General features: G+C 40.5%; 8 protein-coding genes across 10 annotated transcripts in view; 5 read left to right on the forward strand and 3 right to left on the reverse strand.

Annotated features, from left to right (window-relative positions):
• Nucleotides 1–6166: 6166 nt before the first annotated feature.
• spag8 (sperm associated antigen 8) lies at nt 6167–13700 on the forward strand. The gene is made up of 6 exons (XM_085281193.1): nt 6167–6363; nt 7361–7520; nt 7742–7787; nt 9722–9836; nt 10091–10153; nt 11718–13700. The coding sequence occupies exons 1-6, from the start codon at nt 6295–6297 to the stop codon at nt 11823–11825; spliced, it is 561 nt and encodes a 186-aa protein (XP_085137319.1). The 5' UTR covers nt 6167–6294; the 3' UTR covers nt 11826–13700.
• A 6024-nt stretch (nt 13701–19724) lies between these two features.
• On the reverse strand, nt 19725–113220 carry npr2 (natriuretic peptide receptor 2). Its single transcript, XM_085279022.1, has 22 exons — nt 112205–113220; nt 96440–96615; nt 87627–87740; nt 87279–87414; nt 85810–85904; nt 76528–76663; nt 74262–74346; nt 63788–63908; nt 62097–62171; nt 61119–61196; nt 57537–57641; nt 52619–52690; nt 51723–51882; nt 51473–51628; nt 44761–44929; nt 34413–34559; nt 33604–33727; nt 29019–29087; nt 28602–28776; nt 25128–25226; nt 22012–22103; nt 19725–20000 (listed from the first exon to the last, which is right to left on the reverse strand). Exons 1-22 carry the CDS (start codon nt 112899–112901, stop codon nt 19938–19940), a joined length of 3144 nt encoding a protein of 1047 aa, XP_085135148.1. The 5' UTR covers nt 112902–113220; the 3' UTR covers nt 19725–19937.
• A 3703-nt stretch (nt 113221–116923) lies between these two features.
• Nucleotides 116924–126602, reverse strand: alad (aminolevulinate dehydratase). Its single transcript, XM_085279023.1, has 12 exons — nt 126460–126602; nt 125250–125368; nt 125105–125155; nt 122195–122291; nt 121795–121930; nt 121621–121704; nt 121332–121420; nt 119429–119484; nt 119244–119331; nt 119067–119153; nt 118809–118938; nt 116924–117389 (listed from the first exon to the last, which is right to left on the reverse strand). Exons 2-12 carry the CDS (start codon nt 125366–125368, stop codon nt 117331–117333), a joined length of 996 nt encoding a protein of 331 aa, XP_085135149.1. The 5' UTR covers nt 126460–126602; the 3' UTR covers nt 116924–117330.
• Nucleotides 126603–126750: 148 nt separating this feature from the next.
• On the forward strand, nt 126751–130712 carry tmem203 (transmembrane protein 203). Its single transcript, XM_085279024.1, has 2 exons — nt 126751–126900; nt 128614–130712. Exon 2 carries the CDS (start codon nt 128788–128790, stop codon nt 129199–129201), a length of 414 nt encoding a protein of 137 aa, XP_085135150.1. The 5' UTR covers nt 126751–126900; nt 128614–128787; the 3' UTR covers nt 129202–130712.
• A 3586-nt stretch (nt 130713–134298) lies between these two features.
• Nucleotides 134299–169323, forward strand: tprn (taperin). Of its 2 annotated transcripts, none has more exons than XM_085279025.1 (4): nt 134299–136595; nt 161419–161620; nt 163521–163678; nt 164738–169323. In XM_085279025.1, exons 1-4 carry the CDS (start codon nt 134502–134504, stop codon nt 164798–164800), a joined length of 2517 nt encoding a protein of 838 aa, XP_085135151.1. In that variant the 5' UTR covers nt 134299–134501; the 3' UTR covers nt 164801–169323. The 2 variants fall into 2 exon arrangements, with proteins under 2 accessions (XP_085135151.1, XP_085135152.1); XM_085279026.1 differs by having other exon boundaries at nt 163521–163645.
• Nucleotides 169324–170009: 686 nt separating this feature from the next.
• Nucleotides 170010–173653, reverse strand: ssna1 (Sjogren syndrome nuclear autoantigen 1). Its single transcript, XM_085281195.1, has 3 exons — nt 173381–173653; nt 171122–171321; nt 170010–170240 (listed from the first exon to the last, which is right to left on the reverse strand). The coding sequence occupies exons 1-3, from the start codon at nt 173430–173432 to the stop codon at nt 170148–170150; spliced, it is 345 nt and encodes a 114-aa protein (XP_085137321.1). The 5' UTR covers nt 173433–173653; the 3' UTR covers nt 170010–170147.
• A 6543-nt stretch (nt 173654–180196) lies between these two features.
• Nucleotides 180197–221171, forward strand: ehmt1b (euchromatic histone-lysine N-methyltransferase 1b). Of its 2 annotated transcripts, none has more exons than XM_085279027.1 (26): nt 180197–180327; nt 204331–204421; nt 204510–205030; nt 208422–208677; nt 208794–208942; nt 209400–209552; nt 209703–209774; nt 209927–210029; nt 211169–211282; nt 211852–212129; nt 212866–213098; nt 213180–213392; nt 213474–213556; nt 214088–214194; nt 214356–214478; nt 214564–214665; nt 215941–216045; nt 216142–216296; nt 216392–216562; nt 216674–216818; nt 217577–217654; nt 217808–217923; nt 218074–218160; nt 218827–218905; nt 219046–219215; nt 220024–221171. In XM_085279027.1, the coding sequence occupies exons 1-26, from the start codon at nt 180307–180309 to the stop codon at nt 220211–220213; spliced, it is 3915 nt and encodes a 1304-aa protein (XP_085135153.1). In that variant the 5' UTR covers nt 180197–180306; the 3' UTR covers nt 220214–221171. The 2 variants fall into 2 exon arrangements, with proteins under 2 accessions (XP_085135153.1, XP_085135154.1); XM_085279028.1 differs by lacking the exon at nt 180197–180327 and adding an exon at nt 200937–201052.
• An 8053-nt stretch (nt 221172–229224) lies between these two features.
• cacna1bb (calcium channel, voltage-dependent, N type, alpha 1B subunit, b) overlaps nt 229225–288358 on the forward strand; it is a 220402-nt gene continuing 161268 nt past the window's right edge. The window contains exons 1-3 of the mRNA XM_085279031.1: nt 229225–230031; nt 232104–232210; nt 236991–237130. Of these exons, the coding sequence (XP_085135157.1) occupies nt 229755–230031; nt 232104–232210; nt 236991–237130 (524 nt within the window). The 5' untranslated portion in view covers nt 229225–229754. The remainder of the gene's footprint in view (nt 230032–232103; nt 232211–236990; nt 237131–288358) is intronic.

Here is a 288358-nt window from a genome sequence, read left to right on the forward strand (position 1 = left end):
TTTGCTTTCTGACTGTGCTTCATGCCGAGGGGGTAGACTGCTGCAGACACTCTGGCTGTCTAACAGTGAAAACTCCTCTCGCTGTTTCCCAGCAACACTCTCTGTGGTTTGTTTCTGTGGTTCATATCCACGGTAACAAGCACTGAGCGTTAAATTTGGCAGAGTTTGCATGAATAAATGGTCCATGATTTGATTGCTGACCAAATAACAAAAAATCAAATTGAGGTTTGAGAGGGGCTTTTTTGTTCCAGTGATGGAGTTTCTTGATGTAGAAGCAAATTGCATTCACCTTCAGATCAAAAGGGCTGCAGCATCATGTGAAAATGGGAAACAATGTTCTGCTGTAGGTGGTGGGGAAACAGAGGCCATGCACTTACAAAGCAGTGATGGGAATTTGCTAAAGAATGCGAGAAAAGTAATTAAATGCTTTTTGGGAGTCTGTGGAGCCTCAAGTGGCCATTTCATGAGCTGCCAGAGCAACTGTAGGTACGTGCGCTGCACTGCACCAGGGCTGGCCCAAGGTATTATGGGGCCCTGAGCAGAATTCACATTATGGCCCCAACCTCTACCTATATACATCACCAATCACCCAACTCAGCATCTCCACCATTACCTCTTTATTGCTTAATAAAGAGGTAATGGTGGACAGTATGTCTTAGACAACCTTACCATGTATTTTACAGTGCTGGAAACTGATAAAATATACCAGCAGAGCACGACTTAAAACAACAAGTTAACTATTTTAATTATTTTGAAATGTGCAAACCTAAATACTATTACCCATTAAATAACAAAATTACAAACTATTCATTATAGCAACAGTTCTTAACTTGAAAGGAAAGATTTAAAAAAAATACTACCAATGTCATGCCATATGAAATGCTAATGTATCTGTCAATAATAAAAATATGCTCACATGCTTGTCCCCATTCATCTGTAATCTGATCAGCTGGAGAGGCACTTTGGGACAGAAAAATTGTTCCCAAATATTTGAGAAATACTCCAGGAAAACAGCTGATAGAATGAGATGAATCTATTTAACAACTTGTAGCAAACAGGAAATAATAAGAAAAACAACACACAAAGCAGATAAAACAAGCAGCTAACCGAGGTGTAACATGAAGGGGTGCATAAAGTAAAACTCTTAAAGGAGAATACTATACAGAAATTCTGTCTGGTAATGCTAATGACATAATGAATGGGATATAACTCAACCTGGCGTAGAATAAGTCGAATGCCACACATCTGATAATACCTGTGGTTTCCATATGACATAACCTAACCTCACCGAACAGCTGAAGGCTCATCTGATGCTTCTGTTTAAATAATGTCATTGTCATTTTCTTCTTTCTCTGTTTCCTTTCTCTCACTTTTCTCCCCAGAGGGATAAATACTCAGAAATGTTAAAGCCAGCAGTGTTAAACTGTCTGATTGTTAACATATTTATTAAAGAAATGTTGCTCTCTCATGTATGACTACCTCTGTGACAGCCTAGCATAGAGGTGGCCAACCCGCGGCTCCTGAGCCGCATGCGGCTCTTTGCCTACTTTCATGCGGCTCTTACGTACATATCAAAGTTTGTGTTTGCGTTTTGGAGGGTTTTTTGTTGTTGATGTTGTTTTAAAATGTGCGTGTTCACTTTGCTTGAATTCAATATGGTATTTTCATCAAATGCGCATGTGGGTGAGATGAAAATACCGCAAAGTTTCCCAGTAGGGGCAAGTTCACCCTTAAAATGGCAGGGAAAAAATGCACAGCAAAACGAAACCATGAAGATGAATACAGGACGTTTTAAACAGAGTGGGAGAGTTTATATATTTTTGTTAAACGCAATGGCAAGCCATGTCTCATATGTCAGATGTAATTAGCGCATTTCAAAGCTTCAAAGCTCACTCCATGCTAACATTAACCAGGGATTACCAAAAGGGACTGAACTTTGCAAGCACGAGTTGGCCATTTTGAAAAGTCAGGCAGAAAAGCAGATACAGTTTTTCCCAAAGTTTACGAAGCGCTTAGAGACCATAACGCTCCTATCAGCTGGCTTGGAACATTGCAAGGGCTAAAAACCCATACAATGAAGCGGAGTTTGTTAAAAAATGCCTCAGTGATGTTGTTGAAATCTTGTCTCCTGAAAACGACAAACTAAAACACATGGTATCAGACGTCCAACTGTCCGGCACACTGTTGGACACAGAATATCGGACATTAACACGGTTATTGAAACACAGTTGCACTCTGACCTTCAAGCACGAGTATTTTAGTGTCGCATTGGATGAGAGTTGTGATATACAAGACAAGCCTCAATTGGCAATCGTCTGTGTCAAGCAATTGCGTGATCAAAGAACTCCTGGATATTGTGCCATTAAAAGACAGAACCCGTGGCATAGACGTAAAAGAAACCATGATGGCTGCATTTGAAAAAGCAAATCTGACCATAACGAAACTAACTGCAATAGCCACGGATGGAGCACCAGCCATGATGGGATCTGTGAACGTGCTTGTGGGGCTGTGCAAAGCTGACCAAACATTTCCTGAGTTTTGGAATTTCCACTGCATCATCCACATGGAGCAACTCGTGTCTAAATCAGTGAATTTACATAACGTCTTAAATCCTGTGATGGAAGTCGTCAACTATATCCACACACAATTCAAGAATCTCATCGCTGAACTGGACCAAGGGCTTCCAGGTGACCTGCCGCTGCACTGCACTGTGAGGTGGCTGTCAAAAGGCCAGGTACTCTCTCGCGTCTTTGAGCTTTTGGATGCCGTGAAACTGTTTATGGAAGAGAAGGACAAGGACTATCCCAAGCTCTCGGACCTCAAATGGATTATGGATCTGTGTCACTTGGAAAGACTGAAACTGACCCTGCAGGGTAAGTTAAAAATGCTGCCTGACCTGGTGCAAAGTGTGTTTGCGTTTGTCAACAAACTACAGCTGTCCAAGGCGCATATTCAAAAAGGAGATTTAACGCATTTTCCCACTCTGCTTAAAGCCAGCGGGCAAGTTGCCAGCGCCGCCCTGAGTAAGCAAAGAGCCAGATATGCAATGCTGGTTGAAAACTTGCACGAAAGCTTTGTGACCTGGTTCCGTGATCTACAATAGAAAAGGCCACAGATTACGTTCCTCGTCGACCCATTTAATGCACAGACGGACTGTTTGAAAGTCCCGCTAGTCACAGATGAAGCTGCGGCTGAGTTGGAGATGATTGATCTTTATGAGGAGGACCAATTGAAACCTGTTTTAAGGGAATGGACCATTGAGTTCTGGAAAAGTGTGCCAATGGAAAAATACCCCAATGTTAAATGGGCTGCTCTTAAGATACTGTCACGAGTCTGTGTTTTCTACCCTAAAATATGTGAAATCAAAGCATCGATCTGTTCTGACTGACACTCATGTGAAAGAATTGCTTTGAGTGACAACAACGGAATACAAGCCAAATTTGAAGAGGAGTGTTCAAGGCAAGGAATGCCAGAAGTCCCACTAAAGAACATGCATAGTAAAAGAAAAATGCTATTGTAGATTATTATATTTTTGTTTGTGGACTTGGTTGAACTGAGAGTTTGTGTGTGTGAGACAGTGCACACAATGTTCATTGTTGAAAATGTCATGGTCCGCAGCCCGGTGTCCGAGGAGCTGATGGGATGCCCACGCCCACGGGTGTGGCTGTTAACTCCACACCTGCATCCCATCTCAGGCGATTATCAGGTGGACTATTTGATCCAGCCCAGCCAGCTGCTCCACGCCAGTCCGTTAGTCGTCTCACAGCGGTAACGTACACCCACGGGAAGGCGGTTGTGAAAACCCTCATTTACCTGAACAAACGCTAATCTTTTCTTTTGCGCTCAGGTAACAGCTCGACGTGTTTTTGAGCCACCTGCCTGTCCACCTGCCCGTCTGGAGTTTGGATCGCCTCCAGTACCAATCACCTCTAATTTCCTGGAGCTCCCCCGCGGACCCTCACCCCTCCCTCCGGCTCCCACGGCCCCGCTTTGACTGTAAGACTCATACTCTCCCCCCACGTATGCTGCTATTTCCCCGCTCCCCAGTAACTCTCTCCCTCTTTCTGTTGCAGCCTCCCACAGTCCCGATTACTGCGTTCCTGCGTAACTCATCCCCCGGTCCCTTGGTTTTTCTAGTTTCTCGCGTGTTTTCCTTTGACCCTTCCGGGACACCTTTAGTTAAAATAAAGTTTATTTTTCGTACTCCTGTGCGTGTTGTCTCTGCTTCTGGGTCCAGCTTGCGTACTGAACTTCGGTTCATGACAGAAAATGACTGGCCTGTGGTTTTAGTACTGTAGGAGTCCATTTCTGTCATTATCATGTTGGTGTGTGACATTTACAATAAATCTGGCTGAGCAGAGGTGTGTGTATTTTTTGTGCGTGTGTGTGAGAGAGAGGGAGAGAGAGAGAGGAAGGGATGGGTGATGTTCATGTGTGCTCATGTGTATGATGTGGCTATTTGCGGTAACACAATAAAAAAGTGGCTCTTGGTCTCTGACTGGTTGGCCACCCGTGGTTTATTTAGTTTTAAATGAAGAGGTTTTTAATTGTCATTTGCTGTGCATCTCTCTTTCTGTCATGTTTGTGTAGGCCAGTTTGTGACACATAGAATATGTATTGTGAAACTGTCAATTGTGGAAGACTTAAAAGGCCTCACGATCAAGCGTTACTATCTTGAAGCAAGCAGGGAGGGACTACCAGTTTCCACAAGAAGCAGATTTTTGTCTGGTCTTTCCATGTGTCTGCTGGGCTTTGTTTATTAAATCTAGAAGTATATTGCTCTGGATGTGTGGATGAACAGGTTGTAAATGTTCCGAAAAATCAGTCGTACAAATGCAGAAATCATTATATTGTCCAAAAATGCACAACATGCCATGTACAGTTTGAGACAACAGCACCTTACTGACAATGAAAGTATGTGCTTTCTAGTGTACTACATGACAGTGTATCTGAACTGAGACACATTGAAGTATTAAGGGCTGCACTTGGAGTCTGTCGGTCTAAAAAAGATATAGTTTCTTTATAAAAATCTGCCTGTATGGATCATATTAATACAACTATACTTTCTCATGTTCACTTGATGATTTATAGTTGCTGTTTCACTGTTCACAGCTGAATCAAGCTCTGCCTTATGTAATGGAAGAATAAGAGAGTTCAATAGAGGGGGAGAAAAAAATTCTGACCTGAAATGTTCCTCCAATGGCAGCACAACCCTTGCTCAGCAGGATGGCTGTACCCGTAGATGTATCAATCAGCGAATGGCTGTAAAGCCGTTTTACCAGGTGATCAGATGACAGGGGTGTCATCTTTGTTCACTTTAATTGCACCCCACGGGACAGCACTTTCTCGCTCAGCTGTCTCCTGGAGACTAGAAGCTCTGCCTCTGTGCTCACCCGAAAGAATGTGAAGAAGAATGTCTTATTCCACTTTCATTCTGAGGAAAGCTTTTTAGCTCCTCTGTAAATGTGGATGATATTTGACAGACTATATATAACTTGAATAATAATAACTTTATTTATACATGGCACCTTTCAAAACAAAGTTACAAAGTGCTTCACAGTACAAGATGGGAAATGGAATGAAATAACATAAAGAATACTGGCAACAAATGGAGATAAGAGCAAGGAATAAAGAAAATTAGAAATGGAAAAACAGGTAAATTAAAAGCAAATATTAAAAAATGAATTAAAAAGGATAATTAGGGGAAGGTGATAAAACAATTATTATGGAGAACATAAATGTAAATCAAAGTGCAGGCACAGAAAAAAGCTGCGTATATGTCTTTAAGATGGATTTAAAAGATGACAGTGAGCCTTCTTAGGAAGCTTGATTCAGAGAGTGGGTCCACTGACTGAAAAAGCTGGATCAGCCTTGGTTCTCAGCTGAAATTGTGGGATAACCTTGGCTGAGGACCTCAGGTTAGGACCTGGAACGTACAGTCCCACAATTTGACAGCCATCTTAAATCTTAGCTGTTTTAAAGCATTGTCTAAATTTTATTTAATTTCAGTTGCTACTGGCTCATAAAATAGAATCACCAGCCAAGTCTGATTAAAAACATGGGTTTGCTAATGTTGGCCCCAAATAAGGTTTTAAAATGCATTCCACCCGGAAGTTTACCTTTTCTTACAACGTGCTACGTTGTGCATTGTTGTTGTTGTCATGGCGACGCTTCCGTCGAACAAACGCTGTTGCTAAGCGATGCTCGTAAACTTTAACTTAGAAAGACGATCCCGAAGCTACCCGCAGCTCCATTCACTTGCGTTCAGTCCAGTTCCATAGTTTTGTTCCCGTTATGACCGAGCAGACAGCCGCTGTGGGACATAAAGTTGGAAAACCGATGTTGCATAACTGGGTCGAAGAGGTGAGTGCTGTGAACCATTTCCGAGGTTTAGCTAATGTTAAAAGTTCACGCGAGACTTCTTAACAACGTTTGCTAATTTAATCTAATAATTAATCTGGAGCTAACACCTGGTGTCTAGGTAACCATATTTGAAAGACAGAGTCCCTGACACAGCAAGTATATGTTATAACACGGATGTCACTCAGGGCCACAGAATTAGGTACACCTTGCTAGCACTGCTAGCACTAAGTTGGATCCAATTCTACCTTCAGAATTGCCTTAATTCTTCGTATGGTCTGCTCCTGCTGTAGCCCATCTGCTTCAAGGTTTGCTATTTTGTGTAGTATTTAGAGATGTCCTTCTGCATACCTTGCTTATGACAAGTGGTTGTTTGAGTTTCTGTTGCCTTCAGCTCAAACCAGTCGGGCCATTCTCTGACCTCTGGCATCAACAAGTCATTTTACCCGTGAGAACTGCTGCTCACTGGATATTTTTTTATTTTTTGGACCATTCTCTGTAAACCCTAGAGACGGTTCTGTGGGAAAATTCGTGTAGATGGGCAGTTCCTGAAATACCCAGATCATCCACGCCATGTTCTTAAATGACCTTTCTCCCCCATTCTGAGGCTTGATTTGAACTTGAGCAGATCATCTTGACCATATCTGCATGTCTAAATGCAGTGAGTTACTACAATGTAATTGGCTAATTCAATAGTTGCATTAAAAAGCAGTTTAAAAAGAACAGGTGTACCTAATGGACTGGCCAGTAATTGTGTATCAATATAGTTGTAATTCCTCACCAGATAATTCAATACATTTGTAAAACCATTTGAAATAAAGCTGAAAGTCTGCACTGCAGTCATGTCTTGATTGTCTGATTTATAATCAGCTGTGATGGTGTACAGTTGGAAAAAGTACAAAAACATTTTTTTACTTATCCAAAATTGTAGATTTTTATGGTTTTCCACCCGACTAAAAAATCCTGTGATTTTTGTTTTTTTTTGTTTTTTTTTACTCAGAGAGCCATTGCAGATCTCCATACAGAGGACCCAAAGACACACAAGCACATACATGGCCACAAGGGGATTCTCACAATAGACCTGGAGTCCAAGATGGAGTCTGTGACTACGCTGAAAGCAGCTTATGTTGCTCCAAAGACTCCAGTGGGGAGGTTACAGGGTATGTGTCTTTATCTTTCACCAGCCAGAATGGAAAAAAAATGTTGAAACCCATACCATTAAGAGCCATGTAAAGAACAGAGAAGCATTTACAAAGAGCTGAAAGGTTTTATTATTTGATGTGACCTCTTCTTATTTTAATTTAAAAAAGTTTTTTATTCTGGGGGATGGCTTTCTATGCATGCCCTGTTCATCCTGTCTTTTGTATTTTCCTCGGTTCAGGCATCAGAGGCGAGCTGCTTAAAAAACACACTGCCCAGATGATAAGGTAAATGAACTATGAACAAGTCTTTTGATGTTAAACGAATTATTTCTGGAAGTGGTTTGTTTATGGAGACGAGGAGCACTGCCTGACCATGTCTTGAGGGGAAGGTGATGTAATATTTACACGTCGGGGTTTGTTTTACTGTTCAGTCACAGCTGTGATAGCTTTTAAATCAGACTTTATGGTGTTATTTTACACAGGGGCCAGTCACCCTTATGGGGTTTATAAAGTCCATCCCTGCAGAGGTGGTTGTTAACATCCCACACAAGTTAACAACTCATAAAAGCCTGTAAAGCGTAATGTCTTCAATGAAAACTTTTTGACTAGTAGTAGACAGTGTGTCATCATTTGATTTTAAACCATACACTAAATTTCCTGAGTTTTATAAGCAAACACCAATGGTGTGTCCAATAGCTTTGTATGATTTGGCTGATTCGCTGTTATGTAAAGCACAACACTGTGTATAAATAATCCTAGCCAGATGGGAGATTGGCGGAGTATCAAGCTTTGGGTTTCATTTCAGTCCAGTATGACATATTTTATATACTATATGTAATACCACAGAGACACTGAGTGTCGTGAAACGATGCAAATAAATGATGCTTACACCAGGAGCCTTAAACGCCCTGCACACCATCAGCTCACCCACACATGTTTGCATTTATTAGAGCTCTTCGCTGGACTGTGTGGGCATGAGCAGACTGCGCCTGGCTAATAGTGCTTCTTGCACCTGCTAGGGCTAGACGACTTTACTATTTCCAGTGAATGCAACGCTTCAGCTTGCGTGCTACGTTCCGTCAAAAGATTTGAAAGAAAGCAAAAACCATCCTTGTATGGTCAGACATCATTCCAGGATGGCTAATCTTAATAGCAAATGAGGCAGATGGATAATTGCATATAATATTATTTTTTTAAATCACTCCTTTCAGAAGCAGTTGATTTTATTTTCTTTTTATGATACTAACTTTAGCATTATGAATGAATTCTGAATATTTTCTGAGTTGCAGGCCCTACACACAGGAGTTAAAGGCAAATTTTCTTCTTAAGTACATGAAGCAGCCATGTGAAAATTTCAGGAATGGAAAAACAAATTTAAGAAAATGGAGAAAACTTGAAAAGGTGTAAACTGGGTAATTGGATGATCAAAACAAGTTCTGCTTCTTACATACATTTCGTTTCCAAAATACCTTTCTAACGTGCAGCTTATGGCTGTGAAATAGTGTTCTTTGCATGTTCTAAATGATAACTTGGACATGTTACTCAGACTTCTCTCTTTGTTCAGACTGCAAGCTTTGTGTATAAAACATAAAAATATATTGCAGGTCTGCTGGATATCTCTGTACTTGAAATGCAATGATTTTCAGAACTTCTGGGAAACGAGAGAGCATAAATCTTCAACCCACCTCAAAATTTTTGTGTGGCTTCTTTCAATATATTCACGTCACTATAGGAAAAAATCATCTGTGTCTGAGGAGTTCAGATGGGAAGCACTGATTGATTTTTGATTTCAGGAAAGACCTAGAATTCATCCAACCATCCATTTTCTGCTGTTTATCTGGGTCTCAGTTGTGTGGGCAGCAGAGATGTCCAGACCTCCCTCTAGCACCTCCACCTTTAGCTAATCTGGGGAAGCCAAGGCATTTCCAAGCCAGCCAAGAGACATAGTCTCTCCTCAGCATGTCCTGGTTCTGCCCAGGGGCTTCACAAACCTCTCTGAGGAGGCGCACGGGAGGCATAAATGCCCAAACCACTTCAGCTGGCTCCTTTCAATGTGCAGCAACTTTCAGTATATTTTATAGTAAATAGGTTGTTTACAAAATCATTTAATTACATCATGCTACACTTAAAAAAACAAAACAACAACAAAAACTGTATGTGCTGGATCACAGGCAAGTGCTGCTGCTTGGTGCTTAGATTCTGTCTTCTTGTTTTCACAGTGAGAAGATTCATGCTGATCTGAACCCACTGACTCCCAAAACGGAGTACTGCTCCACAACCCAGAAGGATTTCTGTGTGGAGGGATTTGTGCCTCATAAACCTGAAACAACACGTGTATGTAGAGTTACAAACTTTGTGTGTGTTTGTGTCTGTGCTTAATCTCCCCAAACAGCAACAATCTGATTTCAAAACTACAAAATAAATTTCCATACTTTTATTTCCTCCTCTTTGAGTTGTTTGTATTTTGGTTATGTGAAATACACAGTTGCTGTGAGAAGCAGAATACCTAAAATAATAAGTACATCATCAGCCTCTCCTATAAAAGCCTGAAAATCTTTCTGACATTTTACTGGTTTAATTTTTTACAGGTTCATGACTACAAAACTGACCAGGCCATCACATTCTGGAGTGAAAACTGCCAGCGGATACAGGTAAGTCAGACTGCTTTATCTCATAGTGGTTTCTTTTTCTCTCCTTTAAAATATCCATATTTAAGTTCTATTTAAGTGATTTATTTATCGGTTGAAAGTTATATGTGATCAACAGCACAGCAATTTTCCCTGTCTGATGATGAACACTTGTGTTTGCGGTCTGTCCTTAGTGTCTGAGCAGATGTTTTCCTTTCTTAAAGAATACTGTTTAGCCACTAATAGCACCATGAAATATGTCAGGGAACACACAACAGCAGCAGGAGAGTCACACTTATCCACCAAGGTCAAGAGGAGGATATTAATCACCTCTCTCTGCTGTGATTAGTCATAGTAGGGGTGGGTGATATAAACGATATACGATAGAAACGATATAAATTTGGCCAACGATAGAGATTTTGACTATACCGCTCTATCGCGATAGTGCATGTTGATGACGTCATCAAGCTGCGCCTGTTTTGGTGGAAAGCATTGCAGCAGCTACAACCATTATCATCTGCAAATTATGCCGGCAGTCATAGCAAAGAGATGAAGCACTGTTGAAATATGGGTAAAGGCAAAAACTGCGCTTCCTCCACTTCCGTAACAGTGATTCATTAATGTTGAATTCTCTCGCAGCTGCTCTATCCCCATGTTGTTGCAGTATATTAATAACTAACCTCGTATTGTGGATGAATAATCTCAGTTGTTCTCCTGACTGAAGTTTGGCCCGTGTATAGCATCCTGCTATGCGATTGCATTTGTCCCTGACCACCAGAATCCCTCACGTTAAATTTTATCGAGTGGAAAAAAGTTGGCGTTCATCCTCCAGCTTCACTGTGCTAATGTTATGCTAACATAGCTGTGTCGCTAGCAATCAGGTAGCACAACATTATATACCAGGTAGTCCAACTTCAGTAACCCTGCAAACGCCACTCCTGTTTAGTTTTCTGTCTTCATTTATGTTGGAAGTGGTAGCAGAGCTGTACGTTTTAATTAGTTTCAAAAATCTCTCAGTCAGAACATGGTATGAAATGTTTAGGTGGAAACTAGTGAGCTAACTTCCTGTTAACTTCTAACTCCGTTAAATTTAATAAATTCTGTTTTCATGGATGCCTGGATGTTAAACTTCATTGTTACACCTGGTAAAGCAGAAACGCTGATGATTTAATTAAAGATGAAAGAATTTAGACCGTTTTTAACTCTCAGTGTTCGTTTGGGACCTGAACAGGACGGAGTTTTGGACCCAGATTACTCCGCAAAGCTCCTCACTACGGCAGCCGTAATGCTCTGACAATCCATCAAGCAGTGTGGCTTAACAAAGTTGTACTAAAACATTTTTTAACAGATTTCTGCACGCCAAAATCAGTTCGAGGTCAGTAAGCACAACCAGAATTCATACATAAGGCACACTCTCGATTTTTGAGAAAATTAAAGGATTTTAAGTGTGCCTTATAGTGTGGAAAATACGTTATACAGAAGAAAAGAATATATCACGATATATATCGTTACCGCACGTGCTTCAAATTATACCGCGATATGGATTTTAGGCCATATCACCAAGTCATAGTGTATTTTTGTGTCACAGGGTGTGACTGCCGCCCGGAGCTCGAAGGGACCCTTCAGGAAGTCGGCTCTGTTCAGCACGCCCATCACCGAGCGGCTGGATGAAATTGATCTCCCACCTGACAATTGAGGCACTACACCAGTGTGCTGTTCTGCCACTTTTTTTAATGATTTTTTTATTAAAATGGTAATCCATTTTAAAGGTTAAGTTTAGTTCTTAGCGATAGTGGCACCGCAAAGGATTTATCTATTCTTTAAGGCTATTCTTTTTTTTGTTATTATTGGCACTCATGTTGGTTAAGTGAACTGCCATCGCCAAAACAGCAGTTAGAGCTGCACAAGACTCACTGTGTGTACTGGACATCATAAATCCTATGCAACAGCTGGGAGACCAGCATATATTCTGTGTACCCGACTGTCAGTGTATTGACAACAAAACTGACTTGGATGAGATGAATCAGCAGTCAGTGTTTGAAAAGATGCTACCTAGATGCTGAGTACCATGACCGCAGCTGTATTTACATCTGCACCATGAGCACGTCACAGGAATGGGAGGAAAGAAGGATGTTTTGAGTGTGGAAGTGGACCCGTGGGATGTCATTATTTTCTTATTACTGAGCAAGTATCTCCGTGCCATCAGTGGAAGAAACTCCAAGCTGCCGGGCATGACAGATTAACTCATTCTCAGTAATATGCATTAATCTGCCAATCAGATTTAATCATTTCAGATTGTCCCTGCCCACTTTTTCCCCAGGTAACAACAACAAATTGACTGGAGGGTTTTTGAGATGCTAAAGATGGCCCCTGGCTGCAAGGAGTGAATTACTTCTAATCAGCCAATCGTATTGCGTCACTTAGCATATGAAACGGTTCATAACTGTCTGAGAAGCCAGTGTTTTCAAAGTGTGCACATATATCCAAAGGAAAATTTGTTGTGTACACCTAGCGCTGCGTTGGACCCTTTTTGACTCCAGAACTGCCTTAGAGTAATTCTTCTTCATGAAGATTTTGGTCCACGTTGATGTGATTTGTTGGCTCCCACATCTCAAAGGTGCTCTGATGGATTGAGAGCTGTTGAGAAACCAGAACCTTCTCAAGCAAAGTCTAAGAATATCTGTAATAAGTAAACCTTTCACCCTGTCTCTCTCACACTGTTAGCTGTGGTTCCTCCATGCGGAGGATGAAGCAGGTTTCACTGATTGATGGGTGTGACAGCAACTTTAGTACTTTCTGCACCTGACTGTTGTGTTGCTGTGTGCACCTAGCCGGGAGTTTGTTTACATCCTCTGTTCATCTTTTTCTGTAATATGTCTGTTCCTCCTTTTTGCAACCTGTAATTATTGCATTCAGTTAGTGCTGAGTGGCAAAAAGACACACCTTTCTCTGACACGGGGTAAATATGTCACCCTTAAAGAGGAACAACAGCTTCTTCACACACATGTGCTGCTACAGCATGCTAATTTAAAACAATACATCGCTGGGAGTCACACAATGTATGCTACAGATTCATGTACGTCTTCTGTCAATCAAAGGACAATGTTGGGCTCTGCTGATCCTTTCTGGGCTTTCAGCAGGGATTAGTGGGTGGTAGCTATGGCGACAAGTAATTTTTAGTGTATATCGCTGCAGCTTTTCTCTCCAGACATTTCAATATCTCACCACATCATACAGGAAAACCAATTTGCCTCTGAAAGACAAGGGCTTGCAGCAGATTTGTACTCAACATTTGAAATGAAATGTGATACAGCAACTGTCATTTTGTTTCAGCTGTGCTATTTATACATGCTGAGCTACGCTGCACAATAGAAATCTACAGACAGTGAAGTCATTTTTAGGTCAGAAGGTAATGTTCTGTTCCCACAAGGGTGTAACTGCTATTTTAGCATAACTGAAGTGACTGTATCCTAATGCTGACCAGGTCCTAACCATAGACTATGTATACTATGACAAATATACTAACAAGTATACTAACAAATTTCCCACGTGTGGGACTAATAAAGGTTATCTTATCTTATCATTTTGAGTCAGTGGCCATATTTCGACAAGAAGGCAAAGCGCTTAGTTATCAACCGAATGGCAGCAAGCTTGGTTAGAATCCATAAACTATAAGGGTGCAACTCACAGACACATGTCTCCTAATTAGTGCAGTGATGTCTCATGATATTAATCAGCTAATTTATTTTTATAGAAGGCTTAAACTCAAACCAGTTAGCACGGGTCAGTCCTAGGAGACACAATAGGCTGTAGCTTTAATTAGTCAAAGCGCCAAAGCCATGAAGCCTCAATAAAAATTGAAGGCTGAGTTCCCAAACAAAAATCTAACCTGGAACAATTGTTTTAAAGAAGTAAATTATATAAAGGGACCAAAAAGAGTTTTTCTACTGGCTGCTGGAGGCACAGTCTCCATAGGCTCCCATGGTAAACGTACAGTACTCACAAATAAAAATAGTGTATAATTAACAGGTTTATTATCATTAGCTAAAACTAAACTAAAATAACGATGTTACATCCACTTCAAAGAAAGTATCACTAATGCTAGGGAACAGCAGCTAACAACAGCTAACAGGGGTTAACAGCAGTTAACAGTAGCAAAATCAGCAGCACTACGGACAGTTCAGCTTTCATCGGTCAGATTAGCGTCTCTGAATTACTGACCCGTATCACAGTCCTCACAAAGTTTTATAGCCTCTTCCGGAGTAAGTAAAAGTGCATGCTTTTCACCCATGTTGACAGCTGAGGTAAACAGTAGACTGGCAGCATTCCACAGATGGGGAAAAAACTCAAGGGCCGATCCAGTCCAGACAAACACACCGGCCATAGCCAATACAGTCTAAATTTAATGTTTTTGATCTCTCTTGGCTGACTAAAACATTCAATTCAATTCAAATTTATTTATATATCGCCAAATCACAACAAAAGTCACCTCAAGGCACTTTATATTGTACAGTAGATACAGAGAAAAAAACCCAACAATCATATGACCCCCTATGAGCAAGCACTTTGGCGACAGTGGGAAGGAAAAACTCCCTTTTAACAGGAAGAAACCTCCAGCAGAACCAGGCTCAGGGAGGGGCGGGGCCATCTGCTGCGACCGGTTGGGGTGAGAGAAAGAAGACAGGATAAAGACATGCTGTGGAAGAGAGACAGAGGTTAATAACAGATATGATTCAATGCAGAGAGGTCTATTAACACATAGTGAGTGAGAAAGGTGACTGGAAAGGAAAAACTCAATGCATCATGGGAATCCCCCGGCAGCCTACGTCTATTGCAGCATAACTAAGGGAGGATTCAGGGTCACCTGGTCCAGCCCTAACTATATGCTTTAGCAAAAAAGAAAGTTTTAAGTCTAATCTTAATAGTGTCTGTCTCCCGAATCCAAACTGGAAGCTGGTTCCACAGAAGAGGGGCCTGAAAACTGAAGGCTCTCCCTCCCATTCTACTTTTAAATACTCTAGGAACAACAAGTAGGCCTGCAGTGCGAGAGCGAAGTGCTCTAATAGGGTGATATGGTACTACAAGGTCATTAAGATAAGATGGGGCCTGATTATTTAAGACCTTGTATGTGAGGAGCAGGATTTTGAATTCAATTCTGGATTTAATAGGAAGCCAATGAAGGGAAGCCAAAACAGGAGAAATATGCTCTCTCTTTCTAGTCCCTGTCAGTACAAGAGTACTGCAGCATTTTGGATTAGCTGAAGGCTTTTTAGCGAGTTTTTTGGACATCCTGATAACAATGAATTACAGTAATCTGGCCTGGAAGTAATACATGCATGAACTAGTTTTTCAGCATCACTCTGAGACAGGATATTTCTACCTTTAGAGATGTTGCGCAAATGGAAGAACGCAGTCTTACATATTTGTTTAATATGTGCGTTGAAGGACATATCCTGGTCAAAAATGACTCCAAGGTTCCTCACAGCATTACTGGAGGCTGAAGTAATGCCATCCAGAGTAAGAATCTGGTTAGATACCATATTTCTAAGATTTTCAGGGCCGAGTACAATAACCTCAGTTTTATCTGAATTAAGAAGCAGAAAGTTAGCGGCCATCCAGGTCTTTATGTCTTTAAGACATTCCTGCAGTTTAACTAATTGGTGTGTGTTACCTGGCTTCATGGATAGATAAAGCTGGGTGTCATCTGCATAGCAGTGAAAAATGTATGCTATGTCTTCTAATGATGCTGCCTAGGGGAAGCATGTATAATGTAAACAGAACTGGTCCTAGCACTGAACCCTGTGAAACTCCATAACTGACCTTAGTGTGTGAAGAGGACTCTCCATTTACATGCACAAATTGGAGTCTATTAGATAGATATGATACAAACCACTGCAGCACAGTACCTGTAATACCTACAGCATGTTCTAATCGCTCTAATAGGATATTATGGTCAATGGTATCGAACGCTGCACTAAGGTCTAGCAAGACAAGCACAGAGATGAGTCCACTGTCAGAGGCCATAAGAAGATCATTTGTAACCTTCACTAAAGCTGTTTCTGTGCTGTGATGAGCTCTGAAACCTGACTGAAGCTCTTCAAATAAGCCATTCCTCTGCAGATGATCTGTTTGATATGAAAGGAAGGTTGTTTGTCTTATAGCAGATGCCATAGCTAGGATTATACACTTGAATTGTGACAAATAAGAAAACAGAACTCGGTTGACTGCAGCTGGCAAACTACTGAAATCTAGTGGTGAAAACTTTTAGTAACTTTATAAATGACCAACATGTTTACAGCCTGGAACAAACAGAAAATTATATAAATAGTTTATGCTGGTGTCCACTCTGGCGTCCACTTGGCTTCATCTCCAGAATTTTCTAGTCACTGAACTGGGTGCCTCAGCTGTGTTTGTGTTGTTGGTGCTGTGATATCTCTGAGGGGTGGATCAGCCAATAAGTCTGGGCTTCAGTTTGGGTCATAGACAGTATAAAACATGGATGTAGCTTCGAGGTCAGAAACTGAGATCAACGTGAAAGGCCATCAGATGGCAATAGTTGTGGTTGCACAAACACTTGAACCCATAAAGGTTACATGGAAAATGATTTTCTGATTGGCAATAACAGAGCAGCAAAAGGAGCTTTATTGTATGGGTGGGGATTTGACTCACTTTTGGATAAAGTCCCAAGTGGCCATCAGAGGAACTGCAGTTTTTTGCTTTTCAGCCTCGAGTTTTTCCCTTGGTAGTCGCTAGAATTTATTTTTTTGCTCTTTATTTTAATCTGCAGAATTTTGGCTTTTTGGCTTTTACTGTTTCTCTGAAACTATCTGCAAAATCCTCAAAAGCTTTAAACCACTGAGATCAAAGAAATTCTGTGTTCAACACAAAAAAACACGTTGTCATTCTTACAGAGTGTCACGGAGGAGCAGGGAGGACTCGGCGCAGACTGAAATCTCAGAAAAACAGGTTTATTTACACACTCCAGGTGCACTATATACAGGTGAAGGAGAAGGGGGCCAGGGTTCCCAGGGGTGCAGAGCGGGGTCGGGAAAAGCGTCCAGAGTCTCCAAACCAAACACGAGAAATCTGCATACAGAGAACAAGGGTTAGCACAGAACTTTCACGGACAGCGCTCAAAACTGGCTGAGGCTAAAGTAGCACTGATGAGCATTATTAAATAGTCCAGCGGCGAGGTGCTCTCAGTCACTGCCTTAAGTAGCGGGAGCAAACAAGGTGAGGAGCCACAGGTGATTGCCTACAGGTGGTGGAGGCCGGGAGCTCACAATGAGCTCCGCCCAGGCAGCGAGCAGAGAGAGAGGAGAGAGAGAAAAGACAAAACATAACATGTAGCCACACAGGGCCAGCCGAGCAGGCACGGGGACCATGACACAGAGATTGCGGCCAGAAATAGCAAGAGTCCCAACGAAGCTAAAATGCTGATATTGCTCCTATTTATAGTTATATCGTTTTTTAATATGCATATATCTTGCATCTGGAATTCACCAAAGCTGTTTTCCAGAGACAAAAAGTTACTCTGTGTAAACTCGGAGCAGTTCGTGTAACAAAAGGTCTGATCTATATGTGGCAAAAGCAGAACGTAAAAGATGATTGGATGACAGCCAGGTCAGCTGAGGGAAGCTCGGCGTGGGGTTCATTGGAGACCCTCAATTCCCTCTGTGTGGCTCTAACTGGTGTCAGGATGCGGCATGTCGCCGCAAGAAAGTGGGCGGTAATTACAGCCGTGCATGAGGGGAATATGCTATCCTGCAGAGATGACAATGCACGAGCGCTCGCGCGCACACACACACCCGTGCACCTGCTCAAAAACTGATGGGCCTCTAATGAGCGGTGATGTCATTACAACCAAAACACAGCTGTCTGCTGCCGACTCGTGTTTCCTCCTCGCTGTCTGTCCACAGGCTGCAGATACACAATGCTCTGCTTTACTGAAGCACACTCAGTATTTTAGGGAAATGTAAAGTGATAGACTGGATGTAAAAAATGGATGCACCCATTACACCCATTACTTAGTGAAACTCAGCAATACTGCTCATTCATAGGGTAACAACCTGTCAATCATAAGGTAGTCCCATCCTAAAGCATGCACTAATTGGGACCACAGTTCACAAAATTAATATCAGATGTGTCTTCTGTCATCACCATCTCTTCCAGGCCATCTAGGGGAACAACAAAGCATTCCCAGGCTAGCCAAGAGATGTAACCCCACCTGTCCTGGGGGTATCCCAGGGTCACCTCCTCCTGGTGGCACATGCCCAGAACATCTCACCCAGGAAGAATCCTAATCAGATGCTTGAACCACCTCAGCTGGTTTATTTGAATGTGGAGGAGTAGTGGCTCTTCTGAGTCCATTACAAAAGGACTGGACTTCTCACCCTACCTCTAAACGAGAGCTCATGACCATAGGTCAAGGTGGGACGTAGAATAGAGGAGGAAAAGAGAACCACAGAGAAGATTCGTGGATGTAGTGAAGGACCTGCGGACGGTTGGTGTGACCAAGTAGCATGCTACAGTAGAGACAGGGTGAGGTGGAGGCAGACGATCTGCTGTGCTGACCCCTCAAGGAAAAACATGAAGTACTGCTCACCTCGGCAGGGTGGATGTATAAACATTTTCTTTGCAAAAGGGTCTGGGTATCACTGAATAATGTTGGTTTCCTAGTACAAATAAACATATATGAATAAATGAAATATGAAAAAATGTTCTTGGTCTCAGAAACAAAACTGAAATGCTGGCCTGAGACATCTGCGCACGGTCAATTACTCCGTTAGTTCCTCTGAAACTGAAACAGGAAGTCAGCTGTTTGTTTGTTACTAAACCAAATCAATAAAGTCATGTGACCGATTTCTATTTTGTTTCCAAATGAAAAATTTGGAAACGAAAAAAGAAAACTCACTAGTTTGGTTGGTCTTGGGTAGACAGGAAGTAGAAGTTAAGAGAAATAAATATGAAAATAAAAGCAGATAACAGAATAACCTGCTTTGGTTCAACCTACCTCGTTAACCAATTAATCTTCCAAGGTTAACAGCAAAGGTTAGAGTGCCTCTCTAGTAAATTGGTTGCTGCACTTAATTTTTTTTTAAAGATGCAATGGTTTAGAGGGACACTCGATATTTGAGGGGACCGTGGAAGGTCATTTATGAATTGCTTCTGAGTTGAAAGTGGGTGTTTGTCAGGAAGATTTGTAATGCTGGAAATAAAGGGCTCTTTTCTCACATTACACCCTTTGTGAAAGCAAATATCAATAACACCACAAAAGAAATCCAATAATGTAAAAATAGTCCCTGGTCCATAAATGAAAAAGTGTGTTTTACTGAGTTTATTGAACAAAATATTTTACAGTATCTTGGATATACATATATACATATTATCTTGCACTGTGTAACACGGCTGAACCTCCTGCAGTGACATCGATTGCAGCACCGTGCCTGCACACTTCAATGGAAATAGGAATACATCATTGACTTTCAAACACATTATACAAATTTTAATATAGAAAGCACAAAAAATAAGAATTTATCAGTGAAAAGTACCCACTCTCAGGACAGAAATTCTTCATACAAAAACAACTTTACAGTTTTAATCTCTCTTTTTTTGCAGTTTCAGTATGCAGGTAATAAATATACCTGGAATTCCCTCTTTGTTGTTGTTGTAGGGTGTCGTTCACCTTTCCTCTGCAGGGAAATCACCATTAAAGACTTATTCTAGAACAAATAAAAGAAGTGGCTCGGCCACTGGAGCTTCTGCTGGCGTCTCCACCACTGCTGCTCTCACATTATCAGCAGGCCTCTCAGATAACATACACATCAGTCTTCTCCCCAAGAAGCCAGTACGTTCTCATTTTGCCTTTGCCCTGGAAAAACACAGAAATCAATAAGTTCATCAATGGAGATGAAGAGTGGAGGGGTTGGTATCCTCTGCTGACCTTTGCTTAAAGGTGACACTATAAAGCTTTTAAGTCTCCCTTTGCTCACATATGACACTTTATATAATATATTCTGACTATAGATAAATGTGAAAGGATATGTACTCCTAAATGATTTACCTCTCAAAATTATTAAACCACTTTTGATTGCTGCTTTTACCTTCAAGTGTTCAAGTTGGACTTAATACGAGGTAACCAGTTCATCTACATTTGTCAGGATCCTGGGTCTCCTGACCCAGCGTTTTTAGTTCTTTGTGATTCTTGTATCTTGTACTCTTGTAATTTATTCTATGGTTTCTAGTTTTGATCCCTTACTCTTCATATTTCTCTGTGTCCCCTCTGTTCTGTGTACGTCTGTGTCTTTGCATGTTTGAGTTTCTTGTTTTCTGTCACTCTGTATTGTGAATGATGTTCTCATGGTTGGTCTTTTGTTACTCCCTCGAGTCTAGTTTCTTGTGTTCCAAGCTTAGTATTTCCGTCTGCGTATTTTGGTTCTTAGAGTCCTCAGCTTTATGGTTTATGTCTGTGTTTCTTAGTTGCTGTCTCCACCGTGTCAAGTTCGCGTGTCTGTGTTATACTTCCTGTTTTACTTTGAAGGTCTGGGTCTTATGTGAATGTGTCCTGCTTTGCTTCCTTGTCTCGTCAGTCCTGATTTCTCCCAGCTGTGCCCTCCTTCTGTGTCTCATTCCCCTCGTTACTTCCCATTGTATTTAAACCCTGAGTTTCTCTGAGTCAGTGTCGTGTCGTCCCTCATGCTGTGTGGATCTCCCTGTGAGTTTAGTTTGTCATTTTCCAGTTTAGTTTAGTATGACTTTCCCCTGCCAGCAATAAAGCTGAGTTCGTTGTGTCTAAACCTCGTGCCTGAGTGCCTGCATTTTGGGTCCAACTCCTGCCTGCCGCACAGCGATTCATGACAACATTTTATTAGGTACATGTAGCTAGTAATGGGTTGGAACAACTTTTGCCCTCAGAGCTGCTTTAATTCTTCATGTCATAGATTCAACAACGACCTGGAAACATTCCTCAGAGATTTTGATCCATTCTCCATCAACTGCTGCAACCATCAAGCAGTTGTTGCAGTTTTTGCCAGTGTTGCATCCAGGATGCAAAACCTGTTCTAACTTATCCCAAAGGCAGAAGAGATCTGTTGACTGTGGAGGCCATTTGAGTACAGTGAGCTCATTGTGATGTTCAAAAAAACAGTTTGAACATCACAATGATGAGCTTTGGCATGGCACGTTACCCTGACAGAAGCAGCCATCATAAGATGGGTACTCTCTGTTCATAAATATAAGGACATGGTCAGCAACATTACTCAGGCAGGCTGCGGTGTTTAAAAAAGGCTCAGTTGGCACTAAGGGGCCCAAGTGTGCCAAGAAAGTATCCCAAACACCATTACACTACCATCAGCAGCCGGAACTGTTGATAAAAGACAGGATGGAGCCATGCTTTTATGTCATGTCTGCCAAATTCTGACCCAACCATCTAAATGTGGCAGCAAAATCGAGACTCATCAGACCAGGCAATATTTTCGAATCTACATTTTCTGTGAATGCCAGCCTCGGTTTCCTTAGCATATAGGAGTGGCATCTGGTGTGGTGCTGTGTTTCATTTAGTTACCTAAGAACTTGTCTCATTTAAAGATATTGATCTCTCCTCCTTGGGATGTTAAAATCAATCCCAGCATCCTCATTAATAGTTACAGCCTTGAGTTTACAGGCTGACATATTAATCAGTTAATTAAACCAATAATCCTCAGGCTGATGTATAATGAAAATCATTTGTTGTAAATAAAGAGCAATGCATGATACGTCACTGATAAACCAGTGACGTATCATGCATTGCTCTTTTTTTTTTTTTTTATTAACATTCACAATACATATGAACTCACTTTTAAGGCAAAGGTTTCATTTGGTTTCATTCAGATGACGGTTCCTACCTTCATTTCTACGTCTCCTCGTAATTGGAGATCAAAGTAACCAAACTCATCGAGCACTTCTTTGGTGGCCGAGGACACGTGGATCTTTAAGGCTAGAAGAGACATCAAACACAGCGTGAATGACAAATAACAGCTCACATATCTGCTTTCATCTCCAACCTCAAGATAACAGCTCACAGGAAAACTGTGGAGATGAGCCAATGCATCAAAATGCTAACGGTGATGAAAATCTGTATTGTTTTGTTCTAATAATGCACACAGTGCAGGGACGTGAGACGCAATTCTTGCCCATGAAGCTGCATGCTGCACTGTTAATCGCTGGCTAAGGGCCCTTAGCTGTAAGTGCCATCAATTATTTAGCAGAGGAGGCACAAAACAGGAAGGACCTCAGCAGTTAATCGATACATCTGAAGATTCACTCGCAAAATATCCAGTTATAGATTCATAACACGGTACTGCTGTCACTGCCAGTTAAGAAAAGAAATGTCAGCACAAACAGCATCAGATGCAGCAGGTCACCGCGGCTTATAATTAGCTCACAAATCAGATTTTTCCTCAGGAGTGCTTCCATCAAAACTCATTAAGAAATGAGTCAGAGACAGAGATGAACAGGTCCTGCGTGCAGTGATAAAGGGTCTATTATTTACTGCTGTTAATTCTGGAAGTCTGGTTCTTGTTTGTTCAATGGGACACGTCCAAAATGTCAACCTCAGTGTTGTTTCCTGATTTGCCAGCCTACAGCTAAAGCATACATCTTTAATTAATAAAAAAAATCAGTGCACAATTTAATTTTGGATTTTCTCTAAAGTAATTAAAGATGTTGTACAATCATTCTACCCTGGAAAAAGAACAGTTCAAAGAAATCATTACAAGCCCAAAATCATTATGAAATTCATGCGCATGATGGTTATAAGTAAATGTTTGATTATAACTGTGTCTCACATAGTGATATGACCCTTTACAGTTTACCCAAAAGGCATGTTTTCAAGTTTGGGGTTAGTCCTGTATCTCAGGAAAAAAAAAAATCAGCTTATTCTAAAGGGGTGAGGTGGGAAGCGCTGACTACTTTTTCATTACTTATAATTTAAACATCAACGGGCCCAGGATAGATCCTTGTGGGATCCCTGTGGATTTTGCAATTTGACAAATTGAGATTTGTTTAGAAATATACGGTTATATCAGTTTAAGCATTAAAAAACATAAGCTAGATGTGGAAAAAAATAAAGTGAATATAAAGACGCCAAATTTCAACCCACTACAAGGAAGGTCTGTAACTTGGAAAACATTAAAGCTATTTTACTTTTAAAAAATCAGCCTATTCTGAAGTTGTATGCTTAACCTCATAAGACCCGAACTCTTTCATGGCATGCATTTTTTATTTTTCTTTGCTATTTGGGCTGATTGGGACCTAAAGAATGTAAAAACAAAGAATTACCAGATTTTTTTTTTTTTACCTAATTTTTGTTTGTGAGAAAAATGAGATCCACATATGAGGACATTTATTTAAAATTTTGATAGAACAGTGGCAGTATAATCCTCGTAAGTGCATATCAGGCCCTTGTAGAGAAAACTTAAGTATTTTGGTCTAGACGTCCCAAAATGTGATGTCCACATATGTGGACGCCAGGTCCTAGGAGGTTAAAAAAGTTCTCATTTCAGTTTCCCATTAAAAAAGCTTTTCAAATATTCAACTAAACCAAATGCAGTACCAAGTTTGGGATTTTCTATATGTACAGATGGGTGGCAAATTAAAGGGAAAGCCAACAGTAAGATTCAAAGACAAAAACAACTGGATCACAATAATTCATCCTTAAGAGACTAATGTCGCATTCAGACCAAACACAAAGCAAAGTTTTCATGCAGCTCAGTTCATTTAAAGAATTTATGCTATTTTCCCCTGTCTGATGTCAACAGAAGCAAACCTGTGTTTGTGTAAATATTTCAATTTTAAATTTGCCTCATGCTACAGTGCGGATTCGCCCGACACAACTTTATCTGCCTTGTTAAGACTGGTGTGATTTCCAAAAGCCAAGAAGCACATCAAGCTAGATGTTGGCCAGTCTGTTCGTGCATTTATTTTGTGTTTCTTATTCTGTTCTTTTTCTTCTATCTAATAGTAGCTTATTTTTTTCCTGCTATCATAATGTAGCATGTTTGCACTGGTCGTCTTGGTTTTCAGTTACTTCTAGTCTTCTTTTTGCTCATCTTTTGTCTTTCTCCTGTCTCTGTGGCCATGTTTGGTAATAGTAACAGACAAAACTTTTGTCTTTTTGTTATTTCCTATTTTAATTGGAAGAAAAGCTTTCTTTTATTTCCTGTTGCTGTTTCCCTCCTCTGTGAATGTCCGCCCCACCTTCATTGTTTTTACCTGTGGCTAATCTTGTGTTTTATGTGTTTATGGCATCTTTTTTAAATTCAAGGGTACTTTTAATAATATGGCTTGATGCTTTATTCACAGACCAACAAACAGGTAAAGAAAGTTTGCTCATCTACGATGAGTTGTCATTATGGTTAATTTATTCCAGCTGTCTGCCAAACCTCTACATTAAAGTTAAAAGGAAATGCATCTGTGTCTTCCTCCTCTCTTCTCTGTCCTCGTGATCCATTTAAGACATCCTTCATCCTGGAGTACTGAGATTAACTTACACAGTCACAGGGAGAAGGACGGAGGAGATAAGGAGGCACAGATTAGAGAAATGGGAAAGAAGCCATTAGTCCTGTCTCCGGTTTTCTTTTTGTCAGAGAGTCGCCTTTTCTCCCTGTTAGCCTCCTGTTTCTAGTTTCTGTCTTCTATGCTTTCATGTTTCCCAGTTTTTGTTTTCTCCTTTTGTTGCTTACCGTTGGACTTTGTGTTATCGGCTTTGTTTCTGTTTGAGTTTTTCTTTATGGACCTTATCACCAGCAGTGCAAAAAGTGTTTAAAAGAAGTGAAAAGTTAATTAAATACAGAGCAGCTGCAATACAAGAATAAGAATAAGCTACGAGTCCTTTTTAACTTCAACACTGCAAAGATTTGTACGAAGCGTGTTACTCCTTCTGTTGAAAACACAGATTTACGTAGTAACGCCAGCTTTACATCCAACAGACAGCAGAGAGGAAAAACCCAGTGACACTCACCCTCTCCATTCGACTCCATCCGGGATGCCGTGTTGACAGTATCTCCAAACAAACAGTATCTGGGCATTTTCAGCCCCACCACGCCGGCACACACTGGGCCTGTAAAACAAACACTAAATATAGTCAGATTTTACCAAGGAAAAACAATCATCATACCTGAGGAGCTGGGAAGCTCTGTCATTACCACACCTCAGGGGAAATGTTAAATATGAAGACAGAGGTGTGAGTGAAAGGAAACTGCTCTAAATTACAGTGACGACACTGAGTGCCAGCCTATGCATGTTGGATCGTTTCAGCTGCTGAACTAGAACATAAACAGTGCCTCTATGAGCTGACACAGTCTAAATACTGTGCAAGAAGCTTCTTATAAGTTACGTCAAATTAAAAAAAACAAAAACAAGGGGGGCTCTTGTGCTCATTTCCAGCTCCTAATTTCTACTCTTGGACTGGAGGGTTTTTTTTAGACATTTTAGACATTCATCTTCTGTCTGAAGTAAGACATTTTAGCTCCTCTCCTTTTAAGCCAACTTTCTTCATCAGCCACTTCGGAGCACAGAGTTCCTGAGATGACCATATTAGCAGTGTCCTTTTTCATTGACATCATATGGAGCTAAGAGTAGAAAAAATACTCTAAACAAAGCATTTAGAGCTGTTCAGCTCACAGAATCTATTTGTACATATTTCATTGTCATGTTTAAGATGAGCCTCCACCACTCTGGCAATGCATATATGACAGAAAATGAGTAAAAGAATAACATCCCCCCCTTTAAACTCCATCTGTTTGGGTATTCGAAGAATGGAATTTACAAAGGCTCTGGATACTGTTAGCTAATCTCATGCCCTGGATAAAACATGTTTCTTTTATAGTCCAAAAACTATTAATTTATTTTTTATGTTTTTGCCAGGATACACATGAAGAATCACTCAACAGTTATTAAAAAGCATTTAAGTGGGGGCGTTCAGAAATCAGAACCCGGAGACTTAAAGAGACACATGAGGCTGACTAATTTTATTGCATGAAAAGCAGTTAGAATAATTCAGCCTTTCTACAAGCGCCTCGCTCATCTAGTTTTAGAGGAGTGAGTGTGTGGAGACAGAGAAATGTGCCTTGCTTAGTTCCCAACAATGTCTGAACAAGCTGTCACAATTGCAGGATTCAGGTAGCCTGATTCAGCTTTTTGAATCTTTGATTTGTTCAAAAAGGTCACGGTCGTTCTTTTTACCAGGGAGCTTCCCATCTGGGGCCAATTAACTTTCGATGGACTCAAAGAGCATTTAATAATGAGATTGTGATCTTCTGCCACGGTGGGGAAAGTAGCCACATCAATGGAATAACAGCAACAGAAAAAAGTCTCAAAAAAGCGGGTGAGCATGGAAGAGACCAATGCAACTGTACCTACCGCTTTTTGTTATTCTGTTGTCCCATATGTGATCTGATCAGGTATTGTTGACTTATTTAACCTTTCAAGGCAATTTTTTTAGGGTTTCCGATAATCACTCTGATCATCGATGACCTCCAAAGTGATCGTTAACTATTTGCTGGTCTTCCTATCCATGGATTTAATCTTATTATAATCGTACTATTATTTATTATTAGCGTAGCATTAAATTTAATCTGCCAGTCTGTAGTTTCATGTTGGTGTCTACTGACTGTGATTGCCCGTTCAGTACCATTTTTTCCTCCTACGTCTTTCTTCTGCTACCAGTCGAATTGACTGGGAGAGAATGGATCATCTCGACCACCAGCTGGTGTTTTGTAATGGTGACGAGCAGTGCAGACACACCAGCACAAGTACAAAATGCTGGCACTGGTGGTGGTCACTTGCATGGCCTATATCACCGAAGTCATTTTATATCATAGGTCACATACAACCCACTTTGATCTTAAGTGGGCTGGACTAAAGAGACTCCCCTTTCTGTCAGCCTAAGGAAGTTTAACTACGTATTAGCTACCTATTATAAAAAAAACAAAAGTTTCTATATTAGATAGTGGAAAAACAGGAACTTTTCTGTCATCAATTTTGTTATTTATTACATAATTACCTTCCTGTAGTATAAATAGCAATGTCTAACCAACTCTTTATCAGTAGGAAGAATTTATGAAAATACAGTTAAAAGTCCAAAGTTATTGCCTTCTTTCAAATTTTTCCACTGTCATCCAGAATGGAGTGCTTGCAGGGCCAGTACTGACCCCCAGGCCTTTTGTTTGGCACACCTAATAATGTTTCAGGGTTAGGTAAATTACAGAATTTTCCCTGGGAGAGCTTTGGGGTATACCCTTAAATCACATGTGTCAAACATAAGGCCCGGGGCCAGAATCAGGCCGGCAAAAACTCCAATCTGGCCCACTGGAGATCTTTGGAAAATGTGAAGGAGAACATGCATTTTGGACTTTTAACTATATTTTCATAAATTTTACAGCTTGTCCTATTGATGAAGGCCTCAACCATAGGTGTCCATACTACACCAAAGTAATAGACAAACAAATAAACAGTTTTCATTTAAACTAAATAAATACAAATAATAAGAGAGGAAAACAATGTTCCAACATGAGAAGTTCTGTTTTGTATTCATTGTAAACACTCTGTGTTTTCCCCTCTTCTTTTTTTCTCTGTTAACTATATCCACAAATACTCAATAAAAATATTTTGAATGAATACATAAAATAAAATTTTTTGTTAATTAAAAAAACTTTCTGCTTTATAATTAAAGGACAGTATGGGCAATGAGAACCTTTAATTTAACACATTTATTTCTTTCAGTTTAAGCCCAAAGAGTTGTGCTGTAACATTTCTTCCATTAAGCAGAGCAGCGTTTCCTTATCATATAGTAAAACTGAGACGTGCTGTTGATATTGCACTTCTTTATATTGAGATATCGCAGGGATTAAATGTGCAGCTACTGGATTTTCACGGATGGCCCTGATGTAAAATGAATTTGACTTCCCACTCTTAAATTGCAGGAAAAACATATAAGAAACAGTAATGCTGGCACAAATAACAAATAATAATAATTGATACCTCTGTGACCTCCCTGCTGCTGATAGTATTGGATATTAGAATAGAATAGAATAATCCTTTAATTGTCCCACAAGGGGAAATTTGGTTGTAACAGCAGCCAGAAAGACACATATACACATATTGACTGGATACTGACTATACAGAAGCTCTCCCAACTTTAATATCGAGGATAAGGCTTCCTGTTCCATCTAGCTAACGGTCCCTGTTTAGAAAAGCACATCTAATTAAAGCAAAACTATTGTGATGACTGTTGATGGCATTTCATTACAGATGTAGTCACTCATTTGCTCTTCATATGTTTATGTTTACCTGCATGTTACTAAATCGTGCTGCAAATGCAAACCTTGAAGCTTCTGATACTAAAACTGGACCAAAACATGTTTTTGTGGTGAAGTAAACAAGAAAACTGGAACCCTGCAGGTTTTACATTTTCCACTTGTGAGTTAAGACTCACCTGTGTGTATGCCTATCCTGAGTCTCAGCTGGTCGTTGGGTCTGTGTCGGATCTTGAACGTTTTGACCTGCTCTAACAGGGCCAGCGACATCCCGGCGATCTCTCTGGCGTGGAGTTTGCCGTTCCGCACCGGCAGCCCAGACACTACCATGTAGGCGTCACCAATGGTCTCAACCTGAGGGACCAATCACAAGAAGATCAGTTTTAACCTTCGAGTAAATAAGTCAACTAATTATTTCTATGAGCTGCTGTGATGTTTTTACTTTTAACATTATCTGCTTTGATTTTTGCCTATAAAAGTTGGCTGAAAGGGAGATAAAACTGCTTATTTCAGACAGAGGATGAAGGGAGGGGCTACACACATCCTTCTTATGCAAAGCTACTATAATAGACTCCTCACTGATTATCCCGACGTACCTTGTATACATCAAAGTTGTCGATGATTGCATCAAAACACGTGTACAGATCGTTGAGCAGCGTGACAACCTGTAGAGAGAGAAGTTTTCATGATTCTGTGTTTTCAGTGCAGCAAGAAAAGATAAGAGGTGGAAGTTTTTAGCTCATATCCTGTTTCTCAACCCAAAGCATTATGAGTTAATGAAAAATGTAGAAGTGCACGCTGTAAATCCAGCACTGGGCGCCCTGTTTTCTTTTGTTGAAAGGCTGACAGACTGGGAGACGAGCGCGTCTGTAAAAACCTCAGAGCTGCTCGCATTATTTCTGTCCCTGGACGATTTCCAGGCTTTGAGGCTTACTGAAAAACACAAATACGAGACGATAAATCAAATCCACAGATGGAATATTACAAACGCACAATCTGTCTTAAATTTAGGAAATTGAATTGGCTCGTAATAGTCGAAATGTAGCGGTAATGTCACCGGCTGGCTGTTTATTCAGAGGCCATTATTATTATTTGGGCTTCATATTAGATGTTCGGTTTTTTATTCCTTTTTTTTTTTTTTACAGCCGTTTTCTGAACCTAAAAAAAAAAACAAAAAACATTTGAAGCAGGGACATTTGGTCCTGAGTGAACTGTGATGAACCAGGATATAATTTCCGACCTATTTGTTGTCAAGTTCTTGAGTTTTCTAAGTATTAGGTTTTGCTTGGGAAGTGGCCAGGAAGCATCTGCGTGGCAGCTGGATTAAGAGCTCATTGAATTCTCTAAATATTAAGAAAAGGTGCTTCAGTGCTTTGTTTATTACCTCCTTTAGCAGAGGATGCATTAAACAAACCCTTTATGAAAGGAAAGCTCATGCAGTTGCTTCATTCAAAGACACATGAAATGAAATGACTAGTATAACCGACATCATGTAAATTACAGCTATATTTTCTATCTAATGGTAAAACCTGATAATATGAAGATGTGCTCTCTATAAAAAAAAACAAAACATATTTTATACAGATTTTATATTTAAATATTTTTTTAAAATTACATCTTATAAAGCTCCGGGCCATGGTAGCCGCAGTCTAATGGTGAATTTATGTCACAGCGCTTGTGTCCACTGTGTAGGTCTACACAGGGAGATTTGAAAACGTGCTTGTGTGCAGTTTCCAAAAATCAGCAGCACATAGCTCGACACTGGATGAGTGTAGGTCAGATGCTAATTGGTTGATAAGCTAAAGAGAACTGAGAAGGGAGCGACAGTGGAAGTTACCACGAAGAGAAAAAAATCGCAAAGATTTTTAAAAAAGCACCTTGAGAAGCACAAATGTATGGAGGGCCAGGGGTGTCAAAATAAATCAACGAAATACATCAATAAATAGTGAATAAAATGTGTAAATAAATGATTAAAATTGGAAATTTATTAAACGTTTTAAAACAAATGAGTTTATAGTGATTTATACATGTAATTATTATTCCCAATTGTAATTAATTCATGACATTTAATTTATTATTTAATTATGTATTAGTTTAATTCACTTTGGCACTTGTGGCCCTCCATACAATGATGATGATGATGATCTGCAGTGAAAACAACAACAACAACAACAACAACAACAACAACAACAACAACAACAACAGCAGCACAAACAAGAATCGCCAGGAGAGGTTTTTTGTGATACTGCCCCCTGGTGAAGGCAAACAGCTACAACATGTGGACGACAGTCTGCAAAGCTGTCTGTAGCCTGTGATTAGAAACACTGCAGAACTAATATTAACACAAGTAACAAATAATTTTTTATTCTTTTTTTTTGGGGGGGAGATGGGGTTGCTGCCTTTATTAGATGAGATTAGTGCAGCGAAGAGGAGATGAAATGGGGACAGAGAGAGATTGGGGGAAGTCACGCAGTGACCGGCTTCAGGTCAGCGTCACATTTAGCTTTGCAGCATATGGCTGCCTCCTGGACCTGTAAGCCAAACCAGCATCCAGGAAATAAGGACATTTCTACAGAACGTCACTTTCTCTGCCATTTGGGAATCTGAGCTCCTGCACTGACCCTCTCACAAACTGTAACCCGGTGCACAACAACACCAGAGCATGGCGCTTGCCAGCAGTTGTGACTCATTTTTAATACAAACCTCCATTCACAAAAGTGATAACAACGAACTGCCAGTAAACAGAGATGTCTGAATCTCCTTCTGTCCAACCATATCCTTCAGGTGTTCCCAAGACATTCCCAAAGCATAATCTCTCAGCTGGCTTGTGTCCTAGCTTTACCCAAGTATAGCCTTACTAAAATCCCTCACCTAGGAGGGGCTCAGGGCCCTCGTCAGATGCTCACGCCATTTCAACTGTCCTCTATGTGAAGGAGTAGTGGCTCCACACTGAGCTCCTCCCAAATAACCAAGATCCTCATTCTATGTATGTGTCATATATGTGTCGTATCTGTTGATCAGGCACTGCAAATTATTTAATCCCAACACTGTCTGCTGTCACCAGGGAGCAGTGTCACAAACAAGTTGTCTCTGGGCTACTCTTGCTCATGCTGTTGGACCTTTAGCCAGCTGTGGAGAAGACAGAAGTTACAACATCTAAAAAGACCTTCCTTGTAGTAAAGTGAAGCTGAGTGTTACAGAAACCATGATACTAATATCTGACTGCATACCGACTTTGCTGTCGTCGTGGAAGTACAAGCGCAATGTGTGAAATATTGTGGAAAAACCTGAAAACACCCTTTGATTTATGTGTACATATGTCACTGAGTGTGCTAGTGGAGCATCAGAAACAAAACAATGACCCACTCATCACAGTGTTGCTCTTTGCTGTGCTGCTGATCAAAGCTCTGATAATTACAACTTTCAACACTAGGAGTGAAATATTTCTTTTAACATAGTACTCCCGGGTTAATTAGTGCTTTGTTTTGTCTGGAAATGTGTTTGTACTCTACTATCGTATCCATATGTAATTGATTCTATTTCATATTTTACTATTGAGAAGCACTTTGGTGTACCTCTGGTCTTTAAATGTACTATATAAATAAAGTATTGATTGATTACATGATTTAAATTACTGCTTCTCTGTGGCATTTACACTGTAGGAAAACAAACAGCTGCCACTTAAACACCAGATTAATGATTTCTGTGGCCCGACACATATACCTGTAATCCACACACCTTTCAGCTGCATACAGTATATTTATACCATATATAGCTTCATTATAGAGAAAATCTTGTGGTAGGCAAGACAGCTGACTCCTTCATTTTACTGCAGAATCCGCACTGGCTGACTCTGGGTGCAGGTGACATCCATCACATGTCCAAAAAAAGCACTTTGGGTGAATGATGAGCCTCAGGAATAATCTACAGCATTCTGAAAATGGCTGTTTGGGTGCACACAGAGCCGCTATAATTACAGGTCAAGATGAGGTGAAGCGTTTGATTGACAGGGGGATTTTGGCATTGTGTGTGTGTGTGACCTGACAGGATTGGCTCCAGAGCTTAACCAGGGCTGGGGAAAGAAAAAAGTTCCTTTACCTCCGAAGTACATTTTTTCATTAGCAGTAATATAGATGTAATATCTGAAACTACTTCTTCTTTAACCCTTGTTGTCTTCTAAGCAATGCATTTTTTCTTTATATAGAAATTAGGTGTTTGTAAGCAGTTATGAGTATTTATTGTGTAACAGGGAACAGTTTTTCCTTTGGGTATCAAGCAAAGGGGAAAGGAATGTGTATCTGGAGTTCCTCTAGTGGCCACTTGGGGCTGGCTCCCCCCAAAAATTGAATTCCCATAGAGTCTCATGTTGAAATGCCCAACTTTACTATTGCTTAGCAATCTACTATTGACCAAAGCAATCACAGAATGTTTTTCCATTCAGGACTGTATACATCTTCCCCAACTGGTATACCACTTTCCAACTAGTTGGGGAATAATCATTTTTCCCTAGTGACTGGTGGTTGCCAGTAGGTTGCCAACCAGTCTCTAGGATGATGCGCTAACACAGCAGGGGTAAATCCATCATCTATGAGATCCTGTAAAGGGGATGCGGCCACAATTAAAACATCTGTGCTTTCTCTGCTTTCCATGTGAAAAGTCAAGATGTCTGCTTTGGAAAAAAGGTCTACAAGGCCTTTTTTATTCTTTCTTTTTTAGCTTTGTCAAATAACATAACCTTTTCTTCAGCACACTGGAAGAGAAACACATTTTGGTTTTTTCTCAGGGTGATTCCAGTTCACCTGACAGTGTGATATTATCCATTAGCAGACATATCTTCCAGATGAAGTCTAGAAACCACTTTGGTATTAAAGTGAGAGGGAGATATGTGGTGGCATAACGTGACTCAACTCTGAGTCAACGTACTCTACCATCTAACAACTGTACTATTTTCAGTCGCGGCCTATGTGTGGGAACACGCACTATGAGACACACTGTAGATGGAGACCCGGTGAGCACTTTTCATGCATGAGTAGAGAAGGGAGAATTCACTGCAACTGCGATCACGACCACTGATTTCTTAAAAGCTTTAAGATTAGCTTGAAAGTCAGAAAAGTTAACACTTAAATGCTATCAGAAGCAGACAAAACTGAGGTTTGCGATGAGGCATTGATCGGCGTGTACCTGTAGCGGCGTGCTCTCTGCAGACATGGATGTGAAGCCCACGATGTCGCTGAAGTAAATCGTGACGCTGTCGAATGCCTCTGCCTGCACGGTCTCCCCTCTTTTCAGCTGTTCTGCTACAGAGCTGCATAAACAATGACAGAGAGAAAGAGAAAGCAAGAATCAGAAAGGAGGAAGGAAACAAGATGTATATATTTTAATTATGTTAAGTTTTTGAATTAAAATATAATCAAAGATATGTTTCTTTGAATCACAATTACATCAACGCCCCGGAGGCTCAATTATAACCAGATGTCAGTTTATTTTTGCTAATTCTGCTAACGCTAATTTCCTGTTAATCGAATGATACCAAAGCCAAAAAAAGAAGTTTACTCAATTCATACGTGTGGTGAGAAATGAAATGTGTCCTTCCTCTCAGGCCTTTCTCTGACAGTCTGGCTTTGATGGAGGGGGCCAAGAAAAAGCAGATAAGTGGGTAAGAAAGATGGGATTTGTTCCTGTGGTGTTATCCAAATGCCTAAACTCGCTATCACGTCTGATCTGCCGGCTCACTTTAATGAGCGGTTCGCCTGTCAGTTCTCTGTGTTCCCTTTCATCTACAGTGAGATGGCACCGCGGGGAAATGTGTATCCGTTAATAAAATGCAGCACTGGGAGGAATTCGGAGTCTTTAATTAATACAGGGATTTAACACAAATGACAAAGTGTCATTGAGACACCCAATTTGCTGTGTTCGAGTTCACTGGGAGTTTTAAGCTTTTGGCTGTGAGGCTAAAAAGTGAACGCTGTTATTTTTTTCTTCTTTCTTACTGTGGTAAAATTTGATAGAGGAGGTTTTCAGCTTTCCGTTTCTCCTCAAGGTAAGCCTGTGTTCGCTCCTCCACCAGGTTCTCCAGGTTGTTGGCGTACTGCTCCATCCTGGACAGCAGGTTGTTCAGAATACTGGTGCTGCCCTCTCTGTTGAGCACACAAACAAACACACATAACATGAACATAACATTTAATATAGGGCCATCCATTTATTTCCCAATGCTCGTTTGGTTCTGGGTAAGCAGTCCCTTGCCCCTGTCCCCATTTCCAGCTCTTCTAGTGGAACATGGAGGTATTCCCAGGATAACCCAGAGACAAAATCTCTTGAGGATGTCCTGGGTGAGCCGCAACATCTCCTTCCAGCTGGACATGTGCAAAACACCTCACCTATGAGGCGTCAGATGTCCAAACCACCTCATCTGATATCTTTCAATGACTATGTCTCCTAAGCCCAGTCTACTTACAAAGCGATTCCTTCATCATGCATCTTGTTTTGTAGCTAATGACTGGTTAGTAGTGGATATTTCAGCCAGAGGTTGTCTAGGGAAACCTCTAATGTATTTACCACCTCCTCATTTGTCAATTAAGAGTACCAATCACTCTCACTGGTAATTGCTTCAATCACTTCAGTCAACATGGACTTTGCATCACAAGCATCTTTTTCACCCATCATTGCTTTTTGTCACTGGCAATCTACGCCCTGTGGCTGCCACTTCGCTGCTGGTCCCTTCTTGTGTTGATGCCCTTCAGAGAAGGGAAGAAGCAACTGAAGAGGAAGACAGTTTCAGCTGTTGTTGTCCGCTTGCAACCCTGCCAATGAGTCACAACCTTCAGCCTGATTTAGACCTGCGGTGTCTCTTTGAAGAGCCTGTGACATAACCTACGCAAGTGGCTGACGTCGTTGGTGGCGTTTATGATTGTGCTGGTGCATTATGCGTATTGCGTGTGCAATTACCTTGTTGGGTGTGTGGTTTAATGTAGCTACAACCTAGATCTTCTGCTGAAGAATTAATCCACATTTAATGCGGTGGAGGGGTTTGCATGCTCTGATCTCAGGAGTTACACTATATGGAAAACAGTGTTGGGGGACACTCCTTAATCTTTGTATTTATGAGTTTTTACTCTAGTTGCTGCAGCTGTATCAAATCAAGCTCCTAGCATCGAAGTCTGTCTTTACAAACATGTATGAATGAACTAGTTGTTTCATACAGCTCACTGAGTGTAGTACTATAATAGCACGCCAACTCTGCAAAAAGTCAGCTCTTGGAATTTCTTCCTTCGACGATATCCCACAATCAACTGTGTTTAGCAGCCATAACAACTCAACCACAAAGTCTCAGGGGGGTAAAATCTAGGGTAAGGTCTCAAGGGAATAACCGTTGGGGTGGCAGAGTAAATACAAGTAAACAATTCTCTGCTAAAACAGTGACTGCAGAGATCCAAATCTGTTCTGGCATTAACATCAGCACAAAAAGTGTGAGCCAGGAGCTTCATGGCATGGGTTTCCATGGCAGGCCAGCTCCTTCTGGTAGGGTTTCCAAGGTAATCTGGTCCTAAGTGAGGAGCCAGACCTCTACAATGACTGCAGCATGGAATTCAGAAACCTCGCCTGGATCTGATGAGATACCAGTGCTTCACCCTGGAGTCGGACCTGAGGGGCTGGCCACCTGAACATGTCCCTAGTGCTCTATTTTCTAGACTTTGTTTTTTTTCTTTTGGACTTTTCAATCAGAGGTTAAGCTTACACCACAGTGCAGTGAATACAAGTGGAAAATACAAGAAAATCAAAGCCTATAATGTAAAAATTAATAGAAATAGAGGGCAGAAACATTTTTAGCACTAGCATATAAACATATTACTGGGGTCTTGTTTTACTGAAGGAATTACTGAACTATGTTTAGCAGTTTCACACTGTTTATGCTGAGACTTCACAGATTAAATGGCACTAAATGTAAACAACACAAAAACTATAATTCAGAGGTCTTATTTGGAGTATTTGAGTAGCTCTCCCTCCTCAAACATGACCACCACTGTTAAACAGGTAAGACACAATAAAAGCACTGCAGCAGTCATTATTTTATATGTTATTTTCAGCATACAGCAAACATACAGCTGTTGTTCCCTTCTAAAGGTTTAACGGCAGGTCTCCATTTCCTTGTTACCGCTGCAATCATGGCCCTTCACATTTATTTTATAATTATAAAAATCATGTATTGTATAATGTGTGGTTTTTTTTTTCTTTTTTTCTCTTGAGATTTTTACATTCATATGCTTACGCACACACACATACACACAAGCATGCTGGTACACGCATTTACTCCGACGGAGCAAGAAGGTGAGTCAGCCACACCACCATGGCGGCTAAAAGCATCAATGTCTGGCATCCTGCCACGTGTCTGCTGGGTCAAGGATCCTACACACACCCACATGTTTAAGTTTAAAGTACAAAACATCAGAGGGAGACATGAAAGACTGATGAGTATCAATGCACTGAATGCAATCACACAGGCCAACCACTGTTTACTGCAGCGCGCATCACAAACATCCATATTTTTCCCACCATTCATCCAAAACTAACAGTAATGCTGGAAGCTGAGAAGAGAAGGGACAATTCAGTTTGGTACAAGGTTTTTAATTTTTTTTTAAAAATGAATATATCAAATGTTTGGCACGAGCAGGGAGCAAAATTAAATTTCACCTTAGTATGAAGACGTCTGTTTCCATCTGCAGTCATTTACATTTGATGGTGTAGTCTTTTCTGGCAAGTAGCGCTCGATCACATGGAAACCCCAAGATCCTGAGTTCTTGTGACATTATCAAGTTTTAGTTCCTGTTTTGATTTTAGTGCTCCCTTCTTAGTTTGGTAGAAGCTTTTCTTTTTGTATCACCTGCACCTTAACTTCCTGCCTTTGTCTTCACAATCATTCCTGGACTCCATCACAGGCCACTTAACTTTTTCTGGCATGCACTAATTCTGAAGCTCCATAAAGTGCCTGTGCCCCATACACCACATGTTTGTCTTTAATCTTTTTTCATTTATTTTTTATTTTATATCATTAGCGGAAACAGAGTTGGTGGAATATCATTACAGCATTAGAAAACTCATTTTCTCTATTTTTTCCTGACCGAGAACCACTGGGTTTGTTTGTTTTATAGGTTTGTAATGGGTTGGTCTTAGTTTCCCTGTGTTTGGGTCCTGATTTCTTTATTTTGAGGCTGGATTATTATGGGCTTGTCTTTGGTACTGATGAGTTTTATTCTTCCTTTGCCTTTGATTTGTGTTTGAATGCTGTCCTTGTTTTCTTTGAAAGCTGATAAGGGTTTTTTGTCACCGCATTAGCTGACTACCAAAATAAAACAAGAACCATCTCCTCTACTTTATACTTTATTTCCTCCCCCACTTCATTGTTTTAACTGTCTACACCTGTGTCTTATTTTGGCCCGGCTGTTTCCACTTGTGTATAAATATTCTATATTTGTGTATATGTATAAATAAGCCTGTAATTTGAGGCTGTCACTATCTCAGATTTTCTCTACATGATTACAATAATTCACTTTAATGATATTATAGGTCCAACGTTTAATACAAGACATCTAATAATGTCTTGTCTCCTATTGAAAATTTTAAAAGCACTATCAGTAAACTGTGTTTGTCTCTAATTTACAGAGAACACGACTTTCAGCTGCTCCGTTATTCACACAGAGTAGTTAGCACGGGTAGCTACACATTTGAGTTTTTATGCCAGATGGCCTTTCTGATTCAACCCCAAAGGGACTTGTGTCATCTCAGGATCGAACCGCTCTATTTTGTAAATGAATGAAACTGACAATAAGAGTTAAGACAGATGTACAGAGTCTCCATCCACATGCAAATGCATTGAAATGTTAAAATGTTTCTCTGATTCTGATTTTGTGTTATTAACAATAGATCTTATTTTTAAATATCAGAGTTATATCGACATTCTTGGAACTGAAATTTCACATTTGTGCAAAGCTTTATGGATGCATTTAAGGCTGTAACTTAGCTTCTTTTTTTTAAACAAAGCCCTCAGTTATTAAGGTATCTGCCATCTGGTAGTCTAGCCTTGATGAGCTCTGCGCAGCAGCTACAGGTGCTCCCTCACAAACTTGCTGGTAATGATAAAACATTTAGCCTGCATCTTTTATACAAAGGATGAGAGATGTGTCTGCTTCCTGCTTGTCATTTTTTGAAATTCCTTTTTCAGACCTCCACCTTTCCTTTGACTGTCCAGTGACGCTGGGGAATTGTCTTCCATTTCATGCAGATAAGCAGTTACATACTACGTGCCTTACTGAGATAGAGAGAGGCAGGCTCCATCTGTGTGCGTCTCTGGAGAGTGTAAGGACGCTGTGGTAAGAGCAGACAGTCTAGTCAAAGAGTCACACCTGATGCATGGATCTGGAGATTTGTCAGCTCGATCCTGCTGCTGAAACTAACACCAGGCCAAAATGTCCCTCGAGACCACCGCAAAATATCCATATCCACTGCCTGTGTCTTCTCCTCTCTGAGTTCCCTCCTTTGAGATTTTCTACACATGACCTCCCCAACTATTTCTATATGATTTTTTGATTAAATATCCTGTTCTTGTTGTAAAAACTAAAATTTTAATAATTTAGAGGTCTGGCATGTTTGATATATAAACGTTTCCCTTTCTTTGTGACCTTTTCAAATATACAGCAAAAACAAATCGCAGCAGAACTGTTCCAGTGTAGCGCCAGCCTTTCAGCAAATACAGTTTCTGGGTGTTACAGAGCCTTAACTGACCATTGCCTACACCTGATTGGATAAAGGGGTGCCTGAGGTTGGCTTGGTGGAGATGCCACTTCTCGCCTTTATTCTCTCTGGGCTCTCTGGGCTGTCATTTTAAGCTGAGATTCTCGAGTGGTTTAAAGTGGAAGCAATGTTTCTAAAAGTCTCGTATCCGTCTCCACTTTATGTTGCAGCTTTTGAGCCGAGTCGTAACCATAAAAGTTCAAAGCGGAAGTAAATGTCACGTCACTTTGCTTCCTGTTTTACTTCTTCTATTCCTGTCATTCAGGAGGAGATTGCAGTGACTCCTCCTTAAGCACTGGTATAAATAGTGAGAGAGCTGTGATGATGACAGATTCAGTGCATGTGATAACCATAAACAAGGCTTGAAACTTGCCATTCAGCATCTGGCGCAATCGGCTCCAGCATCAGTGTGAGAACCGCCGTATTCCTGAGGTCTGGTTTGTCTGTTTGTGCTCTGTATGTTTACTTTTCGGTCCTTATGCTCCTTGTGGATTCCTTTTGTCTCATGAACTTCCTGGATCTTATGTTTGGTATCACCATGTTTTTTAAATGCACATGGAGATTAAATACAACAAGCATTTCTTTTCTTAAAACAAATGTCAATAGTTGCACAATCTTGGCTCTAGCACATTGTCTCTGAGTGCTTTTTTGTTTGCAAAGAGGCTAAACATTCTTCAGGAAGTAACATTTTGGCTGAAAATGTGTGGCTACATTAGGGTTTGTGTGTGTGTGGGCAGTGTCAACAAAAGACACAGACCTGGTGGGAAACAGCGAGAGACTCGACGTGCACGGTATCGGGAATCAATGAACAGCAGAGTGAAAAGTGGGATAAAACGAACAATTTACTGCTGAACGCCCCTGTTTTTACTACACCCTTCGGCTCTCCCCCTAACACACACACAGACTAAATATACCAGCTCATCCATCACGTCATGTCAACAACATACATTTACCTAATGAAAATAACCAGCAAACAGTGCATTAGCGTACGAGCCTCAGAGGTGAAGGGCGTCATACACGTGAGGAGGGAATTAGCTTTCAGCTGTCAAGCGCATCACTGAGTGCTTCTATGGCTATCAGTCATACAGACCCGTCTACTCCAGGCCACTTCAAATGGAAAGCTATACATCACCGGGCCCATCCTGTGCTGAATTACACTGCTAACGGAGGAAAGGTCAAACTGAGAGGAAAAACACACAACAGCCATACAGAAGTTTGTGGAATCAGACCCTAAACAGCTGTTTTTAGAGCATACAGATTCCATACTCATTCCATAATCCACGCTTATTTATGGCTCTATATTTTTATTCTTCGACTCCTTATTTATCTTATGCTGGGCAGTAGTGCAGCTAATGTCATCTTTAAATCAACTTTCTTCTAATTGGATGCCCCTCATTAACAGCATGTAGGTGGAGCTTCTGTGATTGCAGAGTACCTGGGAGGACCTTTGAAGGATACCACGTCTTTCTGACATCACACAAAGCCAGAAATAGAAAAACCTGTTTGAAATTATCTTAAAATTCGGCAAAGTGAGCAAGACTGCAGTGATACCTAATCGAGAACTGTTCCACATATTTCCACTGAAGAAATAGAGAGGTGAAACTGTTGAGCTTGTAAGACAATTAGGTCCCAATTTTGTCTGTTTTGGAAAATTAACTGCCATACCTTTGTGTTTTCTCCAAGTTTTCCTCTGCCAGCAGTTACTGATGTTGAAGAAAAACCCAGACAAAGGAAAGGAGAGCTTAAGGATTTTTCTTTTCCATAAAGAGAATTCAACTGCACGCCCACTGCATGCTGCGACTGACGCCCTCTGTTAAAGCGAATGAAAGGCCGTGAAAATGATTACTTTGGCTATTGATTACAGGGCAGCAGTCCCCCTATCGAGCAGTAAACCTTCCCACCTTCACTCAATATCACAAAGTGAATTAAAGAAAGTAAAAACGATAACCGTAAAGTCTATGTTAAGTACACATCTGTCAAAGGGGTAGCCACAGGTGAAAATCAGCACTCGCCTGTAAATCAGTTTCTTTCCTGCTGCACGGAGCGACGCTAGCTACCACACACCATGAGCTGCAGAAAGCAACGAGCTGCCTCTCAGAGAAATGAACCATGACCTGTGCTTTGATCTTTATGCCACAAGTTACAGGACGGGAAGATCGAGTGCAGTTGGCAGGCAAAACATTACAACCCCCTGACAGCTCTGCAGTCATGCAGGAGCTGTGTTTAATCTGCTGAATCCTGATTTTTTTACTCCTTTAACACAGCACACTTTCTTACTGTATGAAATATTATCCTCACAGTGTTGCTTTGTTCACATTTTTTGACTTAGTGAAATATTAATATGCCCAGCAGCCTGTTAGGCCTAAGTTGACACTAACATCTGTAACTTTATTTTTTTATACCAGCCATTCCTATTTCTTTTTATTTTTAATTCTATAATTCAACTGAAATATCGTGTTAAGCTTGTTTCTGTTAACCATTTGCCACACACAGAAAGAGTTGGAAAACACTATAACCAAGTTAAAAAAAATTGAATAACAAATCGGGGGGAAATTATGAATGACTAGTTTTCCCTGATTAGCTGCACTCATGTCCACTAATTAAGGCAGGCTACATCATTCATCAGTGTGAACAAGCTTACATTTGATTCAGTGAATTCTTGAAGGTAAACGGTGTGTTTAAAAACTCCCAAATCCCAAATATTGGTTTTCTATCTACAGTGTTTTATGGTTTCATGTAATTAAACAAGCCACATTTTCATTAGAGTACCGTGTGTTTGGTGGTGTCACCTCACAGCAAGGACCCAAAGTGTGCCAGGAAAAAAATCTTTAAACAATTACACCACAACCAGCCCCCTTTCCAGTTCTTAGCTGACAGGAGTGACACTCAGTGTGGTCTTCTGCTGCTACATTCTGTGTTCATAGATGCTCTTCTGCAAACTTTGGTAGCAACAAGCGGTTATTTGAGATACTGTTGCAGATGGCAATTGACCTCTGACCTCAACAAGGCAGTTTCGCCCTGAGAAATGGTGCTTTTTTCTTTTCTCATTCCTGTGCTTTAATGGCTTGCACAGTCACAAGATCTTAATCCAACAGTGCACCTTTGGGATGTGGTGAAACAGGAGATGTTGAATCTATTGCCATAGAGCAGGGTGTCAAACTCCAGACCTCAAGGGCCGGTGTCCTGCAGGTTTTAGATCTCACCCTGGGTCAACACACCTGAATCAAAGGATTAGTTCATTACCAGGCCTCTGAAGAACTTCCAAACATGTTGAGGAGGTAATTTATCCATTTAAATCAGCTGTGTTGGATCAAGGACACATCTAAAACCTGCAGGACACCGGCCCTCGAGGAGTTGGAGTCACCTGTGCCATAGAGAATTAAGGTAGTTCTGAATGCCAAAGAGGGTCATTTCACACCATTTAAAATTCCCAAAGGTTTCCAAAAAACACCAAATAAGGTGCAAAACTGTTAGAAAATATGTTTAAATCTGCTGGCTTTTAAATTTAGGTGAATGGGCCCAATATTTGCTTCCGCTTTCCCAAAGTTAAAATAAATCTACTTCTTTCTCATGTTTCTCCTTTTTATCTCTGTGCTCATTTTAAGCAACAACAGGTGTTGGCTCCTTTTCATTCATTCATATATCGAGAATAAATGGACACACTCAGTCACTCAAATACTAAAAAAAATAACTCATGATGAATTCAGTGCAATTAGGGAGCGATTACGAACAGTTAGTGGGTTGTTCAGTCACTGCCAGACAAATCTGATCAAATCACTCCCACACAATCCAGACGAGGTTCATTTGTCACTTATATTGTTGCTTTTTTGCAGCTTCTTTGGTCAAATATGCAGATTTTCATCCTAGACGTATTGCACTTGGCTGAAACCACCTCAGTGCAAGCTGGCCGTGATGGATTGATGACATCGGATGTGCTTTAGTGTCACTTCACTTGATATAATCTCACAGAGCTGCCCTGCTCAGGAGAAAACATACGCTTCCTGCTTCGATATGAAACTCAGACCCCAAATAAGCACGAGAATGATTCATTGGAATATCGAAAACAATACTAGAAACATGGATTCACTCCCTCCCCCTTTCTTACACAAACACACACTCTCACTGATACATAAGCACTTCCTGTCGAGTGCAGTGTGTCATGAATTACAAACAGCTTTTTATCTGAAATTGTCTCAGCTGTTTCCAGAACATGACTCTTTGTCCTGTTTGCCTTTTTGAATCTCTTAAACCTATCAGTTCTCCTGGCAGGGACTCTCAGCACGAAGCTCACTTGTTGGGCTTGGCAGGGAAGACGCTGATAGCCAGGGAAGACACGACCAGCGTCACATTCAATTTGTCCAATTATACTGACTCCGATAAACAGGACTGACGTGTAGAAAAGGTTGAATTTGTGAAGAGGGCTTCCAGCTCCTACTGTTTCGGTGTAATTTTATTATGCTGTGAAAGGTCAGTTTTCCCAATTACTGAAAAATATTTTCTCATTTTCCCCTTGTAGTATGAAGCAATGCAGACAGCTTTGGCTTTGTTCACTCAAATATCTGACTTTTGAGTTTTTCTGCACTGGGGATGAACTGACCCTGCAAGCATTGTTTTCTATGCTGTATCTGGTCAGACATTAATATCCTTGAAAATGAAAACAGCTAAAAAGACTTAAATTCACATTTATCCACAGTTTTACAGTCTGATTGAAATAGGTTTTTTAATTATTATTATTGTGTTTTTGTTATTCTGCATGTCATAGTTCTGGAGTTGTTGAAAAAAGAAAATTAATTAAAATTCAGAGAAAAAGTTTTGAATTTTCTAGACTAAAATAAAAAAAAATGTACAAGAAAAACAATGACCAAAAACTTTATGAAATTTTTTTTTGCAAAAATTTGACAGTTTTTGTTTTCAGAAACTTACAGAAGCATACATTTGACTATTTTTTCTTCATAATTTCGAGGGGTTTTTTCTTGTTAATTCGCCCTTCTCGCTGTAATTCTGCTATTTTTCCCTCATAAATTAACCATTTTATTTGCTGTAAATTTGCCTTTTTTTTCTTTTTAACTTTTTTCTTGGAAATGTATTTTTTTTCTCCATTCTTTTCTCATAAATTTGGTATTTTATTGCTTGTACATTAGTGATTTTTACTTGTTAATTAGACGATTTTTCTCATGTTTTATTTTAATTTTTTGTTTGTCTTGTTTTGCCTTATTTTTTATTCCGTTCTGTCCTGTTGGCTTTACCTGTTTTTGTTTTTTTTCTTCTACCTGTGTCTCGTCCTCAGTCACTCCTGTGTGCACTCCTGTGTGCACTCTGTGCTTCACTCTTCAGTTCCTCATACTTCTTATCCCCCTGGTTTTGGATCCTTGTTTAGTTTTTCTACCCTGTGCCTTTGTGTCCTAACTCCTGCCACATTACATTTGGCTTAAAAGAAAAAGGTTAGTAGACATCTAGATCATACTTAGCTGCTTCAAATATGCAAAGGCATGTATCTGCAATTGAGCTGGCTGTGAAATAGGTGTGAACAGACTGCCATAGGGTGGGACTCACTTGTTGAGTTTTGCCATGTAGATCTTGATGTGGCTGAAGTCCGGCCTCTCTGCAGGGTCCTCGGCCCAGCAGCCCTCCATCAGGATGGTCAGCTCCTCTGAATGGTATCTATTGTCTGTGGTTGGCCGAAAGTATGGCTTCTGACCGTTCCTCACCTTCTGAACAATTTCTGGAGACGAGAAGACAAAGTGTGAAACTCAGCAGGTTATTATAATAGTCAGGACACAATTGAACAGCTGAAAACCAACAGAGACAGATACAGTGACAAATATTTGCCTCCTGATTTTATAGTTTTTTGCATATTAGTCACATTCACATGATCATCAATTAACTGTGATTAACCACATTTTTTAGAGAGCTGAGTTCAATTTCAGCCACACCCGCTGAATCAAGAAATCAGTTGAATAGAACCTGACTGACAAAGTGAAGTAGAGTAAAAGATCTCAAAAAGCAACACATCATCCCACAATCCAAGAAAACAGATGAGATGAGAAACAAAATGACATCTATCAGTCTGGACAGGGTTACAAAGCAGTTTCTTTGGGAACAGTGGTGAACTTTCCCAAGAGAAGCCTACTAAAATTACTACAGGATTACTACAAGAGGCCACTGATGACTCATCCAGTAGGTCACTAAAGAACCCAGAACAACAGCGAAAGAACTGCAGACCTCACTTGCCTCAGTTAAGGTCTGAGTTCATTATTCAACGATAAAAAAGTAACTGGGCAAAAGTCACATCCATGGGAGATGCAGAAACTAACACAGCATTTCATACAAAGAACATCATACCAAGTGTCAGACATGACTGTGGTGGTGTGACGGTCTGGGGCTGCTTTGTTGCTTCAGGATGACTTGCTGTAATTGATGGAACCATGAAATCTGCTCTCTACCACAGAATCCTGAAGATGAATGTCCAGCCATTAGTTCATGCCCTGCACTGATGGCCAGAGACAGAAGCACTTCGGATATGCAGCAGGACAATGATCTGAAACGCAGCTGCAAATCCACTGCTGAATGGCTCAAAAAGAAATAAAGGTTTCGGAGTGGCCTAATCAAAGTCTGGACTTAAATCAGATTGAGATGCTTTGGCATGCCTTTAAACAAGGTAGATAACCTCCAAGTGTGGCCGAATAAAAACAATTCTGCAAAGAAGAGAGGGACGAAATTCCTCCACAGGAATTTGAAAGACTGACTGTCAGTTATCACAAACGGTTGACTGGAGTTCTTGCTGCAAGTGGTGGACCAACCAGTTGTCAGTTAAGTGGAAAAATGTTTCCCTTGTTAAAGAAAATCATCTTTTAAAAACTGCATTTTGTATTTACTCAGGTTATCTTTGTCTAATTTTGTTTGTTTTATCTTAAACATTTAAATGTAAGAAACATACAAATATTACTGGTGGCTCCCAGTGCTACCCCTCAGCCTCCTGGTAGACACACCAATAGTCTCAATTTCAAAATCTTACATTGCCTTGTTGTCAAGTTATCACATTCACAAGATTTTCAGAAAATGTACTTACTTGAGGTCAAAGTCACTGAGATTCAAACTCATCGAAGTAGCTACACCTATGGTGTCAGTTTGAAGCTCCTATGTCACCTCATTCTTGACTTATCGCATACATAAACGTATGCCTTCATGTCGCCCACCCAGTGGGGTGGCAACATTACCCAAGAAACTAAGAAATCAGGAACGAGGCAAACACTTTTTCATAGCACTGTACACCATCTCAACAAGGAGCATAAAGTGCAGCATTTTTTGGCAGCAAGTGAAATTTAATAAGCTTTCCTCAAGGTCTTATTACAATATCAGCAGAAAAATCCCTGAGTCCAAATTTGGTAATCGGTATTAAATGTTTTTATAAGTTGTAAGATCTAAGTCATCATCAATAATGAGAAGTAGACTCTTCTGAGAAACGTGGGTTGTCATCATCTGTTCTCTGAGACATAACTGGTGTGTTGGATATTGTTATCTTTGGGCAGACCCAGGATATTTCTTCCTCTTTCCAGTTTCTCTGAAGTATTTCTCAAATTTATCTTACTTCCTAATCTTGTGAAAGTCTATAGGTCATCTCAGAAATGTGTTATTAATGCTTACAACAACAAGTGATGTGATGTCACTTTGAGGACATCAGTTAGCAATGATAGGATATACTCAAATGATTAAATGATTGAGAAGGAATTCATGACAAAAAAGACATTACTTCATTTCACTGCTGCTCACCCAGGAGGGTCCTCTCATGTTCTTTTAATAAAATAATTGGTCACACTGCCAGTCTGGTAACTGGGGACTGTGTGGACCCCAACACTGTGCTCTTTATTTATTAATTTCATTAATAAATAAAGCAGCTAGATCTTTGGAAACAACGCTCAGCTTTGGTCGCAGTGCAAAGAAACATCATTTATCAAAACAGCGCACTGTCCAAAAAATAATTTATTACTTTGTAAAAGCTAAACTAAACTGCCTCGCTAGCTTCACACCACAAAAACACCCTGACTGATGACTTTGTGTTCAAAGGTGTATATTTCATAGTGTTGGTAATATTTTTTCCGCCACATGTGAACTCTACTTAAAGCTCAATGCACTGTATATTGATAACAGTTTTCTACAGTTTTAACTGAACTTGACTCTCATAATGTTTCAGATTTATCCGGAGGAGAAAATGAGAAGGACTCATTTTCCTCCTTTCCAGTTCTAGAATTTTCATTCTTGGACCCTGCTAGAGTAGCTTCACATCATTCAAACTTTATTTATGTTTACGCTGGGTCAGAGTGCACGCCCTTAGCTGCTTTCCCTTTAAGCCATCCTTTGTCTCTGATTGGCTGCCCCTCACAAACATCAGGTTTGAACACCTTTGCTGAGGATGGCTTCACTACTCACAATATCCTCTCCCTATGACATGATACAGAGCCATAAGTAGGGAAAAGAGTGTTAGAAAGCGAATGCTTGGAGGTTAAAGTCTTTTGGCTCACAGGGATATGAAAAAGTTCTGAAAACAGGAGTAAAGGTAAGGCTTTAAAAACTTTGTTCATGTTCAATATGAGCTTTCACTATTGTGGCAAATGGAAAATATTCCCATGAAGACAGGATGCTATACTCAGTGAGTACATTTCTATTAATATTTTTAGTACACCGCTTCTTTTATTGTGTTATCCTTATGCTAATGTGCTATTTCTGTTGTATAGCATTAATTTATTCAGCAGTGCTGGTTGACTCTTTATAGTTGCTGATATTTTTTCCCTCTTTTATTCATAAATCATGTCATTATAAAAGTCTGTAAGAGACATCCTTCCCCAAACGATTCTTCCACATCCGCTCTTTTCTGTTAGTATTATCATCACGAAAGAGCCATAAGAGTAATTTGAAGACTCCACTGTTATTTTAAAACCACAAAATCACAATTTCACAACTGGCTCCAACACATCTGAACACTAGAGAGCAGGTGCTGGCTTTCACTGCTCACAGCCTGTTACAGATGAGCGTGAGCCACTTGTACGATCAGTGTAGAGCGTGACTGTGAATAAAAGGTTAATGAAAGCCATCGCACAGATGAAGCACTCCAGGAGGGTTTCACGCATCCACTTTGGATGCGCAAAAGTTGATCTGGAGTAGCTCTAGAAGTTGTTCCTGATGTCACTAATGCAGAAGCAGCGGAGGTGCAGGCAAAAGAGGGAAACCAGGGAAACTGGTCAAACCACAATATGCAGTATGTGTGCAGGAAAAGCCAAAGGGTCACGTGTGAGTAGTTCACTTCAAACCATAATAATGAAGATTTAAGATCAGTCTGAAATGGTGTCATCTAAATATATAATTTTCTGCCTGTCTTGGAGCTCAGCCTTCCAATCAAGCACACAAATATATAATTTTCACACAAGTGTATGAAAGTTTTCACACGGTCAGTAGTCTGAGTTTTTTTCCTTTTTTTCCTTTTACTTTGCTGCTGCTAAAAAGTAGGGTCACCTTTTTTCTAAAAAAATATGTGTTTTCCTCCATCCTGATTGGAGTAGCATTAAGTCATGTGACACAAGTTTAGGATTTTATTGAGACCTATGGCGGAAACAAGTTACCCGCAAAATTTACAGAGACATACTTAAAGAGGAGACATCTTCATCACTCATCAAATCTATCTTAGAATTATGTGACATGAAGGTTGTGTCCACACTGGAAGCGAGTCACTCGTCACGCATCGCTTTGAAGCTGATGGCCTTTCGCTTGAGGACAATCCAGGTTCTGGTTGCCTAGGTAACCCTCTAATGTATTTACTACCAGGCCGAATGTCAATCATGGGCATTCATGACTCACCGGTCATTCAGTCTCACCCACTTCACATTGACAGCAATTATTTTCCTTGTAGTCGCTCAAAATCATCAAATATTATTTCACCTTCTTTGGCCTCATGTCTCTGCAATTCACTTCCAGTGTTTACGCAGCTTAATGTTTGGGAAAACAGTGGTTGGTGACCACAGCATGACCAAAAAGCAAAGCAGCTGTGGAACTCTCTACCCCCGGACATAAGAAACATTGGTTCTCTCCCCCAGTTTAAATCCCAACTCAAAACCCAATGCTGCATATTCATTGTGAACCTATTGTTTGTTTATTTATTTTCTGATTTTTTGTTTTTATTGTTCTTCATTTTGTCATTTTTCTATAATATGTTTTATTCTATTGTTAAGTGTCCTTGGGTGTCTTGAAAAGCGCTTTTAAATAAAATTTATTATTATTATTATTATTGTTATCATTACAAAGTTGCTGCAGGCTTACAACTGAACTGCAAAATTACATAGAGTTTTGGCAACCTTGCATTTAAGTAAACAGAACACAACCAGTTGAGTTGAGTCCCTTGCTGCAAAGAGTCACCTCGCAGACGAGTTGCACTCATTCAGATTGATTGCAACATGTTGAGAGCAATGCAGTCAGTCCAACCAAAATGCAATTGTTTAGCCTCGCCTCAAATCAGGTAACCTGTCCAATCAATTTCCAATCACGAGTGGTCTCCCTTGCACGCTCAGACTGTCTGGTGGCTCAGTGCCTTGTCCAAGGATACTTGGGAAATTGTTTTCCACCAACCTTCCAATTGGTGGATGACCAAAGAGATCACCATCCTATTTCTTTTGCTTTGGTGTGACTGAACAATTATAATGACAGCTGCTCCTAAAGAGCCAATCAGCAGTCGAAACAAGGAACACATAAGCAAATCACAACCATTTAATGGGTGTGATGGAAGACAACTGTACCATTTCACAAAGCCTTGTTTTCTGTAAAATTAATGTTGTCTTGTTTTCAAGTGCACATTAATGAAGCTGTGATAGAAGTAAAAGGAAGAAGTGTTTCCACCCTTATGTTGAGACAAAGTCACCAGATTTTTTAAACTGATTTAAGTGGTGATTTTACACATGGGGGGCGATCGTGGCTCAAGAGTTGGGAGTTCGCCTTGTAATCGGAAGGTTGCCAGTTCGAGCCCCGGCTTGGACAGTCTCGGTCGTTGTGTCCTTGGGCAAGACACTTCACCCGTTGCCTACTGATGGTGGTCAGAGGGCCCGGTGGCGCCAGTGTCCGGCAGCCTCGCCTCTGTCAGTACGCCCCAGGGTGGCTGTGGCTACAATGTAGCTTGCCATCACCAGTGTGTGAATGTGTGTGTGTGAATGGGTGGATGACTGGATATGTAAAGCGCTTTAGGGTCCTTAGGGACTAGTAAAGCGCTATATAAATACAGGCCATTTACCATTTACCATGCAGTTCGAAATGATTGAAGTAACCCACTGGTCCATCGGTGATAGTGAAAAGTTGCATGGAATTATATTTTAAGCATCATAGGCTTTGACTGTTTTGTTATTTTCCACTTCTATCCTTATCACTAAGCTGTGATGTTTTACATCGTGGCTAAGAAATCTAAAAAGTGATTCAGAGACATTCTGAATACAGCAGACATTCAGACCACTGACAAACAGGGATGTTTTAGGGATCTTTGGACACTGTTTGCGACCCAGTTAACCAAATTCTCTCTCTCTGGTCTCGGTGTTGATGATGGCAGCTTTCAGAAGCAGGTGCTTCTAAACCAGCCAAGTCTGGCACAAAGATCTGTTAGAACCGTGACGCTAAAACACCTTTTGGCTGAAAAAACACCGACAATGATAATTAACGATATTAGAGCACAATATCTGCGCTGCGATAATTAATATTGAACAGATGGGCTTTTGGATGTAGCACTGTGTTTCTTCATACATTTTACTGTTTATTATGCTTTATTTGTTTATACTTGTGGCTCTGGTTATCTGTTAGTGGTGCTACCCTGTAAGGGTTGGGCATATTATTTTAATAATGACACAATAATAAAGTAAACTCTGAAAATCAAGCCGTTGCATACTGTTGACTTAAGGAAGATGTATCACAGCTAAAGCTGCTTCGAGACATAACACACATGACCGTTGCCTTCAGTTTCCACTTCTGCACGATCTCTGGATCACATCTTCATTTACAGTCGACTATTTTTTTCATATCTTGGACTGATTTAACATCACATTGTGGGTTTTTTTCTGCCTTGACATCTGGTCAGCACATGTTCTTTGTGTACATGGCTGCACGAAAGGGTGCTCTGACCTTTCAAAGACATTGAGCTGAATTAAACTACAAGAACAAATGTTTTAGTTTACTGGACATTTGTTTCTGCAGGGGTCAGCTGACATGTTTAAGGCCCATTAAAAAAAACTGTTGTGTTTACCTTTGGGGCTGAGGTCCATGCCCTCCACATAGAAAGGTCCATTCCTCAGAGCTATTTCCTGCAGTATTATGCCAAAACTGTACACATCACCCTTCTGAGTCCCCTGAGGAGGATGGCGGTCGTATATGAGCAGCTCAGGAGCCGTCCAGAGCTTCTCTAGATAACAACAGAACAACCCAAACTTTTAGCAGAAAGTTGATGTTCTTCTTCTTAACAATGTGACTGGATAATCATTGCTGCATTAACTTACTTGCATAGAGTGAGTGCGAGTCGTCATTTTCACTGGACGTGCGGAAGCTGACCAAGCCGAAATCTGTTATTTTCAAAACGAATCGACTGTCCACTACGCAATTAGATGACTTCAGATTTCCATGGCAGCCAAAGTAGCTGTTGTGGAGATAGTTCATACCCTGGTGCAGAGAAGTGCAAGTAAAGCATTACAGGGTGTTTTCTGTCTGTTTCTGCTACTTTCCCCATGTTTACAGTAAATCTTATGTTCAGACATGTGGAAATAATATGATCTGACAGACAATCATATGCTGAGGAGAACATTTCTCAAGGACAGGCGCTTTCGTGGGGGTTATTTCTGTGAAATTACTGTTAAACAGAAAGACACAGTGGATACTGAAGTACTCATGTTCAATACTTTGTGGAAACGGTGAGTCAATCATGCCTCAGAGCTTCACCAGCGCCTCTTCTCCTGCAAAACGATGCTATCTGCGTGGAGCAATTTAGCCGAAGGGCTTCGTCATGCAAGTCGTTCGGTATCGCTCTGACAAAAAGCCTCTTTGTTGGGACAGATTAAAAAGGAGTCCTCTAAATCATGTCCATGATTAGTTTTGATTAAGCTGGAAGGAAAACTTCTGCAGAGTTTCTCTCCTGCTTTACATTATAGGATGGAAATATTTACTCCAGTTTCGTGCACTGTGCCAAAAATACATTTTTCTGCACATTTCTCTCTCCCTCTCTCCGTCTAGACTCTGAGAAACTGCCCATGAGAAACCATGGTAACCCAGACATTTTCTGTGTGCATCTCCAAAGTGCACAAAGCCTCTTTTTTCAACACTAAGAAAAAGGGACAATCTTTCAAAAACATGTGTGACTTTTTAAATCAATGCCTGTTGACCCAGTCTGACAGCGACGTACCTTCACGATGTCATTGATCAGAGAGTAGCGGAACATCCAGTCCAGGTTGATGCTCTCATTCTCTAAAATGTCCTTAAAATAAAGAAAGAATAAAAAGGAAGAACAACTCAAAAACCTTTGCAGACATAAGAAATGCCTTATATATAATCTTCTGTCTGTCTTGAGGTGAGAACCTACCAATCAAGCATGCAAATCTATAATTTTCAGACAAAAGTACAAAATGCTCCACAAAGACATTTCTTTTTCTATCATTGTTGCTAAAGTATGTCTGGAAACACTCATGTGTTTGTCATTGTTGTTATTAATTAATCTGTGCCTAAATTAGATTACAGGTAAACCAAAGCTAGTCCAAGTTTGAGTTATGGTTCTAGACTTTTAGGATTTTTTGAGCTTTTTAAATCTGGTTTTGATTTTATTATTGTTTTAGTGACTATTATGATATTGCTGAGTTTTTAGCTCCTGTTTTAATTCACCGTATAGTATTCCTGTGTCTCTGTATCATGTTAAGTGCGAGTTTTCCTGCCTTAGTAGGTGTGTTCTGGTTGGTTAGTTGTCTGATTGTTTTCACCTGTGATTACATGCATCTGTGTCTTATCCCTAATCACGCCCCAGTGTGTGTGTGTGTGTGTGTGTGTGTGTGTGTGTGTGTGTGTGTGTGTGTATGTATGTATGTGTGTGTATGTATGTATGTATGTATGTATGTATGTATGTATGTATGTATATATATATATATATGTCCTGATTAATCCTTAATCTGTGTACGCTTCATCTTTAAAGCATAAAGCCAATAAAAGTTCCAATAAAACAGACCCTGAATGCACCAAAAGTAAAATTCAAAAATAATTATATATTTATAAAATAAAAAATTGATATTTTTATTCATTCATTGCAGTGTTTGCTTTTTGATTAATCCATTTTATGTTTATTTTTAACTGTACAGGGCATGTTTATTTCATGTTTTTTTTTTCTTTTTTGAATAAAAAGACACATCAACATTTACGTGTCACCCTTTAGCTTTACTTTAAGAGTGTAAACTGTGAATTAAAAAAAAAAAAGTATTCATCCCTATTCTCATTTATGAGAGATTAATTTATTTATCTACTTTTCATTTGCATTTTACCCAAACCCATCTATCTGTTAATTATTTTTTATTTTTAATTATTTACTTTAATCATCTTATTTTATTCATTATTTTTTTACTGTTTTGTATTTATCTGTATTAATTACCCTAATTTTCTACATATTGTCTACTTATTTGTCACATTTATTTATTGCTATATTTTTTATGTATTTATTATATGTAATGGTTCCATAGCACAGTGGTTCACACAATCACATGGTAAGCCAAAGGTCTTGGTTTCTTTGTCTCACCCCCCCAACCAGTTGCACCAGATGGCAACCCCTCCCCAAGCCTGGTTCTGTTTCTTCCTCTTAAAAGGGAGTTTTTCCTTCCCACTGTCACCAAAAAACTTAATTATAGGAAAATGTCTGATTGTTGGGGTTTTCTCTGCTTTCTCTGTATCACTGCAGGGTCTTTACCTTGCAACATAAAGTGCCTTGAGTTAACTGGGATTTGGCGTTATATTAATAAAACTGAATTCAACTGAACTGGTTCGATTCCAGACAAAGAGTCCAATCCCTCTGGGGTTGGATCAGGAAGGGCATCCGGTGTGAAACTCTGCCAAAATTCAAAACATGTGGAGCTACTCTGTGTCAGCGCCTTGTGACAAAGTAGCAGCCGAAAGTAGCATTTCATTATTTATCGCATTTAGTTATTATTGCTATGACTTCATGGAACACTAATTTCTTTTTTCTTGTTTTTTACTGATATTTACTGAAATCTGGTTGTCCATAATCAGCAGCCAAGATGCTCTTAAAGTTTATTTAAAGACTAAATGCAGAAACAATTCCAGAGCTGACAGTTTGTCTTCCCTGGCCTCTGTTTCAGCATCCAGCAGTATCACATCAGTCACAGATATCTGCCTTTTACGCAGACGACTTTCTTTAAAGTGTGACTGATAAAAGTCATTTCCCAGCTCGTCCGTTTTAAGGAAGCTTCTGGCGTGCCAGCATCTCGGGCCAAGATCAAGTTTGTTTAAAGCATCATGTATTCCTTACTGGAACAAAAAAAGACAAATCGCAAATATTGAAGGACAAAAGAATGTGTGGACTTTTAATGGTTAGCTTGATAAGTATTGTAATCTTGCTGCAGACTAAATAAGGTGATTTAAGTTGGTCTTGCAGAGCTCAACAGACACAAACACTGCCAGGAATACAGCTTAATCTAACAGTACTTCAACACAAAAATCCACCAGCTGGCTTTTGTTAGATTTGTTGTTTGAGTCCTTATTGTCTGTCTGTCTGTTGTCATGTGAAAAAAACAAAAATAAAAAATCTCAGAAGGTTTTCATCTTTGTGGCGATCAACTTTTAGAAAACACTTTTAGGTCCTGGTCGTCTGTTCAGTTATTTTTATCATTGCTTGTTAAATTGTATGGGATGAATTGTTTAGTCTGTAAAATATCAGCTGACAGCTTTCAGTGCTCCTTGGCACATGATTATCCAGGTCTCTTGAACCCTACTGCAGGGATGAACATCACTATTCCAGAAGACATTTCCTTCTTTGGTGTCTTCGTGATAGTGGTGGAAAGCTCTGTGTAACACATGAGGGCCCGCTGGGTTTGCGTCTGCAAACGCAGATTGTCTATAAACTGCAGTCTAGACACACGAGCCACACGCTAAATACAGCTTCTGTCTATCTGTCAGTGCAATCTGGCAACACAACCTGATTCAAAGGGTGTGTGGAGCGGACCTCTGCACACACACACCAGATATTTGCTGTCTCAGCTGTTGTTTGTCCATTTCACCTTCTGACCATTTTACTAAAGCTGTAAAAACACAAATGACACATGTTTTTCAAGTGTAGGCTGTGAGTTAGGGCTATTATTATCACAAAAAAGCAGAGTTATTACAGTTTTGTAATTAGCTGGTAATTAGTTTTGTATTTTTTTTTATCTCATTTTGACTTTTTGTTTTTAATTCAGTTTAGTTCCAATTAATTTCATGAGTGAGTTTCATGTTTCAGTTTAGTTTTTATTAGTTTTAGTATTAGGTTTAGTGTTTTTGAATTATTCTAGTATGGGCGGGATATGTTAGAGGCAAGATTTACGAAAAATCAGTACAGGTATTACAATAAAGAGCTTTTTGAAAGCAGTTGACTCACAGTGTTGTGGACATCCAAATTCACAATAACAATGCCTCATCAATTAAAAATTTACCAAACAAACAAATACAAAAATGATGATACTTTGTGTTTATATTTTATTTAAATTAGCTTTCAAAGTTCACAAAATTTCACAATTTTCAAAAGACTATTTTTAGTTTAGCCTTATACAGATGTGCCAAATGTTTAGTGCAGAAAAATTCAAAATGCTGCATTTAGATTACTGAAATATACATTATGAAAATTATGTTAATTAGGCAAATCGAGTACACAAATAAATTACACTGTCTTTTGATTCTAGGGATTTGCGTACTAGGACGCAAGACAACCTTAAATGAACAACAACACAGAACTAAACTGCTTTCATAGGAATTAAGAGGATAAGATGCAGCCAGATGCTTTTAATCAAATGTATGTGATTAACTGATCATCAGCATCTGTAAAAAAGCAGACTGGTCTTCGTGATAGTGGTGGAAAGCTCTGTGTAACACATGAGGGCCTGGTCTGGAGCATTCAGGTGTGTGCTAACACACCAAGAGAGGAAAGACAGCAGCAGCTTTAGAGAAGCAGTTGCTGCTGCCCATCATTCTACGAAGGGTTATAAGGCGATTTCCAAACAATTTGAAGTCCATCATACTACAGTAGGAAAGATTATTCACAAGTGGAAAATATTCAAGACAGCTGCCAGTCTTCCCGGGAATGGACATCCCAGCAAATTCAACCCAAGGACAGACCGTGCAGTGTCCAGAGAAACTGCAAAGAGTGAAATCTAGAGGCCTCAGTATGTTAAATGTTAACGTTCATGACAGTACAGTTAAAAAAAGACTAAATAAGCATGACTTGTTTGGAAGGGTTTCCAGGAGAAAGCCCCTTTGCTCTAAAGAGAACATGGCACAGTTTAGGCTTGCAAAGGTGCATCTGAACAAACTACAAGACTTCTTGAACAATGAATGTTGGACAGATAAGCGGTGATGATTTGGGCTTGTCTTGCAGCCATGAGCTCTGAATAGTAAAGTCTAAGGAGCTTGGAAAGAAAAGCGTCTGGACTTCTTTAAGTTGCTTGAAGACATTTCACCTCTCATCTGAGAAGTTTCTTCAGTTCTAGGGTCAAATGGTGGAGATTCCCAGATTTAAACCCTGTGGGAGTATCCCACTGAGAGGGACAAAAGGACCCCTGATGATCCTCTACCTAATCACATGAGCCAAGGTGTGAAAACGGGTGTAGGTCACAATCAGCCAAGGTTTCGGGTGAAACCTAGCCCCAGTGATATCCTGAGGTCAGATGGCCCAGGATGTGAGCAGGCGTTAAGGCGTCTGGGAAGGGATCTCAAAACTGGATTATAGATGGCTGACAGTTGGTGTCATAAGCCACCTGTTCAAAGATGGTCGCTCACAGTGGACATAAATGGCCTCTTTTACTCCTCTTTTGAACCATCTGTCTACTTTGTCCAACATGTGAACAGATTACTTCAAGTTACTGGTGGTAGAGGTGGTTCCACAAGCTAATGAATCGTAAAGTCTACTGATGATTTTTTTTGTATACTTATCTTCATTTTGGCTTAGTTTTTGTGAAATAAATAATAACAGTGTAATATGCCATGTGTTGTTCATCTGAGGTTGTAATTATTATGTAATTTGAAGGTTAAAATAGCCTGTTGTGACCCTCTTCAGCTTTAGAGGGGTTGAAAATGGTTACCTGCAGGCTCCCTCGGGGACAGTACTCCGTTACGATGCAGACGTTAGGAGGGTCGATGCAGGCCCCGATGAAGCGAGTCAGATGGTTGAACTGAACGTCTCTCATCTGAAAATAACCACACACAAACACACAGCAACTGTGAGTGCAACTCTTTCCAACATCACATTCCCGAACCCCATGGAAACAGAGGACGGAGGAGGGAGGACTGACGGCTCGTTTATGTACAAAGTTTTGAGAATAACGCTGCCAGCAGTTCATCAAAATAATCTATTTGCAGTGGGCTAGCTGGCACCGTGTCTTTTCCTACGTGTTGAGACGCATTCCTGCTCGGGGCACCCAGGTGAAACATGTGCGTGTGCATAAATTGCCCTTGGAGGTTATGAATGAGCCAGTGTGCTCAGGGCGATGAAAAAAATAACATAAGGTTGAGGTGTTGAGAGGACGTACGAGCAGGAATATCACACTGGAACAGGCTGAATGTGTAAAACTGCTTTACATGGAAAATAATCACTCACTGGTTTTAACGACACAAAGCGTCTTCCAAAGCATGAATCACTCTGTATGTTCGAAAAAGGAATGAAAACAGAAACCTTTGGTGGCGATTAAGCGGGAACGTTTCATTTTATGAGAATGTGCGAAGTGGAAATAAAAAGGAAGAAGAAAACAGTAATTTTCTTTTCTAGAAACACAAACGGCTACTAGTGCTAACAAAGACAGCGTATCTTTCTGCAGCTGGTGCAAAACTTTGAAAATTCATCCTCAGTGAGTGACAGAAGCTCTCACACCAAAACCAGGGTGTTAGTTGCTCATGTTTCACGGCTCGGGGGATGTTAGGCTACCCTTTGGCCTATATAATTTCCCCCGCTGCACACAAGCGAGGGGGGAGGAGAGAGCACTGGAAGACAAGTGGTTAAGTTTCCACTGGCAGGCCTGTCTCTTCCCCCCATCTGGTCGGCTTTTATACGAGCTGAGGTTTGACAGTCGATCAGGCCCCCGGGGCGTCTGAGAAGCTGCCAGCTCAGACAGAAGCCTCACTCCCCCATGTGCCTGCCGACTGACCGAGAGGCCACAGAGGCGTCAAGGAAGCCTGAACTCTCCTCTCCTCTGAAGGACAGCAACAGAAAAAAGGCCCAAAAGCACCAAAAGAATCCGAGCTGGAGAAAAGAGAAAAAATGGCCACAAGTTTTCTCCACAACTTTTCATTACCACTGGTGCAATTTCCGAGTTACGGGTTTCCCTTTGCCACACAGTGTTTCCATCACCAAACCACATAAATTGCAAGATTTTCTGTTTTCCCCCCTTCAGCCAGCTTCCTTATCACTCACTCGTAAACATCACCCAGCCGAGGAGACCTTTTCCATCAGCAGCTGCACTCAAATACATGTTTAAAGGATCTGAACCCTTTGCCGTAACATCCTGCAGTGGGTCTTTGTAAACACTAACACAAACCTATCTTTCACAAGATAAGCTACAGAGCCAGAGAAAAATACCCAAAACTAACATGCTGAAATTGTTCCACTTTAAAAAAAACTCCTTTCATAAAGCAGGTGGAGATTATGAAGGTCTTTCATCTAAACAGTTGCTTCATTTTGGTGAGCAAATAAATTACCTGTTGAATACAACTAGTTGAGATGAAGGGTATTTTTTCTGTCCTCCAAGGTCTCACTCAGTGTAAAGCTCTTTTCAAACAGATGCAACTGGAAGCACTCAGAGATGCATTTTACCTCAAAATACAACTTTGCTTTCCCCTTTTAAAGAAAGAAGACAAACTCAAGAGTGACGAGAATCTGTTTCACTCGCAGACTGTGTATAAAGGATCGAGGTAGAGTCTGAAAAGTGAAGGCAATGCATTTCGTCTAGTGGTCAGCCAGCAGGGAGCGACGTCTCTGTTTTCAAAAGAAGTCCAGTTGTACAGAAGTCAATAGGAAAAGACCGTACTTTTCATTTGATCTATGACCTTTGTAAACACCTTCCTTATGAGCTTTTGGGGTCAATATGAATATATATGAATATAATGAAGTTCATTTTTATAATTTACAGTCGATGCTAGAGTGAAACAGAAGGATAAAGCGGGATGTGCTTTAGGTCAGGCATACCCCATCAATACCCAATCCAGTGCATTCCTTTCCTTTACTTAGCAACTCTAAGCTCGCTCACTCCCTTGCTGTTTAGTTCAGCTTGAACCAAGAAAGCTAAAAGACAGCGGTGAAGAAATCAAAAGGAAGTAAATTTCATTGCTTTTATATTGCACCTGAATTTTATACATCATAACGTCAGAGAAAAACTAACCTTACTCAGAACGTGGCTTGTTACACCGAACTCAATTAGTTCAATAGTTAAATTAGTTCAATTCAATTTCCATTTTATTCAATCACGTCTCCATGTTTGTTTATTTTCTTGTCTACGTCGAATTTGTGTGTCTTAGTCCTGTTTTCAGTGATTGTTACTTCCTGTTTTTTGTATTTACTTTAGTCCCTCGTCTCATGTGCATTATGTTCAGTTTTGCCTCCAATATCTCAATAGTTAGACCCTGTTCAGCTGTGTTCCCAGGTGTGTCCAGTCTGCCCTCATCTCCTCCTATGTGTACATTGTCTGCATATTCCTCATGGTGTGTGAGCTTCCATCAGTCTGTTGTCTGCAGTCAGTTTGTCCACGTCCTGCTTTGTTATTGTTTTTATTTTTGTTTAATTCCATCTGCCGAATCCTGCATCTGGGTCCACTGTCTGGCAGCAACACGCCCATCTTATCATTTACTGTTTTACTTATAAATATCAAGTTAGAACATTTGAATCTTTGAATGTATTAAATTATTTTATTTTATTTTATTTTCAGAAAGCTATGAAAGCAAAAACCTTAAAAGTACAGCAATGATTCTCAGTTTCTTCCTCGGAGTGATAAAGTTCCTTCATTTATAAGCCTTTTATGAAGAATGCATACACTAAATTGAGTGCACAGAATATTGATCCCTCCACATAAAAGAAGGCAAATGAAACATCCCTCTAGATTCTGATGTTACTTACAAGTAAAACTGGGCCAGATGGGTTGTACTAATAATAATATAACATATTTTTAGATTTTTTTTCTCCATATTTTATATTTGCTGGAAAACAAATAAAATGAGATGGGGAAAAAAGAACCAGTCCAGGAAATATAAAATTGTGCGAGTCAATTAGAAGTCACTTTTTAGAAAGAAAACAGAGGTGCAGCGATACAGATTGTGAACAGTAGTAATCCTGTCGCACTTGTACAACACAGGCTTAGTAGGTCAGAAGTGTTGCCCCAAGCCAATCCAGTTACTGCCATGCTTACTGAGTGATTAAAAGCATTTTAAACTTTATTCATTAAGGAATTAGAAACCCATGAAAGCATCCCCCTTTCTCTTTGCAGTTTATTAATTATTGCCTTTGCAGTCTGTGCTCAATAATTAGAGAACAGACACACAGATGGCTTCTCCATTTTTGTCTCTTTTTTTTTTAAATATAAAATCAACAATTGAGAGTCACATGCTGCACTTTCTGTAATTCCCTTTGACACGCAATAATAAAGCATCTCCTTCAAAGGAATACGTTTTGGGACACTTACATGCTTGAGCTCCATTAAAACTTGTCTTGTCAGCTCTATCCTCTTCTTGTTGACGTGCTTGATGGCCACCAGGTTCCCCTGTGTGCAACACAAGATGAGCGGTGAAGCCAGATTTACACACCAGCTTTCATCATATGAGAAAAAAAATATATATATGGATGCACAAACAAAACAACACAAAAAACATGAAATTAAAAGGAATCAGTATTAAGCACAGAGAGAGAGAACAGCAGTGTAGCCTACAGGTACATGTGTGGTCGATTGCAGCTGTGCTGCAGAGGAAGACTTGCGTCTGTTGTTTCCAATGTGATGATCCTCAGAGCCACAGATGTGACAGACTGGAGAAAAATGCTGCTGTAGCAACTACGAAGCAAGACCGGCAGTTTGTGTGGGAGTTTTAACTTTTATTCAAATGAAATGCACAGTTAAGACCTGAAGAATTCTGAATAGAAAGGTTCTCTTTGTCCAGCAATTATTGGCTGTTTCTGGTGACAGATTTTATCACCCTTGATCTGTACTGACTTTCAAGAGGCGTATCAATAACCCTAATTATAAACAAGATGCTCGATCTGTATCCTGACATCAGCATTTATATAAAAACCCTGCATCATTCAGCTAAAAAAAGAGTACAGCCCGCCATCTCGTTATTCAGCAGCCTCTTTTTGTCACATTTTCTCACACCTCTTCAATCTGAAACGGACAAATTAACAGCAGCAACAAGTTGATGGCCCTGTCCAGACTGCAGGCGGGAGTGTAAAAACAAAGACACACACACACACACACACAAAAAGGCAGAGAGAGAGAGAGAGAGAAAGAAAATTGACGCATTCTGCAGCTCACATTAAAACCAACTACCTAAATTCGCCCACACTCTCGCTTTCTCTCTCCTCTCTTCAGTTTTTCTCTGCGAGTGTGCACATGTGTGGGCGGGAAAGGAGTGCGCAGGAGTTGAAAATGTCAGAACTCGCTAAGCCTTACCTTAAAATAGCCCGTTTTTGCAAATAGCTGATATTTTCCATGGGCAGTTATCAAGGAGCCGTAGCTGGAGCCTCTCTGAGAAGGTGGAAAGGGATAGTGAGAAGAAAAAAATGTCAGTTAGTGTGCGTAGATTAAAGCAAAGAGGATTAAATCATGTTCACTTTAAGACTGTGCTTCTACTTCACTGCAATGTAGATTTCTAAAATGGTTCAACTACCCAAAAACATGCCCCACTTCTCTGCGTAACATGAAACCATCGTTCACTTATATTTGAGAAAATAAAGTGCTTTCAGATTCCAGCTCGAGTCATTTTGCAAATGTCTGCAGAGCACACCAAATGAATAAAAATCAAGTGGGCGCACTGCATGCATACAGCCAGCACAGTCAACTGCACATTTGTATAGAATGCAAATATTGGCATCACACGGCACCCTGGAAAATACTCTAATTTGGAAAATTTCTGTGTTTTCCACACACACACACACACACACACACACACACACACACACACACACACACACACACACACACCCCAGGAAATGGACAAAAAAGCAATAATGAAAAAGGTGTGTACATGTGCTTTTCATGAACACTTGCACGTGTGGGATGAAACACAACCCGAAGGAGATGCATTAACACTCAGACAACAGAACCCGATACTAAGAACGTAATGACGTATTATGTATATAGGAGTGGGGGCCAGGCGAAGGCTTATTTTAACAATCATTTAATATGCCACTGCAAACCCAGCTACCATCAATAAACCACCAGCTTTCAGGAATGTGTAAACTCACAAAGGATTTGGACTCTCTTGGGGCAGCAGCTTTTGCTTTTTCTAACAAAACCCACAAACTGCTTTTTAATACGCAGCACACAGTGTGTAAACAGGAGGGAAGCTCTGAACTTCAAGCATTTTGAATCCTGGAGGGTCCAATTTTACCACAGTGACATGTCCAGACTGATAATCAGGCCTGTATGAATGAAATATACCAACCAAGCATGCAAAAATAACCTGCCAGATGAGCAACTTTTTTACCAATTAACATCCACCAGGTTACAATTAACGAGGGGCAGGGCTGGGTTTTGTTTTAGCTACGTGCTAAATAGGTAGATTTTCAGAACTACTTCACATTAACCAAACTCAAATCATAGACGAGTGCAGAGGTTGCCAAATGGTGTGACAAGATAAGTCCAGGCATGCTTTGGGGTTTTTTACGGTAAGCATATATTATTATTGCAGCATATGACTGCATAAAAAATTTAGGGTTCCCTAAAACTGTTTTAGCTCATCAGTCAGGAGACACTAACTGAGAAATTCTTATTGACTTAATTGACTCGAGTGTTGGATCTAAACCACAGGCATTAAGACTGTTTTTAACTGTGTGAAGCTGTTTGATAGCGGGATAGACAGAAGGTGTAGGTGGAAGGTTATATTGGGGTGCTAGTTGCAGATGTTGCAAATGGGCAAAAGTACCCCCATCAACCATTACAGAAACCGTGAGAACAGAATAGGGACCAGGGCACAGACAACAATTTTCTAGGCCTCACAGATTGCAGCCTGATATAAAGTGATAAAAAGCTCACAATTATGAAGATTTTAAAGTTTAATGGCTGCTAGCTCTCATATGAGATCGTGTGGGTGTCATTTCAACATTTTGCATCATTTTCTGCACATAAATCTTGTGATCTACCTGTGAGAGGGTGAGCCGACTGCCAGCACGCTTGTGGTATTTATTTGGGCTCTCGAACTGAAGGTCCTCCCACCGAATCCTCCACAGCATTCCTGCCAGTTCCTTCTCCAGCTTCAGTTTCCTGCAGAAAGTAAAAAAGCAGGTGGTGAAATCGACAAGGTCACGGCAGCACAAACAACAGGAGAACTAGACTGGTTTGGGGTTGATGCAAAGGCCATGAGGTGATGTTTTCACCACAAAGCTACACCAGCTGGAACTAAAGCAATGATTAAAAGTCCTTCGGAGCCAAGGTGGTCTGCAGGAGAATTATAAGTTATTAAGCAAGCTGGATTTAATCTCGCAAGTCACCTTAAAACAAAATGCAAATTAACTCCATTTGTTACGTTTGATCTCTGTCTTTCCTGTTGGTATTTCCTGAGATAGCGGTCTCAGATGTGATTACAGAATGCCTCACATACAGCATTTACGTGAAGTTATGTACATTTGGTGATGCATTTAGGCCTGTGTTTATTTTTATTAGATTTTAACTTTACTGGCTCATATGCTCTACTTATTGATGCTTGGCAGTGAGGCACTATTTTAGGGGAAGTATCTTGACTCTCCTGAACAAAGGGCTCTTTCTTCCAAGCAAAATACAGAAACATGGAACATTTGACAGTAAGCACCCAAACTGCTATTTAGTGAAATCAACTGAGCATGAAGTTAGTGTAAATATAAGTTCAAAAAATGATTTCTTTAAAAGGATTGTCACACTGCACATTGTCCTTAGTTTTCCTTTGGGTCACTTTTTATGATGCCTTCTGTCTCATGGGCCTTTCAGTTACTTCCTGTTCTATTTTGAACGTTATTCCCTCGTCTAGCTTACTTTTTTCTTAACTTCCTGTCTCTGTTCTTTTCCCACCATTGTTTTTGTCTAATTAAGCTTACTTTTGCATTTTATTTCCCTGAACTGTGTTTGTTCTTGCAGCGCACTCATTAGGGAAAACAAATTTCCGAGTGGAAAAATTCACACAAACCAGAGTAAGAGCAAGAGGAAATCTTGGGTTGCTGAGTTGATGACAGATAAATGTACATATTTGCATAATCATAAGAAATTTTAGATTAATGTTAAAAATTCATGTATTGCATAGAAATGTTTTGCTTATGTTTGATAATAAGAGTACAATAGAACAAAAGAGTACATGAATGCAGGGTTCGCACCGTTCCTCTTTTTTTGTCATTTGGTCAAGTTGTCAACTTTTTGTCTTATGTATTTCTCACATTTGGGTTTCCTAATAACCTTGTTGAACTTTTATTATATTTCCTTGTTACAGCCACCTTCCTACTGCACCTTTCACATTAATCTTGGCAACATTTATGTTACTTTAAATTTTGGAAAGTCCCCTTTCCCTCTCTGTCTCACAACCCTCATGCTTAACCAGGCTATTTTAGCAGCTAAAATCACCGCATTACATTTAAAACAGGAATGCTTCACTTGATAGCTAATAAAAAATAAAATAATTTATTTGTGTCTGTCATTCCTTAAACAGTTTAAATTATGTTTAAGTAAAAAGGAGTTAACCTAATATGTCTGAGTTTGTTGAGCTATCTTCATAGTTACTTTGGTCATTAAGTATCTGCCTCGAGGCGTCAGCCACACAACCTTTTGCTTCTCTAGGTGCGTTAGCCATTGTTCACTGCAAAACTACATAAAAAATATTTCCAGGTTCAGAAAAGATCCCAGATAACTTGCAGTTATCTTTGCCACACTGATGGCAAACTATGAAAAGTTTGGTAGGTAAATAACAAATTCATGGTGGGAAATATTTTTCAATTAAGGTCTAGAAACCTGTCTGTACTTCCTGATAACCAACAGTCATTAGGCAAAAATCTATATTCCCCAACCAGTTGCCAAGTGGTTGCTGAAGGTAAAGTCGGTTGCAGTCCTTGCAATTAGTTTTATAGCTAGCAGATTATCTAGGCCTGTTCGACTGATAGTGTTGAGAGTGTCACAATAGTACATATATATATATACAGCAGTCACTTGAAGGTTAATCATCAATCAATGTCGACTATATCTTCTACTTCAAGTAATGGTACAGTGCTTTGCAAATTTCTTGGACCACCTTTAGAAATCTGTCAAAAGCCTGCTTAAAACAAAAAATTACTTAATTCGCTGAACTGAATCTTTATACCCAAATTTGATCCGGCACACTTGACTTCTCTGACAAGTCAGAAAATAAACAAGCATAACATTAAACCACTAAAACTATGTTTTCTGTTCAGGAATGCAAGTAAATAATTGTAATTTGGCATCTTAATCAAAAGTTAATGTGTTTTACTAATCTGTTTCTGATTTTTTTTGTGAACCAGTAAAGTTTAAAATCATTGATAAAAACATCTTTCAGAATTTAAAATATGCTGATTAAACAGCTCGCACATACTGGTGGATTAACCATTACAGGAAAAAAAGAATTAATTTTTTTTAGTTACCAATACTGTTAATTTAGGGCAGCTATGTCATAAACCAACCATTATATTGGTTGGTAGAATCCACTTCACTCTTTTATTTTTTTTACTCCCTGAATTTCAAGCCATAACTGTACTTTAGTACTACTACTGTTTCCAACTCAGTTTTTTTAAAAGAACTATAAAAGTTAAGGTCTCCTAATGTTACTCTTCAGACCAGTTAAACACACTAGGGTTAAGAGCTTTAGACTAAATGCAACTTACAGTATTTTACAGTTGTTTTGGCTCAGCGTGAAAAATCTTTTAATTAATTTATGCCTTATTCAACTGAAGTAATGGTAATGTTTAACCGAGCATCGTAATGTTGCAGTTCACCGAAGGGGGTTATCATAGAGTACACTGAAATCATGACTTCTGGCATTTAAAACAGTAAAAGCCTCACACAGTAAGCCACGATGTATACCACAGAGCTCAGTGAGACATTATGAAGTGGAAACAGCATTTGTGGTGATTACCAATCATCTTAAATTGTTGCTCACCTGGGTAAAGTTAAAATAATGGCACGGTCTGTCCAGGCTTCCCAGTAATAATCATTTAAAGTGCATTAGCTACTAAATCATACCGACCAAGCTTTAGTGTCCTGCCTTTTGTGGTTCATAATAGGAGTGTGGCAAATCAGCCCGTCTCTTTGAATTGCCAGTTTTGGATACTGAATTGCTGTGATAAAGCTAAAGCAACTGAAAAACAGGGTCAAGTGTTCAGTGAAGAAGATACAATCACTGAGCATCATCCAGAAAGGTATTTTATGTATGCAATAAATATGTGGTGATTTCTTCTTTCCCTCGTGTCCTGTAGTCTTGGCTATCGGCTAAAACAGAGCTTGAGCCAATTCTTTTATTTATTTAAACACTGATTAAAGATGTATTTGACACAAATAAGAGCTGCAGCCTACTTAACTGACACTGCCTATTTCTTGCAAATACTGAAATCCTGCAGGGTTTTTCCTGGCTGAGAATAGGCGAGCGCCCCTGGAAGCACAATCAATCTGTGTACAGTAAAGGCAATGAGTTTGTGTCATCTTAAAATGTCTCAAATCTATGTTTTCAGGTTATTTTTTTTAAAAAAAGAGTGTCCAGTCTGTTTGACTACATGAAATTTTCAAAAGAAATCCTCTGTCAGAAATGCTATAAACATCTCTATGCATGTAGAAAAAGACTCTGTCCTGGTGCAGAAATGCACTATAAATTAAAGCTTAAATAGAGAAATAAATCCTAAAATTACTTCTCTGTTGTTCTGTCTCTGATTTGTCAAAGCACTATAAATTATGTATTGATCTATTAATAACAATATTGATACAATATTTTGATATACTTCTACTACGAGTATACAAAGGCAGACAGGCAAACAGATTACTAAAAGAGTCGATTAAACAGAGAGCCAAACATGAAAGTCACATGAGAAACATACAATTAAAAAGTATGATTTAATTTTAAAACAGACAAAACAGCTGCAAGCTGATAACCATATAACGAGATGTAAAGTCATCACATACAAGCAGGTCTATAAAAATGAGTTTTAAGAAGGGATTTAAAGGAAGCCAGTGAATTTGCTAACCTTATCTCCTCAGCCAGGCTGTTCCAAAGCCGAGGGGGCCTGATAGCAAAAACACGGACACCTTTAGATTTAAGCCAACTGAGGATCTAAGGGCTGCAAAATAGTTCATAGGCGGGTCATCATTTATGCTCTGCAGCTTGAGGCCAGACCCATACGTGCTCTAAAAGTGATCAATAAAATCCTAAAATCAGTTCTAATACGAAGCGGAGACCCCGGAGAGAAGCAATGATTGAGATGATGTCATTTAAATGTTAGAACCAGTAAGAAGCTGATCTGCTGCTTTCTGAACCAGCTGGAGGTGAGACAGACTCTTGGTTTACGTCAGATAGGAGGGAGTTGAAACAGTCAAGCCTATTATTAAATTACTCCTGGATTAATAAGCAACAGATGGCCTGTTGTTGAAGCCTGTTGTCTTCCCCCCTTGGTTAACCTAAATTCTTGACTCCAACCAGTCTTCTTCTGTGGTGCCTAACATGACTCAAGTTTGTGCTACACATAACCAGAAAGCTTTCTTTTCATATATACTCAAGGAAAGATCATGCTTTGGGTTAAGAAACACCTTTCCAACCACATTGTTGCTTTCTGCTCTCAGAGTAGAAAGGTGCCATAAACAAGTCCATTTACTGTGTTCCATTTTATAAAGCCAGTCAGGCCAGCTTTAAAGACAAGTTTCTTTTATTTGAATAACAACCTCAATTATGAGAGTAGAGCACTTTAGGAAAGACTATCTAAAGGGACAACAAAGCAACATGATTGCTATCCAAAAGACAGGTTTAATGACCAAACCAAATGAAGGCTTTGTGCTACACTGGTCATCTTTGTACACCGTAAAATTTAATAAGCTGGCTTTCCTTAAAAAATAATGAAAATTCATTCACTTAAGAAATTCAAATTGTCCTGGCAACCACCTGTCACTGGGGAAAAATGATTAAATACCAACCAGCTGTAATTTATTGTTGGTGATTTCTGGCAGTCAATTACTGGTGTAATTGGTTGCTGTACCAAAAACCACCTTGCGATTGCTTTGGCTAGCAGATAGCCATGGCTGCCAGTAGTTTGTTTTGAAGACAGTGACTTAATAATCATAATAATGGATTGCATTTATATAGCGCTTATATAGCGCTTTTCGTCCTCAATACCACTACTCATTCACACACTGGTGGAGGCAGCCACAGTTATAGCCACAGCTGGCCTGGGGCAGACTGACAGAGACGAGGCAGACATATCGCGCCATCGGCCCCTCTGGCCAACACCAGTAAGCGGTAGGTGAAGTGTCTCGCCCAAGGACACAACGACCGAGACTGTCCGAGCCGGGGCTCGAACCAGCAACCTTCCGATTACAAGACGAACACCCAACTCTTGAGCCACGATCGAAGATGCAGACAAGTCGGCATCTTCAAAACAAACTATCGCCGACCAAAGCAATCAAGGAGGTTTTTGAACCTAGCGACAGTTTGAGGGGTGAAACGCAGACGTTAAGATCAGCGATTGTCCAATCTGCCCCAACAGCCACGGCCACGCAAGTGATCGAGAGAGAAACTACAAAGGCATACAAATTTATCAATGAACCAGTCTATTCTGCCCACAAGCTGTGGGTCATGGCCGAAAAATCAAGCATTGTATTTAAAGCAGCCAGATAGTTTGGGCATCTGTCTAAGATTTGTCCTGGAAGCCTCCCAGGTGAGCTGTTCAACCCAAAGGAGATTCTAGGACAGACCTGGAACACACTGGAGAGATCTCAGCTGGCAGGTGAGAAGGAGGTCAAAGCGTCTCTGATTAGCTTTTAGAAGATGGATGGAGGGATGGAAACCTTGGTAAAAGCACTGAGCTTGTTTAGCTCTAATGAAGGAGCCTTTAAGATACATTGAACAGACTCCTGATAGACTGGGAGTGCCTAAAAGCTTTCCAGATGATGTTAGATTAGGATAAGAGTTGCGTTAGTTTAGGTTTTGTTATCCTTATTTCACACACATGTCAGCAGGTTGTTAAATGAAACATTTTTCGCTAATGATTGTGGTGTTTAAATTGGCGCAGAGAGGAATTTCCCAGATTGCACTTCCCATGATTTACTTCTGTCTCCTATTTCGTCCATTAAAGGTGGATGAATAAAAGCAGATATGTGAAGCAACTTCTCCACAATGGTAAACAACCACTAAATGTCTGCAAAGCCCAACCAGAGTAATGAATTCATCCATTTTCTAATCAGTGACAAGTTTCTGAGTGTTGCTTTTTTTCAGCACCACTCTGATAAACATGGCACCATGGAGAGGAAGAGGCACTCTAGCGACTCAGCACATCTGGGGGAAATCTCAGAGGAGCTGATGCTTCTTGACAATTCACGATTTACGACAACAATAAATTTAAAAAACGCAGGAACTTTTGTGCGTTTTTTTTTCTTTGCAAGGTGGCAGTGGATTCATTGGCAGACTGAAACACTTAGAAATGAAAAATGAGCAGAGCCCCACACATTCCAGCCCAATCTAAAAAGGTGTAAAACGTTTCCAGATGGCTTCAGGGAAATTATTGTAGCGTGTGCATATCATCATCTTTTAGTCTTTTCCCCCAGAATATCCCAGTTGGCTCCTGAAGTGGCTCATTATCATTTTTTTTTCCTTTGCGACTTTTTCACCAGAACAAATTGTGTTGCTGGAGAGTCCAAAAAGTAAATTCTGATGTTTGCTAGTATTTGGAGGACAGGAAACGCCATTAAAGTACCTCATCCACTACTAAAAAAGTACTTTTCTATTAAAAGAACCTTGTTTAGAGACCTCTGGCAGCCAGAGGGGCAAAATGTGAGGCTCCACACTGGGCCTATTGTTTGGTAAGTCCCATTTGTGAATACCTCCACAGGACCAGCCCCTTCATTAAAAACAACAGAGTCACTGCTGCTCTGCTCAACATCCCCTCATGCCCGCTGCTGCTGCTGCTGCACAGCAGCCTCCAAAATCAACGGCGAGCAGCTGACAGCACAGCTGTTTAAATCTAAGGCACTCCAGGGTGAAGTTTGAGAGAAAAATGTGGCAAAGTTATATATCTACATCTGAGCCATTAACAAGTAAGCTGGTCTGATTTCTGAGCCTTAGATGTTATAGATCATGTTTTACTGTCTTGTGCGGGGACAAAATTAAATTGAAGGCTGAATTTGGTTTGCTGCATGGATTTCATCAAAAAGCAATACAAAGAAACATATCATTTTATATAAACAAGTCTCTTTTTATTAAACTGCAGACATCAGTTTACGTCTATGTACATGTCAGAACAGAGATCTATTGCCAAAAGATTTCTTAAAACAAATTAATTTTATTCAACATTTTCTGCCCTGTGAACTAGATTTAGATCCACCCCCAAATTAGGATATTAAAAAAAAAATAGTTAAATGTATTAAAAATAAAGATGTAAGCAGCAGTAAATATATATCATCTTTTAAAATTATATTTTTTCTTTTTATATATATATCTTCTTATTAAAAATATAAAAAATTAAATACTAATTTCTCACTGGGTAAATCACTTCTCAATAGCTACTGATAGTGGCATAAACTCCAAAATGTTTTTAACATTTTAGTGGTGTTTCTGTAGGTCAAGCACTAAAAGCAAAATGGAGGCCCCTCTGCAGGTGGTTGGTCTTTAAAATGGCCACAAACAACTCTGCTGTCCGCCTCTCTGTCCATCAGCAAAGCCCCAGTAGTGTCTGCAAAAACAGGAAGTCATCTGTTAGCTTTATATGAGACAGAGCCAACGATGAATAAGCTCCAAGTCATGGTGTGCTTTAAAAAAGGATAACTTATTAACCAGGGCTCCAGATATAACACTGTCATTTATGTACAGAGATTGAGTCTTAATATAGTTTGAGAGCACAAAGTTCAAAACTGTAGGTCAGGAACAAAAATACATCACAAAGTTTCCCATCACAGAAATAGATATTTGTTGTCCCTAAATCCAAGAAAAGAAACTTACCATCCAAGAATCCAGGAAAACTAGTTAGCTAGTTGGGAAATCACAGTGTGTTTGTGGATTTGGGCGCTGGAAAAAACAGAGACGATCAAGTTAATTTTATTCAGAAATGAGTGTAGGCTCTGCATCTAATTATCTGCACATTAATAATTAATGGGCATGATCAACTCAGATTCAGGTTTAGTGGATTTACCTCAGGCAGACAGCCGCTCCTCCGTCTTTCTTCCACCATTCGTCTGATCAAAATCCATTCTGATTGGCTGGTGATTAACACTTGTTTGTGTTAATAGTCAGTATTAGAAAACGGATCAGATTACCGGTGTGATTTATTAGTTTGATTTGTTAATCCTCCATAAAATCAGTGCATTTATCAGGGAGAATATCCTTAACTGCCTAAGTAAAGACACCTCTGAAGATGTGAGCAAAGAGGGAAGAGCAGAAGAATTTTCTTTCATTACATGCAGATAACACCCATGATATTAACCAGCCTATGGAAATCTTTCCAGTCACTTTATTTCTCGGGGCATGCATGATTTACTTCTTGAGTAATTAAATGAGGCTTAATGTTACAACATAAACCATGTAGACTGTGCCACTTGGGACAGAGCAACAATTTCATTTGAATTGTTTACACAGCTGAATGCCGAGCACAAAGTTAGAACCATCAGAAAAGCAGCAGGCAATTACTTTTTCCCTTAAATATACAACTAAAAGAAAGTGCTCAGGGGCAGCAGTAACAATTAAACACTGACGCTTATTTAAACAGCTAATCGCATAATGTTCTGTTTATTTTTAACTTCAAACTGCAGTAGCATCTATATAGGGTGCACAGTCTCTAGGATTTCTTTTTGTCTTTTGCTTCTAAAAACATTTAGTGAATATGCTTTCTATACCAGTGCTTCTTATCATTTTTTTTCATCTACTCCACAGATGTACTCAAAACACTTTTCTCTACCCCCAGACAGCTTTCATGTTCATGTGACAAACAACTAACTGTGTAAAATTACTACATTAACAGTTCATCGACTGCTTTTAGCTACTTCTCCATTTAGCAGCTATTAATTCCTATTACAGTTTATGTTTATTTAACAATATAACTTGTGCTGTCAGAGATAAACGTTTACATATCGTTTAGCGATCTTTCAAGTGCTAATCTATATTTTTAGTTAACAGTTTGACCTTTCTTTTAGCAAAAATAACTTTAGCTAGCTACTATTTCAATCCTAAATTCATTAGGTTTGCTAATAATTTATTTTGAACAGTAAGCTAACATTTCAATTTAAACTATACCTATTTTATTAAGCTATTTCATTGGTTTAGCCATACTATTAGCTAATAATTCTATCTGTTAGCCATGTTTTTAGCTACCTCCTGTAATTGTCAGTCACTACAAAAGTAGCTATAGTTTTACTCAACTGTGGGCTTTTACTTCTGTTAAATTCAAGTGTTTTCATATAATTTCTTTACAAAGTTAACCATTTATCTGTATTTCATATTAATCCATAAAGTTCTATAAAAATTTAATTCATTTATCCATAGCCCAGTATTAGTTAATAACTTTAAAAATATTATCACTTTATACTAACAGTTCCAACATTTAGTCACAATTTTACATAGCGTTCAACCATTTACTTATTTGTATTTTTTTCAGCACTGTTTTCTTTATTTATGTATTTCTTTTGGCTTCTGTTCTGCTCGTCTGTTTCTTTCAGTCAGCTGTTGATTTTTATTCTCAAACTTGTTCAGGTTAATTCAGTTCTTTAAATAATTCTAATAATTGTGCCAATCTGTCCTTGTACACCTTGGAAGTACTGTTTAAAGGCAGTAGTTTTTCATATCGAGGTCCCTGAGGGGATTGAAAAAACATAAAACATTTCTCAGTGTCAGTCCTGCCAATTTTATTTATTTATATTGTAAACAACATGAAATATTAATTTAGGCTTTCGTGGTGCTGTACATAAAAGAATTCTGGCTTATTTTTGCTTCTTTTGAATATTATTTTGCAGGGCTTTTATAATCCACTTGTAATCCTTTGAGAGAGGCACAATGATCAGCTCAAGTGATGTTTTCCACTTGACATCACCAGTGTGTGAATTATTAAAATAAGCGGCATTTTTCCTGACTTCAGCGCAAAGAAAATAAACTTAACAAACACACTAATGATCATTAAGTGAGAGTGGCAGTAAGCGTTGTTTCGAGCCAGTATATGAGCTCACTTGGCAGCTTAAACACACTTCACCACCGCTTTAATGCCGTCACCTGCTGAGCAGTTGCTGTAGCAACAGTGCGTAAATACCAAACTACCACCTAAAGCAGCACAATCCATAAATCCTGCTTCAAACACGAGCCTGCCTCTTGCTCTTTCTCTCAATCTTTTTTTTTCTTTTTGTCCACATTTCTGCTGTTTGAGCTAAAAGCACCACAGAGAGGAAGCGTCAGCTTGATGCGATCAAACTCACCTGTAAATGAGGAAACTGGAGATCCCAAAAATGATGAGAGCTAAGCCAGAACCCACAGCTACAATACCCAGAACTGGCAGATGACCTGAAAACAGGAGGAAAAACAAGGAATTCACACTCTCATATGTTCAGCAGATGTCCACAATCATATCTTTGAAAATAAAGGAAAAACGCACAGATGTGACTTCCTGAAGTACAGCTGTGGTGCTTTAGAAATCTGTCACCCCACAAACACACAGCCACACTCCCAACGCACAATTAAAACCTAACAACGATTAATAACACCTGCTGGAAGTCGGTCAGTAAAGCAGCAGCGGCGGGTTTTATTCAGTTTCAGCTTCTCTGTTGTTACTGAAATTAACAACAGGTGCACTAGAGGGGCAACAAGGAGACAACCCCCAAAACAATAATCTTCATCTTGTCTGACTGTTTTTTCACTAGTTTTGCATTTGGCTAGGGTCAGTTCCACTATGGGTAGCACAAGGAGATACCTGGACTCTGCAGAAGTTGCACAGGCAGTCCAACTCCTCTAGGTTCGCACATTAATACGTGCCATTACCAGAAGTTTCGCGAGTCTTCCAGCACAGTCTGAAGAGCCTGGAGGAGATTCCAGGAGACGGGCAGTTACTTTATTAGAGCTGGATGGGCCTGTAGAAGGTAGTTAACCCATCAGCAGGACTGATATCTGCTCATTTGTGCAACAGGAACAAGATGAACACTGCCGAGCTACAAGAGCTGCATGACCGGTTTGGCACTGGGTCAGTGATGGTCTGGGAGGCTTATCCATGGAGGGACACACAGACAAAAGCCAGGGTTCAGCATATCAGGAGGAAATCCTCAGACTCATTGTCAGCCCCTACATTGGTTCACGGTTCCTGGGCTCATGGTCAGGCATGCAGACCACATACCATTTTTTTTTTCACTTTTACTTGGGTGTGTTTTTTAATTCAGCTCTCTGTAGGTTGATCATTTTCATTTCCATCAAACAATGTGGCATCCTTTCATTCCTCACACATTACCCCGTATGTATTGCAATTTCTAAAATAAAAACAAATAATACATTCGTTTTAAAAGGCCTCTGTTTTGTCTCTTTTGAATAACTACTATTGCTCATTAATAAGACTGAAGTATTTCTATTATCCGATTACTCAATTAATTAATACAATTAATTAATAAAATTGAATACTTGATTACAAATATAATTTATACCTGCAGCCCTGATCCTAACAGGAGTAGTAGAGATGACATTGCTCTTCTAAGGATCTTTGCTATTTCTTCTTGTAAAATGCGCACTGGTCACCCATTGCTCCAACCAACCACCACATGTAAATTCTCAGCTTTATGCAAAAAAACCAAACCTTCAGTATCCCAGGCAAGACTTGCTTATAAGGGCAGTGGGAACGGGTTCCAAATCTGACGATTTCTCCATGAAAACAACACCACGCCATGAAGCACAGCTTGTAATGTCACTGTTGTTCTCGCTTTGCATTTTTTAAACTTAATTAAAGTCCACCCCAACAGTTCAACAGAGAAAAAACAAAACCCATGAGCAGTCTGGTTACTTTTTATTTGTTTCGTTTTCTGATGTGTGTCAGAATACTGCAATTATCAAACTTGTGATTGTACTCTGTTTTCTCTGGCCAATTAATGACAGGCTTCAAACGCTTATAATCATCTCAATTATCTAATTCACTCCAAGCTGAAGTTGTGAAACTCTTAAGTGTTGATATGCTTCTCCAAATTTCTCAGCATTCATCATCATTGGTGTTGAAAGTGAGCCTCCATTCATTATCCTGTCTTCACACCACAATACATTTTAATTGCAGTGTGGTTTTCCTTCTCTGTTTATCATCCCTGATAGAAAAAAAACCCCAAAAAGTGTCACTGCTCAACAAAGACAACTTCCTGCGCTCATATTTCACCGCCTGTCACTCAAGTAAATGCTCCACTTCACCCATTTACTTTATAGACACAAAGAGCTGGGAAGGAACTGAAGAAAAACAAGGCATTTATCACGGTAGCTTTATTTAAAATAGGAACAGCGCATTAGTGCCCTGTAATATCCACCTGATTATCAATTCCATTCTAACCAAGGTCATGAAAAAATATGCTATTAAGCTATTATACTGTGTGTGAACTTTTTATAATTCTTGTCATGAAATTAGTGTCCATTAGAAAGCCTTGTGCTGCTCGTTTGTGACAGGTATAATCACCTGTAGGTAGGTAGAAAGGGGTAAGTGTCTTATTACATTATGACGGGTCATACCATCATTACAGGAGGGGTCATCAGTCGAAAAGACGCAGGGGGGGTTGTCCAGTGGTGGGCCACCACTGGGCCAGTGGATCTTCTCTGTCTGGGACCAAATGATGTCTTTGGTGGTTCCATTGTAATATGCAACAACCTGCAAATACAGAGGGAAAAAGTCTTAATTTAAATATGCTCAGATACAGCACCAAATGTTTCTTCTCTTTAGCCTCAAAGTGGTGGATTTAAATTTTAATTAGTCCAATACTTTGGACTAATATTAAAAAAAATGTGATAATCATAGTGACAATGATGAGTCAGGTGAATACAGGCCAGAGACTGGTCTACAACCATCTGGTAATCACCAGTTCTGAGGGAAAAGTGTGTCTTCCCCAAACTGGCAAGTGGTTCCTGGAGGTCGATGGAAAATTGATTACTAAAGCTAGAATCACATAGGCCTAGAGGTCAATCAGTGACCTCTGGCAGTCACAATTGCAACACAACTGTCGACCAGGAAACTGGAGTTCAGCTCACGATTGGGACTATTTTTATGTTTGTCTTATACTTAGTGTTCACTTTTATTTAGTTCAGGAAAAAAAATTTGCACAAAACACAATTGTTATCACACCAATACTTTGTGCATGGATGGATATGTTGATAGTTAGATATGATTGAAAACATAATAACCATTGGCTGCAAAATAGTATCAACCCTCCACAGGCTGCATGTTACCACCATGCCTGAGGAGTTGGTAATGTTTAACCTGGCAAGCATACTTGCTAAATATAAGTTTTTAAAGAGGATAAATATAGTGAGATCTGAAGCTACAAAGTTCGTAGGCAACTAGCCTTGAAAAGCATAAAGACAGGGAACCAGGTACCTTTGTTCCTCTCCAGTGGTGCTTCTGAAACTTGTCAAGGTGACAATGCTGTTATTTTATTTTATACCAGAAATGAGCAAAAAAAAAGGTAAAAATGAAAAGAGCCAACTGAGTTGATATTACAAGAAGAGCTGCTTGCATGTTTTCCCTCAAGTCATATAACAGATAAGGTTTTCAAAGAGTCTTTATTACCTCAGTTTTAACTTAATTATCGTATTACCTTCATTTAAATTACTTTCCTGCAATCACAATTGTACAAAGGTATTTATTTAAGATTATGTGATTGTCCTGTCTCTGAATCAAAATATCAGCAAACATATCAACATAATCAACATATGTTTTGCGTCACTAACCCCCTAACCTGGTATAACATAGGTAATCATTGCATGCCATGCAATGTAATGATTAAAGGAATTAATGAAACGTTCAAGAGAAAATACAGAACTGTAGGATCAACATCCACACAAGCAGCGACCATCCTGAAAGGCTTGTGCGCGAGGGAGAGAGCTTTATTTTGACAGCTCCATGAGCAGCATCTGTTGTACTCCAACTCTTCTCTGGTAAGTTTCAATTGCTAGTTCCACGTGATCCTCGACACAGGAAGATGTTTATTTTGGAATCTGTGCTCTTATTTAGATTATAAAAAATGATGAGTTTGGACATGTTTTGGCTACCTTGTGATTGGCAAGTTGCATGCCATATAAGCATGGTGATGGGCAAAAGTCTCAATTCATAGCTCAAACCTGAAGTCCACAAACCAGTGGGTAACAATGCCATCTATTACATGATATACTGTCTACCATACATATGCATTTGGAGTACCTTAATAAAATGGAAATACTTCATTTGATTACGCCAAAGTCATGCTAATGTTACTTTTTTCTTAAATAAATCTAACACATAAATCCAGTGTAGCTTATGTTTTTATGTTAATATTACATATCTTCAAACATTAAGCAACAGAGGACGTTACAAGAACACTTCCTTTTTTTTTTTTACTTTGATTTTTATTAGGTTATTTTGACATTGTGGACATACAGTAAAGAAAATAACAAACAGACATACATATAAACAAACAGAGTCTGGAGTTTACATATCTTTCTCCATTTATCACATTGCAGAAAAAAAAAAAAAGAAAACCTATTATGTTGTTTCATTTGTGTCACTTCTGAATGTTTTCCACTTCCTCCATAGTCTGTCGTATTTACCTCCCATCAGTCTAATGTTGAGTGTTATTTTTTCCATCTCTGAGATATCCTCTACAATACTGATCCAATCCCGCTGGGTGGGAGGATCTGGATGTAACCACTTCTTTGTAATTGCTTTTTTTGTTGCGGCCAGAATTATTTTGACTAAATACACGTCCTCTTTTTGTATGTATTCTTTTATGTTTCCTAGATACATCACTTGGCAAGTATTTGGGAATGTATAACTCAAAATATTATCCATATTCATTTTTAAGTCTTCCCAATACTTTTTAATTTTAATGCATTTCCAGAATACATGAGAATGATCCGCTTCCATTTCTCCACACAATCTCCAACAATTTTGTAAACTTGAGGTCAGTTTGCTTTTTATTTTGGGTGTAATGAAAAAACGTGTCAAATTTTTCCAACAAAATTCCCTCCACAACGGCGAATTAGTTGTACTGTGTTGCAATTCACACATATTGAGCCATTCTTTCTCTGTTATTTTTATGGTCAGTTCAACTTCCCATTTCTTTTTAATATAGAGTGTTGAATCTTGTCTATTTTCTTCTAATGACCTATAGAAGGTGGAAATAGTTTTAAATTGTTTATGTTCATAGCAATCTTTTACTTTTCCGACAACCCCCAGTGGTTTCCCAAGCCAGTCAGATTTTATTTGTTTTGCGTAGTAGTCCCTAACTTGCAAATATCTAAAGAAATCTCTATTTTCCAATTTGTATTTGTTTTTTAGTTGTTGGAAACTCATTAGTCCTCCGTTTTTCATAAGGGTACAAACTGCTGTAATCCCTTTTAGTTCCCACTGTTTGAATGTTTGGTCCAATTGTCCTGCCTTGAAATTTTTATCATGTCTAAACCATCTGAGTATAAATAATTGTTCTTTTAACTGACATTTTTCTATTACTGTGTGCCATATGTCTAATGTAAATTTCACAATTTGATTCATTCCACTTTTATTCTTTGTCATTAAATGTTTGTCAGAGATAAAAATCTGAATGTTGTTTCCCTCGATTTCTTTCTCAATTTCCTTCCATCTTGCCTCATATTCTGGTCTACACCAACCAGCAAGTGGTCTGAGTTGGGCTGCATAGAAGTATTCCCTTAGGTTCGGCAAGGCCATCCCTCCCTTGCGCTTCGGGAGTTGCAGTGTTGTTAGTCTTATTCTGGGCTTCTTCCCACCCCAAATAAACCTTGATATCATCTTGTCCCATATTTTGAATTTTTTTTGAGATATAGGAAGTGGGAGTGACTGAAACATGTATAACAGTCTTGGGAGAACATTCATCTTTATTATTTGGATTCTTGAGTAGAAGTTTGTAGGTGTTGCCGACCACCGTTCTAGATCTTTTCTAATGTTGCCCTCCACCTGATTATAGTTTATGTCCGCCATATCTGATAATGATTTTGTCAAGGTTACGCCCAAATATTTCATGTTGTTCGAGTGCCAATTTAATTTGTATTCGTCTCTGATCTTTTGGGAGGGTATATAATTGAATGATAGAATTTGTGTTTTGGATACATTAATTTTATAGCCTGATAAGTATTCAAAGGTATGGAATAGTTGCATCAAAATTGGGAAGCACTTGTCAGGGTTTCGTAGAAAAATAATAACGTCATCAGCAAACAATCCAATAAGGTGTTTTTGTCCAGCAAGGGATACCCCCTCCAACTTTGAATGTTGTCGCACTGCTTGTGCTAGTGGCTCAACATATAAAGCAAAAAGAATTGGTGACAAGACACAGCCCTGTTTTGTACCTCTATATAGCCGAATTCTATCTGTCAGACTACCATTCACCTTGATTCTAGCTGTAGGTTGATTATAGATTGTCCTTATACATTGTATTGAGCTGTCCTTAAACCCGAATTTTTCCAATACTCCAAATAGGAAGAGCCAGCTTACGCTATCAAATGCCTTTTCTTGATCTAAGCTAATTAACACAGTACTGATATTCGTTTTTTCTGCATTGTCAATAATGTGAAGGACTCTCCTTATATTGTCCTGTGCCTGACGTCCCTTGATGAATCCAGTTTGATCCACTTCTATCAGATCTGGTACAAATTTTTGGAGTCTTTTGCTAATGATCGAAGCGTACAATTTATAGTCGTTATTTAGGAGGGAAATGGGTCTATAATTCTTGCAGTATTCTTTGTTTTTTCCTTCTTTGGGTAAGATTGTTATAATAGCTTCTCCCCATGATGGTGGAGCTATTCCCTGATTCAGAGTCCAGTTGAAGCAAGATAGAAGAAGTGGCTTGAGTTCTTCTTTGAAAACTTTGTAAAATTCAGCCTGAAAGCCATCGCTTCCTGGGGCTTTATTTGTTTTTTGTTCGGCAATAACTGTATCTAGTTCCTTATCTGTAATCTGTGAAATCAGTAACTTGTTTTGGGTATCTCCTATGGAGGGCAGATCCAGCGGGTCAAGAAAATTTTTTAATTGTCTCAAGGTCTGCGGCTGCCGGTTGTGAATACAGTCTCGTGTAATATTTTTTAAATTCATTTTCTATCTCATTAGGCATATAGTGTAATTTGTTACTATCCAAATTTCTTACTTTATCAATAATCCTTGATCTCTGCTTTTTACGCAGTCTACTGGCAAGTATTTTAGTTGCTTTGGGCCCTGATTCGTAATAGGTTTGTTGCATATACCTAGCCTTTTTTTCTACTTCTTCTTTTAGTAATTCATCAATTTGGTTTCTGATGTCTGATATTTCTTCTAGAATTTCAGGATTTTTAAGTAGTTTATGTTCCCTCTCCAGATGTTTAAGTTTTTCTATCAAATTTTTATATAGGGCCAGTCGCGCTTTTTTTTGTGCTGCTGTTAGGGCTATGAGTTTTCCCCTTAAGACTGCCTTTAATGCATCCCAAAGTATAGTTGGGCTCACATCTCCGGTATCATTGTCTTCTATATATATTTTTATATCTTCTTTAATTTTCTTAACATGTTCATCCCTATTTAAAATACCCAAATTAAGTCTCCATGCTGTATGTATTTTCCTATTATCGAGACTGATTTCTAGACTAATCAAACTATGGTCTGAGACATCTGCCACACCTATTTTACAATCTGTAACATTATGAAGTTCTTCAATATTAATTAGAAAATAATCAATTCTCAAATATGTGGCATGAGGTGCAGAGTAGTGGGTGTAGTCCCTGGTTTGAGGATTACGTGTTCTCCATACATCAATCAGTCCCACCTCTTGTAATATTGTATTCATAAAATTAGACAGACGATGTTTACATGTTGCAGCGCTGGTAGTGTCAATATCCCGATTTAGCACAACATTGTAATCCCCTGCACATATCACCAGACCTTCAGATTCTTGTGTCACTAAATTGAATAAATCTTTGTAATCACTTTTCTTACTTCCTGGTGGGGCGTAGATATTAACCAGGGTAACTAGTTTATTTTCCAATTTCCCTTTAATTAGTAAGTATCTACCCTCTTTATCAGACACTTCTTTGTGGCATTCAAATTGTACAGAGTTTGCTATTAAAATAGCTACTCCTCTTTTCTGACTTTGTCTGTAGGAATTGTAATAGGTGTTTTTATAACCAAATCTTTTCAATTTTTCATGTTCCTGTTGGGGCAGGTGAGTCTCCTGCAAGAATATTACCTGTGCCTTTTCTTTTTTGAGTTTTGTTACCACTTTACTTCTTTTGATTGGGTTATTCAGACCATTCACATTCAGTGACACCAGTTTTATATTATTAAAAGGCATGTAATCCACGCGATTGTAGATCGTAATTCTCCAGACAACAAAAAATTGTGGCCTTGACATTTGGCCAACCACCATGTACTATTACAACAGTGCAAAAAAATAAAAAATAAAAAATAAAAAAAACAAAAAAAACAAAAAACAAAAAAAACAAACAAACCCTATAACACCCGACTTCCACGTTGGGGTGAACGCTTCCCACCCCGAATCCCCGTTGGCAGGCTGAGGAGAAAGTCTCTTCACAGAGGGCCCCTCCTTGGCGGTGATACATAATGTTTCACACATCCAAAAGTCCAACGATCTCTGGCAGCGATATTTAAAGTCACAGCGAAGTCTACTTTGTATTAAGCTATTCAGTAGGTGCTCTTTTTTGATCGTTGTTCTCACACTTAGGAATAGATTGTCACTCTCGGAAGAGGAAGGAGAAGAAAAAAAAAAAAAAGAAAAAAAAAGGGGGAAAGGGGGAAACCCCGGGTAGAGAATAATTGAGGACTCACAGTTCTAAAGTTAAGTAATCCCGTGGGAAAAATAATCGATACCTTGAGTGACATAGATGAGATCTTCATGTCTTGAGAGCAGCTTGTATTATCCTCTTACTGCGCCGATTCACTGCCACACTGTTGCTCGTAATAGATTTGTAGTTTTCCATAACTTTGATTAAAGCATCTTTCATGGCTGCGTTTAATTTCTCCGCTTCCGCTATTCGTGTCTCTGCTTCTGTCAATTTACGCTCAAGTGTGTTGGCTTTTTCAGTATTTGCAGAGATGCTTTGATAGACTTCTGTTTTCAATAATGCCAACTCAACTCTCATGTCTTGTTTCAACTCTTCTCTAATTTTTAGCATATCTTGTTTACTTTCAGCGCGAAATGATTGCAGCTCCATCTTGATGTCTTTTAACATTTCGCTAACACTCTCGGAGTCCCGCCGTTGATCAGAGTTATCCATTTCTTTATATTCTTGGTATGCTGCTCGCTTTTTGTGACTTCTCGTCTTCTTACCCCCACTCATCCCAGTCAAGAATCACGAATAATTGTGTATCTTCTTGAATTTGGGGGGTTAATTAGAAAAGTTTGCTGCCAGACTCCCAACTACACGTCCATCTTGGTTTCTCCTACCGGAAGTCTACAAGAACACTTCCACAAACAAATTTTGTTTATACGAGAGTTTCTGTTCAGTGGAAAATAAATATTAGTTAATATTCCGTTTCCCATAATCCACTGATACAATATATAGACAAAATCATTGGACCACCTACACAATGCACCTACAGGAGTTGCTAACCCTTGGGAACCCATGCCGAGACGCTCCAAGCGCTCAGCTTTTGTGCTGATGTTGCAATTATTGAGCTAGCGGAGGGTTGATGGATTTACACAATATTCTCTTTAACGCTTGACATGGCTAAGTGCTTAATTTTATACACCTGTGACAATGCAACTGAAAACAACTGAATCAAAGATGAGGAGAATACCTTTTGTTCATATATGTATCAACAAAAAACTTCTAGCTATGTTCAATTCAGTTACAAAAATCTGTTTCTTATTTTCTTAAAGGGATTTTTCCCCTTGTGCAAAGATGAACATAGATTTTTATATTGTTAAGGTTGAAACCTAAAACTGCTCATGTGATGTTTTCATTAGCCTGCTGGTCAATATGAATCCACCAATTACAACCCAGGGATAAATGAGACCAGGAAGTCACACTGACAGCCTCTCAGGACCACTGTGAAATTCTAATTGAAGTCATGTGTAGCTAACCCACTTATTCTGCCCTCAGGGAGGAAAAAAAACACACTGGAACCGTTCACAGCGGTGTTTGCAGAGCACAACATACAAAAATATTTTCATCGGACTGTTTGGGGGAACTGAGGTTTTATGCATCTTATCATTAGAGAGGTCAAGACCCCAGAATATCTAACAAACAGACCACTTTCCGTGCATGATGTCAAACATTTTATTTCACTGCGTCTAAAGCCAAACATGAGGAAAGGCTGTGGTTTAAAACTGCACATAATGCTGAGAAGAATTTTGGGGAAAATGTACAGTAATTAGCGACACATTCAGTAAATTAGTCTCTCGCTGTCTGCAATTTGTTTATAATTTGGTGTCAACATCTCATTTTTTGTTGAAACCTCAGAAGTGTAAATCAAAAGTGTTCAGTAATGGGACTATTTTGTATGAGGCAAACGTATAAACTTTGAATATTAAATAAAATATGAATTTGTTTTGCATTCACTACAGTATTTCTGCACTAAACTGCTTGTGACTCTTCTCCCAGGCAGTTTATTTAAGGGATAAGCCAATAAAAATTAATCACCATATTAACCACAGTGAAGCTTGCTGCATGCAAAAACACTGCAGTAGAAAGAACGACAAGGTTTATTTAAAAGAATCTGAAAGCACTCTCTTTGGTATTATTAGTTCAGTCCCAGCCATAATATGTATATTCAGCAAATCTATCTATCTAGAGAAAGAGATGGTAACCTTAGTATATCAACAAAAACATTTTTGAATTAAAAAGTTCAAATGAAAAGTACAATTAAGAACTTTTGTCATGTGATGACTCCAAATGACACTATTTATAATAATTCAGTACTAAAGCTGTATTTTCGTTACAATAATATCATCTTTTATGAAATTATACAACTAAAATGATGATGTAAAGGATTAAAAATACTTTGAAGAAGCTATAATGCTTTGCTACCTGTGTTTTTTTCTTTTATCTAATAAAAAAAGTAAACCACTTTGATAATAAATTAAATATAGAAGCCTTAAAAGAATTAGGACAGTTTAAGTTTAATCTCGACTTTTTCAGCACCAGAAGAAGACAAATCTGTGCACACCCTATTAAATCCTCTATTTTCCCTACCTTTTACTTTTTTCCATTTGCTAGAAAGTAAACATGGCTAGGGCACCAGCTGATGACACAAGTTTTAATAGTTTGGAGTTTCCAAGTTTGGAGTGTGTTTTTTGCCTTCACTAGCAAGCCAACTGCATAACGATATGAAGAAATGAGGGTAGCGAGAGCTGGGGAAGAACATGCAACAAATGTCTCTCCACACCAGTTGGTATGCATCATAAGTCTTTGCTCACTACACTGTGCCAAAAACTGGTTTAACTGAGAAATAAAAGTTTATGGATGAAATGGGTTTGTGAGAAAATGATTGTTTGGTAGTGAAACGTATTAAACACTCATCGTCAGCCCAGTTAATTCCTAATAAAACTGTGCCAAATCCCACTGATAACTGTGGCAGCTCTGATACTCTGTGTGCCTCTAGGTGTTTCTGTCATAGACGTGCCATATGTTGGAAAGCACTTCCTATATCTTTAAATCTTTAAATCTCCCTACTGTGCAAAATGCACAAATTTAGTCCGAGTCTTCACCAAGCCTTGAGGGCTTATCACAGTAAAATCCAATAAGGTGTTGTCACAGATTAACATCTTCATGAGCAGCTAAAATATCTTTCAAAACCCTCAATGAAACTATAAAACCATGACTTACCCCGTACTCCCCTGTCTCCTGGTTGGTCATCGCCCACAGGTCAACGTCAATATTTCTGGCATTTTTTTCATCTGTGGAAACAAGTCCGGTCACACCTGAAAACACGAAGAACGGCCACATTAAAGATTTGACAGTGGATCGCGATCTGTGGTGTTTTAAAACAAGCCAACCATGCACACAGGAGTTTTCATATTTTTCTTTCAAATGCTCATAGACAGCACTTTCTCTAAATTGTTTATAACTAGGAAATAGCATAAGCAACAGTCAGACTAACAGCAATAAATCCTTTGCTGAAAAGTGCACAACAAGTGTGAAAATCCTAACCGTAACCGTGACTTGTGTTTAATATAATAATTGCATGACGGGAACTCCATTTGCAGCTTTTACGCTGAGTATTCTCCTGACCAAAAGCCTTTTGTGTAACCTCTAAACAAAAGAAGTGCATTTGTTGAACCACAGAGGCACCACTGATAGCTTGAAATGGTCCAAATTCAAAATGTTTTAAATCAATGATGTATGAAATAAAAGTAACAGAAATGAAACTGTGACATCGAGGATTCAAAGCTGGGTCTCTGGTACATCAACTAGCCCCACAACAGAAAAATGTGGACTTTGCCAGCTAATCATCTTGTTTCTTTTAAACGACTGTTGAAAACAAATTTCTATAGGTTAGCATTTCCTTAATCTTTAATGTTCTTTAACCTAATATGGGACTTTTTTTGCATAGCACTTTTATAAAGTGCTTCACTGTTTGGATAAAGTTATTATTATGGATATTATAATAATGATTTTTTTCATAAGGGTTCAAATATCTGGAAACAAGGACACTGAGTTTTTTAAGATTTTGCTGGAAAATCTACCACACATGAATAGTCCTAATAAAAAAACTGAGAATTGCAACACAACTGAAGCACCGTTTGAGTGCCTGCACATAAACTAAAACAAAAAAACCAACAAGAGGAGAAAGATGAGAGCTTTCATCGAATGTTTGGACCCCAAAAACGCTGTTATTGTTCTGCTTATTTCCATTTGATATGAGTGCAGATCTGGCAGCTGATAAAGTAAACAAGGAAGTGTGTGAGCGGGCACATCAAGCATCAAATGGCTATTAGCAGGAGTGTTGTGTGATAACGGTTCAATTATGCTGTAATTATGCTGTTGAAAGGGCACATTTTAATCGCATTCTGGGTTCAACGGTGCTTTATGATAATGTGCAGCTGGTCACTTGGCCTCGCAGCGAGTACTGTTCCCTGTTATCTGAAGTGCAGTAACGGCTTTAGGGTGAAATGAATGGCAGTGTTTAAAGTGGTGGTGGAGACCTAAATCCATACTTTGCATTAGGTCTCATGCATGAACATTCAGCGATAGATGCAAGATCAAACAGCGACAGAAAGGCTCACTGTCGCTGTCTTTTAGTTTCTGAAACCTCTGAAAGACTTGTTGTTACAAATTTACAGAAATCTACTCACCCCAGAACTGGCGGTTTTGTGTCCTCATTGTGATGTTAATGCCGTCATTCTGGGCTCCCCCCTCTGCCAGTGTCTCCTGTAAGGCCATTGCATATAGTACAAAACCATCATAGAAGCTGCCAGCGATGTAGTCCATCTGCAAGAAGAGACCAAACAGCAGCATGTGGATATTACACTGGGCCCTTTTAAACATTCAATAATACAATAAACATCATTTATCATTAAGTGCTGACAATGACACAGGGCAAATCAATTTTTTTCTGCACAGAATATCTGAAGAAAAAAAAAACATTAAGCAGGTTACGATTCTAATCAGAACTCACAAATATGTTAAAGGTGATAACTTACCAACGACGGCTCCAAGTGCACACCAAAATCCCTCTGAGCTCTGGCATGGAGTTTCTTCTGAAAGTCTTTGTATTCTGGATTATCAGGAGGCCGGTACGTTATGACGAAAACAGACTAGAGGAAGCACAAAGACGGAAATGTTAACAAAGAGTGAAGATAGATATGAGAGATGTATTAAAATATCAAGAGCATTGATGGTGTGCTTAGGATGATCAAAATGTTTTAGATGTGTTTTGCCATTGTTTGAAGTCATCTTCACTGTGAAAAACTGTAGCATTACATATGTGCTGGGTTACAAGAAGTTAATACATTTTTGCAAAAAAAAAAAAAAAAAAAAAAAAAAAAAAAAAAATAGCACAGTGACCATAACAATCACGATCAAATGTGTCAATCATCACTTCTGCTAAGCGCACAATTTGATGTGCTTAATCAGAGACAACATCATCCTTCCACAATGAATGCACTAACCAAGTAGGTCCATAGTATATATCTGAAATGAGACACGAAGACCCTCTTTTAGAACACTTAAAGTCCTAGTTGACTCAATCTAGCTCAATATTCAGCTGTTCATTCCCTGGCTGTAGCAATTCTATCATAGTAAATTAGAAAGAAACACATACTAAATGTAAATTAAAACTGCTTGGCTGTGTAATACCCCGAGTTACCTAATGTGTAACCACCTAAACATGCAGTCTGTGATAATACAAAAAGAAATGCCGTTAAAGTTGTTAAGAGAAATATTAATGAAACACTGAACAAATCCAGCTTAGGTTGCATCTTAACAAACAACATGAGTTCTTGAATAGTGATGAGACCAAAGTGGAGATGTTTGGCCATAATGCACAGCATCAGATTTGGTGACAGTTAACACAGTGGTGGTTGTTTGGGCTTGTTTGTGGCCACAGGACCTGATCCTCTCGCAGTCATTGAGTCGACTTTGAATTCTTCTGTATATCAAAGGATTCTAGAGTCAAATATGAGGACATCTGTCTGACAGCTAAAGCTTGGCACAGACTGAGATATGCAACATGACAATAATCTCAAGCACGTCAGCAGTAGGTTCACAACAGAATGGCTGAATGACTGAAGGTGTTGCAACGACCCAGACTTCAACATGGCTGAAATGCTTTGATCGGATCTTAAGATCTTAGAATATCTCCCCCACAATCTAAGCAAGAGATTAAGTCAACAAGATAAGTGTTTGGTGGTGTGTACTTAGTTACAGTTAGCATTCATAGAGTCCTGTGAAAACAGTATATTCATGGTAATAAATGAAGCCCAAAATGAGTGTCACAAAGACACACTTAGCTTGTGTTTCAATGATGCAAGTAACAAAATAAACTGTTTGAGTGTTACCGCCAGTGTTGGGGAGTAACGGAATACATGTACCGCCGTTACGTATTGTGGCGAGCTCAGACAAGGAGGAGACGGAGGTATCGTTTGGTCTTGCTTCCCGTGAGCTAGCCAGGGAGCACAGCCGTTTATTGACATCTGCAGAAGAACACTGCCGCTAGCTAACTGCTCAGCGCGGCAACAGCACAGCAACAACAACACACAGGGCGCCCTCTGACCCCGGAAAGACACACCGTCGCAGCCAGAGGGCGTCACCCGTCACTATGGTAACATAAACAAAACATCACAAACAGAGCCCCGAACAGCCCTGACCCGCTACATAGCCCCCACCTAAGGGGTCAGTCGTCCCCGACGACCCCATTACCCCACACAAAGTCCTGCAAATGTCCAGGTGCCTTCTTTTGGTGCACCAGCCAGTCTCGACCGGCGGGGGAAAAGTCACTCGGGTCAGAACATGGGGTGCCACCATCATCCCCTGCCCCGGCGTCCGCCGGAGCGAGCGGTCGGTACGGTGAGAGCCTGTCCCATTGCAACACCACCATGCGCCCCGGGCCCAGCATGCGGATACGGTACACCACTTCTGTTAGCCGCTCCACGACCTCCGCCGGCCCTTGCCAGTGACTGCAGAGTTTGGGGGACACTCCTCTCTTGCGAACCGGGCAGTACACCCAAACCTTGTCGCCAGGCATGAAAACCCCCCTCGGCACTTGGTGTCGTAGGCTCTTTTCTGTCGTACTCCGGAGCTGGCCTGGGCCTGGCGGGTGTAGTCATGAACCACCTGCAGCCGCTCCCTCAGCCTCCTGTAGTAGTCCATCTCTGGCCCACCATCAATCTCCGGCTCGGGGGGGGGACCCGAACACCAGATCCACAGGCGTCCGGAGCTCCCGTCCAAACATCAGAGCGGCAGGTGTGCACTGGCTGGACTCCTGCACCGCAGTCCGATACGACTAAAGGACCAGGGGCAGATGTCGGTCCCAATCCCGCTGGTGGCGGCTGGTGAGAATGGCAAGCTGGGTGGCCAGCGTGCGGTTGAAGCACTCAACCAAGCCATCGCTTTGTGGGTGGAGCAGTGTGGTTCTCGTCTTCTCCACCCCCTGTCGCCGGCAGATCTCCCCGAAGACCTTCGATTCGAAGTTACGCCCCTGGTCACTGTGGAGCTCAGCCGGGACCCCAAAACGGGTGAACATCTCCTCCACCAGCTTCTCGGCCGTCGTCGTTGCGCTCTGGTCCGGCACCGCGTAGGTCTCTGGCCACTTCATGAAATAGTCCATAGCCACCAACACATACCAGTTCCCTGACTCCATGACAGGGAAAGGCCCTAGGACGTCCACTCCCACTCTTTCCATTGGGGCCCCCACCAGGTACTGCTGAAGGGGGGCAGTGGAGCGTTGAGTTGGGCCCTTCTGTGCCGTGCAGGTGTCCCAGCAGTGCACATGAAGTTCCACATCCGGTCGACAGCCAGGCCAGTAGAACCGTCCCCTGAGGCGGCAGAGAGTTTTGGCATTCCCATAGTGTCCTGCCCCCACCGAGCCGTGGACCAGCTAAAGCACCTGCGACCGCAGCGACCGAGGCACCAACAGCTGCAGGAGATCTCTGCCCTGACCAGGGACCCGCCATCTCCGGTACAGGAGGCCGTCGTGGGTCTCCAGATTGTTGTGCTGGGAGTAGTAGGCCTTCACCTCGGGCTCCTGTCCCGACACCCCCATCCAGGCGGGGCGTTGCGCCGCCTCCAGCCAGGCCCCCACCTGAACCAACGTCGCATCGGCCTCCTGCTCCCGCTTCAGCTGCTGCGTTGTCAATGGGAGCCACCCCCCTCCGCTGGCTGTGGCCTGAGCAGTAGCCACCCCCAGCACCTCCTGGGCCTGCTCCTCCTGTCGCAGGCAGTAGCGGCACTCGACGGCTACGCAGGGCCGTCTGGAGAGGGCATCAGCGTTGCCATGCTGTCGACCTGCCCGATGCTGGATCTCGAAGTCATAACCCTGAAGGACCTCCAGCCAGCGGGCCACCTGCCCCTCTGGGTGTTTGAAGTTCAGGAGCCAAGTCAGAGATGCATGGTCAGGAGGAAGCTGTGCAGATATGGCTGGAAGTGCCGCACCGCTAGCACTACGGCCAGCAGCTCCCGCCGGGTCACGCAGTAGTTCCTCTCGGCTCGCCCCAAGGCACGACTGAAGTACGCCACCACCCGTTCTCCAGCCTCGTCCTGCTGGGAAAGGACCGCCCCGACTCCTACATTGCTAGCATCAGTGTCCACAATGAAAGGTTGCCGGGCGTCGGGGTAGGCCAGGACTGGGGCTCTGGTGAGGGCCTCCTTCAGCTATGCAAAAGCCGCAGCACAGGCATCCCCCCAGCCAAACAGCTGTCCCTTGTCAGTCAGGCGGTGGAGGGGGCTGGCCATCGTCGCGAACCCCTTGATGAACCAACGGTAGTAGGAGGCTAGGCCCAGGAAGCTCCGCAGTTCTTGGACGTTTGAGGGAGTCGGCCAGTCCCGGACCGCAGCCACTTTTGCGGGGTCAGTGGCGACACCTCGAGCGCTGATCACATGGCCCAAGAACGTGGTCTTGCTCGCCAACAGCCGGCATTTCACGGGGTTGAGCCGCAGCCCAGCTCGTTGGATGGCACTCAAGACCTCGCTCAGGTGAGACAGTGCACTGTCGAAGTCGCCACCGTGCACCAACAGGTCATCCAGGTACACAACGCAGCGGCTACGAGGGATATCCACGAGCACCCTCTCCATCAGCCTCTCAAACGTCGCTGGTGCATTGCAGAGCCCAAATGGCATGACCCTCAACTGCCACAGCCCCTGTCCAATGGTGAATGCAGTCTTAGGCCTTGCGTCGGGGGCTAGCTCCACCTGCCAGTAACTGCTGCGTAGGTCGAGGGAGCTGAACCAACTGGAGCCGGTAACGTAATCTAGGGCCTCGTCGATCCGCGGCAGCAGGTACGAGTCCTTCTTGGTGACTGCATTGAGGAACCTCGGGCTGCCAATCCTTCTTCCCCACCAGAACCACAGGTGCCGCCCATGGGCTATTGGACGGCTCGATCACCCCAGCCGCAGCCATCTCACGGCTCTTCTCTTCCGCTACCTGCCGTTTGGAGAGGGGCAGCCGGTGTGGGCGCAGACGGATGGGCTAAGCAGAGCCGGTGTCGATGGTGTGCTGGACCAGACTCGTCTGCCTACAGTCTTTGTGACTGGCGGCAAAGATGTCCACATTCTCGTCCAGGAGGCACCTCAACCGCTGGCGCTGGTCGACATTGAGGCCTACGCTGTTGCTGCCAAAGGTCATCAACAGCCTCGATGGTCTCAGTCGAAGGAGGTTTGTCGGGTTGAGAGGCTGAGGCGAGTGGAGATGACCCGGAGCCACCGGCATCCGAAATCTGCTGAGCGGCAGCTGCCCGACGCCCGTCCCCGCTCCCTGCTTTTGGCCGCGCTGGAGGGCAAAAGTCTCTGCGCCAAGAGTGATAGCCAGCTTCGCGGTGTCGACGCAGGCCCCCCAGCGGCTCAGCAGATCCAAGCCAATGATGCACTGGTCTTGAATGTCGGCGAGCCAGAAGTCGTGCACCAGCTCTAGATCCTTCACTCGGATCTGCAACGGTTTCTTCCCCCGCATAACAGTTTTCTCCCCCGTCACTGTCATCAGCTGGGTGTCTGTGGGCAACCAACCCTTCACCAGTGGCCCGGATGTTTCAGGGAGCACGCCAGGTCGTATCAGGAAAATGGTAGACCCTGTGTCCACCAGGGCCTGGCATGGCTGGTCCTCAACACAGCAGCTCAGGTAGAGTCCTTTGAGGTGCCCAACTCGGCCCACCACTGTGAATTGTCCTTGGAGGGGGGCAGGAAGCTGGAGCGGTGGTCCCCTCGCTACACCGCTCCCTCCTCGTTTCCCTGAGGCTGCGTAGTTCTGGTATTCGGAGATGGTGCTGGGCAGTCATGCGCCACGTGGCCAGGCTCATCGCACCGGTAGCAGCGGTTGGTCGGTCAACGAGGACGCTTCCGGGGCACCGAGGGTTGCAGCTGGGACATCTCGGCGACCCCCTCTGATTTGGGGGTAGTTTGGGGGGGACGCCTGCTGGTTAGGTCGCGAGGTGAGCACCGGCTCGGCCCTTTCAGCCTCAAGGAGCGCCTCACGGAGGGTCTGAGGCATGGCCAGGCGGACGTGTTGGCGTAGTCGCTCTGGGAAAAGTCCTTGCAGAAAAGCATGCAGGCTAAGCTCCTCACGGGCTGCTGCTGGAAACTCCGGGTAGCCACGACGAACATACAGCAACACGTCTGCTGCAAAGGTGCCCAGGCTCTCTCCCGGTCGACGGCTCCGGTTGGTCAGCTGCTCTCTGCTCTGATCAGTGGAGTGCCGCTGCCCGAATCGCCTCTCGAGTGCCGCGGTGAGGGCCTGGAGCTCATGCTGCTCTGCCGGGGTTAGGTCAAGGAGTATCTGCAGTGCATCTCCCTCTAATGCTAGCGCTAGGTGCGTAGCAGTCTCCTCTTCGCTCCAGCCACTATGTCTGGCGGCCAGCCGCACTTGTTAGAGGTAGGGCTCTAGCGGGGTTAGCCCGTTGTATTTCGGTACCTTAACTGGCGTGGTAGGCATGACTGCTCGCAGTTGGGGGCTCGGCGTGTGGGTCAACAGAGGTAGCCCATGAAGCACTGCCCTAGCATCTGTCGCGACGGGTCGCGGGGAATGTTCTCCTCGACAGCTTGCTCCAGCCTCTGAATGTCTCTCTCCATTACGGCGAGGGTGAGCTATCCCACTTCTGACACCAATGTGGCGAGCTCAGACAAGGAGGAGATGGAGGTATCGTTTGGTCTTGCTTCCCGTGAGCTAGCCAGGGAGCACAGCAGTTTATTGACATCTGCAGAAGAACACTGCCGCTAGCTAACTAGCACGCGGCAACAGCACAGCAACAACAACACACAGGGCGCCCTCTGACCCCGGAAGGACACACTGTCACAGCCAGAGGGCGTCACCCATCACTATGGTAACATAAACAAAACATCACAAACAGAACCCCGAATAGCCCTGACCCGCTACAGTATTTAAAATACAAAATATGAGTAACTGTATTCCGTTACAGTTACCGTTTAAAAAGGTGGTATTTAGAATACAGTTACTTTGTTGGAATAAATGGATTACACGGCGGTATTTTGCTGTTTCATATTGTCGCGGGTCAGGCCTGTTTGGGTTTTGTTTGACAGTTATGTTCTGTTGTTCCAGGCGGCAGCCTTACGGTTGCCATGGTTACAGGGTGACACGCGCTCCCTCTGCGACTGTATGTTTCCTGGGTGAGAGAGCGCCTTTTTGTTGTTGTTGTTGTGCTAAGCTAATAGGCAGAATGCTACAGGCATAGCCCTAAAGAATGTAGCATCATGGGCAGTGTAGTCCGTGCTGCAGGGAGAATGGACTGCCATACCCGTTATGTGTCTGTGAGCGGGAGGAGGGAGAAAAAGGAGAGTGGAAAAGTACGAGCTGTCATCGAGCAGAAACGGAAGCTGGAAGCATGTAAATATAATAATAACCACTGCAGCCAAGAAGAATGCCTGACAAGCCCAGTTGTAAGTAAGCTATTAAGACTCGACTGTATGCTGTGTTCGTGTTTTCCTCCGAAACAATAAGTTCCGTTGGAGCAGCCTTTCAAATCCTCTCTCTGTCTCTCGCTAGCAAAGTTGACCCAGACAACAAAGTAAAGCTAGTTTTCAGCTACGAGCCGACACAAACCCACCGTATCAGTCTGAGGTCCCTTTACTATGGTTTGGAGCCGCGGACCTTCAGTAATAGTAATAAATCACATTCATGTAGTTGTAAACAGCATGATAATATATTAAGTAATCAAAAGTATTCAGAATACGTTACAGCCAACAACTAAACAAGAAGGGAGCTACTTCAACAACCTCCAACAAAACACAAAGACTTGCAAAATATTCAAGAAACGGTTATCGCTGTTTTAAAACAAGGTACCAACTTAAACATCAAATATAATGAAATACATGTATGCTTATTATACATAGTTATTTATTTGTATTAAGCAACTAACAAAAATTTAAAAGGCCTGTTTTTCATCCATCCACCCATTTTCAACCTAGACTCCAACATAACTGAACTACTCTCCTCACACCTTTGTCAGCAACTCATCCCTCACTCTGGTGACTAATTCACACTTTATTCAGTGAAAAGCAGGTCTTAAAATAAAGCAGCTGCTTAGACAAAACCCTCTCCAGTGTAGAATATGTGTTTCGAAAAAACATAAAAACACTATTGGTCTTATAATTCGTCGCGCAATTACAAATACAGCCTGATAGTGTGTTGTTACTTCTTTAATGACTTCGAAAATTGGTTCAATACAAACTGCTCTGCAGGCACAAGTGCTGAGAGAGACCTTTAGTCTAGCAATCAAATTTTGACCCAGACGTTTCAGTGCAAATATTTACCTTTACTGACCTTTCATTCTGTTGATACACTAGTCACCAAAACAAGTTTTTCGCAAAAAAACAAGTTCTTTTTTTTGCTCTTATCTGGAAATTCTACAGCTTGGTTTTCATGTTACAACAGTTACTGGAGACCTACCACAAACTTCCACAAGCAGTTATTGCTGTGAAGGAAGCATATTGCGATAATGAGACCTGTTACGGCATGCAGACAAATTAACACCTTTCATGATGAAAAATATCAGATCCAAAAATGTGGCTTTACAGCTCAGAAGGTTAGAAGAAGTTCAGATTCAGATGAACAGATAGAGACACAGAGTGTTTATCAGTTCATGGTTTCAACATTGCAAAACAAGCACTTCCTTTCATTATTAAATCTTCTACAAAACATTTTCCAGCTATTCAAAGTTAATGTTTTACCTTATTATTGGGAATTTAGGCAAATATATGCTGTACATTAATCCACCATTTATTATGCAAGATTTATTTTACAAAGGCTACTCTGCTTCAAAACTACTGAAAATGCTTCATTAAGAGAATTAGGGGGAGCCAGTGTGACATTTAGGGGGATAAATTAGTCAACTGACACATTTGTGACTACTTTCTTATTTCTCAGTGCACTCATTTATAGGGCTAAAAGGCCTCCTGTAAAAACACATCCCCCGATTCATTAATGTCAAGAATTTCCCTCTTTAAAGTGGTCAAAGTGTAACAATTTGTGTCATCTGAGACTGAAGAGACCAAATTGGTTCAACTTTGTAAGATGAACCAATCTTACCAGCTTGTAAGAGTTTATTCAAGTCTTTCATCTACATGTCTGTCATTACCATAAAAGCTTCACATCTTTTTAATTTCCACAGCCATGTTGAGTTTACTCAGCCCAATGGACACAGTAACTGAAACATGGTAATGCCACTCAATTAAGCGAGATTACCATTTCCCATGCCAAATGGCGGTCTTGTGTGATTTCCAATAGCAAAGCAAATGAAACAGTGATTGCCGCATCTAATAAATCCAAGCATAAAAAGGTATGTGTTCATTTTACCTTAAAAACCTTGATGGGATCAGCCCAGTCAGCTTTCTGCCACGGTTTGCGATCTGCCAAGATCTCAGCAAACACATCCAGATAGAAGATAGCATAGTTTTCTGGGTCCTGGATATCATTCTGAAACTGTTCCATGATGGTCATAAACGTCTCCAAGGGCCCACAGATGTACACGACTGTGAATAGAAAAGCATCAACCAATCACTTTTTAATTTTTTTAAAAACATACCAAAAAAGTCCATCTTGTGCTGGGTTCAGATCATATTTTAGCAGATCCAGGTCTGGTGTTAGATAAATGATCACTCATATCATGTCATTTTTAACACCACTTAGATTACTTAGATCAGGGGTGTCCAACTCCAGACCTCAAGGGCCGATGCCCTGCAGGTTTTAGACACGTCCTTGAGCCAACACAGCTGATTTAAATGGCAAAATTACCTCATCAACATGTCTTGTAGTTCTCCAGAGGCCTGGTAATGAACTAATCATTGGATTCAGGTGTGATATCCCAGGTGATCACCCAGGGTGATATCTAAAACCTGCAGGACACTGGCCCTTGAGGCCTGGAGTTGGACACCCCTGACTTAGACTGTCTGTTAGCATATCTCTCACTTACCTTGTGCTCTATGCACTATGGAAATAAATGTTCTAACATGCTAAACTTTTTTGTCGGCATTGCAGAAGGCGGATTTTGTCTTTAACTACGGTACCAAGCAAAGGCCACCCCTCATTTCTTTACATTTTAAATGGTGAAATAATTGCACCACTTTCTGAGAAATCTGCAAACATAAATGGAAATGCAGTTTAAAGGCACTGGACTGCCACTGATGCTAGTCCAGTTCTTTAGACTTGGTACACCTAAACCTTTTTTTCCCTGTTTCCCATTCTTAAGAAACAGCAACTTTTACACTGAGATTATTCAGATGAAGTTTCAGTGAACAGTAGAAGGATCAGCTAAAGAGCCAGTCATCTCAGGTCATGTATCAGGTCTTTGCTGGTTTTTTCCTGTTTTGTTTTTTGTTTTTTTTTTGGGGGGGGGGTTGTAAGCACATGACTTCCAGATACGGTTTATCTTGTGTCCTCCACTGGTCCAGTTTTTTCAAATCTCTTAAGGACATGTTAGATGGCATTCTGAGATACCCTAAGTATTCAGCTAACAGCTTTTTTCTTATGTCTGTAAAACCTATCTTTGGCTTTTTTTTTAGTAGATTCACCTAAAGAAAATTTTGTACAGGCTGTTAGTGCCTAAATATACAATTTACAATGGATTCTTTGTAAGTTGTTATACAGTATGTAGACACAACGCTGGACCATCCCTTGAGTTAGGTGCTTTTTATGCTTGAATGAACAGTGTTAAGTGGCTTAACAAACAAACAAAAAAAGGTTCCTCTAAAACTCGTCAGGACTGGATAGGAAAATGAGTGAAAAAAACAGCCAGTGACAAATGACAGACTTGGAAAGACCTTCAGAAAGCCTGGAGAACTACTGTTCAACACCACTTTAGGGTGGGACATCAGCTCACAGCAATATTAGGGGAAACACACTGACATTTACTTTACTTGCATTTTTTTTAACACTTACTGAATGTTCATGCTTTCAGATGCTGCTAGATATTCATATCAGCACATTTCCTGTGGCTTTGATTAAACATGTATACGGTTCCTTGAAATCTAATTGATCTCTGTTTGCTATCATTGTGACAACACCAATAATCTCTATTAAAACCAGAGCAGTGTGACACATTTTCCACAGTTTCTTGTGGTTTCACATATTGAAATGAACAGCACAGTCTAAGTAGTGGGTAATACACTTCGACAGCTGGCGTTTATTTCAACTTTTGCAATGCCTGATTCTAATAAATGTCAGGCTACAACAAAATGGTCTGTAGCAGGAAAGAAAAAAAATACACGAGCAAGCCAAGATGGAGAGAAAAGCTGTACAAAGATTGGGGTGGATATTAGTTCAGAGGACCTCGAACAGTGGAAACAAGTGAAGAAAGAAGAATACTGGACTAAATATTATAAATATTTCAAGGGTACTGGAGATTTAAAAAAAAAAAAAGTATATTTGGCAATACACAAACTATAATCTGAGAGCTTTACATAAATAAAACTGTCAAAATATTTACTAGAATCAGAAATGGTTTTAAAAAAGAAAAAGCAAACAAAATTACAACTCACCCATTCAGTCCCAAGTTTTAGATCAAGATTCAACAAAGGGAACATTTCCCTTGGTTTTGTGGTTTAACCTGATGTTTTCAGACATTTCCAGGTCTCTGAACCAACTGAGTTAAAAATGGTCCAAATCCATTAAATTCTAATAAAAATGATTGGAGCAGCTAATCTCCAGGTGTGACGATTAACTTTAACATCTGGGAATCGATGAAAAAAAGGATTTTACAAGATTTAGATTAGTAAGAAGTTATTTATCTAGATAAAGATATTCTGGCCATAAATTTGATTATTGCAAAAAAAAAAAAAAAAAAAAAAGCAGTTTATGAAACCTACACTTTTAATGTTTGTAAATTAAACCATTAACCAAAAACAGAATTACATAAAACGCATAAGACACTGCACCAGGAACACAAACATAATTAAATGTCTAAAACACAAATTAATGTGTCCAGTTCTGACAGTACTCACTCTAAGCTTACCTTTAAACTATTCAGTTGATCAGAGACTTGAAAACTTTTTTTCCAGGTTCTGGCAGTGTCTCTACCTACTACCTTCACCCTGCCACCTACACCCTCCTGCTGTTGAGTCATTTTTTTTAACCCCAAAAAGTTACATTTTTTTTCCATTAGAAGGCTCCCAACTAACAGGCATTTCCTCATGTTTTAGAGCTGTTGCTGCTGCTGCTGCTTCAACCTCACCCCTCAGCTCTTCCAGCTTGGGTCACCATGCCAGGTAGCTCTGTTGTCTGCTGAACCGATCCCAAAATAAACACGTTACACAGCCAGAGGGAAAATGTCCTCTTGTGTTGCAGAAGTCACTGTGTTTACAGAGGGTTATAGAAAAGTACCTAAAAGTGACTCTAAAGATTGTTTTTAAACCAAAATCTTGATTTAAATTCTGTTTTGTTTTTTTAAAGATGGCTTCATGATTTATATAATCGCTTTTCAGTTTTACCTCTAACAGAAAGGTTGTGTTTTCAGTGCTCTGTGTTTTCTTTTTTTGAAGCATTACTAGGCATTGCAAAATAGAACATTTGCTATTGTGTCAGGATCTTCTGTGTTTTTACAAATTGGCATGCGCCACCTATCCTGCTGCATTCTGTTTTGTTCATGCACATATTTTGACACTGACCCAGATCTAAACACAAACAATTGTCAGTATTTTCTCTTACTGAAATAACACATACAGTAACGCATGTATTTGTGGCGGGTGTTCGTACGAACTCCTTCCTATTCGCTTTACTCTCCAAACAACGCTGTTTCAAGATAATGATGCTCATTTTAAAAATAGGCTTAAAGCAAAAAACGTCTCTTTAGGAAAACACAGAAAATGTGATGTTTATGGTGTTTCAGTCTTAAGAATAATATGCAGAAACTGAGCATAATGCCACAATTATTGAGAGCACAGTTAACACTTGTTAATGATACATTATGTAATGATTTGTATGACTATAATTAATTTTGGTAACTTTCAGAATTAGCTATTAAATATACTTATGCTGTAGTGTCCATGTGACTCATAAAATTCACATCACATAGCAAAGTTTTCACAGGAAACGACAAATGTAATATTATACAAAAACATGGGATATTTCATCATTTAGTCTTTTTCTACTCTTCGTTATTAAAACATGATGTGATGGATCCTTAAAGACTAGACATATTAGTGCTTTAATGAGAGCAGCTGCTGTGTCTGCTACCCAATGTTAATATACGTTGTTTTAAATTTCACTTTAAAAAAGTGCTTTAAAAGAGCTTTAAAAAAGGGAACCAACATCTCCATTCTATATATATCTTTAAATGCTACAATAATGATTGTGTTAATTTATAAGTCAGGAGGTGAATGTTACTAACTAAAATAGAAACTACAACTACATTTGGGGAAACATTTTAGTTAACTGAAATACAATTTTTAAAAAGTAAGGTTTAGCAAAGAAAAATAACTGAACAAACTAACTAGAAAAAAATTAAAATACAGGGAAAATGTCCTTAATTTAAGTCTTTTTATGGTCAAATTTGGGAATGCAATCTGCTTAATAAAGTTGTGAAAACTATAAACTATGTGAAACTTAAATCAGAATAAAATGCATTAAATTTTTCTTTAGTATTTTATTTTGTGATTGTTAGATTATAATATTATTTTATGCCATGTTATACCCCTAATTAAAGATTGTGAATTATTATGTAGTTTTAGTTTGCATTATTCTCCTGAATTAGAAGAAGCTGATAACTATTGCATTAGTTAAACTGATTTGCATTACATTAAACTGCTGACTTGTTGTGAATGAATGATATTGTTTTATGATGCATTATACTGCTGAGTTATAAGAAATCTAATTTGTCTGAGTAGAAGAGAACAGAACATGCTGGAGTTTTCTGCCCCATTTCAGCAGGAGCAGATAAACAGGGAGCCAAGGTCGTAGCTTAGGCGCTGTGTGAGAGAAAGCATGTGAATGTTTAGGCTTTGTATGATAAGGTGGAGGCACCAGAGGCTATAAAAGTTTGAGCAATGCTCCACCATTTTGAGATTTTGAGGCTGTCTGCATACAGTGTCCATCTCCCACGTGTGTGATCATTAAATCATCGTTTGACTCAACCCGACCGGACCAGTGTTGTTATTGTGGTTTTTCTCTTGTCTCCATCCCCAATATTTTGAACCTTAACATGATCTTCATTTGACCAAATCACTTCTGCAAGGCGAATATAAGCAAAATTGTGTAAATGCATAGTTTGTCCAGCAGAGCGGCTCCACCTGCTGCACGAGTAACATCACATTTAACAACTACGTCTTTATGTTATTTTTAAAACTATATTGCTCGAAGATCAATAATAAGTGATTTTCTGTTTTTAGGTATAATTCTGACATAACCACGGTGTAAGGCATGAATTTCAGACCCAACCGCAGAAGCCGATGTCTGGGAGTCGATGGGGAAGTGGACTCCAGCTTAGCATGTGCAGCTTGTTATCAACCAGTGTTTTGTTAGTTGAGTGCTGACTTCATCTTCACCAAAAAACATCCCCCATTTTTTTCTACCCTTATTACAGTTGTCCTGCGATCCATTTTATCTCATTAAATTACCGTATCCGGTTTTCCTACCTAAATTATGAAACCTGTAATGTTTGGTTTATGTTTCAATCTAAATAATACAAAATAACAGATAAGGCTGAAAACTGTTCAACAGCACCACAAACTGAAACCCCGACAATTATTGTGTGTTGTAATTTGACTGCATTAGTTTAGGTGTATTTCATAAACAGGCAACGGGTTGCTGATTAAGACTTCAGTGAGTCGTAATTTGAGATGATGTTCTGTTGTTTTCTTTGCTCACTGAAAGGTGTAATGTCATACAGCTGTTATTTCTGGATCCATAACAAACCATTTTATGTCGGGGATTTATAAAAGACAGCACAAGACTGCTGTGCATACTATTATATTTTTATTTATTTTAAATTCTTATATTTTACTGCAGGTTTATCGTAGCTCTGTAGTGTGTATATGTCTCTAAAAAGGAGTTTAAAAAGTTAAAATATGAAAGATCCACCACTATGTAGATGTCAGTTATAGAAACCTCTTGCATTTTTATACCTCTTGCAACAAAATAAGAGAAATTATAACATATGACTTTATTGACTTAGATTCTAAATCACACTATGTTTTGTTTCAGTCTGTTTCAGGGCTATTTCACTGTTTTGGTTGCTTCATAGGTAATCACATGCAAATGCATGAACAGAAAGAAAGCCAAGAATTGCACTCAGTGTTTTTGTTGCCTGGATTATGCAGGATTTTCTAACATGTGCCATGTTTGTCTTGCAGATGAATCTTTTTAAGGTGGGATTACCCTCTCCAGCTCTTTGTTTATTCATCTTCTGATCTTTATGAAAGGCTCTTGTCAAATAAATGACTTGTAGCACAGCCTCTAGCCTTTCTTTACACAGAAAACTGTAAAGCAACATGCAGCTCACCAAACCTGCAACGGTTGAAGATGTTTTCACGGGAAACAGGATTTCTGTAATTAAACCGAGGCACTACCTGAGCTTCATTGTGAAGAGACACGCTTTTCATCCCTCGATCAGAGCTGAAAATCACTTGCATATGTACTTGAAAAAGAAAAAAAACCCACATCAGGGCCTGATGTGATTGCTGAAAATTTCCCTCTTGTGTGCCATTAACAGAGTAAAAAGCATCAAGACGAGTGGGAAATGTGATGGGAGCTGGAATATATTCAGTGTTTAGACACTGTGCTAGATCTAAAAAAGTGGTCCAAAACCTTCCAAATCACAGAGGAATAGCAGAAGCTAGTAAAGCTAGGAGTAAAGCGCAGCATTTATCTCAAGAAAATGTATGTTTGTTTGGTTTTTCTTTTTTTACTATTTCTACTTTATTTTTAACACGGCAGTTTGTGAAACTGCCATAGCTTTTAATTTATTGATTCGTGTTTTCTTTCAATCTTTCTTCTATTGCTGACTTGGTTGAACAAACCCTTTAACTAAATACACTCCCTGACAAGCCTCAGTGCACTGAAGTTAAATGTTTTTCAGTTTACCAATACCCAGATAAACAGAGTAACAAGCCACTATGCTAATGGTTCTTCTCAAAGGTCATAATGCTGACAATCTGCGCAAACCAAAAGACAGCTATCCTGATGTAAAGAGCTATTCAATTCAATTCAGTTTTATTTATACAGCAACAAAATCACAACAACTGTCACCTCAAGGCACTTTATATTATAGGGTAGACCCTACAATAATACATACTGAGAAAAACTCAACAATCATGTGAACCCATATGAGCAAGCGCTTTGGCGACAGTGAGAAGGAAAAACTCCCTTTTAACAGGAAGAATTTTAATTTACTGGAGTAAATGTTCAAAAGTGCATTTTGGGTACATTTTAAAAGGTCCTATAAGTATGTGGAGTAGATGGTTAGTAAAGAGAAACTTGTATATCTGGCTCATCTTTTCACTGTGATTCCTTCTCTGTAAAAATAATTGTGTTTACCCACTGGCACTCAAACCTCCATGGAAAAGATTGTGGTTTGGGTTAAAATATGCTCCTCAACAACATCAAGTCTGCACATTGAAAAACAAAAACAGGCATTCCACCGTGTGTTTAAATGTTACGCTGAGAGCTTATTTACCAGTGTCGTTCTCAAGACCCATCTTATATTTCCCACAGACACCAAGAGTTACCTTGGGCTTAATTTGAAGACACCAAAGGGGAGCAGAAGCTTTAACAAAATGGCAGTATTTAGACTGGGCTGACTATGCACTGTATATGTTTCCTGTAACCTTAAAATAAGTCCAAATACTAATCTCATTTATCCATATGTGCACTCACTGAGTGATTGCTTGAATTTAAATCCAAAGCTGATGTCATATTTTAGTGTGAAGGCTTCTCCCGTTTCCTCTGTTTCCCCCACAGAACAAACCTTCACTAAAAAGAAAGCCTAATCCTAAAACAAACTAGCAAAGTATTTTATTCTATGCTAATCAGTCATCTAAAAGAGGTCCTCCATAATTCATTTAATTTCCAACTAATCTGCAGGTTTAAGGAAAAGAAATCTCTTAAATCAGTTTTGTTTTTTAAAATATGGCCAACAGTCAAACAAAAGATTTTCCTTTACAAAAGTTAAAAATATTTTCCTCCTCTAAGATTTGTGGTCAGTTATAGTCTACTGGGTGGTGACGTTACACACCTATAAACTGAAATGGGATTGAAAATGGGATGGCTGTGACTTGTCTGTGTAGGAGTCTGGTCAGTCATATTTTGTTGAGCCTGACCTATATTGAACACTGGCACTCATGACATCATTGTCTTATAAACTTAAATACATGAACTTAGATTTATATACTTAACTAATCAACTTAAATGCATAAAAACCTGGTTTCCGGCTTCTTGAACTAGTCTTTGACCATATACCAGTACAAAAGATGGACATAGCCACTGTGACACCACTCATCCATGCATTTCTTTAAGCTCTTCCACAACAAACTGGCACCTTCAGCCTGTTTTTCCAAATAGACAAACCTTCTCAGGAGCTGCACATCACCAGATACACACATCAAGGTAAGAAGAGAGGCAAGATGAAGTGATGCACCCATCATGCCTAGTGCCTACTGTACAAGCCAGTATGTGCTCCAAGAATGAGGTCAGCTGACCACCTGACTATACTGAATAACCAGGTTATTCCATCAATGGGTTTTTTTCTTCCCTGATGGCATGGGCATATTCCAAGATGACAATACCAGAATTCATCGGGCTCAAATTGTGAAAGAGTGGTTCTGGGAGCATGAGACATCTTTTTCACACATGGATTGGTCACCACAGAGTCCAAACCTCAACCCCATTGATCATTTTTGGGATGTGCTGGAGAAGGCCTTGCGCATCAGTCAGACTCTACCATCATCAACGTAAGTTCTTGGTGAAAAATTAATGCAACACTGGATGGAAATAAATCTTGTGACATTGCAGAAGCGTATCAAAACAATGCCACAGATAATGTGTGCCATAACCAAAGCTAAAGGTGATCCAACAAAATATTAGAGTGTGTGACCTTTGATTTGGTGGTGGCTTGTTTTTTTTTTTTTGGCCAGGCAGTGTATTTTATGTGCTTGTATTTCAATGATGCAAAATATACTCTAACAAAGAATAAAATGTCCTTCTTAACAGAAACATACCACCACTTCTTGGATTACTTCCCCCATCTAAATTTTTTGGATATTAAAATCAGGAATTTTGGGGAAATTGGACGTCATAGTGGAACAGGTGAAAGGGTTTTTTTTTTTGTAGCTTCAAATAGCATGCAGTAACTTGGTAAGCTATTAAACCTCCAGTGATATAAGGCTTCACATTAAAAGCCTACATTTTCTTTCTCGTCTCAGCCTTTGCTTTTTGAACCCAGTCTGCAGTCCAAGCTGACAGCCCGGAGGATATCTGCCGGGACAAAAATGAGTGCTGAGCCACAACAAGCCCTGACAAAACCATTAGCTCCTCTGACCTCCAGCTCACTGTGGCAGCTCCACAATTTATTTGGGGTGTGTGCGTGGGGGTTTCAGCTGCCAGCACGTTTCTCCTCCTTTCCCTGCTTGAACTACCTTTACACTGTGTTTATCCCCCTATTTGTTGACGCTGTTACTGTAACAACAGATTAAGATGTTTAAAGCTTGTTTGCCCGTGCCAGAAACCATAATAATCAAGGATTTACTGCTTGAAGCAGATTTTGCTCTGACTTGTTGAGTTAATCCAAAAGTGATTCTGTCCAAATGTTCCTGCGATTATAGAGAGATGAATAATTTGCAAATATACACTAGCACTATGAGGATACATTCCTGAAGACCTAATATAAGGACCGCATGGAACGCACTTCACTCAACGTCAAACCCTTCATATTACAAACTGTGCAACAGTCAAGAAAAAGTCACATATTTGTTTGTATTCTTGGATATGATTTTGTTTTTCTTCTTGACAATGAAAATTACTTTTTAACCAATGTAGGAGGCATATTTTGAGACTGGCAGCCAAGAAAACTGCTTTTAAATGAGCATTAACCAAATCATCAAAACAAATTCTAAACCTAACCAAGTCGGTTTCTTTGTCTACACCTCGCACCGGGTGGTATATTGGACATACCAGTATTGCAGTCTAAATTTCATGTGTGCTATGATTTTTAAATATATTCAGAAACAGACAATATGCTCTATTTTATGGGTTTTTTTTTATTGTTTCGACTCTGTGTATGTTTTTTCCTTTTTATTCTGGACATCTAAGTGCTTTATATTTATGTGTACTTGAGAGAAGAATGAGCCGTTGTAAGCCTATGTACAGTAAAGGCCCCATTATGCATTAAAAATACAAATAATAGTAATAGTCATACCAAACAGCACTACTTAAGGCAAACCAGGGAGTCTTTAATGCCTTACACCAAATTGTACTTTTTACAAAGCAGCTTTGATTTCCTGAAGCCAATCAAAGAGTCTGAAATGCTTAAACCGAGTGGCTCAGTCACGTCACAGTAAGAGCTTGACAACAGAGCAATCATTGGTTGCTCTGTGATGGAATGGAAATGTTTGCTTTCAGCAACCAACTGCAAGTAGTTGCAGCAACTAACTGGTCACCCAGAGGTTAAGAGTGCAACACCCTCAATCATCCTGGGCTACCAATTTCAAAGCAAATGCACAGGTTACCTCATGGAGGGGACAACATGTCTGTAAACAGACTCAGTCTGACCACAATCATTTTCAGACACTTTGGCACAAATCTGGAAATAACTGACATCTAAGTTATAAACAGACAGATTTCCAACACTCTGCAGTAAATTTGTGTTTCTTATATGGTAGATAAAAGAGATGTTGTCAAGTACCTATGTCATTTTCCAAATAATTATGTAAAATTCTGTTTAATGTGAATTTCTGCAAAAGATTTGTGATTTTTTTGCCAATTTATTACAGTTAATTTCCATATTGTCACAAACACATAATTGTCATTAGCACACTGACTCCGTCTTAATGCCGTCGTGACCAGTGTTGGTCAAGTTACTTGAAAAAAGTAATCAGTAACTAATTACTGATTACTTCCCCAAAAACATAATCCCCTTACTTTACTGATTACTTATTTTCAAAAGTAATTAATTACTTAGTTACTTTTTAAAAACACGATTTACAACCTGAATAGGTGATAAAGCGATAGATCTTTCAGCCCAATTCTACACAGCAAATTCAAAAGTGTTAAATGTTTTGGTGTTAATAGTCTTCTTGCAAAAGTTGAGTTAATTTTACTCTAAGCAGAGTCACATTCTTTTAATGTAACTCTGAGGCGTAAAATGATAGTAGTTAAAATCGAGTGTTAAAAATTAGTGTTTCTATGTCAAATCTGGAGGTGTTACAATGGAAACATTAACTCTTGACCTCTTAACTCTGAACTCCTAGAGGGGCTATGACACCAACAGAGTAAATTCACAGACTCCGCCCCCAGCACGGCTCCAATCGAAGCTGAAGTGAAGCCGTTTCAGAACATTTTGCTCTACATATTTGAGTTGTTTGCCATGCTTGGTAAGTCATTTTTTCAAAGATTGTTTCAATTATTATTATGAGCTTTTACTTCTGTGGCTCTTTGGAGTTGAGACAAAGCTGTGTGGAAGGCATTAGCCATGTTGCTCGGTGATAGCATAATATTCTGTTTTAGCTAGCTGAAAGGTATTGTTTGCGGGCAAATACCACAGCCTTGAAAAAAAGCTTGCATGTGAATTTTCAGTCAAACTTTTGGTCAAATACACCTAAAACAATGTCTAGAATGTGAAATGTTGGTATAATGGTGCTACTTGAAGCCTGAAAACGATCGCCCATAAAAAAAAAACGAGCAAACAGCAGTAGCAGACGTCCTGACTGGATTCTACGTTAGCATAGATCCCTCCAGAGTTTTGTGCACACGGTTTGGGTAAAAATGAAAAAGGTTGAGGTTTTACATTTAGTTCAGTATTACCTGTTGCCTGTGTCTTTGTCTTTTGGGAAAATACTTTACACAAGTAATGGCTCAAAGAGGATTCCTTTTTTTTTTTACTGTGCTGCAATTGTTTACTGGATTATTTGTGCCATTAATTAGTGTCAACTAATTTTTATTCAATCTCCGCACAGGATATGCTTGTGAAGATGGAATATGAGGGAGAGCAGAAGTGCGTTGAAGTTCCACAAAGGGATGAATGAAGGACATGCATATTGTATTGAAGAAATAAGTGATGAGAATGCTGTTATTTGCATTTACCATGTCAGACCTTTTGATAAACAAAATTCTAATGAAAGTGAGAACATGTATACTGTTACATCTTTCAGAAAATGTTTTGAAATTGTGGTGCACAGTTCAGAATAAATGTTTTTCAAAAACCATTGCATCTTTTTAGTAAATGTTTATTTCCAAAAGAAATTTCTAGAAGTTCAGAACAGTAAAATTCCTGCTTTTTAGAATGAATTAGAAGATAACTCTTACGTAGTTAAACTAAAATACTCTTTGAGAGTTAATATATAAACTCTTAACACCCAGTGTTAAATTATCAACTCCAGACAGATTTGGTGTTTAACACTAAATCAGAGTTAACGTACCAACTCTCCAAAAAGAGTTAAATTAACACTCTCTGGTGTGGACCCATATAGACACTTTAATAGTGTTGAAATCAAATCCGACAGTGTTAATTTGGACATGCTGGATTTGCTGTGTACTTTTTCTACATAATCCATCATACAGAATGTAATCAAATGGAAAAGTCCCTTTTTAAAACTAAACTTGTTTTATTAGTTTTAATCTTTTAACTTTATGCATCAAGCAAAAATTTTATTATATGATTGAAATGATTACATCCACCACCAAACCCCTCCAACCTCCAAACTTTGCATTCTTTCATCCCTTAAAAAGTGTAAAATACTTATTTCTTGTACACGGACGTGTATCAATACAAATGAGACTGTACAGATGAAGAACTGGGTTGAGGGTCTTAAAAATAAGAGTTGGAAATTCTAATATGATTTAATATTTAGATAAGATATTAGGATCTAATATCTTATCTAAAGTGAAGAACAAAGTGTTAACTGATCCAATGATAACCTTACCATTCAGAAGACTCAGAAGATTCAACCACACAAATGCATTTTCACAAGAGCAGTAATCATCAAATCGGACTCATGATATTTCCAGTTTGTAAAGGACAGAAGAGTGGTGAGAGATTTAAAGGCCTCCTTCTGCTACCTTTAAAGAAATAGCGGTATTATGATTTGCTGACGTCTAGATGAATGGGGTTTTTTTCAGTGGGACAAAATATTTCAAGGTTGAAGCTTTAAGGCTATCTAATGGTCTGCTGACACCGTGGCATTGTTGGTATCGTCTTGTTCCAGCTCTTCTACTGGCTGCAGTTTGTTTCTGTTTGTTTCCACTGGGGGAAAACTGTGCTTTCATGTTTCATAATGCCCCATAATTTAATCAAACGTGGAGTGGACCCCAACCTTTTCCATCTCCTCTACACCCACAGCCCTGGACTCCAAAATACGTCTCTCTTCAACATTTTTCATTTTCAGCAAACTCATTTAAACCTGTATCTGCACGACTTTCAACTTACCATTCCTGTACTATCCATCCATCCATCCATTCGCTTCCGCTTATCCTTTTCAGGGTCGCGGGGGGTCCATTCCAGTACTACTAGCAACTATTACTATACTGCTGCTACTTGTAAGCTTATTATTTCAACCATTTATGTACGGTTTGTAGTTTTAACAGCTCTTCATATCATCAGCTTAGCTAGAAGTTTCAGTTTTTACTGTTTACTTCATTTCAACTATTAATCCAGTAAATTTAGATTACAGTTTTGTTTGGACTTTTAGCAAACAGTTTCAGTTGTTCATTTATATTTTATATAAGGTGCTGCGCAAAAGACTCGAGTCATATAGCCAGACTTTTCTGTCAGTTTTTTTTAACCCGATCTTGAGCACCAGTTCTCCAGGTGTGATAGAGGTTTTCAAAGTTTTCATTTGGCTGCTTTTTCACTAATTTCCCATCCAGTCCTTCACCTGACCATTTTGAAAAAAGAAAAAAGTTATTATTTGGTGAACCACTTAACATGACCTACGAATCATTCCAGGACTAAAAAAGGTACCTAACTAAAGGGATGAAACAGTGTTGTGTCTACACACAACAGACAACTTAGCAAAGAAGTATAATCTTCGTTGGGTACTTTATTACCAGAAACCTGTTGAAAAAACACATAATGTTCTCATTTCTTTAGTTTAAGCAATAAAAATGTGAATAATAACACAGTTCAAGAGACATAACATAGTATTTTGAGCCCAACAAGTTGATTCCTGAAGAACTTCTATATGCATACTCAGCATGCTGTGTGACCTTAAAAGCTTTGAGGACACGTCTGAAACACTATCTAAAACAGATGAGATAGCAATAGAACAAAGACCAGACACAGAACTTAAGGGACGGATCTCAGGACAGCTGGCTGTCAAGAAGCCATTTATAAGGGTGGGAAAAGACTGAGGGACATCAAATTACACAAGAACTGAAGTGAAAAGTGGCAACAGGTATGAGGAAGTGATGTACCCAAATGTGAAATTTCTGGTTCAGGTAAATGTTTGGAAGAAGTCAGGAGACAGGTACAACAGTGGGTGTCTACAGCCATCTGTAAAACACGGTGGGGGCTCTATCGTGGTTTGAGGGATGTTAGAGATTGTGATAAGCTCGATGGCGGGATGAACACAGGAACGTGCTCTCTTCAGGATGGAAATGATGCCAGCCAGATTCTCAATGCAGTAAAAGCATAACTGGATAGAAAATCACACAAGGGAACACTATCAGTCATGGATCGGCCTCACCAAGAGCCCAGATCTCAAAATTACTGAAGCAGTGTGAGATTATCTTGATGGAGAATGGAGCAAAAGGCAGCCAAGAGCTCTGACTGTCTTCGTGAAGCCGTGGAGAACAAGACTGCTTAAAGAAATTAGAAGAAAACTTTCCTAAGAGAGTTCAGGCTGTGCTGAAGAACAAATGTGGTCACACCAAATATTGATTTTTCAAGCTTGTTAGACTCATACAAACTCTTTTTTGATTTATATACTGTATTTATATGTAAGTTTGCACAAGCTTCAATAAATTTGTGCACCAATTTCATATTTTCCCAGCTAAATGTGAACAAATGGGGGGGTGGCTTTAGACTTTTGCACAGTAATGTAGTATTTTGAACTGCATGAACTGGGAGTCTCTGTTTTCAGGTCCCTGTGCAAAACCCTCAAACAGCTTTGCTTTTTTTTTTTCTCTTTGGAAACTTTATCTCCACATGATTTTTAAATAATTGATATAAACCTAACTTACCTGGCTGCACAGCAAATATTGACCAGGCTGAATTGATTGTAAGCCTCCTTTATATTCTCATTACAAAGCAAGCAGCACTGTTTGGCTGCAAGGACACACGTTTACTCACAACTTCCCTCTCTCTCTGTGTCTTTAAAAAACACAGGTGGTGGTCCTCCACCAGGCAATAAACCCAAAGCAGCAGACTGCCCACAGCCTAAACATTCCTGTGTAATAACTCCCGAGTAAACAGGCTTTCCCTGCACCTATTCCAGTCCACTTCTGTTTGTATCTTCTTAGGAAAAAACTTCACTGTGACCTCATTCTGGGAGAAAAAGCAAAATGCCTATTGTGGACATCTAGGTATTTCCACAACAGTCTGATGCACTTAAATCATTTCGAATATAGATTTTTTTTCCCCTCCCTCAAACAATTGGGAAATAAATCTGCATGCAGGCAACTTAACCAAATTGTTTCCCATGCAGATCATCCAGTATGATGGAAATTTCGCTTTCCATCCACTGACATTATCTTTATAATATCCAGCTGGAGATCTGCTTTACTTCAAGATAAAAATGCACAGAAAAAAAGATACACACACACACACACACACACACACACACACACACACACAAATAAATCTTTTGGGTTTTTTTAATCATACTCCTTTAGAGCTGCTGTTTCTGTTGGTTTGTAAGATACCCATTTTTTAACTTCCCAGATTTCAAACTTTTAATCACACCTCCCTCAGCATGAACTTACTTCTCCCGCTCTCCTTGATAAAAGTAATGACATCCTTGTGGTACTTGTAGTCCTCCTGGTACGGGTGGGCCCCCACTGTAATGTTCATCTGCTCCTTCAGGTTCAGGTAAATCCCCTCAGAGAGGAAGTAGTGCGGCCGGTCGTCCTGCCGCCGGTCGTAGAATATCACCACTGCCCGGGACGTCCAGTTAAAGTGCGTGTGCAGGACGTTGGCGAAGTCCCCCAGCTTTGTGGTGGACGGTCCGCTGCGCACAATGGTCCGGTACTCCTCCCGCTTGTCGAAGCCGTACGCGGGTCCACCAGCGGTGATTAGCGGGATTTTCCAGTGGGATGCGAATCGCCCCACGGAGGCAAGCGGGTACACGCACCCGGGTCCGAAGAAGGCGTCCGGGCGGATGTATAGCTTGGCGTCCACGGCCACTACTTGCGCCCGGCTCTCGGCGCACGACCCCGCGGCGGGGTCCTCCGTGCTGTAGTTCAGGATGTTGATGGAGCGGTCAAGCAGAAGCTTGTGTTTGACGTGCAGGTCCTCGTGCGCCATGAGGAGTGCCGGGAAGACGCGCGGAAGAGCCCACGGGTACTTCTGGTGGTTGTCCGGGAGCATCACGGCCACGGTTATGTTGCCTCTGCAGCCGGGGAGGAGGCAGCAAGACAGTGCAGCGAGCACGCAGCATCCCAGCGCGCCTCTGCATCCCATTTCTCGTCTCAAAGAGAAAGCGCACGGCAACGGAGAGCGCACTGTTTGGAGAGAAGACACGGCCGGATGTGGCAACCTGACACCAAACCGTCTGCCTCACTCTCTCTCCTTCTCTCTCTCTCTCTCGCTCTCGCTCTCAATCACAAGTGCCACAGAGTCGGTAAATGCGTCATCTTGTCATGGTAGTCCGGTTGTGCCATGCGTCTCCGATGCGTAAAAATCCACCGCTAGTGAACTCGTGGTACTTCCAAAGTGACTTTTCCAGCGCTGCGCAATCCTTACACTGACAGTCTCTCGGAGAGTGATAACACACATCCAGATGACTCCAAGTTAAATCAGAGCAGCCCTCTGCTCGGCCCCCACACGTCACACACTGCAAGAAGTGCGCCCTACAGTGTCAATAAATCAGCGTGACCTGTTTATTTCCTTTATTCAGGTCATTTTTAATGTTTCACTGATTTAAGATAATTCCGATACAGTTTATAATACATTTGAAATCTAAAAAACCTCATTGTGCCCACTTAAATGAAACACGGCAGACTCTGACTGTCACTTATGTGCTTGGAAAGATGAAGTAAAACGAACTGCATCAGGAAGAAGAAGAAGGTGCCCTGAGTCACGCTTATACACGTGAAGTGTTCACAGATGACAAATCCAAACACGTCAAATCGCCTGTTAAAATATTTGGTATTTTTTGCAGTGTATGAAGAAACAGCCCATTAAAAAGCGGAGTTAGGTCGCCCCCTGCCTGCCGTGTCACATATTACAGAGCAAGCATGTTTAGAAGGAATAAGTTTGGGACTGTTCTTGAGGCTGCTCAAACTGTGCCAGTTTTAAGGTGCTGGTGTTACTAAACTGATTTAAGGTCTTTCAGGTGAGCTGGTAAAGTCACTTCAGTCTGCAGATGTTACACCTGAATGTTGCTGCTCCTGTTTGTGGCCCCAAACTACAACTTTTTCAGGTTTTTTAAATTCTCCTTAGCTTTTAAGTTTATAATTTTTGGTTGTTTTTGCTTTTCACTTTGTATCTCATGTGCATTACTAATGTGTATTTACAGGGACACTCTTGGAAGGGTAAATTGTTCCTGTTTTAAGTAAAGTAAACATACTCTTTGTCCGTGTTTTGCTTGTTGGATTCTGGTCACAACAGGGAATCAGCAAAATTTGATTCACTTGGTAAAATGAGTGTTTGTATAAAACGTCACAGAATTCTTTCCAGGCATTAAAAAGATTCCCAGGAGACATGCTGCTAGTATAGTATGGGACACGAACAGTTATACTTTTTTAACATTACATTTTGATTAACCATCCAGCCTACATCTGTCACCTGTCACCTTATCTTTTTAATTTTCAGTAGAAGTGGATAGTTTTCAGTTCCACCTAACTAAGGATTAAAATCCAAAAAATAAAAGTCATGGAAGAAAATAGAAAGTTCAATGGTGCACACAAAAACAGTGGGTTTCCAAGCACCTCCTATAGGTGCTCCTATAGCACCCACGGATGTCTTAAGCACTTGAGTTAAAGTCAACGTGATTAAAGTTGTCCGAGGGAACCAAGAACCTAAAAAAGCAGTATTTTTCCCCTAAACTCAGCCAAGTAAGGCTCAAATATGGTTTGAAGCTCCATCTTGGGGTCAAAATTCCTTAAAATCGTCTCTGTGTATAGCAAAGGGTGGGCCAGCCCTTCTGCAAGAGGGCCTTGTGTTGATGAAAATGGAGTAAAAAGGTTCCTTATATGTGTAAAATAATGAATATTTTCATGTTAAGGGAGTTCAAAAACTGAAAATGTGAGGCTATATGGAAAAAACCTCTTCTCCCACATTGAAGTAGTAGATAAGCAGATATAGTGTTTACTTTATGCTTATTATAGATATTTTATAGATATACTCATCAAGCATCGTGGACAGGGTCCAAGAAAAGCTATGAATGAAATTTAATGTTAAAATGAATAAAATGTCCAACACTTTGTTTTGTTTTTGAAAAGCTACACACATACTGTATTTTCTTCAAGACAATTCAGGCTCTTCATCACTGCTTTTGAAAATGATAAATGAATGATTCATTAATGTTTAAGTTAGCGATGTGCGATACCACTGATTTCCTGTCCAATCCGATACCAAGTAAAAATCAGGGTGGTATCGACGATACTGACCCGAAACCGATACTTAATGTGCTATTGTATTTCAAAATGGTTACAGAACATCAGACTACTTCTTCTTATTGTTTAATTATGAAGAATTATCATATAGAAATCAAAAGACCTGAAGTTGTGTGTTAATTGACGCTCCTTGAACACGTATATCTTGTCATTTAACATGTATATACTTGCCTGGACATTTCAACAAAAACATTCAATGTTCATACTTTCCCTCATTCACAGTGGTGCTGTGCCACACTACAAATTTTGGTATCGATCCAATACCAAGAAAATACAGGGCCAGTGTTGCCAAGGTTATTCAGGCAGCTAATTGGGCGAGTATAGTGTGCTATGACTTATGAGATGAATTCTCAATTTGCAAATTCTGAACACAATTTAATCACCACTATATCACTGTGATTGTTACTGTCCACAATAATTAGTTAACACAACAAAACACACCTTTCAGCTTTTCATGTGTTTTGAAACTGGGATTTTGGAGACCTGGAATGTAAACCTTACGGTCTCTAAACAACACAATTTTCATAGCGCATGTTTGAGGTTTATTTGGTCCAAAGATATAATTAACACAGTTCAGCAGGCTGCATACTGAACTTCCTAGTATCAATTTGATACCAATACTAGTGTTGGTATCGATACTATCGATATTTGGATCGCTCTGGCCACCTCTAGTTTAAGTTTAGTTCTTTTAATTATTTTTTGCAATTGTTGTAGTAAGGTTGACACCTCTTTGATATTTGACTCTATCTTAATGGCTTTTCCTGCTCAGCTGGAACTTTACTCCTCAGAAAATAATCTAAAATGTGGCTTGTGAAGAGGCAGGGAGAGGTCATATGCAGCAATTAAAATAGCTGTTTGCTGTTTTAATGCTGCTTCTTACAGGGGTTTTTTTCTGCCCAGCTGTGATCACCTCTACCCACACTGCAGCACCTTGAATTAGACATTCATGATTCATTGAACAGCTTTTCTGCGACTCAAAAGACAGCAGTCAAGGTGTTTATACGCTGCAAAAACAACCATAGAATTAATTTTGCGTGTTTGGCATAATCATTATAACAGAAATGTTTATTGAATAGTAGTATGTTAGAAATACAATTCAATTAAAAAAAAACTCACAGAAAAAGCAGCATGTTTGTCTCCTTCCTTTAAGACATAATCTTTCAAAAATCATCACCATAGACCAGAAACACTGCAGGCGCTCTGCTCTGATTATTCCTACTGCTCCCATATCACCCAGAAAACAAGATGAAACTCAGAAAATTAAATAAAAGTAAAAAACAATAAAGCTCAATGTAGGTGTCAATTGACTTTATGTAGCGATATTAAGGCAAGGCAAATTTATTAAGTTAAACAAATTTATTAAGTTAAACAAATCAACCAGCCAGCCACCGACTTTAGAGTTGGGAGTATATTTTTGTTACTAGACAACAAAGTTTCTGGATAAATTGCTGGACTTGGTCTGTGGCTTGCTGTAACTAAAAAGTTGGTAGTAATCAGTAATGTGTAGTCAGAGTAAAGCTGTAATCAGAGTACTTGGGTAATGTGATTACTCTGATTACACAGGTAATCTGATTGCACCACTACTCTCATAACTAGGTACGATGCTTGGAATCAATTATTGTAATCAAATTACTCAGGTAATCAGTGTACCTGGGTAAAACTGTAATAGAGTAAAGTACTTAGGTAATAAGATTACTAGATAATCTGAGTACTTGGGTAATCAGAGTAATACAGTAATCAGAGTACTCATATAATCAGATTACCTATGTAATCAAGTACCTATGTAATGAGAGTAGTGGTGCAATCATATTACTTGTGTAATCATAGCAGGAAAAACAAAAACAAGACTAAAAATAATACACACAGTTACAGATCCGAGTGAATGACTTTATTTTCTCTGGAAATACTTCACATATATCAGACATTTTAGGATGATTCATACAGATATACGGTTAGTAGAGATAACTGACTTTATTTAACACTGATCCTACACACCCAGAAGTCACAATGAAAAATCTGCATTTACACTCTCAGCGTTCGGCTCCATATCAGCCCCTGATAAGCTCAGACAGGTATATATGATACTGTATCAGTGGATACATGTGCAGTTTTGCCATTTGAGTTGCTATCATGAAACTGACCATAAACATTAGAAAAAGGCCCAAAACGGATCACAATTTGTGGATTTTATTCATTTTTCCCCCTTAAGGGGATTTTTAGCGAGCATGCCCTGTCAGTTGGTCCACCTCTGTTCTGGTCCAGATCATCTCTCTTCACTCCTTCAGCCAGGTGAGCAGCTGAGGTGTGTAGTAGGTGATGATGATGTCAGCGCCTATATCAAAGAGCAAGGAGAAGCTATTAATATTAGCCAAATCCAGAGCAGAACTAACACTTAATTAAAGCTACATAGAAACTGGATGTAATTTTTCCCCTCACTTGGGCCCAGACCAGAAGACCAGATTGTTACTGACCCACAAGAAAGCAGATTTAATTACTGCTAGCCTAATCTATGAAAATAGTACATTATTAGATGTATATTTTCTAATATAAAAATATATATTAATTCAATTCAATTTTATTTATATAGCGCCAGATCACAACAGTCGCCTCAAGGCGCTTTATATTGGTAACTGGGGATTAGACCACACTGCATCAGACCCTGCAGCTCCTCCTGCGGGTGGTGGGCTAACCTCACACTTTCAGGCTGAGCACAGCCATGCCCAAGCTACAACGTGGAGTGTCTTCAAGCATCCACCCCGGGTTGGGTGGAAGAGATAGAGGTAGTGGCTGGGAATCTATTCTTAGAGTGCCGTACCAATGAAAGGACCCAAATAAGCAGCAGGTAATGGATGAAGAAAAGTAAATAAAGCTTTAAAATACATGTAGCAGTGTAACTTCTGTGCCTCCCTTTAGACTCACCCCTGCATGCTGCAGGTACTGCTGCTAGAGAGACAGGATGGGTGCTGTCAGTCTTTACCAGTTTACAAGAAATTCAAAGACTGCGTCAAGCTAAATGTGTTATCTGTATTCTGCTGTTACTTTAGCTTCCTCTTAATTTAGCTGACTGCTGTGGACTCATCCTGGTCCCTTTCACCACAGACTGCATCAACGTGAAAAGTAAGCAGCTAGCTAAATGAAAGAAAAATGATTCAGAGCAGCTTGTGATCATATCTTACAAGATGGTGAATATTAAACGTTCCTGTACAGAGATCACCTGCTTCTTATTTTTGCTCTGGGGTAAAAACCAGCCGTCATTTAAGGGTATTCACAAATTTAATAACTCTAAAAGTAAAAAGTATTGGCAGTGGCCTATTAGTAGATACTCCTATGGCATCAATCTGAAAGTCTTATGTCACACACTACACAAACTTTGGTGTTCACATTGCTCAAAACCCCATATACCTTTTACAGTTGAGGGGTAAAAAGTAAAGAGACCAAAAGTTATCAAAAGATAGTTAAACTATCGTTAAATCCCTTGAAATAAAGCTGAAAGTCTGTACTTCAGGCACATCTGGATGGGCTGATTTAAAATACACTGTGGTGGAGTACAAAGGAAAAAATAAACAGGTAAACTAGTGTCACTGCCAAAACACTTACTAGCCTAACTGTATCTACTGTTGTCTGAAAAAATAAAACATAAACAGAGGTTAAAAATAGCACCTGTAACATCAGACTGGGGCTTTAAAAGCGCAGTGTTCTGCACATTAAGAGGTTTTCTTTGAGGTAATTAAACACTGTCAGAGGGTCTCACCTGCCCTGCGGAACGCTGTCATGGCCTCCATCACAGCCGCTTTCAAGTCAAACGCTCCAGCCTGCGCGCCATGCCATATCATAGCAAACTCCCCAGACACATTGTACACTGCCAAGGGGTGAGTGGGGAACTGAGGCGAGGAAACCAAAGAACATTTAATATTTTAAAATGTTGCTAATTAACTGAAGGAATTTTAATTATGCTTTATTTGAATTCTCCCACCCTCACTGGACTGGTACATGAAATATAGCTGCTCACCTTGTCTTTGACTTCCCTCATGATGTCCAGATATGGCAGACCCGGCTTCACCATCAGCATGTCCGCACCTTCTCTCACATCTCGCTCCTGCAGCACAGACCAACAGCTCAGGATACCCAACAAGTGTTTGAGTGTAAAAACTTTTTTGCCAAACAGATGTGTTCACAAATCATTTACCACAGCTCTGATGGCGAGCCCTCGCGCGCCAGGAGGCAGCTGATAGCAGCGTCTGTCCCCGAATGCAGGCTTCGACTGTGCAGCATCCCTGTATATGAACACAGCAAGGGGTGGGGTTAGGCCTCTTCTCAGTTCAAAGTGCCCCTTGACTGATCTGTTAACAATGCAGTTTGAAGTTCACTTACCTGAAGGGACCATAATAGCAAGAAGCAAACTTTGCACTGTAGCTCAGCACTGAAACCTGAAAACAAAGAAGAAAAAACAAAAAAAATTCAAGAAGATTTTATTTTATTACAGTTTTTGTCAAGAACCTTTTTTCCCACCTGATGACATAAAAAACTGTTGCATGGGGACAAAAACTGATGAAGAGTATTGACAATTTCGTAGATGAATAACAACAGGATGAAAACGGTCTGGAGAGACGAGAGCCAATCACAACTAATTAAGATGTGTAGGAAGGCGGGACGAGTTTGGAAGTGATCCAATCAGAAGTAATCTCATTGTGCAGAAAGGTCAGACGCGCACAATGTGATCAGCTCCTGACAAACAGGGTGGGAGTTCCCATGCTCCCCGTTCCTCATGGAAACATGACAAAATGTCAATGCTTGGGAGGAAGAGAAGAGTAGAAGTATGGACACATTTTGATTTGGTGTCAAGGAAAATAAGACTCTTGGTAAACCATGTGGCACAACTCTCTCTGGTAAACAAACGTTAACATTAGTCAAAGGAGCTTTCAAAGAAAAGCGTCTGGACTTCTTTAAGTTGCTTGAAGACGTTTCACCTCTCATCAGAGAAGCTTCTTCAGTTCTAAGGTCAAATGGCGGAGAGTCCCAGAGTTCCTTCTTTTCTTGTATTGTGAGGTTGGACGGAGGGAGAGGCCTCTACATCAGAGAGACCAAACAGCCACTTCAGAAGCGCATGGCACAACACAGAAGAGCCACCTCCACAGGACAAGACTCAGCAGTCCATCTGCATCTTAAGGATAAAGGACACTCTTTCGAAGATGCCAATGTTCACATTTTGGACAGAGAGGACAGATGGTTTGAAAGAGGAATGAAAGAAGCCATCTATGTCCACTGTGAGCGACCATCTTTGGTCGCTCACAGTGGGGTTTACGACACAAACTGTCTGCCATCTATAATCCAGTTTTGAGATCCCTCCCCAGACGCCTTAACGCCCACTCACATCCTGGGCCATCTGACCTCAGGAATTCGCATGATAAGGTGGGGCCAGGTTTCACAATGAACTCACCCGAAACCTTGGCTGATTGTGACCCACACCCAGTTTCACACCTTGGCTCATGTGATTAGAGGACCATCAGGGGGTCCTTCTGTCCCTCTTTGGGGGGATACTCCCACTGGGATTAAATCTGGGACTCCCCACCATTTGACCTTAGAACTGAAGAAGCTTCTCTGATGAGAGGTGAAACGTCTTCAAGCAACTTAAAGAAGTCCAGACGCTTTCTTTGCAAGCTCCTTTGACTACGATGACCTGGATGACTGAGAACCTTCACAGACAAACTTTAACATTCAATTCTTGGATGTAGTCTACTATAACTCATATGATATTTAGTCAACTAAAACTAAAAGAATTTAGATGCCTAAATAATGACTAAAAGGCACTGACTAAATCTGAATCACAATTTGCTGCCAAAATGAACACCATATAAAAATAACAATGACATAATCCAATTACCAGTCACTGTCTGTGTATCATGAGTGTAACACCAGCTCCTGCAGCTGATAAGAATGACTAAAAATAACTATTTGTTATGCAGAAGAGCATCTCTGCACAATAGCAGCAGAAGACCATACTGAGGCTACAGTTTGGACGGGTTCATCAAAATTGGACAATAGAAGAAGAATGTTGCCTGGCCTGATGAGTCTTGATTTATTCCTGGAGAATAAATCTGTTCTGAAATTCTCTGGAGGGAACATCATTCTCAGTTTTTAGCATTTTCCACATTCTTTCCCAATAGTAAAAGGTAGGATCGCAGGCGACTGGTTATACTTTGATGAGCCACACTATGAGACTAGGTCGCAGGTTTCTGAGTTGCATCTAAATATTAATAAAAGTTAATACATTTACCTTATTTCCCAAACCATTGGAAATCAGTGCTTGTTTTATGGCTCTAACTCTTCCATCCATCATATCAGAGGGAGCGATGATGTGACAACCTGCAGAGCAACATACAACGCGATGATTAGTGCACCAAATGTAGTCTAGTGTAGTGTGGCTTTAACTTTGCCTTACATTAATAAAATTTAAAAAAAAAAAAAAAAAAAAAAAAGAGGAAAGGAGAGGATGAGGAGGCTTCCTCCAGTTTGTCACACTAATAAAACAAGCACAATCATGAAAAAACAAAGTAAAGAATTACCAGCACGAGCGTACGCCAGCGCTACTTCAGCCAAACGCAGACAGCTGGCATCATTGTTCAGTGCGCCATCATCATTCAGGATGCCTGCAAAGAAAAATAACAAATAAATAAATAAATAATATGACAACACAAATATATGAACTTTAGGCTGCTTTACGAGGACAAGCCACTGACCACAGTGTCCGTGTGACGTGTAGGGACACAGACAGACATCACACGCCACCAGCAGCTCCGGGAACAAAGATCGGATTTTCTTGACTGCCAGTACCGCCGGTGTATCGTCGGTGTCGGCGCCTGAACCCCTCTCATCCTGAAGGAGGAAGCATGAGAGATCAGCGAGTCCAAGTGTGAGGGAACTGAGTCGTGTCAGTACAAATCTTTGGGCAGTAACAACCAGCTATAGCAAGATGTCAGGCTTTCCAGAAAGCTTCTGGCTTCAGGAATTTGCTCCCATTCAGGCACAAAATATCAGCGAAGTGAATCCAGTCTAATCATTTCCAACAGAAACTTTTCACTGATGAACTTTTAACAAATGACTTAAAAAGTCTACCTGGAGGTTTTTAGATCTTCATACCTTTGCTATTTTAGCCGGGACACCAAAAATCAGCACACACTTCAAGCCATTATCCACAAGTGGACGCAACATTCCCTCCAGCTTGTTCACTCCATATCTGCAGGTACAAATATAATGACAATCCATCAAGCGGTGCAGCTCTGTAGTTTAGCAAAGTCATATTAAAACATTTTTTGACAGATTGCTGAGCGCTGTGTACCACATAAAATCGGTTCGCGGTCAGTAAGCACAACCAGAATTCATACATAAGGGTATGGGCTCAAAATGTGGTCATAAATATTTTGTATGTGTAAAAAAGATTTGTGTGCGCGTAAAAGAGATTTGTGTGTGCGTAAAAAAAGATTTGTGTGTGTGTAAAAAAAGATTTGTGTGTGTGTAAAAAAGATTTGTGTGTGTGTAAAAAAGATTTGTGTGTGTGTAAAAAAGATTTGTGTGTGGAAAAAAACCCCTGCAAGTTACAAGTACGAATTTTGACACTATTTTTCTTCCCTTCATCTGATTGGTCAATGTCATGTCAATCACAAATGTAACAATCCAATCAGAGAACAGATGGGTTTGGCTGTCGAGGGGCGCTTTTTTGAACTGCAGGTCCTTGAAGGGTGATACAGTTTGAAGCTGGAGGATCGCTATATAAATATCCGATAGCAGCTAGGTCCCCTAACTTTCAGTAGCTATTGAAAGGAAAAAGTTGTGGTATATCAGTGGTTAGAAATACCATTATTACTTTAGGATTAGTTTAATACAAAGTCAGGGCTGACCCAGGACCATTGCTGTGAGTCACAGTGCGCAGCATAAAAGTCCTTTCACATCGGATGCAGGATGTGCTGCTAATGCTAATTGCTAACTAAAACCAAAGGATCCAGAATTTGTTGCTGGCTGCTGGGCTCTGTGCGTTTTTGCAGCAGCTCTACCTGTACTAGATACACCTGCTCCTTGTCTTTTCTATCTCTGACTTTATGTCCTCTACAAGAGTTTGGTTTTTTTTGCTGGTTCTTCAAATGTTCAATAAAAACATGTATGCTAATTCATAACGAAGAAAGCTTTGTAATGAAGACTGTCATTTCCAAAACACTGCCCCCCCCCCCCCCCCCCGCGGTCCGCAGCGCTGTTGAAAAGGCTGTGGAAGTCCCTGTATTAAACACGTAGTCCTGTGACACAAAAATCACCAAACTCGGACTGTTTTCCTTCGTGGTGATGAAGGAAAACCCTGGGTTGGCATGTAAAAGGGCATTTATTCCCTTCAAAGACCTGCAGTTCAAAAAAAGCGCCCCTCGACAGCCAAACCCATCTGTTCTCTGATTGGATTGTTACATTTGTGATTGACATGACATTGACCAATCAGATGAAAGGAAGAAAAATAGGGTCAAAATCCGTACTTGTAACTTGCAGGGGTTTTTTTCTAAGTCCACACACAAATCTTTTTTTACACACACACAAATCTTTTTTTACACACACACAAATCTTTTTTTACACACACACAAATCTTTTTTACGCACACAAATTCTTTTTACACATACAAAATATTTATGACCACATTTTGAGCCCATAATAAGGCGCACTGTCGAGTTTTGAGAAAATGAAAGGATTTTAGGCCGTGCAGCCCCTCCGGGCTGCATGTCGTTAGCGCGGTTAGCTCGCTAACACGTTGACGCCGTCCAGCCCCACGCACGGGGCTATCCGCGGTAACTCGCTAACGGAGATTTTCCGCTTTCATCTTGTCATTGCCTGCAGGTGAAGCTATGGGGGAGGGGGAGTTGTGTTCAGTGAAGGAGAGTCGAGGCCGAGTAACGTTGCGTAGAGACAAAAGTGGACGAAAGAGAGGCAAACCTGCGGCTCCACACAACGTAACATAGACTATATCGATATAAACGATATTGTCACATCTTATATCTCGTATGAAAATATATCGATATTTAAAAAAAAAAAAAAAAACTCGATGTATCGCCCAGCCCTATCACAGGGTACAGGAATGTTTTCATGTGATTCATCAGTGTGACTTGAATTGGTTCTTAGTTTCATGCACAAAAGGAATTGTATATTTGGTTCAACTGAAGCCTTCAGTGAGTTTTTAGGACAGCCCGGTAATGAATTACGATAGTCCAGACTAGAAGTAATAAACGTGTGAACTCATTTCTGAGACAGGAGGTTTCTAATTTTAGAGATATTGCACAAATGCAAGAAAGCAGTCCTACAGAGATGCTTAATACGCACACTGAAGGAAATATTGTGGTCAAAAATGACTCCAAGACTACACAGTGTTACTCGAGGCCAAGGTCACGCCATCTGACATATCTGGTTTGACATGATGTTTCTGAATTATTTTTTTTTTAAGGGCCCAATACAAAAACCTCAGTTTTATCTGAATTTAGAAACAGGAAATTAGAGATCATCCAAGACTTTATGTCATCAACACGCCATTTCTGCAGTTTAAGTAATTGGTGTTTGTGATCTGGTCTGTCATTTGGATTTCATGGAACCCAAATGACACACCAATTACACACTAGAAACCAGAATGAATTTCATTACATTCTGTATATGTGCAAACATTAATATTTACATGGTAAACAGATATTTTAATAAATTTTCCATTTCTATGTCTTGTTACCAAGACGCTCCAAAAAATGTAAGTAGAGGTTTTCATTTTGGGAGGTACAGGTCTAACGATTCTCGTCTTATCTCGGTCCAGGTCCAGTGTTTGGCTCTGGCTCCGCCCTTCCTGACTATTTTTATCTGGAGACTACACCCTCAGTGGTTTCACAACTGCAGGGTGACACCATACCCCATGTGATTTTTGTTAAAATGAACACTTCTATAATGTAATTATTCTTTTTTCAATAGGTTTTTAAGCTGTTCTGAAAGTGGGTGCTGCAGCTGTGAAGACTTGATGCTATTGATGGCTGTGGACCTTACCTGGCTTGTCCCGGCAGGCTGCCGATGGGCTCTACTGCATCTGCACCATCTCTGCAGCAAAGAAGGCCACATAACAAGAGTGAGAAGATTTAAATGTACTGACCTAAACTTCTTCTGGTCAACCCCAAGTCATTTTAAGACTTACGTAACAAAGATTGGGTAGATAAGATTGTCAGGTCTTAAATCGGCAATGCAGGTCTGCCAGTATCTTAGGGTTGGGTGGAAGTAGCCACTGTGGAGGATTGATTCTGCAGGCGTCTGCATCTTTACACGGAAACAGGGAAACCATCAATGACAAAGATCCAAAATATTCCCTCTCTGTCACACATTTGCCCATCAGCTCGGTGACCGTTAACACTGATCAAGCATGCATGGAGTTGCTTCTTCAAACAGCAGCTCGGCTCAATCCAACTGCAGAGTCAACAACCCACAGCTGCCTCCGAAATGTTATCTTAATAGACTGAACCAGCTTTTCACCACAAGATCTTAGGGTTATGTTACGGTCTTGTAACTGCCATGCAGACTTGGCCTGACAGGACTACCTACAAGAAATGAGCCAATAATCCCTTTTTCATTACTCTTAATCGTTTTATTACATTTATTGTTATATATTAAAAAAAATACATGTGTTCCTTTTGAATGTTTAATTCTTCTTAGTATATTTCTAACTTAACCTGAATTATAAGACCCCTCCTAAGCAGTAGGTCTGTAAATGGGGTCTAAAATGAAAAATTTGATTTTCCAAAATTATCGTCTTATAATAAGAGTACTATGAAGAAACTCCAGAATTTTGTTTCTTCAGATCATCTACTGATAAATTGTACCACAAAATATAAAATTATCATGTTTGCTCAATCAAAAATGTAAGTACAGGTTTTCATTTTGGGAGGTACAGGTCTTTTTGAAAGAAAGAAAGAAAGAAAGAAAACTGATATTGATATATGAAGCTAAAATTTCACAGCAAGTATTATTTATGTGCAAACTTTGGACCACAAAATTTTAGGAAAATCTAGGATGTAAAAATGTAATGATTTCAGAAAGAATAACTCCACAGTAGGAAGCGCATAGTGGCATCTTAACACAGTTACTAAATATTTTCTAACCTTGTTTATGATCAAAGTGAGAACCGCAAAGGCCAAAAAACACTTTAAATGAGACGTCATTCTTCTCTGAACTTTAATTCAAGCTTTTCATTGAGCAGGTACTCTTCTTCACGTTTAGTTAGAAAATATAGTTTTTACTGACTGGGGAACTACAGAAATCATCGCTAACCGCAGCTAATGTCATAAATATATTATAGTTGTTTTAAAAGACATGAAAAAAGAGCAGACGTTAAAATACACCAATAAACTCACCTCTCAAGACAACAGCTTCTCACTTCTCCGTACTGAAGTCGACTGACATTGTGTCCTTCTTCGGTGGTGTCGATTTTAGTTTTATGCTATCGCCACCTATCGACTGCAGTTCTGCTTGTAATAAGGTTGTCTAATATAATTATACTTTTAATTTTTTAGAAAAAAAATAATACAAATAATTGCTATTCATGTATCTGTAACAGTTTGATATATCTTTGGGCATTTTTCAACAATATATAAATAAACGCAAAAAAACCCAAAACAAATTATCCTTTAAGGGCCACCGTATCAGCCTGTGGGGTGGGGGTAGTGTTCTCGCGATATCTCTCAGCAGCAAGAAAATAGCAGAAGGTACAATGCTAACAGCTTGTTAGCCTCGGTGATTTCTAAAATTTCAGACATCTTGTGTGATGAAGAAGAAGACTCGCATTTGTTTCTAAGGTAAATAAAAGTGTTATACTGAAACACGTCTTGTGTATGTAAACAAGCGCACTGTTAGTAATTAGAAGCTCAGTATAATTTCTAGCTAACTGGCTATTAGCTTAAATTGAAGCTATCTTCGTGATTGCCGCTGGATTCTCTGTATTAAACACTATTTTTTGCAGTTACTCTCGCGTCAGACGTGTTTACCTCACTCAGAGCGGTAGGGCTGAGATTAATAAGAATAGTTATGGAGCTGTCAAGGTCTGGAAATCAGGAGGGAGTGGACGTCAGTGACGTTTAATCAACAGCCTTGTATCTACAAAATATGGGTGTTTTTGGGGGCCCTGAGCATTCAAAAAAGACTACGAGTAAACAATAAAGTGTAATAAAAATCATGTACACTTTTAAAAAATATATTTAAAACACATTGTAAAATCAATAAATGACAATAAAACAATGCATACACAAATAATAGTTTAAAAAGAAAATCATATGTTATTAACGCTACTATTGCTGAATAATCATAATTACACATTTTTAAAAATATGAGTGTGTGTGTGCGTGGAGGATAAATAAGTAAAAGTTCCAAAATAATACAAATCTGCTTGTTCAACTGTGCTGGGTGATCCTGTTATCAGTTTTGATGAGTGAAGCACAGTATGTTTTGAAATACACAAAAGGGTTTATTTCTGATAAATTCATTCAGGGATATATTGCAATGAAGCTACATGGAAATACAAAGCATGTATACAGAGAGAGAAGTATTTTGGAAGAGTCAGTATTTGGTGTGACCACCTTTATTCTTCAACACACTCTGAACTCTCTTAAGCATGTTTCTTTAAGTGCAACTACAGTACTGTGCAAAAATCTCGAGCTACCCCTCATTTCTTTACATTTTAAAATGCACCAGTTAATTGAAAAATGTGCAAACACAAATGGAAATACGGTGTGTATATTAGGCAGCAAGTAATATATGCATCAAATGAAGGGCCAAATGTGTCAGGCCTTTGGTTAAAAAATTTCCTCTTAAGGGAATTACTTACAGATACTGTTTATCTGCTGTAGATCGCTTTTTAGGCCTACGACGGCTTCACTTATCCAGATTTCTTTCAATTTTTTTTTTTTTTATTAAAAGGACACACTGCACAGGAAGCCAAGATTTGCCAGGTTTTTGGATAATTTGGGAATCAACTTGTGGGTCCCAAAATACAATTTTGAACTTGTCAAATTTTGTGTTGTTGTCGGGTCTTGTTTTGTTTTTGTTTGTTTTTTTGAAAGATGAAAGTTAAAATTCTTATTTTAACTTATGTGTAGGCTCACCGGTTCATCCTTAGTTAGGATTAGGTGAGGTTAGGTCAGTGTATGAGTGGCTTATCATTAAAACAAAAAGCATTCCTCTGAAAATGACCAGGTACAAGATTTGAAAATGGAAAAAGCAACCAATATCCAAATGAAAACTTTGAAAGACCTGGAGTGGTGTTGCTCTTGACCACTAGAAGAAAATGACATCCTTAAAACAAAATATAAAGGATTGAGGGGTGGCTCTAGACTTTTGCACAGTACTATATGTCTGTAACAAATTAAAAACTGTGCCAACACTGTGGCTAAGAGTTGAAATTGTGTAGTTTAGTCTGTAAAATGTAAACAAATGTTTAAAAATAAGGTGGTAAACTAATTTAATGACAAAGCTATGATCATCATTAGCTTTTTCACTTCTATTGTCGTTCCCAGGGTGGATCTGAAGATGTAGCCTACAGTGTGCCACCTCTCCACCACCTAACCACTCCTGCCCTGGGATAATCAGCCCTCTGCCACCCTCACCCTGGAGTACTTTGACCTGCATCCAGGGCTGCCCTGTGTGTGACTTGGCCATCCACAGTCACTCCGTCCCCAACGTCCTTCGCCATGCTGTTCTCTCTTAGAGAGCTGGTCCAGTGGCTGGGCTTCGCGACCTTTGAACTCTTCCTCCACCTGCTGGCTCTGATGGTCTTCAGCATGTTGGTCGCCCTGCAAGTCGATGAGTTCACCGGGCTAAGCTGGTGGCTGGTGTTCGTCCCACTGTTTGCTGCAGACGGCCTCAGCACATACTTCACTGCCATCGTGTCCATCCGGCTTTACCAGGATAACGAGAAGCGCCTGGCGGTGCTGCGGCTCCTCTGGGTCCTAACGGTGCTCAGCCTGAAGCTGGTGTGTGAAGTTCTGCTGTGCCAGAAGCTGGCCCAGCAGGAGCAAGCCAAAGACCTGTGGTTCGGCCTCATCGTCTCGCCGCTTTTCATCCTCCTGCAGCTGCTCATGATACGAGCGTGCCGTGTCAACTGAGGAGGAGCTGAAGTGTTTCATCTAACTGACAACATAGAAGCAGAAAGCAGCTTTGGGTACATCCACACTAATAGGTTTGCATTTTAAAATGTTCTCACTACTCCAGCATTTAAAGATCCCTAAACTATGCGAGACTGCCCTCGTATATTTTATCCCTTCCTGCGTACAAAACATTAAATACAACTAACATGTGTTGAATAGCCTATTAAAATAGATACATTATAATGAGACAAAAAAAGAAGAAATCCACAAGACCAGCACAGTTAATAAAAAAGTGAAATAAAATCTAAAAGCCCAGCGAATAACATCGAATACAATTAGCATAGAAATGAGAGGGGAATGAAATCCAGAAAATAAATACGGAGTACACGGGATAAAGACTTCAGGATGATATTGTTGGGGCAAAGTCCTCTGCTGCCTGTATGTCAAGATTTTGTGTTGTAGTCTGGACGGGCAGAAACCGAAACTTCTGAAAGTGCTGATGCAGACGCTAACATTTCTCATAGGGCCACAAAAAGGAAGTGAGAACACTGTAGCTCGACTTGGAAACCATTTATGATTGCATTCTTTATGTTTGTGAAAAGTATGACTTAATTTTTAGCCGTTGCCAAGGCTTCCTCATATGTTTCACTTTATCACAAATCCCACAAGTTACTTTCAACATCAGTTCTACCCACAGGAAAAAAACATATAAAAGATGAATGTAGCTTCTGGGTCTTAAAAAAACAAAAAAAGTGAAGCTAGTGCTAAAGTGCCTTAAATCTGCCACCAGGGGGCAATTCCTTTTGGTTTCAAAATGACTTCTAATTATATAAAAGCCTGTGGGAACACATCACTTGACTCCCTTGCCCTGTGACGCATGCATTTATTTGTTAAATTGGTAGTTACAGGTCTTAATAAATAAAACATAAAGGTAATTTTCTAATCTTTGGTCATTATTGGGTCAGAAATGTGTTAACCAGTGAGCTTGTGGCATTCCTGTTTCTCAGTCAGATCCAAACTTCTTAAAACGCAAGTATTGTGACAGACCTCAAAGCATAATAACAGAACTTCACTAACCAACAGGTGAAGTCACAGTGGCTACATCTATCTTTTATAGACAGTTTATGCTTCCACTTTGTTGTGAGTCCAAGTAAACAAGCCTGTCTTTGCGCTCTGTCACTGCTGTTCTTCCCCCATAGTCTTTTGCATAAGATTTGTTTCATCTTTTCACTGGCTCAAGCACACACATTAGTTCTTAGTCTTCACCATTAAGAAAAATCCCTATTTCCATTAAAAATAAATACTAATAATAATAATAAAAATCGTATCATCTCATTAATCTCCCGTTGTTGTCCAGACTGCACAAGTGAAACATGTTGGTTTGGACATGGACATTTTCTGATTTAAAATACAAACATGTTAGTGTGGGTGTAGCCTTCATCTGCCATTAGAGATTTTAAAGCATAACCATTTTTCATTTTTATTTTTGTTTTCTTTGGTTCATTGGCACCTTCCCTCCCTCCCCTCCCCCCCCCCCCCTCCCCCCCCCCCCCCAAAAAAAAGAGCGTTTCACATTTCAGGAAACACGCAGTTAATTTCTAATTGCTTTAACATGCATAATAAGGTTTTGTGATACATTTGAAAGAGCTTGTATTTGGACCATAGTGGCACATCTGCACTGATCAGTCAGTGGTAGAAAATTTACTCCAGAGGTATCGCTCTAATGCACTGTGCACTCAATGTTGAAGCAGCAAAGCCCCAGGTAACCTTTTTGAGCAACTTTCATGACGTTGCTGCAGCTTTATTGATTGCTGTTACCCTACTTGGACTGAGAAACTGCTTGCCAGCAAAAATGTGTTTAGGATTTTAATCTGACTATGTCGTGTGTGTTCATCAAACTCCATCACAGAGAAGTGGTTTGGACTTGGTAAAAAGCTGGATGTGAAAACTGTCGGGACTCAGAGGGGATTGTTTTACACATCATCCCTAAAAAAACAAACAAACTGCTGTTTACTTTGACAACATGTAATGTGTTTAGTCTATTTTGAGTCCTTTGCTGTCTGTGTAGTGCATCTATTTAAGGCCTCACTTTAGGGTAAATCCTGATGTGAAATTCTGTGTATATGTTGATTTTTTTTTTTCTTTTTAAAAAAAATAAATTAAAATGTTATTTATGTTCATTTTTTTCTGTGCCACCTTTTTATTGTCATCTGTATATACATGTAAATAAAATAACATTTAATGGTTGTCCATTAAATGTTTTGAGTCTGTTCTCTCTGTCCACAATGGGGCGCTAGTTCGTGGGGTAAAAGACTAAACATTTAAGATAAGATAAGATAGAACTTTATTAATCCCTCGGGTGGGTTCCTCTGGGAAATTCGACTTCCAAAAAAAGCACAGCAACGACCAAAGTTACAGTTACAGAATTGTTATATATATATATATATACACACACACACACACACACACACACACACACACATATATAAATACAGACAAATATAAATAAAACATACAAAGGGGATAAATAGAATAAATAGGAATAAAAAATAAAAATACAAGTGAATTGCACATTTCAAGTATTGAGTCTATTTGCACTGTTGACTATTTACAAAAAGTATTGCACAAGGTATTGTACAGTGAGGTGAAGAGGCACTACAGCTTAGTTGTTCCCCCCTCCTTTGTCCTCCTGTTTCCCCTCCCTCTCCCCTCCAGAGAGGAGTTAAACAGTCTGATGGCGTGTGGGACAAAGGAGTTTTTAAGTCTGTTAGTTCTTGTCTTGGGGAGAAGCAACCTGTCACTGAACAGACTCTTCTGATTGTTTATGGCCGTGTGCAGAGGATGCCCAGCATTGTCCATAATGTCCATCAGTTTCTTTAATGTCCTTTTCTCTGCCACTGTCACCAGAGTGTCCAGCTTCATGCCGACCACAGAGCTAGCCTTCCTGATCAGTTTCTCCAGCCTGGATGAGTCCCTCTTTGCTGTGCTGCTCCCCCAGCACACCACAGCATAGAAAAGTACTCCAGCAACCACTGACTGGTAAAACATCCTCAGGAGCTTCCTGCAGATGTTAAAAGACCTCAGCCTCCTGAGGAAGTACAGTCGGCTTTGGGCTTTTTTATACAGGTGCTCTGTGTTGCATGACCAGTCCAGTTTATTGTCCACCCACAGCCCGAGGTACTTGTACTTGTTGACCACCTCCACCTCCTCCCCCTCTATCTGAACTGGCAGTGGACCTTCTCTGGACCTCCCGAAGTCCACAACCAGTTCCTTAGTCTTTGAGGTGTTGAGTTGCAGGTGGTTTGTGTGACTCCATGCGACAAAGTTCCTCACCAGACTTCTGTACTCCTCTTCTTGATCATCCCAGATACACCCCATGATGGCCGTGTCATCTGCAAACTTCTGAATATGGCATAATTCAGAGTTGTAGCAGAAGTCAGAGGTGTACAGGGTGAAGAGAAGAGGGGACAGCACAGTTCCCTGTGGTGCTCCTGTGCTGCTGACCACTGTGTCAGACGTGATGTCCTTCAGCCTGACGTACTGTGGTCTGTCGGTGAGGTAGTCGGAGATCCAAGCCACCAGGCAGGGGTCCACCTCCATCCTGTTCAGTTTTTCCTGAAGCATATGTCACCGCATAATTAAGTCAAATGCAGCCATTTTTTTCTGCATATAGAAATCAAACAAGTATGACTTTTGTTTTTTCTTAAGCAGTTTTAATAATTGGGACTTCATCTACCTAACCATGGCACTGTTAACACTGACCTACATCGTAGGATATGTTTGTACATCATCCATTTTCTTCTCATTCAGGGCCTCAGGGTGCCTATCCCAGCTATGACAGGGTACAGGGTCACTAATCAAGCTAATTCTCCATCAGATGCTTTTGGACTTAGAGCACAGAAAACCTGCTCAAGCACAGGGAGAACCCAGCCTGGAACCCATCCTTAAAGCAAACATCACATCTTTAGTGCTCTGTAGTGTAATGTGTATTCTAATGTTTAAAATTATTTCTATTAGATTTGATGATAACAATATGGGAAGCTTCTCTACAGGTGAACAAAAGCATAATATCCGGCTGCATACCAGTTCGGTGTGGTGTTCCTGATCAAAGCTGGAACTGTTTCCAGAATGGTCTCTGCAAATTATAGAAAATCTCTTTCTGAAGCTGATCTGCAGAACAATGTGGAAAAATTCCTGGTTTGCAGATTTTCCAAGTTTAAAATGTATATACATTTAAAAATAATTAAAGGAACGTATTTATGGCTGCATACGCTTGATATACTTTACATTTTAAAATAAAGATAAATAAAATACCAAATATTATGAAGGTTTTACGTCCTTCTTTTGTTTAGTTTTTTCTCTGCATCTTTCGGTCCTGCTTCAAAGGGGAAATAAGGCACACTCTTCGCCCTCTTCAGTCCTGCTCTTCTTAATTATTGCCCCGCGATGAATGTTTTATGAGCTACAGTAATCTCTTGTAGTACCCAAGAATAGCCCTCTTAGTGCTGATTCATGTGCAGCAGACTCTTTCCCAGCTCATCTGATCGCTGCACGCGGATTATCGACAGGTGGTATCACCGGCAAATGCTGAATGAACCGAGGTTAAGTGTATTTAACACTCCGACATCGCAACCAAAACCATTTAGAATAACCTGATTCCTATCCAGTGAGACTGGGGATAAAAACTGTGGAAAAACCACAAAAAGAATTATTTTGAACACTACTGGGACATAATAGGTGGTAAAGTTTAAGAAATGTTCCCCATTTAGTAAATACAACAAAGGTAAATTAGGGTTTTAATTCAATTTTAACAACAATAATAATGTGTAGTGGTTATAATTCTACTGTGTTATGTAAACGACATTTTTGTTGTGATTAACTACAAATTAAACAGCGTTTTTGTAATTAAACAGCAACAAAATTTATATTTAATCACATATTGTAAAAATATCTTGAACTTGAACGCAGCACTTTTGATTGGCAGGCCTAATTTGCTCCGTCAACAATAGAAACGGGAGGGAGGGGGCGTGCCCAGAGCACACAGATACCAATCACAGACGCTCGGGCTGCCGCTGAGGGGGCGGAGCCGCGTTCAGGGTCCTTTGGGGAGAAAGGGAGCCAGACAGTGTGACAGCAGAGGGAGAGGAGAGAGAGAAGAAAAAAGGGATGTGTGTGAGTGTGCGGTGATCGGTGCTGCAGGTACAGTCACAGCCGGAGATACAGCTTCAAGAGCCGCACCGGACCGCGGCAAGACCGCCTCGGAGCCTGCCTGCCTCTCTCTCTCTCCTCCTCATTTCTTCCAGTAACAACCCTCCGCGATGTCTGGCGGAGGAGAGGTTCGCGTCCTCCGCCAAGAGGGCGGCCAAGAGAGCCCGAGGATGCCGGCCTGGAAGCGAGAAATCCTGGAGAGGAGGAAGGCGAAAGGCGGCGGCGGGGCTGGGGGAACCGGTGCTCCGGAGGCTAGCCCCGGGGGAGCGGGCCCGCAGCGGGTAAACGGCGAACTAACGGGGAATGTGAACGGAGGAGGTGGTGGCGCGACCGGGCGGAACTACACCATCACCCCGGCCACCCAGCACTTCTCCCACAACAAAGAGCCACAAGCGACGGCCGCGGCGACACCGAGGGAGGAGGGCAGACACGAGAGTCTGGTGCTGCAGGAGAGCCTGGGGCCGCTGGAGGAGAACCCGTTCATCAAGCTGGAGAAGGAGCGGAGGAGGCGGCAGGAGCAAGAAAACGCCACCCGCCCGGTCCAGCACATCCTGGAGCTGTACGGCAGTGTCCCCGGCATACGGACTATCCGAGCGGAGAACATCATCATCATCGAGTCGGACCCGGATTACTTTGCGGAAGGTGGAGGCGTGAAAAGCGAGTGCCAATGGCAGCAGAACGGTGTGAGTAGTTACAGCTCTCTAAACGACCTTCTGGACCGCAGAGGGAGTGCTGTTACCGAGATAAGAGCCAAGGAAGTCGTCATTTATGACACCACGTTAAGCAAGAGCGAGGAGAACCTGAGCACCCTGGGCCGTCCTGATCAGGAGGTCCCCTATAATACAGGTGACGGTCAAGGTAGGGTCAGCCGGATCCTCCAGAAGTTTGACAGCAACTATGGGAAGCTGCAGAAGAAGTCCCACAGCACAGAGAACCTCCTGGACCTGGATTGTAGTGCCAGCAGTAGGCCAAGACTCTGGCCCAAGACGCAGCCAGATCTGGTGCCAAAGCCCAGGCCGGGTCCACGGGTCAGCAGCCCGGGCAGTAGCCAGCCATCTTCGCCTGTCTTCCAGGGTCCCTGGTCTTCCAAACCAAAGCCACAGCCTGCCGTCTCTGGGCCGGGCAGCCCCCAGCGTTCACAGCCCGTGTCTTCCTTCCGTCAGCGCTTTGAGGAGAGTGGAGTCCACCACAGCGCAGCCGTCACCCCCAGAGACGAGCCGGACAGGGGGACAAACAAGCCCACCAGGGAGAGAGACTGGGAGGCCGCTGAGGTGCCCCCCAAACCTAAGGTGCCATGCTCTCCGGAGACCCGCCGTGCCCGTGCCGAGGCCCCTTTGAGCCCTGTCTCATCCAAGGTGACCTGCTCCTCACACGAGTTTGAAATCCGTCCCGCTCCAAAGCCAGACCTCGCCCAGATTCCTGATGGCGACACCCAAGCACGGGCCCTCGCAAACCTTCGCCTCCAGTCCCGAAACTCCTTCACAGTGATCCCCAAGCGCCATTTGGCTGCCTCATCTTCAACAAGCAGCCCCATGGTGACACCTGGCCCCATCAAGTCCTCCCCCTCACACAGAGCAGCAGAGGTGTCCAAACCTGGAGTGCCAACCTCCCCCACCCTGTTAAAGAGGAAAGAGGAGGAGGAGGAGAAGGAGGTGGAGAGGCCATCCAAACCTGAACCATCTCCTCTCACTGTTGCCACAAGTCCTGCTCCTTCTCTCTCTGAACCTTTATCTCCATCCCCTGCTCCCACTTCTCCGCCTGTCCTCTCTTCACCCCCCTCTTCTCCAGCTATCCCATCTTCACCTCCCTTCTCTCCCACCCAGTCAGTCTCTTCTCCAGTGCAACCTCCAGTGGATCAGCTGCCAGTAACAAACATTGACGACATCGAGGTGGAGCCCCCACCCCAGCGTGTCCCTGTTCCGAGCCCCTTGGTGCAGAGGAAAAAGGGGAACACATTCACTGTGGTGCCTAAACGTCGGGTGGAGTCTGACGCCCAGCTGAGCCCACCTGAGCCCCAGCAGGAAGCCCCGAGTGAAGCCCCGAGTGAAGCCCCTCCGGGGTCAACCCCTCCCCAGGCCCCCTACGCCCAGCTGGGTTCCCTGTTGAAGAAGCGCTACCCTGCTGTGGAGGAGATTGAAGTCATCGGCGGGTACCTCTCCCTTGTGAAGTCCTGCCTCTCCAAGACTGGCTCCACGGGCAAAAAGGTGAGATGAAACAATATATTTAATTATTTTTGTGGCTTGTTAAATGTGAATATTTGGTGATTTATAGCACTTTAACACTACACGATGCATTACAACAGGCCTGGGTACATGCATGCAAAAAGCAAGCAAATATGGGCTATTTATGAGCACATGGCCTTACACATGAATGCTTTACTTCATTACAATGATGCCGTGCTTGACACTGTGCAAACAACTGAGACAGTAACCTCTCTGCGAGACCATCAAATCATGGCCTCTGTTGCTGACACATGCAAGACAGATGTTTAATCAGCTGCAACCTGCCAAAAGTGTATATGAGCATACAGTTAAGTGCACAAATATTTGCATGGTGTAATTATGCAGCATTGTGGTGGATTTTTGGTTTATTTTGCTTTTTCAGCCTGTATCACTTGCATCCACATCTCTGTGGACCTCACATTTAGAGGTCCAGTGAACAGCTACTGAATACAAGTTCAGCACATCTCCAGATCTTTTATGTGCATAATTTTCTATTGAATTTAAGAGGGAGCAGGCCTCATCTGGCCATTAAGGTGTCTGTCCAAATTAAGTGGGGGACTGTGCAAAAAATGGCTGTAATTCCCAAATGGTTAATGCAATGCATTTGTGCTAAACTCCTCGAATCAAAACTGAAAGTGTGCATTTGCTTTTTAAGTGTACTGTGATGTTGTACAGAGGGAATACTGTCTGTATGAGCGGGGTATCTTCTTTTGGAATAACATTGCAGACTTGCAGTCAGTAGCCTCGAGATTCATTAACACAATGCTGGTTTTTATCTATGTTTTGGGTGTTATTTAGTTTTCCTTCTAGGACGTCGGGTTGTATTTTGCCTGTGTGTGCTTGTTTGCTGAAAATCTCTGGGGTTTGAACTCTTCATAGATCAATCAAACACACAAAGTACTAATATTATTGTTACCTTGCAATCTCATGCCTTGCAGCCTTCCCAGGAGACTTGCGCAAGTTTCATGTGATCTAAATTTAGCAGCTGAGCGTCACAAATGCAGGGGCCGCTGTGTGTGGGGTTTATTTTTTCTTCTCTTTTTTTCTGTGTGCGTTTCTTTTGCATCCTTACCAAACCGTGGTCACCTGAGTTTTATTTTGGAGGATTGTTTTCACCTTATCCTGACCGTTTTTGTCATGTTGGGCTCCTTTAAATGGCCCATCACTTGACCCGCTGCCAGCTTAAGTGGATTAAAAGCGTGTGTTTATGCAGTCACTTGGAACAACACGCTGTGGACTTCTGTCCAACAACAGCATGTTAGTGCGGCATTAGGTTAAATGGCCCTCCAAGCTTATTGACTGAACAGCTGTTCTCAGTTTTTTGTCCACTGTAGGTACAAATATATTGCTTCTTTTGCAAGAAGAGCTGAGATATTCCCAATCCTGCTCATGAATCATAATTAAATCATAGCACAGAGCATGTTGGAGGCATGTTCATGTCACATTAATGTATCTGGTGAACATCCTGCCTTGTTTTTAACAGTTTTAGGGGTTTAATTAAATTTGTGGCAGTGTTTCTATTTAATTTTGCAAGGTGCTGCAGGCTGCATCCAGAGTCTGTGTAATGTTAAGCGTGTTGGTGTTTATGTTGCTCGGGTATCTGCAATAAAGGGAGAAGGGAAGAGAGCCTGTGGCTTGAATTTGAATATTTTATTGATGTCTTGGTGGTTCAGATGCTGAGGAGGGGGTGTGGTATAGAACCTCAGCAGGATGTTACTTTTCACTGTTCTGCTTGGGGGGGGATTGTTTTTGTTTCAGCCCCTGAATATTTTTAGCCATTTGGCATGTCCTCGATGTAGGCCAGTGTTACAGCATCTCAGACGTCAGCCTGCAGGTGTGCTTCCTCGACCCGGTGAACTGTAATCTCTGCGAGTAAATCCAGCTACCTGTACAAGCAGGCCAAGAAACCTGAAGCTCACAACTCTACCGTGTGTTTTTTAGCATAATCGCTGCATGCTTGGTTAATTATGTTCATAGCCATCATAAGTATTTGCAGTCATGTAAAAGAGAATATTGGCTCCCTGTTAAATCCAGAGTTGAAGAGTCTGGTCCTAAAGACCTCAAACTATCATATTATCCTAACAAAGCACTTCATTCCCTCCATGCTGAATGTGAGGCAGAGCCTTCAGTTGTCAGACCCTTCTCCTGTGGGACTAGCTCCCAGTTTGGGATCAGTAGACATGTTTATATGTCATTACTTATATGACATTACTTGTTGATGTTGTTTCTCAGGCATCTAAATGATGTCATAGAAAGAAGTTATCCCTCATTTGTCCATGTTAGGAACAGAAGCTCGGTGCACCTGCTGTTGTTTTGGAGGGGCAGCCAGTCAGAAGAGAAAAGTGGAGCTTATCCTGAACTATGTGGCTGTTTAAAGCTGTGAATCACGCAAAGCAACTCGAGTAGAGTCTAAGAATAAAAAACATGGAGGTGGAAATGAGCAAAATAAGTACCTGTTAAGTTACTGTACCGAAATAAATAAGCTGACAGCAGTATTGTCAGTTATTTTTGCCATGTTGAGTCTAAGTGAAACGGAAGTTTGTAGCAGTGTTGTTTTAAACATGAATTTAAAGCTCCTTAGCAGGAATTTTTCCATATGTTCCTGTAACTTTTATTTTTAGTTTCAGTGGAAACTGACTAGAATAAAATTACCTGAGTTTTGCTCCTATTTAATGTCATAAAAGAGATAAGGAGGCTGCAGACACTTCCGTGCAGCCTGGTTGTGACGTGTGTGTGTGTCTGTGTTTTTTATTGTGTGCACATGTAGACCATGGCAGCGACACATGATCACATCCTGTCCTTTTGTGTCCAACAAAAACACTTTATTCTTTTGTTTTTCTGCCCGCTCCTCTTGGTCATCATCAAGGCCCGGATTTTTTTTGTTTTGTTTTTTTTGTTTGTCCTCTTCTTCTTCTGCTTCTTTTATTTTCTGGGCAGGGCTGCACAAGCAATTACAAAAGCATCAAGGCCTAGCCTGTATAATTTGTGTGGAATTTTTGTTCAGGGCCGCTTCTGTGTGAGAGCAGCCTTTCGGAGAACGGCCTCAGCTTTGAATTATGGGCTGGGATTGGGGTTTGGTTTTATTTGAGCTCTCTTTTTCCAACAAACCCAAACCATTTAAATAGTTTTTTAATTTTTTTTTTTTTTATGAGGAGCTTGGCTGACACTGAATGATCCACATGTACGTCAGGAACAGATCATCAACTCTTCCGCTAGATTTTCCAAGAATCTTTTTACTGGTTTTCTCCCAAGACTTTTTGGAGCACATCCAGCAAAGACTCTCCTGTTAGCCTTCTTCCACTCTGCTTTGTCTCCCCCATCTCTCTCTAACCAGTGACGCTTTATTCCTGTGTGGTGGTGGTTAATAAGGCCTGTCCCCTCGCTCCTAGCTTCCTCTGATCTCCTCTCTGTTGGGGAAGGAATTGTGGAAGAGCTAGAGTAAGTAGGTCAAGTGCAGCTTCTTGTAGCACTATCACTTCTGTATTTGCATAAAAGCGACTCAGGGTTTTCGACTCACTTTCCAGCTGCAGTTTGATTGGATTGGCTCTCTTGGTTGACTTTTTTTTTTTTTTTTGGAGAATATTTTTTGTTATACGCTGCAGCTCTTTGTGAAGCAGAGATGCAGTTGGCAGCGGGACACAGGAGGAGGTGGAGTGATTTGTTTCTTTTTTTAAGTTGCTGCTCCTTATGACTGTTATTATGGGAAAAACGAGAGCAGCCAAAGCGTTTGTCAGCATAACATCCAAAGAGAGAAATGGAGAGAGAGGCATTTCTGTGTATTTGCCACAGACTGTATGTAAAAGATGGACAGAGCCACCATGAAGCTTTAAATGGCTGTGCAGAGGTCAGGTCAAGAAATACACATGTTTGCACTCTAACCTTAATTAGGACAAACAAAATTACCGTGACCATGTCCCATTAACTTGCAGTTTCATTGCCTTTGAAATGATTACTTCGAAGATAATAACTAAGAACTGCGACTACTTGCAGTCAGTTGCCATGCTCAAAGCGATTTTGATGCATCTGGACAGTCATAAACAGCAATAAGATGGAGCAATTCCATTGACAGTGGGATTAACTTTATGATTCTTAGTCCTGTTTGTGATAACATGATGATTAACTGTGGTAAATCTGCAAAAATTGCAGTTCTAGAGCCAGGAACTGCAGTTTTTGCACTTTTGTGTTTGCTTCATATCCTGGGTGTTTCTGCTTGGTATTCACAGAGGAAACAGTAACGCTGCTAATATTTAAACTGTTGCTGCATATTTCTATGTAAATATGATCATTCTGTCAATTAAACTCGATTAGGTTTTAGTGAAGACGCTAATGCATTTGTGACCGAAAGGGATGATTATTCAGATGAATGAGTGTTATTATCATGGAAAGCAGATTAGTTATGTTTTTGTTTTTTCTTTTAAGTCAGTCTATATTAACCTGTGATTGGATGATTGAATGGTTGGAGCTTTGGGCTTGTTTGGTTCAGTGAGTTTACGCTGGTGTAAAAGCTCTCAGCTGAGCTCAGTTTAGGACGACCTGTGGTTTAAAGCTGTATGAATTTTGGTTTTAAATCTTATAGCAGATACGTGTCGTTTCAAGTATTATTAGAAACACTAGCTGATCATGAGAACTGGCTGGGAACTGAGCTGCTTTCAGACCATAGTTCTGCACCCAGTTAGCTTTCAGTGGTTGTTAGTGCAGCGTCACCTCTTCTTGTGGTCTTTTTTTTTTCTCTTTCAGTCTCTTCAGTTTCTCTGTAGATGTCCTCAGCTGTGTGGTGGATGACAGGTAGTTGAGGGGAATTTCTCATGAAGATTTTTAGAGTTCCTTCTGATGATTAATAAAGCCTGGGCTTCACTTGCAGTTAACCTCTCTGGAATTTGTTCTATCTATTTATCAGTGTTAATGATTCTTTGTAATTTAGTGGTGCTGCATCATATATTCATACACCTACACCACTCTTGCTTCCTTATATGTTAGGAAAGCACCTACTGTGTAGTGGGAGGGGGAAAAGACCCTAAAATCAGTTCTAAGAGCCGCGATGGTCTCCAGTTTCTTCCGGTGTTACTAAGTTTCTACGTATGTGTAGCATATTCATCATCAAATCTTCCATCTCAATAGTCATACTGATCATTTGTCCCTGCAGTGACACATAGCAGTACTAGTGCAGCAAAGGCAGAGTTAGGAGGAAGTTGGTGCGGAGGGCGCTGAAACGGATCTGACTTATTTTGACTCATTTTTAAATTTAGCATTTAGCTACACTTTAATTTCATTTTCGGTCACTGTTTGGTTAAGTGTAGGAACAAAACCTACTTGGATGGGAAGGAAAAAACGAGTGGTCACATTTTGTGTTTAAACAATGCTAACAGTTACCTCTGTATAGAAGTCTGGACCGGCTCTCTGTTCAAAGAGTCCGAGTCTAGGGGTATTACCACAGTAGGTTAACAGAAACTGATTTAAACCTATGATTGGGGGGGATTCACCCAGCACTCACTACCTCCGTCTGAAAGCCTACCCTGCAGTCTGCTAGATGTTTCACCCCATTAGCAACCCTGAGTAAGGCGCAGCCACATTCACTAACGGTGGCTCTCTCCTAATGATCTATGGCACTTGCTGAGATTGACCTTAGTGGCTTGGAAAATCTTGGAAAGCTCCAGGGATCTGTTAATTTTAGGCCAGAATGACCTATAACAACCTTACAAAAGTAAATGTTTATACTCATACCCAGGTTTTACGTTTACATTTGAAAAGAATGCAAAAAAGGGAATGTCCCGTTTCAAAACTCAAAATTCAAAGAAAAGTGAAAATTGTAAAAATGTAAAATAATTCAGTCTAAACTGCTGCTAAATACCTGTTGCTGGTTTTGATGAGGTTTTGGTGGAGGAGAGAGAGAGAACACTGCAGGAGTAGCTAAATTCCCTCCGTGCTGGATGAAAACATTTATTTTTTTAGGACGTGGAACCCCTTACAAAGTTCCCAAAGCTTCCTGTAAGTCCCAACCCACGATGGCGGCAGTGAGCAGATCAAATCTTAAAAAAATGTGAATTTGTAATCCACAAGAATAGCAACATTTACAGCTGCAGAAGAAACAGCGATTTACTGTAAAATTGCAGAATCCTCTTTGTAAATTCATAGTGAAGTTCATGAGGACATTTTAACCTGTCAACAAGACATCCAGAAAATACAAAAATTCATAAATTGTAGGGTTAACATAATTAGGGTAATTATTTTGCTTGTTTACATTATTGTATTTTGCACAACTCTGTTGCTTGTGAAGCTCGCACACAAGAATTTCACTCACATGTGCTGTACCAATGTACCTGCACATGTGATGTGACAATAAAAGTGATTTGATTTGATTGATTTGTAATTAATAGTTTGGAGTTAAGTGTAGATCAGTGTGCAATAATGTGCCTGTCAAAATGCAGATTTCATGAAGTAAAAATAAAATGAATTTTTCTTTAATTTTTCTCTTCTTGAACAAATATTTTGTGTGAAAGTTTAAACGAATCAAATTAGATATCGAGGTTTAGTAGTACGGATGTCATGAAGTACAAATACAGTTTGTGTACTGTAAGTAATCAGGAAGTGAGCCAGTTTGTTGTCTTGAATGATAACATGCAATGTTACTGCTTGTAATTATTATGATAAAAGAGATAGAAGGAGACTAAGGTAACATTTGATAAGCATTTTTTTAAAAAGTGAAGACAAATACTGGCTTCTGATTATCTGCGATAATGAAGACTGGCACCAACAAAACTGATAAAGGTGCTTCCCGTCAGGCCATATAACTTTGTTTTCAACCTCTTGGCTTGAATGCAAGAATCAAACTGTGACTAAAAGTCATCACGGTTTATTTTACTAACACTAAAAGCAAACAAAATTAAAAACATGCCAGCATGTTTTACAAGTCCTTAAGGAACTTCAAAGTCATGCTTCTGCAGCAGGGAGCACGTTGCATTAAATTGAAGTATGTTTCCTGCATGTGGGGTTAGACAAACCACTGCTGTTATATTTTTTGTGTGCGGTTAAATGTCATGGAAGCAGAAAGCTTAAAAATACCCAAAGTTAAATAGTTAAAGGCTCCCTGTAACACAGGAAGGCCAGTGAAAGGGCACACTCCTACATTTACATTGTGCTCCTGGACTACAGGTGTGAAAGTCCATTGTGTTTAATTATTTACCACTCAGCAGACATTTCCCACCTCTCCTCCCTTACACTTCCTGAAGATTTACCACCCAACCTCCTTGCATTTAAAAAAAAGGCCCAACCTCTGTACTGCATGAGTGCTCCTTTTATTTAAACAGGCTAATATTAATTTAGTTGATTATATGCATAAGCACCATACTATACCTCATACAAAGAAGCTGATTCTGGTCGCCACTTTATAAAGTTAATTGCTATGACTGGAGTAGTTTTAAAGAAGGTGAAATATGCGGCCTCGTAGCTCCACTTCCTCTAACTTGTGTACATTTAGACTATTAACCTGTACAATATTAATAAATGCTGTTGTAGTAAATCCCAGAATCAGATCCTATTGATAAAAATTTAATTTTGTACGTTATTGCCTTTAAGAGTCAGACAGGAGGATTATTTCAGAAGAAGGATGCCAGAAATTTGATACCAAAGCACAAAGATGACCTCACATACTTCAACAATAACTCCTTTATTAAAAAGCTGTTTTAAAACACTGATGTGATGGCAGGTCATTGAATTAATATGCTAACGACATATTTTGTAGACAAGACACAAACTAAAATGTGAGGATGGTTGCAGACTAGTCTACTAATGTAACAGTTGCATTACATTAACATAAGGATTTTATGTTAGGCTTTGCAAATGAAGCCTTTGGAACGATGATTTCACAACCAGAGCGTTTTGCATTTCAGGATTCTTCAAACAGATCTGGAATGATTTCCTCTCTTGGTCCAAAAAACACGATAATATTGTTTGCATAGTATCTTTTTTCCAAATGACTTATCTTTAATTCGACTTTAAGCCGATTCTGCCTTACATCTTTAATCAGTTGCCATCTTCCATTTGTAGTTTTTTCCTGTACTTGTGGGCTTCCTTTTTCCTTCTTCATTGCTGGACAAACTCCTACGTCAGAAAGTAAAACGCAACTGTGTACGTAAAATCGGTCGCGGTCTATAATTTGCAATAGACTTTAAGCAGCAGTTGCTTCTAAAGAAAGATTTTGTATCTTAACGTCCGTCACATAAGAGAAGTGCTACTGCTGTTTTTATAATTCATGTCAAAGGTGGTGAAAATGTGGTTTCTCTGCGTGGCTGCAGGATGTGGACAGGCGCACACAAACTCACCGAGAACACACTAACAAGTCTAATTTCTGTACAGGCATTACAACATGTAGATATAGAGAGATGTAGACTCATGAGTTTCCCACACAGCCCTCAGACACACATGTGCACCCCTGCAAAGTCAGTGTAATTAGAATTCAGCCAGCAAAGCCCCACTATCATAGTCATGTTTAATTTATTGTGTTTGTGTGTCTTTAGAGTACATGAAGCTGAAAATACTAGAAGCACAGGACGCTAACAGACCGGGCTTTTTTGGAAGTTTATAAAAAGAAACCAGAGCGGGGCGAGTGTAAGGAGCAGGTAGAAGATGCTCACTTTTATCAGCTGCACCGTTTCCCCCGCTATCTGTTTGAGATTCATCGTTTCTCGGGGTTTTAACTGGCTCAGTATGGACCTTTTGTGGGGTGCTGCATAAAATGAAGGCAGTAAGGGTGTTATTTACAGAAAATGCGTGCCTTTTATTGCAATTCTTGGTAATTTGTTAAACAAATGTGTTTCATAAATACAAAACTGTGTTACAGTTCAGGGTGGTCTCCTTTAAAGAGGAGGTCAAAGCCTTTGTTGATTCCTGGATTTATTTGTTTGCTTGCATTTCTAATTAAGCAGGTAAAATCATCTGTGAAACCCACCACGCTGTCACGATAACTGAACACTTCGGCCTCTGCTTCCTTGATAACAAATGCAAAACACAAATTCTGGGAATACGTGAATTTGGTGCTGGATGTAAATTTTATTCAAATGCTCTCTCCATGAAACCTGTGTGCAATCCGCCTCAGTGTTCCCACGGTTGATAACATCAAGGCCACGGACTGGGTGTCCTGTATGTAAATTGTATTTCAGTAGCTGCTCTTAATAATTTGCTTTCCTCTTTACACGATCAAAATCCCGTGTGCTTCTCTGCGTCTCTGCGCTCTCCTTCCCCTCGGTCACACATATTCATGGCGCCTGTCACCAGGGCAACGAGAGCCGCGGCCATTCAATCCCATCATTAGGATTCCTGGATAAGGACACAGACTGTCTCTCCGACTCTCTCTCTCTCTCGCTTCGTCACATACACATTTTGACGTCAGCATTGATGTTGCAGATCGTGTAATTTGTAGGTAGGTGGAGCAGCGCTTCGACGCGACTGACGTAAAAGTAAAACGCAGCCTAATAAAGATGTTGGGCGTCAAAGGCGAGCCAGTTCTGTAATCAGCAAAGCGGAATCTGTGTTTTTTTTTTTGTGGGTGGAGATGCAAACAGCTCAGCACTCTGATGTTTAAGAGAGGCTGTGAAAATCAGAGGTTAGTTCTTCTGCTGCGTGACTTAAAAAAATATAATAAGAGAAGTAAAAGATTCTCATGCATAAACACCCAACCCAAATTCACATTTTAAGATCTTAAATCATTGTTCCTCTTTACTTCACTGTAAAGAAGTGTAACTAAACACTCAATCTCAATCTGAGATTCCTTAAGAACAGGAAGAAGAGAAAGAATTTTAATAATACACCTCAGCTTTTTTAGGTTATAAAGAAATGCTGATGTAGTAAATCTGAGAATATCATAAGAACAGTTCAGTTGGCTTTGATTTTAAGTGAAATGTGTAAAATTATCGAACAAGTACTGGCAGCGCATCACTTAGATTTGTGTCCTTTTATTGGACAACAGAAATTCACAGAAAATATCAGTTTTGTTGATTTTCATTCTTTAAATAATGGAAAATGAAGAAAAAAACCCCCATAAACTTTTGTCACTTGATGCAACTTTAACAATAAAAAACACCTAAATTATCTATTACTTACATATTGTGGTGTATGGTAGGCCATCAATATTCAATTTGCTTGTAAAACAGACAAAAATACAGATAAAAATCCAAAATCTACGACCTTCTTCTTTGCACCCTGCCATCCCTCGCCCAGATTAAACCCTGTTCTGTTCTGGACTGTGAGCTGTTCTGTATCAGTATTAACTTCATCCTAGACAAGGAGGAGATGCAAGTGCACAGTTTTCCTAAATACTCTTAAAAATGCCCAAATTTTGTCAGAAACTTTTTATTCCTATATGCATGAGTTGCTGCTGTGTGATTAGATATTCGTGTTAAGTGGCCGTCTATGTATTTGTAAGAGGTGCATCGTTAAATTGCACCGATATCTTAGTGTAGTTCATAAACTGGGCATTTTACAAAAACATAAATGTAGCTAAAAACTCATCATCTGTAATCAGCTGTGTTTGTTTCCACTGATCCTTTAAAAACATCAAATTTAGTTGTGAGGGGTGTTAAGTTTGGAACATTTCCTAACAAACACACCTCACTGTGCCTATTAGTCATTAGTTGTTTGGTTCCTAACGGCGCAGAGAAGCTGGCAACAGAAGGGAAATGCAAGCAGTAAGGACAGGAATATGAGATAACTGGCAGTACTGATGATACTGGGCACACTGATTGTTACACTGATGAAAGATCATTGACGTTAAGTTATATTTCCTGTAACAGGAAGTGTGAAACGGCACGTACGAGGTGTTTTATGCCTTAAGCTAGACTTTTCACTTTACTTGCACTGAGCACGTAACTTAATCTAGAGATTATTTTTTACAATAATTGCTCTTTATTTTTATTAGCTGAAGTGTTTAAAAGTTTAAATGGGGAAAAGAGTTAGAGTGTGTGTATGTGTGTGTGGGGGGGGGGGGCAAACCTAGCTATTACACTTGCATATAATCAACAGTTTGTGTTTAATGATGCTGAACTTTGACCCACCTTGGATGTACATGGTGTTCACCTTTTTTGACTACGTGATATCTTTCTCGTATGCCGCCTTGTAAATGGGTCAGTCGCTGACTCATCTCAGATCCCAAAGTTCATTAACCTCCTAAGACCCGAACTCTTCCACGGCATGCATTTTTAATTTCTCTTTGATATTTGGGCTGATTGGGACCCGGTGATTGTAAAAACAAAGAATTACCAGATTTTTATTTATTAATTTTTTTTTTTACCTGATTTTTGTTTCTAAGAAAAATGACAGCCACATATGAGGATATGCATTTGAAATTTCGATAGAACAGTAGCTGTATAATGTCCTCGTAAGTGGATATCAGGCCCCTGTAGAGCACAATTGAGTATTTTGGTCTAAATAACCCAAAATGTGATGTCCACATATGTGGATGCCAGGTCCTAGGAGGTTAATACAGTGGCTCCAACTGCCCGTCCAAACCGTAAACAGTGCCGGATGTGTTCCTGTAAAAAGATTTATTCAATCACCTGCTAATAAATGCTCATCAAATCCACGGGGAGCCACCGGAGTTGGGCAAAAGAGCCTCATGAGGCGAGTTTGCAGCCCCCTTCATCATTTAAGATTCTAGAAGCTGGATAGTGAAAGCTTTTTAAAAACAAGGGGGGCAAACACGATTGTGATCCAGCAGATTTCTTCACCTGACAAATATTCGTCATCGTGTCATGTGCCTTGTCTTGATTGTGGCTTTCCGGACACACCCGACCATCAGTACTTTCACATGAGAGTCCAGCAGAGAGCTTTAAATGGCCTGACTGCTCCCACAATGACCGTGTTTTTGTGCGCTGAAAGGTTTCGATCTCCACCCTGCTGGTGTCACCTTTCATATAAAGTGTGCGCAATTACATTAGAGCGTGCCACGTCACTACGTGAGTGAAAGCGTCCTTAGACGGAGCAAAAGGGTTATTAAAATGATCTCAGGCTGATCAATAACAGTTGTCGATGCAAGGAAATAGAAGCAATGTCTTCCCTGTTGCATCCCATTTCTTATCTGTGAGATAATCTGTGAGCACTGATAGCACAGGGAGGATTAAATACACAAAACATACACGCACAAGGCTACAAAGGGCATACTATTACAACTGTGACTCACTCAGTCTTGAGTGTAAATACTGATTTTCACATTTGGCTCTGTTTGCTGCCCACGCTGCCAACCCCAGCCTCGAGTGTCAGCCACCTACACGCGAGTTTCCACATTTATATCAGTGTTGTCATCACTGATGATCACTTGAAGCGCTTCCAAATGCCGGACCGTTTCCAACTCACACGTGATGCGAAATCTACACAGCTTTATAAGAACCTGCACATATTTATTTTTGTTTTCTTTCTAACCAAAATACTTTAGGACACTGGTATCCCAAAGGTTGGATATTTGGTCCAGAACTGGGCGTTGAATCCAACAAGTTAATTTATCTGCTGTCCCTGTTGTAAAATGATTGAATGTAATTTGCTGCTGGGTGGTGCTGGCATTCAGCAAATCTGACTCATAATTACTGCATAGAGGTTTGGGTACTGCACCAACATTAGCTAATGATTAAGAAAAAAAGACAGCGTGTTTCATTTTTCATGCGTTAAATGAAACGCTTGTAGAGTGATTTCAAAGGGCACTTTTTGTGTTTTCACCAGTTGATTGTCAGAAATTAACATTCGGGGTAACATTCAAGAGTTCTCCGGGCTTACTGGCGCTCTTTTCTTTGGACAATGGCTACTTTTACACTCATCTTCGGTCCAGTCCTTTTACCTGACCATTTTCAGAAGATTGTTAGTCGTTTGTTGTTTGTTAAGCCGCATTACACTGTCCTATGAATTGTTCAAGCAGAAAAAGAGATGGACCAGTGTTGTGTCTTCAAATAGCAGACTGCTTAGTAAAGAACCAATTCTCAGTTGTATTATAAGCCAGTATGACAGAGAAGAAATAATGTTTTCCACGTGTCCTCAAAATTTGAGGAAATTGGACAAGTGGATGACAAGAGAAGAAGTGTCTAAAACTATAGTAGATGAACAGTGTCTGAAAGTCACGTCCTCAGGAAATGGGAAACAGCAAAGACCTGATGCAGGACCTGAGAGTTGCATCTGGTCCAGTTCATTTATCTGCTGTTCACTGAAGTCTCAGTGGTCTCAGTGGAAGGGTGGTTGTCTGGAATTACTACTTATGGAGGGTAAACGGGGAGAAAAAGCTCATGTATGGCAGATTACACAAGAACTGGACTGAATATCAGTTGTAACAGGAATCCAAATTTGTATGGAGGAAAACAGGAGACAGGTGAGCGTCTACAGCTGTCTGTAAAACATGGTGGAGGCTCTGCCAGGGTTTGGGGCTGCGGGGATCTTGTCAAAACAGATGAAATTATGAATGCTGAAAAGTGCATTCAGATTTTGATCAAACATGTAATACTGTCTGAAAAGCTCCCCAGAACTTTGACTTCAACATTACTGAAGCAGTGTGGGATAATCTTGACAACAGCAGAGAACAGCAGCCAACATGTAAATAACAAGTTTGAATGTCCTTCAGGAAGCCTGGAGAACTATTCCTGGAGATTACCTAAAGAAATTACAAAAAAGCTTTCCTAAGAGAGTTCAGCCTGTGTTTAAGAATAAAGGTGATCTTGCAAATATTGTCTCTGAAGCTTGTTATAGTTGTTTATTTTCTTGTTTCAGTACATTACTGCAGCTATTTCCCATTTTTCTAGCAAGATCTAGGGAAATGAGGGGTGGCTCATGAGTTTTGCAGTATAGGGGAAAAGATGATTCTGATAGTTAGGGTTAAGGTTGTCACCAGTGATGACTCCATCAGTTGGTGATGTTATGGTGTTAATTTTTCTTAGTTAAGGTTTTAAAAATAAATCAACAAATCTCCTGTTGACTGTATAAAGCAGGTATTATTAGCAAGTTTGGAGTGAAAGTGTCAGAGCTAGTAAAATAGAAGAGTTCCAATCCGGTTGTTCAGTGATGACGCGACGAATCCTACTTCCGGGTCTAAAGTAGTCTGCGTTTAATATGGCTTTTGTGTTGTTAACATGTTTAATGTTATGTATTTTCTTCTATTTGATCTCAAAAAGCTCCTAAAACAGTCAGTGATCACTGTTGTCCTCCCTCTGCTTTTATTACCACTAATCATTTATTTAAGCTCAGTTTTTAAAACCTTAGGATGTAACTACAGCCCAGCCCATGCAGCAGTATATGAATGACTAACCTCGTATTGTGGATGGATTATCTCAGTTGTTCTCCTGGCTGAAGTTTGGTCCTTTTACAGCATCCTGCCATGCGATTACATTTGTTCCTGACCACCGAGAACACTCATGTTAGCTTTTATCGAGTGGAAAAAAAAGTTAGCTTGTTTATATTATGCTAACATAGCTGTGTCGCTAGCAGTCACGTAGCACATCATTATATACCAGCTAGCCAAACTTCAGTAACCCTACAAACGTCACTGCAGTTTAGTTTTCTGTCTTCATTTATGCTGGAAGTGATAACAGAGCTGTACGTTTTAATTTTTTTCCAAAACCCCGCAGTCAGGACATGCTATATTGTATTTAGATAGAAGCTAGCGAGCTAACTCCCTGCTAACTTCTAACTCCGTTAAATGTCATAAATTCCGTTTTCATGGATGCCTGGATGTTAAACTCAATTGTTACACCTGGTAGAGCAGAACGCTGATCATTTTATTAAAGATGAAAGACTTTAGACAGTTTTTCAACTCTCAGTAATTCCATAGTGATCATTTGATATATGGACCTGCAGCGGAGTTTAGACCCAGACACGGCTAGTGACGTCAGACTGAACAACCGGATAGGAACGTGAAAATGTGATTATCCTCTTTTTGATAATCATGCACTTACTACTTTGTGTTTTTTGGCACTAGTTATCATAACTACGTTACGTTTTGTTATCTCTCTTGTTGGTGCTAATGCCTCTGCAGCCAGACTCTTCAGTCGGGTCATTGTGGTGCTGTTCTAATATTATCTACCTGGCTGGAGATTAGCTCTAATCAGGCACCAGGTCAGTCTTCTTCCAGCAGCCTTGCATGCGTGTAGTCCTTGTGGTGGGCATCAGTGTGCCAACATTAGATCCTGATGACTTGATTTTATGTGTTATTGAATGGACAATAGGTATCAAACACTCTTCTACACATATTATAAATGAACAGCTGCATGGTTAATACCAACATGACTGTACACGCCGCACCCTTCACCACCTGGAAATACCGACATAAGACTGGCACACCGTGTAAATACAAACGCACCCATGCTGCAACAAACTCAATAGGGCTGAACTATTGTGCTGAAGCTCTGCTGTAAGTCTGCAGCCTTCCAGTTCGGTGTGTCCATTCAGCAAGAGCCACTTTTCACCAAACGAGGACACGCCATGCTGGGTGGCCTGGAAAAAATGCGTGGCACTGCTCCCATCTCGCTTATTGGCCGAAGCACAATCATAAAGACATAATCTCATCAGCTGGCTTGCCTCTTCCTTTTCTCCCTTACTTCTTTTGTTTGTCTCTCTCTTGCGTCTGTTTGTGCTTCGTAAAGCATGAAGAGCAAAAAACACAGCTGATGAAACTTAGGGTGGAAACAACTTGTGGAAGAAATCTGATTTATTGAGCTCTAAATGAATATTTTTTTTCTTCAGTGCAAGAAAAGCATCAACCACACTGCTGAAATGATATGACTTCACCTATATCTTTCAGATTATCAAACAAATGTTAATATTAGACAAAGAGAACCTGGTTAAATACAAAATATGCTTTTTAATTGATGATTTCATTAATTAAAGGGGAAAAAAAACAAACCAATCCTACCTGGACCTGTGTGAAAAAGTAGTTAGCCCCTAAACCTAATAACTGGTTGTGCTACCGTTGGGAGCAACAACGGTAATCAAGTGCTTGCAGTAACTGTCAGTGAGTGTTTCACGTCTCTGTGGAGGAATTTTGGCCCTCTCGTCTTTGCAGAATTGTTTTAATTTGGCCACATTGAAGAGTTTGCCAGCACAGCCATAGTCATGCCAAAGAATCTCAATTGGATTTAAGTCCAGACTTTGACCCAAAACCCAAAAGCGTTTGTATTATCCTGCTGCATAACCCAAATGAGCTTGAGCTTCAAGGCATGAACTGATGGTCGGACATTCTCCTTCAGGATTTTTTGGCATTTTTTTGGGTGGATTTTCAGAATTCACAGTTCCATCAGTTACAGAAAGCTGTCCTAAAAAGCAGTTCCAGACCATCACACTGCCACCACCATGTTTGACTGTTGGTGTGATTTTCTTTTTATTCAATGCTGTGTCGGTTTTATGCCAGATGTAACAAGACTTAAACCTTCCAAAAAGTCCTGTCAGCCCACAGAATGTTTTCCCAAAAGTCTCGAAGATCATCAAGATGTTTCTTGACAAACCTGACACAAGGTTGTCTATTGCAGTCTCACACACTGTCCCATATTTGAGTGCTTTTTCAGTTCAGATCAATCAGTAACTTTGCTTATAAAATGCACATCATCATCTGACTTTTGATCCACGAAGTGAAAGTACATCAGCCTTCCAGGAAGTCTTCATCATAATTAAGCTTAACTACTGGTTCAAAAACAATTAATCTTATCACACAGACGATTCTTTACATTTGGTCTACATGCTGTGCACGCTGCTTGGCAACAGCATTAAAACCACCTGTCTAATGTAGTGTAAGTATTTGTCAGAGCCCTAACTTCAGTTTGTGAAGTCCTGTTACGAAGCCTCAAGTGTTTTTGCCATCTCCATCTTTGTGTTTTGAACCCTGGCAGAAATCTCACTGAAACGGCACTTGTCAGTCACAAGTTGTCAGTCACAAGTTGTCAGTCACAAGTTGTCAGTCACAAGTTGTTAGCCAGCAAATATCCCCTCGGTAATCCCCCTTTATGAGACTTTAGTGAGATTTATATTTCCGCATATGTGGCCTCTCTAGAAATGTCACTACACGTTGCATTGACATGAACCCGAAGAAAATGGGGCACCAGTAACCAGCTGCACAGTGTTGATGTAGGCTGCCACAGGTTCCACTAAAGGATGGTGGTAACTTAAACTACTCTCGCAGTCTTTTTTTGACACATGGGTGTGTGCAGCCTGTTGGAGGTAATTTTTCAGGACTCTGGCAGTGCTCGATCTGTACCTCCTTACACAATGGAGCAGATACCGGTCCTGCCCAATGACCAGAAGTTGCCATCGGGTTGCTGAGTGCTTTCTAGGCCTGTGTGACTGTGACCTAAGTTGGACCCTGCCTTACTCGCACGTTGTGTGTGCAGCTGTCAATATGTGCATCGCAAAGTGAATAAAAACACAGCATAGAAATACCCACTTTATATGAAAAAATGAAGTGTAAATGTGTGTTTCAGGTGATTCGTGCACTCATATTAAATTTTTTGTAAGTGAGCAAGAGGGCTGTCAAGTGCATTTTTAGGAATTTGTATGCAAAGGGGGCTTTTTGAAAGAGAGAATTATCCAACTCGTGAAGCTGAAATTGATCAATTCTAGATAAATTATAGTTTACAAAGTTCAAATTGCTTTGTATTTGTGTGTGGATTGAAGCATGTGCTCCAAAAGTTACACCGAAATTGCTGCAAACGTTTGTAAATCTTAGTTTATATAGCCAGGGCTCTAGACTAACTTTTTGACATGGGCGCACCGGTACGCCTAACTTTAAAAATTTAGGCGTACCGGCACAAAAGTTAGGCGCACTCAAATTTTTTCAACCGCATCGCTTAACACCGCAGTTTTACATGTGCACTTTCTTTGGGGGGGGGGAAGTCCATACAGACAATATTAATTTCTAAATTATTAACTAACAAACTTGTGCTTAAAGTGCTTTGTCAATATTGTAGAAAATGTTAAAAACTTAATCATCATCTTGGCCTCCTCTGACGACCTGTTTGCTGCTGTCTGCTGCTGAAAGGCCGTGGGGAGAGGGGACACTTGGGCAGTGCATTTACTGCAGCATATAATGTGTTTTCTGGATACACTGTGCTTTTTCAGCATTCAAATATTGATGGCACCGTGTCAGAGCACTGGCTATGAATTTCAGACAGATCAGGCCTTAACTTAACAAAAAAGTTATCAATAGTTCTTTTCATCTTTTCTTATTACCCACAGCTACAGTACATCCACTTCTCTCAGGCCTAGGCTGCTCACTAGGGCTGAGTATCATCACTGATTTCTATAATCCATTCAATTCCGGTTCTCAAAGTCCTGATTTGATTCAATTTAGCCTCAGACAGTCAGAAATATTATAATTCTGATCATTTATCAGTACTGACTTCATCAGAATTGTGAAAATCACAGCAGATGCCTTTGTGTGAAAGTAACTGAGAATAAAACACAGGAAAACATGAAGGAGATTTTCCTGGTCTGGCTTTTTATAGCAGATAACCTTAAAAATATTCTGCAATTTTGCATAATTTTAAGAAATTTAAATTTCTTCAGTATTGAACAGCAGAAATTAGGCTTTCTTGTCCGAGGTCATTTAAGTGAAAAAAGAAAAAGCGCTGTAAACAACGCTAGACTGGTGGGTAATAAGCGAATGAATAATGCAGAAAACAGATTTGAGACGGGAAACTGTTCCTGAAGTACAGAGAGAGAGAGAGCTGTGCAGGAAGTGTGATTTTTATCGTGGTGGAAGCAAAACAGCAAAGGTCAGAGGGAATTCATGACGACATTGATCAAATGTGAAGCGCAGTTTGCTGCTTCTTTTGCTGCAGGCTCGGTGAATTTTGGTTGGAGAGAGACAAAACCTGCAGCTCAGAATCAGCGCAAAAAGACGTAAACACAGCGCAGACCCGAAGAATCGCTAAGCTCCGACAGCGTGTCCGTGTTCAGGCCGTCGGGTGAGAAAGCCGAGAAAGACGAAGCTGATTCTGATGTGTTGGGTCCGCTCCGTGTTTAGGTCTTTGTGTGGAATCCGTTAATGAATTGATATCGCTTTATTCAAGCTACTCACCTCTCTCTTCCACCTGCACTTTCAACTGGACCACGGCCAATCAGAGAGGTCCCGCCCCTGACTACCTCTGATTGGTTTAGTCCACGATAGGGGCATAATGTGTGTCTGTTGTTGACCACACGGAGAGTTACAGAGATTTTTTTTTTGTTACCGGAACAGTTGGTCGCACCTGTGCGACCAAATATTTATTTTTAGTCGCACCACTGAAAAATTTGGTCGCACTCTAGAGCCCTGATAGCGTACGCGTTTGTAGCCTTTTTGAGACGTATTTCTCTCAGGAGGCCACTGCTGTTGGGGAGTGTCATCGCTGTGGGTGTTTGTGTGCTGGCTCAAAAAAGTGCCTGAAGATGACTGTTTTTCTAACGTTAAACTTTATCAATAAATAATATAAAAGTAGACTGTATATCAAAAAAATACCCTGCTGAAACAATGAAAAATGAAAAGCGTCTTTCTCAAGGCAAAGTGGAAATGAATCTAAATCAGTGTCCTGTTTAATGGCGTCTGTTTGGCACCCTGTGGTGAGCAAGGAGGACAGCAGGCGTGAGTATGGCCTGTCCCATAGCCTGAGGACAGAAGACGAATCGCTTCTGTCTCCATGATGCAGCCTTTTATCATAGAAAAAAGAGCCACACAACTAACTGCAGCAGGAAGGGAGCGGCCCCTAAACAAACATCCCCGTTAAGTTGTGGTCTTTATTAAATTGCACAGAATTTCGTTCCCCTTTCTTTTCTCATGTTACGGAGAAAAGAAAGGACAGCTGAAGCAGCAAGTCAGAGAGAGAGGATACGGAGTAAGGCGCTGCAGAGGAGTCTCGTCTAACCGTCGAGTCTCATGTGAGAAGAAGAAAGACAAAAAGAAAAAGTGAAAGACTGTGAAAGGGGAAGCGAGCCCAGCAGCAAGCCTGATTTATTGATGGGACGTGCTGTTGGCATCCAGAGACTTCCTCTAAGTCAGGATGCCAGTTTAGCAAGGAAAACCTTTTTTATGTGGGGTAGGATTTAACAGAGGAACTTAAAAAAACGAGGTTTGGGGCTAAAAAATAAGAGATTTCTGGGAGCGAGGGCCCTTTTCAGAGATGCTAACACACTGTGTCAAGAGTGTGTGTACACAGGATTTAAATGACATTGTGGTTTCTGCTGTTACTACTGCTGAATACTGATGTTTCGTCATGGCTGTCAGGAGGCATATTTGGGAAAACAGTACTCATGATTAGTTTAAAAGTCACAGACTGAGGTTTGAACCATAGGCTGTATATAAAAGATGGGCGTAGCTTCCAGGTTTAAAGTGAATTACGCTGGCATTATCTCTAACGAACAGCAGGGGGAGACCTATCTAGTATGCGCTCTCCCGATTAGTTTTGCTTCTCATTCGTTAGCTCCAAGTCTTAATGAATTCAGGATAATGTTAATTTTGTACATTACGGCCCACTAAGAGTAAAAATGGAGGGTAAAATGGGGCATGCTTTACCACATGGTGATGCCTATAAGCATGCAGTGCCTCTCAGGTCCTCAGTCAGACCCACCCTTGGCTTGTCATTTCCACACCAACTGTGGCTTTAGCTAAGGAAGTAGACTAGGTCGCCTGCTAACGGGGTCGCTGGTTAGGTCACCAGCTCCTCCAGTCTGCTCTCAAAGTGCAGAGCAAGATACTGAACCCCAAGTTTCCATCTAATACCATGATCATTAAAAACAAAAGTCTAAAGGCATAAATGATGTTTATGGATTTAGCTTGTACTGTAAAATTGAGTGTTGAGAGGAAGAAATAAGTCCTTTTATTTAAATGCTGAAGTTACTGTTACTTACCTATTAACCCCCACCCCTCATTTGTTTTGGACTTAACATGGATTTTTGTGCCATATTAATTTATTTCTTAATAATATTTTGCCTTGAAAAACAGACAAGACAAAAACTTTAAAAGCATTACACTCATCAGCTGTTCAGTAATGTGCTTTACGTGACATTAATACCAATAAGATAATAAGATTTGTAAAATATGCACAAATCCTACTGATATTATTATCTTAATATATGTTGTTATTTGTTTTTTTATGAGCTTTCTGTTAACCTTAATCAGATATTGGTAACTGTCATATCATCAGGATATGATAACGGACGTACGGCAGGTGTGGTTTGTCACTAAACTTCAGCAGTTAAAACTGATTTCTAAAGTTCGAAATCTCATAGATACTTGTCTGGATGTTCTCACACGTAAACACTTGACAGTGGTCGGGCGAGTCGGGTCAAGATTTTTGGCCTCATTCTCAAATTTCAGCATTTATCAATATTTTCTAACCTTCCATCCATCCATTCGCTTCCGCTTATCCTTTTCAGGGTCGCGGGGGGCGCTGGAGCCTATCCCAGCTGTCATAGGGCGAAAGGCGGGGTACACCCTGGACAGGTCGCCAGTCTGTTGCAGGGCCAACACACAGAGACAGACAACCATTCACACTCACATTCACACCTAGTGGCAATTTCAATTATCCAATTAACCTATCCCCACAAGCTGCATGTCTTTGGACGGTGGGAGGAAGCCGGAGTACCCGGAGGGAACCCACGCAAACACAGGGAGAACATGCAAACTCCACACAGAAAGACCCCGGCCTGATGGTGGAATTGAACTCAGGACCTTCTTGCTGTGAGGCAACAGTGCTAACCACCGTGCCACTGTGCTGCCCTATATTTTTTATTTTTTATTTTCTAACCTTAACTACCATAATTACCAGTTTTCCAAGCCAATGTACAGAATAATAAGGAATTAAATGTACAGCTTTAAACAAAACATTTTTATAGACCTATTCCAATAGGCAGCTCTTTCGCTGAGGTGTGATCATACTTTGGTTTTCAGTGCTTAGTAAATACAACAAAATTCATTAAAGACTTAGATTTTTGTTGGGTGCCATCACTTACAATGTCGCCTTTGGCTATAACCCATTTATGGATGGGTTTTTTAATCATCCTCCACCTGCTTCTTCCTTTTGCTCTCTTTTTGGCATCAGCTTCTTTGTTACCTTAGCCAAAGTGCACAAGAGAGAGTAAGTGTCTTCATAGTGTACACTAGAAGAATCAAGATTCTTGTTTTTCTTTACTGTGTATGTCTGTATGGATAGATATACCTGCTTGTATTTTTTGGGTAGTGTAAGAGGTTATAGAAACACTGTAGGATTACTGATCTACTGGATGGGTGGATATATTTCAGTGTATAATGCTGAAAATAAACAAACTGAACTCTTACTTTATGAAGGTGAACCTAATACAACATGTGTATATATAATGCACAGTTCACCTTATTTATTGCATCCTCTTTTTATGGTCACAGACAGGCTGAATTTTGAACCTTGTGTTTAATTGCAGTCATTATATTGTTACACATCTTTTAATACATATTTATGGAGGCAGGAGGTCTGTCCACACTTAAAACCATTTTAACTTTCAATCAGTTTACAAGTGGTTTAGTATTATAGTTCGGCAAGATTTCTTTATCCTCTGTGCCACACCTGGAAACGCTCCTGTTCCGACTATCAATTACAGAGAGGACATAAAGGATCCGGGGGAAAGAAGTTTTATAATATAGGTTAACTGCGAGCTCTGAGTGGTGGAGGGCGGCCTTGTGATGGAGATTAGAGCAGATTTAGATCACGGCCTGCAGAGTTGATGGAGCCAGGTACAGCAGGTTAAGAACAGTCAGCTGATCGCCTCAGAGAAGACACAGACAAACAGCAGGTTTGTCTGTGTGTGTGTGTGTGTGTGTGTGTGTGTGTGTGTGTGTGTGTGTGTGTGTGTGTGTGTGTGTGTGTGTGTGTGTGTGTGTGTGTGTGTGTCAGTTTTGAATGCCATGGCAACTCAGGGGGGAAAAATACAAGCTTTTTGAGTTTGCAACGCCTACATCCGACCAGAAGACAGAAATAGGAACTTATTATAAACCATTTATAGACTTTCTGCCAACTTCAAAATAAAGCCCTCAGGAAGCGAGCTGCACACTTGACTCCAGAAAAATCATGTGCAGTAGGCGTGTACTGATGGCAAGATGGTGTCTTTGCATATGTTTGTGCTTTTTAATTCCTGTTAGCTTTCAGAAATGGAAGATGTATTTTAGCTTTAATTTGTATGAACTAGTGAACTAAGCTTTTTTTCTGTAGCCACAACATCTGACATGCAGGCAGTAGTGTGTGTAAGTGTGTACGTGTTGCTACTAATAAACATAAAATGCATTCAGTGAGCCAGAGGAGCCGAGCTAATGTTGATAAATAATCAAATAGTCAAGTCACCTTCAATCCAAAACAGTCGCTGAATGACACAAAGTGCAGAACAGGAGAAACACAATCGCAAAATCTGAGGATATATTGACAGGAGTACTGACACAGGTGAGGCCCACACACAGTAGAAGAAAAGCCAGAATGGATGTTTCCTGAACTTGCATTTCTTTGAATAGCCAGCAGGGTAGCTTGTTCAGGATGTGATGATACGGTGGCTACGAACGTCTTTTACGTCCAGTCTACAAGGGAATGGTTTTTGAGAGCTGTGAAAAATGGGCAAACACATACAGAGATACCTGGATTTGTCGGCAAGATAGGCAGATCTGATTGCAGCACAGCTGATGCACATACATGTTGATCACACCACCTGTAGATTTCTGTACAGGCGACAGGTGGTGAGATGTCTCCCTTTAGAATAAATGCTCCCTGACAGCTTAAACCTCTGTTGCATTCATTACACAGCCCAGCAAAGTGCGAGGGCTCGTCTCACCCCGCAGATCTGTGTTTGCAAGCCTCTGAAGCATTGCCAGACAGGCGCGTCTCGCCGCATACTCTGAGACAATCAATCACAGGCCCTCGAGCTCCTGCAAGGCTGCCACCTGTCCCACTTAGAGGGCACACAAAGTACAGCACACGTAGCCTCAGATGAGTGAACAAACTGCAGCTGGCTCTGCAGGAATCCTAATTAAAAGCTTTGCTGAATAAGTTATGAAGAAGTGGGTTTGCATCGAGTTAAACTGCCATGACTGCAGTGTCATCAAATGACTGAGACACGCGATGCTCAGTATCGACAGTATAATTACGCAGCAATAAGGAAGTAATAACCTGTTCAGTTTAACTGGGCTCGTAAAACGAAGCCTTCTTGAAGGAGCCTGCTGCGAGTGTCAAGTTCAAATCTGTGCTGGGAAAGGAGAAGTTTGGCCTGTAAACAAATCAGGTTTATAAGTCAAGGCGGCGTTGCATCAAATTATTCTGCCAGGAAGTAAATAAATGCATGTTGGTAGAATTTGAGGTATTTCAGTTGTAGAAAGTGATTACAAGAAGCTCAATGTTGATTTCAAACAAAAACGCTTGAGTGAGATGCTGAATCTGGTGATGACGTGTTATTGGTGTGTTTGTTAGCATTAGGAGTATTTCCAAGCAGATAACCAAGGGATTGGTATTCTTTTTCTTTTTTTTACTAAAGATAGGAAGTTACTCCAATTTAGAAGAGATTAATTTGTGTAGATGCTCCTGATCCAAATCCGGGAACTTTTGGAAAGATTCTTTATATTTATTGCAGGATATTGTGGGGCATAATTGGACATTTCACATCATATCTTCGCAAAAACATCAAGTTAGGAGACAGGAACTGAGCTCTTTGATAATGGTCATACATGTATGTTTCACTCAACATGAAACATACATGTATGACCATGTGGATTTACAGCAAAGGACTTTATATTTTAAGAGTTTAAATATTCGTAAGTACAGATGTTTAAAAAGAACAGCAGGTGATCACACCCATTTTTCTGCACATCTTTCAGCTGAAGATCTCCTTCAATGAGTCCAGCCTCCAGAGCACCTACGAGTATCCATCAGAAAGCAGCGTGTGGGACAGCGGGGAGGAGGAAGAGGAGGACAAACAAGATGAGAAGTTGGCAGACGAACAGCCAAGCATGGTAGGACGGATCCACATCCCTCGAGCCAGTTTGACCGGCTCGCCCTCCCACACCACCAACAGCAACGGTGAGATTTTGTGAGACAAAGAAGAGCTGGCTGTCAAATCTCCTTCATATACTCATGTTCCTCAGAGGATGACGATGAGGATTATTATTATTTTATTTATCATCAACACAATGTACCCTAAAATCCACTGGCTCAGATTGTACTTAATGGCACAGCTTGCAAGATAAGTGCATTTGCAGTCGCACTTATCTTGCAAGTTTTTTGTTTGCAAGGACGAACTTTTTCAGTTTTAGTTTTAAATTCTCACTTCAGACGTTAGAGGGTTACCTAGGCAACCAGTGCCTGGAGAGTTTGCAAGCGACCAGCCATGTAAATCAAACTTATCAAAGCGAATCACCTTTCATGATTGATCCAGTATTTTTAGTAGTGGGAGAAATTAACTACCTTTAAAAAACACACCCCTACTTTGTCTTCACTCTTGAGCTGCATTTACTGAACTTTTACTGTGAGCTGCCCCCAGATTAACTTAAAACCTTTACAGCAGTTTGCTTATCATGACAAGTTATATCACTTAAAAACATCAGGCTAGCCTGTCTGCATGAGCATGTTTGGTCAGTTTTCATCTTTAAGGCTTTAGGCTTTCAGTGCGAGCATATTTGTCATATGTGTAGCCTCATAATAATTTTAGAATGAGTTAAAAATCATGTTAATTGTTGCCAACATAGCTATGCTTTTAGGTTTATTCAAAATTAATTTAGGCAAAAACACCTACCAGACAGAGCACGTGCCACATTCTGATGCAAATTAGATAAAGCAGATGTTAACAGAATTAAAGGTTTAGCACTAAAAAACACTGCATGTGGAGCAGAGATTAAAATGGTGAAGTGCATTCGCATCCTAAATGAACTGAGGATAGGCTAGTGGTATTTTTATCTTTTTTTTTTTTTTTTTAAAGGGGGCTGGTTTAGTTTGTTTGGGTTTTTTGGGGGTATTTATATATCTGGGCAAAATGGCACTGAAAGATCAGACTGCTAATCTGACTACTTACCTACATGCATATATCCAGTTTTATCAAGCTTTTAGCATTCTGCAAGTTCATATTAATAAAACAGCAGATTTCAAAACTGAAGAATTTGCGAGCGCTTCCAGAGATTAAAGAGAGCTGCCGATGTGCAGAAGGAAGGGAAGATGCTGTGTAAAGTGCAAAGCTAGTCCAATCAGGTCATTACTGCTTTGTTTTGCCATCATCCTCCTCCTCATTTGTATGGAGGTAAAGTGAGTATGTAAGCCACAATAGGTGTGATGGCAGAGCCCCCTACTGGCTGCCCTGTTTACTACATCTGAGAGCAGCTGACTCACTCAGATATAATAAGCCCTTCAGCTAACAAGTGGATCCTGTAATAGCAGCATTTTTGGCCTTTTTAGGTAAAAAAGAAAAAAAAATTGAACCGGTGATTTTTGTATGTTTGTTAAACGTGATGACTATCGTGTCTCCTCTGGGTTACATAATGAACTATATTGTGCTTTGCCACTGGGAAATCAATAAGGAAGCTCATAATTGTAGCTCTAAATCACCAGATTATGTTACGCCCCTCTTCAACCTCTACTGAGGCTGTGCAAAAGTCTTTGGCGTTGCTTAGTAATTAAAATAAAACCAATGTTTCTAAGAACTCTGCTGTCACAGTCTCCACTGTGGTGCAGCAGGGCTGAAGCAACCTATTGTGTGAAACAACTTCATCCTCCAAGAAACAGTGGCCACTGTAATGATTTAACAACAGTGTATTCACATACTGTATCTCATAAAGCACAGTCATTAAAAGCAGCTCGCATTCTTTATACCAAAAACACACTTGAAAACCTAAATGTCGGAATGACTTGGATAAAAATAAAAATGCAGGGGGGAAGTTACACAGTTAATATCTAATGTGTTTTAGTCTTATTTATTTATTTTTGTCTGCAGATCTGTCCAGCTACATTCCCAAGCACTCGGTGGACTTCAGCGCCTGGCAGGAGCACAAACACGATGACGGCATTAACCAGGAGGATGCCGCCTCCCAGCAGACACAGAGAACTGAGGAGGTCATGGTGAGGGAAACGCCTTCAGCTGCCATACTTAAAGTTGGGTTTCAGACTCCACAGGAGGAGATGTGTCCCCCTGTTTTTCACCTCCATCGATCAACTCAAAGTATTTGATTTACAAATATATGAAACAGAGAAAAGCAGCATATTTTACATCCATGAAAGTTGGTATGTTGCCATCTTATGATTTAATGAATTTTGGTTAAAATTATAGATGGATTATTGATTATAGATGGCACATTAAGGTACTGGGTCCTAAACTGAAACTTGTGATACTTCAGCAATTCAGGCTGTTATACACGGCATCATTTTATAGAGTTGTAGGTGATACATTTAATGTGATGATTAGGAAAGGTTCAGGCTTCAGAATGCATTGAACAAACAGTTTCAGACAGTGTTTTTCTTTTCCTATTACCCATGAATCTTCATTCAGAGGCATAGAGACTGGTTGGCAATTGGATGCTGGCAGTTGCTGGGTGAAATTGGTTTAAGAGAGGATGCTGCACTGTAAACCTCTGTGTGATTATTTTGGTCACTTGCAGATTGCCTTAACCGCCTGTAGTTTGCATTGAAGTTGCTGTCTTATCTTCAGACACTCGTCCTTTACTCTATGAAACTACAGCCAGCACATTCCAGAAGGTGAATGGTCTCAGTTACACTTTTTCAATTTGTCTGCAAACATTTGAAGATAAGAAGCAAACTACTGGTAATCACAGCAACCTGCTAGCAAACAAAGCAATCGCATGCAAGATTTCAGTGTGACCAACTTCATTCTAGTGATTGCAGCAACCTCCAGCGACCACATGTCAACCAGTTGGGGAATAGATCTGCTCATCTTGCAACCAAACTCATCTCTAGTGCCTAATATAGTCATTTTAGGCACTGAGGCCCCGCCCACCTGCTGTTCCAGCCTTATGTCTGTAAAGGGGCAGCCAATCAGAAGAAAGGTGACTTAAAAGTAGAGGACAGAAGGTGAACTGAGGGGCTGCACCAAAACTCATATAGTAGTTTGATTCTTTCTATTCTTTCTTTATTGTAGGGTATCTTAGATTACATAACTTTATCTAATTCAAAGTATTTCTTTCTCTTTTCTCTCAGCTCACGCCGGCGGACAGCTCCTCCCTCACAGACTACAGCAGTGAGCCCGCTCTTTACTTCTGATCTGCCTGACCAATCAGCTGTACAGTAGCATCGCAGCATCTCACCCGTGGGACCAGACTGCCTCCACCTCGACACTCCAGCCGACTATAAGCACATCTTCCTGACCAGACAGGAAACATGGGTGTTTTATTTTTGTTTTTCTGGCTGATTTCCTGCCACGGCACCGCCACACGCCACGTTACCAGCTGTGCATTGGAGCTGCCGGGTGGCTGGCGTTCAATGCCCACCTTCTTTCTGAAGCTGAAGCAACAAATCTTAAAAAGAAAAGAAGAAGGAAAAAAAAAAAAAAAAAAAAGCAGCTGGGCTGTCTTTCCCAACCCGTGATCCTCTAACAGACAGTTGATCTGTCAGCGTCCAGAATCTTCCTCCTTGCCACGCTGTAGAAGTTTTTGCTGCTTTCGAGGTTCAAATTTAGCTTCAGGTTTTATTTTATTTTATTCTTTTTGGAGGATGTCGACGAGGGAAGGAGCCGACAGAGTTCAGTGTTATCGTGGAAGCGTGTCATTACAGCAGATTGGCGGCAGATACACATAAAAATGGTGAAAGGGTGCCACAAATGCATTTCTTTGTTCTCTTTTTTTTTTCTTTTTTTATCCGCATGTTTTGATTTGAGTCCAGCACTTCTGTTGGTTCTGTCTTACTGTAAAGCTTCTCTATGCCTTTTTTTTTTTTTTGTTAGGTTTTGTATATTTTCTGGCAGACTATGTACTGATTGAAGCTGCTGGATTTTTTTTTTTTTTTTTTTTTGGCAAGCAAACTTCAACACGCTTCACTTCTTCATGTGACGAGGGAGGAAACATATGCACCCCACGCCCCGGGATCAGTAGCACCTCTCATTCCTTATTAAATGCTTGATAAAGTGACCTTGGCCAACAATGTCTGTATGTCCGTATTGCTGAAATCACGTGTCCGTATATCTGCTCTGGAAAGCTGGTAGACCTCCCGATGCCTTTCCTCAGCTCTTTGTGTATTTATTCCTGCTTAACGTTGAAGTTTGCATGTCTGAAATCTGCTTTTTTTTGAGGGGGGGGGTCGTTTTGTTTGTTTTTGGTTTTTTGTACAGATGTTTGCTGGTGAGGGCTCCGAAAGATCCCCGCCAGACCAGTCGGACCTCATCTACTTTCACATTCCACAGGGAAAGAAGGCGGTCCACTTTGAAGGCAACAGTGATTGTGATTGATCATTAAAAGAAAAAAAAAAAGGCGTTTTGTGAGAAAGAATGAAAGTGTGTCTGTGTGTGTCTGTCTTTTTTTTTTTTTTTTTTATTATTCATATTTTTATATGCTCATAATGCCAACTGATTAAAGAGTTCCTGTAAAGGCCTCGCATCCACTCTTCGGCCAGTATTGTTGTACTGTCTCCACTGGGATTCATCTCTTCTGCTTATTATTTCATGTATTTTTTTTTACATTTTATTTCTCCAATCAGATGCAATTTGTTTCTTTGCCGTCAGGAGCTTTGTCTTTCTCTCTGATGGATTTACAACTTATATGTTTCGTCCGGGAGTCTTGGTTGATAGATGTCTTTGCACTGTCATGCTTTTAGCTTTGTTTTGCACCTCATGAGGAAGTAAGAGTGGGCTGTAGAGGAAATGTGCACTTAAAAGAATGAGAAGCCTACAGACTGGTGACAAATTAGAGGAGAAGGTTAAAAGCGTCTCAATGACGTGCCTCCAAAACACGATGATGTCATCTAACACGTTGGAGACTGTAGCACTTGATTCTTAATGATGTCATCCTCATTAATCCATTCAGTGACATCCCACCTGTTTCCTTTCAAGATCGGGGAAGGGCATTATCATCCTGTAAGAGACCACTTCCATCAACCATGCCAGCAAAATTGCCCCCTGAGGGCATATATGGGGTTAAAGGGTTCAGGCTTTTCCTTTAATTTGTCACCAACCTAAATTTGGTTGAAGAGTTACATTTCAAAGAAAAGCCTGACTTAAGTCTAAGTCAGGGTTTTGATTGGGGTGGACTGATATATCAGTTTAGATTGCACTGATTGATATTTAGATATTCTGAAAGAAAAAAGGTGGGGATAATCTGTGCATTTCTAATTTCAATCCCATGTCTCAGTCGGCATGAATGAATTAAAATTTGAAATGAAACTCTTCAGCCACACACAATTGAATGCATCGCGATGAATGCCATGACCACTTTGTTTTCTTTTGCCACTCTAGTCTTACGATTGTTTGGCCTTGTCACTGTGACCAAAAACAGCAGCCCGAAGTGCAGTTTCGCCACACAGGTCCACAGGGACTTCATCTTTGTCCGCCTACAAAATCTCTCCAACCCCCTGCTGGTGTACACCGATTTGAAAGAACCACGAACTTTGGATGTTTACTTCATGCGCTCAATGTGACTGCTCAGCACTGCTTCTGTTTCAGAAGACTGAATGTAATTTTTTTTTCAATAAATTTCCTGTGGTATGATTATCAGCTTACCAGAAAACATCACATTGAACAGTGAGCCCTGTTATTGTTTCTCCAAACTTTAGCATGGCTGGATTTGACCTTCAATACATTTCTCTGAAAAGGTCTCAAACTGGCAAAAAGTTAGTAATAATGAACACATTTCCATCTATTGCAGTATACATTTTACTTGGTCTGGTTCAAAATAGCTGGACTTTCTTTGTGTTATGTGGCTTGACAAAGCCTCAATTCCCAATCAAGCGATAAAAGCTTTCACAACAGCAGTTATCAGCTTCCTTTATTAGTCCAAGCTTTCTGCTTCAGCCTGTGTGCGCACTCACGTACAAGGAGGCATTGGACACACTTTGGCTTTCATTCTGCACAAAATCAATCAATTGAGCATATCCTGCTAATATTTTAGATATGAAAAGAGAGAAAACTTACAAAAAGACCCAGAAGTCTTCCCTGGTGCTGCTTAGTCAAGAGAGCCTTTCTGCAGAAAATCATTTAAACATTAAAGGGTACTCGGCCTGATGAAGTAATAGAAGAGGAAATCAGTTTTTTCCATCACCAACCAAATCTGTGCAAATTCCTGCTAGAAGAAAATGCACAGTTTGTGCTGCTGTAACTTGAAAGCAGAGCTTCATTCAGTGGTAGTGGTAATATGGCACTCACAAGATTGAAGGTATAAAATATATGAACTTGGAATACAGATCACCTTTAAATTTAGTTTACCAGATATAGTTTAAGCCTAGTTCAAGAGCAAAAAGCCAAATTTAGCCCATTGAACCTCCATGCCAGGGAAATAAAGCCTAAAAGTGAATCAGTAAATTCTGAAATCAAAACTCGTGAGGTTGGCTGCTCTGGATTGGGTTATGTGTCTGGCTTTTGTTACTAAAAGAAAGCCACCTCTGAAAACACTAAAAACTACGCTGGATTATACCTTGCTAACCCAATAATCTCTCCAATATCCTCCAATACACTCGACAATTCCCTGTCACTTGTAGCTGTGCAAACACAATCTGCAGAAACTCGACTACGGTGCGTCTCATGATCAAAGACAACAGATAATCAAGGATCACCTCAGAAAAAGCGAGGACCACTGATTGAAACTTGTTGTTCACTGTGGTGTTTACAGAGTGCTCTATCATATGAGAGGAAATGAATGAAAACTGCTTGAAACACAAAAATCTTGGGTATGTAAACGAAAACACCAAAAAAATGTTAAGTATGCTTGATTTGTAGGCATGGATATAAATCCTCCAAACACACTGATTAAAGGAGACCCATAATGCTCATTTCCATATTCTTATTTGTGGACCCTACCAGAATAGCTGTGCATGATAGAGAGGTTAAAGTAATTCTTAGTCTGAAATGAGCTGATTTAACTGCAGCTTACTTCTGATTGGCTGCCCCTCACAAGCAACCACAGGTGGGAGGGGCCTCTGTGCTCGAGATGACCATACTAGTGATATCCATGCTTTCTGATATCAAATAGAACCAAGAGTAGAAAAAACTGCTAGAAACTGAATGTTTTAAACAAACTTTTGTCTCTCAGAGTTTATGACCATAAAAGCATTGCGGGTCCCCTTTAACTGAGCCCTGCTTGGACCTCCTTTGGAATTGTGGCTAATGGTCACATGACACACCTGTGGATCCATCAACCTGTGGTAACTGCTGCCTCTGTTGACCAAAACCCACTCTGCGGTACTCTTTTTGCTCTCTCTGTGAACTGAAGGACCAAACTGTGGGCAAACTTCACTGATCTCGTCTTAAATGGCACCAGCAAGAACTTTTCTGATGGCCAGAGACGCAACACTCAACTTTAGCGCTTCTGAAGTGTACACACCGACTCTTGCCGCAGTGTCCCAACCCCGTCTTTGTCTATGCCCGATGCAAAATGAGCAGTTTGTGTTGGTCACTCTGTAGCAACACTGTGGTAGAAAGCTTGCTCATCTTTTACTTTCCACCCTCCTCTCGTCTGTAAATCTACATCGCAGCAGATGTGCTTACTGTAAAGTTATTGTCAATGATTTGGGCAAGTGAAAAAAAAAAAAGTGATGTCATACTTGTACAAATGAAAGCTCAATAAATAGAAGACTTGAAGAAATGCGAGTGCTCTAGCCTTTCTTGTCTATGAATTAAACTATGCGCCAAGTATGACTTCTACGCATATGGGTTACTTTATTATTTGGGAATGTCTGATGGGGAAAAAATAAGCTTAAATCCCTTAAAAAACAAAACCTGTTAGAAATCTCAGTTCTAATAAGTCTAAAGTGGTGGATGAACCACATGGGAACAAACATTTTTATACACAACAAAACAAGGACATTAATCTAGAACACAAATAGGAAAAAAAAACCTCAGTGGGTAGAAGCAGCCCTTTTGGAGCCATGCAAACAGAATAAAGGTGACAAAAGGTGCACTAAAGAGGCGACAGCGTCCCCCAAAAGAAGAGGAATTGTTTGGTGAACTGAGTAGAAACCATCGCGCTCTCCTCAACTTGCACAGGTAGTCTTCCTCCCCTCACCCCAACTGGTCATGGCAGAGTGTTGAAGAGATCCCAGGAGTCACCACTCTACTTGACACTGGCATTCACCAACAATATGCTTTCCCAAAATACCAATTGACCCACTGCCAAACCCATCACGTGTCATACGGTGTGAAGTCTGCCACAGCATCTCCAGACTCTGCTGGTGGTCTCTGGAGAATGCCAATTAAGCTGAATGAGAACTATGCCTATGCCTCTCACTCAACAAGCAAAACAAACAAATTGGAGTTTTAACACAAAGAAAATGTTAGGAAATACATTTATTGAATCCAGAAACTTACAACAAAGGTTTAAATATATTAAAAATTAGTCCAAAGTGGGGAATAAACTGCCTCAGAAGCCACAGTCAGGTGAGGTCAGGTGCACAGTTTTGCTCCTCGCCTTCAGTGCTCCGTCCTCCGAGGCTCCGTGGCTTTACTGAGGTTTCCTGCCTCCTGCTTTAGGACGCTCAGGAGAGACTGGGAGCTCTCCAATATCTGCAGGAGTAAAAACAAAACAACATGAACTAACTTGTGCAGAAACTCAGAGGAAGTGTGGGGTGCACTTTAGAAGCAATTAAAGAAGGGGTCCAGGCTTGGCCAATTTGTTGCTTTTTAATCAGAGCAGCTCAGGAGTGTTTGTTTACAGTGATTAAGTGAGAGCACAAAGGGAGTTCAGCATCAGCAGGTGGGATCTTACTGACATCCAGTACAGCAGCCAAAAGCTTCTGTGGCCATACCCAACTTTTAATTAGTTCTTGAATCAACGCTTGAGACAGAGCTTTTCTGGTTGATGCAGACAGTCCAACAAACAGCTATTGTTTTAACACCTTATAACCACTGATCCATTACTCATGCACTAATAAAGGTATCCCACCCCCGCCTCTCCTTCCTCCGAACGTCTGCAGCTGGTATTACCCAGCAAACTTGGGTGAGAAGCAGTTGTGGTATGAGGCTGTTGTGCCAAAAATTACTTGCTATTTTGAGTTAGAAATAACATTTCTGTCACAAGGTAGAAGCAGCCATGGTGTGACTACATAAGATCCTTTATATTACAAAGACCCTACAATCAGATGACCTATCAGCAAGCACTTGGCAACAGTGGGAAGGAAAAACTCCCTTTTAACAGGAAGAAACCTCCGTATAATGCAGAATAATATATAATACAGAACATCAATCAACATGGAAATTCTTGCTGGGTTTGCTGTTATGCAGAGCTCCGTTTGTTCTCCATTCGCCATGCACCTGTTATGTGATATTGATTAACTTTGCAGAAGAGCCACATGAATTTAAATTTTTTTAAATTTTGCCTTTATAAATACCTGTGTAAACAAAAACTCAGCATATGAAAACCACTGCAGGCTCGGTCATTGACACACCTTGGTGTATGCAGCCTCCGTCTCGGCGATGGTGCGGTCGAAGGTGGCGCGTGCGGCGAGTCTCTGCGTCAGGCTCTCGTTGACTCGGCTCAGCTTCTCCGAGAGGACACGGATGTCGTGCTGCAGCCGCTCCTTTTCCTCTTCCTCCTGCTTGATCTGTCGGTTCAGCTCATCCCGCTTCGAGCAAAGCTCCTCAATACCTGATCGAGAGGGAAAGGTGGGATTAAACTAGAGCCTCAGTAGATCTCCTCGGGACTCAGACAGATGATTTCTGCCATAATTACGCAGCCCAAACACAGACATGGATACAGTAAACTAGGGGTGGGCGATATAAACGATATACAATAGAAACTGTATAAATTTGGCCAATGATAGAGATTTTGACTATACCGCTCTATCGCTCGTTGATGATGTCATCAAGCTGCGCCTGTTTTGGTCGAAAGCATTGCAGCAGCTAAAACCATTATCATCTGCAAATTATGGCGGGCCACAGTCATAGCAAAGAGATGAAGCACTTTTGAAATATGGGGAAAGTCAAAAACTGCGCTTCCTCCACTTCCGTAACAGTGATTCATTAATGTTGAATTCTCTCGCAGCTGCTCTATCCCCATGTTGTTGCAGTATATTAATGACAAACCTCGTATTGTGGATGGATTATCTCAGTTATTCTCCTGACTGAAGTTTGGCCCGTGTATGGCATCCTGCTATGTGATTGCATTTGTCCCTGACCACCAGAATCCCTCACGTTAACTTATCGAGTGGAAAAAAGTTGGCGTTCATCCTCCAGCTTCACTGTGCTAATGTTATGCTAACATAGCTGTGTCGCTAGCAGTCACGTAGCACAACATTATATACCAGGTAGTCCAACTTCAGTACCCCTGCAAACGCCACTGCTGTTTAGTTTTCTGTCTTCATTTATGTTGGAAGTGGTAGCAGAGCTGTACGTTTGAATTAGTTTCAAAAATCTCTCAGTCAGAACATGGTATTTTATGTTTAGGTGGAAACTAGCGAGCTAACTTCCTGTTAACTTCTAACTCCGTTAAATTTAATAAATTCTGTTTTCATGGATGTAAAACTTAATTGTTACACCCGATAAAGCAGAAACGCTGATGATTTAATTAAAGATGAAAGGATTTAGACCGTTTTTAACTCTTAGTGTTTGTTTGACTTTGGGACCTGGAGAAGACGGAGTTTTGGACCCAGATTACTCCGCGAAGCTCCTCACGACTGCAGCTGTAATGCTCTGACAATCCATCAAGCAGTGCAGCTTACCAAAGTTGTACTAAAACATTTTTTAACAGATTTCTGCACGCCCAAATCGGTTCAAGGTCAGTAAGCACAACCAGAATTCATACATAAGGCACACTCAATTTTTGAGAAAATTAAAGGATTTTAAGTGTGCCTTATAGTATGGAAAATACGTTATATGGAAGAAAAGAATATATCGTGATATATATCGTTACCGCACATGCTTCAAATTATATCGCGATATGAATTTACTGGTCTTAATTTTCATTTGAGTGAGTGAAATGGTTTAGCCACTTGGACTAAAAAAGTAGGATTAGTGCTTCCCTAATTCCAGCAGACCAGAAACAGATTAACCAACACCTGACATGTGACAAGCTTCAGCTTCACTGGTCTTTTATCTTCTAAAACTTTTGAGAGAAGAAGAAAAAGTGTCAAATTGACTGCTGCAAGCACTCAGAGCTGATACCTGTTAACGCCATTTGCGCCAGTGTGGAGCGCAAAGGGTTAAAGGTGATCTGAGGAGGTTAATCAGATTATTAGGCGAGGTGCAGAATCACAGGTTAACCTCTCAAAAAAAAGGACTTTTATCGGTTTTAGACAAAATTACAGGCAGCAAACTTTCTTTAACACAAGGGTGTTAACATTGCAAGCTGGGACCAGAACACTGGCTCCCCAAAGAATCCACTCCGGCCGCAGAATAGCTCATTAAAATAAACCCAATATGACAAGACAAGCCATCTGAATAAAAATGCTACAAAACACACATAAGGAGAACACAATAGAATTTAACACAATAAGTAAACCCGAGTATTGTTCTCTGGTGACAGTGCAGGCTACAATATGCTTGGTCTACATATTCTCTTGCGAAATTAAAGCGCAATAGTCATTTACTAGGCAAATATGCTTAATTTATATATTAACCAGTAAGTATACTACAATTTAAATTTAAGCCGCTAACACTGTTATGCTAATCAGTCCAATGTGTTATTGACAGTAAATAGGCTCACTCACATTTGACCAGCTCGTTGTTGTAGGTCTGCAGAGCCGCAGCTTGTTGGGTCATGTCGGATTTTAGGTCAACCTTCACCGGATTATATCTGACTTTAAACGCGAGGTACTCGGTCGGCTAGCTCGTCATCTATCCCTAGGAGCTAAACAAGCCGGGGTGGACCAAATATTCAGCACTGTTTATTCAGCAAACCTCCTTGAAAAGCAGAGCCCGTACATGGCGGGTTTCCCAGACAACTCAAACCCAGGAGGAACTACCGGACACCCAACCAGAGGCGATAACTTGGAAGAGAGTCTACTTCCTGTTAAAAACATTGTGTAGAAATGAACTGGAGTTTAGAAGGTTGCCAGCAGATGGCGCACACGACCAAGACCTCAGATAATAGGAGTAATTATAACGAAACGGCTAAAGCAATCGTTTGCAAATGCTTCTACATAAACAGCCAAAATGTTATTTTACTTTTGTTCTCCAAGGCAATAATAATGAATTCGAAATTATATAATATCGACTCGTTACCAGAACCATCTCATGAGCGCCCCCTATCAAACCAGAAGTCGATAGAGCGAGAGTTCTTATATTAAGAGATATCTGACCTTCTTCTCCACTGTGTTTAACACCGATAATGTCCGGCTTGCGCCCTCTGGCGGACAACAAAACCTACTGTTAAATTAAGTTGCTGTTGAGAGTTACTGTTTACCATTTAACCACAGGTATCCTCAATTTCCCATGCATATATTAGATGCAGTTCAACTGGACTAATGCCTAAAGACGGTTAGCTGTGCCTCATATTAGTTTTACTAGAGAGACATTCAGTACTAGAACAATCCAGAGTACACATCTGGAGAAAGTAAACATATTGGCTGCTGTCAGTGCTACCCACAGCCTCCAAGTAGATATACCTATGGTATCAATTTCAAAATACTGCATCACCTGAAGTGATCACACTTACAAGATTTTCATAAAACTTGACCTTGAGTAGATCTTTGGTATCAATTTGCAGCTGCTATGTCATCTAGTTCTCAAGTTATCGGATTCACGTTGTTTGGGAGATTCCTCAGCGGCTGCTGCTGAGAGAGAAGCTATATTACTGAGCACATGACAGACAAGAAGCAGTATGTGAGGGTGTCCAGTACTCTGTCTGATTGGTGCCGTACAGGAAAAGAAAAAAAAATTCCTCCATAGCCATGTGCGAGACTGATAAAGTCAGAAAATGATTACTTAAAGTTATTGCTGCTAAAGGTGGTCCTACAAGTCACTGAATCAGTGTGTTTTTCACACACTGCTTCTGCATTTTAGGCTTTATTAAATAAATTATGACATGTTGTAACATTTCTCATGTTACTGTTCAACTCAGGTTTTATTTTAATAATTTTAGATTTGCAGTTTGCCTACTGGTCTGGAATTGGGGTGGATGACGCTGTCATGTACCTGTTGCAGCAATCCCTCTCTCACCTAGAGCAGGCGGGGAACGCTGTGAGGATCATGTTTTTTGACTTCTCCAGTGCTTTCAACACCAACCAGCCTACACTAGGGAAGCTGGAGGGAACCAGAGTGGGCAAACAGCTGACTGCATGGACCACTGACTACTTAACCAACATACCACAGAATGTGAGGCTTCATGACTGTTGTCCGACGTGGTAATCTGCAGCACGCAGGGCGCCACAGGGCACGGTTCTCTCACCCTTCTTGTTCAGACTGTATACTTCTGACTTCTGTTATAATTCAGACCATTGCCACCTACAAAAGTTCTCAGATGATATAGCCATCATTAGATGCGTATCAGACGGAAATGATCAGAAATACAGGAGGGTCATCAGTGACTTTGTTGGCTGGTGTGAGACCAATGCTCTCCAAATCAACGCTAGGCAGCGCCTGTATCACCTACGACAACTGAGGAAGTTCAGGGTCTCTCCAAAGATCCTCAGGATTTTCTATACAGGTGCTGTGGAGAGCATCCTCACACAGAACATGACATCGTGGTTCGGGAACAGCTGTGTGAAGGACCAAAAAGCTCTCCAGAGAGTGATCCGTACAGCAGAACGCTGCTGCAGGATTGCTCTCCCCCCGCTTCAGGACACCTACACCAGGAGATGCCGGACTAGAGCAGCGCAGATACTGAAGGACCTGTCCCATCCTGGCAACAAACTGTTCCAACTTCTGCAATCTGGTAGAAGGTTCCGCATCTTCCGGGCAAGGACAGAGAGACTCAAGAGGAGCTTCTATCCCCAAGCCATCCGTGCCCTAAACACACACACCCGCCCTCTCACATCATCTATAATTGACTGAGACAAGACTCTTCCAGACACTAAACCAGAGCACAATGTACATTTCAATTCCTTTAATTTTAAATATGTTTATATTGTCTATCCTGTAAAATAGTCAGATGTCTATTCATATTAATGTACAGAATTCACCTGCTTGCTGCTACTACTGCACATTCACCCAGTGTATATACTATATGTGTGTGTGTATATATATATATATATATATATATATATATATATATATATATAATGTTCTTCCTCTACACCCCCCCCCCCAATTTTTGCACATGTCGAGGAGCGTGTCAGGCTACATTTCACTGTGTGTTATACTTGTATAACTATGCATGTGACAAATAATAATAAAGAACCTAGAACCTAGCAAGATAAAGGAGATGGTCATAGACTTCAGGAGGAAGTCATCCCCTACAACACTGGTGAACATCCAGGGAAAAGACATTGAGATAGTGGACTCATACAAGTACCCGGGTGATAACCTCAACAATAAACTGGACTGGACTACAAATACAGTACAGACAGCCTGTATAAAAAGGGCCAGAGTCGACTCCATCTGCTGAGGAGACTGAGGTCCTTTGCAGTACTCTGTTAAGGACATTTTATGACACTGTGGTAGTATCCACCTTTTTCTACGCAGTGGCCTGCTGGGGGAGTGGATGCACAAACAGGGACAGGAGGAGAAGGATTGGCAAACTGGTGCGGAGCTCTAGCTGTGTGCTGGGATGTCCTCTGGAGTCTGTGGAGGTGATGGGCGGGAGGAGGATGTTAGTAAAGGTGACATCCATCATGAACAACCCACATCACCCTCTGCATGAGTCTGGGAGTGCGCTGAGCAGCTCCTTTAGTCAGAGACTGAAACACCGTCACTGCAGGAAGGAGCGCTTTCGCAGATCATTCATCCCAACAGCAGTTAGACTCTATAACTCCTCCTCATGATGTCATGAGTCACTTGGACATTGTGGTCATCCATTGGTCATCCACGGTTACCACCTCATGCATAATGCATCTTATATATGTATGAACGTGTGCATGTATTTGTGTATGTATATGTATAAATGTACAGTCAAGTCCATAAATATTGGGACATCGACACAATTCTAAGATTTTTGGCTCTATACACCATTACAATGGATTTCAAATGAAACAAACAAGATGTGCTTTAACTGCATACTGTCAGCTTTTATTTGAGGGTATTTACAGCGGGCGATCGTGGCTCAAGAGTTGGGAGTTCGCCTTGTAATCGGAAGGTTTGCCGGTTCGAGCCCCGGCTTGGACAGTCTTGGTCGTTGTGTCCTTGGGCAAGACACTTCACCCGTTGCCTACTGGTGGTGGTCAGAGGGCCTGGTGGCGCCAGTGTCCGGCAGCCTCGCCTCTGTCAGTGCGCCCCAGGGCAGCTGTGGCTACAACGTAGCTTGCCATCACCAGTGTGTGAATGGGTGGATGACTGGATATGTAAAGCGCTTTGGGGTCCTTAGGGACTAGTAAAGCGCTATATAAATACAGGCCATTTACCATTTACCATCCAAATCAGGTTAACGGTGTAGGAATTACAACAGTTTGCATATGTGTCTCCCATTTGTTAAGGGACAACTGGCTTCTCAGCTGTTCCATGGCCATGTGTGTGTTATTCCCTTATTATCCCAATTACAATGAGCAGATAAAAGGTCCAGAGCTCATTTCAAGTGAGCTATTTGCATTTGGAATCTTTTGCTGTCAACTGCCAAGATGAGATCCAAAGAGCTATCAGTGAAGTAAGCCATCATTAGGCTGAAAAAACAAAATGCATCAGAGAGATAGCAAAAAGATCAGGCGTAGCCAAAACAACTGTTTGGAACATTCTCAAAAAGAAGGGAATGCACCAGTGAGCTCAGCAACACCAAAAGACCCGGAAGACCATGGAAAACAACTGTGGTGGATGACCGAAGAATCCATTCCCTGGTGAGGAAAACACCCCTCACAACAGTTGGCCTGATCAAGAACACTCTTCAAGAGGAAAGTGTATGTGTGTCAAAGTCAACAATCAAGAGAAGACTCCAGCAGTATGAACACAGAGCGTTCACCACAAGATGTAAACTTTTGGTGAGCCCCAAAACAGGAAGGCCAGATTAGAGTTTGACAAACGACATCTAAAAAAGCCGTCACAGTTCTGGAACAACATCCTATGGACAGATGAGACAAAATCAACTTGTACCAGAGTGATGGGAAGAGAAGAGTATGGAGAAGGAAAGGAACTGCTGATGATCCTAAGCATACCACCTCATCAGTGAAGCATGGTGGTGGAAGTGTCATGGCGTGGGCATGTATGGCTGCCAGTGGAAGTGGTTCTCTTGTATTTATTGATGATGTGACTGCTGACAAAAGCAGCACGATGAATTCTGAAGTGTTCCAGGCAATATTTTCTGCTCATATTCAGCCAAATGCTTCAGAACTCATTGGACGGCGCTTCACAGTGCAGATGGACAGTGACCCAAAGCATACTGCAAAAGCAACCAAAGAGTTTTTGAAGGGAAAGAAGTGGACTGCTTTGCAATGGCCAAGTCAATCACCTGACCTGAATCCGATTGAGCATGCATTTCACTTGCTGAAGACAAAACTGAAGGGAAAATGCCCCAAGAACAAGCAGGAACTGAAGTAGAGGCCTGGCAGAGCATCACTAGGGATGAAACCCAGCGTCTGGTGATGTCTATGTGTTCCAGACTTCAGGCTATAATTGACTGCAAAGAATTTGCAACCAAGTATTAAAAAGTGAAAGTTTGATTTACGGTTCTTATTCTGTCCCATTACTTTTGGTCCCTTAACAAGTGGGAGACACATATGCAAAATGCCAAATTCCTACACAGTTCACCTGATGTGGATGTAAATACCCTCAAATAAAAGCTGACAGTCTGCAGTTAAAGCACATCTTGTTCATTTCATTTGAAATCCATTGTGGTGGTGTTTAGAGCCAAAAATGTTAGAATTGTGTTGATGTCCCAATATTTATGGACCTGACTGTATATTTAGTGTGTATGGATGTATGTGTATTTGTATTTCTTAACTTTATATTCTTGGTATACTCTTTGCATTCGTCTGCTATTGGTACCTGAGCTGTGGTAATGCAAATTTCCCCACCGTGGGATCAATAAAGTCTTATCTTATCTGATTTTTTTAAAGTTTTAAATTAGCTTTGCAACTTTTTGAATAAAATTTCTGACTTTGCTCTCATAAGTTTGAGGGCTTTTCTTGTATTTTATCTTATTGACAGTTTTTCCTTATACATTTTTCATTTTGTCCTTCTTTGCCCCTTATTTTGTCCTTCGTAGCCTCTAAGAGTCAAATAAGATAACCTTTATTAGTCCCACACATGGGAAAATACAGTGTTGTCAGAAAAAGAGAATTGCACTTAGTGTTATTGCACATGGGTGGATGTTTGGTCAGCTGCAAAGTCTTTGTTGTGGAGTCTGACAGCAGTAGCAAGGAAAGTCCATGTTACTACAGAAACCTTTCAAAAGCAGAATGTTTAATAAGCACGATTTTACGCTTTACGTACGTTTTATTCCAAGAAATCTGCAACTTTTTCCTTGTTTTCCCCAATTTTAGTAAATTTGCCATTTTTCCTAGTAAATGTGTGACTTTGTATTGTAATTCTGTCTTTGTTAATTCCATCCATCCATCCATCTTATTCCGCTTTATCCAGGGCCGGGTCGCGGGGGCAGCAGCCTAAGCAGAGAAACCCGGACCTCCCTCTCCCCAGCCACCTATATATATATTTTCACATATAACACCGTTGCTCATGCAGTTACATTGGCTTCCTGTTGAATTTAGAGTCCAGTTTAAGATTTTGGTTTTAACTTTCAAGGCTCTTCAACAACAAGCACCACCATATATCATTGAACTTTTACAGCCCTATGCCCCTAGTAGGTCTCTGAGGTCGAGTAGTCAGGGCCTACTTGTCATTCAGTATACGAGACTGAAAACTAGGGGTGATAGAGCTTTTGCTACTGTGGCCGCCAGACTGTGGAATTCCCTTCCTCAGGACTTACGATCCGCTGATTCATTGATTACTTTTAAAAAACAGCTAAAAACACATCTTTTTAAAACTGCCTTTTGCTAACTTTGTTTGTATTTTGTCTTTTTAATCTGTTATATCTTGTAAAGCACTTTGTGATCTCTATCTAGAAATGTGCTATATAAATAAAATTTTACTTACTTACTTACCTCCTCTAGCTTATCCGGGGGGACTCGGCCAGCCGAGAGATATCTCTCCAGCTTGTCCTGGATCTGCCCCCAGGGCCTTCTCCCTAATTTGTTCATTTATTTTCTAAATTTTTGTTCTAAATTTTGGTAACCTTTTCCATTTTTTCTTTGTAAATATTTAATTTAAAAATTTAGTTCTAAATTTGCAAAAAAATGTTTTTGTTCTCCTCAGAAATTTGAGAGCTTTTTCTTGTACATTTCCAAATTTTGTTCTAGGAAATTTGACATTTTTCCCCATAAATTGATCGACTTGCCCTTGTTTGCTCCTCATTTTGTCCTTCGGAGCCGTTGATACCCCGTCTTAGTACAGAAGCTCTTCAAAAGCAGCCTTCAGGTGTGGCTTTTTTAACTTAGTGCGCGCATCAATAAGTGTGACGTAATTCCACGGTGGGCGGAGTTTACGTCCAGGCACCATGGCTTCGGTTGGGACCGAGGTGAGTGTGTGAGCTTTTTCTGCGCCAAGCTTGTTTTCCTTTTGCCCTGTTTTCCGCTCCACGGAAAATATGTTTTGTCCCGACCGGTGGACCAGCCCCCTGTGAGCGGCCGAGCCGCCGGTGTCGAACTGTCGGTTCGCGTCAAATTGGCCGCTGCCAGCCTTGGAGTCTTTTGCTTTTGTGCTGGACCGGAGGGCAACTGAATGTGCAGGAAGATGCTGCGCCCCGGAAAATGAATACTCTGTGCAGGCACGTTGTTCGCTTTGTGCCGGGGTCTGATTATACATGGTCCCGGGTTGTGTCACTGTCCTGCCTGTGTCCAGCTTTAGCGGTTCAAAATAAACCACATACACACCTTAAACTTGCATTTTTAGCCAATATTCTCAAAGTTCTTGCTGCACTGTTTGTCTCCGGCTCACTGGTGGCTAATTTGTACACTGTTTTGTAGCTAGCTGTTAGCAGCGATGCTAGCTAACAACAGAATGCTCACTTTTAAATTACTAAAAAAAACCCGGATTCCAGCGATTGTCCTCTTTACACCGATCGGTCTCGATTTATTCCCCAACAGTGCGGTTAAACGCTCGACTGATAATGCTATCTCCACGGTGGTGTGCTGTAACTGATGCAGTCAAATGAAGCCAGCACTGGCAGAGCTGCAACAGCCTCCCATTGCATACATATGGCGCCAGATCCGGATTCACCTTTTCACTCATTATTTCTCTTTTTTAACCTTTCAATTATGATTTGAATTATTCGTCGATTGAAGGCTGATCTGTGTTGGATATTGTCACGGCTCTCAGTGTTGCTGGCTGTTTTGTAGGTGCATTGATTTGATTTGCTTTTACAGGAAGGTTTTAATGGTGAAGGTGGATCATTTCAGCTGATCGGCATGTGCAAAGCTGCCACAGCTTCAGTCTCTGGTGCTTCATTTCTTTTTAGTAGATATGGCAAATATGGTATGCTTGCTTTGTTCGGCAGAGGTCGCTCCAACAGTGCTGAGAGTATCTCGGGGTGTAGCAGAGAAAGGTGTAGGGCATTGAGCTGTTGAGCTACTTCCGTTTACGCTCATATCTGGTGTGTGAGTGTGTTTGTTATTTGATGCATTTGCCCTCAATGGGCCACTTCACCTGTTTTAAAAAGGAGGAAAATGAGGAAATATGCGTGCCAATCTCATGGTTTTAAGCTGATAATTTCAGGCACCATGTTGGAGTACAGTCGGTGGAATTGGAAGGCTTTATTTTTCATGTGATAGAAATGATATGAATGAAATGTTGGACCTTTCATTTTAAAAATTAAAAGACACATTGGTTATCAGATTGGTTATTAACAGGCAACCTGAGTGAATGTTTGAATAAATGAATGCTAAAAGGTAAATCCCTGAAAAAATATATTTCTTCTACTTCACCCCCTCAGAACCAAAGTAAATCAATTTTACACCCACTTCAATAGTCACAATCTAAACCCAGAATTGTGTTTTTATCACCAACTTTAAGCATTATCCCTGTTTGAGTTTCAAACCTGCTCCAGTTTATTGTGGGACTATAATTTACATGTTTGTGAGACCAACAGGGTCTGTGTGGTTCCCTGTGATATAAATTTTATCATCAGATGGTGAGTGTAGTGTGAGGGTTCGTGCAAATGGCTAGGGCTGGGCCATATTATACCGTTCACGGTAATACCGGTATAATGTTAGGCAACGATAGGAAAATGAAATATCGCGATAGAATGGGAGTGCCTTTGTTTTCATACGCACATGGCCGATTGTTGAGTGAAACAGATGAACCAGAATTGGTTTGTAAAAATGGTGCAACTTCAGTGATGTGGAACTGGTTTGGTGTTTGTCCGTCAGATACACAACAAAGCACATTTTTTTGCAGAACATGCAAGCGGCCGTTGTTATTGTCGTATTTGTCGGACTAAGATGCTCTTAAATCTGGGAGTAATCTGGGTCCTAAACTCCGTATGCTTCAGGTCAAACAGCACTGCAGCATCACTTAGAGTTAAAAACTGTCTAAATTCTTTCATCTTTAATAAAACGATCAGCATTGCTGCTTTACCAGGTGTAACTATAAAGTTTAACTTCCAGGCATCCATGAAAACAAAAGTTATTACATTTAACGGAGTTAGAAGTTAGCAGGAAGCTAGCGGAAGTTAGCTCGCTAGTTTCGCTAGTTACCTAAGCATGATATAGCATGTTCTGACGGAGAGATTTCTGAAAAAAATCAAACGTACAGCTCTGCTATCACTTCCAACATAAATGAAGACAGGAAACTAAACAGCAGTGACGTTTGTAGGGTTACTGAAGTTGGGCTAGCTGGTATATAATGATGTGCTACGTGATCGCTAGCGACACAGCTATGTTAGCATAACATAAACAGTGAAGCTGGAGGACGAACACTAACACTTTTCCACTTATAAAAGTTAACGTGAAGGTTCTTCATGGTTAGAGACAAATGCAATCGCATGGCAGGATACTGTAAACGGACCAAACTTCAGTCAGGAGAACAACTGAGATAATCCATCCACAATACGAGGTTAGTCATTAATATACTGCAACAACATGGGAATAGAGCAGCTGCCAGAGAATTCAACATTAATGAAACAATGGTACAGAAGTGGAGGAAGCAAGAAGAATGAGTTTAATAAAGTTTGATTTATCTGACTGCTTTGTTTCGCTTAATGTGCCTTATAATCCCGTGCACCTTATGGTGCGAAAAATGCATACTGCACACTGCAGTTTAATGTTGCAAAGCACCTCTTTTTAACTTCAGTGGATATTATACATGGTTATGCTCAGGATATGTCAGCCCATTTCTACTGGAAATGCCTTTTGGTTAAACTTTCAGCAAGGAATTTGCATTTGCACTGTTACATTTTTATAAAGCTTTAATGTACATAAAAACCAGCTTCTTGTTTAAGTGAAAATAAATGGAAGGTTGTCTTTTTGCGCTAGTAATGTTGTGGAGTTGTATTTTGTCTCGCATCAATTATATCGTCGGTTATATCGTTATCGCAAATTTTCAAATATATATCGTGATAAATATTTTTGGCCATATCGCCCTGCTCTACAAATGGCTAGCTTTTTGTTTTTGTTTGTTTTTTGCAACCACATGCACTTGTCCACAAATTTACATGATGGACCATAAACTACACATACGGTCCAAGCAGTAGACTTTAGGTGGACTTAGAGCTGGGCGATATAAGATTTTTTCATATCACGATATGTTTTTTTTTTTCATTTCAGGCGATAACGATATATATCGCGATATAAGCCAGATAACTATATTTGTAAGATTTAAATGTGCCGTTGCTCACAAGTAAAATGTGAAATAATCAGCAGCTTGTTTTGATTTAAATATTTATTTCCCATAATAAGTTCAACAGGGTAGATGTACTTAAGGAACATGAGACTTTTTCAGATAAATAAAGGCAAATATTGCAAACTACACAAAAGGCATCCGCTAAAGCGTTTAAGTTTCAAAATAGAACAAACAAAACAGACTACTAAATTGTCAATTCCACTTAGAAACAAAATATTATTTTTCTAAAAAATAAATCTTAGTTTGTTTTACAGAAGAACAGACAAAATTGACTAACTTTTGTCAATATCAAATAAACTGAGAACTAAAAGGAAATTCTCAATCTCTCCTTGTTGTATAGCTTAGCTTTTCTAACAGTTTTAACAGTTACTTTAGTCTGACAAAAGCCGAATGACGAATTAGCGCTTCCAGTCAGAGATTGAGCATGCACCGGTTTATTGTATTTCCAGACTTGCTTTCAGCACAATTTACAGTGCGCACTGCTCTGTTTTTGTCAGACTTGAAATAGCCGAAATACCTTCACACTACGGAACTTCTATGGCTCTTCCGTTCGACAATCTCTCCGGCATTGGAACCATCATCTGTTTTCTCTTCGGTAACCTTCGGTCATGCTCTCGGTTGATTTTTCTCTAGTCAGCACACTCATTTCCTCCATTACCCGGGTGGCACTGCGGCTGGCTGCTTGCCAAACAAATACACATGTGCGGCTTGGCACTTGTGCTGTACGTAACAAGTCACGTCACGTGACGCTGCGGCTGTGATTGGTTTGGCTCTGCGCTACTTAATTTGGATTGGCTGCTCCTTTCTTTCTTTCTTTCTTTCTTTTTTTTTTTTTTTTTAAAAGAGGACAAGAGCGGTGAGGTCTATCGCGATAGTTTAACTTTTCTATCGAGAAAAAGTTATTTCGCAATACATATCGTTATCGTTCTATCGCCCAGCTCTAGGTGGACTTTAAAGCCATACAATAAGGAGGACTACTTGGCTGTTGGGTTTCTGTGTCTACATCATGGTATAAGTGTGGCATTAGTATCCATAGCATAGAGTAAATAGTCACCGAAACGTCACGTCTCGTGGTTCAAGCCACGCTTTGTTTCATTTGGGCTTGTTGTGCACTGCTAAGTTTATGTAAACTAGCGTAGTTGGATTGAAGACATGAGTGTTAGATAATTCAAATTCAAATTCAAATTTTATTTGTCACACACACACAACCATACACAGTATGACATGGGGGTGAAATGCTTGTAGCTGTACAATGCCTGACCATTAAATGACAGAAGAAAAGTTTTACAATATTTACAATTTACAGTTTACTACAAAAATTTACAAATTAACTTAGGAATTTACAGTAAAGAATGTGCAAATAGCAGAAGAGATTATAAAGATAAGGATTATAAATTATAGGAATTATAGGATTATAGGAAATGTGTGGTAGTGCGTGTGGTGACGTGTGTGAGAGTCCAGTCTTATAGTGACGTGTTTGGGAGAGTCCAGTCCTACACCTGGTTCAGGCCCCGAATAGCCTGGGGGAAGAAGCTCCTCCTCATTCTCTCTGTTTTGGCCTTAAGGGAGCGGAAGCGCGTCGCAGACCTCAACAGTGAGAAGAGTCCATTGTTGGGATGGGAGAGGTCCATCATAATCTTCCTAGCTTTGGACTTGCACCGCTTGGTGTAGATGGACAGCAGGTCAGGGAGCTCTGATTGAATGATGCGTTCTGCCGAGCGCACCACCCTTTGCAGATCTCGTCTGTCCTGCTTGGTGCTGTTCCCAAACCAGGTGCAGATGTTTGCCGTCAGGACGCTCTCGATGGTGCAGGAGTAGAAGTTCTTGAGCACCTTCAGTGGCAGATGGAAGTCTCTAAGTCTTCTGAGGAAGAAGAGACGCTGACGGGCTTTCTTAACCAGGGTGTTGATGTGACAGGACCATGACAGGTCCTGAGTGATGTGGACACCCAGGTATCGGAAACTGTCCACTCTCTCCACTGGCGTGCCACTGATGATGAGGGGTTTGTAATTCCTCGCCTGCTTTGTAGTGAAGTTCACGATCAGCTCCTTAGTCTTGCTGATGTTTAGGAGGAGGTTATTCTCCTGACACCAGGTCTCCAGGTTCCTAATCTCCTCCAGGTAGGCCGTCTCGATGTTGTCAGAGATCAGGCCCACAACAGCAGTGTCGTCAGCAAACTTGACAATGGAGGTGGTGTCGGATGTGGCTACACAGTCATAAGTGTACAGTGAGTACAGCAGGGGGCTTAAAACACAGCCCTGAGGCACTCCAGTGCTGAGTGAGATGGAGGGGGAGACTTGTTTTCCCACCCTCACTGATTGGGGTCTGTCTGTGAGGAAGTTGAGGATCCACTGACACAGTGATGAGCTGAGTCCTAGATCCGTCAACTTGGTGAAAAGCTTAGAGGGAATTATTGTGTTGAATGCTGAACTGTAGTCCACGAACAGCATCCTAACATAATTCCCTCTGCCAGTGTCCAGGTGACTCAGGGATGTGTGGAGCAGGTGAGATATGGCATCGTCTGTGGAACGATTAGTCCGGTAAGCAAACTGAAGTGAGTCGATGGTGGCAGGAAGTGAAGAAGTGATGTGATCTCTCATCAGTCTTTCAAAACACTTCATCACAATTGAAGTCAGTGCTACTGGACAGTTGTAGCATCCCCGGTTGAAAAGATGGTCTCTCAAACTGATGGTTCACAATCCTTTTATTAAACAGCCGTGTATGTGAACACACCGTAAGAGCTACAACATACAGAATAAAAGACTATTAGTAAATCAAACAGTGTGTTACCTTTAACCTTTTGACTTATTCATTAATCACAAATTAATTCTCCTTACCTTACATAACAAATAACACTAAAACTTGTAAATTATTGCATATAACAGGGAAATCGTTGCATCGCTGCCTAAACATGACGAGGTACGTTAGCGCCCTCTAGTGGGTGAAAACTTAGCCTTTATGCTTAGTAGCGGTCAGCAGCTATATGCTCCGTAAAACAACAAAATACATATCTACAGGACAAACTTTGTTACAAACCTTGTTCCCTCATCAACCAGGTGCTAAGAAACTGCTTTCGACTCAGTGTTGCACCTTAATAGCCGTTCTTTTTCCCATTCCCGTCCATTAACCATAGAGCACACCTTCTCTCTGTGCATTAAAACTCGCGCTTCTGCCATATGGTTTACGCCACTTGATTTACGGCACCTTGTCGCTCTGTGACTTTCAAAATAAAAGCATTCACTCCAACAATATAATAGCCACTCATAAGTTTACAAAACACTTTACCAAATATTAATGAGGTCATTTACAACGGTAGTCATTGTGGCAAGCGGGCTGTTGTTTCTTTGGAACAGGGACAATAATGGACTGTTTGAAGCACGTGGGAACCACAGCTTGGGCCAGGGAGAGGTTGAAGATCTCCGTGAACACCGGTGCTAGTTGATCAGCGCAGGCTCTAAGGACCCGGCCAGGGATTGCATCTGGTCCTGCTGCCTTCCTGGTGTTCACCCTCCTGAAGGTGTTCCTCACAGCATGCTCTGTGATGACGAATGCATTTTCTTCACTGGTGCACTCCGAGCGCGCGCAGCCGTTTGTTGTTTTAATTGCTGCGGCGTCGAAGCGAGCATAAAACGTGTTCAGCTCATCAGCCAGTGAAACATCTGCATTCATCATTGAAGAAGCTGGTCATTTATAGTCCGTTATAGTCCGCAGTCCTTTCCACAGGCTCCTAGAGTCGCACTGTCGTAGCTGTTGACTCTAGTTTTTCCCCGTAGCTCCGCTTTGCCTTTCGGACTGCGCTGCGCACGTTGTAGGACGCAGCCTTGTATAGGTCCATATTACCGGAGACAAGCCCTTCATTATAGGCAGCGGTGCGTGATCTCAGAGCGTCGCGGATGTTTTTATCCACCCACGGCTTCTGGTTGGGAAACGTTCGGATGATAGTTCTTTCTGCTGTGTCGTCCGCTAGTTTCCCGATAAATCCCACAACCGCTTCCGTAAACATGTTGATGTCATCAGAGCTGTGCCGAAACATGTCCCAGTCTGCGTCATCCAGTGCGTCCTGCAGCGCGGCCACCAATTGGTCCGTCCAGCGAGCGACCTCCCTCCTGATTGGTGGTTGCTGCTTTAGCCTTTGTTTGTAGGCAGGCATGAGGAAGATGGCGGAATGGTCCGATTTTCCAAATGCCGGCAGGGGCTGAGCCTTGTAACAGTTCTTGAACAGGGTGTAGCAGTGGTCTAATGTCCTCGTGCCCCGGGTGGGGCAGTTGATGTGCTGGTGAAGGTTGTGAAATGTCCGTTTGAGATTCACTCTGTTAAAATCTCTCATAACAATGAGTGCGGCATCTTGGTGAAGTGTTTGTTGATGTGTGAGAGCCTCATGTAGCTCACATAAGGCAGTGTCCGAGTCCGCGTGAGGCGGAATGTAAACAGTGCAGGCAATGACCGCAGTGAATTCCCGAGGGAGATAGAAAGGGCGACACTTAACGATCAAAAGCTCCAGATTGGGCGAGCAAGAGCGTGTGAGTGGGGAGATGTTTGTGCTGTCGCACCATCTGTTGTTCACCATCAAACATACTCCACCACCTCTTTTCTTCCCCGACTCCATTGTCCTGTCCATGCGGTAAACCGAAAAGAACCCCGTCGGCTGCACGGCGTGGTCTGGTATCGCTGGGTTCAGCCAAGTCTTGGTGAAGCAGAGGAGGTTGCAGTCCCGAATGTCTCTCTGGAACTTGATTCTGGCTCTCAGGTCATCAAGCTTGTTCTCGATGGATTGAACATTGGCTAGCAGGATACTGGGCATGGGTGCGCGGTGTGCGCGAGCCCGTAGCCTGTTCCTGATGCCGGCTCTTTTACCTCGAGGCCGTCGCTTAGGGTCGCGTCCTTTGTTCTCTCTCAGGATCTCCTTTGGCCAGGTTGGGTCCGGAGTTAAACATGGTGAAATGTTCTTGTATTGCAGACCAATAGAAACCAAAGTGTCTCTACTGTAGCGGATTTGTGTGTTTTGCATGATGCCCATGCAAGATTATCGCAGATATAGCAAAAAGTGACGAAAAACTGCAAAAAGTGGAGAAGTTAGGGCAGAGCATCCAGCATGGCAGCCGACCTCACCGGCGCCAGATAATTATATTGATACAGCGATATTAAAAACGGTGATAGTGTTGTGGTGACACCTCTGTGTGTGGCACAGCCAATTTGGGGGCCATAATGTGCTCTAAATATTATCTGAAAATTCAAAGGAGAAAACTTGAAACATTGATGGTCTGGTATTGCCTTGCCCAACAGATCACTGGTCAAAACATGTTATAACATCTAAAAGATTATTTATTTATTTATTTATGTATTTATTTATTTATTTACCTACATTTTGAAACTGGTAGGGTTGGGTACTAAGCTTTTTTTTTTTTTAGGTTTTAGGGGTACTGACTGAATTGTATTTATCTCATCAATCTTTTGGGAATGTGCATAGTTAAGAGCAGGAATGTCAGGTTTTAACCCATTTAATTTGTTGAAAACAAACAAAAGCTGAAAAACACTGTGAAAGAAAGAAGCCAAAACAGGAAAAATTTGGTTCCGCTTGTGTGTTCCTGTAAGGAGTCGAGATGATGCATTTTGGACAAGTTGCAGATGAGAAAGCAGAGCCTGGCTGCCCAGATAAAGACTATTGCAATAGTCAAGCATGCATGAAATGAAGGTAGGGGTGGGCGGTATAAACGGTATACGGTAGAAATGATATAAATTTGGCCAACTGTAGAGATTTTGACTGTACCGCTCTACCGCGATAGCGCATGTTAATGGTGTCATCATCAAGCTGCGCCTGTTTTGGTCGAAAGCATTGCAGCGGCTGCAAACAACATCATCTGCAAATTATGCCTGGCGGCAGTAATGGCAAAGAGATGAAGCACTTTTGGAATATGGGGAAAGCCAAAAACTGCGCTTCCTCCACTTCCGTAACATCGATTCATTAATGTTGAATTCTCTCGCAGCTGCTCTATTCCCATGTTGCAGTATATTAATGACTAACCTCGTATTGTGGATGGATTATCTCAGTTGTTCTCCTGACTGAAGTTTGGTCCATTTATAGCATCCTGCCATGCAGTTGCATTTGTCCCTAACCACCAGAATCCCTCACGTTAACTTTTATCGAGTGAAAATCTCTCAGTCAGAACATGGCATATCATGTTTAGGTGGAAACTAGCGAGCTAACTTCCTGCTAATTTCTAACTGTTGAATTTAATAAATTCTGTTTTCATGCCTGGATGTTAAACTTTGCTGCTTTACCAGGTGTAACAAAAATGCTGATCATTTTATTAAAGATGAAAGAATTTAGACAGTTTTTAACTCTCAGTGATGCCTCAGTGTTCGTTTGACTTTGGGACCTGAAGCAGATGAAGTTTTTGACCCAGATTACTCCGCGAAGCTCCTGACTACGGCAGCTGTAACGCTCCTCCAATCCATCAAGTGGTGCGGCTTCATAGCTTACCAAAGTCGTTCTAAAACATTTTTGACAGATTTCTGTGCGCCGTGTACCACATAAAATCGGTTCGAGGTCAGTAAGCACAACCAGAATTCATACATAAAGCACACTGTCGATTTTTGAGAAAATTAAAGGATTTTAAGTGTGCCTTATAGTGTGTAAAATACTTTATACAGAAGAAAAGAATATATCGCGATATATATCGTTACTGCACATGCTTCAAATTATACTGTGATATGGCCTAAAAGCCATATCCCAGTATATGGCTTTTAGGCATGAATTACTTCCTTACAGTCAATTAAAGATACAATGGGGTTAGACCTTAGAAAACCCGTCAACTGGAAGAATCTAGCTCCAACAACAGCATTTATTTGTTTACCAAATGTGAAGCTGTTGTCAGGTTTTTTTTGTTTTGTTTTTTTTTTTTTGCAAGGGACATTTAGAAATTATCCAAAGGGCCAAGACGACATTTAAAGGACGCATAAGGCTCAGGAGGGCTAGTTCCACTTCTGTTTTTTGTTGATTCAGGTTCAAGAAATACAACTTTGTCTGAAATTGGGGCTGTGGTATTCTTTTTGAGAGCAAGATAGATTTGTGAGTCATCTGCATAACAGATGACTCGCATTGGGATACACTTTCTTTGAAATTTGAAATTGAAAGTGAAGAGTACTGGACCTAGGATGCATCCTTGTAAAGCCCCCATGTGAGGGGAGCAGGTGATGATGAAAAACTAATCAACCTGGTGGTGAAACCTTTGCAGAGTTTCTTTAGTACAACTCTCCAGTAGAAAATCAATAAATGATCTGATTCTGTGCCATTATGTGTTTTGAAACCAGAATGAAATGTTTAAGTGATGACATTTTTTTTCCCTAGGAGATCCTGAAACTGGTAGAAAGCAAATTTCTCCAGCACCAAAGAGACAAAAGACAGATTAGAGATCAGTCTAAAATGCCAAAAAGGTATAGCTGGGTACCTGTACTTAATTCCAGATTCCAGTTAAAATATGAATTGTACCCAACCCTATCTTCTTTTTTTTTTTTTTTTTTTAAATAAAAATAAAAAATTTGGATACTAAAGATTTTATTAAACCTAGTAGTGTTTATTTATTTATTTTTTTTAAATAAGCTATTGTAAATGTGTAAGACAGAGTTGCAAGTTATGTAGCACCTATAGAAATGTCCAGCACCACTGCTATTGCCAACATTTATAGTAGTGCTAGTTCAACCCCATTTAACCTCATAACCATATTGCTCTGTAGGGATGGGTATCGTTTAGGTTTTATACGATACCGGTGCCAAACCGCTACTTTTGAAACGGTGACCGTGCTTAAACGGTGCTCGAACCGGTGCTTAAAGAATGGAAAACACAAACTTTGTCCAAAAACCTCATATGTTTTTATTTTTAGCAGTCTCCTTTTTTCTGCACTTTTTCTTTGGTCATTTTAGCCTTTTTGGCCAGGGTGAAGGGAGTATCTGCCATCAAACAAGAAGACAGCCGCATGTAACTACGACGGTGTTTGCCAGTTCACCTTACATGCCTTAATTTAATAACGTGGTTAGTAGGGCTGCCACGATTAGTCGACTAGTCACGATTACGTCGACTATCAAAATCGTCGACGACTGATTCAATAGTCGACGCGTCGTTTGAAGCTTTGTAAGATCACAAAAGACGCAGGAATAAGTAGTAGGATTTAAGTTTGTAATAACGGAGTGAAACAGAAGATGGCAGCACTGCATGTACAAGGATGCCAGCTGCCGTTAAACCCCGAAGAAGAAGTAGCTCCGTCCCAGAATTCATAGCGCAGCCCAGCTCAGTTTCCAACAATGGCGGCAGCTAGTTAGTTTTAATATTACTCTTATTATTCTTTCTGGGTCACAAAATAAACGTTTAACATATTTTCAGGCGAGAATGTAACTGTATAAACCTACTATCCTTGGAAAGGTGAAAAGCACCGAAATGTGCGCTGCTTTTCGTTCTGGTTACTACCAATTATGTCAGAACCATCAGTACCCATCCCTATTGCTCTGTGGTCATTATTATGCCAAAACATTAGTTGATGGTGGAGTTCTTCTTCGTCTTCTTCTTCAGCCTTTTTCATTTAGTCACTTTAAAAAAATGGTATCACAAGAAGAATTGACCAGAACTGTTTAGGAGGAAATGTTACTCAATGGGCCAATCTCAGTAACTGAAGGTTGCATTTATGTGATGTGTAGTTACATTTTTAGTGAGGTGCATGATGGGGTACAGTGTAGGGGTTTCAAGCCTTTGCGGTTATGACACACCCCCAGCATAGATATAATGCAGAAGGATCGCCTGCTGATTCTTTGAAGTTGATTTCACTGTAAAAGTGAAAGCAAAGTGGGAAAATGTTTTATTTCCTGTGTGGCAACCCTTCTTTGTAGGAACCACTTCACCAACTAGGTGCTTATATATCCCAAAAGAAAACACCAACATGAAAGAACCATTTGAAAACTAAGGGTAGCATGGTGAACCAGTATTTATGACTGTTGCTTCAAAGCAAGAAGGTATTGTGTTTGAACCTCATGGTTGGCTTTATCTTGGTGCTGCCACTTTAAAGCGTGTGCATCCTGGGTTAATTCGAACATCAGCATTGGGTGTGTGTGCTATCTTGTCTGCCTCCTTTGCAGAGCTTCAAATCACACTGGGTGTGTAAAGATCAGGTAAGGCAACTAATTCAATTTTGTTGTAAATTAATGCTAGAGGCTAAGGCTGTTAAGGCTAGACATTGTCTCTAAACAATGCATGACAGACTCCACCACATTTTCCCACTTTTCAGCACTTTTTCTTTTATTTCCGGTTGTCACAAGTTATGCACGGTGGCAGCTTTTCAGTTGCCAGCTAAACACACCACTAACAACAACAGAATCCAGTTCATTCTGCTTTTAAGCCAGTGAGGCGTGATTGCTGATGCCGCTCAGGTGTGTCTGCCTCCCCCGCAGCCACACCACAGACCACGCCTTGCCACATACCCCCATCGCTTGAATGAGGCCGGGGAGTCATCCGGCCGAACCTATTCGGCAGCAGGTATGTGTTGGCTCGGCTGCATGGCAAGCGGCGTTGGCGCAGCAGTTACGGATGTGAGCCGAGGTTCGCAGGCGGCTGGCATGCAGGACCCCACCGCACGCTGGTCTCTGGTAGAAACGAGGCAGGTCCAGCTGGTGCGCAGGTCCCTCCTGCACTCTGACCTCCTGCAGTTGAGCAGCGGATGCTCTGGATGAGCAGGACTCTCCTGCACACTGTCAACCAGCTCAGGCTGAGCAAGTCCCTCTGCCGGACACCCGGACCGAATGGCGTTGGCCATACGTGGGACGCCGATGGGGTAGGTGGCAGTGTCAGCCAGGACCCAATCCGAGCTGCATCAGGCACTCTGTGCGGTCCTGCGGCTGTTTCCACTGGCGGCGTAACATTGAAATTATAAAATTGACCAAAATAATCACAACACTTATTTTTCTCGGTAGAGCAGGGCGATATGACCAAAAATATTTATCACGATATACATTTGAAAATTTGTGATAACGATATAACTGACGATATAATTGACACTAGACAAAATACTTTACAACTCCACAACTTTGATGGGGTTTTTTGCACTAATAATGTATTTTCACTTAAACAAGCAGCTATATATTTTTTTTTTTATGTGCATTAAAGTTGTATAAAAATTTAACAGTGCAAATTCCTTGCTGACCGTTTAACCAAAGGGCATTTCCAGTGTAAATTGGCCAACATATCCTTAGCATAACCATATATAATATCCACAAAACTTAAAAAGAGGTTATACACACTAGGGCTGCTCAATTAATTGAATTTTAATCACGATTACGATCTGGGCTTTCAACTATCTTTAAAAATGACTGAGCCGATTATTAGCCCCTCCCTCGTGCTTTACTCTCGCGCTGCTCGGTGTGGCAAATCGAGCGCACCTCTCTGCGTTTCAAACACGCGTCACAACAATTAAATGGACCCGAGGGAAGCTCGGAAAGCTAAGCAAAAGTTATTTGGAGAAGAGAGTGACTGCCGTTGGTTGAAAAGAGAGGTAAAAAAAAAAACTTCAGTGGTGTGGAAACATTATGGGTTCGTGGAGTCAGACGTGGATCAAGTAGACTTTGCTATGGTGTCGTAGCTGCACCACAGAGCAACACTGCAAAGTTCACTAAACATAGATGTTTACATTTTTCATTTATTTCTTATATTGCAAACATTTGCACTGTTATCAGTATTTGCACACTATTTTATACTATTTTTTAAAATCATTATTCAATACATTGTTATTGTTAACCCTTTAAAGCCGGTCAGAGCAGCACGCTCCGTTTTGTGTAACTATTTTTAAATCCCTGTAGAACCTGAACCATGTAAGCTAGCGCAATATTTTTTTTGCATTTGAAACCAGAGGAGTTGTACTTACATCTGATGCCATCAGCTTGTCCTCGGTCACGGTTTCCTTTCACATATAGCTTTGCAAAAATTGCATAAAAAGGCTTGCAGGAACAAAAACATAATATTCCAGAAACACGCTTTGCCAATCCGATCAGCTGTTCGTAACACTTCCCACATTGAAACAGACGTCAGCGCGGACTATCACATGTCCGCCATTTCCTGCCCGAAACCGGAAGTGACGTCATTTTCGCGGAAAATGTAGTTTTTTACTTGTAGGCCTTAAAAGCCTATTCTGGTGTTTTTATAAGTAATGTTTGACTTTTCTGAATAGTTTCTGGGATGCTTAGAACTCGAATTGCACTGCTGGAAATAGTTTATTTTGATGCACATGCTGTTTTCTTTGCAAATTTGCATCATAAGATTGTTTTTCGTTTTTCCTGCAGTATATAAAAATTGCTGTATCTCTAAAATAAAACTATGAAGACACTCAAAATAAATTTCCTGTTGTTGTAAAGTATTTTTTGCAACTTTTTTGTATTTAAAGTTTTGAGGGATAAACCTCTTAAATTTCCCCAAGTAGAAATATATATATATGTAAAAAAAAAAAAAGAAGAAGAAAAAAAAAAAGACAAAAACGATTTTCAATTTTTTTTTGTAGTTTATTGCACTTTTTTGCAATTAATGTAATTACTATGGACTTAATGCATACATATTATTAAAATATGGGCTATAACAGTTGTATTGATGTATAGCAACTTGAAATGCTCCCACAAATGGCACTACAACATGTAAAAAAAATATATATATAAGTTCTGGCGAACTTGGTTCTATGGTAGGTCTTAAAGGGTTAAATAAATATCGTCAAATAATCGAGATCTCAATTTCAGTGAAAATAATCGTGATTATCATTTTTGCCATAATCGAGCAGCCCTAATACACACACAATATGGTAATATTATGTCGAAGCACAGTACGTATCACTCCGCGAGGCGCCTGCCTAATATAGCCGTAATGCTCCGACAATCCATCAAGCGGTGCGGGTTTGTAGCTTAGCAAAGTCGTACTAAGACATTTGACAGATTTTCGAGCGCCGTGTACGACATAAAATCGTTTCGAGGTCAGTAAACAAAAACAGAATTCATACATAAGGCACACAGGATTATAAGGAGCACTGTCGACTTTCAGAAAAATCAAAGGATTGATTTTTAAGTGTGCCGTATTTTCCAAACAACACGGCAATAACGACAGCCCGCTAGCATGCTCTACCAAAAATAGTGCTTTGTTGTGTATCTGATGGACGAAAGCCAGACCAGTTCCACACCACTGAAGTTGCAGCATTTTTACAAACCAATTCTGATTCATCAGTTTCAAACAGCTGAGTCATGGTTTGCGATACATGTGGCAAAAAAGTGCTCCAAGAGTGAGGCGTTGTGGCTATACTTTCCCAACCTTGAGACCTCAGAATTAGGGAGACATTCAAAGGGGCTGTTGGGGGGGGGGGGGTTGATAAATACATTTTACAGTGTTTATTTATCGGATAAAATACGTTAAATGTCACTGTTATTATTAGCCGGTCCAGAAACAGCGGGGGTGTCCAAATTCAGAGGCTGCTTCCACCTGAGGACCCGCCCTTCACGGTCTAAAGAAAGCCAGGTAGTACGTCATGAGTTCCCTCGGTGGAGTGAAACTCAGCCATCTGCTCCTTGCTATCTAAAATATAACCGGGCGCTGGCGTAAACTCTCGACCGTCTCACACTTTCTTTAATTAGTTTTCTGGTTGATGTTTATTCGGCTGTGTGAAAACCCCGGAGGAACCCTCCCGAGGGATTAATAAAGTTAAATTTAATTTAATCTAATCTAATAACTTTAATCTTAGCCAAACCGATTTACTCACGAACAAATAAAACACTGAAAAAGCCAAACAATAACATTTTTAAGTTATCAAAGTGACTTGTATATCATGTTTAACCCGAGTAGCGAAAGACCGCGGGGGTTTGAAAACGATGTGTCGATCGGCTCAGATATTTGAAGTTTACACAGCTACATTCTCATCTGAAAACATGTTAAAAGTTGGGTTTTTTTGCGACCCAGAAAGAGAAATAAGAGTAATATTAAAACTAAGTAGCTGCCGCCATTGTTGGAAACTGGAATTGGCTGGGCCGCGCTATGAATTCTGCGATATGGTTTTTCAATTTTGTTGTCCAGGTGGAAATTCGGGAGAATGGTGGCTCCGGGATTCTCGGATTCTTATTAAGTGATAAGAACAAGTAATCTGATGTCCTGCAATCATTATGACGCTATAATTTGAGATACAAAGAATAAAATACGGTTTTTGGATAAAGTATCGGTATCGGATCAGTATCGTCGATACCCGCCTGAAAATTACTTGGTATCGGATCGGAAAGGAAATCAGTGGTATCGCACATGACTACTTGAAATTCCGTCTCCACCGTTGCTTGACACTGCGTGTATAGAGCAGGTAGTGCAACAATAGAAAAATAGTTGCGGGACGGCACTCGTTTGTCTAGGGCAGGGGTGCTCAATCCCAGTCCTCGAGAGCTACTGTCCTGCAGCTTTTAGATGCATCCCTACTCCAACACAGCTGAATCAAATGTTTGATCACCTCTTCAGCATGCCATCAAGTTTGGAGAAGGCCTGATAACAAGCCATTCATTTGATTCAGCTGTGTCGGAACAAGGATGCATCTAAAAGCTGCAGGACAGTAGCTCTCGAGGACTGGGATTGAGCACCCCTGGTCTAGGGTGTTGATCATTTTCCTAAATCCCTCGTTTTGCACAGTGTTGATGGGAGCCATATCTTTGGTCAGGTGATAAGTGATAGCCTCCGTAATTTCTTTGTGCCTGCGGGAGTTCGACGGGTATAGGGAAGCGCTGTATAAGGTTCCTGTTATTGATGTTTGGGTGGTTGACAGGGACGGATTTTCTCCTGTCACTTTCTCGTCATCCCTGACGTGCTCTCCGTTGTTTTTTCCCTGCTAATTTTAGCATCACACGGCACAGCTTCTGTATCACGTGATATAAGGCTCCGCCCTTGTCATTTGTTGAGCAGGAACAGTGAGCGCTTGTTTTCATGCAGATTACGTCCCGGATCAAAATGCGGTACAATCGTCGTCGTCGACATCTTTGAGATTGTCTTTATTATTTCTCACATGACTCTGTTTTACTTAACATTAGGGATGGGTATCGTTTAGGTTTTATCCGATACCGGTGCCAAACCGGTACTTTTGAAACGGTGACTGTGCTTAAACGGTGCTCAAACCGGTGCTTAAACAAATTGCACACGAACAACATTAAGCTACTCACCCAGAGAAGAACGGCTGCTGCTGCCATCATCATCCGTCATCATTTCTGCTACACTGGCAGGGCTACGGGCCAGGACTGTACTCCTCGGGTTCTTGGGGGGATGTTGCTAACTCCGGGTCCGATAACAGGCACCACATCTGCAGTAGATGTGCTCAGTGTGAGGTCTCGCAGCAAGCTATCAAATACGGTGCATTTTTCGGCTTTCAAAAAAACACTATGCGTTGCCAGGAGTTTCATCAGATTCGAGGTGTTTCAGTACAGCCAGACTTTTTACCTCTTCGCCTTGGGCATTTTTAATCTGTAGCTCTGCTCTAAAAGAACATACGTACCTGGGCCCGCCTACTATCCTTGGAAAGGTAAAATGATCGGCTAAAATCCAAAGCGTATGACATCTCAGGGGGGAAAAGCACCAAAATGTGCACTGCTTTTCGGTCTGGTCACTACCGTTTATGTCAGAACCGGTACCCATCCCTAGTTAACATTTGCTCAATGTAAATGATTTGGGCTTAGCAGTCTCTTTTTAGGGTTACTAGGGTTTAGTAACTATGGGGTCTTTTCAAAAACACATTTTTCTAATAATAGATAATAATAGATTTATCCTGGATAGCTTTTTAAGGGTTTCTAGGAGCCAACAATTAGATTACCCCTCTAATATTTTTTTAGGGGTCCCTTTATACTCCTAGAAAAGCTTAGACACTTTGGGAAATGGACGTGGAGCATCTGAGGGTGTGTAGCTGTGTGTTATCATCAGAACTTTGGCAGCACATCCTCTGTGTTGGGTCTGTATGAATCAAGTTTGTTCCATCAATGCTCAGTCAGATTGAGATATGAAGCTTTTTTTTTATTTTTTTTATTTTTATTTTAGTCCACATTGATGCCTTGGGTTTTATTATTTGTAGTTTTTGGAGTGTGGAGTGTGGTGGAGTGTTTGTTTTGCTGGCCTACACACGTGTTCATCAGGGAGAGCTGTTGGCAAGTGAGGTTGTCTGGTCCCACTGAATAACAAATTGAATTTTTGCTTCAAATGCTAATCTCTACAAGATATGACAAAAATGGGTGTCTCCCAGGCCTACTTCTGCTGTCATTGTCCATGCAAACTACAGGCAGTATCTTCAAAGAAAATCACAAGGAAGGTTTTGATGCAGCAACCTTTTTGCAATCAATTTAACTTGGTTGCAGACAGCAAACACTTGCGACCAATCGGGGAACACACATTTTTCCTGAGCCACCAGTGGTTGTAAGGGATCACCAACTGGTCTTGAGACCTTATGCTTGTCATTCTCACCATTGTGAGTGGTTTCAAATGACAAAAGCGACGTCACATCCGCTGGTGTAAGTCGTCCTTTAGTGTTGTTTCAGCTGGTTGCACATTTAAGTTAAATTATAGCAGGTGCAGTTATTTTCAAAATGGACATGTTTCAGGCATGGCTGTGTGAGCATGTCCACCTCTGCAAGCATACATGACACAACGAACATGGGAGGACAGAAATCGTGGAGAGAGATTACTGCAGCAGTGCCGAGTAATTTCACGAGTACAAATGGATGTGGCTGTGTGATGACGTCACCTGATCAGCGCACAAAGCCATTGTGGCGAGCATAAATGGATCATTAAGCCGATGTTATTTGAGAGCATGTTTTGGCTGGTGAGCGATCTTTGAAGAATAGCTGAATAGCTCCTTGTGAAAGAGTACTTCTTAAAAAATATTTTTATTTTTTATTATCATCAGGGACTCACTGAGCTTTTTAGGAGGGGCACAAATGCACTTATATAATGGAAATGGGAGTGCTTGATTTGGAGCAGGAAAAGGAGAGCTTTGTAGAGAAAATTAATACAGAGAGAGTAATAATTATGTCCTGATTATTTGGCTGTCATAATTTAGAAGCCAGAATTAAAATGAACATTCATGAAATATAAAGTATAATGCTTTCTGTTAGAACTGCTTGTTTTCTCCTTTTTATTCATAATAACTTAAGTATTTTCATGTTTTAGACACCCAAGATGTCAGAAAGGTATGCCTCCCAACCTGCTTCCATTGTCATTGTCTTGGGCATGTTGCATAGCTCACATGTCAGGATTAGCTTGTTATTGTTTAGCTGTGAAACAGTATAAGCTGTAGCATTTCTACATCTGCATTCCTACCTGTCCAGGAAGTCTCCCAATGAACTAACCTGTTTTTATGTTTTTGATTTTTTTATTAATTGTGAGTTAATTGTTGGCAGAAATGCTAAAATAAAATGTCAGGGTTCGTTGATATACTTCCTCTTGATGTCATTTTTTTTATTGGATAGATGATTCAATTCATTGATCACATTAAAACAAAGTACGACAAAGACAACAAAAACAACGATGGAAAACCTTTGTACTGACATGTTATGCTAAGTTTGATTGATCTCATAGGCTGATATCTTCAGGTCCTTTTGTGCTTTCCTTTCTAAGTGTTTCCAGGCTTCTTTAATGGCTGCTCAGCCTATAACTTAATATCTGTTTCATGAGCCTGGCAGGCCATGTTTAGTGGTGTTTGTTGGCCTTGAGCTGAGTGGAGACAAAAGATACTCCTGTTGAGAGGTTCAAAAAGTGGCCTGCTGTCTATGAAGAAAAGCAGTTTGGTTTTGGGCCTCATTTCTTGTACCTCCTCCTTCCTTCTCTCCATTGCTCCACCTGAAACGGCAGTGCCTGCATACTGTCGAGGCTTTTTGGAGCTTAAAAATCCTTTACTGACGAGAAGATTTATTATTTTTATATGAAACGATGAAAGGAATTACAAAATATGTATAAATAGAATAAGTGAATTTGGCATGAATACAGGAATATAAAATCGTCTGTACGTGCTGGTTGTTCAGGCTTTTTCCTCTTATTCTTGTTGGGTATGCAGCCTTTGGGTGGTGATTTGGGTCTTCATTGGCAGTGGGGGTCTTCCAGTTTGGGGGGGAGAATGGAGTGGTGTTACAGTTGGAAATGACTGAGCATGCTCTGTGGAGACCCTCTGACAGAGAGGACCGACAGAGGGAGCCACCAGGTCACATGACCGGCGAGGTGAATGTGCATGCGGGGAAAGAAAAGGAAAGGAGGAACAATCTGTTCGACAGATCCTCGCGCTCTCCCTCTCTGTCCTCCCTCATTCTCTCTCTCTCTCAAACACACACTCTCCCTCACTCACTCCTTCTCTGCCGCCTTCTTCTCCTCAATGGAGGCCATGAGAAGAAAGCAGGTATGATGCTTCCTGGAGGCACAAGAGAAACGACATGTTAGCTTTGTATTCTTCACCCTTAGTTGGCTTTTAGTGGTCTGAGGAGATGCATAGTCTTTCTTCCCAGTTCCTTTTAGACCAAGTTACTACCAATTAGTTTCAGCTCTTGCTGTCTTCTCTTTGAGAAGGTTTCTGTTTTTGTTTTTTCTTTCTTTCTTTCTTTTGTTTTTGTTTTTGTTTTGTTTTGTTTTTTTAATTTAAGACGTGCTCCTCGAGCTGCTCATCTGTCAGTAATTCTAATCTGTCAGATTTCTCTGGATTCCTGAAATCGAAAACTAGATCTTAAAGGAGAGAGGATTTGTTTGTGCGTTTTTTGTGTGTGTGGTAGCAGAGAGATGTGATTATGGCATGGATGGATCCTGTGACTGGAGACGGCTCCCTTTGAATTAGAGCAATCACTTCATGACAAATGTCAATCTCAATATGGGAAGATAAGCGTGACCTCCTGAAGATCTTGAAATTTACCTGATTTTTCTAAAGTGAGGTACAGCCACCTTTTTTTGGTTATACCTTTATCTTTAATCCCTTCTCTTCTCTACTCTCTCAGTGGTCAGTATGTAGTAATGAGGTCACTGTGGCCCTTGTCTAGGCTACAGTATGTTCAGATATATACTGCAGATGCTGTTTATTAATTTAGAGGAAGTACATTGGGGTGTGATGTGAGCTATGTTTACCAGCTGCTGGATTCTGACTCGGGGTCATTGGTTCATTTGCACAATGTGTCCCATGGCGGGTTAATTATTGACATATTCATAAAGGTTAGCTGAAATTTTATGCCAAGTCAATTATTTTTTTTTTTTTTAAGGCTATCTTTGCCTTTTTATCTAGACAGTGGACAGCTGGGAAACGACAGGAAATGAGCTAGAAGAGAGGCTGCATGACAGACCACCCAGACTATTCAAACTGAGGGTTTTTTGCAATTACAGTCTGCAGCTTCAATCCCTAAACCACCTGGAAAAAGAGCTTTGTCAGATTTCTTTAGCACAGTGTCAGGCTGTTACTGTGAAGTGGTAGCAAGTTAAATGTCAGGGTGATCTGTACGATTGGGCATTTTTTAGGATTTTTTTATTAGCATGTAATGGGGGCGGGGGTACTTTTATGTAAGCAGATCACAGCAGAGAACAGGTTTTGCAAATTGGTTCTTCATTCTTGAGGGATCAGGGTTCATTATTGTTTTATCTCATCTGGGTACTTAGGTACTCGGTACTTAGTGCCAGCCCCGGCAGCCTGATAGCTGCCTGTGTAATGTGTTTGTGGTTTGGTAGCTCTCTCTGACTTGTTTTCAGGTCTCTTTCAGCAGATCTAAAGATAGGTCACATCAGCACCTGCCTTGTCACATAAGAGGTTCACATTAAGTTGTATGGACAGGAAAGGCTGATCCTTTATAGTGCTATGAGCTTCTTTCTAATATTTATAGTGTAATATCACTAGTAACTCAACCACTGGGGCCTTCTTTGTGCACTCATAGTTGCAGCTTAGGCTCTGATTAGCTCTCACAGCCTTGGTTTCAGCTTTGGAGCTTCTTTCAGCAGCCTCCATATTCCCATCTATGAGTTTCCAGACCCCTTCAGTCCCCATCTAGTGGAAAACTGCTGCAATGGCTGCGCTGTGTCAGTAAACAATCTGGTTGCGAAATGGCGGCGATCTGCAGACAGCCTTCTCTGCTTCCCTCCCTCCCCCTTCTCCTGTCTCCACTGTGTATGTTCCACTTTTCACCACTAGGGGGAGGGCTGAGGCTTGTGTGTTTTTTGTGTAACTGGCTTTCTTCAAACCATTGGGGGGGGGAAGGGAGGGGAACTAAAAGATTCTTCTTCTCTTGACGCTCACAAGTGTTCACTAGATTCCCCCATGTTGATCATACACCAAAGAGGGTTGTCCCAGACTAGATGTTCTTTGGGGACAAACCCTCACAGACCAGTCCTTGGCCTGGACTTGTTGCTAATTGATTAGGTTCATGTTTGGCTCAGGAGCATGAACAGGGACGTGTTTCCTGACGGTTTATTTAGTTGGAGTCTCGGTTGTAAGCAGATCAGGACTCACACAGTCTGACTGTCTGAGCCATTGAGGAGAGGCTTTAGAGTAACTGACTGAATCCATTAGCTTATAGTGGCCTTATTCTCTCTCAGGTCTTTTGATTGGCTTTGTGTGAGAAGAAAATGTGTCCTCTGCTTTCCTTCATAAAGGTTAACTGATATTTTATGCAAAGTGTATTTTTTTTTTTTGGATAGGCTTTGCCTTTTATCTGGATGGTGGACACTTGGGAAGCAAACAGGGAGAAAGGATGCATGGCAGACCACTCAGACTATATTTGATTGGCTTAATGTGAGAAGAAAATGAGTCCTCTGCTTTCCTGGGGCAATTGGCTTCAGTACCTGACTTACTTCTCATCAGATATGACCTCTCACCACTGATCAGCACGTGTCTGTCCCTAAATATGCCCTAAATGAGTCTTAAGAGGTTAGGGAAAGTGTAAACCTTTATTTTCTGCGCTGGTTCTGTGTAATTCCTCAAGGTTGAACTGGCCTAGATTGACTAAATGTTGATATTTGAGCTGAAAGAGAAGGCTTTGCAACAAAGTAGACCTTAATAGTAAGCATGAGAGTGAAGTCACGATGATTTTTCCTTCAAGGCCTCCTGTTTCCTTTGGGCCTGTTTTTCCAGAGTGAGCATGAAGATGAAGGTCTGCTCCGGAGGAAGAGTCTTTATGTTTCCTGCTGTTATCTCTGAGATGTAAAGACGGTCGATGGGTGATTTGGTTTTCTTTTGAAGCTGTGGCAGGCGTCTGTTGCTCCACTGGTTAGTTGTAGCATATAAGGAGAGAAGCCGGAGACAATGAGAGTGCATAGTGGTGGCCCCCAATCTCTTGGCTGGCTCTACAGTATTCCTGACACTGATACATTACTGAAAAGCACAAATAAAAAGGGATTTTACACAGGATTAGGTGCATCGAAGGATGATGGTTTAATTCAGAGATATGCCTGCTTAGGCCTGGATCACAAATGTGGCTTTGAGAAGCTAAAACCAGACTTTTTGGGGTATTTCTATCAAGAAATATGTCTTTACACTCACTTTTCAGATAGTCTTAGGCTTTAGGAACACCTGGGGGGCCTATTTTTAGACACATTATCAAGTGGCTGCTTAGTTTGTAATGTTATCCACAAAAAATGTATTTAATAAAGCTTAATTTAACAGTTTCCCTCACATGTACTTTTTTTGTTTTTTGTTTTTCTTTAAATCAGCCCGCTGGTCTAGCCAAGAGCTGCGTGGATAAAGGTGGATCCACAAAGAAAGAGGGACTAGATCCAGGAAGCAATGGAGAAGAGAAGTCAGGTATTTGTCTAAATACGCTTGAACGTATTTTATTTGTGTAAATGATGGGTTTACATTGTGATTTAATTTGTCTTGTTTGAATGCGAAGATGGGGACAAAGAGGTAGCAGACAGACTGGCCTTTTCCACTGCAGCAGAGGTGATGCTGAACGGCACCGAGAGCGACGACACAAGCCACAAGGACCTGACAACAGGAAATAACAAGACTGTACTGTTGTTAAATGAAAATGGCACGTCTGACACGGAGCCACCGCATGGTTCTGTTACTGGAAGCAATGGATTCATTCTCACTAAGCAGCAGCAGCCGGAGCAGGAAGGCAGCGCTGCAGCGGCACCAGGTTTGGGAGTTTCCCCTCACAGGACTAACTGGTTGCCCTCGGGCTCACCGACAGGGGGGCATGCAGCCAAAACCCTCCCTGCCTCGGCATCTGGGAGTGCACAGAGTTCAGGTGCACTAAGGACTGCCCCCAGTACAGGGACAAAGCCGGGGCAGGGGACACCAGACACTAAAAATGGCCCCAGTTTATCTCCTTCCCCGGTTCCAGCGCCAGTCACCGTACACAGAGCGCGCAAGACCATGTCCAGACCTGCTGTCAGCCCTGCACAAAAGGTGAACCATGACCAAGAGCAAGGGATTATCATGTTTGCTTTAGATTTGTTTTTTTTCAACACCTTAAGGAATAAAAATAGTTGAAGGCCAAATTGGAAAAATCTGTAAGTCAGAAATGCCCTTACAATATACAACAGGTTTATCCCTGCAGCAACTCTTATAGTAATACAGCTTATATTGCCCTGTATGCAATTTCAATAGCAGTTTCATAGTTAGGGTACTATTAAACTGCTAGAGGCTTGCATTATGCTTTATATCAGCAGCTCTATCATACATCAACACAGGAGTTCTCAGATTCCCAGCTGGCAAAGAGGGAGATGCTAAAAACGTAGGAAAAGATGAGATGTTCTGCAGAAAACATCCTCCTCATACATTTTGTTTCCTGTTTGAACTTTTTCCATTTCTGTTCCAGTGCTGAAGCGTGGTCATTTCTGAGTATCCACACCTTAGCATTTGGGTGCCTCACACTTGAGTGTGAATGGTTACAAAGCTGTGTTAAAGTAGTAGTTCATGCATGCTGCAACACATCAACCCTAACCCTGATGTTAGAGCTTACAGGGTTAATCTGCGACTATAAAGGCAGGTATTAGAAGCAATTTGACCACAACCACATTTCCTCTGAGTAATGGTGTGTTATTCATTTCATCCCAAGGGTGTTGGATGACCTTGAGGTCAGTGACTATGTAGGCCAGCCCAATTGTCTTTTCTTGTTTCTTGTGGTTTTTGCCTTCATTTGACTAGGCAAATCATAAAGAACAATTTCTTTATAGATCTGGCTTTGCGAATGTGTATTTTGTCCTGATGAACCAGAAAAACGGCTTCCCCAAACTCAAAGCTGCAAGCTGTCGAAACAGAATTATATAATTGTGTACTCGAGTGCATGACTGCTTCCTTTTTAGACCTGTGGCTCTTTTCACAAAAGGATCTTATCTTGCCTTTGTTACCTGAAATGTCACTAAAAGTTCCTACCTCCTAAGAACTGTTTACAAAGGTGCTGACAGGAACATTTAATAAGGAGCAGAGTGGAAATGGAAGAGATTGGGACCTTTGTGGAACTTTGCTTTTGAAAAGATTGTCATTAAAACGAAGATGGGTGGAAGGAAGAACTTGCCACCATTGAAACACCTCATGTGGGTGCACATTTCTCAATAAGAATAATTACCTGCAGCACTAGTGCAAACTACAACAAATGTAATGGGTCCCCTTGGTGAAAAGTGAAACTTTTAATTGGAAAGCAGACATGGGGCACACAAGTTCTTCACTCTGAGGTTCATCGAGCCAGCTGCTCAACAGGCGGCTTCTCTAATCTAATATGAAGGCAGATGATAAACGATACGACTGAACAAGATTTTAACAAGAGCAAATTATAGCAAACACAGGGATCAATGGTAAAAGTGCAGTAAAAGTTAAGCCTGCATTCTTGGCCAGCATCTGGTGACTAGTTTTATACAGCCTCAGTTCCTTGTCCTGTGACCTCAGTAAAAACCTTGAAGAATTTATGGCTTCAGTCAGTAGTTTCAGGCTGTTTAAAACACCCTAATTTGATTAAATTGCAGTCATTATTGAAATAAGAGGATTATCCAGGGTGTGCTCTTTGGCTACTGGGCGTGCTGTGACCATCAGTTTCACAGTCAGATCCAGCCCCTAGTTTCAGTTTCAAAAAGCCAAGATGGCTGACAGCTGAAGGCTTCACAGGCTTCACTAACTCTTGGATTTGTGACACTGATATTGTGCTCGGACATGTAAAACCACTTTATATTTCTTACAGTCAGTATTTTCATGAAGTTTACCTGGTTTAGCAAGTGACCCATAAGCTGGAAGCCTACTGCAGAAGCCCAGGCTCAAGTCAGCCCTAAGCTATTTACTGCTTGTCATTTCCTGTCTGCCACTCACTTGGTAAAGGATAAAAGAATAAATTAAATCTTTATTTATTTATTTTAAAAGAGCAAGAGATTGACAGAGAAAGAATTGTTTTTAGCTGCTCCCTTCCACTACTGGCTTGTTTTACACAGCGACAGCATTACTGCATAAGGAAGTTCAAATAAAATCTGTGCACATTATCTTCTGCATCTTTGAATAAAACTTAGGATATTTCTTAATAAAATAGCTGCAGGCTGGAATTAGCCATCCTGGCTCTCTAGCAGGAATAGCTGCAGCCTGCAGAGGGGAGTCTAGAGAGTGGGCGCAGCATTTACTCCACTATATTTGTTTACACACTTTAGATACTCAGTTATAGATACAGATTAACTAGCTAGCAGTATATAAGGAAATGTGTTTGTGCAAAAGTTCGAGCAACTACTCATTGCTTTATGTTTTCAGGAAAATGAAAGGGAGGTTCAGTGATGAATAGAAACATGCGCAAATATAAAATGAATATAAGGCAAAAACAGTTAAATGACCACCTTCCTTTTTCAACACACGTTGGCCTCTCTTAGAAAACCTTCTAGTAAGGAATAACTCTCTAGGCTTCTTAAGGGCCATTCAAAGTTCCTTTCTTGATGTCGGCAGCCTTTTTGTTATTTCCTGTCGCATTGATCCCACACTGCTTCAGTAATGTTGAGGTTCAGGCGTTGGGGAGGCCAGTCCATGGCTGATAGCGTTCTATTGCAGTCTGTATTTTCATGCTGAAAAAATGAAGCTGTTGCCAGTTAGAAGCTTTGCAGATGGTAATGAATGGTGGTTCAAAATCTGATGGTACTCTCCCAACACCACTGGCTGAAATGAAGCCCCAGGCAATGATGGAGCCTTCGTGTATTTGAGTCTTCTTACTTGGAAATATCTAATTGAATGGTTGTAAAACCGTAGCTCACTATGTGGACATTACAACACTAAAAATGTTGGCTTTATTTTACTTAGTGTGTGTATATTTAGGTTTTATTTAAAAAATAAAATAAAATTGGGCCTTGTTTACTTTCCTTATTCTGCCATAAATATACTGTTACAATCATATGCTTATATTAAGCATATCCAAAGTTTCAGATAATGAAGTCACTCTTTGTAGCTCAATTGGTTTACTTCTACAAACTCAAGTTTGAGGGAGTTTTTTCTGTTCTTGGCTCTTTATGATGTCAGTGCGTGCAGATTTCACTTATGTTGACATCTCAGAGCCACAGCTCTGACTGTGAGCACAGGTTTAAAGTTAGGAGACAGAGGATGAGCTGATCAGCTGAACCAGGGCTTAGTATACGATAAATATGGATTATTTTGTACTTGAATCATGCTAAGCTGCTCTAAAGGAGTCCATGAATAGAGTGGGGGTGGGGGGGTCCTGGAGCTGGAACAAATCCATTTGAATGGAAATTGGTTTTAAAAACAAGAAAATAAAACAAGAACTAACCATGAGGAAACCTTTTGTAACACATTGATCCTAAATGCTTTTGCCACTCTGCAGCTTCTTAACAGGGAATTAAGGGAAGCAAAGAGTGCCAAAATGGAGTCTCATGTTGCACCCGACCTGCAGAAATCCTCACCGCAGTCACCCTCTCAGAACCACCTACCTCAGAGCCCACCAGATACGCCATCTTCAGCACAAACTGCATCATCAGCTTCACCAGCACCTGTTCCTCCACCACAGCCACCTCCAGCTCCTGCAGAACGGGCAGCTCCTTCGGCTTCTCCTGCTCCTGTCCAAGCCAAGCTCCAGCTAGGTTAGACTGACTCCAGCGACACATCACAAAAGCTAATGCACTAAAAATTGGAGCAGAGTGTAATGTTTGTCTGCGGTAACACTCTGCTGTAAATGTGGTGTTCTCTTGTGCTCTAGGCTCTTACTCAGGAGCGCTGTCATCCCGTAAGAAGAAGAGGCGAATGGGAATGTACAGCTTGGTTCCCAAGAAGAAAACCAAAGTGCTAAAGCAGAGAACTGTGCTGGAAATGTTTAAGGAACTACAACAGACTGCCAAGAGTCCAGAGGTCTGAGCTTCTCATCTTTTCAAAAATTTGCAAAATTAAAAGAAAGCGTAACACGTATTCATTTAGCCTCTCGAGGCACATCTCATACATTCAGTGTTTCAGTCTTATGCTTCTCATGCACTTTCTGCACTTGAATGTTGAAAAAATTGCCACATGTGGAATAAATTATTCCAATTATTGTCCACTGAGACATAGACAATTAAAAATCGTCATATATGACCCCAGCTCTATATATTAGATGTGCTATTGCATTTTTGAGAACAGAACATATTTCAATCAACGTCTCCGACAACTTTTCCTAGTTTTTTTTTTTTTTTTTTTTTTAAACAGACCAGGACTGTTGGTATGGTAAGGTTAATGGGAAGTTGTTCAGGTTCATTTATGACCTCGGAAATGCTGAGGTGCTGCTGTTAAGATATGACATTACATCCACTTTTTTCCATTTGTTGTCTTGCAGGCTAAAGAGGTGGCCAGCATAAATGGGGAGAAAGTGGGAAATGCATCTGAGGATGAAGAGTCAGAAGATCTGGAGTCTGAAGAGGAGGAACAACAGCAGCCATCAGAAGAACCGGAAAGTGCTGCGCAGGAACCCTCTGAATCCATCGCTCAGGTTGGAGAATAAAAGTTGTTTCCTTCTCTTGAAACCTTGTGTGGTTGTTTCTTTGTGGGAACTCTGAATAACTGTGAATGCAATGCATTGCAGTGAAAGTCTTATGTGTTAAATGCTACTGATGAATTCTGTTTGCTTTTCCTGGTGGAGGTGAAAGACGAGCAGGAGTCTGAAGAATCTGGAGAGGAAGAGTTGGAGGAGGAAGGCACTGAATCTGACTTGGTAAGACCGCTTGCCACCACTTCTCCAACTGCATCTCATACCACCTCTTTTAGCTAAAAATGGAAGAGAATTGATGTTTTGTTTTGGGGTTTTTTCTTGTTTCTCTCTGTTGTTTAAAATCATCCCTGTGGCCAAACTCTCACCTGCATCAGAGCACAGAGTCGAGTCTGAAGAAAAAATTGAAAAAGAAAACAAAAGCAGACAGCGCATGGCTCCGGCCCTCCAGGAAACGAAAAAGGAGGATGAAGTCCAAAGGTGATCGCTGTTCCTCTATATGCACATCCACCCAATCACCTATCTCAATATTCTCAGGCTGACTGATGCTATTTCTTGAGAGAAACATGTTGCAAGTGGATGACAGAAAGTAATTCTCTGAAACCGACATTAACCCCAGAAACTAAAACTATGTACTGCTGGGTAAATGTTCAGCAGTGAACTGATTTTAGCCACCTAATAGATTCAGTATCGGTTTATACACTGGCTTTATTTAGATTCTTTTCTAAATAAACTTTTCACCTCTTTACCTGCTGCCAGACTGACAGAAACAGTCCTTTTAGTTCAAAAACATGTGAATTGTTTGTGTGCTGCTCACCTTGATTGGTGAGTTTATTTCTCGACTTCAGACTTAAGATCTGAACTGCACATTCACAAAATAAACAATAAACAAAGCTCTCAATTGTTGCAGCAGCTCTGTGTCTGTCTCCTTGATTCAGGTTCCTTTTTTAGAGGGAGCTTGAAATCCCATGTGAGAGGTGGAGATAGCTTTACTGGCAATATTGCCTCATTTTATATCTCTTAATCCAACCCTAGGCTACGTCTCCAGCTGTTTGGTAGCAAAAAATACATATGTATCTGGTGGCGGGCAGTATTTTTCAGTATACATGCACGCAGGATTACAGCACACAGTTAAGTTAGCTTATTTTGGCAGAAATCTGTATTTTCTGGCCATTTTTGACAATTTAATTTTAAAAGTATATTATATTTGTGTAAATAGTTGCTCAGTTAATAAAATGAGCTTTAAAAATGTATATAATCACAGTGCTGGTGATCTTCTGGGTAAAAATTGGTTTCTAAAAATGTGAGTTTAAGCGTCTGCTAAACCCTAAAATCTGTCTGAGACTCTACAGGGTGGCTTTGGCTTTTATTGACTAAAATGACAAAAGTCAGATTGCAAGCTGACTAAAACTTCAGATCCACATTGGTCTGAAAACATGGCACAGTTCAAACCCAGCGCCAGTTGGGCGCTGGGTTTGAACTGTGCAGAAGTGTACATAGTTTGTACACTTCTGCAGCTGCTTTGAACTAAAGGAAAAATGCCATAATTATATCTTGTCTGAACATTTTTCACCAAGGCTCTTCCTTAAGTATTTTCTTATCCTTCGTCTTTCTCACAGAGCCGGAGGTGGCTGTTCAGCCTCAGGCTCCAACTCCAGCCGAACCCCATGATCACAAGGAGTACACGCAGATTGTCCCACCTGTCAGCCTCAGCATGCCTTCACCCAGCAAAGGTGAGATTCAGTCTAGTTCAGTCACTCCAGTTACCAGAGGTAAGGCCTCAGACACAGATTGGCTCCACCTGCCTGTGCCACAAAACCCATCGAAGCATCTACACGCCTAACTTCAGTATCCAGGTGGATGAGTTACTAAAAAAAAAAAAAAAAAAACACCACCCAAAAGTGTGTTCATAGCAGGCTGTAAACATGCTTATTTCTGCTGTGAAGTTGGTTGTTAATATGGTTGCTGGATCTTTTTTTTTTTTTTTTTCTTTTTTTTTTCTTCCCTTCATGTCAATCAGGAGCTGTTATAGTGCACACGTTCAAAGCAATGGAGCCACAAAGTTTTAAAAGCCAAAATGCTACAGAACTGAGAGAGTGGTGAAAATTGAATATTCGATTTTAATTTGCAAGTTTTACACCCAAAATTACAAAAAAAATCCAATGAACCTCCAAAGGGCTTCTGTGATATTTGGGTGATAAAGGGTTAAATGTCTTGTTTTGTTGATTTGAATAAATAGTTTTCTATTCCTGGTGAGACCAATGTGGTTGATTTCATTGGCCACGCTCTTTTCTTTCTTCAGACACTTCAGGGTTGGCGGTTGAGGAGGCTCAGGAGCTTCCGCTCTGCAGTTGCCGCATGGAGACCCCCAAGAGTCGAGAAATTCTCATTCTGGCAGACAGGAAGTGCATGGCCACAGAGAGTGTAGATGGACAGCTGACTCGCTGCCAGGACGCTGTAGTGAAACATGAAATGATGCGTCCTTCCAACTCCGTTCAGCTACTCGTTCTGTGCGAGGACCATCGCAACGGCATGGTGAAGCACCAGTGCTGTCCGGGCTGCGGCTTCTTCTGCAGAGCGGTGGGTGAAAACTGCGTGCCAATCAGTTTGAGGTCTCTGGCTGCAGTTTAACTTGCAGCTACTGTCACAAATGGAACAATTTACACAGATGAAACACTTGCATGGTAAATGGCTCTGCATTTACTCTGAAGATTGAAGAAGCTGCACTAATCTCAGTTCTTTGGGGTTAATGACGCTTTCACACAGAACACAGCATGTGATGCGTTTGCCATTTCTCAATGAAGCCATTGAGGTTTTCTGTTTTCTCTGGCTCCTTTACTCATACCTCAAGGCCTTTTAATAGATCTGTGGAGCTTCTATAAGGAACGTGTAACTCATCTAATATGTTTATACACACAGTACGTTCACAGATACATAAGACCACACAGTTTGTGCTTGACAGTCTTGACTAAACACTTTCCTAATTTGTGCCTCAGATTTCTAAGTGTGAGTCCTGGATGACACTTGGATGTCAGTTAGTCTTTTTACTCATTAAGTACACGTCGTGATTCAGTATCGTGAAGAACTAACTTTATCAGGAGAAACTTGAAGTAATTCATTATGGCGGACTCTCACATCATTCACCATTCTTTTTTGGCAGATGTTGGTTGTAGGGCTCTTCCTCCTTTGGGCTCTTATGAGTGAATATTGTAGGTTTACAGAAGCAACCTAGACACTGTTTTCGTGTGAGACGTGGTCAGAGGACATGTGCTTTGTGAATGTTTGTTTACAGAGACTGTTTGTTGTTCCTGCACAGGGGACCTTCATGGAGTGCCAACCAGATGTGAACATCTCTCACCGTTTCCATCACGCTTGTGCCTCAGTGCTGAAAGGTCAAAGCTTCTGTCCTCACTGCGGAGAAGAGGCCAGCAAGGCCAAGGAGGTCACCGTTGCCAAGGCTGACACCACCTCCACCGTGCCCCCTGCTCTTGAACATGGGCCAGCCACGCCTGGAGCCCTCGAGGGCCGAGCAGACACGACCACTGGCAGGTAAAAATGCAACTTTGGAACTATTTTGTTTGTTTATTACAAAATGCCGAACTTAAACTTTTGTTCTCACTTGTTTTCTAGCTCCTCTTGTTTAACTGTGGGGGCTGAAGTCAGTGGCCGGGCTGACAGTTCGCTGCCTGTTCGTTCTGCACATGGATTCGACACATCTGCTGTTCCTGGGTCCTCCAGGGCTGCCCCCCTGCAGGCTGTGATGGCAACAACAGCCCTGTGTACACTCACTCCAGGACCCAGAGAAACTCTAGAGAGCATCCTGGTGGCTCTCGACACAGAAAAGTAAGTAAACCCACCTTAATTCACCTAAAAGACCACGATCCATTTACAAGCTAATTCATTTTTTTGTGTCTGTTTGATCAGACCCAAGAAACTGCGCTTCCACCCTAAACAACTTTACCTCTCTGCCAAGCAAGGAGAACTGAAGAAGGTCCTGCTCATGTTGGGTACGTAAATCCCATTCAGGCTCTGTCATCTGCACTCATTTTCATTTTTCACCTTGTAGTGATGTCTGCCAAAACTAGTTTTGCTTCTTCCAGGAAGCTGGTGTAATTTTCATGACCCTCAAATTTTATTATGAATAATTTTACCACATGCATTTGGTAGCATTAGACAAACACAGAAAACTTACAAAGTCCTTGACCCCCAGCCTAAATACACAGTCCACACACTGTATACAATTTCAGCCCATCTGTCACCACAAGCTGGCAACTTCTTGTCACGTGCATCCAACATGTGACAAGAAGTTGCCGACTTTGATCCAAATACTAATTGTAAAATCACAAATGATGCCATTTTTTAAAAAAAAAAAGAAAAGAAAAGAAAATTATCCATCAAAACTAGCTCTGCTCTAAGCTGGACAGCTGGCACAGTTTACACAGAAGTGTGTGTCGGGGGGGATTTTTTTTTTTTTTTTTAAAAACATAAACGTTGGCAGGTATTTTCATGCATCTTCCTCGCCTTCCTTTACCTTCCAGTGGACGGTATTGACCCGAACTTTAAGATGGAATCGCAGAATAAACGCACCCCGCTGCACGCAGCAGCAGAGGGAGGTTACAAAGACATCTGCCACATGCTTGTTCAGGTAACCTTGTGCTTCACATCTCTCTGACGGAAATATTAAACTTTGAGTAACTTTCTGACAAAAACCTTAAAATAAAAATCTCAACCAGAGGTTTATTCTAATATTAATGATTCTGATTTTGTGGAAGCAGTTTTACATTAGCTGTTTGTATGATGTTTCAGGCTGGTGCAAACTTGGACATGTGTGATGAAGATCAGCGGACTCCTCTGATGGAAGCCTGTGAGAACAACCACATGGAGGTGGTCCTGTACCTGCTCAGAGCTGGAGCCAGTGCCATGCACAAGGTAAATATGCACCAGATTTTTCTCTGAGGTTCCCATCTGCCTACTAAAGATCCAGGTCAATAATTAAATCCTCTGCCATTCTCAGGATGTTGAAGGGTTCACGTGCCTCCACCTAGCGGCCAAATCTGGCCATTACAAGATTGTTGAGCACCTTCTGTCCACTGGACTGATTGATATTAACTGCCAGGTTAGTACACTTAAAAATGTCTCTTGTGAAAGAAGGGGAGAGGCTGCAAGATTGAAATGTACAGCTTCAGGATGCAGCACTCTGTCTATGTGTTAACTACAGAGCCATGTGTAGACTAGCTTAGCTTTAACAAGCAGTGAAAAACAGCTATCCTAGTTTATAAGAAAACAAAAAAAAAACATGTGTGCTTTTACTTCAGCTTCCCATAGTCACCCTGTTCCCAGTTGATTTCAACCTTAGCAAAAGGTTGGTTTTCTGGCTGTAGTTTCATGATTGCTTTGTAGATGAGGGGGTATCAAGCTTCTGATCCATGGGCAAAGAAACAGATGGTGTCCAGGTTCCTGAGGGTCCTTAAAAAGTCTCAAATGCATCATTAATCAAAAATTATTGATGCTGGTTGCTTAAATCTGATGGTTTAAGCAGTTCTAACAAGCAACATAGATGAAGTTGTTGTGGATGCTCATGAGTACACATGAAACTTGTCTCAATCCTAGAGAATTTGTACAGTTTTCAAAATTTCATTTTGAGACATTAAAAGTAGAATTTAAAACATAATCCTAAATTTAGCTACATTTGTTGAAACCCTGTAAAAATGTCTTTCCCCATACCTGTTTAAAATACTTCCACACCAGTCTTTTAAGTTTCTTAAAATTTCAGATCTGAGAGATGATAAACAAAGTTTTATATAATAGTAATTCGTGTTAGGATGTACGTTCGTATTCAGTTTATTTATTTATTCAGTGTACTGCCTACAAAGCAAACATTTTGCACTGAGCTAAAATGTTTTGGTTGACTGATGTCCTCTGCACTAAAAATTGTTGCTCTCAAAGCTCAGTAATGAATAATATGTTTCATATGATCTGTAACTTCCATTAAAAAAAATAAATATTCATTGATTTACTTGTTTTCCATTCATGTGACACACTAGGATGGATTTCCAGTGTGTATTTTTACTGTAAAGCACTTTGTAACTGGGCTTAAAAGGTTCTCTGGGAATAATTGATGCATGACGTGCTGCGCTCTGCTGCATGTGTCTTGGATTAAGATGTATGAACTTGCTATATGTAGCATCAGGACAGCTTTGACGTAATGAAGCAGCCTTTCCTTTATTACTACTCTGTACTCAGGAGGACTGAAAATTAAAAGCTGTGCTTTTCTTCTTAGTTGTTGTTGTTTTTGTTTTTTTTTAAAATAGGAATTCCAATATGTAGTTGGATTGATGTTGTTTCAGTATTTCTTCAGCTGATTTTCAAGCCCATTATTAATTTTCCACAGGATGACGGAGGCTGGACGCCCATGATCTGGGCCACAGAGTACAAACATGCAGACCAGGTGAAGCTGCTTCTTACTAAAGGAGCTGACTGCAGCATCAGGGACAAGGTTAGCATAGAAGTCTCTCCACCCCAGGTTTGAAATCCTTTGCAGAAGAATTAAATGTTGGCTAATTGTGGGTTTATTTGGGTTATCTTCATTTAGGAAGAAAACATTTGCCTTCACTGGGCTGCATTCTCTGGCAGTGTGGAGATAACGGAGCTGCTGTTGAACGCTCACTGCAATCTGCAAGCTGTCAACATCCACGGAGACTCTCCTCTACACATTGCTGCTCGGGAGAATCGCCTGGATTGCATCACGTGAGTTGCCAGCCCCACCTACTGGATAATAACGGCGCTAAAAAAAGTCCTTGTTGTCGTAGATAGTCGGTAAAATGTGTTCTTTGTCTCATCAGGCTCCTCCTGTCTCGAGGAGCAGATGTGTTTTTGAAGAACCGCGAGGGAGAAACTCCTCCAGACTGCTGCAGCCACAACTCGAAGGCCTGGGGCGCTCTGCAGGCCAACAGGAAGGAGAGGGATGCCAAAAACATTAGGCTTAGTCAAGCAGAAGAGAAAGCCCTTCACAGGTTAAAGACCAGGCTGGGAGGGATAAAGCATCATAAATAGCGATGTCAAGATTCTGTCCACCTGTTTCTTTCAAATTAAAGCACCTAAACTGTCTCTCTGTCCATTTACAGTGACATAGCTTTAGGGCAAGAGCGAGTTCCCATCCCCTGTGTCAACGCAGTTGACAGTGAACCTTACCCAGATGGCTACAAGTACATCCCCGAAAACTGTGTTACTTCCCCTATGAATATTGACAGGAACATAACACACTTACAGGTGAGCTAAAGGCCATCTGATTAGGCTTTTAACATTACTTAAACCCCAACAACAAACGATAAAGAGACAAACTAAAAGGAAACTGTCTGCATGAAGAACAGCAAGTTCAGATTTACAGAAGAAACCCCTGTCATCAACACAAAGATCCAGTATCCTCAACAAAGTTCAAGAAGAAAACTTTTTTCTTTTTACTCAAAAAGTTGCAGATGAATTTGCGTTTCCACTTAGAAGTGATGAAGTTTTGGAGGCGATCCAGATTTGGACCCAGTAATCTATGGAAAATTCTTCACTGTTGCAACATAACACAGAATTCACATCGTAACTTACAATGTACTTGGATCTGTATTTAAGAAAAAATAAATAAAACGATCACGTTGTGAATCCACAAATGCTGGCTCATAACTGCCAAGGGGAGGAAGGGTGCAGCTGAAACCTGGAAACAAGTTACAGCACATTACCAGAACTTCACAGGAAGTCCTGTGATTTCACTCATTTATCTCAGTCCACTTTTTGTTGCTAAGGTTGAAATCCTTTGATTCAGATCACCTAATTTTGCAGACACTTGTGGTCAAAAGTTTACTTTTGGAGTGGATGCATGATCAGACTGTTCCGGCACTTTCTGTTAAATGTTTTAACGTTGTTTGTGTTGCATTTGATCCAAGCCATCAGTAATACAGTGCCATTAGACATTTTAAAAAGAACTATAGGTTTTTCTTTGCATTGTGAAGTGACCTATATTATTTTCTGCTCTGTTGCAGTACTGTGTTTGTAAGGAAGACTGCTCTGCGAGTATCTGCATGTGTGGACAGCTCAGTCTGCGCTGCTGGTACGACAAGGTAAGAACGGGCAATCTGCGAGTCTGAAAGTGTGCCTACACCTTAATAAAATAAGCTTTACCCAACATTAAATCACTACAGTTTAGTGTAACTACCATCATTGAAACCATCAAGCTCATAGAGAGCACTACATGTGTGTATTGTCCTGTTTAGAGTGGTCGACTTCTACCTGAATTCTGCCGAGAGGAGCCTCCTCTCATCTTTGAGTGTAACCATGCGTGCTCCTGCTGGAGGACCTGCAAGAACCGCGTAGTGCAAAACGGACTCAGGTGATTTAACAAATACAACTCTTAAAGGATTTGTGGCTTTGTAAGCCAGCATGTGTGTATATAACAGAGTTTTGATGTGAACAGCTGCACTACTTGCTGTGTGAAGGTAAAAAAGATGAGTGTTGCTTAAAGATGTTTCTGGTCCTCTAGGACCAGACTCCAGCTGTTCAGGACCAGTAAGAAAGGCTGGGGTGTCCAAGCACTGCAAGACATACCACAAGGGACTTTTGTATGCGAGTAAGTCAAAGACAGCCCAATAACACTTGTTTTGTAGGGATCGATCCTTCAGTGTTTCCCAGCATAATTTATAGTTTGAAAACGAGGAGAATAGTGGCCACGACTTTGTGTTTTATCACTTCTGCTTTCATTTTGGGAAAAATTAAAATGCTATTCTTGCACGTGCAGCTTTATCTTTATCTCCTGCCAGATGGTCCCAAGACTGACCCAAGACGACTGTCAGTAGTCTAAATGCAAGTATTGCACATACAAAACCAGATGTTTGGTTAAGTTTAGTTTTAAACAGGAGCATGGAAGCATCTGAAATATCTGTCTTAGCAAAGGAAGTGGTACATCATGTCTGACCAACACAGAAAGTTATAAATGACTTGAATTTTTTATCTACAGAAGTCAGACTGGACCCTGGCTGAAATCACTGCTTTTCAAAGAGGAATCGGTCATGAATAATGTGCTGCCCCTTGTTTTACGGCCCTTCGGTACACTGCAGTTCGTGCCTTATGTGACTGATTTTCTGAATGTGCTTTAAAAACTCTTCTAGGGACGGGTGTTGCAAACCAGCTTGGGCTGTAAAGTCTGGTGTATTGCACGGTTCATGTCACAAACTTGTGAACAAAAGATGAATATTAAAATGTTCCCGCCCCTCATGGCCCGTCTGTTTTTGAACAGGTATGTCGGTGAGATAATCTCTGAAGCAGAAGCAGAGATGAGGCAAAATGATGCTTACCTGTTCAGTCTGGATGACAAGGTGAAGTAAAAGTGAAGAAAAATTTGAATAGACGTTGGATTGTTTTCTGGTTTTCTTCCTTGTATGCAGAGTTCTTTTAAAAAAATCTTTTAATTTGAGCTTTTCATTTATTTTATTATTCCCCCTTCTGCAAACCACAGGATCTCTATTGCATTGATGCTCGTTTCTATGGAAATATCAGTCGCTTCCTCAACCACATGTGCGAGCCCAACTTGTTCGCTTGTCGAGTGTTCACGAAACACCAGGACCTGCGCTTTCCACACATTGCCTTCTTTGCCAGTGAAAACATCAAAGCTGGAGAGGAGCTTGGGTAAGCTTTAGTTATTTTAATTTATGTTCATCTGTTTTTCTGCAATGTTGTGTTTGTTGTTGTTGTTATAACACAGTCCCCTGTCTTTTTTTGTTTTTGTTTTTTTTGGTCCCCCACCCCTTAGAAAATCTGAACAAATAAAACAAAGGAAAACAAAGTTAAAAAACAACAACGCTGTACAAGACAGCAGAGCAAAATAAATGCGTTTCTGGGGTCTAGTAATGTCATAGTGATGAATTGCTACAGATCAGCACGGCTATTTAGTTCCAACCCTTACGTGTGGGAAATGAGCTGTGGGTGGTGACTGAAAGAGTGACATCATGGATCAGGTGGAAGAAATGAGCTCCTGGTTTGTGGCCACCATGGTACCATTGCCATTTATACTGGCTCTTGAGACATGCCGGACTTGCTGCAGTTTTCTCCTGAATGCAGCATCTCCCTCCCTCAGCAGTTAAGGGAAACAGTGGCATGCAAGAATGAGGCACGGGGCCCTGGGTTGACCCACTGCTTCTCCACATCACAATGAGCTAGCTGATGAAGCTTCCTGGGTGAGAGATCCCAGGACAAACTGGAGAGATTGTGTCTCTGAACTGGTTTTGGAATGTCAGCTGAAGAGCTGAAGGGGATCTGGAGAGCTTTGAATTGACACTGCCACAGTGTCAGTGGCATACCTGAATAAACAGCAGAAAGTGGATGGACAATTTATAAAAAATGCTAACTTTTAACCACTACTGATTGTATTTGCAAGCAACAAAAGTGGCAGCACTTTTATGTAAACATTTCCTTTCTTCTGTCGTCCTCCTCTCAGATTTAACTATGGTGACCACTTCTGGGAAGTCAAAAGCAAGGTGTTCAGCTGTGAATGTGGCTCATCCAAGTGCAGGTACTCCTCAGCGGCAATGGCGTCCCTGCAGGCGGACAGCACACCCGAGGACCAGCAGCAGCCCAGCGCGTCGCCTGACACCAGCTCTTCCAACAGTCCTTCCAGTCCCTCCTAAAAAAACAACAACAAAAAAACAAAACAAAAACAAAAAAACAACAACAAACAAACAAACAAACAAACGCTCCACACACTAAGTTTGGCCTCGTGTACTGACGGACACACGGGGACGCCAGTCCACATCCTCTTTAAACTTTCATTGGTGAACTTGTACTGTATCTCCACTTTGGATTGAAACCACGGACCACTGACCTTCGTTGAGAACCTAAAGACGAGATGCACAATCACATCCTGGACTAACCTCCTGCTCTATTATTCCGCCGTATGTAATGTGAACAGCAGGGGGTGATGTCATCACGCACAGTAAACGCCACAGAGACGATAAAACAGTCTTTACATTTCATACTTCACTATGCTGGAAAGCAGAACTGTGCGTTTTTGTTTTTCCCTTTTTACACCCCCCCCCCCCCTTCTTTTTTTTTTTGTTTTTTTGTTTTTTTTTTTTGTTTGTTTTGACACGACTGACGATTTTCAGTGGACTTTTACAAAAGTCATCAAAGAATTTGAGGTCACTGATTAAGGGTAATATTGTCTTTTGCAAAGACAGCCCCAGCGCACAGCTGGGTGTTACTTTTCTGACCTTTTCCGTTATTGACCATGAACCATTCCAGCAAAACTAGCTGATAAATATTAAATTATGTTGCCACTTTTTTTTGGTGTCATTCATCTTTGAGTGTTTCAAAGGACTTTTCAGACATTTTTCACGACACCTGAAGATGAATTTACTAAAGAGAAAGAAGTGGACTGCTTTTAATTTGCTCCTCAAGTGGTTATAGGTTGTAAAGTGGAACAATGTTAATCCATTCCTCAGCATTGAGGCGTTTCTAGTCTGAATAAATTGGCTGACCTTTTTATTGAGCATGTGTACGGGGTGTGAAACGTGCCGGACGTTTTCGCCGTTCTTGTTGACGAATTGATTTAAAGTGAAAATGAGCAAGGAAAAAAAAAAAAGAAAATGGTGCTGACAAAGGTTTTTACTTTTGTTTTCATTTTTATTACCCAAGTGAACATAATTTGTAAAATAAGAGAATGTTTTAAAGTTTTTTTTAAGTTTAATTTTATCTCCAGTTTTCTAATTGTAGTTGCCGTAGTCTATTTTAGTTTCATGATTTTTGCCGACAGAAGCCAACCTGTCATTTTAAATGTTGTTAGTAAAGCAGTGACTGTTGTGCAAAGTCTTGAAAGGTATAGGTGGAAAAAAGGTTATAAAAATGCACTTCCATTATGTTCTGTTACATATTTCTGGACCGTGAACCATCCATCTGATTGGTTGTATCTTTTTCAATAAATTTAATACTAATGCATTTATCCTGTTATGCTTCATTTGTTGGAGTCTGCTTGAATGCATTCCTGAAAATGTGCTAGAACAGAAACTGCTTCCTCGTAGCTTTTACTTTGTCAACCATGAACACATTACTTAAAGAGGTGAAGCCTGCAGGCACTTTGACCCAGCACAAACTGAGTAGCAGCCCAGGTTTGACAGATGGGCTTAAATATTCAGCACCTGAGAGGCTGACGCTTCATACGCAGCCTCCTTTTAATGAGTTGAGATTTTTAAACTTGTTTGTGCCATGAGTTCATTTCTGTAGCGGTTTAGACTGTAAGTACCTAAATCAACTTCTTCTAACAGAGAGCTCTTGCTTTTTGATACAAGGAACAAAATGTTCTGGGCTTTCTGGCCAATCAAGTCTACAAAAGTCATGTAGTTAAACATTATTCAGTGCTCGTGTCTCATGTTTCAGTTCAAATGACCAATGTGTGACCCTTTGTTCACTTCATCTTTGTCGGTATAGCTCTGGGGGGGAGAATCAGCTATAAAAATTGGTGTGCAAAGCTTCATGTGTGATGCCAAAATATACAACCTAATAGACTAAACTAGGCACGATAAAATAGGATCTTCTCTGGGTTTTGTTGGGGCGGTGGGGGGTTGTATATTGTGCGGTTAATGGGAGTTTCTTACATTCATCGAATATTCATCATATTACAGATGAGACAACTAATCCACACATACACATGGGAATCTCCTGTTTACCACATCCCAAGGGGGCTCTACTAGCCATGCTGTCTTGTTGTTTATCCCCAGTCCTGACCCTACTGTCTGAATGTTGGAGCAAAAATCGAGACTCAAATTTGTTTCCAATTTCCAAACAGTGGCACCCAGTTTGGTGGTCTGTTGCTCTTCTGCATACCTAGGTTGTAATTGTTTGTTTGGTTTGTTTCTTCCTATCAGCTTGAAACATCGTGGTCATCCTCTGAACTGCTGCTTGTTGGATTTATTTTATTTATTTTTTTCCCTGGCCTTTCTCTGTAAACCCTAAAAATTGTTGTCGGGGGAATATCGCAGCAGATCAGCAGCTTCAGAGATACTGACAAAACCAACAACCATGTCACATTCAAAGTCACCTTTCTTCTACATTCTGATTCTCAGTTTAAACTTCACCAGGCCTTCGTGACCATATCTACATGCATGTCACGCCCATTGGATTGCTGCCATGTTGCAAAGCAGCTTGCAGTGTACATGCAACTGAAACAGTTTAAATAATATTTGTGAAAGGGAGTGAGCAGACCCATCAGTTTCACACCTTTTTCTTAAATTCAGTTATAAATGAAACGAGCGTGGAAGAATACACTCAAACTGTAGCTTTAATAGATTTGTCTTTTTTAAGTAAATCTGCTTAAATGGATAAATGGTCCTCTTTTCAGCTAACAGTGGTTAGTATTTGTAAATAATTCAAAAGTTCATTTTTAGTAGCCTAAATCAACACTATATATCCTTGACTATTTTAATTTAGATCCAGTAGGGGAAACCAAATCATCCCCTTGTTGTATTGCTCTTACACTGGAACGTTAAACTTTATCCTGCACAGTAAAGCTGTCAGATAAATGTAAAACAGAAAAGTAAAGGCTGAAATGCTGTCACTCAAGCAGCAAAGCTGTAAGACCCCCAGTGGACCAAGATTGAAAAATGTCCCCATAGGACCAGCAGGGAGCCACCCCCCCCAAAAAAAAAAAAAAAAAAAAAAGCAAAAACAACACAGGAAGCGAGTGACTGTGCATCTGGAGGCCTTGTAGGTCTCATAAACTGGCTGATGATTGCTCCCTTCCTGATTACCAGGGTGGACAGCGAAAACTGAGTCGATAATTGAATCAGAGAAATTTCTCCCCGAGCATCGCAGATGGCTTATCTGATAAGGAGGTTTTTAGCTTGGCAGGGCAGGAAGCAGCCTTTCCGCATTCCAAGGTGGCAGAAAGTTTTCTTTTGGTCTTTGGTGCCCCTTCACATGGTGCCATACAGGGCAGCCTCCTGTCAGCAGACCTGCATGAACTGGTGTTGCTTTACCGAGCAGCGATGAAGAAAGCCGTTCCTCACTACTCCAGATGGGCAGAAAGACGATCCACCGTGGTTTATGGTAAGTAAAACTCTGGATTGCTCACATTCGATGTATTTGTTTGTTTGCCTTCCATATATTTCTTTGCTTTATAACGGCAGTAAATGGTGCGTAAAGGCCTCTAGATTAACTCGAGTGTCAGTAGCTCCTGTTTAAAGTCTCAGAAATGACAAGAAGATTAACAAATTAACTTTAGTTTATTGTAATTGCATGAATACTATGCATTTAAAAATTATTTATATAGAAGATTGTGTTCAGGTCTGAGATGTGTAGTCATTTCGCTGTTCAAAAGCATGTTATGATGCTGTGTCTCGGCCTTAAAGGACCTTTAATTTAACAGCTCTCTGGAAGTTCTTGGGAATCTTTGCTGTAAAATTGGCTGAGATTATCTTGGGAGATTATGGAAAGTTTGACAAACTTAGTCTACTTTTGTATACAGAGATTAAGATGTCAGATTTTACAGATTTAAACTTGAGCTTGAAGAATTTGAAACAGCACAAAAAAAAAGTTATTTTCTTATCATTAAAAAAGGCTCGAGTAGGTGTTACTGAGCCAGGATGCTCAAACAGCTTCAGCTGCTACATAAATCTCATCATTACACATGTAAAGTTAGCATGTTAAATGTTAAAGTTCAGTGAGCTGCTGTCAAGCACGGTGGAGGATTGGTGATGATCTAAGGCTTGGTGTGCAGTCACAGAAGCTGGGCACCTTTCAGAACTGAAACAAAGTTGTAAAGAAGAAAAAACGGTGTAATATTAACATATACACATTTGGTGATATAAATGTGACAGCCCATGACACATACAGCCTCGAAAATTTGCAGTGTGTATAATATATTTATAGTGTTTTCAACTTTTTTTTCTTTGATTGTTTAAAACAAGCATTTAATGGCATTTTATTGTATTATGATCATTAAACCAGTTGAATGAACATAACCCTTTAAAGCCGAGTGAATCTTTTTGTGAGTTCTATTAAACTTCTACATAATCAGTGTGCATTTTTTTCCACCCAAAAGCTAAAATAAAACTGCACGATATATTTTGAAGAAATAAATTGAAAAAATGCCTGTATATATTCCTGTATAATGTATATATTTCTTTACAATCTGAGGGATCTTAATGGCAGCCAATATAGTGAGTCTTAAGCTTTAGAATATTAAACTTATAAACTCATCAGAAATAATAAATATCATCCTGTTTACTTGTTTCATGCTCCAGCGGTTCGCACAGCCACGTTCGGCTCCTGGAGGATGCTCACGATGGGGGCGGAGTACTTAGACACCTGGGCTCGGTCACCTGACAGGAGAGAATGTCCTGAGAAGCTGGTCAGAGAGGAGGAGGAGGAGGAGGAGGAGCCGGGGCCATCAGATACTGGAGAGCAGGGGGAGTCCTCATGGATATCCGCTGACAAGGACCCAGAACAGAAGTACGAGACTGTTCTGCACCTGGACGGGATGAGCAGACGAGAAATGGGAGATGGTGTCCGGGAGGCCATAAAGAACCATGACAACCTGAAGAGCACCTCCACTAATCAGAGGTGAGACAGTTTGGGTGTGGCTGGTTGGAAATCATACTGTTGGTAGACTAATCCTGTCACCAAATCCTGTGCTCTGGATATTTTCCATTTTTTTTAATTTTTATTTTAACAGCTTTTCCAGCACACAACTGCACAGACATCTGCTGACTCAATGTTCTAACTACAGCACAAGTGTCTGTAACTCTTATTGCAGTAAATCAGCTAAACCACCAGATGTCTCCTCAGTCATATCTAATGAGTTTGCATCCATGATCAGCATTTCACAGCAACTACTTTAACATGAACCGAATACTTTAGATACAAAAAAGGTAAGAAAAGTCTGAAGTTTTATGACTAATGGTGAAATGTTGTCTCATGTTCATGAATAAATGGCACCATGCAGTTTAGCTTTAAAATGAAGTGTACTCAGGCTGAAAAGGCAACACCTTCCTTTATAAAATCTGTTGCAATACAGTGGCAAAGGTTAAATTTATGAAATAAGATAAGTTTATTTGTGAAATTCCTGTGTTACAGAAGCTAAAACATTAAATGTAGTCTATAAAACCTTAAATAATGTATAAAGGTAAAAAAAAAGAAAAAAAGAAATTACATAACTAAACAAATACTTAGATGAAGCAAAGGTAATACTAACATTAGAGCTCATTTACATAATGAAGAAAAACAAGAAAAAGATGCCCAGTAAGAAAATGGAAATCATGAAATCCATTAAAAATTCTATTTAAAGCGTTATATAATACAAGAAACTTGCTTAACAAAGCGTAATATGTATATAAAAAATTAAATAAAGCAACATGAAAATGAATATAAAATGACACACTAAACAAATATGAGATGACATTAAAGTCATACCAGAGTGTAAAGTGAGCAGGTCATGTAGATTTTGTTTGTTTGGCTAATGTGAATTATGTGGACACATGTTTTGTGTTCCAGTGTCGACGTAATTTTGGTTTACACCCACTTTTTACGTTATTAGCACGTCTAATCAGCCAATCATGTGGCAGCAGCTCAAGAAGACTTCCTGAAGTTGAAACTGAAATATCAGAATGGGCAATAAAGGGGATTTCAGTGACTGTGAGCGTGATATGGTTGTTGGACTGAGTGTTTTAGAACCTGCTGATCTGATCTGCTGGGATTTTGCCGCACAACCATAGGGTTTACAGAGAATGGTCTAAAAAAAGAGAAAATTTCCAGTGAGCGACAGTCCTCTGGGTTAAAATACAGAACTGCTACGTAGATGTCAGAGGAGAATGATCACACTGCTCCGAGAAGGTGGAAATGCTACAACCAATGTTTGCAGAAGAGCGTCTCCGAATGCATAACATGTGAAACCCTGCAGCAGATAGACTAAAGAAGCAGAAAACCAGACCCGGTGCACTCCTGGCAGCTAAGAAGTGGAAACTAAAACCACATGGGCTCACCGTGATTGGATGGCAGAAGACCAACTGAACATAGCTTAAACACCACATGCTACCTGAAGGACAAACACAAAGAAACCTATAGAGAAACAAGCAGTTAACAGTCATCTGTTTGCTTTAAAAAGACACCAGTACAACAATTCTTCTATGAATATTAATAGGAGGTGACTCACATGAAGCTGAAGTAATGACATGCAGTAAAACAGGAAACTGGATTCAGACTACTTCAATATTCAGACTCATTAATCGTAGAAAATGATGAATGAAAGAAAACATACTTACAGATCTAAGTGGCAAAGCAGATTCAGTTTCCAAATCTAATTTGAAAAGCATAACCATCGTCTCCGGTAAGTGGCACACATAAAACGGCAATTAATGTTCATCTCTGCAGACTCCTGCCTGATTTATAGCGGTCTGAATCAAGGTAGCAACCACTTCCTATAACAACTAACTACCAGCAGCTCATTAAAATGATCACGCATGCAGAAAACAAAACGCAACAATACAAAACAATGGTGGAAGCATGAACATCTATAAAGCTCATCACATATGCAAGCCCAGCTAGAAGAATAGGAAACGTTACCATGTGAAAAGCAAAAAGAGAGAGTGAGGAGACAACATCACGCGTGTGTCTGTGAGGATGTTTATACTTTAGTTGTGGCTCTTTGCTGTAGTGGTTAACACATCTGCCATGCATGTGAAATATCCCCATGCTCAGCTCTGGCAGGACACACCCAGCTTCAAAGGCGCATGAGCTTGCGTCTCGGTCCTAGCCCCGGAAAAATGGGAAAGCTGCATCAGGAAGGGGATCAAATCTGGCAACCCCCTAAAAATAATAAAGCACTTTAAAGCTTGTAGTTAAGTTTTAACTGACATCCAATGCCCCCACATTCTGTACACACATGCTGTGTGTAAATAATAAAGAAACAAAAGTCTGAGCATGCGGTCAGGTTGAAAAAAGGCCCATCAAACATTTATGTAACTTAATGAAAGACGTTTGAGAGCGCATACCTCTGCCAAGGCCAGTGATTTATCTTGCAAGTGAATTAAAAACTCCTGAATGGAAACTCAGATCTGTATCCAACAGGCACATCCACAAAAACCTAAGCACCACATAGCTGAAGCACAGTTACTATGCTCCACCAATCTCTGAACTTAAACATTAACAGTCCTGTGAGTCTCTCTGCTCCATCTTAAAAGGTACTTTTTGTAATTACCCACTCTGCGGAATTTAATTCAAACCTTCAACAGCAGGGGGCAGCACTTTACCAGTTTGTATGTTGAGATTTTTTCACTTTCCGTTCTTTTAACTTTATATATTTCTTTTTGGCCCTATCCCCGTTTTCTTAGGGGACTTCAAATTTTTAAATAAGAATGTTTTTACGGACTTATGTGGTTAAATAGAGTCACATATTGCTGTATAAAGGGGTCTTGCATAAAAGTCCAGTCTTAGTTTAATTTTAGTCGATACCTCTCCTGCTGGGGTCACCCGAGGGAAAACGGTCGCTGGAGATGGGGACCAGGTGTACGATCACTCACAGTTAGTTGCTGTCTTCAAAACAAATGTTAAAAATCTGAGAGTGATTGCAATTGTTTGGAGACAGGTTTCCTCCCGTCAGGCGACACGTGCAATCAAAATAATCTGATTAATTAATAATCTGATAGGCAACTACAGATTTTTAAAAATCTATTTATTTATTTTTACTGCTGTCGAATGACCGAGCCATTCGACAGCAGTACATTGATGTTATGGATTCAAAGCTATTCTTTTGGTAGCTAAACAAATTTACAGTAAGTACCTTTGAAAATCAAATATAAGTCATAGTAATAAATAAAGAAATAATTCAATATAAGCAAATAAGATGAAAGTACTTTAGATCAGGTTTAATGTGCTAGTTTAATTAATTTAGTTCATCAAGTGCAGACAGAAAAGGTTTCATAAAAATTGGATTTACAGATTTTACACAACGTTGCTGACAGACAAACAGGAACAAAAGCATAAAGAAAACAATTAAAAAAAACCAACAAACAGGAAACTATCATATGCACAAATACACACTGTGTGGGGTAAAAATGTGCTTAAAAATAAAAGATGTCAGTTAGGTACAATAATGTTGCAAAGTTTCTGAAACGTTGAGTCTCCTGTGTTTCTGCAATAAATAAATAACTGATGGATTGAATGAATGAAAGAATGAACAAACTGTTTTTTTGGTCTTTTGTTTAACTGGATTATCTTTGTCTTCTTTTAGGAGATCTGATGTTGTTTTTGGATCTGAACTTCTAAAGTGTTCACATCATTTTCAGCACCTCTGTAGATTCCGTTCATCTTAATTTAACATATATTCATCTTCTAGTGAATTCCTTTTTATTTATTTTTTGTTAGCTCTAACATGGTTACTCTAACCACGGTCTGAATGTGGATACTTGCGCAACCTGTTTTGCAGTGTGAGATGTTAAAGGTGGATCTTAGCCTCGTCTTTCATAAGCATTAATCTTCTCTCATTGGTGCCAAAAGGGAAATGTTCGAGCCTCAGGGCTTTTCTGAACTTCATTATAACCTGCCAGCAGACGGTGAGCGCGTCTGTGCGCTCCAGTCACTGATAGGCTCGTTCTGGTCACGTGCGCTCTTCCTTATTCCACCGAGGACTTGGTATAAAACCTACAGCCCCTCATGCAGGGAGCGACCAAACAGAAATCAGAGGACTAATACTCCTGCTGGATTTGCTTGTTTTATTATTGCTGTCGGCTGGGGGAAAAGCCGCAAAAAAGGATTTTCTTTTTCCTCATGGTATTTTTTTTTTTTTTTGAGCGCCTGACATTTCAACTGGTGTTTGGAGACGATGCTGACAGGATTTGGGACTGAGGCAGGATGTTCTCATCTTATTTCAGCCTGATTTTTCTCCACTTTGAGCTGTAATGGATGCAACAGCCTCAACTGAGTGATTTACATCGGAAGTGCTTTGCGGCTCAAAAACTTTAACGTTTTAAATTTCGCCGAAGATGAATGAATGGAAAGGATCAAGAGAGCGTGGTTTTCAGTGAGGCCACCTTTTATCTGTTATTTCCCAAACGCGGCGCTTTCTCCTCACACTAACGCTGAGCAGTGGTTTGTATGAAGCGTGTTTGTTGTGATGCTTCTCCCCTCCATTTCCACTGACACCACTTTGGATTTCCCCTTTTGGATCTGTGCGTTTCCAGAATGGCTCGCTTCGCAGAAGATCTACCCACCCGCTATGGAGGAAGCGCAGGCGGCGGAGGGAGAGGTGGACCGGGCGCTGGGAGAGGAGGCGCCCGGGGTGGTGGCGCTCCGGGTGGGCAGAGGATGTACAAGCAGTCGATGGCCCAGAGAGCCCGGACGATGGCCATCTACAACCCGAACCCTGTCAAACAAAACTGCTTCACCGTCAACCGCTCCCTCTTCATCTTCCGCGAGGACAACCTCATCAGGAAGTATGCAAAGCGAATAACAGAGTGGCCATATCCTTCCTGACGCACAGAGCAGGTGCATCTGTAGCCTAGAGGCACAGTGGTTGAAAAGCAGAGCCACACAACCGCCTGCAGGCCTGTTTGCCAAGCTATTAAGTTTAGATGTGGATTATCTTCTCTAGTGTTGAATGTGCAGCTATTTACGCCCGTGGAGTAGCCGCTAACACACTGTCCCCTCTTTATCCCCCTCCGCGCAACGCTGGCTACACCTGTCGCCCCGCTTCTTATCTCCCTTCAACATGACACAAAGCTGTTCTCTGAACAGCAGCGGGCTGTGAAAAGACTTCACATCCGCCTATTGTGCTGCCTCTTTTATTACCCCCACCTTCCCGGCGCCCACATATATACCGAGAAGTTCTTTTATCAGTATGTCAGCTGTAAACTGCTCGCTGGGCACTGACAGCAGTGGTTAATCACGATCAAACATCGCTATTGATCCGCACAGCTACGAGTCAATGAAGAGATGCGTGCGTAAAAGGGGCGATGTGGCTTGCGCTTAACCGCCCTATCCCCGTGCTCTCCTACACTGTGTTGTGTTGGGGGGGGGGGGGGGGGGGGGGGGGGGGGCAGTTTACTTTAAGTAGAAAAACAGAGAGCGCTCGTCCAGGATAGCAGCACGCCTCGTTGTCTTAGTCGGGAGCCCTCTCCGTGGTGCTGAACTCGCCCACGCTCCCCGCTCCACGCCGTTTATTCCACACTGCAAAATAAAGAAAGAAAGGGAAAAAAAAGAAAAGAAAAAAAGTCCTCTTCGAGGAGTCGTGGTCACTTTTATAATCGCAGTTTGCTCTCTTAAAATTAGCGAAAGACTTGATCATCAGCAGCGTGTTTCTCAGTCTTTCATTCATTTATATAAAAAAAAAAATCAATAAAAAAAAATCTCAGGAAATAATCTCATCTCCCCCGATTTTAAGACTCAGTTTCACTCCCCTCCTAAAGTAGGTTTGTAGCTGTGTTTTAATGATGTTAAACGTTAAAAACGTTTTAGAGAGTTACAGATGTAATAATAATAATAATAATGATAATCTCATTTTCACATTTTTTCATATATATAATGCAACATTAACTTTTAAAATGTAAAAAAAAAGCTAAACTGATATCTGCATGTAAACAACAGGCACGACTTTTGCTGCTGAGGGTTTAAATTCTATTTTCTGATCACATTCAGGCTTTATTTGTGTGAAGGGGGGAAAAAGTACACCTGGGGAACAAAAAAAAAATCAGCCATCATCTGACAAAGATTCAGGTTTTAACTTGGTGTCTTGTTACTCCTGGTTGTCCCAGAAACAGCCAAAAAATTTTTTTTATATTTTAATGTCTCTTAAAGACTCCACTGTAGGTTATAAGCTCAGAGAGAGGTTATATATTTCTGTGTTGAAATTGTTTAGACTGGGAAGCCACAGGGCTTGTGTGATGAACATGACCAGACAGCTGGATCTGCTCTGTGGGCGACAATGAGGACAACATTAGCTCTAATCAAATAACAGCATTTATCAGTTTGTCCGTGCCCTCTATGGGCTGATATGAACCGGAACCTCTGATATTCCATATGGACAAGATAATAAAATAATCACCGCGTTCACTCTCATTCCTGAAATTTTCAGGATATGTAAAGCAGCTCAGTATTTTTATCCATATCTTTGCTGTTACGATTATCAGCTTCCAATTCCCTTGTGATTCATGGACCCTCAATAGGCACTGACCCTCAGGGCAGTGACCGAGTGAAAATGAATGACAGAATGAAGTGGTCAACCATCTGGAAGGATCATGAGCACATGTATAGGATGCTTTCTTTCCACAAAAGGCCTTCAACCAGAGCTTGATGGAAAATTTATGCTTAGTTGGACAGAATGCATCTAAATTCAAGTTTAGCACAGGGGCATGCAGGATTATTCCTGTGCAACCGCCATGAATCTGCTTCCTTATTCCATTAGAATAGATGAGTTACAAAAATGTGATGTTTATTCATCAGTATAAAGTAGTTTATCAGTGCTAAGAAGGTTTGCAGACATACTGAAATGAAATACATGTGACATCATTTATAACTACTCCTTAACTCTGCACACTCCATTTGAGTACATGATCCTGGCCACAATTATCGCCAACTGCATCGTCTTGGCCCTGGAGCAGCATCTACCTGCCGGTGACAAGACGCCCATGTCAGAGCGCCTGGTAAGTCCATCTCTTTAAGGTCGCATCCCTCACACGTTGATTTTCTGTCCCTTCCCCGGAGGTGCCAGATTTACAAAAATATTGGGCAACACTTTATTTTAAGTGCACACATTTACTAATTGCTAATTATTCGACACTTATTAATCTCCAGTTTACTGCTTATTGGTTTTACGTATTTATGCATGCTCAGTATTGGCCTTTCGTGGCACTACTACAATCCTTATTAACAAATATAAGTCCATTCTTGTGGTAAACATCAAAAGTGATTCCTTCACTTGTATTTGACACTTTAATAACCTCCTTCACACTTTCGAAATTCACCATGGCACACTACTACTGCAGTTAGCAGCTCCTCTTCTTATTGAGAGGCACAGTTTCCAGTCAGATTCAGTGAAAGAACAAATTCACTAAAAGTGGCAATATGTTAAATTGAGGAAAGTAACACCCACAGTGAGATAGTTCTGCAATCATGTGGAAAAAAAGAGAAATTAAATCACGAGTGAGAAACTCAGCAGTTCCCTGTAGCCTTAGGAGGAGCAGTGCAGGTTTGTGGAAACTGAGCTGTATCAGAAAACAGCGATAACCAATGTTTTCAAAATGCACCAGTTAGTCCTTGTTGAAAGACAGAGCAAGAGGGATTGGATTAGAAACAAATACATCAGGGGGACAGCTCGGGCTGAGCAGTTTGGAGAAGGAAGAGGGGCAAGGCTAAGATGGTTTGGATGTGCAGATGAGGGAGAGTGGAAATCAGAGGGTGTTGAAGATGGAGCTGCCAGGCAAGAGGAAAAGAAAAAGACCACAGACGAGGGTCACATATGTAGTGAAGGAGGACAGAGGAGGCAAATGGCCTGCTGTGATGAACCCTAAAGTGAGCATCCCAGAAGGAAAGGCAGAAAAATGCTGAAATAATATATCCTACTGAACATCATAAATGGTTATCAGGTGGTTATTGATTAAGACAAAGCTCTTCATTATGGTCTAATAAATGATCCTGCACAATAAGCTATCAATAAGAGTAAGCAACTAGTTAATTAGCATCTTTCCAAATATTGATCTGCACTTGCTTAATTACTTTTGTTTATTTGGTGTGTTTAGCTGTGACTGGTTGTTTTTCCACCCTTCTTCTTCTTCTTCCTCATCCTATCACAACTCCTGCTGCCATTCTCACATATGCAATTTAAACCAGCATTTGAACTCTGACGGTCACGTCGCACTGCTGACCAGTCAAAAGAGACACGAGAAACAAAAGAGACTGCTGCACAGCGAGGTCAAGTGTGATATATGCCGGGGACAGAAATTGTGCATGCAAAGCTGCATGCTCCAGCACCTTGTTCCTCTTGAGTTTGAGGGTGCTGTGGCCGAAGGGGAATTTAGCCTTAAAAATAGCAAGGCAAAGAGCGCTACGAAGAGCAACAGCTTGATGTGGAAAATGTCAAAGAATTCCTCACATATTCATCCACCTTGCTGCTGTTGATGGTCGTGATGCTAATTCAGCAGCGAAGACGCGCACGAGGAAGTGATTAGAGTGGTTACACAAAGAAGGAAAACAAGCATCCTCTCGCTGCCTCCTCCACCTCGAGGATGTAATGCAACAAGATGCCTTTTAATTAGAACAAGGGATCAGGTTTTTCTTTTGTTGTTGTTTATGAAGCTCTGTCAATAGACCAGCAGGCATGCTGTAAGTGGAAGTGATGATAGAAGCTATTCAGTGAGAGTACATCACATCCATTGCAGGGCTTTAATGCCATGATCCGCAGAGGATTCTTTAGCTGTTTTCAGAAGGCTTTTCTTTATGATTCCCAAAATTCCTCCTGCTATGTATGTAAAGATTTCAATTTCTTTATGTATGATTATTGTCCTTTTATAGGGCACTGGAATTATTATAATTAATAGCCTAGAAGCCACTAATTTGTTCCTCAATTATAAAAAACCCCAACCCATTCTTGTTCCACCACCTCAGTAACTCTCATTCAACATATCTATATCATGTGCTCCCTGTACTCACTCAGGGGGTATAGAAAAGGTCACCCTTCTTATAGTGCACGGGCCTGTCACACTGCTTTTATGTGATTATTTACGTTGGAGGCTGGGTGAGGCTGGGGGTTGGGGGCACTGTCTGTCAGCTTGTAGCATGCTGGGAGCAAGAGAGAGAGATACAAAAAATGGAGGGGGGAGAGAAGGCAAAGTGTAGGCGTGAGATATCCTCTGCTCGTGCCCTGTGCGTCGCTTCAGGCTCTCTGAGATATTAATGGGGAGGCAAAGGCAAAGAGTGTCCTGCCACACAGGCCAGAGCTAGCTCCTTTACTTGCAGCACATCCTAGGGTTAGCTCAACCACGTAGTGCAAATTATTCCACTGTGACCCAGAGCTGCTTGCTTGACATGGTTCGAGAGTAGTGCAGTGCTCACATAAACTGCCCAGTCATACGTGTTGCCATGTGAGTGCAAACATTTGGCCCGTGTCGGAGCACGTTCTCATCCCAGGCGTCCCTTACAGCCATTGTGCAACAGCAGCGTTAGATGCCAGGAGATAATCGCCGTCTCCTAAAGTTCAGTGCTCAGTGTGTGTCCTGTTTGGGAACTTTGTGCTTCCCAGTTTGATTTGCTTTGTTTTCACTTACTGATTCGTTTCCTTTTCCTTCACTTTGTACTTACACTTATTTTGTGAAAGTAGAAGGCTAAACTGCGTGGTGAGGTTTAGGAAAAAGTCATAGTGTTGTGACTTATACAGCCTGCTTTCATCTTAAGAGGGCCGGACCAGTGAAACGGCCCTTTCTGTTCATCTAAAGGAGTTTAACAGTTCACGGTGTTGTAGCATTTAATTCCTGAGATATCTTATGAGAAAAAGTAAGTCCAATGTCAACATTACCTCTTTTCACATGACATTGACATGCTGCCGTATGAAAGAAAGAAATCTTTCAGCATTTCTAGCAAGCTGGTCTTATGTTCGACACCCCTAGTTTAGGTTAATAATACACAGCATTAGTGAAGCATGCTGAAAAATGAAGTGCATTTACGTGTGACATTAAGCTGCTATTTACAAACATGTATAATTGACCAGCTGGATGTGAAACCAGTGTGACTATGGTTATATCCCAGCACGTCATGACCTCGTGTCTGAGAGATTCCAGCAGCTGTGACAGAATGGCAGCATTTGACACCCAGGAAATAAGAATGGGCTGTCACGCCACAGGGCCTCTTAAATGCCTTTCCATGTGCTCCAATGTGTTCTGACCACTGGCCCTATTTGTTGGTCCAACTGACTTTTTGGCCCTGCTATCTCCAATTATTGTAATTGCTCCTGCCTGCCAGTGCGATGCTTCATTTTTGTGTTCCTGTTGTTGCTCTAAGCACCAGTTTGACTGTCCAAATGCTCCAGTGTTTGGCACTTCTAGCTGACACCTTAAAAACCTGGTTGGTTGCTTATATTTTCCCATGACACATGAGCAGGGCATTTGAACAGTCCAACCTCTTTTCTGGTTGGGTCAAGTTCTTCCCTGGAAGTTTCTAATGCCATGCTTGTGCCCAACTAACCTTCAATGACTGTCTATAAAAGACTCACGTAACTTAAAAGTCTTTAATCTGAGGTCTTATACCTGAATTTTTTCTCATGGTTAGCAGGGGGCAGCTCTGTAGATATCTATGGAAAAATGGCTCAGCTGCTCATTACATGATCCATGATCTCAGTAAACACCTTTCTGATGTGGTTGTTGCTTCAATAGCTGGTTGTAAACATATCAGGATGTTTCTTTTTGTAAATGTTCATCACAATAAGAGTAGAGACAAAGAACAAGGCTGTGCTTTCTAGCAGCTTCATAAGTCACAAGTAAAAACTGTATGAGAGTTTCTCAGCGACATCCATCCATCTCTTATGTCTGGCTCCAAATCACCATGCAAACCATTCAATGACATTATAGTGGCTACATCCATCTTTTATATACAGTCTGTGGTTAGGATCTTAAGAAGGTGCCTTTCATTTGCCTTGTATTTTACACAATAAGGGCAAATAAAGCACTCAGACTCCTTTCAGTTGGATCTGATTCTTTATTAGGAACCTCAAATGCTACACGAGTACTTTAAGTGACCTTCTGGTCAGTCCCCACCTCACCTTTTCCTCTTTCTGCCCATCTACCAACATAATCGCAGCAAGATTTCCCTTCCCTATTTTTCTCTTATGTCATACAAGAAATGGCCAAGTGCCTTTGTTGTTGCTGCCCTATCAGGCTAAGTATCTCAAATGCCTCTCTGGTCAGCCTAAGTGGCCATTTCTTAGTGCCAGATACTCTACCTGACCTCTAGTTTTGGTTTTGTTACCTCACTGGTGAGACAGAAAGGCCCTCTATTCCATTTAAAGTGCCCTGTTGCATGGCCTCAGCAGAGGTTGCCCTTTTTTTGGAGTCACGCAGCACTGATGATATTTAATGTGACAATTTTTTGTTTGCACATGTAGTTGTCTGCATTCACTTGAAGCTAAATTTTTTTGTTTGAATGCATTAAATGTGCACGCCTGGGGCGCCATTAATTTACAATACCCCCATACGATCATCCTGCGTTTGTGGATATTTGTTTTCCCAGTATTTACTGTCTTTTCATCCAAAAGAGAGCTTCAATTCCTGCATTTCTGCTCATGCCGGCATAAAAAGTGAAAGAAGTTTTTTCCCTGTCTTTTATTCACCCCCTGCTCTTTGACTTAATGCTTCAGTAAACACTCTCCTACCTCCAACAAAAAGATATTCTTCTGCTGGTCTCATCCCCTCTCTGATTCTCTCTGTCTTTCTGCAGGACGACACAGAGCCCTACTTTATTGGAATATTCTGTTTTGAGGCCGCCATTAAGATCATCGCCCTGGGCTTCGCATTTCACAAAGGCTCCTACCTCCGCAATGGCTGGAATGTAATGGACTTCGTGGTCGTCCTCACGGGGTGAGTCCCTCGCCCGCTGGGTGTCAGCTGGAGATGGAAACATTGCAGTAAGAGTGGTTTCTTTTGTGCATATCTGTGAGCACCCTGAGAGGGAGTGTAGTGGAATCACCTCCTTCCAGTTAGATCATGTGCCCACAAGCATGTCTGTTATTCAACGAGTAACCCGAGCCTGTGAAAGAAGTGAAAGGAGTGTGATGTGAGCATTTGCTGGTTTTAGCCTTTGTCCTTAAGTTCAACACTGTTCCTGGGCAACACCATACAGACGCCATGTCCTCGCAGAGCGGCTTCCATCTTTGTTTCTAACAATTTGAGGTTGCCTTCTTTTGATGCGGGGCTGACATACCACCTTAGGCTGTACAATATTCAATATTCTGCATGTTTCACATTTTATATAAGTTTCAGATGTAATTGCATGTCTGCACTGGAAGTTGTTAGCTAAGTGGGGCGCTCTGTGACACATGCTTTTATTGTTGAAAGCTTTTCTTCCTCTTTTGAGCAGCTCTTGGTGGCTTCTCGGCAGGGAAGCCATTGAGGCTCTAGGCCTTTGCAGGGATGTAATAGCCTGTGTTTCTTATCATCAGAGGGGAGCCATGAAGAGTCAGTGACAGGGAACACGGTCAAGCCAATAGTACTGAGTAGTTACTGCTAGGATTTCAAAGCTTAGGGCAGTACAGTACTCCCTTTTGATGATGTAAGAAGTCCTTACAGTGTAATACAGGAAGAGGGTGTAAGGATATTAATACGTTTCTAAGTTGGTGTTGTTTTTACTGTGGTCAGATACAAGAGTTTAGTCTTCAGGTTTACATGTCAGTCATTACCTCTATTTCTTCAAAAGACATGAATCATAAAGTGCTTCTGAGCTGCTTACACATGGAAGCCACCTTTAATATGTCAAAGCTTGTCTTTAAGGGTGAAATGTTGTCTTTATGGGACAAAGAGTCTGTCTTATACAGTATATATAAAGTAAAGTATACAGTATTTATGTGTTTTTGGGGTTTTTTGTGAGTGTTTCTTGGGGCGGGGGCATTGTTATAATAAGGCAGATTAGTGTGATCAGTGTTGGGCAAGTTACTTTGAAAAAGTAATTAATTATAGTTACTAGTCACTTCTTCAGAGAAGTAACTGAGTTACAATATTCTAAAAGTAATTAATTACTAGGAAAAGTAACTATTGCGTTACTTTAAAAAAAATGTTTAACCCTCTGGGGTCCAGGGTATAATTGGCCATTTTACTACTTTTGAGTTCCCCTCTACATTTCAGCTTTAAAAACTATTTACTTTGCCTTGTTTGGCATCATCCTTTTCAGCACAACCTCACGTGTCTGAATTTACAGTTATGTTTTCATTTTGACATAGTGCATTAACACAACTGATCTAAAATCAGAAAACATAAAATCCGAGTAAAAAAAAGTTATATTTTTACTGTAACAACCACAAACATGTTTAATGAATCATACTTCATAACTTTAAATGCAAATATAAATTGTCAATTTTAAAATCATATGTATAAGTTTTGCAAACAACAAAGTTATTTGCAGCCATTTACCTTTTACCCTTTTTAATAACCATTTCAAACTATTTGTATAACAATCAGCTGTTCTGCATCAATAAGATGCCACAAATTATTTGTGCCACTCCAAAAAAAAAAATTCTGTTCACTATAAAGGAGAACATCACAGCCTGATACCTGCAGGTCTGACAGCAGCAGGTGTATCACTCCTGTTTCTACCTGGAGACAGCAGTCGCCTCATTGTTCTGACAAACAGCACAAAACTATCCACAACACTACACACTAACTACACAAGACAACACACTAACTACACAAGACAACACATTAACTACACAAGACAACACATTAACTACACACTACAAACACGCTAAACCTAACAAATATCTCACATCTCAAAACTCTCTCTCTCTCCCCCCCCTCCTCTCTCCCCCCTCCTCTCTCTCTCTCTCTCTCATCATCATCACTCCTAAAACTTCCCCGTCTTCCTAAACAACCAAATGTCATGTTGCCATATCATTTTTTGATTGGTCGACATGGTGCATTTCTCCACCAACACGAAAGGGCGTTTTTTTTTTGTTTTGTTTTTTTTGCTCATAAGCAGAGAGTGCTTGCTGCGCTGTCCTTAGACAGTAAATGTGACGAAACTATTCAGGAAAAAATGCTGCGTATATATTGTTTATCATGACTCTGGTTTTGCGTGGCCTATCAACACAAGTTAAAAACTATATCACCTTGTTGCTTTGTCATCTTGAAGTGGTCATGTGATTGACTTACCACGACTACTTTATTCTTCCTCAGTCAAACAGCAGCACTCGTGCGATTGTTTTGCCCCCTTAGCTCCAGGTGTTGTGCCAAAAAGTGATCGTCTGCAAGAAAGTGATTGCCACCCATGGGACCGCGCGCAGCTGCTCAAAGCTGTAGCGTCCAGATTACTTACAGCTACTTCCGTGCAACTGATACTGTAAACTGAAGACAGCTTCAACCGTCTGTTTGTTGAAAAATAGTAACGGGACCCCACCACATTTTCTTGTTAGTAATGGTAACGGCGTTGTAACGATAGGAATAGTAATTAGTTAGATTACTCGTTAGTGAAAAAAAGTAACGCCGTTACTTGTAACTCCATTATTCCCATCACTGAGTGTGAATAATGCAAAGCTGCTCAAACAGAGTTCATGAGTAAAATGTGTTTTGGAGCTGGAAATGAACAGAACAGATCGACTTGAATTAATGTCCTAACCAACTTCCTGTTTATAGAGCACAATAAAAACCCACAAACTGGCACAATGTAAACAATCGTGTGCCCTGTGGTTAGAGCCACTCAGTGCCAGAACATTTAGTGTTTTTATGAAACGCATTTTAAAAAGTTTAACATTTTGCTGTAATTATTCCACCTAAAAGCGAGTAGGACACAATCTTTCATTAGGGGATTTGGTAATGCAGTAAGAAGTGTATTTCTACCATAAGGACACAGATATTTATCCGAACACTGGAGTCCTCTGAGATAACATTGTTATGGTCCTGGCTCTGTTACCCAGTGATTTAGAGGTTGTTGTTTTTTTGGTAAATGTATATAAATCTGTTATTCTTGGTTTTCCTTGAGTTTATATTCATGTATCTTTTTGCTTAGTGCATTAATTCTGTTCTGTCCCTGTTGTGTCAAGTCTCCTTCAGTTTGGTTTCCTGTTTTCCTGGTAGTCCGTGTCCCATGTGTTTAGTGTACTGTTTTACTTTCCCCAGTCTTGTTTTAATCTGAGTTTCAGGTGTGTTCCCACTCCGACATTTGGACCTGTTTCCATACTTCATTAGCCTGTATTCCCCAGTGTAGATTGCTCCTTGTTTCCAGTGTTCCCCTTGAGACTTTTGTTTCAACGACTGGTCTGGTAATGAACAGCTCACTTTAAGTTCACCTGTACCTGCCTCTATGCATCTGCACTTGTGTCCTCAACTCAACATGAAATCATAGCCTAACAAACATGTTACCCAGAGCTTGGAAAACCCCATCAATGTTGATATTGAAATGCATATGAAAGATAGATGTAGCCACTGTGACTCCACCCATTATTCTGTAAAGTGCCCATCAGTTTTTTTTTTAGCATTGTCGCCATTGCAAGCCAGAACTGACTGTGTTAGGATGTTACAGTGGAGTTTTAGGGTCATGGATTGCAAACCTGGAAAGACTCAGATGTCAGTAATGTACAGATAAAATATAAGAAGGTGAACTATGAAAATAGGAGCACAGATTTCTTTGATGGGCTTTTAAGTACAAATCACACAACAAGCCTTTTTTTGCCAGGTAAAGACAATGGAAATGCTCTCAAATGCATACATTTAAGACAAAATGCAATTTAAAAGGCAGATTTATGGAAAAACTGAATACACACGTTTGTCATGAAGGTGTAAATGAGTTGTGAATGTTTTAAACAAGTTGGACATTTTAATGTGGAAACTGTGGGGAATGACATTGGAGAAATTGCTCCATGTTGACTGGGTTACTAGTGACTCCCAGGAGGGAACAAATATTTGATTTTTGTCAGGTTAGAGTATCAATACAATGTCCCCAACCAGCAGTCATACAATATTAGAAACGTGCTGATAAATGCCTGTTTTGCTTTAATAAATGCATGCCCAGAGAGATGATGTCCGGCATTCGTACTCTATGAGCTTTTGATTGGACTCCGGTGATAGCTAATGGCTTTTTCAAAATGTCAATAAAGGGAATAAATTGAGCTGGATTTTAAATGGAAACCAGAACAGGGCTGTAAGTGTTGACAGGTGACAATAAAAACACAACAGCTGGAATCAATGCAGGTAAGGGAGGCTCAAATGACAGATTCGGTTCATGCGTCTCAGAACAGTTATTCTTTTTCAGTCATGTCATGCCATAAAGAGCACATTTCAGACCTTCTTTTGCCTTCTCTTGGCATAGAATCAGGAAAATAGTTAGAATCTATGATTACATTTATTCTCTCCCTGCTGTACTTGTTGAGGCAAAGAGTTTCTGTTAGAAGATCAGAGCATACAGAGGCATGTCGACTGACGTCTTCTTCTGTTTTTTAGCAGGTCTCAATGTCATTGGCCACGATATTTAATAATCAGAGTCTCTCAGACTCAGAGCACAACATGTGTTTTTAAAGGTATCCTGCGGTGTAGTTTAAAGTTACTTTCATTGCTATTTATTAATTATTGACATTTGCAAACCTGTTATGATTGACGCTGAAGAACTGTCTGGTCATCTGGTCATTTTTCACCTGGGAAACATAATTTCCAACCTACAGTGTAAGATAGGTCAGGTGGTTATAACCTGTCCTCAGACTGATCTTATGTGTCCTTATGTATGTTTTTGTTTGTTTGTTTTTTAAGTTCTAAATAGTATAGGGAAATGAGTGATTGCTCAAGACTGTTGAAAAGTACTGCATGTTAGCCATGGTTGACTGTAAAACATTACAATAGCTTTAACTTCAGAGACAGTTGATGGGATCCTTAACTATCTGCATCTGAAAATGGCAGTGGTGATCACACTTTTGCATTGTGTTTTGGTCTTTATGCTTAATAAGCCATAAAGAAGTATGTTTTTTATGCATTTTAAACTTTTATGCACTGATTTCAATCAATAGCTTTTTGTTTACAGTGTATCAAAACCAGCTTTTTATTTGAAGGGCTTTTCTTTGCTCCAGAAACTAAAGCTAGAGAAATGGCTCTTCAGGTTTGTCTACCCGTTGCTGACACAGCTGGATACAAATTAGCCATTATGTTGTGATGTGTGTGTCTCCGTTTGGTTGCCAAGCAACCTCAGTAGATAATGTGCTTCGATGTAATCGGGGGTTTCTGTGTGTGTGTGTGTGTGTGCGCGAGCTTGTGTGTGACACGCTGTTTGTTTTCTGCTCGACACGCCCCTGTGGGACCGGGGTTGGGTTGAGGCGGGGGTGGGGCGGGATGAAGGTGTTCGAACTGAGCCCACATCAATCTGAAACCAATCAGATCACCTCTGGATGGATCACTGGGTCACAGGAGGAGGAATCGGATGAATGATCCTAATGGCAAATGATAGAAGGCTAACCACATGTCCTCAGACATTCACCCCTCTTAGATGAATTTAAGAGGATTAAGTGGATTTTACTGCTCACCTGGGTGTTAAAAAGCCTCTGCTTCACTCTGTGTTGTCAATATAGGGAAGAATTAGTGATCATAATAATACACTCATAAAAATTCCCTGTTAATCAACTAAAAAAACAAAAATCCCTGTTCTACATTTTTGTATGGGCGTATATTATATCAGTTTATTAAGATAAGTCTTAATATTAACTACTTATGTGGGGTTTTTTTCAAGTAAAATAATCAACTTTATTTCAGTCAGAATCAAATGAAGAGCCGCAAGACGCTCCCAGCTTAGACCAGAGTGGGGCTCAGTGACAAGACACCTGACACTGATTAGGTCAGCTAATTTTTTTTCTTTTTTGTTACCTTTACATAACTTTAACAAGTCTCCAACTTCTATTTTGATTTAAAAAACAAACAAACAAACAAACAAACGAAACTATTGAACTTCTTACTTTTCCACATGGTCATCCACAGTCAGGTGCCTCCCACCTGACTAAAATAGCACTATTTTGTGCAATGAATTTGTGATCTTTGTGCCTTTTAAAATGGTTGCTTCAAAAACAGGGACCAGGTCTTTGACCACTCGCAGCAACTTTGGTCTGCCAAGACAATGATAAAATAGTAATAAGACAAAGTCAGTTACCTGTTCTACGTACACAGAATTTCACATTAACTTCTCACATTCACAAATCCCGCCAGAACCTCGTATGTTTGAAACAGGAAGTCCTCCATAAATGTAGTTTCTGCAGGACATATGGGAATACAATCAGTTGATTCAAATCTCCTTTAGCAAAGAGATAAATCGCAGATGGCTTACGCTTCTAGGCGCAGGCTTAATAGTTATGCTCCTTGGTCTAGTTTCAAATGAACTCCAGAATAGTTTGTTTATAGTAGGAAAGGTGTAAATTCTCCAGGTTATCCACTGGGCCAGAACACATCTTCTTCCTGTGTTTGCTTTTGTTGTTCCCGCTGCAGGCACATCTCACCAATAAGCAGATTAAACATTGTCACATGGTATATAGTGATGCATGGTATTCAGTTTTTTCCAGTGTGAAAGGAAACCAAACCATGAGAAAAAGCTACAAGTTTACAAAGTCATCAAGTGATTGAGACAAGAGCAAATGAACTATACATGTGAAAATGCCCTGAGTGTGACGGTAGAGAGACTGATTGTTTGGAAGCAGACTGCCTCCCACCAGGCGACATGCAGTCATTTTCTGATTTAAAGCAGGTGCCATGAGGTTGAAGGTGTTACATGTTCAACCTCTTGGTGACCAGTTGGTCACCACAATTACTTGCAGTTGGTCTCTGACAGCAAATTATTTCCAGCTGTATGGAGGTTACCATCCTACTTTTACTATAGTGTAACCAAGCCATTAGAAAATTATTCTGACATGCGGCTGGAAGATGAAGCTAATATCAAAATCTAGGAAAAAGGAAACCTTTAATACGTCTCTCCCACATGATGAGACCTATGCTTTTTGAATTATTTGTCCAGTAAATTATCAGAAAACTGAAAAAATTATGAAAACATGTGAGAGTATGCAAAATAAATCCAAACCTCAAACCAATCAAAATACTAAAATCAAATCAAATCAAATCTAGCTACTAAGAAAAAAAAATGTATTGTGAATTTGTAAGTGCATATATTACCTTAAACTGGTGGTTTTAATATCCCTGATTTAAACGTGTTGCATTTACATCCACTGAAATTTATTTTTGAAGAGTATCTCGGTGATGAAACGATAATAAAATGAAAGCAGTTTGTGTAGCAAGAGTTTAAAAAAAAGAAAAATCAATCAAAAACAAACGTAATGCTCCTTCAGTTGGATGTTAGTGGCAGCTGCATAAATGATTGATAAAACATGTATATTAAAAATGCCAGGCAATCAGTCAAAAGTGACTGGTTGTAGTTTCTATTGATCTCCTTGGGCTGAAGTCTAATGTAGGATGTATTCTGACAGGATGTGGCTGTGGCTGTACTGCAGGATATGGAGAAATAAGTAATTCTGTTTTCCCTGGAATTAAAATATTTTCAGTCATGCTCTGTTAATCATCTTATGTCATCAATAAGTCAATAGCTTATTTTCCCACTTTCCCACTATGCTGGGAATCAGTGTTTGTTGTCTGCCAGTTGTACAGTTCCAGTGCTTCGTCCTCAGGCTAATTATGTTGATACAGCCATCCAATCCTAATGAGAGGGTCTAAATGATAGTGTAGCTGAAGGCAGTGGCAGACCTTTAATCTGTCCTGATCAGGCATTAGGAGCTCCTAATAAGAGAATAAATCTGCCTGTGTTGCCACAGGCTTAATCAATATAACACTGAGCTAGCTTGCTCAGGAACACGGAGCCCTGATGAGGAGCCAGACACGGACACTCACATGCTGAGCACAGCAGCGTCCATGACATAAAGACAAAGGTTGGGAAGCCTGCTCTGCTTAGAAAAACACTTTCTTTTCTGGAGTGTTTGCCATTATAAAGTGAGAATTATAAAAACACAGATAAAATCTTCACCACATTCATTCTTAATCTCATATTATATCAATGCAATTTAACCCTCAGGTGACCAAGCTGCTAGGGACTAAAATGACATAGTTGAGTCATGTATGATGTCATCATATCTTTCACAGGAATACTTTTGTACAAACATAAATCGCAGGCCGCTGACATACTGGATGCTGGCATGCATGTCAGTGCTGCATGTCCACAACAGCACCATCTATCATCTGATTGTTTTTGGTGGAGATGAGCTGCTCCACCCTGTGACTGTACTGGCAGGACAATGCCTTGATCAGAGGCAGCTACAATCAGTGATGTTGCACAACTGCAGGGCACTCATCCAGGAACGGAGAGCAAATCCTCAACAACGGATTCGGACACTTGTGCTGTTGATGCAGAGACGGGTGGCAGCTTGTGTCACGCCCAGAGGAGGCCCTACCTCATATTTAACATGCTGTATGCACATATATTACAGTACTGGGTCTATAAAATAGATTTAATGCCTAATTTTGCATTTCATTTGTTGAATAGTACATTTGGTGTGGATTGTGTGTTCTCCCTGTGCCTGCATAGGTCCCTGACAAAACTGAACACAGGTGTGCGTGTGAGCGTGAAGCCTGTGATAGATCGGAGACCTGTCCAGCATGTACTGTGCCTGTTGTCCTATGACAGCTGGGAAGGACTTGGATAAGTGGAGGAAAATAGATGGAAAGGACAAATTTTGCAGTCAACACTAAAAATCAACCCTTCTGATACAGTACAGCCTGCTACTTTCAATCTATTAGTAATTGTTTACTAGAAAACATAAATTAAAATAAAATCAAAGGCTGTAATTTAAAATAAAACAAACATGCACGCATTTATCACAACCTTCCATTATCTTCGCTACACCAATGGGCCAGCTACTGTAAAAACTACGGAAAGTTGTAGGAGAAGTAGATTATGGTTGTGAGGCTGTGAGAAGACTGTGAGATGAGCGTAGGATCCAGTGTGTTAGTGTTACATCTGTTATTTCATATTCATGAAGATGGCTACACTGTAAAAGTTGAATAAGCAAATATTTGAGGGAAAACAGCAGAAAAGTTTTTGAGCAAACTCGCGATAGCGGTTTGCATGTTTGCCAGGAAAACAAAGTCCACTTTGCATATTTACAGATGTTAGTTTGCAGAAATGACGTTGTGTGTAATGGCATTCGAAATCTTTCCCCAGTTTGACAAACTAAGACAATAAATTAAAGAAACAACCACTTTATATATGTTTATGTACTTCCCTGCTTGAATAGATAAAGATGTGTGCAACTTTTCATTAATGAAATACATACTTGTAAAGTATTAGGTAGATAGGTACTATAGATAACTTCTGCAACAAAAGTAAGAAATAGAGCAGATTTATGTAGAAGAAACTAATTTGTGAAGTTAACACAACTTAACATTTGTGTTAGAGGACTTACAAAACTATGTGTTGTGCACAGGAATTCTGCAGTCATTTGATTGGTGGTTGTGGCTTCTTTTACATTTAGAATTTATGAAGTGATGACAGAGTTAATTTGCAGCAAGGCCATACAAATACTCAGATGTAAGGTTCACAAATTAAAACATACACCAAAAAAAATCCACACAAAGGAGAAACACATAGTAAATATGGAATAATACAAAAACAGGTGAAATTAAAGGCCTTGGCTCCTGGGTAATCCAGCAGACCTGGTATGCTTTGCGTTTAGATCTCTGTCCTTTGTCCAAATTGGGGGCACGCCCTTTTTGATAACCAGTCACTGTTATTGACTAAAGCCTCCCATGGCCTTTTAGTGCCTGTGTGGACACTATGGCAACCACGGCCTAAGGCTCTGAGAACAATAATCCCACTGTGATGTCCAGAGAGACAATGCCAGACCAGTTGTTTTCATTTATTTATCTGAATGTTTGATTCACGGTTGCCCCCCCCACACACACACACACGCCCCCAGCAGTAAGTGGTTGGGGCGAGAGTCGGAGCTTGTGTCGACTTCAAAGTTGCGATATCCTTTCATGTGCTTCTCAGGCAACGGGCTAACACAATGGGAGGCTTCAAAGTATAGCAGCAGAGACTACAGAAGACAGGTCACTTTAGCTTATGCCCCGCAACCAACAGCATGAATAAATGTTACCTTTGAACAGCAGCCAAAGTGCTGCTGTCTGATCTTGTAGGACTTTCAGTCATGGACTTGTTGAAGTTACACGTGCGCTTTGTATGGACTGTTTTGTGTCTTTGTGCTTGTTTTTCATACACCTGCTGTGTTTTACTTGCAGCTGTGGGCTCAGGTTAAGTCCAGGGTTAAATAGTGTTTGTCTGATTTGGCTTCTCATATCTCATGTCACCTGAAACATGTTCGTATTCATTCATTCATTCATTCATAACTTTGAAAACCCAGCACGTCTGGGTGTGACCACCAAGCTACACAGCAGAAATGTTGACTGCATGAGAGTGAGTTTGCTTCCTTATAACCTCATGTGCAGCCCTGAAGTCAAGGCTTCAATCTAAAGGTGACCCTGCTTTTACCATCTGGGCCCCTCAACTTTTCAGAGACCTGCCTGAAGAAATACTGCCTCCAAACTCGGTGGCGTCCTTCAAATCACTTGTTAAAGCACATTTTTCTGAGCCTGCTTTTATGTAATATATCATTTCATCTTTTTTAAATGTTATTTTAAGAGTGTCATATTTCGGTCTTCTTGTACATTTTAAAAATGTTTTTCCTCGCAATGTTGGGTTAACTTTTCTTTTGTTTTGGGCGTGTCTGGCTTTATGTTTGAATTTAGTAATTAGCTTCTGTCACCAGTAGGTAGAAACTGCTGATGGCTTCTGTATAGTAAGGATATATTATTATTATTATTACCTGATTTTTCATCTAGTCCAATCCTCAGGTCAAAATGTTAATTCGACACATAATCAAGTATTCACATTTTCCTTTAACCTTATAGTAAATCTTTGATGGTGGAAGTTATAAACTATAACTGTGAAGGATGCATGTGCCACCATGACATCATTTAATATTAAGTAAACACCATCCCAGTATTACCAGGCTTTGTCCATGAACGTGCTGCTTTTTAAAAACAAGCATTGTGTTGTATTGCTCATGATGCATGATTGGCTCTACCTCGCTAGGGAGCGATGTAAAGCTTGTTTTTCTTTGCTTATCCAAGTATGTGGTTAACATGGTCTACTGGAACAAGTCACATGGGTCAAGTCGCGAGTGGGGCTTCATGTTTGAAACACTTTGGAAGGGATTTTTGGACTGCGTTACAGCTGGTTCCCAGGTGGTCTCCTTCACTCCTTTCTCAAACCATCTGTCTATTTGGTCCTTCTTCGAGATGATGATGTTAATATTCACATTTCGTAACGGGAGTGTCGTGATTTTGGCTGTGACAAAAAACATGTCTGAGTTAGCGTTTAGCTCAAAGCATAATGACGTCCATGTACAGTGGACACAGTAAATTGTTTACAGACTCAATTATTAGCGTGCTCCCACTTTGGATTTTTTCCTTGCTTTTATGGACCCTTATGTCAATATAATCAGACTGACAGATGTGGTCAGGGACCTGGGCAGCTGCGAGCTTGAACTGGTTTTCGTGTATATAGTGTGTGGTGGCCTGTCTGTTCTTTTAGTGCCTTCTAGCCAGTTAGTGATCTCTTCAGTGAGTGCTCTGCTGAACACTGCATGTTCTCAGGGGCTGGCTGAATGCTGTTGATGCCATGTTGTAGCAGGCTGTTTCCAGCCCTGCACTGTCTGTTGGTGGCCACATAAGAGCTCCGAGCAGTGGGAGGGAACGCTGCTGGCTTTTTCCTCTTCCCACTCACGTTCACATGGATGTGGTCAGGAATACAAAGTGAAATGGAGCTGAAACTAATAATGCTTTCATTATTGATTAAACTGTGTGTATTTATTCGATCCACCCCTTGATCACGCAGTCTATGTTAGTAAAGTAGGGAAAATAGCCAGGGTCATTTCATGAGAAAACAGTGAGTGCATACAAAATTGTATCTTCATGCTATGAATGTTTTCTGTCTTACAGGCCCAAAAAATACTTTTACTTCCAGCATTTCTGAGACCTTATAGGTACAGGAGATAGCTGTGTGAAATTTCAGATTGCAGCTCTTTTCAGATTGCAGCTTGATTTTAGTTTTTTTTTTTTTTTTTTTTTTTTCAGAAAACAGAATCTCAAATTTTTCAAATATGACTTTGTTGGAAAATTATTTTGGCACAGAAGGAATCTTGAAGAGAAGCTAAATCTGGTATCAAAACCTAGGTAAAAAGGAGACCTTTCAGATGCTATAATAGCCACATATCCCACACGGTGACCCTTTTAACCTTAAAAAGTACATTTTGTTTTTCTCCAGGGAATTATGAAAAGACTGCTTTTTGCTACTCTACTTCATGGGTATCAAAAGGTGCAGCTGTGCTTCTGAAATTATGTCCCATGACACTAATGCTCAAGTTTTGTTGTAGGCAAGATAGTGACACTTGGAGTGGGTGTAAAATTATTTTGGCTGCAGTTTACAAAGGGCTTAAATGTGCTTTTTGACCCTGAAAATGTCATGTGTTTTTGTCTTCTGTGCTTGCTATGGTATAATTGCTCAAAACTGCTGGAAAAATAGTGCAAAGTTTTGATTCACCTTTGTGTAGGTCTATAACATTGAAAAATGAATGTTTCATTGTATAAAGGTACATTTTGGATGCCTTCACTAAAGTAAAAGAAAAATCAGCAGAATCCAAGGGCGTCAGATGGGAACTTTTTCATATTTGCTGGATTTTAACTCTAAATCTCATAGGTCAGTGTCTTTAAATTGCTTGTTTTGTGCAATCAGTGACTCAGTCCCAGAAATTCAGACTATCATTCCGATGCACCAGGATGAGTCAATAAAAAGATTATATGGTCAGTTAAAGGAAAGACAACCATGAAAAAAGAGCAAACGACTTAAAAAGGCTTTCCTGCAGTATTTTACAAACTGCTCATATTGTGCAATAGATTATGTGAAATTGTTGTTAAAATTATAAATTAAATATAAACATTATATATGTCTGTATGTGAAGAAGTATCTACTTTCAGCTACTTTCATCTCATCCACACTCTTTCTGCAATTTCTCTGTTGCTATTTTCTGGCGCATGAAGGTTGTCTACCTCATGAATAAGCTATGATTGGTTTGGTTGTAATTCTAGCTGTTGTCGACTGCAACACCAGGCTGATTTGGTTATTCTTTTCTCAATCAATGTCATTCATATCTACCAAACAGACCATATTGTTATGTTTGTTTCCAACTTTAAATCCACCCAAACAATCAGCAGATTATTGTCTAAGTTTCCTCCTGAGCTAAAGTCAGTCTGCAAAGCACAAGATAGTGTGATCCCCACCTCCTCCTCCTCTTCCTCCTCTCTACGAGCGTAAATTACTACAACGCCTCTAAACTCCAAATAGTTCCCAGTGGGTAGGCTTGCATCTTGCATGTAGCTCGCTGGCACTGATGTGTGAATGGGTGTGAAGGGGGAATGAGAGGCACTTTGTAAAAGTGCCATTTAAATGCAGATGTGCATTAAGAAACGTCATTGCTGAATCACACTGCAGTCATGCAGACTTAATTTTCCTGCATGAAACAACAGCTTTCTACTCTTAATTTTGTGTTTCTTCTGTATTGAATTCATGCTTTACAACTTAATAGTGTCAGTGGTTAGTATACCATTAGGCTGTTTTTCAGTGTTCCTGTGTTTATCTCTCAAGGTTTTGTCACAGGTCTCACACTCTTTGCACCACACGATTGTGGGCATGTGGTCCCTACAGGAGTCTCAGTCCTGGTGTTGAGAAAGTATAAAATTTGTCTTAGCCAAAATCATCGTAAGTGAACTCTGGAGTACTCTGAATACTCAGTATTGTTAGCTGAATCTGAACACATCCACAATAATTCGAGCATAAAAACAAAAAAATTAAAGTAAGAATCATAACAGAGTGAGCTGTCAGTATGAAGAAAACAATCTTTTTTTTAACTTAAACTGAAAAATACATTATTCTGTACAATTAGTAGCTTGCTATTCATGTTTTCTCACAGGTAGCAGTATTTAAACCAGCCAGTGGCATTAATTAATACCACTTTGTAGAAAAGCTGCTGAGGTGGACAAATTTATGCAACGAGTGGCCTTTGGCACGTGGACGTTGTGTGAGAATAATCTTATGAGTCCACAGTTGTCAAAACAACAGTAAAAGTAAAAAGTCTCATGGATGCAGCCATTCTCCTCATGACTTTGCATGTCTGTGTTTCTCTTTCTTTCTTTAAAAAAAATGTATTAACAAAGAGTGGGACATTATAGCATTTTAAAGTAAATTAGTTTTATTAAAATGGAATTTCTTTAAAATTATTAATCTTGGTGGCCAAAAAAAAACTATTAGAAGAACCGACAAACAGCTACAGGTGATCTGAGTTTATGGTCACTGGATGAGGATGTCACACTTGCATGTTTGGACAACTCACTTGACAAATTAATTAATAAGAGCTCACAATAACCAGCAGCCACCCCCCGTTCATAAATATTTATGAGAAGAGAAATACAGTAAAGCCAAGGTGACTCAGAATAACAAACACTGTAGATGTTTGAAAAAAAAAATCCAGCCTGCATCTACGGCTTTGCTATCGCACCTATTTATGTCTGACTGAAATGGCTGCTAGCAAGATGGCTACACATGCAGTAGCTCAAACAATTATCTCAATGACTCTCATGTGGTCAGTGGCTGGCAAGGTGCACCACTAGCTGTAACACATAACATAGAGTAGAAAGGCACGGCTCATGATATGGATGCTTTTGAAGAAAAACATGACATCACTTGACTCAGTGAGGGGTTGGTAAGCCCAGAGACGCACACCATAACAGGAATTAATCACAGATTTGTCGTTCTAACTGATGTGCATGACGAGTGAAGCACACACAAGCACTCATGCATATCTAGACACATGAAAACCCATATGATCAAAGTAAATCCTCTCTATTTTTACACACCAGCACTCAGGCACATACACTCACACGTATGCATGCATGAGTCTGTTGGCTTGGCTGACAAAGTTCCAGTGAAGCATGGCGGAAAGTGATGCCTGTCATTTCCTGTAGGCAGAGGAAGTGCACGACTTCACCACTGATGTGGCAGACTGGCAGGTTTCCTTCTTCACACACGATTCAGCCCGGAGTTAAATGCAAACAACGTGTTGTTGTCTGGCAAACATCGGTAATTTTGCAGGTGCTCCAGCCAAATTAATCAAAAGTGAAAGTGACAAGTATGAGGATGTTTTCTTTCCCTCCTAAAATGACTCCGGATGCCAAAAAAAAATCTTCCAAGACATTCACCTAGGGGCTTTTCTTTTGCTTTTTAAAATATTTTTTGATTTAGTTTAATGCATGAAATTAAAAATAAGGATTAAAAAGCACATCACAGCTTCCCATAATAGTGTATTCAGAGATCCTGCTTCCTTCAGGAAATAGTCCTGCCAGGAACAGCCCAAAGGAGATGAGAGAACATGCAGAAAAGTAGCAAATCCTCGTATTTTAGAGCCTGATATTAGATATGGTGTTTTATCCATGGCAGAAAAGCAGCTTGAGGCCAGACTACAGAAGCTGCAGTGACATGTCAGAGGGAGAGATTAGGATTTTTCCATTTTAAATAGAAGTGTAGATTTTAGGGGTATTGGTGGGAATACAGTCCCCCACATATTTAGGCATGCATTTGTTCACCAAAAATAAAAACATGAAAGAATCAGAGAAAAAATAAAACTGTCAGCTATGAGTTGTAACCACATAATCTGAGCCAGAAGAAAATCAGGTGGTTGTCCTTTTTTTGCTTATAAAATTTGAAACCCAAGTAAGTTGTGAACCAAATTATTTAGAACTGAATGTTTTATTAGTTGCTAATTAATCTTAGGATTACATTGTCTGTCTTTGTGGCTTTCAGTCTGCCTCAACAACATATCTACATGATTCTTAGAAATGTTCCTGAAACACACATTGATGCACGTATGACATGCTTTGAATACTTTGTATGTGTGGAGACTAAACAAGGGCAAAAGCGAGATCAGAAAAGTTGAGAATGACAATGCCTAAAGGCTTCACTGCATTATATTTCTGTATATCTTGTTTCATTTTTATGTTTTCCTCTGCATAAATACAAAAAATAGCCACCACAAACTGCATAAGAATTCACTAGAATCTTAAAATAAAGTGTCTCTACAACCATTACAGGGCATGTTTGATATGCTACGTGCAGAGCCAGAGATATGTTGCATGTGCACGCTGCAGCTGCTTGAACTAGCGTGCAAGTTTCACTCCATTACTTCATTTTCTGATTAAATTATAGAGCCCTGGGTTGTCCAACACTTAAAAAATTACATTTTCCGCTGCTCATTTCCTCTCTGCATTTGGTCATAATTTGGTAAGTTTCATTATTACCAACTGATGATGGTCTATGTCCACAAAATAACCAGATCACACAGAGACTTTTCTGCAGAGCAGCAGTAATGTTACAGAACGATGTAAATATAATGCAGTTTACTAACATAACCATAATATTATATCAAATATACTGTCATTTTTCATATTACCTTGTAAAATCTTTTTAGAGGATAAATGTAGCATTGTTTGCAATGCTGCTGTGATGGGTAGTTGGTTTTATATTCTCATATTACTACTTGTTGTGCAATCTAGGTTTTTTGCCTGAATGTTTTCCATGTAGTTATTATTCTTAGTTCAGTCTTTAGGATCCCGCATCTCTCTTATCGATTCTTCTGTGACCTAGATTCTGTTTTTGGACTATTACTGTCTATTAAGCATCTCTATTTTGTTCATAGTCTTTGAGTCTTTTTGTTCTTAGTTTATTGCTTTCTGGCTCTTTGTCATTTTGTAGTTACATTAATGCTTGTATATAGTCCCCAGGTTCCTTAATTGGTTGTGTTTGTCTTTGAGTGTAGTGTTTATAGCTTCTGCAGCATACACTTTTCCTGTATCTTGTCAAGTCTTTGTCTGATTGTTTGATTTCTTCCTGTTTTATTTTGATAGTCCTTTGTCTTTTGTGTATTACGTTTCACTTCTTGTATCATTGTCTTGATTAGTTTCAGCTGTGCTCTGTTCCTGAGCCATTTCTCAATCCCTTGAATAGTCCTCATCGTGCCTGTGAATATTTAGAGCTTGTATTAACATTTATTGGAGTGTCTGTTACCTTCCTTTGGAGTCTATAGACTTTGTTCTTCCCTGTTTGTTTATAGTTTTAGTTTTTCCCTGTGGATTTTGTACGTTTGGGATTTCACCTTAACAAAATTTAAAAGTTTGCTTTGCTCAGTTAATCTGCCTACATTTGTTTCTCCAAAACATGACACTGTTATGTAGTGATAGATTAGAGAAATCCCTGTGCAATGAAGCAGGGAAATCTTTGAGATTGTTAAAGACAGCAAGCTGAGAGCGTACGCAACAGTATTTCAACACCATTTGCATCCTGTTGTGTTAACATAAATGAGGCTGCTTCAACGAAATGCGCAACAAACTAATTCATGAGATAAAATGTTCTGGGAAAAGTGTGCTGTGTTTATCGTGATAACTTATTGTGTTCCTGCCAATAAACCAGCGGATCCTTAGAACAAATGTATCACTGAGCTATCTTTGGATACAGTGGTGTCAGCAATTTCAGTGTGCATACTGTGGATTACACTAACCTGGCTGTCAAAAAGTTCCCAACATAACAACATAGTGCCAAAACACCACTATTGAACTTGTTATCCTGAGTAATGCATTATTTGAAAAATTATACAGACATAACAGAAGAACATAGGATGCTACTACTGTTCTAGCCCAACCAAATTTTGTTTGTAGGTACAGTAAAAGCTAAGGTGTGAGCTCACTACATAAACAACAAATCAACACACTGGAACTTGTGGTGGCGTGTTTGTGCCCACAAGAGTCTAATCTCTCGGGACCTCTGTGAAACTGAGATTGTCCCGTGTGTGTAATGGGAACAGCACTGTTAGTTTGGCATCAACAGCTGTCTTCTGAATGGCTGAATGTGGTTGTGAGTGGTATAAAGAGCATAATGAAAGAAAACAAGGAGACTTTATGACCAAAAAGTTATTTTTAATTTTAATTAAGTTAAATGACAGTGATTCTCTAGCAATAAATTACACGAGCCCAAAAAATTGAATCGCGAGGTCTATACCGAACAACAAAACCAAGCCGAGCTTTAAGTGTCCTCTTGTGGTCCTCCAGCAGGGTGAGGCTCAGATTTCGCCTTGGAGGCAGGGTTAGCTAGGATCACACGCAGACCTTTAAATTCTCAAGCCTGCAGTCAGCAGCACTTAAGAGAATGTCACGTTTATTATGTAGCACATTTGGGCATGAATGACTTGGCAGCCTGCAGGATGTTAACGTGACTGTCACCTCTGACAGACATCTTGCTTTCTTCATCCTGACTATAAGTGCACCATCATTGGCTGGAGATGCTTCTTTATCTCAGGTTCAGGAAGAGAGGAACATGTTACGGAATAGAAACATTCAGCTTTAAATGTTAGCATTGTTAAGGAAATATTTACTGCACTTACCCACGATGTGTGTTGACCCTGCTTGCCCTGTGATTCAGTGAAATGGTTGATAGTTCCTTTGACATTTACTAGCAGCAGTCTACGTCTCAGTGCACTCCTGTGTGTTTAAACTCTCTGTTCAGACAAAATTTTTGACATGACCTGCTGGACAATGTCATTTTTATCTTTTCAGCTTGAAAAATTGGTAAAATTGTGTTTCTGTTTTATTCTGAAACGGCTCACCTTGTTTTATTCCTATTGATGTTACTTTCTCCTGTGGTTGTTTCTGTTTCCTGACAAATTTCTGCTACACTTGTGTCCCATTAGATAATTACTCACCCAGTATGTTTACTCACATGGTTCCCTTTCTTCCTCAATTCTCTGTCATTTTCTCTGGTTTATGGCTACATTAGATTTTGGACTTCAGACCCTTTACTTTCTGAACTGCTTACCTGTGTGTGACCCCAGCTTAAGGCATTAAAACTGCAAATGCTGTTGGTTCAGCCATTACAGAAGAAGCATGGCTGCCTCTCTTATGTACTTCATCAAAGCTCTTGTGCATAAAGTTGTAATTGAAACTATATATAGATATTTTAAGATTATTTTTGTGTCATTCACAACTCCCGCAGGTGTTATAGATCTCAGTGTGATGCAACTCCCTAGGATGGTGTTGTTCAGTGTTTAGCTTGAAGTAAATGATTTATGCTGCTTCGTGGGTTTTATTTTAAAAATGTCAAACAGCATGGTGAAAATTTACTGACTTGTGAGTAAAATCCTGCTTTACCATCTGTTTTACAATAGAAGTTGGACCTTACTTTAACAATTCAATTAAACTTTATTTCAAGAGCTTCAAATCACAACAAAATGATCTCAAGGTGTTTTATGTTGTTAGATAGCATACAATACAGAGAAACCCCAACAATCGCATGACCACATATGAGCGAGTACTTGGCGACAGTGGGAAGAAAAATTTCCCTTCTAACAGGAAGAAACCTGCGGCTCAGGAAGGAGCAGCCATCTGCTGCGAATGGTTGGGGGGAGGGGAGCAAAGAAGTGGAACATAGTCTAAGGAGCTTGGAAAGAAAAGCGTCTGGACTTCTTTAAGTTGCTTGAAGACGTTTCACCTCTCATCCGAGAAGCTTCTTCAGTTCAGAACTGAAGAAGCAACTTAAAGAAGTCCAGACGCTTTTCTTTCCAAGCTCCGTAGACTACGATGACCTGGATGACTGAGAACCTTCACAGACACAAGTGGAACATAAGACTTGAAGCTAGTGATTAGGATCATAAACCAAGGGAAATGTTTACTGAGGTCAAAATGGAGTGAGAAGCAAAATACTTTTCTCAGATTTCTGTCCCATGATACATTTTTTTGGGGGGGGGATTTTAGTAGTCGCCCCCTGCTGGCCACTAGAAAGACATTAAAACGTTTCTGCGCTTGCTGGATGACTGATTGTGGTTACAACATGTTAGCATGCTGGCATGGAAAAAATAAATAGGTGAAACCTAAATTTCAGTCAACCATTTCCCTGTTTGGTGCTAATGTTACCTGCTACCTTTGGTGGTTCTTGGTACTTGTGATTTTTGGTTTAGCACCATGGATGATTATAAACACAATAAATAGACTCCAAATACATTTGTATTGGGAGGCTACACACGCTTCATTGGCTGAATTAGATATTCTAAAATATTTGAAATATGTGTATTTCCATAGTGACCCTGACAACTTTCCAGTATCTTTGTAACTCCAATGGGTCAGTTCCTATTTGAGACAAGACAAAATTGTGGCAGGAAGTATTTTTGACAGTTAGTATATAAAGGCAGGACTGGTCAACCCATTTCTTTATATTTTGTTTCCTGAGCCTTACTTTCTTGTCCTTTTATAACAAAGTGGTCTTGAGCAATAGTTCTGCAGCCCTTCTGAAGACTTAACTCAGTCACCTAAAGCTTAATAGACTGGAGTTAAATTCATGTACATACCATTAGTGCTTTATTTCTTTTTTTCTCACTGGCTTTCTTTCATGCAGCCAGAAGGAAACATCTAGTTGTTCTAAACGCGTGCAAATGTAATGAGCTTCATCTTTACTGCTGGCAGGAACCGTCTTTGCGCTCTACTTTGATTTCTGTCCTAAATCTTATTGCAGCCCTTCAGTGCTGACCCACCTCCCCATGATGTCTCAGCTAGAAATGCAAGTGAAGTGAAGCAACCTCAGTATTGAATTATCTAATCATGTCTTCCTCTAGTCTGCCAGACAGCATCTCCCTGCTCCCCCTGAGTTCACCTGCAGATGCAACAGCTGCACCACAAAATGAGCCCACTTGGTCATATTGCTGCTGTAATGGATGAATTGTCTCCCCTTGTTTTCTTCCGAGCTAAGCCCTAAAAGGGTTGGAAAGTGGCTTTCTGTGGCATCCCCTTCTGTTCCTAACCTAATGGAGCAAATTGTGGCACAGAGAGCATCTCCTGCTCACTGCCTGCTGCCTCCAGCTGTGGGCCGGAGAGAAGGCATCGGTGGGGGGGTTTGTTTGCACTGTGCGGTAAGAGAAACAACATTCCTCCTCCAGTTTTTCTTCCCTTCTGTCTCATTAAACCTACCAGGAGGATTCTGCCGCTGCCGAAGTGCTCGCCGCCTCCACCTCGCCTCTCTCTGTCTCGCCTCAGTGGAGAGCCGCTCTGTTTGTTCACCCTTCCCGGCCCCCGTGTAAGCTCTCTCACTGTGGAATAACTGACAGAGTCACACACAGAGAGGTGTAGGGCACAACAAAGAGGAGGGAAAATGAGGGCGATAAGAGAGGCTGAGACTAAAGTGCCGTAGGATTAGCAATCACGATAAACAGTATACGTAACCTTGTGTATTTCTGCACTGACAGAATTATTTTTGAGCCTCAGTGAGCTTAATTACAATGTTTTTCATCTTTGTTTAACTGGATTGTAGAGCACTTAGTCTGCTGTCTGTGCGACTGTACATGTTGTGATCTTTGGACATCTTTGTAGGTGTATGTGTGCTTTTATGAATTCTCATGAAATATGTTTAGTGGAGCTGTTATAAACAGCTACCCATACGGCTTACAGTGAAGTATAGACAAGCTTTACCTTACAAGCTCACCTATTAGAATTAAACATTGTAATATGTGGATATTAAGTAATAAGGTGATACACTTCTACGCTTGTGGTTGTGCTTGCTTTGCATAAGACTAAAATCATCACTCAGGAAACTACACTAAAGCGAAGCATCACAGACACTGGGCAGTTGGGCAGCTGTTCCCCTCAAAAGTTATTGAAAGCGAGCAAAAAGGAACATACCATAATTTTCCAAAAGAAATGTTACCATGAGAGCAGCCCAGACTCTTCTGTGATCTCTAAATGTAATGTATCCCACATGGAGACATAGGTCTTCAGAGCTTATCAGAAGTACAATTTAAAAGTTTTATTCAGACAATTATTAGAAACATCCAAGGTTCAAGGGCCGTTTTGCTAGTATCCCAAGATACTGATGCTCAAATTTTAATTAAAAAATGTGATGAACAAAAGCAAGATTGTGTCCTTTGAAATGGGTGTTTTCTTTTTGTTTTGTTTTTTTAAACAAAGCTCCTAGATATTTATAAGAGCTTTTCCTGAAAATGATGTGGATGGAGTTATGAAGCTCTGAATGCTCAAAAATATGTAAGAAAAGCAAATTATCCACCCATGCATCCATACCAGGATGGTGGGATCCTGGAGCCTATCCTAGCTGTCATATGGCGAGAGGCAGGACAAACTTGTAGGGCCTCCGACTCAGAAAATGTTCATAGTAAGAAGGTCAAATTTTGAATGCCTTCATTAAGTATTGCATTTGTTGCCCTGTACCTGTGCATGTGCAATGACAATAAAGTTGAATTCTATTCTATTCTATTCTATTCTATTCTATTCTAAGTAGACCAAAGAAACCTGTTCATTCTGAAGGGTCAAATGGGAACTTTCTGCAGATGTGGTTGTTTTATATGGAATTACATACTAACATATGCAGTGCACTCATAGTCTCCAGATGCACCTTGCTATAGCTAACTAGCGTTGGCACCCCTCCCTCATTTGAAATTGACATTTTAAACGAGGGATATCCACACACCTACACACACATGCAAGCTGTTATGGTGATGTCTGAGCAGAAAACAATGACTGAGAAGCCTCTCTAACTAGTGTTTATACTGTATTAGCACTCTGTGGCATATCATAAACTCTTCTTCAGGTCTTTTGGCCAGGTTAGAGTTTGGTGCACAGTGTACAGAGAAGGGGAGAGAGACCATGTTATATCCTTAGCTAAGTGGCCAAGTTTGCTTGGTCTTACTTATTTTTAAACTGTGTTGCCAATGTTACCATTAATGAGCAGGGATGCTGTTTCAGATGCTTTTGTGTAATTATCAGTTCCAGTACGTCTTCCTTAGACTCATTAATTCAGTGGCCGTTTTCAGCTTTGCACAACCATAATTGCAGTTTGAGTGCTAATGTTTTCCTGCTGTTAATTTGATGTTCTGTTACACCTAATTATCTCATCTCTTATCTAAGCAAATTGAGCAAACAAGGAAAGCTTTTATCTTTTCAGCAAAACACTGCATTTTGGTGCTTTGGCCATACCCTGTTGAAGGCATGCATGCTTAATTGTACAATTCACCAAATTACAGTAGGTTAATACTGACAGTAGAGGGATAGGAGACTAGTTTAGGGCAGATGGGTGCACAGAATTAGTGGTTTCTCTTGAGTAATCTGCCAGCAGAGTATCTTCTGTCTTTCTATTCATCTCTGTGACCAGGCAGGCTCTCTGACCAAATGTCTACTCAGCAGTGTGGGCGACTGAACAAGCCTGTTAACACTTATGAGAGTGGCAATGCTGGGGATCAATGGGGTCCAAGACCCTGTTTGTCCTTCAGAATTCAAAACCCAGCAGGACTGGAACAGCTGAACGATGGATGAATGGGCATCTAAGAATCTGAATCACCATCAGCTCTCTAGAACTAAAAATATTATTTTTAGATTCGAACAAATATATATAACATCATTTTACCAAAGTAGAACTTAACAGCAGTAAGTGAAGAATTGAATGTTTTCCACCAAAGAAAATCTTGAACCAGAAAGATTTCATTGGATTTTTGATCACGGAAAAGGTCGGGTGTATCCTGCTTGATCTAAGAAGTGTTTTATGTCATTGTTAAGGGCCAAATACCTAAGATTTAGGCTCCGATAGTATTCATGAGTGTTAATAAGCATTTTAACTTTGTGTTTCCAACCTAGTTATGGACCTGCTGGAAAGAGATCAATGCTTTGCTGGTTAATTTTTTGGTAGGTGTACAAAGAGAAACTTGATTATATCAACATAAAAGAGATGCAAGTCAACTGGGTCGTTCGTATTGGCAAGGATTCCTCCAGATTAATATTTACTTGCAGAAATGTTGCAGGGATCAGTTCTCATGTGTTATCCCAGATACACATGAGAACGGAAGATGACAGCTGTTATTATCTTCATCCCAACACCTTTCTTATCAACATCCCCGCCATCCCTGACCTGTGCTATTATTGCCCCAAGACAGACCATCAAATAAAAGTTTAAAAAAAAATAGTTGTGTCTCTGCTTGTGTGTGCTGAGACTGAAAAGTCTCAAGAGAAGCAGGCAAGCTTTGTGTTGTGTGACTCCCAGGCCATTTCTGTAAGCACCACTAATACTGGAGTGTAAATGGGAAAGAAAGTGAAACGTTTTCCTTCACTACAAAGACACACTGGATGTTTGTCCTTTACAGAGCACAGTCGAGATCTTTCATCCTCATCATCTAACTCTCAACCAGGTAAAATAACTGTAACTTTCTATCCTGTTCATGTATTTTTAAAAAAATTTTTTTTAGTGAGTTACTTGCCTTTTATAGCCTTGTGTAGTTAGTCTAAGGTTAAAAATCTTTACAGGTAGAGATTTGAAAAGCTAAAAATCTTTGCTAGTGTTCTCCAATAATGACAACAAATATTACAAGCATGACAGACCCTCTAAAGTCCTACTGAGAGATGATGTAATTAAAAAGGAATCTGATGGTGACCCAAAGACAGTCAGAATGGATTTGAAATCGGTTAGTGGGTAAGCCTTTTTCAAACACTAATAAACCCTAACAGCATGATGAGCGACCAATAATACCCTCAGAAAGCACAGCGAGATGAGAGTAAATGTCTTGAAAATTGGTATATTAGGAACTTTTTTCATCAACTGATCATTAGTAAGTTAAAAAGTATTGTAATACAAAGACTACAGTGGAGTTCCAGATCAGATTCAGTCTGTTTTCTTTGAACTCACATATGTTGTCGTCTTTCACAGACCAAGGGATCTTACTGTCTCTATTAGGTTACATGTAAATACACACCGACAATCTTCTCTCCCGACTCTTGCAAAGGGTTCCTACAGACAGTTTGGTTGCACAGATCATCCTTCTATTTTAAACCTACTATTTTTCTAACCTACTGATCTATTTGAAATATCTGAATGTTGCTTTAAAGCCGCTCACTCCCCTACTTCTCTTTTTTGCCTCCAGCAGCTCTTTATTTTTTGCCTTATATAGTTGCCACAGTTACTCTTGATTGTTCCAGCATCCAACATTTTTGGATACATGGGGAAAAAGCTCCTGATAACTACTGGCTAAACAAAAAACTACATTCTTCCTGTTTTGGCTGTGCGATGAAGCCTTCCTTTACATGGAAGATTTCATGCCTGATGGAAGGCAGAATTGCATAGTGAAACCATGCAAGTCCATAAAAGGTGTTATTATTCTGTAGCTGCTACACCATACAATCAATAATAATCTTTTCTTGAAAAGTTAGCAATAAAAGGTTGTCTTTTGCCCTTTTAAGATCTACAGGAACTAATGTGTCTGCACAGCCGGGGTGCAAGTGCAGAGGATTCTAGGGAAATCATGCATGGCGAACATGAGCGAAAGAGTAGAGACAAAGTGTTTGATTAGAAAAATTGTGATATAATTTGTGCATAAAATAGCCCAAGTGTGAGACACACAGACTGTCGGCTTGTTATGACTGAGAATGATTTATCTCATCTACATGCCAAAGCTGTAAATACTAATCCTTCACCTCCCAAACAAATTATTTATTTATTTATTTATTTATTTGAAATAAAAAAGCAGTCCCTCCTGAAAGGCAAACGCTCTCACAGCATGCCGCAAACCATGTGCTCCTTTTAATCAATATCTGTCTCGGCTGCCTTACATTTCCACTTGTTCTCCACTCCTTCACCACAGTATTTGTCTACATTTGTGAGAAGAGATATTTAGGAATAGCATTTGAGAATAAAGCGGGCCTTTTAGTCACCACAGTGACAGATGCACCGCTGCGTGTCTGCGCTACGTTAGCAAAGGCTGTGAAAACTCTAAAGGCAATCATGGCAGAAAGAGACAGACAGAGAGAGGAAAGGAACCAAAGAGTTGAATAAAACAGAGCATCTTTTTTTTTTTTTTTTGCTTATGAAATGAACATCTGTAGATAGAAGGAGCAGAATAGTCACTAATGATCTGGAGATGGACTTCACTCTGATGTAGACCAGAGCATCATATAATGAGGATGTCCCACAGACTCGGAGCGTGCCCATTTATAAAGGAAAACAAAGAAAGGTCTGCGTATATAAAGGGCAGCCAAACTGTCTGTAGCACTGATTGTCTTATTTAGAAAGTAGTGAAGAACACTTGTGGAAGGTACATTAAGTCAAACTGCACTAAGTTAGTTGTGAGTTAACAGCACTTAGCTTGATTTCAGTTTCCTTGCCGCTTCTTCTCAACTCGTGCTTTGAATTGTAAATGCTAAAATGTGCTGGCTTTATGCCCTTTACAGCTATAGTTACTTCAAACTAAATGTACAGTCACAATATTAAAACAGCCCACCTCCTATTGCTGCAAAGCTGATCTGACCTGTTAGTATATCGGCACAGTGGTTCCTGTGGGTTGTGTGGTGGGGCTTCTGTGGACCAGTCTTCTTCAGAGGCCTCCCTCAGATGCTTATAAGTTCAGGATCAATTGAAGCAAGCAAGCTAGCAAGCAAAAGTTTATTTATATATAGCACATTGCAGATGGAAGCACAATGAGCTGCACAAAACATGAGCTACCACAGTGGACACAGCTGTAGCAGTACATAGGCAATGTAAAATTAAGAGTGTAGAATGATGTACAATACAATTAAGCAGAGCAATCACCAATAAAATCAAACAAAAGGGCAACAATAGAATTACAAAAATTATATAAAACCTATAAGGCTCAAGTCACACAGGTCTAGAGATCAGTCAGCTACCGTACCCTTAGTTTGTAACTAACTAACTAGGTTACCAAGGGGCCACCGATCTGTCTGTAGGCCTGCGTGACTGAGGTCTAAGTTAAATCCATAAAGAGATTTAGAAAGAAGATTCAGAAAGTCAATTAATTCCAAAAATATAGCAGACACAATGACAAAAAACATATGTAAAATCAAAGTAGTAGAATTAAAGATGGGTATTAAGATTAGACATTAAAATTAAAAGTGAAAAAGCAAGCAGATACTGAAAACACTGATCATGTTGAAGCAGAGTAAATATGGTTTGGTAGGTTGTACCAGTGGATTTAAGAGTATCGGTGAGACCAGGGCAATAACCAGGTGGTGTGATCTTGATTGAAAAGTTCAGCTGCTTTAAAGCTTATCACACAGATACTGAAGTAAAAGAATTAAAATTTTAAATACAATTCCAAAAGCCAATGTAGTGACCTCCTTACAAGTGTGATGTGGTCAGATTTCTTTCTTTCTGGCAGCGATACTGTGGGCACAGACATTTAGCCAGGTATGGATAAAAATTTCTAAAGTCTACAATATTTCTTACATGATAAAACCAAGCTGTAAACCAGATGCCTCGGACTCTTCAGTGTGTCGCCCTAAACTATTTCTGAGGTCTGGGCCTTTCTATGTGCAGGGAGAGTATTGCTGTTCAGGGTGCTGTTGCCATTTGTTTCACTTGATCTGCAACAATTTTCACGTGGGTGTTAAGTGAGAAAATATTAATCACAATAATAGCTAGTCAGACTTAAATAGTTGCTCCATCCCAACCACTTACAACAGTAAAGTCTATCCACGAATACATGAATTGTACTCCTATGATAATAGAATAAAGGAGGAAACTTACTTTGGCTTGTGTATATTTTTCTTATCATACATGCATAACTTTGCTTACTTTCATTTTCATTTGCAAGACATTCGCTTGTAATTAAGTAGTTTTTTGTGAAGTGGTATCAGTATTTCCACATTATCTATAAATATATATATCCTAAAATACTTCAAGAAAGTCAAAGTTAAAGTGAAATACTCAATATGCTTTCATACATTTTGAAACTGAAATCTTTCTGAACGATCACACGCATTAATTATTAACGATCAGTCACGATCAGATTGATGTGGCAGTCACAAAAAATGGAAACATTTATTCATGTATTAATGTGTACAGGTGCGGTGATTATGCTGCCAGGTCACAGCTGGCTGCTGACAACATGGGCTGTGTTTGCAAATTAACTGTGGCAATCATCAGAATTACTTTAGGTCTGTTTTGATCCTTGATGACAAAAGTTGGCTATGCTTCCGTTGTTTTAGACATCAGCTCTGGCAACTTGGTAAAAAAGAAATTGATTTTTGAAGTCGGCGTGTGATATTTTAATAAATAGCAGGGAACCTGGGGTTAGAATCTACATGTATACTAATGAAAAGCTAGACTACAGTCTGTTCTGTCCTCTCATTTATACTGTAAATGTGTGCTGTAATTTGATATCTGTAGCTTGGCTTAGAAATGTTTCTGCTGAGGATGTTATTGGCTTGACTTGATTATGTTCAGGCATAAATCACAACACGTGGTCAGAATGGCTCCTGTGGGGAATCACTGCTTATTGCTCTGTAACGTTCAAGTTATTGTTTTCCAGCTTGCACAAAGGCGCAAAGATTATATGCAGTGCAGGATATACAGTGTTTGTTATCACCTTCTGTCTGTTTTCCTCTCGCTCTCCAAGACCAGTCAAACAGCTCTGCTCTGTTAATGAGCCTCAGCTCAGCTAGACCTTTTTTTTTTACCTCGTTAGTTCAGCTTATTATATTGAAAAGAAAGATTAGCTAATTTTTACCCGAGGAGCAAAAGAGTTTACATACTATTGCACACAGACAACAACAAATGTGACTCTGTCTGATCTTATTTCACTTAAGCCCAAGTCCAAGTGTAGCTTTACTTGGTCTTACTGCACACAAGCAGCAACAAGGATGAGTTTACCTAGACACAGAGCACATAACTAGCAACAGGTGTGAGTTTACCTGGTCCTAGTCAACACAAATTGTAACAAACACAAGTTTAACTCGAGTAGCTGATTAACAATGTATACATTTTTTGGCCTGGACTTCTGCATAGTTGAGTTGTGTTCACCTAAAATATATAATTCTTAATGTTGCAAAGCTATTTAGGCTGTTAGAAAAACACTGTTTCTCTTTACTGGTATTTACAAGCACATGCAGGTGGTTTGAAATGCAGGTGTAATCATAAAATTAATTGAACATCTATCCTACAAAGATCATAGTCTAATGAATATACTGTTTTTCTAATACAGAACTCAGACCTGACATTGCATCAGCTTCTGTTTTAAACTGACCTGAAATACCATTGCTGGTGACGAGAGCTGGGTCCTTCAGCTAGTACTCTGCAGGTCACGGTTAACCAAAAGGCTGGGTTTACTACATTCATAGGGTTGTTACTGTGGTGTATCCCAGACCTGAATTTTGGTACATAGCAGCATGCCATACAGCAGAGTTGAAAGGGTAGAAGCTTTTTACCCACAGCATTACAATCTCAACTAACCTCCCAACCTACGTGCTTGATATGACTCCTTAAAACAAAGGCGAGACAGAATGAGACTGTCACTGTTTGTATACTAGCACAGTGACACACAGCCCATAGGAGCTACTGGAAATGCTGGAGGCTATTTTGTTAAATTCTTGCTCAATCATTATTAATTCATGAGTCGTCAGTGTTTGTGGCTGTTCTCTCTTTGGAGCTCTCTACAATAACTTGGTAGTCTACAAAACAACAAAGTGCTGATGTGAGTACAAGCATTAAAATAAGCAGTTTCTTGCTTTACTTTCAGTCCATCGCTGCCTCCTGCTGTATTTTTTCATTTCTGGTCGTTTTCTTCAGTCTGTCTCTTCATCTTGTTGTTTGTCTCTCCTTTGAAAATCCCCCTGGGTTCATGTACTGCCAACAAGTCCTTTTGTCCCTGCAAATGACATTTAAATGTTAACATCACTGTGGGTGTCCCCAAATTCTCACAGTGTACTTTGTCACTTCCCACCGTCTCTGCTGTGGCTGCTTCTTAGGGCTAGTTTCTGTGTGTAATAATATATTTTTAGTTGCTGTTGGCAAATCTTGGTGAGGGACATGGAGACAATTGTGTATGCTTTCATCTCATCATGAGTGGTTTACTGGCCTTTTTTATTTGACTCAAGACAATAATTTGTTGAATGATTGTAAACTGTGCAAAAGTCATTTGCCAGATTTTTTATCAGTATGTTTTAGAATAGACTTAAGATGTCATAGCCTTGCTCCTACCCACGTGTCCGTCTTCGTGGTACCATATGCACCAGTGAGTACCTTGAGCTCCTTGGGCAGACATCTTTTATCTTCCAGGGTCTCAGCTAAAAACTAAGAGAGACAGAGATTTGCAGTCAGGGCCCGGAGGCTCTGGAATGAGCTCCTTAGGAAACCAGACCAGCTGTGTCAGTCACATCCTTACCTTTATGTCAAAGCTTTTCTCAGTTTTACTTAAGTTTGAATTTCCTTTAAAGGTGTGAACAATGTCTGCAATTTCTACTGTTAGCTTTTTTCTATTCTAATATTTTGTTTTATTTCAGTTTCTATGGGAAGCATGGATTTTGTAACATGGATTTGGAAACGTGTTATGTAACCTTTCAAACATCTCCAGCCCTTTACCATACAGTCTACGCTCTGTATGCTCTGCACTTAATGCACAAACATGGTGTTATTCTTATCTCACCTTGTGAGATAAGATTGTAATTAAATAACTGTCAACTAGGGACACAGATGCTGGGATTAAATCTGCTGGCAGCGTCTTATACTTTAGTTAAAATTAAATGAAATCTTGCCACATCCTCAGAGGAATATCTTTTCCTGCTTCTTTTTTGTCAACACATAGTTAACAAAAACCAAAAAATGAACTCAACCGTCCAGTACGAGTGCTTGGATTTGAAAGAAATTGATCCTGTGTATGTCACCACATTTAGTGATGAATGCTGGACTTAAACTGTTTGATTTAAAGCCACTTGTCTGACTGGAAAAACCATTCTGCTTGGGTGTGACTGCATGCAGCAGGATGCAAAATGCTCTTCCATATATCTGTTTGCAGAAGCGCACTGCCTAATGTTACACATTTCTCTGCTCTCCTTTATCCGCGTTTAATTGATAAGTGAATTCATTTCAGAATCTGTTTCTGTTGCTCTTCATAATCAGCATCTGGGTAGAGACTGCCTGTATGTAAACAGAGCCCGAGAGTATCACTCATTTTCGCATGTCTCATATCGCAGTCATTAAATGAATCCGCCGGGGACCACAGTGCAGAGTCGAATTAACAAAGCAAACAAAAATATGTGATTCATTCCTCTGCCTCCAACCCCTCCCACCTGCCTCTTCTCTCTCCCTCTCACCCACATCCCTTTCTTACTGTGGCACTCATTCCCCACTGCTGCCGTGTATCTTCCATAAGCCCAGAGAGGCATTGTCATGTCGTCTTCCAGTTTCTATGGTGACGAGGTGCGATCTGTCGCGAGCGAGTCTCTCGCCTCATCGCTCCTCACTTGCCCAAATGACTTTTAAGCATGTCCACTTTCTCTTTAAATGACACTGTGATCCAGTGGACACACATTTCGCTCACTCAGTCAGCCTTCGTGTCAACTCGTCACATTCAAATTTATTTTATCAGTTATAATTAGGTACAGTAATGAGACAGTAAAGTTTGGATTATGATGTAAATAATAGTCTAGAACGTCCAAAAGATTTGGGAAAATGTTTAATTCTGCTGCTCATGCAAATCGTTTATTGTAACTCTTATCCAAATGTGAGGCTAAGATGAGTAGGTAATTGCCTATATATTTTCTATTTCTTTACCTGAACATTTCTGTATGGCAGTGGGCGTATAACAATTCAGTGCAAATGAATTATCCGTGTGAGAATACACAATTAATTCCCTGTTAATAAAAAGACATTATTGGATTTTGACTGATGGTCACCACAGGATGATGTTCAAAACAGTTGAAAAAAGAAGTTAACATCCTGTCTCATTTCTCACCTACATACAGCTGGCCAATCACAGTGTGAAGTGGGTGCGAATACTGGCTAGAGAGACAAATGATCAGATCCATCAAAGGTGTTCCCAGAGGGCATTGCTGAAACCTTCTGAGCCATCTGGCAAGCACCTCAGTCAGAGTGTTTCATTGGTGAGAGGACCCAAATGTAGGACAGCAGGCAGGTGGAGCCTTTAATGGATGTTGTGAAAACCACAGATGGAGAAAGTCCAAAGGGCTGGAACAACAAAGCAGGAATGTAGAAAAGGGGAATGAGACATGTAAAGAGCCACTGGTGGACACAGAGAAAGAAAAAACAAAGGGAAAGGCGGGGCTACACTGGAAAAGAGATCCAACAGGAAGTAACCAAAAGTATAACACTACAACATGAAGAGTAATGGGGGCATTATGGCTCAGTTATGGAAGTGCGTGGGCAACTTTGGACTCCCGGTCTACCTGCAGAGTGTCTCATTTGTACACTAGTTTGTGCTGCTATATCGCTGCAAATATATTATAAGATCCTGTACATTATACTGTTATACTTATATAATATAGAGAGACATTTTTCTTATATTCTTACATTTATATATCTTATTCTAGTCAGTGCACTGTAGTTTCATTCTCGTGTGCACTAACTGTTGTATGTTCTGAATGACAATACAGTAGCTATTCTAGTATCAGTAATATGTGTTACAACGACCTGTGGGCTACTCTTGCCTGTGCTGTTTAGAAGAGCAAAGTTTTAACATACACGCAAAGTGTTAAAAACAACAAAAAGCATCCACTGCAGGCACTGTCTGTACTTTTCATACAGTACTCTGAGCTCTCTTCTGTGTTGCAGCCCACTTGTTAAACGAGCCAGCATTGGAACGCTGCACAGCATCATCCATGTCAAGCACTGTGCAGTTAGGATTTTGGAGGACTGCACAGGCCACTTAAGGTTGTGCCTCTGCCCCAAATATTAAAATGTGACAATATGCAGCATTTGGAAGCCACACACCTCTAATTCCCAATGTCTGTGATACCATGTCAACTACTGACATTTGAAGAGTAACAAAAAAAGGTTTGAGGTACATAGGGTTGTCATATTCATTATGGGCTTTAATGTGTCTGCCATTAGTATTTTCTGTTTTCAAAGATCTAATGCAATCACTGTCAGTTTTATTTGAGCTAATGCAGTTTTTTAATGTTTCTGTTCCTTTATCCTTCAAACTCATTGTGATCGGTTTTATCCAGCGACAGCCAACAACCTCCAGCAACTGTTCGGGTAATAAAGATTTTTCCCTAATCACCAGAGATTGTTGCCGTCACTTACAGGTATATAACCTATGGCATTTGTTATTTCCCAGTTTTGCAGTTTTTTGTTTTTTTAAAGCAAGTCAAAGCTTTAAAATAAACATATTAAGCATACCCACAAGTAAATCATTACGACAAGACGAGGTATGTTTTGAAGGACCTGCATTTCCTGTTTGTGGTTTCTTGTTGCTTACACTTCACACATATCCTACTCCTCTGTGTTTAATGTGGTTGGTTTCAGGTCCAAGATGTTAAATTCATAATTTTTGAAGGCAAAGGAAGTTTGTTTCTCTCGCGGATCATTCCAGCCAACTACCCCTTTTCAGCGTGTCTTTCTTTCTCTTCTTCTGCCCATTGTAATGATCCTGTATCATGTCAAAACAGATGTCTCTTTAGCTGGAGGCATTAGCCAAACACACACCTGCTCTCTCCTTCCCAGACAGAAAGCTGTGAAATGACTTTGGAGCATGTTACATTGTCACTCGTCCAGCTGCTGCTGAACCCCAGGCAGGTGCTGGCATGCAGACGTGACTGGCACCAGCACATGCGTACATGTTAATACACCCCTACATGAGTGTGCGTACACTTGCATGTCCACAAACCCGCTGACAGAACACACCATGATAAATGGCACTTGCTTACACTTGCACACTTTAATTACCACAGACATGGCTAGTGCTCAAATACATTTGGCACTTTATTAGCTAAAGGACAGATGTGCTCTTAAAGGGATAGCAGTTTGAGTACATAACCAGTCCCACTCTAATGGTGCTATTATAATAATGATAGATTAGATGACTCAGTTTCATATCTGAAACATTTTCCTTCACTTCTTCTGCTCTTTATAACATATTATAATGAAGACAGATTCAATGTGATAAAGTACACTGGAGGAGGTTGGAGAGGCATGAATTTGTCTTCAGTCCTCATTGGCAAATAAAATACTTTCTATTCTCATAACATTTTCATGATAATATAAGGTGAAGTTAGACTCTAACAATCCGATTGTTCAGTCTGACGTCACTAGCCGTGTCTGGACCTAAACTCCGCTGCAGGTCCATATATCAAACGATCACTGTGGCATTACTGAGAGTTGAAAAACTGTCTAAAGTCTTTCATCTTTAATAAAATGATCAGCGTTCTGCTCTACCAGGTGTAACAATTGAGTTTAACATCCAGGCATCCATGAAAACATTCTGTTTATGACATTTAACGGAGTTAGAAGTTAGCAGGGAGTTAGCTCGCTAGCTTCTATCTAAATACAATATAGCATGTCCTGACTGCTGGGTTTTGGAAACAAATTAAAACGTACAGCTCTGCTATCACTTCCAGCATAAATGAAGACAGAAAACTAAACTGCAGTGACGTTTGTAGGGTTACTGAAGTTGGGCTAGCTGGTATATAATGATGTGCTACGTGACCGCTAGCGACACAGCTATGTTAGCATAATATAAACAAGCTAACTTTTTTTTCCACTCGATAAAAGTTAACATGAGTGTTCTCGGTGGTCAGGAACAAATGTAATCGCATGGCAGGATGCTGTAAAAGGACCAAACTTCAGCCAGGAGAACAACTGAGATAATCCATCCACAATACTAGGTTAGTCATTCATATACTGCTGCATGGGCTGGGCTGTAGTTACATCCTAAGGTTTTAAAAACTGAGCTTAAATAAATGATTAGTGGTAATAAAAGCCGAGGGAGGTCAACAGTGATTACTGACTGTTTTAGGAGCTTTTTGAGATTAAATAGAAGAAAATACATAACATTAAACATGTTAACAACACAAAAGCCATATTAAACGCAGACTACTTTAGACCCGGAAGTAGGATTCGTCGCGTCATCACTGAACAACCGGATAGGCAGATGCTTCTAAAGAGTCGTTTTTCATCAGGTACACTTTTTCCATTGATGCATGCAAGTACTTCCCAGCAAAGTAGAGTATTTCTTGGACTTATAGTTTCTGCAAATATGTGTGTGCTTGTTCCAAAAAGGCACTTTATTAGTTTGGATTATGACAGTTCAATTTCTCTCTGTTCAGTCACGACCACCATAGCCATCTGCTGTAATTTCTAATTGGTAGTTTGGCTCTTCTGGAACCTTCCCACCCTTCCACACCCATATATGGAAAGCATAAGGTAGGGAGAGCAGCAGCAGTAGGACTTGGAGCAAAAAGACTTATAGATGTTCAGCACCTGCTTTCAGCATCAGCTGATGTGGCTGAGCTTGAGCTTTATGGCCTGCCTGAACTAATACGCTTCAGGTTAAGGGCCATATATAGGCTGCATCAGAACCAAATATCAAACATTACAATAAGAACACATGAAAAAGACACCTTTCATATTTCTAAAAAAGTACTCAAAGACTCTCTGCTCACGCAAGCTCTGTCAAGCTTAATCAGCTTAACTGGCAAAGAGATACATAAATGTTTATAATGGTTATGCTTACACAGTAGGACCTATTCCCTCCAGAATTCATTAAGATAAAATCCTATTTTTCCTCCTTGGGGAATGAGGGGTGTAGTCATTTCCTTCATCTTTCATACTGTTTTAACCAGATTTGAGTTTTACCATACCATATTGCTTTATTTATAAATCACTTAAAAAAAAACCCCCAACAGGGCTGACCAAAGTGCTGCACAATGACACCAAATATGAAAGGCCAAAACAGCCCAGAGGGTAAAAGATAGAAGTTAAAACAATAAGGAGCACATAAAAAGTAGCTTAAAGCACTTTGAGTCCTGTAGCAAATCAGATCAAGAATCAAGATATTCTCGCGTCTCTCCTCTGCTCCTCTCGTCGTGGTGAGACAGTGAACAGAGGAGGGAAACTGGCATACAAAAAAACCCACCTCAACAATGTAAACAGACTGAATCTTATATAGCACTTTTCTACTTTACCTGAGCGCCCAGATTGCTTTATACAACATGTCTTCATTCATACATGCCTTACTCACCCATTCATAAAAGCATTGTTTTCTTGTCCTAGAGGTTCTTTGGACTAGGGCACTCGTGCTTTACACACTGCAGTAGCTTTACTTAATCGGGTGCATGATCAAGTGGACAGTTTAATTTGTGGGAATTCAGTTTTTATGGAGTTATTATTATGTTTTATTTTGAGAGATGACCTTTTCTTGTTTCTAGAGCAGCATGCTTCAAACCATAACATGTATAACCGTGAAGCTGGTGAACAACAGAAAGTAATTTTGATGCAACACAAAAGCCGCCTGTTTGGTAGTCAGCTCTGCGGAGTAATCAGGCAACAATTCCAGTACGGAAATGAGAAAAAGAAAATTGTGAAGTGTGAAAAATGTGCTGGAACGATTCTGACATATATTGACAACACCACAATAATAGGCTACACATCGCTGTGGATTTTGAGATCTCACTTCCAGGTACATAAAGGAGGTTCATTGTTCACAAGCTGTATTCTTTTCCCTTTACTTCACCTTTTCCTTGTGATAATACAAAACTCTTACATGTGAATGTATTCAAATTTTGTGACTGAGGATGTTTTCAAACAGCGTGACGGGCAGCCTGGCAAACAGACTGAAACAAACACTCAGGCTGGCCCTCAGCCACAGAAGCAGTTGGTAAACAGGTCCAGCTGATTGATTTGGTCCATTCTTCTGAATTTCTATCGCATATCTGATTGTTTTTCTGTTTAGATGTATTGTTCAGCTTTGTCTTTGTGATTTTTTCTCCTCCTCTTGCACTATATTGCAGGTTTCTGAACAACAATATTAATGCGCACATCTTTTAAGTAAATCTTAATGTGTGGATATTGATACACTTGTCTTGATTTTGTAACCTACAGACTTTCAGCTTAACACACTACACTCACAAAAGCAGTCAGATTCTTTGCGGTGGTGATGTTCAGGTGCATCTTGTTCTCTTTACCAGTCCATAAGATGAGTCCATACTGGATTCCACTCATGGGAAACTGAAGGTACTGGAGTTAAGGTCCTTTCAAATAGCATCATGTTTATGTTCTTAAGAGGAACACCCCTGTTTTCATGGCCTCAACAGTGGGAATGTTCGGAAGGCTCAGATGTGTACGCAGCTTCCCTTGTTAGAGAATCAAATTTGCCAGAATGCTGGAAAGCATACTTTCTCATTACCTTATTAAAGCACTGTACAATTGTGACACTGTAAATTGTTCAAAAGAGAACTAAATACCTTCTGAAGTAAACTCTGTGCAACTGGATGATTAAATTAAAGTGGCCAAACATGTTGCCATCAGCCAAAAGAATAACATAACAGCATAACAGATGAGAGTAAAGCCTGCAAACGATTCCTGAGGCCAAACAAATGTCCCCTTTATTTAACTATCTAACACATTTGGGCAATAATACAACTTTACAGCTACATTAGGCAACTTTTTTGTACAGTTAGAGACAAAGGGAACATGGCACAGTTTGAAAAAAGGGAAAAATGAGGAGTTGTGCACTTTAGGCTGTGCAGAAACCATAATTACACATCCTGCAGAAGGTTAGCGTAGCATAGACATAACATAAAATCAGTAGTGTTCAGAAAGCAGTGCACAAGACTTACAGCCTACATATACATGTAAGGAGCATGAAAACTACACGCAGCTTATGTAGATTTGCATTAATTAAAATAAAGTGGCCACCTGTGGAGACAAGAGGTAAACTTTTTCACTCCAACAGCCAAAAGGTGATCACATTTATCTATGTAAGCCCTGATTATTGACAACTAGAAAAAAAACAAATGCAGATTATTCCTACCTCTTATTGTTGTTTTGTTAGGATAGGTGAGGCAGCCAACTGCACACGAAGTTCATAGACCAACCAGAATACTTTGGAGTTAAGTGTTTTTATCAACATTGAAAGGTATCTCTTTTTAGCAGCACACACCTCTCATTTGTTCCTGTCACTGTCTTTGTCTCCCTTTCCTGACAACCAATGAACATGATAAATGATGACATGTGATCTTGACTTTTAACATAGTCTCATGCTATAAGCTTGTTACTGCGAAATGATTAATTTTCTGTTTGGTAAGCTTTCTTCTCATTGGCTGCCCCGTGTAAACAAAAGGTTTGAACAGCAGGTGGGTTTAAACACAGCCAAAAATAAAAATAAATTGCCAGAAATTGAGTGTTTGCTACCTAAGACTGTTGAGTTGGAGGGTTTTCCCTGAAGAAGGAGCTGATTATTGCTCCTTTTTAAAATGTTTGTTAAATTTCTTTTTAGAAATCTACTAAATAAATACAGCCTAATTATGTGTGAAACAATGCACTAACCTTGTTATCTGAAACTTTGTGTGTGTTTAATATGAGCATCCACTGTTGTAATAATACAAATGACAGATTTACTTTAATTCAAAGTATACTGATAAGTGGAGCTTATTCAAAGTAAAAATTATTTGTAATTAACACCCTAATTAGCTTTTTAAAATTGGGTCCTCGAGCTCCTTTGTGTTTTATTTGTATTCTCAATTTATTGTTGTTTTGTTAGGAAGAGCGCATTGGGAGGGTTATAAGAGGACACACTACACGCAGTGTCAGTGCCGTCTGTCTCTCGCTGGTCTTTCGACATTCACTCCGACCGTCCACACGTTGTGTTAGTGTGGCAGCTCCACATTAAGCAGCTCAGCTCTGTGTCGAGGCTTCCCGCTTTTTCTTCAGCTCTAGTTCTCCGACATAATAGAGAGACATGAAGTGTAAAGAAGGGAGGGAGCGTTAGGCTTGGGTAAAGGTTATCTTTGTGCACGTGTGGTTGATGCGCTCATGTGATCGTGATCACGTGATCATGTTTATGCAGTGTCAAATGGGAAAGAGGATAAATATATGAATCCATCGAATTTTACAGACGCAAAAGAAGATTTCCTTTTTTTCTTTTTTTTTGCACATAAAAAAATCACCAACACTTATGTCTTTCTGCTTGTTGTGAGCCATAAGAAGTTCATAGGAATATTAGGAGAACTCTATTAGCTCTGATGTAATACTTTGTGTTATGTTTTTCTTCTTGGTTATATTATGCTGGGTGCTACTATTCCCAGACTGCTAATTAAAGTGTAAAGCTACTATATATGAAAACAAATGGTTATTATTTTCAGTGCACTGTATATCATTTATATTGTCAGAGCTCTTTCCAGTTAACATTCATCAGTGGGTTATTTTCTGATTTTCAAAAACATGTTGTTTCCAAAAGCAGAGTGTGTAAGTATCAATTGTAGCTCTGTTCTGTCTTCCACTGCCTCCGTCACTGGCTCGAATTCCTGTGATTTATCTTCTCATTACGAATGAGTTGCAGGCTGATTACTGCGTAGTTAATAGCTCAGTAATAGCCTTGTATAGACAAAGTGATTCATGAGTGTTGGTGTTCAGAACAGAACTCGCTGCATGGGTTCATTTTCAACATTGATTAGCTATTACCTGTATCCGTAAGTTTATTTAGCCGAGTATATTTCTGTGTACAAAGGGAGGTGAGGTGTTAATGCCCTCATAATCTAACACACTATGTGTGATTTTTAAATGTGTTCTTTGATTACATGTACTGTAGGTATTGTGAATGTGCATATTAGCACTAATTTCTCTGACTATGTATATTTGCAGTATTTATAACATGTAATTCCTACTGCTTTGCCTTGCCAAGTACATTTTGGAGGGAGCGGTTTCACACAAGGTGCCCATTGCAGGAAGTCTATGGGGAAGCAGATGTGTCAGTATTTGTCAATGACAGGTTATGTTTCCATTTTAAAGCTCTACAAAGACTTCAGTGAGATTGGAGGAGTAGTGCTAGCATATCTGACAGTTTTAAAACCTTTATGTTTTGCGTAAGGTTTTTATTTTTGCTTTCTGTGTCTGTGTCTGTGACTCTCCACCATAGGCATCATTACCACAGCTTCAAATATCACTCAGCGCATTTAAGAATCAGTCTGTTATTTGCACTGGGTATTTTATTCTGAAAATTTCCCAGATTCTACATGCTATTCCTGTATCTGACTTCCTGCCCTTCTCACTTGGTCTGTGCAGCTTGACATGATTTCTATAAAACTAGAACTGGCTGAGTTTGTGTGTTGATATTGATGGTTGATAACTACGGATAACGTGGTGAATGACTTCAAGGACTTAGACCCAGGAGATTTGTTCATATCTTCTGTCTAATTAGCTTTAAGCTACTGTTAAGTTTTGACTTTACCAGATTTATAACAATTCAATCTTATAGAGACATGCCTTTGGCTCATTTTTTGGCAAATTTAACAGCATAGATGAAAATCACACTTTAAAAAAAAAAATACTTTTGAGTATAATAAATTCACCAGCTGCCATAAAAATCTTTCATGCAGATTATTTATTTAAACCTCACAGGTTAAATTTAATCAATACAAGATAAACATCATACATGATAACATCATATTTTCACCTTTTTCTGACTTCACTTAAAAACACGTCACAGTAGCAACTGTTGTTCTAAAATGATTTTCTGCGATTGTTTAAAGTTTGATCTGTTTCTTCTGGCAGTGAATTATAGATGTTTACACCCTGATGGAAGTGAGGCATGAAATCAGAAGTTCAAAGCATGTGAACAGATTAGAGACAGGTAGAAGAGGAACAGGACGCATTCTTGGCTCTGCGTGTCCGGTCCATTTCCTGTACCAAAGGACGACTCACTGTTTGTTCTCAGTGATGTTACTGTAAATGAATGATGTAGTTAACAGATGAGCTGTTCACACAGTCACAGCCAGACAGATTTAGTTAATGCCAGTAAAGTAGATGCAGTGGAAGTTTTGTGCAGAAGCAGCCTGGGACCGGATGGCTTGATTTGATGGATGTGGTGTTAGTGATGCTGTAATGATGAGCGAAAATGTCCTGTTTAACAAAATAACTAATAAATGTTCTTTTTGCTCTTATTACGTTTATATTTGCTGCACTCGGCCAAAATACACCAGTCATTGTATTTGCTTAAAACTCAAATTTGTCAGCAGGGAGTAAATTGATTTGCATAGATTAGATTCTCTGTCACCCATAAAATCCCCAGGCGCCTGCAGCACGGCAGATCTCATTTAGCTTCGCTCCACTTAATTCTCTTTTCTCAGTCACATCCCATTGAGACCGAATGCCTCCATCATCTGGAAACATGAATTTCTGAGGCTTTCTCGTGACTATAAGCAAAGCTGATCAGTAAACGAACTTCTGAGCTGTTAATGTGCAAAGATAGGATCCCAAATGAAGGCTGGCTTGGATCTCCTGACTAAGTCACACATTACAACAAACTGTTGCTAAGCATTTGCTAAAACACAGCTTGAAACTATCAAATGCATAATTTTATAATTAACTGTGTGTTGTTGTTTCTTTGGCTGATTAACTACTACAAAGGTAGGAAATTCTCCTATGTAAATTTAATGCACTATAAATAATAATCCATTCAAATTTAGGACAGAAAAATTGGAACAATTTAAAAAAAAAGAGGCTGGGGTTTGATTTTTAGAGGGATTTTTACGGTTCAGAAGTATGTTTTATACTCATTAGTACCTTTACACCTTTTTAGGGCCGTATGATAGCTAAATGTCATGCTGAGCTTTTAAAAAATGATTTCACATGAAATGTGCAGGAGCTCCTATTGGTGCTCATTTAATTCTAATGAAAATGTGATTATTACAGCGACTTGCCCATCCATCACTGTGTTTGTCATTTCATATTGAGAAAACAATCATTAGATAGTTTCCTTCCCAAGCAATCAAACTTTAATCTATTTTGCATTAGCGCAACGTGTTTAGCTAAAGAGAATATTGAAACCTGCAGTTATTATCAGACATTATGTTCAGGTTATGTTCAATCAAGATTCTTCATGAAATCAAGACCTGCATATGGCAACAAAAATAATGTTGGTAAATTATACATGTGTAAGGCTGCAAATGTGGCATTTTAGGATTGTGACAACAACTTTAGGCAAATCGTGTTGCTTTCTGACATCCTGCAGATGCAGTCCTGCACCCTGGAGCCATGGTATAAAACAGAGCAGGCATCAAAATAAAGGTTGTTTGAGGTTGCTAGTCCAAATGCACAAATATTGGAGCCTGCTACTAACAAGACGATGGATGTTGTTTTACTGGATTTAGGTCAGATGCACGTGTGGTCCAGTCAATTGTATTAATTCCTTCGTCCTCCAGGAACTGCCTACATGCTCATGCCACATGAGGCTGGGCATTGTCGTGCACCTGGAGGAACCCAGGAACTACTCCAAGGATTTCATCCTGATACCTAATGCTTAACCTGTAGAGGTCTGCACATTCCTCCATGGATTTGCCTCCCCAGACCATCACTGACCCACCACCAAACTGGTCATGCTGAACAATGTTACAGGCAGCATAACATTCTCATTCTCATTAGAAATGACTGAAAGATTAGTAGGCTCTGTTTTGAGTTTTGTTCAAAAAAGAATGACTTCATATAGGGAAAAATATATATCACACATGCAGGACACCTTAAACTAGTTTTTTAATTAAGCAGCGAGGCAGAACAAAGTCGGGGCTGTATCAAGACACGAGGACTAAACCCCAAATCAACCAGACCCAGAACTGATCCGGAATTAAAACAGGACTACAACAGTTCAAAATCAGGACGACTTAGGACTTAACCAAGACAGAACCAGAATCAGAACTAGATGATAGTAGCACTAAAAATCATCATAGACCTGCACTACACTTATTTTTTTTAATTCTACCAAAGTACAATATTTAGATTGAGAAAAGTTTATATAATTATTTAGCCTTGTTGTGCAAACAAGCCTGCATAAATTAATACATATAGAATTTGAAAAATAACAAACCTAAAAAGAAACACTAGGTACGAGATACATGAGTACCTATGATACGGTGATACTTTTGGTAAACAACCATTTGACTAACATGTGTGTCTCACCTGCTCTTGTTCCTTCTCTGTTCTGTCCTCGTTCTCCATCTCCCTCTCTGTTCCTCTCTCTCTCTCTTTGTGCTGACAATCATCAAATATACAGATATTTACAAACTCTTCAGATCAAAACACTTTTTTAATTGTAACATCAAATTCGACTAAATGTTTATTTTTTTAGATTGATAAATATAAAAACATATTTGTTAACTTTAAGAGTAAAGAGAGAAACTATCTGTATTTCTTAATTGCACATGGCACCAAATTGTATTCAAACTGAGCCACACTTATGGAGCTCCACAATTCTTTTCCTGGTGTTTTGGTTGACATCTCTTGATTTTCCCATGTCAAAGAAACAGGCTCTGTGTTTTGCCTTATATGCATCCACAGGTGTGCCACCAGTTTACTCACATGGACTCTACTAACCTATCAGAAGCTTCTTCAGCTCAGAATGGAATCGTCTGGAGTTTCTTATTAATTAACAATAAACTTAGTGTACATGTACTCCTACATTTGATGAAAGAGATAAAAAAAATAGACAGCTCTGTCTCTCTTTATTCTGACATTTAACTAATTCAAAAGATATTTCAATATTTATTTAACCAAAACAAAACAAGTTTACTCTAAATTGATGTTGTACAGTAAAAAAATGTTCTTGTGTTTTCCATAAAGTGTACGTAAATATCTGGTTTAAACTGTGAATATACTGCTGTGTATTGAAATTCCTCTTGTTTTGCATAGAAATATACTGAACAACATACGAAGCATAATATAGAAAATAACATCTACCAGAGTTTTTTCTTTGAAAGAAGCTCCTTATGTCCATTCTTGTATATCAGTACATTACTGAAACTGATTTATTTAGCCGTGGAGGGTAACAACTGAAAATATGAAATAAACACACGTAAGCTAAGACTCTCTAAAGAAGCAGCATTGTTGTTGATCGGCTTTTCATTTCGCCATTTGTTGATTCACTTGAACAAGTAACGTAATATGGGTCAAGTGATCAGTTTGATATCAATCTTTCGTGATACACCGTCATATTTACATTATTTGTACAGTATGAATGATTTGCTTTGGTACCTGGTCGAACTTCAGTTTTCCTCTGTCTGCCTGTCTCCACTTCTCCAACAGCAAACTCGCAGGCAGCAGCTCCCCCCGCCCCCTCGCTCAGTCGTTTAGTGTCTGAGCTCGGATCATACCAATATTAGGGGGGATTTACGCACAGTCGTAAATTCCCACAGTGTGCACTATGTGCTTCGAATATTGTGTGTAGTTTTTTGTTTTATACAGTTGTCAGCCAGGCATCTAACTATGAAAAAATTACACTCCAAAATACCCCGGGCTTCTGAAAAAACAACCTGGGCTTAAGCCCAGTAAGCCACCCCCCGCTTCGCCACTGATTCACACCAGTGGCCTACTGGAGGTAATTTTGTGGGGCTCTGGTAGTATATTGTGCACTGCTACCCTGCATGGGATGGGCTTACATTAGGGATCAGCTCTGAGCCCCTTCTTGTTATCGATGGTGATGGATATGTCAGGCAGGAGTTTCCATGGACACTGATGACACTGTGATCTGTAGTGAAAGAAGACCGAGAGCCTGGAGATGACGAGGTATGCACTGGAGAGAAGAGGAAAGTGAGAAGCAAACATATACTCAGTGAGGAAGAAAGGTGCAAAGGTAGAAGTAGCAGAAGTAGTGAAGGTGAATGAATTTAAATACCTAGGGTCAGCCTTCCAAAGCAACATGGTGGTGAAGCAGAGAGTGCAAGCAGGTTGGAGTGGGTGGAGAGGATTGTCAGGAGTGATTTGTGACAGAAGGATAGCAGCAAGAGGGAAAGAGAAGGTTCACAAGATGGTAGTGAGACCTGCTATGATGTATGATTTAGAGACAGGAGGCAGAGCTGGGGGTGGAGGAGTTTTAGATGTAACATTCTGGATAGACAAGTTTAGAAATGAGTACATCAGAGGGACAAGTTAGAGTTAGACAGGCAAGACTTAGATGGTTTGGACATGTGCAGAGGAGGGAAAGCAGATATATCGGACAAAGGGTGTTGAGTATGAAGCTGTCAGACAGGAGGAAAAGAAGAAGACCGCAGAGAAGATGGATATAGTGAAGGAGGACGTGAAGGAGGTTGGTAATACAGTAGAGGATGTTAGAGATAGAGTGAGATGGAGGCAGATGATCCTCCGTGGTGACCCCTAATGATCAGACCCAAATGAAGAAGATGTTTATCGCCATATTTTTCTGTTAATATCTGCAGCCTACAGCTGTTCTGCTAAAATATTGCTGGGGTTTAACTGTTCTTTTGACTAATGTTGTCATGCTTTGTTTGTGGTTAAATTGTTGCTCACTCTGCCAGCTGCATGACTAAAGGACCACATTATTAAAAATTCACTATTTGTCTTTGAGGTGAACCTGACAGATGTGAGTAAAAAATATATTTGTTTTATGATGTGATGCAGTTTTTTTTTCTGCAGTGCTGTCATCTAGTGTATGTTTGCAAGGAATGAGAGACGGGGAATCTGTTTCTGACAGATTCTGACAGCGATCCAAATTCAGCAAGTGGTGGCTGCACATTAGGGAGTCTTTCTTCCAAGAACGACAGATCTCTCCCCACTGATTAGAGTCCTGTGAATGACAGCCTGGCTGTTAGCATGTCGACAGGCTCAGAGTTTCTTTTCACCAGCAACACAAAAATCTGTGACAACAAGGACATAAAAAAATAAAGGGCAGTGGGTTCACACTGAGGTGGTTAAAATGGCAAGAGGTGTTCAAAACAAACCAACATTCACATTATGGGTATTTCAGCTAATGCTTTTGGCTGTAATGCGAGGGGGTATTGTGGAATTTAAGCATCCTGGTCAGTGATGTTTTGCTGAGGCAGATGATAATTACTGAAATGATGAAACTGCCTCTGGGGCAGGGGAAGGGAGGGAAAAGAATTAGGCAGGGAAAGAAATTAAACAGAAAAATGGGTCTGCATATATACAAATCGATAGGACAATCAGAAAAAAAACTGTAGCAGTGATTTATAATCTGTTTATAATATATTAATTGAATTAGCATTATTTCAAAGAATAGGGCAAATATTAATGGTAATAAACTCTGTCGTGTAAATTATAGTTTATCACATATACAGAGTCAGTGATAATGAAAACGATGCCACTTAAAAAATGCATTGGGTTTACTGCTGAATCAAGACAATAACAGAGTAAAACACATTTTTTCATCAGTAGAAGTTTCTCTAACTTAGCTCTGGCCTTGTGGGCTATGGGTCGCTTGTTAGCTTGATCACGTGTACTTCGGTACATCCCACAGGTGCTCAATTTGATTTGTATCAGCAGAATTTAAGGGCAGGGTGTTAGCTCTGTTGGATTTATTAAGCCTATCACAGTAATTTTTATGCTTTTGGGAATTATTGTCTTCCTGGGAGGAGGATGCTGCTTTCACAAAGTCCCTTAACTGTCACATTCACAGCACATTCTCAATCCAAGTAAGGCAGCTTTGTCTAAGCTGCCCACGTGCCGTAGTGTGTCAGGATTGTCGTTGTGTAGGGTATATTTTATCTTCTCCCTCAGCCTGACCAAGCAACTTTTAGTCCTGAAGTTTAACCAGCAGCTGAAAGCAAAACTACACTGTGAGTGAAAACAAAACAAATCATCAAGTGCGAAAAAAAGTGCAAAACAAAGTGTAAAAAACAGAGGTCCAAATGGGACGCAAACCATGATCTACTGTGACCAGCCTGTGCCAACGGCACCGGTTAAAATTCCTTACGGGGACTTTGTAGGTCTCTGAACTGAAATTTTTATTTGTTGGCAGCCAATGTTCCCATGGTAGGTGTAACAGTAAGAAACAGGCAGAATCTGATAAAATGGCACGGATGAGGATGCGTTCGGTTTCCCAGCATTGGACTATAATCGTTCACTTTTTTGCTCTCAGTGGTGGTGTTAATGTTGTTGCTGATGATTGTATGTTTATATGTGATAGATAATATGAGACCTTGAGGGGAAAACTCAGTCTTTAAGAAAAGTTTTGTGTTAGTCTAGAGTTGCAGTTGGAAAAGAAATGAAACAATATTTACAGATAATTTCTTGCAGACCTGCTTCTTCCTGCAATAAACAAATTCTTTCTAATATTTCAGGCAATATATTTACTGTCTGGCTTATATTAATCTTTCTGGTTATTAATGTTTCTTTATTTCTTCGAGTCCGCTGTTCTCTTCTCTGTGTTGCTCTTTATTAGCTTCTTGGTAAGCACTTTGGAAAAAACCCATGAAGATGAAACAGAAGAGTCAGACAGAAAATGTTATTTCATATGGAAGTCCAATTTCAATACCCTTCAGGCTTCAATCCAAGTGATGTACTTTGAGTTGGGAAATATATAGAATAATTGTCGATGCATTGAATGCTTGCTCTTTCATGTGCGTGCAGCTTTCCAGAAAGAAATCGGCTCGAGTTGACAGCGACACGGGCATAAATCCCATAAATCATAGACATAAATCAGAGTGCATCTTGCTGTCCTTGTGGGAAATATCCTCTCTAACAACAGCTACTTTACTGGAAAATACTGACTTTATTCAGTGGAAAGATTACATAAACAATGTACTCCTGTTACACTTGTACTGCGCGTTGCCCATTTGAAGACACATTTCCCCTAAAAGCATATGAGTGCAATCATAAAATTACATGTAGACGTTTAGAAAGAGGAAACCTATAAAGACAGTTTCACTAAATGCTTGTGTGCATGTTTAAAATGTGGCTAAAGCACATTATGAGTTCCAGCTCCTTCAAGTCACATGTCAAAGCAAAGAGGAAAAATGGTAAATGGTAAATGGCCTGTATTTGTATAGTGCTTTTCTAGACCCTAAGCACCCCAAAGCGCTTTACACAACCAGTCATCCACCCATTCAGACACACATTCACACACTGGTGATGGCAAGCTACATTGCAGCCACAGCTGCCCTGGGGCGCACTGACAGAGGCGAGGCTGCCGGACACTGGCGCCACCAGGCCCTCTGACCACCACCAGTAGGCAACGGGTGAAGTGTCTTGCCCAAGGACACAACGACCGAGACTGTCCAAGCCGGGGCTCGAACCGGCAACCTTCCGATTACAAGACGAACTTCCAACTCCCCAAAAAGTAAATAAAATATGATTAAAAACATAAATAGATCGATATACAGTAGCATTTGAATTGTCTCCCTATCTTTGTGTTAGCATGCTGTCTTTGCAAATGCTCCAAAATGTTGATGTTCTGCTAACAGTAGTGAATAGTTGTTGAAGGTCTGGGTGCAGTTTCCTTTGTCTTTGTAGAATGCCAGATTTAAAAACAGCACAACATACTCACGCCTGCGTCTTTTTTACCCTTCTTCTTCTTCTTCTTCTTCTTGCGGTACACATCTGTCTCCTGTTTGGAGCTGATATGTGATGATGGGTTATCAGATCTGAGGTGCTTTTATTGGAACACCTGGACTCTGTATTGACTTTTGCAAGCACACCCTGATCCATTTAAGCAGGCATAAAAGTAAAGAGGGTCTAAAGCCATGTTCCATTCCCGTGCTAATACTACGTGATCCGGGACTTATTAAATTAACATGTGACACTGGAATCCAGCAGCATACTGAGAAAATAGGTCTTCAAGGTGTGTTTAACATGCTTTTGTTTGTTTTCAATGATCTTTCAAACTCCTTTGTATTTTTGCAGCTGTGAGCATGTCCTTCGTCTCCCATTTGTTGTACTGAGAGACAAACACACCCAACAAAAACACAACTGGTATACATTTTACCAGTGTTTCTATTTTACAAAGCTTTCACCTGAATATGGAAATCGCCTAAGCTTTAATGTCATGGAGAATTTCGGCTGAAGGTTTATTTGTCTCATGCGTACCTTTACTGTTTGCTCTCATTGCATTGTTTTTAAGTAGATACAGCTTGTAACTATCTGCTGAACTTTGTGCGGCATTGACCAGTCTAAGTGGCCGATATTTCTCTCAGGACATTGTAGAGATTAATAATAGGCTAATCTTCCTCTGTAACTGCTGAATGTGTAAAAAATCTGCTCACACATATGGACATATCAACATGATATAAAATGCTTTGCTTTTGCAGCTTACAATCTGTCAATTCATGTCTGAAAGTGCGCTGAGGGCTTTTCTGTTTACACACAGCATCAAAGCATTACAGTATTGAAGGTCTTTAAATATGCTGAATGTTTTCCTGCTTATAAAACTATTCTTTTTAAAACTTCAACTATTTATATCATCATTTATTTGCTGGCAATCTTCTGCCTCTTTGCCTTTGTTGCTACAATTCCTGCTGTAAAACATAGGGCACTAATAAAAGACAGATCTAGTTTCCAGATTTGAGAAGCTAAGCCAAACGCAAAAATGGCTTACAACTGAATTCATAAAATGCTCAATGGAGGAGTGAGATCTCTAGCTGCCAAAAGAAGTCTGTTTTGACAATAGCCTGACTGAAACCTGTCCATATTGTTAAGTGAGAGAGTGAGAGATGTTAAGTCATAAAGCTGTGTCTTCCTCTCCTCTCCCCCAACTGGTCGCGGCAGATGGCTGCCTCTCCCCGAGCCTGGTTCTGATGGAGGTTTCTTCCTTTTAAAGGGAATTTTTTCTTCTCACTGTCACCAAGTGGCTGCTTACAGGAATTTTTTCAGTGTTATCATAGTCTTTACCTTAAAATATAAAACACATTGAGGCAACTGTGTACACTATGCTGTGTAAATTGTGTAGTTTTGTCCTTCTTTCTCACTATTACCTACTCAGCTCAGCTCAGCTTGATTCTACTTGGTTTTGCTTGTTTTCCATTACAATTGAGTTCCACCTCAATGTATGTGGGGTCGTTATAGCAACTCAGCCAAAAGTCCCATGATGTTTTTTTGTTTTTTTTTAATGCAACACAAACACAGCACGACAATGGAGGTCGCCGAGGCGATGGTATACCTTCTCTTTGGTCTATGGCTGATTGTCAGACTCGGGGACCACTGTTTTGGATTTTGTGTAGCTGTTTCACATGTTGCCAGGTTTCAAAAATGGCAGCTTTGCTTTTTGTGAGGGAGTCGCTCTTATGACTCATTAAATACCAATCAGTGGGATGCAGTCTGTTGATATCATATTTTCAGATTGACTCTGCTTGCTTGGAACCCCAGCTGAGCCAGTGCTAAAAAATTACCTGGTACCAGGTACTACCACCTGAACCCAAAAAACTGAGTCAAGCTGAGCCAAGTCAAGTCAGGCGGATCTGAGTAGGTAATGGTGGGAAAGAGGCTTTAGTTTTCCAGTGTTGCACTCTGTAGAGAGTCCAAGCACACTGGAATCATGGTGCATCTATCCAGCGACAACAACCCACAACTAATGTCATCAAATTATCCAGCTCAGATAGTTTTGATGAAAACATTTGCCACTTGTTGACTATGGTTGTTACTGACTCTTGAATCGATGCCAATCTTTCCATCCTTGTATAGCTCACATCCAAAGAGTTGCATGTATGGCTCGTCCCACCATTGTTTATTTCCGTATGCTTTTGAAGTCTCGCTGTTTAATGTGCGTTGCAACAGCTAAGATTGTAGGTAATTGTTTGAGCATCTGACCGGCCTGCATGTTACTTGGGTAACATAAGGGATAAACCACTAAACTTTTACTTTTGCATGTTCTTGAATTATTGCTAATAATATATAGTTTGAGGGTCAGGGTCACACAAATTTTAGGAGCTTCCTTGGCAAAAACAGCAAAACCAAAGACCACCAGGAAAAATGTGGCAAAACCAAGGGAAGACAGGAGTGTTTGCAAAATTCTTCTTATATTCTTAGATTTAAAATTAGGCAAATGCAACTTCAGATGAACAGCGACATATGCCATATTACACTTAATCTAATACGGCATGTATATTTAAGGAAAAAACAAGCCAAAATGCAGAAAAAGTGTATGAAAAACTAAGTACGCCCTATGATTCAATAAGCATTCAGTTCTAAACTTGCACCTTTAGAGAAAAAAATGTCCATGTTATTTGAATCTGATG

This window comes from Mchenga conophoros, linkage group LG7 (assembly GCF_057382185.1).
Source record: "Mchenga conophoros isolate Kocher_MC1m ecotype Shallow Benthic linkage group LG7, M_conophoros_male_GT1.1, whole genome shotgun sequence".
NCBI classification, from domain to species: Eukaryota; Metazoa; Chordata; class Actinopteri; order Cichliformes; family Cichlidae; genus Mchenga; species Mchenga conophoros.

Bases quoted from the DNA above. Each gene is read 5' to 3' on its own strand.
- npr2 (XM_085279022.1), bottom strand. From the start codon at position 112,901: ATGGGATGCAGAGGCGCGCTGGGATGCTGCGTGCTCGCTGCACTGTCT. The intron at 96,616-112,204 runs GTAAGTTCATGC...TTCTATTCACAG, and splicing joins TATCAAGGAGAGCGGGAGAA to TCGTGTACATCTGTGGGCCC. The intron at 52,691-57,536 runs GTAACCATTTTC...CTTTATTTTAAG, and splicing joins GTCCCCGAGGGAGCCTGCAG to GACATTTTAGAGAATGAGAG.
- spag8 (XM_085281193.1), top strand. From the start codon at position 6,295: ATGACCGAGCAGACAGCCGCTGTGGGACATAAAGTTGGAAAACCGATG. The intron at 7,521-7,741 runs GTATGTGTCTTT...TCCTCGGTTCAG, and splicing joins TCCAGTGGGGAGGTTACAGG to GCATCAGAGGCGAGCTGCTT. The intron at 7,788-9,721 runs GTAAATGAACTA...TTGTTTTCACAG, and splicing joins CACACTGCCCAGATGATAAG to TGAGAAGATTCATGCTGATC.
- ehmt1b (XM_085279028.1), top strand. From the start codon at position 201,029: ATGGAGGCCATGAGAAGAAAGCAG. The intron at 216,297-216,391 runs GTGAGTTGCCAG...TTGTCTCATCAG, and splicing joins AATCGCCTGGATTGCATCAC to GCTCCTCCTGTCTCGAGGAG. The intron at 218,906-219,045 runs GTGAAGTAAAAG...TGCAAACCACAG, and splicing joins TGTTCAGTCTGGATGACAAG to GATCTCTATTGCATTGATGC.
- ssna1 (XM_085281195.1), bottom strand. From the start codon at position 173,432: ATGACCCAACAAGCTGCGGCTCTGCAGACCTACAACAACGAGCTGGTC. The intron at 171,322-173,380 runs GTGAGTGAGCCT...CCTCTCGATCAG, and splicing joins CAACAACGAGCTGGTCAAAT to GTATTGAGGAGCTTTGCTCG. The intron at 170,241-171,121 runs GTGTGTCAATGA...TTACTCCTGCAG, and splicing joins CGGAGGCTGCATACACCAAG to ATATTGGAGAGCTCCCAGTC.
- tprn (XM_085279025.1), top strand. From the start codon at position 134,502: ATGTCTGGCGGAGGAGAGGTTCGCGTCCTCCGCCAAGAGGGCGGCCAA. The intron at 136,596-161,418 runs GTGAGATGAAAC...CACATCTTTCAG, and splicing joins CTGGCTCCACGGGCAAAAAG to CTGAAGATCTCCTTCAATGA. The intron at 163,679-164,737 runs GTTGGGTTTCAG...CTTTTCTCTCAG, and splicing joins CTTCAGCTGCCATACTTAAA to CTCACGCCGGCGGACAGCTC.
- tmem203 (XM_085279024.1), top strand. From the start codon at position 128,788: ATGCTGTTCTCTCTTAGAGAGCTGGTCCAGTGGCTGGGCTTCGCGACC.
- alad (XM_085279023.1), bottom strand. From the start codon at position 125,368: ATGCAGACGCCTGCAGAATCAATCCTCCACAGTGGCTACTTCCACCCA. The intron at 121,705-121,794 runs GTCAGTGGCTTG...TTTTCTTTGCAG, and splicing joins CACGTCACACGGACACTGTG to GCATCCTGAATGATGATGGC. The intron at 119,332-119,428 runs GTAAGTGAACTT...GTTCATATACAG, and splicing joins TGCTATTATGGTCCCTTCAG to GGATGCTGCACAGTCGAAGC.